Genomic DNA, 288,358 nt, shown 5'->3' with positions numbered 1-288,358 from the left:
TCCCAAGAAACAGACATGGCTATGTTTTCTAAACTCTGACGTTCTGGAGAGCCTGTATTTCCCATAGGGAATTCTTATTCTTTCCCTTTGTGTTTAACAAGCTTTTTTCTCTGTATATACTGTCTCAATGTCATGATTTCCTACCTTTAGTTTTAGTTTAGGTATCCTTCCTCAAAAAAAAAAAAAACCTGTCTTTGGAAATAGTTTTTTGTTCATATTCCTTCTATAACATTCTCTTAGGCAAAAAAAGCACGTTCCCTTCCCTGGGATTTTTATGTTGTCTTTAGTAGTTATGTAAAAACTTCTCCTGTGACAGATCTGGGGTGTTTTAGTTCTACTTTCGGCAGCCCCTCAAAGCAGCTCAGTACCAGCAGCGCTCTTACTACTCTTGATATCATTCTACTTGTCTTCCAGCAGAATTTCCCTATGGAGGAGAGGGGGCGGTGTAACTACAGCTTTAAACATAGTAGAGAAGGATAGAGGGTTAAAACAGGGAGACCAAGGCTGGAAGGCAGGGAGAGAGGAAATTAAGACAATATTAGAGAGCCTATTACTAGGAACTCCCTCTTTCAAAGAGTTCTGAATGGCTGGGGTTCCGATAGACAGTGGGGATGGGAAGGGAGACATGTAAGGGGTAGCACTGATCAAGATGCATTGTATTAATAAATTGGCATGCTAAACTGAAACCCCTTTGTACAAATACTTAAAGACAATTTTTAAAGGACAAAAATATTACAAAGGTTTTTTAAGAATAAGAGAATGCAAGACAGTAGAGGACATATTGTGAAATTTATAACTGAATCTTCTTTCAGTCTGATCAGATGAAGAGTAGTGAAGAGAAAGTGATTAAGAGACATCACCATTTTATTTTCTGTCTTCCTTAAACTCTTGTCTATTGCCTAGATTCAATACGAGCTCTAGTTCCTCTTTTAATTTTTCTCAGGTTTAAATTAAAGTGCTAAAGAGAATCTACAAGCAGCATACACAGCTGAGACTTTCCTTCATTTTGCCTAATTTCTCCCCCCCAAAGATCCACTCATTACAGAAGAATTCCCCTCCCCCCTCGCTCCTTTTTTAATAGCATACTGCTATTGGACTGAATCGCAGTGTCCTGCCCTTTCCAGAATCATAGATAGCAAATGAGCCAAGAATCTCCTCTCCTGGGGATCTGATGCTAGAAGAGAATGTTCTTGGAGGTAGAATACCTTTGAGTTTCTGACTGAGATACACAAAGATGGTAGAGTTCCATTCTTTCCTGTGACCTGGTCATCTTGCTTTCCCTTCATTTACTAAGAAGTAATTCCTTTCAAGTATCTTTGAATTTAACTACAGCCAATTTCTAATATTTTCCACTTAAAGCCTTGAGGTAGAACACAGGGCTGATGGTCACAAGGATGTACTGCAATTATTCTTGTGGATTCCTTTGTGTTCTAGCTCTCATTAAGAAATGTTTGGGGGGCTGGGGATATGGCCTAGTGGCAAGAGTGCCTGCCTCATATACATGAGGCCCTGGGTTCCATTCCCCAGCACCACATATACAGAAAATGGCCAGAAGTGGTGCTGTGGCTCAAGTGACAGAGTGCTAGCCTTGAGCAAAAAGAAGCCAGGGACAGTGCTCAGGCCCTGAGTCCAAGCCCCAGGACTGGCCAAAAAAAAAAAAGAAAGAAAGAAATGTTTGGCTCTAGTTAAAAGAATTGAGATAGCAAGGGAGAGGAAACAAAAGGGAAAATATGCTAAAGAAGTGTGAAAATGGAAACGGAACAAGAGAACAGTCTAGTAGAAATTCTTTCACTGATGTCTGTATTGCCAACTATTCCTTCCAACTAGACCCTGTTTTCTCTAGAGTCAGAAAGAGGTTGCTATGAGATGACTGGAATAATAGGTCTTGCTTTCCCTCTTTTACAGTGAGCATGCTAGAAAACCCCTTCCCCAAGCCAGTCCTATGTGACTCTCAAGGCTCTAGCAACCATGTGTCAATTGACTTATTCCAGCCCACTCCTGCTGGATTGTAGCATACAAATGAGGCTGCCACATGTTAGGTCCTCTCCCTGAGGGCTACATGCAGATGCCCCCACCTCATTAAGTCTCCACCCAGTTACCTGGGTAACCTGCAGACTTGGAGGCAGTTAACTCCCCTTTCCCTGAGGTCACATCCTAATCCACCTGGCCACACCCCTTGCCCCTGCCCTAGATATAAGGCAGGGCTGGGTGGGGGGCTCTCTCTCTCTCTCTCCCTTCTCTTCGGCCATGGATCACCTCTGCCACAGGCCAGCAGTTCGGTAATAAACTTTCTCTCCTGCCTGAATACCGCGTGGCGTTCTCCTTTACTGGCTACCTACTTTAAAAACCTAACACCACAGAGATTGGCTTAATGTTCTTCATAGAAAAAGTAAGGAGAGGGGAGGAGCCGAAATGATACATTGGCATCAGATCTGTGAAGTGACAGACATTTGGAAATAAATTAGACTTCATAGTGGATCTCATAGTTTGAGTTTTGAGGAACCTGTCTTTAAGCCATGATTAGCATCCAATAGCTTGCTCCACCCTTCAAAAAAGTAAGCATTTATAAGTCTGTTTGCTCAACTCTTTTTTTTTTTGCAAGTCCTGGGGCTTGAACTCAGGGCCTGAGCACTGTCCCTGGTTTCTTTATGCTCAATGCTAGCACTCTAGCTCTTGAGCCACAGTGCCACATCTGGCTTTTTTCTATATATGTGGTGCTGAGGAATTGAAACCAAGACTTCATGTATGTGAGGCAAGCACTCTGCTCCTAGGCCATATTCCCAGCCCTTGTTTGCTCAACTCTTTAATTGAGATTCATCTATAGGGGAAAAAAATTTAAGCATATACTGTTATATATATATATACATATATATAACATATATGTGTGTATGTATGCATTTATAAAATTATTATGCATATAAGACTTCATCCAGACAAGAGAATTAAAATTCTTTGCATAGCTACTTAAACATCTCTGAGAATCTAAAAAAAAAAGGCATCTATAGGCATAGTAATACCCCCAAACAGCACAGCTCAGAGGAACAGTGCTGCAGAGGCTCATCCCTTCTTCCATGGTTCTACCATTAACTTAAGTGACTTTGATATAAACTAAGGAGTTCAATGGATGAATGAGAAAAGACTTAAGATTTTTAAGATCATGCTAAAAAAAGTACAGCATAAGAAATAGGCTGTAACATTGTCTAGTCTGAATATGCTCACCTTCCTTTTTACCCCAGTAACCTCTACTGCTATCTAAGACATACTCCAGTGTCCTCTGTCCTTTGCTTTTGTCTATTTCTCTCATAATTCAATTGTAGTCTCTGATTTTGAAAGTTGACTATTTGAACAGCATTGCTTCATTTCCTCTTAAAATTTGTATCCTAATGTATTTTATTCTCCAAATTTTGCGATGTTAAAGGGAACAGTGGGACTCAGCAAAATGGTACATACTTGTAATCTTAGCACGTGAGAAGCTGAGGCAGGAGGGTTGAAAGCTTAAGCCAATTATGGGCAAGATCATGCATCATCCTGTCTCCAGAAAAAGAAAAACGAAAAGAAAATCAGTATTTTCCTTCCTGATATTCTTTCTTTACATTAGAAGTGAGTTGTATGAAGCAAGTGATAAAATCTGTAATGAGTGAATCACATTTTTGTAAAAATTACATGTATATTATGAAGTTTTTGTACCAGGGTATAGATCTAACTATTGATTGGCAAGATGCATAAAAGGATGAGGAAACAAAGTAAGTCATATGACACCACAAAAATATAGTTACAATAGTCAATAGGCATACATGAAAATGGAACCAGGTAAGATGAGGAGATGGGTGAAGTCAGGAGAGATGGGGGAGAATGATGGAAGGTATGATGCTAATCAAGATGCATTGTACTCACAAACGGACATTTTGAATTGAACCCCCCTTGTATAACTAAAGATTTAAAACAAACAAATTTATTTTTTAAAAAAGGAAGCACTGAGATAAACTTAGGAAGGGAAAAATTCTTCAGAAAACAGATTCTATTTCTTCAGCAATAAGCAACAGAAGGGGGGGGAGTAACAATTAAAGTATCAATCAACAAAAAATGCTTGTACTTACCTCATTTAGAAAAAAAGCCCGATATTATTAAAAGACATTTTCCATCATCAAGGAAATTATATCAGGAATCATTTTGACTTTATTAGGAATTAGTAGTGAGCTGGTGTTGTTATTTTTGTTTTACTTTTACTTTTTGTTCTTTTGGCTTTTTTTGTTTGTTTTGTCATGCTAGGGTTCCTATCCAATGTCTTGTGCACGCTAGCAAAATGCTGAGGCACAAGTATTTTCTGGTAAAATATTTATTATGTGGAATTTGATTTGAACTACTCTAAAGCCACTTTGGAAAAAAATGAATTGGGTTGACAATGGGCTAGAGTTGCCAAGACAAGCATCAATTATTGACATGTGTGATAGAAACATGGGATTCATCATTCTCTCTTAGCATTTACTAATATTTCAAAAATTACATATTTAGGGTGCTGAGTTTGTAGATTTCTTTCAGTATTTTCAAATGTATTATTAAGATGACTAAGTATCATTTGTGCAATAATAGAAGATTGAAATATTTAAAATGCATGTCTTATAGTTTAAAGGCATTCCAATATCTAAGAAGTCTATGCTCATCCATGTGCTACTGCCAGTTTTCGAAATTTTGAGACATAAATTTTGATCTTTTCAGGAAAGATGTAATTTTTTATCACATGACAGTTTTGACATTCAATTGAGGCCACATTTCAGAAAATACCATATAGTGATCAGAGGGTAATCTGAATGCACTCTCATTTGTTATTGACTTGCTTCTGGTACTTTTTTAAAAAAAAATTCTTTTACTCTTTTTTTAAAATCACTAGCCATCCATCCTATTAGCATATCTATACACATATTCATATTATTTGGCTTCAGAACTCATTTCTGTTTTACTTCTCTTCACTGTTTTTCTAGAGTAAAAGTAAAATCTCTTCTGAATAACATATACATGAAGAATAATTATCCTCAGACAACCTCTCCTATTTCTCTCAAGTTACATCTCCTAGACGTTCTCATTGTTCTGTTCTTAGGAGCAAATAATGAGACCTTCACAGGTAAATGTAAATACCTTGGCAAAGGAAAACTACTGATATAAGAACAATAATTTCTCCTGTAGCCTTTTCCTGCTCTCTCTGTGTCTCTGTCTCTCTATTTGTACTTACCATACATCTGTTAGTATTGCTCTGTCTTTGTTTGGCTCCAAGCATTAAGTCTCTTTATCAGTCTTTATTTCTTTTTTAAAAATAATTTCTTTATTATTATTCTTGTTTATGTGGTACTGAGGAATCACACTCAGGGCCTCATGCATGCTAGGCAAGCATTGTACCACTAAGCTACATGGAGCCCCTATCCTTATTTCTTTGATCATTTTCTTCTGATGATCTATGCTTTCCCCTTTTATTCTTTCCACTGGGAGATGTAGACAAAACTGCATTCCCCCAAATGAACTATCATTTGTTGCTCTCCTTTTTAATGTATATTGTTTTATTTCTTCTTAAACATGAAACACTTTTTCTTTATTTTTTTTTTGTTGTTGTTTTCCTAGGGGTGTATTGCAAAGGAGGGAGAAACAACTGATAGTTAAACATGTCCAGGCCTCCTAGTCCTTAAGCCTGCCAAATAATATGGCAGAAACAGCATTTTATTTTCACGTGAGCACCCTCAGCACCCTGCACAGTCCCTTCCATGTGCAGGTAGGAGCCTGAGGTATTCTGATATTGGGATCTCAATGGATTTCCCACTTTACATACCTTCTCATTCTACCCATCTTCCTCTGAAATACATTGTTCTACTCTTGAAGTAATGCACTGGCCACTACTGATGGACCCATTTAGATCAGGTTACCTTCATCTTACCAGGTACTGACCTCCAACAGCCTTTTATAGACTCAGAGTTAGGAAATTACAAATAAAAGGGTTAAAAAGGAGAGTAGATGGATGCTGGTAGCCATCCACAAGGCTGAGATCTGAGGATCACAGTTCAGTGCCAGCAAAAGGAGACAAATTCAAGACTCTTGCCTGCAACTAATCAGTAGAAAGCCAACAATGAAGGTATGGTTCAATAGGCTCTAGCCATGAGCAAAAAAGAGAGAGTGAGCCATTTGCTCATCTTTGCTCCCAATTAGAAGATAAATCCTCAACTTCCACCCATATACAGGTAGTTCATCAGGTATAATAATTTAAAAATTCCCAAAGAGCAGTATGAATTGAACTATGAGAACAGATCTATGGCACAGAAGGCACTTGCCAAGGCACCACACCAGTCCTCTCATGGGTTTTGTTCATCACTTCCTTTACTTGGGCCATGGGAGGTACCACAACTGTGGAGATGAATTCAAGCCATCATTTTATATACTGAATGTGGAGTCATTTCCTTTAGTTCCCATTTCAGTCTCACTTTATCTCCTTGGTCATTATCATGGCTTTAATCTTGTTTTATTTTTGACAGTTTTGCCACCATTATCCAAATGAAATATTGATTTTTCACTTAAGAGCCCTTAATCCTTTCCCAGTAGAACTGGCTGTTTATTTGTGTCAATAGCTAAACCAGTCGGGCTAAAAATGCCCTTACACAGGCACTAAAAAATTATTTACAAACACATACAAATTTAAGTTAAAGAAAATAAAAACCAAAATAGGATATCATTACCACAAGCTTTTTTTTCAAATGTGCTTAGCTCTTTTCTCCTTTTGATGTAAACTGAAAACACTTTTTCTTTTTTTAAAGAATGGTTACCGTGCAGGTGAGAAAACACAGTCAAATCATTGAATTACCTGGTAAACATAACTTCTAGTTTCCGACTCTTTACATATTCTTTTGTTATTACATCGGGACTCAGTGATGCTGTATTCAACTCCCAGATACAGAAGCCTTATGTCATTTTTCTGTTATTTATGATTTCTTGATTTAAATCTATCATTTGACAAAATTTCCATTTCCTCTTTATATATAACAATTAGTTGCCTAAAAATGCCATTTTTCAATGGACTTGGGGTCAGGAGAACCAGGTAATAATCATCAGAGAATTGACTTAGCAAAGAGAAGGTGTCTTAGCCATATTGAGGAAAGCCGTGGAGCTGCAGCATGGGAATAGTGGAGAAGCTGGATGGAAGAGAAAGACCTCATATAGCTTATCTTTATACTTGTAATAATCCTCTCCTTGCTTCTGCTTGGAACGCTCTATGTCATTTATTACAACTAGACTTATGGCTCCAATAGGGTTGTACCTAGAGTTGTACCTAGAGAACAAACAAATCACTAGATATAGCTGAAACCTTGGATATATGATACAATAGAGATTCACATGGATTGACTCAAATGTCTTCTCAGATTTTTCTTACTATCCATCTGTCTAGCTGGAGCTCTCTGAAGGTCATGAGAGGTCAATTCATTTTGGACATTTTTGAACTAAAGGATGACCTTGGCATTCAGTGTCGTTCAGGCATGTTTGTAAGCAAGAAGTCAGTCATACATTCTGTCCAATAATCACCCTGCAGGGGAGTCACCCAGCCATCATCACACAGTTCCCAACAGCACTTGCGCTCTGATCAATCACTGTTTCCCAAAGTATAACTCTACCCAACACTGATGGTCCACTGGATTACTCAGCCTTTTTAATGCCATTTTATTATTTCATTTTTAATTTTTCTCCTACCAGCTGGAAGATCTATATGTATGCAATACATCATTCCATCACCCGTATGTGCTACAGTCCATCATCAGGGCTGATCTTAGCTGTCTTTCCTCACACTTAACCTAAAATAAGTATTTTAGGTGTATGTACAGTTCAGATGATATATTTTTAAACCTGACAATTGCAAGAACCAAGGAACCAGGGCAAACTAGCAATGGTGGCACACACTCTAATCCCAGCTTCCCTAGAGGCAAAGATAGGATTGTGGTTCAAGACCAGCCAAGGCAAAAGTGTTAACCGTCATTATCTCAACAAACAAGCATGGTAGAGTGGCACAAACCAGTAATCCTAGCTACTTGGAAGGTAGAAGTATGAAGATCAAGGGCTGACGCTAATTTAGGCAAAAGCATACACATAATCTGTAAAACAAACTAAATGCAAACTGACTGAGGAGTGGCTCAACTGGCAGAGACTGCAAAGCATCCCCAAAATAAAAAGTAAAATAAATAAATAAATAAACACTAATGATGAATTTGTATGCTATCAGTGCAAGGCCTAAAAACCAGGTCTCTCTATGAGTAGATAAATGCATTTGAGGAATGACTTCATCAAATGGAAGGGTCCTGCCATCCTGCAAGGTTGGCAAGCAAGGGTTCAATACAAAAGTATTGAGGAAAGATGAGTAAGAAAAAACAAGAGTAGTGTTAAGTTTTTGAGTGTGCAGGTAACTGAGTGGCAGAGCACTGGCCTAGCATGTATAAAGCCAAATAGTTCATCTCCCACCACCATTGTAAAGAAGGAGGAAGAGGAGAAGGAGGAGATGGAAGAAGAGGAAGACGGAGATAGAAGGTAGGAAGAAGGAAGAAGAGAGGGAAGGAACTAGATGGAAAGGAGAGAAGATGAAAGAAAGAGAATGAAAGAAGGAAGAATGAAAGGAAGAAAACAAGGAATGAAGGAACAAAATAAGAAAAGGAAGGAGATAGAGAAAGAATGAAAGGGAACTAAGCTCTGTTACTGAGTCACTGAACCCATTATATGTGCCTAAAACCACACAACAAAGTACATTAGATCAGTACCAGCAGCAAAGAGGAAATCATCTTGAATCCGGAAACACGGGACTAGAAATAATTAAATCATTCTTGCAGATGACAAATATAGAGTACAATTTATTGGTTCTGGGTGAATTTCAGGTCTTCATTAACCAAGCTGGAACAAAAATGATTTCTTCCATTTAAAGTGCACAGTGAAGAACAGAAACTTCAAGTATAGCTGAAGATACCATTTCCTACTCTCTGTGTATGTGTGTGTGTGTGTGTGTGTGTGTGTGTGTGTGTGTGTGTGTGTGTGTGTGTGTGAAAGGAGGCGCAGAAACAAAAGCATCTAGGAGAAAAAGTCAACAGCAGCAGTGACTTTTAAAGAAAGGTGATGAAGTCAGATTTCAAACGAGAAATGTAACAAAAGAAAATGATAGAATTGTTTTTCTTTTTAACAAACACACAATATCATGAAGTCTATCAAGTGTCTGAAGAGTTCTTCATGTTAGAAAATAGCACTTTTATCGAGAATACCTTAATCTCAAAGTTCATGACATGTCTTCAGACAACAGCATGACAAATGTCAGGGATAAAGTCTTTTCCCCAAGGAGATAAGAACTTCCAGGGACTGCTCATGATTTCACTTATTTGAAGGCTACAAGTAGAAAGAAATGCCTTTATTTCTTATTTATATCACAGTGGAAAGCGAGACATTAATTTCTTTAGCAGTGGAACACAATGTATGGGTCTATAATGTTGTCAGCCCCAGATAGTGCCAGCTTTCAGCATTCTTCTGTGGTCATGTTTTCTCTCCTTTAGGAACGTTGTCCATATATATTTACCTAACAATTTCCTCCATCAGTACTATTGATTTTATATTTTATCTAGAGCCATTTTATTTGTCCGCTGTGACAAGTGTTGCTTCATATATAATGACTTCCTTTTATTGTTTTTAATGGAACAAGATGATACTCTCAAGTTTAAGTGTTTACTCCTGCCTGTATAGTCATAAAATTCCTTCTCGTCTTTATTTATCAAGTTGCAAGCTGTCCAAACTAATAATTGCCAGTCTCTGATTTCATCTACAGTACAATCTAAAGGCTGTCTTTGTTTGGAAAGAATATCCAGATTTGTCAGTATTTCTCTTCTATTGTCAGGTGACATTCTTCCCTTTAAGGCTGACTTTATCATACAGCAGGTTTCAGTTCAGTTTCCTGGAAATATGTTGTCGGTCCTTCAATGACATATGAAATAGAACTTAGTACTGCATTTGTCTTGACTAATTCATGTTAGTTACCTCACAATAATATTAAATATTTGATTTTTTCAGGCCGGGCCTATTGAAACACACTTGTAATCTCAGCACTTGGAAGGCAGAGGAAGGAAGATTGCTACTTCCAGTCCAGCCTGAACACAGAGAGATTCTATTTGAAAATAAATAAATAAAACTTGTTTACTTTTCCATTATATTCACATAAAGAATTAATACTATAAGTCACATGATCATGAAAAGTAAAGGTTTCATTAAAAGCCATTTTGGATAGTATTGGATCAATAAACTCAATTTTGTTTTATTATTTTCTTGTTTCCTGGGGAGATTTATAGTCTGATGCTCTATTAAGCATTTCTTTTCTTTTGTGTTTGGTGTATTTGGAATTGTTTTGGTGGGATAAGGTCACCTCATCCTGAAAGCTCATAGCCAGGAGTTTGTTTCCTGTGGGGCCCATAATAATGCAGTGTGTGATACAGTTTTCACTGGAGTTCTTTTTATATTTCTTCTAGATGACTCCACTTCTGACAGGTACCTTGTTCAAAGCCCATTGGTATGTCTAAAGGGAAAGGAAATGTGGTTAATAGTAAGGCTGCAAGGTCTGCTTAGCTTTTTGTTGTAGTCAACACCACAAAGGAAGTCAATAGAATTATCTGTTGAGGTTTAAGACATACAAGTTGAATAAAACTTTAATCTGTGATTACCACAAAAGAAAGACCACCTTAGGACAGTGAGACGCTTCTGGTATTTCCCTGGAGACTTTAACAGACAGCACAAAGTGGATATCATTATTGTCACCAAAGCATAAGATTGCTTAAAAAACTAGTCAGTTGATGGACATTTACTGCACCAGTCTTTATACATGAACATTAATTATGTGTACATCCAACATGAAAAGTACACAAGTACACATGCCTATAGTAATCACACATAATTGTTGCAGTTAATTAAAGACTATTTTAATTAGTTCATTTTTCTCATAGTGTAGGCTTAGAAAACAGAATAGCTCCCCCTACAGTACTGAACAAATTGTCTAGATACTGGAGAATTTAAAGCATCTTAAAAATTCTAAAGTAGCTCCTTGTTGCGAACTAGGAATAGAATCTTCGGACTGCTGTTTTAAGGGTCATGCGAGAAATGCAAAGATATGCAAGAAATCTTAATTGTTTATTAGTTTGAACTTTGATGTTTAAGTCCTGGAAAGGTAGTATTAAGTATATCCAAGAAGGGGTGGGACCAAGGGTAGATGGGTAGATGAAGCAGTGAAAGGCAGAGAATGCAGTCAAGAATTAATGAATTACAAAATTAAGAAAAGTAAGGAAAGGGGTGGGTTCGGGGTGAAAATGTTGAGGGTGGTGAATGATCAAAATGCATTGTATTCACAAACTGCTTTGTAATATCTCACTTCCTTTGTACAACCACTTGAAGATTTTTTTTTTTAAATAGAGGAGTATTATCAAAACATCACATTTTAAACTTCTAATATACCTTCTTGTCACCAACCAGGAAGTGACTCTTTGGTCTGCTTAATGATCATGGGAGAAACACAAATATATACTTAGAAAAGAAATCTGAATGTTTTATTAGTTTGGTGTTTTGATGGTTATATCCTAGAACATTAACAAGACAGTCCAAGACAGTGAACCCAATTAAAATTTTAACTAGGGAAAAGAGGAATACGAGAGAGTGAGAGTGATAGCATAAGGTTGATGGGCTACACTATATGCATGTATGAAAATACCACAGTAAAGACTGTCTTGTACAACCAACGTACTGTTAATGAAAAAAATCTTTCACAAATGAAATTTTATTAAGAGTGATTCAAGTATATGCCCCAAACACAAAAACTGAGTACTTTGATTAACTGAAATTTTTTCCCTATTTGTGAGCAATAACTTTTTATTACTTTTGCTAAAAGCAGACCAATATGGAAAGATTTGATGTTTTATTAAAAAGACAACTCATATACTAATATTGCTTTATTAGACATTCATTTTAAAAGTTTCACTAAAAGACTCCAAAGCCTTTTTTTTTTCATTTTATAGGCAAACTCAATAATATGAGGTTACCATGGAAAGACATTTTAAATAAAGTCCTTTCAGAAATTAGAGCTCAATCATCTTCAAGTGCAAAGTAGACACATTCCCAGACCTTATCCAGCAGAGTAGGACCAAGAAGGTACTGATGGGACAGCATTTGCTTAGCATATATGAGGCCCCCGGTTCTATTCCCAGTACAGAAAAAAAGTTACAATTAAAATTAAATATCTAGTTTTGGTGGAGGGGCGACTTTTCAACCTCTGCAACCTGTGAGAAATAAATTGTGTTGTTTAAAAACTATTGTGTATGGCATTTTGTTATACTAGTCTAATCAGATCAAGACTCTGTTAAACCATATCCTCAGCTCATCCCATTCATTCACTATTCCTATTGAACTTGACCTCTTTGCTATTTTTGCTGTGTAAATTCTCTCATTCTTCCCAATGTTCTATTCCTGGAATTGGAGTTGTTTGATCAACTCCTAATAACGTTTATCATGTGATCTTTGCCTGATTCAAAGCGTGGGGAGTAATTTTCTTTAAATCATCTTCCTCTCATCTCACAAGATGCATTTTTTTCCAATTAATTCCCAGTAAATTCTTTTCTTGGGGGGGTGGGGGCAGAAGAGAGAATTTTATTCAGCCTGATGCTAAATCCAAGGCCTGAGTGGCAGGCCCAACTAATTTTTTAAATGTAATTTTGTTGTCAAGGTAATGTAATAATCTATATTAATCACTCTATATTCACATACATAAGAGAGTGTGAACTCAGTGTCTGGGTCTTACCTTTGAGAAGATTTTGCTCAAGTTTAGGTTTCTACCACTTGAGGCAAATCTCCCTTTGTGCTATTTGGTAGCTGATTGAGATAGGGTCTTGCAGATTTTTCTACAGAGTTGACCTGACCTGTAATCTGAGATCTAAGGCTTACAGCTGCCTGAGAGAATAGAAATATTGTCCATGCTTGAGCAAAACTGACAAAGTTAAGCTAATATGTCCAACTTCTTCAACAAACAAATCTTTCATGAAAGCTGCTGACAAACCAGAGTATTAACTGAATCTAGTTTCATTGTGCCTTTCTTTCTTTGATCTTTATTATTCTTCAGGAAATAGACTTCTGGTGCTGATGAATGTGACAAAAACTAGAGGACCAGGGAGCCAAATAGTCTCTCACAGCTCATCTGGTGTTTGTGTGCATTAAGCTTCAACTAAGAAGTCCATAAAATGAGGCAGTCATCTCCATAAACTTATCTTCAAACTTAAGGCAAAAGCCATGCTCATCCAACAACATGCAATTATTGTAATATACAGGAAACTATACATAGTAAAATATAATATATATAAGTGGTATATGTTTGTCATAAGATAATAAGAATAAGCTGAGGTGTAGCACATGCTCCTAATGCAAATACTCAAAATTTGACACAGGAGGATGCAGAATTCAAGGGCAGCCATGCTATACAGCAACTTCCTGTCTCAAAAGGATATAAGAATATAGTTTCATGGCACAGATTGTCCTACCATTCCTAAGGCCTGGGATTCATTTCCCAGCATGCGTGTGTGTGTGTGCGCACACACACACACACACACACACACACACAAAGGAAAAATAAAATAAATAGTACAAAAATGTCTAGGAGAAAGTGAGAAAACATTAATACAGTAGTCCTATATCCCAAGATAGCTTCTGATGAAATTCAGTTATAAAAACATTAAAACATTTCCCCCTATAATTAAAATTATTTTTCACAAGGAAAAACATACTAGGTATGTTATTTTTAACAATCTGTCTCCTTTAAAATCTATTTACTTATTTATTCTATGCTATAAAATATTTTGTAGTATAACATAATTATAAGTCATATGACCATATGAATTTATCCATTCATTTAAGCACACAGTGCATTTTACCATATAGATATATAATATAATATTTACTCAGGCCTCTGAATGAGAATTTATATTGTTTGTAAATTTTCTACTACAAGCATTTTAAGTTCCAAGCACTGTATTTCAGACATTTAATCCCACCCATGAGAAAGTAAGGCAGGAGGATCTGGAATTCAAGACTAGCTTGGGCTATATACATTAAGAACCTATGTAGAAAGAAAAGGAAAGCAAGCGAGGTGGGGGGAAGAAGGAAGGAAAGAAGGAAGGAAGGAAGGAAGGAAAGAAGGAAGGAAGGAAGGAAGGAAGGAAGGAAGGAAGGAAGGAAGGAAGGAAGGAGAGAGAAAGAGAGAGGAAAGAAGGAAGGGAAGGAGGAAGAAGGAAAGAAGATAAGTGAGGGATAGGAAGGGAGGGAGGAAGGGAGGAACAGAGGGAAGGAGGGAAGGACATGGGAGAAAGGAAGGAGGAAGGAAAGAGAGGAAACAAAGTTTTTATGTCATCTATGATATATTTTTTCTACAAGGGAATATGTGTTAAAAATCAATTGCAGCAATAAGCTTTCCATGGTGGTTATCCACAAGGAGGCTCCAGATGTCAGCCAGTGGAAGACTAAAGAAAAGAGAATTTTATATTTTGTTTTTATTTTTGTTTAATTCTTCAATTTTCTTACCAGATACATTTTGTGTGTGTCTGTGTGATTCATAAGGTAAGTGAAGTAAGGAACCATTTCTCTACCTCTCAATTTATTCCTTTTGTGTCTAGATAAATAAAAATAAGTCTTACCTTTTTAAAATTGAATACTTCTAAATTCATTATTTTTCAGGAAAGCCCTCTGTTATTTTGCTATTTCTTTCTTTACCCCAGCATAGTTTTTGTTGTACAATCATTTTCTCAAGATAAATGTCTTGGGAGGTAGACATAGAAATTGGCAAACATGTTTTGGTTCAAATTTCATGTTGTGAACTAAATTGTGTAATGCCATTTCTTAGACCTTTCTCTGATCTATCAATTCACCAAGTAAAACAGCTGAAATCGCTTCCAAAACAAATCCTTTTGCAGTCAGCAAAATGAAGCAATTACATGAATAAGTTTTTCCACTTGGCCTATTTTTCTGCCTGTGGTTATTAATCAGTCTCACTGACTACATTTTCCATTTTACATCCATTTTCAGGCCCTACTCCAGGTGGCCAAACATTTCGCATTACATAAACTAACACAAAGCTTTTGTGCAATGGATATACTACTTCTCTCTCACTCACTGAAAATTACAATACAGTCTCTACAGAAGGGCATTCATCAACTTTGGTTAACTGGAATGATTTCAGGTAAAATTTTACTCCAGTAATCTTCACCACTGCCTGAACTAATTTAACACAAAGCCCTGTCACCTACAAGATCTTCCAGCCCCTTGGCTGATTGCTGTGTGCCTGGGCCTGTCCTCTTTTGAGTCCTAAATATGGAGATGTGCTTCTGAAACAACTGCTATACAAAATGGTTCTTTAGAATACTGGCTCTAACTTGGTTGAAGATCAGAACCGTATTTTTTTTAAAAGCAATTCTGACCATCATAAAGCTTAGATTCTGGTTTACATGCTACAGAATGGAACTCAAGATAGTTTTCAAGCTCCTTGGGTAAGACCAAAATGCCCTATATTTCCTGGCCCAACTAAACATTTCTCTTTTTTTCCTACCTCTGGCATACTTCTCTTAAATTTAGTCCAAGTCTTTACAACAGAAAGATTTCAATAGACTAACTTTCCCTGTGATCATGTGACTGTAACAAGCTAATCACAACAAAGATACATCTCCTGGGAATTCCAGTCCAGCATGTGAACTTGGGCATTGGAGTATTTGAAAACGTCTCAAGAGACAAGAATGTACAGGTTGAGAACCACTCTACTATCAGAGCCATGATACCTAAAATTGAAGTGCCATACCCAGCTTTCCCCAAGAAATTCTAGAGGATACCTAAGCACAGGGTATGGTGACAGGAAAGGGCATAAACCACAGCTATTCTATGTGCACATACTCTAGTTTTAAACTTTATTTTGGAAATATTCATTGTAGTGTTCATTTCTAAAATTCTGTCTCTAGAAAACATTTTTTTCACTCCTTGGTATGGGGCCAATCTAGCAAACATTTAGATTGGAAAGTGTTTTGCATGGCACCCTCTCAGCTTTTATTTCGAACTTCCTTTTTTTCTTCTTCTCAGTGTCTTCACTGCTATCCACTGCTATCCACAGGGAGCTGTGCTCTCAGAAAAGTAGTTAAAACACTTTCAAAAATTGCCAAATACTCTGTCAAAACACCAGAAAAACCAAGTCTCTGGACCAAAAATAGAAATTCAGTTACAATGCATATTTCTATAGGAATTTTGTACAATAATGGCATATACCTGATTTGGAGAGAAGAAAGGTAGTTGCTTGCTAAGAAATTGCTTTATCACTGAGCCAGACCTTCTGCTCTTTTTTGCCGTGGTTGTTTATTTATTTATTGTTAGTTAATTATTTCTGGTATGGAGGTTTAAACTCAGGGCCTCACATCTGCTCAGCTTGCTTACTCAGCTGGTACTCTGCTACTTGAGCCACTCTTCCAGCCTGGAATTTTGCTGATTATTTTAGGAATCTCATGGACTTTTCTTCATGAGCTGGCTTCAAACTTTAATCTCTAGATCTTCATTTTCTGAGTAAGTAGCTAAGATGACAGGTGTCAGTCATCAGCATTCAGTTTGCATTGGTTAATTTGCAGGGGTTTTGCTTTTTACTGGTCCTTCACTTCAGCCTGAACCAAGATCTACCCGCTTTACACTTCCTATCATAGATGGGATGACAAGTATGTGCAAACACACCTAGCTTCTTCCTTTGAGTTGTAATCTGGTGACCTTTCCCAGGCTGGCCTGGATCCTGCATGCTACCAATCCCATGGGGCTGGGGCGACAGGTACAAGAGACCACACACAGGTATCCATTGAGAAGTGTCGTGTGTGTGTGTGTGTGTGTGTGTGTGTGTGTGTAACCATGATTCTACCAATCTCAGCCTAACACTTTGCTAGGAGTACAGGTGGAGCCACCATCATCTGGTTCCATCCTAATTTTTAACAACAACAAAAATTCCCATCAAGAAAAATTCCTCTCCTGTGTCAACCTGCAGATGGGTCACCCAATTTCTATTTGTCACTTTCCCTTCAATGATAGGCTCAGAATTGTGTTGCACACAATTTCCCGCCCCCCCCCCCATTTCTTTTTCTTTCTTTTTTTTTTTTTTTCGGTTTCTGGAAATGGGAGTGTTTTTTGGAGAGCTGGAGTTTGCAGGTGAACTCCTGTCCCAAAGACCTGAAGCTGCTGGAATACACTCAACATTGTCAGAAAACTGAGCAGTGAGAGCAGGAAAGGAAAGAAAGAGCAGAAAAACAATCCCAACACACCAGGTCAGCTCCACTAGAGAGCTGAAATGGGACGCCATGGTGATGACGCGAGCTAGGAGACACCAGGCATGGTATCCCCTCCAATTACATTTTGATGCATTACTTTTTGCCTTCTTTTTTTTAATTGTTAAATTGATGTACAGAGAGGTTACAGTTTCATATGTTGGGCCTTGGGTACATTTCTTGTACTGTTTGTTACCTCCTCCCTTAAACCCCCCTCCCCTTTTCCCTCTCCCCCCATGAGTTGTTCAGTTGGTTTACACCAAATGGTCTTGCAAGTATTGCTTTTGGAGTCGTTTGTCTTTTTATCCTTTGTCTCCCGATTTTGATATTTCCTTTCATCTCCTTAGTTCTAATACCAGTATATACAGTATCCAGTGTATTCAGATGAGATACAGTGATAGTGCGAGCCTTCTTAACAGTTAAAAAGATTGCCTTCTTAATAACAAATATAAGCAATTTACAGAAAGCAGTAAAGAATTCAATGCACCCTTAACAGAAGTCATCACAAGTCAAAACTCTTTTATTTTTTTATACAGGGTCTCACTGTGCATTCCAGACTTCATTTGAACTTGTGATCCTCCTGTTTCAGCTACCCAGGTGCTGGGATTATAGTCACACACCACTACTCCCAGCCAAAAACATTTTTCTCTTTCAATCTTCTTCTGTTTCATCTCGACATCAGCTAATACAAAAACATCAAAAACTCTTTTCTGTAAAGGAGATATTCATCACCTCCAGGCAGGATCTGGCAGAGAGCTCAAGTGTGTCTACAAAGCTTCCCCTTTCCATACTTCATGCACATTAATTCTCTCCTATTAAGACATCATTTCTTCCTACAGAATAAATATGGCTACTGACATTTAAGCTTCCTCAGTAACATTGCAATCCAGTTATGTTTCCTTAAGTTCACAGCCTTGAAGGTAGATCTTACCTCTTACAATTTGCTCCTTCCTTTCAAAAAAGAAAAAAAAAGTGGAAGTACTGCCAATTGAGCCCAGGGCCTTATGAACACTAGTAAAGTGTTCTTCCATTGAGCTACTCCTCTGTTCTCACTTCTTTTAAACTTCAGTTCTTATAATTTGAGGACATATTTTTTGTCCCCTATTAAAATTTGTTCTCACACCTCTGTTTGTCTTGAGTACCAGTGAGAAGATGGAGGGTGAATGAGGGTGAATGTAGTCAAAGCACTTTATAGATACATATGCAAATAGAACAATGAAACATGTTGAAATTATTTTAAGAAAGGAGAGAGAGGATGAAGGAGTGCTATGAAGGAGGTGAGCTTGACTATAATATATTGTATGTATGCCAAGTCAAAATAAAACTCCCTTATACAACAAATATATCATAATAAAAATGTTTTAAAATTATCTCTTATTAAAGCTTGGGTATATTTTTGCATATTTTTGTATATTTGTATGCACTATGTAGTAATATAGTAAAGGGATTATAATGCACTTACTAATTAGCTTCTTTCTGTCTTGAGATACAATTAAATATTTAATGCACATAGGGAATATTTATGAAATATGCATAAGCTGATTAGTAATTGAATAATAATGTATATTTCTCCAAGTTTTAAAACTAGGACACTGAAGCATCTATCTTGACTAACATCAGTTTTTCCTTCTTGCTTCATTCATTTATTGTATCTCAATGAGTTTGCCTTCAGATTTCTTCCCAAGTACTCTCCCACTTCATTCTGTGTTTCAGGAAGACAGTCGGTTTCCTTTGCCTCCCAGGTTCCCAGTAAGTTGGCCAATGGGAAACTATGGGAGATGCCAGGATAGTAGCTTCTTCCCGTCCCTATGATATATCCTTATTCCACAGGGCCTACTTCTCCTCTGTGGGTCTAACTCCAGCCAGATGGCCCTTTCCTCCAGCAGCCCAGTTGCCATTAGGCAATGCTGCTCCTACCTCTGGGACCTGAGTAAGATCTGGCCTTTTAGCTCTGATCACTATAACTTCTCCGATTATGCTGGAATCCTCGGGAGAGCACTGGTTTCCTGCTTGGGAGTCGCTGACTCATCATACCCAGTTGGCCTTTGCATCATCAATGTGGTCAATCACCTGTATTAAATCATTTCTGCTTGAAAGACCGAGAATAGTTCCTGATTTATATGCCAACATTAAAGTTCATCTATCTCTAGCTTGCTGAGAAGATTTATCACGCTTAATTGTTAAATTTTATTGAATCCACATTCTGAATCTCTGGAGATGATTTGCTTTTTCTCCTTTAATTTGGTAATACGACGAATTACATTTATATATGTGCACATGTTCCTCTTGGTAAATATGTATTCATGGCTTAACCCAATTTTCATATTGTTATATATTTTTATAGACTGTGAAACTACATTCACTGACTTCCCATTTTATTTATTTACTTTTGACACCTACTAGGGATTGAACTCAAGACCTAACACCTGGTAGACAGAGGCTCTACTACTGGAGTCACTCTTACAGCACCTGTTGTATTGGTTATTTTTGAGGTAGGGTGTCAGGTTTTTTTTTAAGTTTTTATTATCAAACTGACGTACAGAGAGGTTACAGTTTCATACATTAGGCATTGGATACATTTCTTGTACTGTTTGTTACCTTGTCCCTCATACCCCCCTCCCCCTTCCCCCTTTCCCCCCCTGTGGTGTTCAGTTCACTTACACCAAAAAGTTTTGCAAGTATTGCTTTTGTTGTTGTTTCTCTTATTTTACCCTTTGTCTCTCAATTTTGGTATTCCCTTTGAATTTCCTAATTCTAATACCAGTACAACTGTTTCCCACACACTCAGATAAGATTACAGAGATAGTGTAGATACAATCACAAGAAGGTGATACACGAACATCATCAATAGTAGAAACTACAGATACACATGGGATGTTGAAAGTAGTTACAACTGTGATATAACAATCATTTCCATAAAATGGAGTTCATTTCACTTAGCATCATCTTATGTGATCATAAGGGTATAGCTATTGGGCTCTTGTGATCCTCTGCTGTGACTTGCCTAAACCTGTGCTAATTATTCCCAATAAGGGAGACCATAGAGTCCATGTTTCTTTGGGTCTGGCTCACTTCACTTAGTATAATTTTTACCCTAGTTGTGATGTTCCTATTTGTGTCCCCACCTGTCACTGGGGAAAATGAATGTGTACCACTGTGCCCAGTCACTGGATAGGATGGACTCTTTGGAATTTCTTTTTGTTTTGGCTGGTCTCAAATCACAATCCTCTCATCTCTGTCTCCCAAGTAGCTAGGATTACAGGGTTAAGCCCACCAATCTGACCTGCTTATTTGTCATTTAAACTCTTCATATACTTTGTTAGGTTTTCCCTTACTTTTTAATATGACAAAATCTATTTGAGCTGTGTATTAATTATGAGCAGTTGCTAATATATAATGTCTTTTTTGAATATTCTCTTTATAAATATAAATTTCATCAGTCTTCCTTGAAATAGCTCTATGAAATGTCCTTTTGTTTCAATAATTGCAGATATATTGCTTCTATTTCCCATCATTCCTGGTCTGTTGCTCTCTTTTTTCTTCCATATAATAAATAAAAAATTACTAGCAGACTCTAGGTTATATTCTTTCTTACTTCCAACTTCCCAGAACCATTTAAGCTTTCAAATTGACCTTTTCCCCCATTCTTTTTCTATTTCAGATTACCTGCATATCAATGCCTGAGAAATCTCATCAAAGGTTTATAAGTCTATACCCTTCTGACTCATGCTTTATTTCAATTTGATCTTCCTTATTCACATTCAACATGCTTTCCAGTAATATAACTTCTTCAAGCTTTCTTATTTTCTAATGCATTTTTCCAAACAGCAGCCATAGCCCTTATTTGCCATCATTCAGAAAAAAAAAACCAGATTCACTAGGCTTCTTGGAAGACAACTGTTATACTAACCTGAGAACAAGAAAATTGGTTTACAGATAAACGGAGACTCCAGCTCATGTTCCTTGTAAGCAGAGCACAATTAGAAATTCCTAGGACCCTGTTGGGTTTTATTCTCAAGAGGTCAAACCTATCACTTTTTATAAATTTGAGTTTTCAAGTTTTATAACAATTGTCCATGTCTCCACTCTCCTAAATTTTAATTTTCTAGAGCTTGTTCCTCAAAGCAAGATCCTTAGATGAATTTAATCGACTTCACTAGAGAACACTGTACACAAGCAGAATTTCCCCCCAACTAAAGCCTACTGGATCACTGATTTTTTTCCCTCTATTTCAGCATATTGTTTCTTTAAAAGCATTACACACTGTAGGCACTGGTAGCACATGCCTATAATCCTAGCTATTTAGGAAGCTTCTCAGCTTCCTAAGGAACTAAGCCAGTCTGGACAGAAAAAGTCCATGAGACCCCCTTTTCTCCCATTAACCAGCAAAAAGCTTGAAGTGGAGGTGTGGTTTAAGTGATAGAACACTAGCCTTGAGCAAAAAAGGCAAGTGAGAACACAAAATCCTGAGGTCAAGCCCACCCACACCCACAGAAGTCTTTGTATAGAGACAATTATCATTCACAAAACCAACACCTTCAACTTCTAATTCTTACATCCACACTTTCAAATACACACACATACCCACCATCACCTTACTATCATTTTATCTTACAAGGTTTATAGAGCGCTACTTACTGTTCCTTTTCTTGCTTCATTAAAATATAATTTGTAATATATACCCATTTCCCCATTCTTCTCAATCAGCAGCCCTTCTGGTCAACATATTTTTCCTGTTAACCTTACAAATGGGAATCTAGCCTTAAGTCCCTGGAAAAAATACATAGACTTTGTGATTCTGAATTCTATATTTTGAAGCTCAAGTGTCCTCTTGCATTACAAAATGTACTTAAGACAGCTTAGAGTATATTTAAATATTTTTGGATTAAATGAACTAGTCCTGGAAGCCAGATATATATATATATATATATATGTATATATATATATACGTATATATATATATGATAGCTTCCATATCAAATTTAATCAACAAAAAAGAGAACAGTTCTAATCAATGTTCTTATTTCAATATTGCACAAATTAGAGCATCCACATTCTACGTATTTACAAGTTTTAGGAACTTTCTTTTACTTAAAAATATAAAGATTTATTGTATTTATCCTGAAACATGCATTTCTATGTTTATAGTATTAAATAAAATATGTCAGTGATGAAATCCAAATGACTCAAATAAGTTGCTGAGGGCTTTAAAATGTATTCCACTTAAACTATTCAATATTAAATTTCAATGATAAATAAGCATAATACAGAGTGTATAACTGTTAGAATATATTAGACATTGCCAGAAACCATGTAGACATCCAGGTACAGAAGAACAAAGGAAAGGTTTATTGCCGGCAAAGGGACCAGGAAGACCCCTCACTGGGAGAAGGGAGAAGTGCAGTCTATTGTCTGGGGTGACATATATAACCTAGGAGGTTTTTGGAGGCAGGGACCTCAGGTATGAATTGCAAACCAAGGGCTTCACCATGTAGGGCTATGATTGATGGCTGCTCTCAAGGGGGGTGGGTCCTGCAGCTTCCATGACCCTGGCAATCACTTGTAAGGGGATCTTGTTGCCTTACATGGTCATAATTGCCCTAAAAGAGTGCCATCCCAAGGAAGAGGGGTGGGGGCTAATTATTTACTGCCCTTACTAGACGGGCCTAGAGTTGCCTAGGGAAGAAGCATGCTAAGCTATGGGAGAGTAAGCTATCAAGCTTACAATAACGAGTACTTTTTATTTATGACAAGGTCTCACTTTGTAGATCAGGTTAGCCTTGAACGCATGAACCTTCTGCCTCGGCCTCTATAGAAGTGGTATTAGAGGCATCTGACACCACACCTGGGCAAAATATGAATATACTATGAAGTTCTGTTCTCTGATTTAAATTAATGTCTATCAATTTAAAAAGAAAGCATTAGAGATTCACTCTTGTGAATACTTTTGCTTTATAAAAACTTTCTCTACTTTTCATTTCTTTAAAAATAGTTCTCTTGGAAAGATGGCGCCGAAAGAATAGGGAGGCACCCCGACTCGCACCAACTGAATAGCGAACTGGGAACTCCAACACCCAACACTCCACCAAGAACCCAGCAAAACCAGCATCCAGAAGCAGTGGAGAAGCGCAGGAAAACAAAAAGGAGCAAAAAAGAAGAACCGAAAACCTACACGGAGCCGGAGATTCATCGGGGCACCCTCCCCCCACCAGCCGACCCTGGCCCAAACAGGGTCAGGCTGGGAAAGGGAAACCCGGCGATCGGCAGACAGGTTGCCAGGAGCGCAGAATCCATATAGCGGGAGACCCCCCGGGACACAAGGCAGGGTGCGGACCAAGACACACCCGGCAGCGACGAGAAGTTCGGGTCCACACCGGATTCGGACAAGGGAACCCAGCGCGGCAGAAAGAGGGAACGGGGGAAGCCACCACAACACTTCGCCAACCCCTGAAGGGCAAACGGCGGCGTGGGACACACACACAAAGCAGCAAAAGTGAGTCCCCCATAATCCCTTCCCCCAACGGGAGACCCAAGCCCGACAAAGAAGCTATATCTCCCTCCCTCCCCCTCCCCACTCCCGTGGGAACAAAGAACCCCCAAATCAGGCGGGAAGCTCCCATCAGGCGCTGGGAAGCCAGTCTAGCAGGGGAAGGGCGGAACAGCCCCAAGCCCCCAAAGGTTCCTGAACTGGCAGAACCGGCCCTGTCCCCTTCCCAACAGGGGCCGGGGGACGGCCGGCAGGGCAAGCCCCACCCGAGGCGCCTAGACCTTGTGGACTCTTACAACTAAAATCACAGGCGCTGGTGGGCAATACCAGCCCAGCAGGGTCACCTGAGCCTGATCTCGTTCCCCCTCCTCGCAGCGGAGGTGAGGTCTGAGGGTGCCAAGCCACACCCGGACAGTCGATCCCACTGGGCCCCACACATACTGCCTCCCCCCCCAACGGACTCGCAGGAGGGCGCAAGCACAACCCAACAACCCAGGGCTCGCTCTGGGAGGCAGACCGCGCTAAAGTGCCTGTTGTAGGGGACTCACAGTGCACAGGAGGGCGGGGCCCCGGCGAAAGCGCCCGCTCTGGTAGGCGTGCCCTGCACTAGTGGGCGGGGCCACAGCGACAGCACCTGCTGCCGTAGACACGCCTACACAGAAGGGAGGGAAGATCTACACAGACCTCCAGATGCGCAAATCACAAAGAAACATAACTCAGTTCATCAAAGGACAAGCCAACTCGCCAGCTCCAAAAAGCAGCACGACTGAAGAGGAGATGGAGAACAAAAAAGCAAATGAGGCCATGTTAACAGGAATGATCGAAACCGTCAGAAATGAAATCAGAAAACAATTCCAGGAGTTTAGAGCAGAAATCTGGAAGGACACCCAGGAAGCCAAGAAAGAAATGGAAGCAAAACTGGATACAATGCAAGCCTTGTTTAAAGAAATGGAAGCAAAAATGGATACAATGCAAGCCACCTTTAAAGAAAATCTCCACACCCTGAGAATTGAAATGCATGAAAAAATAGATTTAAAATACAACTCTTTAAAGGAAGAAATTTCCACGATCAGAGCTGATATGACAACCATGAATAGCTCTCTGACATCCATAAACTCCGCAATTGAAACCATAACACAAAGAGTGGACCATATGGAATCCAGAATCTCTCACCTGGACGATGAAGCAGCTGACAACAACCAGAAAATGACCACACTCCAAGAAAAGGTGAAGCTTCAGGGAAGATTAATCCAGGAACTAATGGACAAAGACAAGAGATATAATCTGCGCATAATTGGAATAGAAGAAGGAGCCGAATATCAGAGCAGAGGGCTTAATCATGTTCTCAATAAAGTTATTGCAGAAAACTTCCCCAATCTCACAGGGGACCCCATCCAGGTAACCGAAGCCTATAGGACACCTGGCAGGCCAGACCCCAGGAAAACCACCCCAAGGCACATAATATTCAAGACTACAGACCTCAAGATTAAAGAGCAAATTCTGAATTCAGCCAAAGCGAAGAAGGAAACTTTTTTCAATGGGAAGAGGATTCGAATAACATCCGACTTATCCACACAAACTTACCAAGCTCGAAGTGAGTGGAAGAACACCATCCAAGTACTTCAGAATAACAATTTACAACCTCGGATCAAATATCCAGCGAAACTGGAGTTCACATTCGAAGGGAGAACCAGATCGTTCCACACCAAAGAGGAGCTAAAGGAGTATGTGAATAAAAAACCAGCCCTACAGCGAATATTAAGAGGGGAAGCCCACCCAACAGAGATCGTAAAAGACACACAGACAGAATCAGAAAGAAACTTCAATAGCCAAAGTCCAGCAGAAAGACCAGCTCACTAAAGACAAGAAGAAAAAAAAAAAAAAAAAGAGGAAAAAACAGCCCAACAAGAAAATGGAAGGAGAAAAAACACCCTTATCCTTGATCTCTTTAAATATAAATGGCTTAAACTCCCCGATCAAGAGGAGCAGACTGGCAGAATGGATCCGCAAACAAAAAGTTGACATCTGCTGTCTACAAGAGACCCACCTTACAGCAAGGGACAAAAACAGGCTTCGAATGAAAGGATGGAGCAAGATCTACCAAGCAAATGCACCCACCAAAACGGCAGGTGTAGCCATTCTGATCTCAGACAAGCTGGACTTCTCTTTAAAGTCCACTCAAAAAGACAAAGAAGGACACTACATATTAATACAAGGAAAAATCCAGAATCAAGACATCACGGTGATAAATGTATACTCACCGAACAAAAGAGGCCCGACATATGTCAAGCAAATTCTCACAGAATTACAGAGCAAGATAGATGCAAACACAATCATAGTGGGTGACTTTAATACTCCTCTCTCTCCAAGAGACAGATCCAACACCCAGAGGATTAGTAAGGGAGCTGAGGACCTAAATAACACCATTTCCCAAATGGATCTAACAGACCTATATAGAACCTTCCACCCTACAGAGACCCAATACACCTTCTTTTCAGCAGCCCATGGATCATATTCCAAAATAGACCACGTCATAGCCCACACAAAGAACCTCAGCAAATACAAAAGTATTGACATCATCCCATGTATTATATCTGATCACAGTGGATTAAAGGTAACCCTCAACAACAAAGGATACCACAGAGGCTATACACACTCTTGGAGGCTAAACCCCAAGCTGCTATCCAACACTTGGGCCACAGATCAAATTAAAGATGAAATCAACGAATTCATAAGCCACAATGACAAAGAAAACACATCACAAAGAAACCTATGGGACACAGCTAAGGCAGTACTGAGGGGCAAGATCATTGCACTCAGTACCCACATTAAAAGAATGGAAGCAGAGCAGGTGAATACCCTCACGATGAAACTAAAACAACTGGAGAAACAAGAAATGACAGAATCTAAAACGACTAGGAGGGGAGAGATTACAAAGATTAAAGAAGAGATAAATCTGATTGAAAATAGAAAGACCATTCAACAAATAAATAAGACTAAAAGCTGGTTCTTTGAGAAAATAAACAAAATTGACAGACCCCTTGCAAGACTCACAAAAAAAAGGAGAGAAGAGACTCATATTCGTAAAATCAGGGACTCCACAGGAAAAATTACAACAAGTACACACGATATTCAAACAATCATAAGGAGCTATTTCCAAAACCTCTACTCAGCAAAAAACAATAATTTTACAGAAATGGATCAATTCTTAGAGAAGTACAAACTGCCCAAACTGAACCAAGAAGAAATAAATCAACTAAATAAACCAATAACTTACGGTGAGATACAGGAGGTAATCAAGAACCTACCTACTAAGAAAAGCCCAGGCCCAGATGGATTCACCAACGAATTCTACAAAACCTTTAGTGAGGAGCTAATTCCAATACTCCTCAAACTCTTCTGTGAAATAGAAACGGAGGGAGAAATCCCAAACTCATTCTACAAAGCTAATATCATACTCATCCCCAAACCAGGCAAAGATCCAACAAAAAAAGAGAACTACAGACCAATATCACTAATGAACACAGATGCAAAGCTCCTCAATAAAATATTAGCTAACAGGATCCAGAAAGTGATCAAGAATATCATACATCATGACCAAGTAGGCTTCATCCCTCAGTCACAAGGATGGTTCAACATCCGTAAATCAATCAATGTAATTCACCACATAAACAGAACTAAAATCAAGAATCACATTGTTATCTCAGTCGATGCCCAAAAAGCCTTCGACAAAATACAACATCCATACCTATTAAAAGCTTTGGAGAGAACAGGAATAGATGGAACATTCCTCAAAACAATAAAAGCCATATACAACAGACCAACTGCTAATATCATATTAAATGGAGAGAAACTTAAATCATTCCCCCTAAACACAGGAACAAGACAAGGATGCCCACTCTCCCCACTTCTGTTCAACATAGTACTGGAATCCCTAGCCATAGCAATAAGGCAAGAGGAGGACATCAAAGGGATCCACATCGGCAAGGAAGAAATCAAGTTATCCCTATTCGCAGACGACATGATCTTATATCTCAAGGACCCAAAAAACTCAGTACCCAAACTCCTACATCTAATAAACCAATTTGGCAAAGTAGCAGGATACAAAATCAATCCACAAAAGTCAGCAGCTTTTCTGTACACCAGCAATAGACAAACAGAAAAGGAAATTATGGAAACAATTCCATTTACAGTAGCCAAAAAAAGAATAAAGTACCTAGGGATCAACTTAACCAAGGACGTGACGGACCTATTCAATGAAAACTACAAAAATCTAATAAGGGAAATCAAAGAAGACACAAGGAGATGGAAAGACCTCCCATGCTCATGGGTAGGCAGAATCAATATAGTGAAAATGGCCATATTGCCCAAATTGTTATACAAATTCAATGCAATACCTATCAAAATCCCAGCCACATTCTTCACTGAAATAGAGAAACCAATCCATAAATTCATATGGAACAGCAAAAAACCTAGAATAGCCAAAGCAATTCTAGGCAAAAAACATAGTGCAGGAGGTATCACCATACCAGACTTCAAGCTCTACTACAAGGCCATCATAACAAAAACAGCATGGTATTGGTATAAAAACAGATCGGAAGACCAGTGGATTAGAATTGAAGACCCAGAAATAAAACCGCACTCTTACAGCCAACTGATATTCGACAAAGGAGCTAAAGACATACAATGGAATAAACATAGCCTCTTCAACTACTGGTGCTGGGAGAACTGGGCAGCCATATGCAGAAAACTCAAAGTAGACCCAAGCCTATCACCATGCACCAAGATCAACTCAAAATGGATCAAGGACCTCAACATCAGACCTGAATCCTTGAAACTACTGAAGGACAGAGTAGGAAAGACACTAGAACTTATAGGCACAGGAAGGAACTTCCTGAATAGAGTCCCAGGGGCACAACAAATAGGGGAAAGACTCAACAAATGGGACTACTACAAATTAAAAAGTTTCTGCACAGCTAAGGTCATAGCCACCAAAATAGAAAGACAGCCAACGATATGGGAAAGGATATTTACCAGCACAGCAACAGACAAAGGCCTGATATCTGTCATCTACAGAGAACTCAAAAAACTAAGCCCCTCCAAGCCCAATAAACCTATTAGGAAATGGGCAAAAGAGCTAAAGAGAGACTTCACAAGAGAAGATATAAAAATGGCAAAGAAACACATGAGGAAATGCTCAACATCTCTGCTAGTAAAGGAAATGCAAATAAAAACAACCCTGAGATACCACCTCACCCCAGTTAGAATGGCCTATACTCTGAACTCAGGAAACAACAAATGCTCGAGGGGCTGTGGGGAAAGAGGAACCCTTCTCCATTGTTGGTGGGAGTACAAATTAGTACAACCACTTTGGAGAACAGTATGGAGGTTTCTCAAAAAGCTCAATATAGACCTACCCTATGACCCAGCCATACCACTACTAGGCATCTATCCTAAACAGCAAAACCCAAGATATCAAAAGGACATTTGTACTTCCATGTTTATCGCAGCACAATTCACAATAGCCAAAATTTGGAAACAACCCAGATGCCCCTCCACAGATGAATGGATCCAAAAAATATGGTACTTATACACAATGGAATACTACATAGCGATTAGGAATGGTGAAATATTGTTATTCGCAGGGAAATGGTCAGAACTCGAACAAATAATGTTGAGTGAGACAAGCCTAGAACACAGAAAACAAAGGGGCATGATCTCCCTGATATATGACTGTTAACAAAGGGAAATGGAGAGACAGTAGAGACCAAGTCTGTGAACACTGTATATGTGCTTGATACATTGTATATTGCATATGGGTCTACCTGACCTAGACAAGGGATGGAAAAACAGGTTGTAAGATATCACAAGAAATGTACACACTGCCCTACTATGTAACTGCACCCTCTTTGCACAACACCTTGTAAAAAAAATTTTATGTTCAATTAATAATAAAAATAAATAAATAAAGAAAGAAAGAAAGAAATAACAAATAGCCAGGAAAAAAAAAGAAAAAAAATAGTTCTCTTGATGAGTCAGATTTAATTCTACACAATCAAAATCATTTTATTTATCCAGGTGCTGGTGGTTTATGCCTATAATCCTCGTTCAGGAGGCTGAAACCTGAGAATTGCAGTTTGAAGCCAGCCTAGGCAGGAAAGTCTGTGAGACTCTTACCTCCAATTAAATAACGGGAAAAAAATCCAGAAGTAGCGCTGTGGTTCGAGTGGTACAATGCTATCCTCGAACAAAAGAAGCTCAGGGCCAGTGCCCAGGCCCAGACTCAAGAAAAAAAAAGTCATTTTCATTGCTTTTTCTGAATTGTGAGACTCCCCCAGCTTGCGTACCATGGCTATATATTTGATTTGACCTATGATTTCCAGGCTTGAGAGACTTTTTCTGGGTTTCCCCATTCTGATACATTGAGATTCTCGACTTTTTGAATGTTATTTTTTTATATTAAACACATGTGTTACACACATACATAGGTAGAATGGAGGGTAGAAAAATGCCAAGGAGCTTTTTGATTTTGTTATTTGCACCAAAAAAAGACATTAATAAAAGAAAAGAAAATTTAGGATGGGCACATGTATTCAGCAGCCTTCAGAGCAAATACACTGCTCATTCCAGAGTCTTCATTCATTAATTCATTCATTTTTTGGAAGATAATCCAGGACACTCTCATAATTTAAAACCCGACTAGGAAGTAATCATATCGATATGTTTTTAATCACATCCTCTAATATTCTACTGTTTACTCTACATGTAGCATTTGGGTTGTAGATGATTGCTGTTTTAAGGTCAGAGGTGAACAGTGGTGTTTTCACCATGACTTTTTAAGTTTTACCCAGGTACTCAATGCTCTGGCCCATGCACAATTCACAATTAGTCCTGACTACAATATTTAGGGACAACTAAGTACATATTGGTATATTAAAACACTCATTTATCTTCAGTCTGCTTAACTTTTAGAAAAGACACCAGTGATATTATTTCAGATTGTAGCATCAAAATCATTAGTCATCAAGGCAAAGGTAAAGAATAGAATGAGCCCTTTCTGGGCTCAGATGTTCATAAGGAAAATTGTGTTTTCTGAGGAACAAATAGAATCTCTTTCTGCTCATCCAACCACTATTTTGCTTTCTATGACAACAGATCTCTGTTATTGTTTAGGTTCTGGCCTCAGTGAATGAATCACAAAGGGGTTTAAGCCACCCCACAATAACATTTCTTTTTCGCATTTAAGTTAGCAGATCTATGATCTCTTTCTGACCTCTGAGATCTCAGAGAATGTAAATTGAGAGCCTCTGGGAAAGATTTTACTGCTTATAAGAACGAAGCAACACTGCATGAGAAGATTCTCTACCCATTCCACAACTTTCACATAACTAGAGGCTGTCTAGAGTAGCAACTATAACGTGATTCTCCTCATGATGAAACACAGTGCTGTCTGGTAGGCAGAGTAAAAGGAAGGAAACAAGCAAGCTAGGTTGTCAGGATACCACTGAACCAACGAAAGAGTCCTGAAATTAATTACCTTAAGATTACTTTTAAGCAAAATCAATCATCACAATACTAGTAAATTTTCTTCTTTATTAATTTTTATGGTATTGTGGGGGACTTAATGTAAAGCCTTCTGTAGGCTAGCCAGATGCCATTTACTTTTTTGTTTCATGTCATTGGGATAATATATAATGATTTATTATGTATAATATGTAAGGACTTGCCTCTGTTTCCCATAATTCAGTTTTGTTATATTAGCTTTGCCCTACTCTGAGTCATTTATTGTATTGCATTACATTGTGCATTACATTGATTTCTATTAAGACTTTTTTTTTTTTTTTTTTTTTTTTGGCCACTACTGGAATTTGGGCTCAGGACTTCAGGCTTGCTTGTCTTGCTTGCTCAGTGGATAGCCTAGCACTTGAGCTACACATGTAGTCCAGCTTTTAGCTGGTTCTTTGGGATGTGGAATGTCATGAACTTTTCTACATGAGCTCCAAACCTCAATCTCTGGATTTCAGTCTCCTCAGTAGCTAAAATTATGTGTGTGAGTCACTGGCACCCAGCTTATTATATATTTTAATGATATACCAACTTGTGAGTTAGTTCATGGTTGTATTTGCTTATACAACATAACCTTCTAACATAATATATTAGAAATACCAATAACATATATTCTTTTTTCTAATGATCTTGGAACTTCCTCCTTTGGAAAGTCAGGACACTCTCCAAAGTGAAGGACACTAATTGTGACATTTGATGCTTTTCAAGTCACTTTTGGAATTTTAGAGAATTAAAATGTTTCACTCAACCTATGTGTTTGCCTTATGATTTGTAATGATTCCACCTTTAGGTAAGACCAAGATCAAGAAAACAACCTCTGAATGGATTAACAGCTTTTGTTACTTGATTATTACTTCACAGGCTGCTATCAAGCCTCTGAAAAATCATTACCAAAATCATTACCATGGTTTTAAGATTTAGAACAAAATTTTTTTCAGTAAAAATAATTTTTTTTCTTCAAAGAAATAATTCTTTGTTTGATCTGAGTTAAGAAAATAACAAAACCTATCTATCAAATAAGTTCTATATCTATTGAACTTCCATACATTTCAGTGGATGGAAACAATATAACCCACCCCAATATCTGCCAGGGAAGTTTCCTTGCCCAGCTGTTGATGAATAAGAGAGCAAAAAAAATAAGCTTTAGTTACAGAACTAATTTTGCAATGCCTCCGCACCAGCCAAAAGTAGATTGCTTAGTCTTTATGGCCCACTTAAGTGCAATCATCAAGCTGTTTATTGGATTGTCCACTGTTCCTAGGAGAGAGGATATTGATTTATGTGTGGTGGTTAATAATTGGGCTAAATAATTACGAATTTGGATTGAATAATATGAGGATTTGTGACATACTTTGAAAAAGAAATATGTGGTAAGTAAATCACTGAGAATGAGCTAGGGTATAACAATATTTATGCTTAGTATGAATGTTAACTGAACTATTATCAAGAAATTCATCAGTCAGGTATGTAATCATGAAAGAATCTCCTTCACCTGGCACTATGATATTTGCACCAAAGTCTAAATTACAAAGCAACCTTGCTAGTTGCAGCAGAGACTGCATAGAATCAACATACAAGCAACAGAGAACAAGGCAGAGCAGCAAATGCACAGCCCGATGAATGATGAACCACCGTTTTGACAGATTCTTTGATTATACCAGAGCTTTTACTCACAGAATAAATAGGGATTTTTTTTTAACTATAAAAGACATTTATTCTTGGGTTGCATTTTCTTTGTCAGACACCATGCTTCTCTGATCATCTTTCTCAGGTATTGAATATTTCTTTTGCTATCAGGCAATATGATTGTATCTTGCTGTGTTCAAGCAGCCCCTTCTGTAAGAAAGGAATGAGTTAATCATTGAGCTCACCTACCTCATCATTTATTCTGTCACTCAAACATAATTTATTATTAAAAAGAGAGAAAACAGGATGTAAGGAAATAGAATGACGATCAGAATCTCCCTTCATTTGACTCTGAATTGGAAGAGTCAGGATAACAAAGGAGAGACTATATTCTGAAGAGAAAAAAGAGGGAGATAGAACTCTTAAAAACAGAGAAACAGGGCTGGGAATATGGCCTAGTGGCAAGAGTGCTTGCCTCATATACAGGAAGCCCTAGGTTCGATTCCTCGGTACCACATATATAGAAAATGGCCAGAACTGGCACTGTGGCTCAAGTGGCAGAGTGCTAGCCTTGAGCAAAAGGAAGCCAGGGACAGTGCTCAGGCCTTGAGTTCAAGGCCCAGGACTGCCCAAAAAACAGAGAAACAGGCAACCAAAAAAATGTAAAAATAAATAAATAAATAAATAAATAAATAAATAAATAAATAAAGCCCACACTTCTCACAGGCCTTAACTTCAAAACAGGAATTTGGCATAACAATGACTGCTTCTGTGTGTCAGGGAAGCATGGGAGAAGAAAGACATTTTATTATCTCCGATATCTCAGGGAGCTATAGAAAGGTTCCATCTGGAGAGGGGGTTTACTGATTGTGACTCAACTACTCTGGGAATTTGAAAATGAGAAGCAATTGCAGCTCAGGGAGTTTTGGTACACCCTGCCAGTGTCTGGTTAGGAGACAGCCACAAGGGTGCTTATAGAGGGAAGGAGGACTGAGGAGCACCTGTTGGGAAGTTCAAGCATTGTGAATTTGGGCAGTGAAGGGCCTGATGGCCAGTGGCACTGTCCTCCCTAGTGAAGATCAACTTTCTTAACTTCAGGATCATTTATGATAGTTTCAACAAAAAAGTAAAAGTAAATGCTTAGGGAGTATTCTTATCTCACAATGAAAATAATCAAACCTTGACAAAAGAAGTTATGAAGATACCAGAAGATGAAAAATCCCTCCACACTTATGGACAGGCAAAATTAATGACTTACTACTGAGGCAATCTACAGATTCAGTGCAATTCCTATTAAAAAAAATTGATGCCATTCTTTGCAGAAAGAGAAAAATCAGTCCTAAAATTCATTTAGAAACATTCAACAAAAAACTGAACAGCAGAAGTAACCCTGAGCAAAACAAAAGAAGAGCAACATGGGAGGTATAAGAATATCAAACTTTAAACTATATCATAAAATCACAGTAACAAAAGCAGCCTGGTATTATTACAAATACAGGTACAAAAACCAATGGAACAGAATAGGGAACCTGGAAATAAACTCACATACTTATGGCCATATGATATTCAATAAACAAGCAAAAGCAAAAATTGAAGAAAAAAAGACAGTATCTTCAACAAATAATGCTGAGAAAATTAGCTTCCCCTTTATAAATAACATTTTAATGTAGATCAAAGATGTTAATGTAAGATGTGAAATTTTGAAACTACTGTGGGAAAACACTGGAAGATGAGTATAAGTAATTATTTTCTGAATAGGACTCCAACTGCCCAGGAAATAAGAGCAAGAATTGACAAATGAAGTGTATCAAATTAAAAGCTAAAAGAAACAATTAAAAGAATCCACAATCCACAACGGACAATCCACAAAATTGGAGCAAAACTCTGCCAGCGAGGAAGTGGATAAAGGATTAATATTTAGAAAGTATGAAAACGAAAAAATTTACACCTCAAAAGAACACAGGAGCCCAATAGCTATACCCTTATGGACACATAAGATAATGCTAAGTGAAATGAACTCCATTTTATGGAAACAATTGTTACATCAGAGATCACAGTTATAACTACTTTCAACGTGCCATATGTAACTGTAGCCTCTATTATTGATGATCTTCCTGTATCACCTTCCTGTGGTTGTACCTACACTATCTCTTTATCTTATCTGAGTATATTAGAAACCGGGTATACTGGTATTAGAACTAGGAAATTGGAAGGGAATACCAAAATCGAGAGACACAGGGTAAAAAAAGACAAACAACTACAAAAGCAATACTTGCAAAACTGTTTGGTGTAAATGAACTGAACAACTGAACAACTCATGGGGGGGGGAAGGGAAAGGGGAGGGGGGAGGGGGGAGGGGGGAATGAGGGACGAGAAATGTATCCAATGCCTAATGTATGAAACTGTAACCTCTCTGTAATTCAGTTTGATAATAAAAAAAATTTAAAAAGAACAAATAATCCAATAAACACATTGTGAATGAATGGAGCAGATGGTTCTCAGAAGTACAGGAAGAAATGTTGCTCAATATCATTATCTATAGAGGAAATGCATATCAAAATGATACTGAGATTTTGTTTCAGTCCAGTCAGAATGGCAATCATCAAAGGAAAAAAAACCACCTAAAAGCAAAAGAGCAAATAATCCAGTAGTAAAAAGGTAAATGAATCGAATGACCAGTTCTCAGAAGAAATATAGATCCACAAGAAATATTTGAAGAAATATTCAATATCCATAACCATATAGGAAATGAAGATGAAAACTTTACTAAGGTTTTATTTCATACAAGCCAGAATGCAAATCATTAAGAAAACAAACAACAGATGATGGTAAGTATATGGAGGGAGAAGAGTAGGAAGTGAACATCCATACACGGTTAGTGGGAATATATCTCATACAACTACTGTGGAAGAAAGGATAAAATTTCATTTAAAAAAAACTAAAATGTACCTACTGTATGACCTGCCATGCCAGGCAAAGGGTGTTCATGAACAATACTTGCACAAGTATGTACTGCAGCACTATTCAGAACAGCCAAGCCATGAAATTATAGACACCATGCACTGATATTCAGTCATAAAGAAAAATGGAGTTATATCATTTGTTGGAAAATGCACAAAGCAGATTGAATAAAGGAATAAAATCTAAGATCCAGACAGAAGCCTATACAACTACAACTATCTGAGTTAAAGAAAAACAGCCTCACCAACACATGAAGTTGGAAAAAAGTGAATGTCCATACACAGAAAACTGAAACTTGACCTTTCTTTCTTACCCTATGCAATAAAAACAAAAGCAACAACAACAACAAAAAAGCAATCAAAGTGTACTGAGGTTTTCAATGTAAGGCCTAAGACTTTGAAGTCACTACAAAGAAAGAAAGAAGGAAAGAAAGAAAGAAAGAAAGAAAGAAGAAAGAAAGAAAGAAAGAAAGGAAGGAAGGAAGGAAGGAAGGAAGGAAGGAAGGAAGGAAGGAAGGAAGGAAGGAAGGGAGAGAGAGAGAAAGAGAGAAAGAGAAGAAAGAAAGAAAGAAAGAAAGAAAGAAAGAAAGAAAGAAAGAAAGAAAGAAAGAAAGAAAGAAAGAAAGAAAAGAAAGAAAGAAAGACAGGAAGGAAGGAAGGAAAGGAAAAAAGAAAGAGAGAGAGAGGGAGGGAGGGAGGAAGGAAGGAAGGAAGGAAGGATAAAAGGAAGGAAGGATACAAGGAAGGAAGAAGGACACTTGAAGGTATAAAGATAGGACTTCAATTGCTCAGGAAATAAAACCAAAAATTAAAAAATGAGATTCCATTATTAAAAAACCTATTGCATATCAAGAAAACACTTATCAGTTAACTTACAAATTGGAAGAAAATCTCTGCTGTTTATTGAACAAAGGATTAGTAACTGCATTTAGCATAAAGACACTTGCACATCCATGCTCACTGATGCTATATTCACAATAGTCAAGTTATGGAAACAGCCTAGTTGCTGTACAATAGATGAGTGGATTAAAAAATGTGCTATTATATACAATAGAATTTTACCCAGCCATTAGAAAGACTAATTTTATGTCATGTGCAGGAAAATGGATGGACCTAGAATAAATCATGTTAAGTGAGGTAAGCCAAGCTCAGAGAGACAAAGTATGCATGTTTTTGCTCATGTGTGGAAGCTAGATCTAAAATACACCAGAACATGATAAATTCTGCAGGCCTCTAGGCATTCATACACAGTGAGACCAAAGGAAGATACTCTTAGGGGAGGAACACAAAGGTACAATGCCTCTGTGTCTCTGATTATACAACATAATATTTACTAAAATGAACTCCAGGAAATGGAAAATAAACTGTACATAAAACCTCAAGATAGGCTGGGAATGTGGCTCAGTGGTAGAGTGCTTGCCTGGAACGCATGAAGCCCTGGGTTCGATTCCTCAGTACCACACAAACAGAAAAAGCCAGAAGTGGCCCTGTGACTTCAGTGGTAGAGTGCTAGCCATGAGCAAAAGAAGCTCAGGGACAGCACCCAGGCCTTGAGTTCAAGCCCTAGGACTGGCAAAAAAACAAAACAAACAAAAAAAAACTCTCAAGATAAACACCAAAAAAATCAATTAACTAATCGGTGAACTTATCAAAGTCAAAAGAAGTAGTACAAATGGCTAATTTGCTGAAAGAAACTAGTCACATATATATATACACACATATGTATGTATAAACATAATGCTATATGTAGTATATATACTATATATAAATTATGTATCACGTAAACGTATATATAGCCACATGCTATATATAACTATATACAGTATACATAATACTATATATAGTATTGGTTTACTATATATAGGTTATATATAGCTAAACACATGGATTTGAACTACAGGAGGTGTGAACTGTAATATAAACTAAATTGAGAGGTTGAAGGAAAGACAATTTGGGAACTTGCTATACTTTATACTCAATTTTTTGTTGGTACAAAACTGTATATTAATATTTCAGGCTAAATTAATTGATATTTACTACAGCAAGCTCACCAAAGAGATTGTTAAGCACTTTCTTTATCTGTAGTAAAGACTTGGTCATCTCTGGTTAGCAGAGGTATTAGCTACAGAGCCATGGTTATGCCAGCAATGACTTAGCAATCCATAGTAGAAGACATCTTCATTTTTTCTTCATCTTTTATATATTGGTGTAATTTATCATTTTCCCTTTTCATTTTCCTTTCTACTTTTCCTTTCTTTTTCCACATAAGGCATATCAGAAGTGATTAACTTAATATTTAAAAATGATGTATGTCAGAATATAAAATATTGTATTGGTAAAGCTATGAGAGATATGATAAACCTATATACTTCAGCCAGAATTCTTGAACTTGTAGTAGATGTCCAATCTTTGGAAATGGAGTCGCAATCTATTAAAAGGAAACTTATTTATTTTGTGTTCAATGTTAAAAGAAAATATCTGTATTGATATTGAACAGATAATTGGATGGATTGCTATTATTAAATTTTGGCTTTCAGAGCTAAAATGCCAAGTGCTTGCTTTCTGGGCTTCCTTTGCAGCTAAGATACAAACATATGATTTAGTTTCTGTCAATCTGTTTTGTGTAGGCTAAATTTTTAGTTCATAGAAATGAAACTTTCAGTTAGGCATTCTCTGTTTCTTGTGGAGGCAAGCTAGCAAGTGCTAAAGTGTCTCTGGTCTGGAGAGCAAGTGAGAGAGGTGAAGCGGGTTTACCAGTTGACCAAGGATTGCACAACTGCTTTAAAGGCTGCTTTCTTTTATTATTATTATTTTTTATTTATTGTCAAAGTGATGTACAGAGAAGTTACAGTTTCATATGTTAGGCCTTGGGTACATTTATTCAAAAAGGCTGCTTTCTGAAGAAGACATTATTAGTTCTTAGTAATGGAAGCAGTTGTTTCCTCACCAGACAGGTGTGCATGGTTTGGAGGGTTGTTTCCTAGCAGCTCAGTTTTGAGTCTGGTATTCTAGCGATTTCAATAGTACATAAATTCAAAAACATTTCTGATTTCTATGGTAAGCTTAGTTACTGATAGTCTTCTGTGTTTGTTTTAAATAATCCAACCCACAGGCGGGGAATATAGCCCAATAAGAGTATTTGCTTAGTATGTTCAAAGCCCTGAGTTTGATAACCAGCAGTGATAAAGCAAAAACATTAAAGAAAAACATGATCCCCAATGGGAAGACCAGCTCAGCAGACATTTGTCTGTTTTAAATTAAGATATAATCTTTATCACATCAGATTGAATAGGCAAAATTCAATGAGCAACTGAGTTGAAGACCAAATGCATTTCAAAGTGTGGCTGGTCTTACTGATATAACTGAACAGACTTCAGTTTTTTTGACTAATTAGAAAATTTGATTAGTTGAAGGGGTTAGTTGCTTCCTGCACCAGTTAATAGGAGACAAGCATGGATTCGATTCATCTCAACTGTGTGAGAACTTACAGCATGGTTATGAATATGTGTGAGTGAAAAACAATGTGGAACCATGGAGGCCACCACCATCACCATCTTCTCCACCACCATTATCACCACCTTCTCTACCACCACCATCACCACCTTCCCCACCACCACCATCACCACCTTCCCCATCACCACCATCATCACCTTCCCCCCCACCACCATCACCATTTTCCCCACCACCACCTTCCCTACCACCATCACCACCACTGTGTGTTTCCAAGTCAGGAGACTTTTCCATGAAGCTACTGCTGGAATAAAACCTGAGGGCTCCTCAACACCAATCCCCCTGACAAAATGAGGTGCTTCATCTAGACAGTTTAAAAATCATACATTTACTTATATATTCCAGTTCACATGTACTTTAAGCAGATTTTACCTCTTTGTATTTAGGGTATTCCAATTTTTGTGTTTTAAGGGTAGAATATTTATGAATAAAATATTTAGAAATATTTTTTTTTTTTTTTTTTTTTTTTTTTGCCAGTCCTGGGCCTTGGACTCAGGGCCTGAGCACTGTCCCTGGCTTCTTCCCGCTCAAGGCTAGCACTCCGCCACTTGAGCCACAGCGCCGCTTCTGGCCGTTTTCTGTATATGTGGTGCTGGGGAATCGAACCTAGGGCCTCGTGTATCCGAGGCAGGCACTCTTGCCACTAGGCTATATCCCCAGCCCCTAGAAATATTTTTAAACTGCACACAACTACATGCAGTTTCATGTGAAACTGTTTCCCTTAAGGAGTGAAATGGTGAGCTGAAAGAAGCACTCCATTTTACACTAATAGCATTTGCACCTAAATATTTGACATTACAAATATATTATGTTTTGATCATTTTATATGCCCCTTAGAAACAAGGTGACAACTTATATTAAACTTGATTCTCAACTGAAAGATACCAAAGCAGATTGTAAGTACAATTCATCTATCTGGTTCTTTCTCAGAAATTTAATAGTCCTCACCCTATCAGAATAAACTAACCATGCAATTGTAGTTATGCAGCATGGTTTCCAATTGCCAAGTGTGACAACAGCAACAGGATATTGCAGAGAGCTGGCAGCTCCTGTGCTGACATTAGCTTCTACTGACTTCCTCATTTTTCTCCATGTCTGACATGTTTCATGTTACTGTCTTCAAATGTTCCTTTAACTTCTCAGCTAATGTGCTTCTGTCTGTAAGGGGTCTATGTGAACCTGTAAATAATTAGACACATTAGCTCCCTGGAGGGCCACCATCATTCTCCAGAAAAGTCCATAATGTCTAGAGATATAATCATACAACTTTCCTGAGAAATTGCCTCATTCTGAGGTTGAAGTCACATCCCTCAGCAATGAGTATCATAATTACTCACAGCAGTTTGCCTAGTGCCGTATAACATCCAATTTACAGCATTAAAGGTAATGTGATTCAAAAGAAAAATAGCTGGTTTTAAGGAATGGATGGTTGCATCTAATATTGGAAGTGTCATCTATATTAGAATTTCACCATGTTTATATTTTTAATTAATATTTTATTCAGCTTGCTATAAATTCCATTGCTCTTTGATTATAAACCAAAAATCACCCATCGAAGAACTGAGACACATTTTGAAGAACAGACTAACCAGGACTATTCTGGTGAAAAAGCTAGCCATGAAGAACAAGATATAGCACCAGAACGCCATGAGATATACTAACAAAAATTTAGTGGAAAAATATTTTTAAAGAGGAGAAGTTTAAGAGCTTGGTGCCTGTGGCTTATGCCTACTCAGGAAGCTGAGATCTGAGGATCCTGCTCAGAAAGTTCATAAGACTCTTACTCCATTTAACCACTAGGAAACTGGAAGTGGAGCAGTGGCTCAAACTTGTAGAATGCTAGACTTGAGCAAAAAAGCTCAAAAACAATTCCCAGGCCCTGAGTTCAGTCACACACACACACACACACACACACACACACACACACACATACACACACACACACGAGGAAAGTTTTCACCTGCTAGGTAGAAGAGTTAAGGCTTTGGAGACGTACACTGCTAATATCTGAGCAAGAAAAGAACCAAGAGAATCACTTACGATAGAAGAAAGAAAATTTTTAATGTTCTTGCAAATAATTGAGATGCCAAAATACACAGCATTAGCATTGTATTATATTAATGTTTATTTTATTTCCTAAGCACTTGGAATTATGTTAAATTGATAATTCATTATTTATGTCATCAAATAATAAATGAAATTGAATCAATTTAAATAACTCACTGAAATTTAAATAAGAAATAAATGCCTCCATCTTTATTCTCAGTATTCTTACTACACAGAGGTGGCTGGTAATCATGTCTTATTCATACCTATATATGCTATATTATATTTCCATTTCTATAAATTTTGCTATCCTAGTATACATATGTACTTATAATGGTTGCATTCTATCATTTAATTCTATGTCAATCACTGTTTGATACTGCAAATAGTACTAAGTAGTAGTATTACCTACACAGTCTCTTGGTTATTAAATCTTTCCAACTTGTCCTTGTGAACAACACTGAAATTAACATCTTATGTTTCCACCATCACAAATATATCATGGTCAATTCTATTAGAGAACATACGTTGATTTTGAACTCTTCTATAATTTGTACGGCAAAAAATATTTCATTCATGTATAGTCTGCAAGAGTGAGGGAAACTGGCCTTTGTGCTCAGAAAAATGGTGTCTCCATGCTATTTTGATTTGAACTACTGATAGTGTTGAGCCTGCTTTATATATGCACTGGCAGTTTGCTGCTGTTTCTTTTCTTTTCTCTTTTTTCATAAGTGTAATAGTTCTCTATGCCGTCTATTCTTTGGAATATCAAGTTCTCTATTGTTTTATTATTAACATTGTGACATGCTAGATATTAAACTCAGAAATTTGTTCATACTAGGAAAGTACTCTACCCAACCACATTCAGAGCTTCCATAATAATTTTAAATTTAAAAGGGGCATTTTAATCTATTATGAATGATTCCAATGGTTTTCCTTCAATTTGTTTCTTTCTTAACAATGATTGTGAAATTGTTTAATCCTTATAAATAACTATTTTAATGTTTTATGTGCTTAGAACTCAGAAGGCAGGGGTAAGAAAATAGCAAGTTATATTTTTTTATTTTTTGTAGGAGATTCAAACTGATTTCTGTAGTAATTTTTTTTTTAATTTTTCCCTCTGTTGGAAATTGAGTTCAGGGACTTAGATTAATAAACAAGGTCTTTAACAAACCTGTTTCCCCAGGCTCTCTGCCACTTGCATTTCATTATTAACAAGATCGATGGAAATAAAATCCCACAAATTAATCAGTGCATACTTGTAATCCCAGCACTAAGAAACTAAGGCAGGAATATCTCAGTTTAAGGCTAGGCTGGCCAGGACCAGTAAGAGTCTGTGTCAAGAAATCAAAACTAGTTGGGTGTGGTAGCTCCTGCTTGTACTATATTTTGGAAATGGAGATTAGAAGGATGGATGTTTGAGGCCAACCTGGGCAAAAAGCTAGTTATCACCCTGGCAGTGTGGCCTGCATCTGTGATCCCAGCTGCATGAAATGACATGTGTAGGAATATCACAGTCCAGGTCTGGACTCTGGTCAAAGGTCTAGATTCTATCTGAAAAATAACCTGAAAGTGCAAAGGGCTAGATGTTTGGCTCACGCGGTAGAATGCTTACTTTGAATTCCAACTATAATATTTCCAAATAAATAAGAATAAGTAAGTAAATCTCACATATCCTCAATGTTTCAGAAAACCCTTGGTAAGCTAAAACTTGATTCTTTTTCCTCAAGTCTACCTGTCCTACCTTGTGTCAAGTAAAATGAAAACTGAGTACTGAAGAGAAATAATGGAAAGTTTGAGTTTCATGTTCCAGCTTTTTCCTATTAGGATGCACAATCTCTAAAACTGCTAAGGATCAAGAAAATTTGACTAAGCCTTTGATTTAGACAAGCTCTTCAAAATTAGGTGTAGTGGCACATGCCACTTGCAAAGTGGCACTTGTGAAGCAGAGGCAAGAGGACTGTGAGTTCAAGGTCAGCCTATGCTACATAAGACCTTTAATTAAAAACAACTATTCAGGGGCCGGGAATATGGCCCAGTGGCAAGAGTGCTTGCCTCCTATACATGAAGCCTTAGGTTCGATTCCTCAGCACCAAGTTGGCAGAGTGCTATCCTTGAGGAAAAAGAAGCCAGGGATAGTGCTCACACCCTGAGTTCAGCCCCAGAACTGGCAAAAACAAACAAACAAAACCAAAAAAACCCAAACCTCCCCAAACAACAACAACAACAAAGAAAAACAAACAACTATTCAAAGGATGGGACAAGCTCATCAACCTACTAAAACTTTTGATTTTGATGTTTAAACTGTCATTTAATTGACTATTCTATGACAACAATAATTTGTATCTTCAGAATATGTTCTTTAAAAACTGTGAGTGTAGCTCCATAGTTTTAAATCCACAATACTTAAAAAGATATTACACAGAAAGAAAGAAAGAAAGAAAGAAAGAAAGAAAGAAAGAAAGAAAGAAAGAAAGAAAGAAAGAAAGAAAGAAAGAAAGAAAGAAAGAAAGAAAGAAGAAGGAAAGAAAGAAGGGAGGGAGGGAAGAAAGAAAGAGCAAACAAAAGGAAAGGAAGACAGAAAGCAAGGAAGATAAAAAGGAGGAGGTGAGACAGAGAGGGGGAAGCAAGGGAAGAAAGAAAGGAAAACAGAAAGAAAGGAAAAAAGCAAGATAAAAAGGAGGAAGGGAGAGAGGGAGGGAAGGCAAGAAAGAAGAAGGAATGAAAGAAAGGAAGGAAGAAGGAAAGAAAAAAGTAAGGAAGGAAGAGGGAGGTATGATTTATTCCTTGATCTTTCCCTGGTACTGTGATATTCTGTGATATTCTATCTTTGCATTTTCTGTTGATTCTTCTCCTCTTAGCTCACCAAACCTTAGATATATCTCTCCCACGATCTCAGCCTTGGTTCTTTTTAAAATTTTATTGAGCATTATTTTATTCTGGGATATCACCAATTCTCTAAGCTCTAACTATAATTATAACTAAAAAAGCAAACAACAACAAAAATCCTATCCAAATAGGAGACCCATGGGTAATCTGTGCCCAGATACATAAGTGTCTCCCCTTATTACAGTTCATACTTAGCAGTTCCTTTCAACTCCATGACACTCCTCTTTCAGTTGACAGCTGTCTGAATGTTACTACCACTTGCCCCCCAGTCAAAAGTGGAATAATTTTTCTATCCCCTTATACTTTATTTTCACTTGTTTGAAAAGTTAATTCTTCATATCTAACTTTTCTCCTAGTTTTTATATGCAGTCTCAAGACTCTTACAATTCTATTTCCCAGCAAAAAACGACAGCTTCTTCTATAGTCTACCATAAATTAGCCTATTCTTGAGTCTTCACTGTGTGTCCTGAGGAAATTTTATTGCAGCAAACCTGGTTTTAACTCCAGTAACAATATTATGAGATAAATACTATTTGTTATCGCTTTCTTAAAGATGGGGTAACTGTGGTTTAAAGAACTGAAATAATTTGCTTAAATCATAAGGAAGTGATACTGTCAGAAAAAATTTTAGTGCTCAGCAACCTGAACTTGAATCTGAACTTGAATCAGTGCAATGTTGAGAGTGACATCTCAACATCTAAAACATAAAATATTTTTTTACATCTCTCTAAGAAATATGCTGTTAGGTACAGAATGTGTTGATGTGCACTCCAGTGCACCCCATAAGAACTACAAGGTAGAAAAAAAAAACCCTGCTTTTTTGGTAGTTGTTGTTTATAGCAATTCAAACAAATTATGAATGTCAACAATTGCTCTAAGAGAATGGAATGAGATGGAAATTACAGACATTTCCTCAGAGAATTTATAATTTACTTGGAAAGGTAAACTAAATGTCCTTGGGAAGGCTGAAGGATATTTACCAAAAAAGTATCTTCTTACTCCCCTTCCCCAAGAGACTATACTAAGAGTGAAGCAGGGCTGGGAATATAGCCTAGTGGCAAGAGTGCTTGCCTCCTATACATGAAGTCCTGGGTCGGGTTCCTCAGCACCACATATATAGAAAGCAGCCAGAAGTGGTGCTGTGACTCAAGTGGCAGAGTGCTAGCCTTGAGCAAAAAGAAGCCAGGGACAGTGCTCAGGCCCTGAGCCCAAGGCCCAGGACTGGCAAAAAAAAAAAAAAAAAAAGAGTAAAGCAAATTAAGTTTGTCTATGGGTGAATGAGTGAGAGAATGGTTTGCTTTGCTTTGTGAGTTAATTTTCTCCAAGTTTTTTTTTTTGTGTGTGTGTGTGGTTTTTTGTTTTTTTTTTGTTTTTTTTTTGCCAGTCCTGGGCCTTGGACTCAGGGCCTGAGCACTGTCTTTGGCTTCTTTTTTTTGCTCAAGGCTAGCACTCTACCACTTGAGCCACAGCGCCACTTCTGGCCGTTTTCTATATATGTGGTACTGGGGAATTGAACCTGGCTTCATGTATAGGAGGCAAGCATTCTTCGCACTAGGCCATATTCCCAGCCCTCTCCAAGATTTTGACTCACGTTTTCTGAGTTTTTTTTTTCAAAGATAGAAGATTGGATTTCTAACCAGAATGAGTTCAATGGATGCTTCAGATTTGGCAACACCATATTTCAGAAAGGATTAAGTTGTACACAATTTTGCTTGTATGGAAGAGGTAGATTTTTTTAGTCAATCTCCAACTGAATGTGAGTTAAACAGAGATGCTGTGAAAGATGAGCCAGTATAATTGGTTTTGAAATAAGTTTAGTATTTCATTTCCAAAGGAGCATGCCATGTATGACCTTTGGTTAGAAAACACTGATAAATGTCATACTGAAATCTTGACTCCGAAGAAAATATTCTCATGTTGTTCTCAGACTAAATTCCTTTTTACTTAATTCTACTGTCCAGGGCGGAAGGTTGGTTGCATTATGAAGTGAATTGTGCACACCCCCTGAAAAACTATGACATTGAAATTCTAACCTCCATTCAGAATGTGACAGTGTGTGGAGATACAGAATTTAAAGAGGTAAGGAAGTTTAAGTGAGGCTACAAGGATTGGATAGACCCTAATTCAATATGACTGAGGTCCTTCTTAGAAGATGCAATTTGAGCAGAGTGACATATTCTCACAGAGAAAAGACCAAGAGAAGACAACATGAAAATGAGCAATCGAAAAGCTGACAAGAGTTTTTGGGAGGAAATTGACTCTGTAGATGCCTAATCTCAAACTTCAAGCCTCTAAAACTATAGGAAATAAATAGTTGTTATTTATATCACCCAGTGGCACAGTTATGCTGTAGTAATAGTTATGACACTCCTAGCAAATTAATACAGGAAATATAAGGATGCATAGACATATCGATAGATTTAAAAATTCCTTGTTTGGCATGAGTAGAGAAAGAGGAAAGATGATCTCAACTCTCTTTCTTCCATCTTTTTTTTTGGATTGCAGACACTTCTCTCACAAACAGAAAGAAATAATAATGTAAAAAATAAACAGAATGGAAAAATTAATACTTTTTATATTTTTGTGGTGTTTTCTAAAGTAATTGATGTATAGCTCCTTTTCTCTTTATATTTTTTCCTCTACCTTCATTCCTTCTTTCCTTCCTTCCTTCCTTTCTTTTTTCAGTATGATGGATTGAACCCAGAGTTTTAGGCTTGCAAAGCAAGTGCCATACCACATGCGCCGGCTCCGTGCCTATGCAGTTCTTTCTTTACACCAAAACGTAGATGCTTGGAACTTGCAATAGTAAATAAGAATGCACTCATGTTTCATCCATAGAGAAACAGTGGGCAAAGTATGATATATAATGCTTTTAAAATATGTAAATATGTTAAAGTAAAATAATTCCCAGTTACACTATCCAAGTACAAACACTATCATGTCAAACAAATTTGTGTTTCTACAAGGTCTAAGTTTAAGGACCCTGAACATGGATATACATTAAAAGAGAGACATAGAGAATGTGTGCCTGTAATCCCAGCACTTGAGAGGCTGAGGTGAAGGAGCCTAAGTTAAGTTTGAGGCTGGTGCTACATAGTGAGACCCTGCTTAAAAAAATAACAGAGAGCATGTTTCAAAATTCAAATCTCAATCCCCAGTACAAAAGAGGAGAGAGAGAGAGAGGGAGAGAAAGAGAGAGAGAGAGGGGAATTATTTTAGTTCTTTTTGTTCTATACTCTGTTCCCTACTTATATATGTGCATATGCGTATATGCATAGCACAATGGTTCACTTTTAGTAATATAATGCCTAAGACCATGTCTTTTTCCCAACCATATAGTTATGCTAAATAAAGTTGCTTAGGTCCATTGACTACATGGTGTTTATTTACGAAATATTTTATACTTAAATGGAGAACTCTTTCTCTGTCTGTCTATCATCTATCTATGTATAATAGCATCTGATTATGAAGCCCAGGCTAATTTGAACCCATGTCTTCCTGCCTCATTCTCCCTAGTTCTGGGATAATAGGCTTACATCACTCTACCTGGCTGATGGTAGATAAATTCAGCTAGAAGAATATGTTACTTGTGGTAAAAATTGTTAACTCCTTCAGACAACAAGAAACAAGCCAAAGCATTGACAAATCTAACTGTGTTGACCATGCTGTCAGTTGCTGTGTGTGGTAGTCCACAGAAAATGAAGGAATTGCCAAAGGAAGAGATTGCTTTTTGAAATTTGATTCTTAGAAGGGGAAAGATGATGAATGTGAAGATTTGTGTGCAAAAAAGCTTCAGGATTTCTTTTGTACATCTTTTACTTCTGTTAAAATCTTTCTTTGTGGATATGGTAGACTCCATCAACAAGCCCAGAACTCAGGCGGGTGAGGCAGGCGGATCTCTAGTTTGAGGCCAGATTGGACTAAGTGGCAAGACACTGTCCATAAGGAAACACACAATGAACAAACAAATAAATAACACTGTTAAGAACTTGTGATTGGGCATTGGATAAAATATGGTAATATGGTGTTAGTGGATTTGATACCATAGCCATAAGTTATCCAAAGGTAGAAGTTACATTGAAAAAAGAGAAAATGATCCCAAGACAAGGCTATCTAAAAGTGAGTCCAATGATGTGAATTTCCTCCAGGAGAGGGAAAAGAAGAAATTTGGGCTTGGCCTGGAAAGAAGTTGTAAGTGCTACAGAAAAAAAAAAAAAAAAGGAATTTCTGGTAGAAGCGATAGCAGGATGTGCCGATCATTGGCAACCAGGGTGAAAGGCAAAGTGCAAAGCTCGAGGAACATTGCTTACTGCACATTTTCCAAACAGTGAATTCCTGCAATCCTTTGGGCTCTTCTGGATGAAAAGTGGCAGACCAGTGGACAGAAAGTTAAAACTTGTCTATAAGAGAAGCATTACATACTAATTTGTGGAAATGAGCACAGAACGATAATTAGCAGAAGATAGTAACCTGTTTATTGAGAAAACACATATCTCCATCTACTTTTCTATGCTGTTATTAGTTTATTTTACTTAAAAATGGTCTCCTTCCCATCCAACCCTTGCAAGTACTTTCAAATACCACTCTGATGGAGTCTCTGGGGAAGAGGATGCAAAGATAAAGCTGAGGAAAATGCCTTTGTGGCTTCATTTGCTCAAGTTCTAATCCCTGTAGGAAACAGAAAGGATTTTAGATCGCAGTTATTAAGGAGAACATGATTTCTCCCCAACTTTAGTATATCTTCCTGTCTATCTCTCTCCTTTCTCTGTTTCTTTCATCTTTTGTCTTTCTCCACCTTCCCTCCTTCCTCAGATTTCTACCCTCCTCCCCCACCACCACCATTTAAATGAGATCTTCCTGTTTATTCAAGTTTATCTTGAACTCCTGAACTCAAGGAATCCTCCTGCCTGGGCTAAGCCTTCTGAATGTTGGAACAAGAGGTGCCATGACAGCATCTCATGCCAGATGCTAGTGGTTCACACTTGTAATCCTAGCTAATGAGGGGACTGAGATCTTTTAGATGCCAACCTAGGCAGGAAAGTCCACTGGAGTCCATCTCCAAAATAATCAGCAAAAGAAAGGGCTGGAGGTATAGGACAAGTGATAGAGCACCATAAGATTAAGTACAAGCACAAGACCCTGAGCTTAAACCTCAGTATTGCCAACAACTAAACAAAACTTGTGGGGTGCTAGTGGCTCATACCTGTAATCCAAGCTACTCAAGAGGCTGAGATATGAGGATCACAGTTCAAAGCCTGCCTGGGCAGGAAATTCCATGAGACTTTTATCTCCAATTAGCCACCAGAACCCCTTGAGGCCAGTGGGAGAAGGGAGGACAAAAAAAAATATTTAGAGTTTTAAAGAAAAAGAGGGAGGGATACTTCTGGGAAGACGGCAGAAGAGCAGCAGAGCCCTAGCTGAGCTCCCTCTGACATCGCAGTCTTCTCACCCCATAGAAACTGTTACTCCTAGAAAGAGAGCCAGAGTAAGTTCTAACAGTACAGGGATTCTGGCCAGGAAGGAAAAATCGACTTTGCTCATCTGAAAACACAGATTTGAGCTCCGGGCAGCACAGCACCTGGCACAGCGACCCACACTCTGCTTGGCTAAAGCACATAGTGTAGACCAGGGAGAAATCCTCCAGACTGCGGCTGAGCATGGACAGGCTGAAATTGCAGAGAAAGCATGAGTACCCCACGAAAGATATTCTCAATTATGCCCACAAAGCAGCTTCTAGAAGGTAGCCCTTCCCCCACCGCCAGAGCAAAGCCACATCTTTGCCACTGGCATAGGATCAGACCAGACTGGAACTAAAGTGGGCCTGGGGAAAGCGAGGACAAAGGAGCCATCTTAGAAAAGGGCAAGAGGGACCAACAAGTGAGAGCCAGCTCCACCCAGGAGAACGCCCCCTGCCCAGGCGGGAGGCTTAGCCAGAAATGCCCCACCCTGCCCACCGAAATTTCTAAATTTAAAGCTAAAGCGGTGAGCAGCTACTGGCGGCACGGAAACACCAGACAGGGAACAAACAGCTCCTGAGACAGATAAACGGTACCATCACAGAGGAAGCCCAATTTGCAGCCTGAAGCAGAGCTGAATTCCATAGCCAGCTCCGCCAGGCGGCCGCCCCGTCCAGGAGGGAGGAACCTCCCCCAGGCAAGCAACTCTCAGCCAGGTAAACCAAGCCAGAGGCGCCCCACCCTGCTGAGTACACAGCCTATTCAAAGCCAGGTGTCAAAGGCCGCGGCCCCACAGCAGACGGAGGAGCCACGGTTCCCGAGACTGCTCACATCCCCATCTACAGAGGACGCCCAAGGCCTACCTGCAAGCTGTGTGAACCACAGAGACCCAGGATTGCACCAACAGGGGAGAAGGGTCAGAACAGATCCACCCCCTGCAAACTGAAAGCAAGTCAAATGAGCCAATCAGGAAAATAGACTGCAGACCATTGCAAGGAAACCAGAGACTGGGAAAAGACCACCCAAACAAGGAGGACTCCATTTACTCCATTTTTTTCTCTTTTCAAACATTTTTTAAACTTTATTTTTAATTTTTTCACTTCTGAAACATCATTGGTTTTTTGTTTTTTTTTTTGTTTTCCATTTTTACCTGTTTGTTTTATCAAGATTTTTTTTTTTTTGGTTGTTCGTTTTTCTGGTTTTTTTCCTTTTTCCTTTTTATTTTATTTTTTAAAATAGTTTTTCTCTGTTTTGTGCATCTGTCTTCCAGTATTTTGTCTTTATTTCTCTCTTTGTGTTCACTTTCTTTAAAACTTACTGTCCTATGAATAACACCTCCACTCTTTTCTGCTAACTCTCCATTGACTATCATTTTACCCTTGTTCTTTCTACTGATTCTACTCTTCCCTACATTTCCACGCCACTGAAACTAAACCAAAATCATCACCCCCCCAATACATTTTACTCTATTCTCTTTACTACCTCTAACTTTCCCTCCTGACTTACTGCCAGAACCTCCAGGTTCCATTGACTCCTGATTATTGGATAGAGGGTATCCCTGCTTAATCCTAGTGAATCAAAGGGGTTCATAGAGAAAGCCAGTCCTAAAAGAACTTAATATAAGAACAAGAATTGCTCATAGGGTTGTAACAGGAAATAAGTAACTACTGAATACAGGGCCCAGGATCGATTGTTATATTGAAATTGTATTCTTCAGGAACACCAAATCTAATTTTATAGACAGGTATACAAGGTATCTGTATATAATTGAGAACTTATAAGATTTACACAACAGTGCTTGTTAAGGGCTGCTTTGGGTCTTAAACGGTGCTCACAGGTGCTGGTAGACTGGCATTCCCAATCCAAATGGGCAGAAGAAACACAAGAAAGATGGCAAACAATGGAGTCTTTTCTCCCACTCAAAACAAGCAGGAGGACTCCAAGGCCTACCTGCAAGCTGTGCGAACCACAGAGACCCAGGATTGCACCAACAGGGGAGAAGGGTCAGAACAGACCCATCACTTGCAAACTGAAATCAAGTCAAACCAGCCAATCAGGAAAATAGACTGCAGACCATTGCAAGGAAATCAGAGACTGGGGAAAGACTACCCAAACAAGGAGGACTCCATTTTTTTTTTCTTTTCAAACATTTTTTAAACTTTAAAAAAAATTTTCTTTTTAATTTTTTCACTTCTGAAACGTCGTTGGTTTTTGTTTGTTTGTTTGTTTGTTTTCCGTTTTTACTGGTTTGTTTTATCAAGTTTTTGTTTGTTTGTTTGTTTGGGTTGTTCCTTTTCTGTTTTTCTTTCTTTTTAAAATAATTTTTCTCAGTTTTGTGCATCTGTCTTCCATATTTTTACTTTATTTCTCTCTTTGCGTCCTCTTTCTTTAAAAATTACTTTCCTATGAATAACACCTCCACTCTTTTTGCTAACTCTACATTGTCTATCATTTTAACCTTGTTCTTTCTACTGATTCTAATCATCTCCACATTTCCATGTCACTGAAACTAAACCAAAATCACCACCCCCCCCAATACATTTTACTCTGTTCTCTTTACTACCTCCAACTTACCCTCCTGACTGACTGCCTGGACCTCCAGGTTCCATTGACTCCTGGTTATTGGATAGAGGGTATCCCAGCTTAATCTGAGTGAATCAAAGGGGTTCATAGAAAAAGCCAGTCCTAAAAGAACTTAATATAAAAACAAGAATTGTGTATAGGGTTGTAACAGTAAATAAGTAACTACTGAATACAGGGCCCAGGATCGATTGTTATATTGAAATTGTATTCTTTACCAAATCTAATCTTTACCAAATCTAATTTTATAGACAGGTATATAAGGTATCTGTATATAATAGTGAACTTATAAGATTTACACAACAGTGCTTGTTAAGGGCTGCTTTGGGTCTTAAATGGTGCTCACAGGTGCTGGTAGGCTGGCATTCCCAATTCAAATGGGCAGAAGGAACACAAGAAAGATGGCAAACCATGAAGTCTTATCCCCCACTCAAAACAAGCAGGAAGCAGAGCAGTCAATCAAAGACATAGAAGAAAACCCCCAAAATGCTCTACAAAGTCTACTGAAAAAATTGATAAATGAAAAGTTTGAATCTCTTCAGTCAATAATTCTAGAGCGTGAGGAGCCAAAGCAAAAATTAATGGAGAATTTCATGGCATCCACAAATAGAAAGATAAATGAACTTCAAGAGTCAAATGAAAAGATAGCTAACCAGCTTAAAGATTTGAGAGACAACAATCAAAACGAAAGTAATGAAGTTAATGAAGTAAAGAAGTCCATACAACCTAAGAAATGACATGGAAATCATTAGGAAAGACAAGTCAGAAGGAAAAGAGATTCGAAATCAAGTAGCTAGCCTACAGTCCCGACTAACTGAAACAGAGGATCAAATCTCAGGAGCTGAAGATTCCTTAGATTCTATGGAGAAAGATCAAAAATCAATACAAATCCAGTCCAATCAACAAAACAGATCGCTACAGGAGATTCAAGACATGATCTGGAAGCGCAATTTAAGGATAATAGGTATTGAGGAAAACTTGGAGAAAGAGGTTAATGGGATAGGCAACCTATTTAACAGAATATTAGCTGAGAACATCCCAAATATCCAGAAGGATAGGCCTATACAGATACAAGAAGCATTTTGAACCCCAAATCGACCAGACCAGAATAGGACATCCCACTGACATAGTGTGATAAAAACAGGATCAGTAGAGTACAAGGAAAGAATCCTTAAAGCTGTTAGGGAGAAGAAAACAATCACATATAAAGGAAAAGCAATCAGAATTACCCCAGACTTCTCAGCAGAGACCATGAAAGCAAGGAGAGCCTGGAATGAAGTATACCAAACACTAAATAAAAATAACTACCAACCAAGAATTCTGTACCCAGCCAAACTCTCATTCATAGACGAAGGTCAAATAAAAGTCTTCCACAGTAAGGAAAAACTGAAACAATATATCTCCAAAAAAACAGCTTTACAGAAAATACTCAAAGATGTACTATACAGGGAAAATACTCATGATCCCAATACAGACAGAGAAATGAACCCTAAATAGTAAACATCAGATCAAGAAATGGGAAGACACAGCTTTAAACAAGACAGTGAAAATGAAAGGAACAAACGATCAACTCTCAATCCTAACCCTCAACGTTAATGGAATTAATTCTCCAATAAAACGACATAGGCTCATAAGTTGGATCAAAAATCAAGATCCATCTTTCTACTGCCTCCAAGAGACACATCTATCCAGCAAAAGTAAACATCTTCTAAAAGTGAAAGGCTGGAATCAAATCTATCAAACAAATGGCCCCCATAAGCAGGCTGGAGTTGCAATCCTAGTATCAGAAAAAATTGACTTCAAATTAAAAAAGGTAAGAAGAGACAAAGAAGGTTACTACATACTAGTAAAGGGATCTCTCCCACAGGAAGATATAACCATTCTAAATATTTACACACCAAATGCAGGAGCACCCAACTTCATCAAACAAACACTACTGACTCTAAAAACACTCATAGACCCAAACACATTGATAGTTGGGGACTTTAACACTCCACTATCACCTCTGGACAGATCAACACGCCAAAAACTGAACAAAGAAACCACAGTACTAAACAATTGCATAGACCAACTAGACTTAATCGACATCTACAGAATATTCCACCCAGCAAGGACAGAATACACCTTCTTTTCGGCAGCACATGGAACATTCTCCAAAATAGATCACATCTTAGGGCACAAAGAAAATCTGTACAAATTCAGAAGTATCAAAACCATTCCCTGCATTCTCTCAGACCACAATGGAATAAAATTAGAGCTCAACTCAAACAGCCACCACAGAAAATCCTACAATTCATGGAGACTAAACAACACACTGCTGAACCATCAGAGGGTCATTGAAGAAATTAAAACAGAAATTCAAATGTTTATGGAATTCAACCAAGTTGAGGACGCAAAGTACCAGCTCCTTTGGGACACAGCAAAGGCAGTACTCAGAGGAAAATTTATATCTCTGAGTGCATACATCAACAAACTGGAGAAAGAGCAACTCAATAATTTAAGGAAGCACCTTAATTTTCTTGAGAGAGAACAACAAGCCAAACCCCAAATCAATAGACGGAAGCAAATAATTAAAATCAAATCAGAATTAAATCAATTAGAGAAAAAAAAATCGAATCAACAAAACAAAGAGTTGGTTCTTTGAAAAAATCAACAAGATAGACAGACCCCTGGCAAAACTGACCAAAAAACAAAGGCAGCACCCTCAAATAAACAAGATAAATAGAGATAAAACAGGTAACATCACCACAGAAATAACCGAAATTCAGAAAATAATAAGGGACTATTTTGCAAACCTTTATGCCAACAAATTCGAGAACTTGGAAGAAATGGATGATTTCCTAGAAAAAATTCATATCCCCAAACTGAACCATGAAGATTTAAACCTCCTAAACAGACCCATATCCAGTATTGAAATAGAAACGGCAATAAATGATCTCCCATCCAAGAAAAGCCCAGGTGCAGACAGATTCACTGAAGAATTCTACAAGGCCTTCAAAACAGAACTCACACCAATATTTCTCAAACTCTTCAATGAAATTGAAAAAGAACGTTCACTTCCCGACTCATTCTATGAAGCCAGTATAACCCTTATCCCAAAACCAGGCAGGGACTCATCACGGAAAGCGGACTATAAACCGATCTCCCTGATGAACATAGATGCAAAAATTCTCAACAAAATTCTGGCCAATCGACTTCAACAGGTCATCAAAAAAAATTATACAGCACGATCAAACTAGATTCATCCCAGGGATGCAACGTTGGTTTAATATACACAAGTCAATTAATGTAATCCACCACATCAACCGGAGCAAGCTAAAGAATCACATGGTTTTATCTCTGGATGCAGAAAAAGTGTTTGATAAAATCCAGCACCCATTTATGCTAAAAGCCCTGGAAAAACTGGGATGCCAGGGAACATTCCTGAATATAATCAAGGCAGTTTATGACAAACCAACAGCAAGCATAACTCTAAATGGTGAAAAACTAAAGCCATTCCCTTTAAAATCAGGAACAAGGCAGGGATGCCCACTCTCTCCCCTGCTCTTCAACATAGTACTAGAATTCCTAGCCAGAGCAATCAGACAAGAAGAAAATATAAAGGGGATCCAAGTAGGAAAAGATGAAGTTAAACTCTCTCTCTTCACAGATGACATGACCCTATACCTAAAGAATCCCATAGAATCTACCCCCAAGGTACTAGAGCTGATCCAAAACTTTGGCAAAGTTTCAGGGTATAAAATAAACCTTCAAAAATCAACGGCCTTTCTCTATGCTAATGACCCAAAGACTGAGCCTGATATCAGGAAAGCAACGCCCTTTGCAATAGCCCCCCAAAACATAAAATACCTAGGAATAACCTTAACCAAAGAAGTGAAAGACCTCTTTGATGAGAACTTTAAAACCTTGAAAAACGAAATTAAGGCAGAACTAAGAAAATGGAAAAACCTCCCATGCTCCTGGATTGGGAGGATTAATATAATCAAAATGGCAATATTGCCAAAGGCTATCTACAAATTCAATGCAATACCCATTAATATCCCAACACCATTTTTTGATGAAATAGAGGAAGCAATCCAGAAATTCATATGGAATAATAAAAGACCTACAATAGCAAAAACAATCCTAAGCAGAAAGAACAGTGCTGGAGGAATTACAATACCCAACTTCAAGTTGTATTATAAAGCTACAGTAATAAAAACAGCTTAGTATTGGCACCGGAACAGGCCTGAAGACCAATGGAACAGAATTGAAGACCCGGGAATGAACCCACAGAACTATGCCTACTTAATATTTGATAAAGGGGCTAAAACAATAGTTTGGAAGAAAGATAGCCTCTTTAACAAGTGGTGCTGGCAAAACTGGCTCAACACATGCAACACACTAAAACTAGATCCTTATATATCACCCTGCACCAAAATCAATTCCAAATGGATTAAAGACCTTGAAATCAAAACAGATACCCTGAAAACACTAAAGGAAGGAGCAGGAGAAACACTTGGGCTCCTTGGCGCAGGACGGAACTTCCTTAACAAAGACCCAGAAAGGCTACAAATCAAAGAAAGGTTGGACAAATGAGACTGCATCAAACTGCAGAGCTTCTGCACGGCAAAATACATAGCTCGCAAGATAAACAGAAAGCCCACAGACTGGGAGAAGATCTTTACCGGCCATTCAACGGACAAAGGCCTCATCTCTAAAATATATGCAGAACTAAAACAATTACCTTCTTCCAAAACGAAACCACAAAGGACCAATAGCCCCCTCATCAAGTGGGCTAAAGACTTACAAAGAGACTTCTCTGATGAGGAAATGAGAATGGCCAAGAGACATATGAAAAAGTGCTCTACATCACTGGCCATAAAAGAAATGCAAATCAAAACAACATTGAGATTCCATCTCACCCCAGTAAGAATGTCACAAATCAAGAAAACTAACAATAACAATTGTTGGAGGGGATGTGGCCAAAAGGGAACCCTACTTCATTGTTGGTGGGAATGTAAACTGGTTCAGCCACTCTGGCAAGCAGTATGGAGATTCCTCAGAAGGCTAAATACAGAACTCCCCTATGACCCAGCAACCCCATTTTTGGGTATCTATCCAAAAGACCACAAACAAAATCACAGTAATGCCACCAGCACAACAATGTTCATCGCAGCACAATTTGTCATAGCTAGAATCTGGAACCAACCCAGATGCCCCTCCATAGACGAATGGATCAGGAAAATGTGGTACATATACACAATGGAATTTTATGCCTTTATCAGAAAGAATGACATTGCCCCATTTGTAAGGAAATGGAAGGACTTGGAAAAAATTATACTAAGTGAAGTAAGCCAGACGCAAAGCAACATGGACTCTATGGTCTCCCTTATTGAGAATAATTAGCACAGCTTTAGGCAAGTCACAGCAGAGGATCACAAGAGCCCAATAGCTATACCCTATGATCACATAAGATGGTGCTAAGTGAAATGAACTCCATGTTATGGAAACGATTGTTATATCACAGCTGTAACTACTTTCAACATCCCATGTGTATCTGTAGCTTCTACTATTGATGTTGTTCTTGTATCACCTTCCTGTGGTTGTATCTATGCTATCTCTTTAATCTTATCTGAGTATATTGGAAATCGTCTATACTGGTATTAGAACTAGGAAATTGAAAGGAATACCAAAATCAAGAGACACAGGGTAAATAAAGACAAACAACTACAAAAGCCATACTTGCAAAACCATTTGGTGTAAGTGAATTGAACACCTCATTGGGGGAAAGGGAAAGGGGGAGGCGAAAGGGGGGAATGAGGGACGAGGTAACAAACAGTACAAGAAATGTATCCAATGCCTAACGTATGAAACTGTAACCTCTCTGTACATCAGTTTGATAATAAAAATTTGAAAAAAAAAAAAGAAAAAAAAGTAAAAGAGGGAGGGAGGGGATAGGGGTATGTCCTAGTGGCAAGAGTGCTTGCCTCCTATACATGAAGCCCCGGGTTCAATTCCCCAGCACCACATATACAGAAAACGGCCAGAAGTGGCACTGTGGCTCAAGTGGCAGAGTCTTGAGCAAAAAAAATAGAAGCCAAGGAAAGTGCTCAGGCCCTGAGTCCAAGTCCCAGGACTGGACAAAAAAAGAGGTAGGGAGAGATAATGAACACAACAAAGGGAGAGTCAGAAAGTGGGAGCCATTCTTACAAAAAGCCTCTCTCATTTGTGGTACCTATGGAGCCAATACTCCAATAGCTGAAGCAGGAAGACTGTGAGTTTAAGACAAACACGGCTCTTTTCAAAAACCATTCTAATGAATGTTCCAGGAATGACCTGCAGCAAGAGATATTGTTGGGGGCCCAAGATACACGAACCCAAGCCAGCTTTTCTGGCCTTCCCTTGCATATGCAGGATGTGTTTCCTAACCCTTGGGTGATGTTGAACTTGCCCTCTGATACTTGTGCAGCGTCTTCCTTAGCAGAAGGTTTCATTGTGTTGGAAGATCACAAGTAACCCCAGTCTAAAGAGGTATAGGTAAACACCTAACCAACTCCACCCATCTCTGTGCCCACAGAGATAACACAGTAACACCCCTAAAATGATGGTTCAGGAAATAAAAAGGTGTGGAAAAAGTTTTATATAGAAGAAACATTCTATGCTCATAATAACTATAAACAGACTTCTGTGTATTACAACGCCTTACACGGGCATCAGCTTGACGGCTTCCAAATGGGCCGCTAGAAATAGGATTGGACTGGAGTTCATTTTTTAGGAATTGAAGACAATAGAGTAAGTAGAAAATAAATACAGTAGTTCTTGAAGTGTAGTCATGTTAATTTTTCACCTTCTATTATTAAAAAGAAGCTTCCCATAGCTTCTTCCTGAAGCCTTGTCTTTTTCCTGGTGGTAGCAAAGTGAAAGAGAGTTAAAGCCCAATCACATATGCACATTCTGAGCCTATATTTGTTTCATAGATGGGAACAAGTTGTTGGTCTACATAAGTCGTTGGGTCAGTTGAAAGTCAAGGACAGCACTGTGCAACCGGCATGAAGCCAAGAAGATTGCACACCCATTAAAAAAAAGCAGACTGGTCAGCCACCCAGTACTTGAGGAACAATATAGTCTATTGTATACAACTTTAGTACATGGATAAATAGTTTGCTTCTTAGATTCTTGAAGTTATTCTATATACTATTGAGTCATGTGATTATATTTTGAATGACAAAAATTTTTCCTATGGCAATCCAACCCCCCACCCCCCACAGTGACTCACAGAAGAAGCAAACAGTAAAGTAAGCTGTTAATAGGTTTATCTCTGCTAAGTATTTCTGTATTCTGTACCGGTTTGCCCATGCTAGTAAAAGTGGTGAAAATATTACTTTCTAATTCTTTCAGAAGTATAAGAAATTTAAATGGGTAGAACAATTATTTTAATCACAAACAAATTCCCTACATAGGCAATTGATAGGCTAAAGACAAGGAGGGGAAGGGTTAGGGTGACTCAATGTGTGGGCCACTGATAGAGGATCAGAAGCCCGAGAAAAGAGATGGTATTGTGGGCACTCCAATGCCCAGGAAGACATGCGCAAGAGCCTGTTCACTGAGGCCTGGTTCTTTCCTAATTGCAAAACCCTAAATGAAAACCAGCAAAGTGACTTTGAAAAGAGCACTCCCACATACTTCCTCAATTCATTCAACTGCTTGTCTTGCTGCTGCTTTTTTTTTATAACTGTTTTATGAGTTTTTTACCTCATAAAACAGTAAGCAAGGTTATTTATAAACAAGACAGTTCCTTCTCACAACCTTGGAATGGTCACTGCTTACTTTTCAAACAGGGGACACTTCAGGTCCAAAAGCATTTTAATCCTACTTGTTTATTTATTTATTTATTTAGGTTTGGCAGTGCTGGGGATTGAACCCAGGGCTCTACTACATATTCTAAGCAAATTTTCTACCAGTCAACACCTTCCTTCCTTTCTTGACTAAATTCATCTCTGTCTCTCTTTGTTTTCTCTCACAATAAAACCTTGTTAAGATCAGAGACTGTACTCTTTCAAAGTAAAAAATAAGACACAGAAAACAGACACCTAGAGTATATCTATACATGTATGTCATATATACACACATGTATGCACATACAAAAATAGACATAATTAGGGAAGCAACGTGAAAACTCATTAAGTTCATATCTCTGGTATTAGGCAGGACCACACCTAAAATAACCTAGACAGAAAAGAAGCAACAGGATTTTGTTGGAAGTTTGCTAATGCCAACATTTCAGAAGGCTGGTATGCCAACTGCATGAGGAAATAGACCTATAAAATATGGAGCTACTGGCACCGATTTAAAGTAGTACTGCTGTTGTAGCCACACCTGGTAATGTTGGAGTCAAGTTGAGATTGTGCCTGGCATCATGCCAGGCTAAGCTGTCAGCTAAGATTGATTTGTTGCATCAGGCAATGTCTTTCCTGGAACTGCAAACATTTTATAATGGGTGACTCTATAGGAGACTTCTGCCAATTTCACCATGCAAGACTATCGCTGAAGATGCTAGGCAGTAGAGACTTAGTAAGTCACAGTGGGTGTTTTCCTTTTCAGAATCTTTCCTTGGCTAAGAAATTCAGATGTCTGCCTGCACTTAACTTCAGTTCCTTCATGATTTTATCTCTGGTACTTTTAGTGCCTCAACTATTGAAATGTTCCTGTTCCCTTCATGCTTACATGCAATGGCATGAAAATGCTTAACAGTCAGCTCCCTGGTGGAAAAGAAGAAACCCTGTTTTATGGCGACTCCAATTCCTGTGATGAAACAGTTTGTAAGAAAAGCGTACAAGTGTTCCTGCAAGTTTAGTCAAGCCAGCTCCAGCTTCCAAACTTTCCCACTGCCTCGCATGTCCTTCATTTTCTTCACTCCTACTCTCCCTTCCACACTCAGTCTCCTCCATACCTCCAAACCTGGGCCCAGCAAGCCTATGTGTTTCTATTTTGTACCACAGAAGGGTATGATCTCTTTTCTTTTAACAAGTACTTATTGAGGGTTCTCTATTTTTCTTCCATTAGGTGACGCAGAGGAGAAACACTGTTGGACAAAGCAAATTACTTTTAAGAAAGGAAGACAACTGTAAGTACACCAAAGTGCCATTATTGTACAAGCACTGACAAGGAGCACACTCTGCCTCAATAATTATTACGCTATGAGAATCAAATCAGAAGAAATTCCAACCATGAAAAATAAAATCATCCTCCATTCTTGACATGACTCACTCACAGAAAATATGAATGATTGCACTAGGTGCAATTTAAGGAAAGGGAGTACATTAGTCTATTTTTTTTTTAAGATAGGATCTTGCTATGTATCCTAGACTAGCTTTGAACTCTAAACTCTCTTATGTCATCTTCCTCAGTGCCACCAAACCTAGCTGATAATGATTTTTTTTTAATTTTTTATTTATTGTCAAAGTGATGTACAGAGAGGTTACAGTTTCATACATTAGGCCTTGGGTACATTTCTTGTACTGTTTGTTACCTCTTCCCTCATTGTTCCCTCCCCCATCCCCTTTTCCCTCTCCCCCCATGAGTTGTTCAGTTGATTTACACCAAATGGTTTTGCAAGTATTGCTTTTGGAGTCGTTTGTCTTTTTATCCTTTGTCTCTCGATTTTTTTTTTTTTTTTTTGGCCAGTCCTGGGCCTTGGACTCAGGGCCTGAGCACTGTCCCTGGCTTCTTCCCGCTCAAGGCTAGCACTCTGCCACTTGAGCCACAGCGCCGCTTCTGGCCATTTTCTGTATATGTGGTGCTGGGGAATCGAACCTAGGGCCTCGTGTATCCGAGGCAGGCACTCTTGCCACTAGGCTATATCCCCAGCCCTGTCTCTCGATTTTGGTATTCCCTTTCAATTTCCTAGTTCTAATGCCAGTATATACAGTATCCAGTGTACTCAGATGAGATACAGTGATAGTGCGGATACAACCACAGGAAGGGGATACAAGAAGATCATCAACAATAGAAGCTACGGTTTCACATGGCATGTTGAAAGTAATTACAACAGTGATATAACAGTCATTTCCATAAAATGGAGCTCATTTCACTTAGCATCATCTTATGCCTTCATGGGCATAGCTATTAGGCTCTTGTGATCCTTTGCTGTGACTAGCCTAAACCTGTGCTAATTATTCTCTATGATGGAGACCATAGAGTCCATGTTTCTTTGGGTCTGGCTCACTTCACTTAGTATAATTTTTTTCCAAATCCTTCCATTTCCTTACGAATGGGGCAATGTCATTCTTTCTGATAGAGGCATAAAATTCCATTGTGTATATGTACCACATTTTCCTGATCCATTCGTCTACTGAGGGGCATGTGGGTTGGTGCCATGTTTTAGCAGTGACAAATTGTGCTGCAATGAACATTGTTGTGCTGGTGGCATTCGTGTGTTCTTGTTTGTGGACTTTTGGGTAGATGCCCAAAAGTGGGGCTGCTGGGTCATAGGGTAGCTCTATGTTTAGACTTCTGAGGAATCTCCCTACTGCTTTCCAGAGTGGCTGAACCAGTTTACATTCCCACCAACCATGAAGTAGCGTTCCCTTTTGGCCACATCCCATCCAACATTTATTATTGTCAGTTTTCTTCATAAAAGACATTCTTACTGGGGTGAGGTGGAATCTCAATGTTGTTTTGATTTGCATTTCTTTTATGACGAGTGATGTAGAACACTTTAGGAAGCAATCCAGAAATTCATATGGAACAATAAAAGACCTAGAATAGCAAAAACAATCCTAAGCAGAAAGAACAGTGCTGGAGGAATTACAATACCCAACTTCAAGCCGTATTATAAAGCTATAGTACTAAAAACAGCTTGGTATTGGCACTGGAACAGGCCTGAAGACCAATGGAACAGAACTGAAGACCCAGAAATGAACCCACAGAACTATGCCTACTTAATCTTTGATGAAGGAGCTAAAAAAAATAGGATGGAAGAAAGATAGCCTCTTTAACAAATGGTGCTGGCAAAACTGGTTGAACACCTGCAAAAAACGAAAACTAAATCCTTATATATCACCCTGCACCAAAATCAATTCCAAATGGATCAAAGACTTCGAAATAAAAACAGATACCCTGAAAACACTACAAGAAGGAGTAGGAGAAACACTTGGGCTCCTTGGCACAGGACAAAACTTCCCTAACAAAGACCTAGAAATGCTACAAATCAAGGAAAGGATGGACAAATGGGACTGCATCAAACTGCATAGCTTCTGCAGCTCAAAGTTCATAGCTTGCAAGATAAACAGAAAGCCCAAAGATTGGGAAAAGACCTTTACCGGCCATTCAACAGACAAAGGCCTCATATCTAAAATATAGGCAGAACTAAAGAAATGAAATTCTTCCAAAACAAAACCACAAAGAACCAACAGCCCCCTCAACAAGTGGGCTAAAGACTTAAAAAGAGACTTCTCTGATGAGGAAATGAGAATGGCCAAGAGATATATGAAAAAGTGCTGATAATGATTTTTTAAGTCACTAGCAAGACCCAGAAAGAGATATTGCATTCTCCCTTCTCCTGCACTGTCCCCAATCATCAGAGTGGGTACTGGACACTGGACGTAGGCATAACAGATATTAGTCCTTTATCCATTGGGCAATAGTATCTGCTTAAAGACAAATGGAAGTGAGCAACTCAGTATTCTGTGTGCATTGTGGGATTAGCATATATATCCTGGGAAAGAAGCTATTCTTTCCCCACTGGTTTTGCTGAAGCAGGATTGCATAGGTTTAGGATTCACCATTCTTTAGAAGAATACAATGCCAGGCAGAATGGAAATGGAAGAACACTGTGACTGAGTAGAGCTCCCAGTTCACTTCCCTGAGCCCCTGATTCCTCTAGCTCTTGATTTGATCTGCTTGGCTACCCAAGCATGCTTCTCAGTTATGTGAGCCAACAAATCGTATTTAGTCTACATTGGTTTCAGCTAAGGGTTCTGTCATGCAACCAAATGTTTCCTGACACGTATAGTGACCCTGGATGAGACCTCAGGACAGCAAGAGTGGATTGTGACTGTCCAGAAGGCAATGAAGCTCCAGGAAGCACTTGATTATGATTCCCTTCACTTCTTTCTCTGCCATAAATCTGTATGGATCCCAGACAGTGACACATCATGGGACTCACTGCTGTGAATAGGAGACCATCTCCATTCTAGCAATTACAACTTGTGAACTCATGTAAACAATATGATAGAAAACTACTAGATAAACAGGAAATAAAGGAGGATTTAATGAATTGATTATATAATTTCACGAAGAAACTTTGGGTATGTTTGTCTTATTTAATACTCTCTTACAATTAGGAAGAGACAAGGACCTCTGTTCTTCACATTTGTCAGATGAGAAACAGATTTGATGTAGTAGGAAACTGTGTGGGTTTGGGAACATAGCTCAGTGGTAGAGTGCTTGCATAGTATGCAAGGCCTTGTTAATCCTCAGTAACAGAAAAGCAAACAAAAGCTAACAAATACAAAAAGAATATGTATACCTTTCCCACATTCACCTATTTAGCATGTTGCAAAACAAAAGCTGAGAATGTTTTACTCCTTAAGATTTTTTTCCAGTCTTTTTTTCAATTTGTTTCCTTTCTCTTTCTTTTCTTTTTCTCTATCCTTTTGCCTTCTCTCTCTTCCTTCTTCCCTCCCTTCCTCCCTCCCTCCCTCTATCCCTCTCTCCCACAGGTTCATCCTAGAAGGAAGGCTGGCCTTCACGGTGATATATAGTACAAGCTGGCTGGCCTGGAACTTGTAACAGTCCCGCCTCACTCAGCCTCCCTAGTGCTGGGGTTATCAGCTTGTACTTATACAAGCCTTTCTTGAGGAGTGTTAAAAATATATTGCACTATGATACCACAGGAAAAAAACAATATATGGTAAAATATTAATCTGAATTTTATAAACACATCATTGAAACATTAACATAATTCCTACATGCTACCAAAGAACAAACAAATAAACCAAGATGTTCAATGATCTGAACCTTTGGAAGTGCCACATTAATCATATTACAGGCTCAAAAGCATTTGGAGGTAAATTTATTTAAATTTACTTAGTATACTTTTCCTCAAACTCACTTGAACCTGGAATCATCTTGGAAGGACACTTCATTATGTAGTCAAAACAGTATCCCATAAAGCACTCTGGGGAAAATACTTCTGCTCTGTAAAGAAGATTACAATGCTGAATGTCAGGACAAAATAAAATTCATCAATTAATCCTTGAGTACTCTGCTAAGTAGCTCCTGAAATGCACTTATTATTATTCCAAGGGCTATTTAGGGTCAGAGGAAACAAGAAAGAAGTAACAATTAGAATCAAGTCTCTTGGAATTTAAACAAAATAATAAAAGATAACAATTAAAGTAGTCTTTACCTTAAGGTATTTGATGATTACTAAGGTAAACAAAACTCACTTCATAAAGAAGAAACTCAGTTCTGGAAATAGCACTGTCAGGGAAGAGGAAAAAGCACTGAGTTGGAGACATTAGGAATGATTTTTTTTTTTTAAGAAGATAGTGTGAGTTTGGAGTTGGGGGCTTAATTTTCAACTTTTTAAAATAAAAATGTGTAGCTTCTACATGACTAAAGAGTATATTCAGAATGTAGGAAGACCTTTTGTAAATAAATATAGTGACACAAAGCCAGACAACGCAATTGGAAAATAAAGAAAGGTTATGATAAGCAATCACACAGAGACTATACAGATTGCCAATTAATGCTTGAAAAATGCCCAACCTTCCCAATAATTGGTGAAATAGAAATAAAAGCACCCTTAAAACATTAAAGATGGATACTATCTACTGCTAAGAATCGGCAGAGAATTGGGCATTCTCAAAAACAGCTGATGGGGTATAAATTGATAAAGCAATTTTTTAGAACAATTTGCTTGTACCTATTAAAATATTTAAATTGCTATTTTCTGTGACCCAGCCAATCTACTTCTAACCATCTATCCCAAAGAAACTGCTGAAACTCTGCACAGAGAAGTGCATTTATTACAATCTGCTTTAATCATAAAACACTTTGAAAAAGCTCTTCTGACTGCAGAAGCCATGGTTAAAATATATTGTGGCACATTCATTCCATAGAATTCTCTGCAATGTCAAAAAGGAATGAGCTAGATTTTTTGTATTGATGTAGATGTTTCTCTGAAACAAGAAGGGAATAGTATTATATTGTTGCATTTACACTAAAAGGTACATGTAGATTTGCTAGGGGATGATTCTGTGACCGAGTGTATGTATAGCATGCATGAGGCCACTGGCTTTAAGACCCAGCACTGCAAAATGAAAAAGTTGTATGTATAAACCTATTAATGTATGTACAGTACTGTACATACATGTGAAATAATAAAATAATTCCAAGAAATGTACTCACTACCTTACATAAGTAACTGCAACACCTCTGTACATCACTTTGACAATAAAATTAAATTTAACAAAATAAAATAATTCCAAATAACCAATACTAGAAGCAGTCACCATTGGGATATAATTAGGGGTTAAGAAGGGTGAGAATAGTTACATTTTGTTCTGTGTAAAATACATGCCTCAAATAATCATACTGAGAATATTCTATGCTGTATTTATGTAGTTTTAAAAATAAAGAAAAGGAGAAGTCTCTTTCCAAATCAAAGAACTAATATAAATGAGCCTAAGCTAAAAATGAGTTGGTGTGGTAGCTAAGGTTGTGTATACTTATAAGGTAGAAACTACAATTCAAGTTTAAGGAGAGAAAAATGGAACTGAAGTAAAGCAAAACTTAAAATAACAGAGAAGTTCAGGTTTTACTCCATAGCATTGGCATTCGTTCATAAAAGTGCCAGAAAAATCCATAATCCCCACCCTTTCCTTTCCCCTTCCTCCACCTACTCCCACTCTCACCCTCAACCCCTCCCCCCTGTGCTGCCCCATTTGATCTTAGCTTAGGGAGTATGGTCTGAATCAAACTGGGACAAATTTCGCACCAAACTACCAAAAATTCTTCTCCATGTGTCAAGTTTATCCAAAGCTGACATTGGTTTGTTCAACTTTTGATTGCTAGATCTATTAGATAAAGTTAAAAAAAAAGAATGGTTTTATGGAGAATTACATAAAGTTTAAAGAAGAATGGTTTTTATAGAGAATTGTACAAGCCCGCTCGATTTAGAAGTAGACAACTGTACCTAGCACTTATTCTGAATTTCATTCATTTCTAGCACAAAACCATGCCAAAGAGAAGTTAAACACATCTAGTCACTGAACATAACTTGAAAGCAAAATCTTCCTTCCAGTGGCTTCCCATTTCTCACAGGTAAAGCCCGCCTCCTTGCTTGAATCTGAAGGCCTTTTGTTAGGAATGGAGAGGCATGCCTAGAATCCCAGTACACCAGAGGGTGGAGGCAAGAGGACCAGAAGTTTCTAGGCTATCTTGGTTACGTAGTGAGATTACCATTAAGCAAAAATAAACAACAACAAAGAAAAATGATCTCTGACCTTGAGCTACCTTTTCTCCCTAAATGAAAGTATCACAGAGGCAAGCTCACAGGGCAGTTTCCTGGGTACATCACAGTTACTGAGTGTTCCTGTTGTGGCTACTTGGATTCCCCCCTCCTCCCTCCTCACACACACACACACACACACTTATCCTCCTGTGGAAATGCGAAACCAAGAGCAAGATAAAACACCAACTGAGGAGTGAAAGACTTGTACTCTGGGCCAATAAGAATAGAAGACATGGGAGAAAGACTTACAAAATCAATTGCTTGACCTGCTGCAGCAACCTGAATGAAGGTTATAGCTATAAAGCATAAGAAATGACCCAGGCTCAGGGGGATAGGCCAGAAAGTGGAGGAACATTTATGTATCTTCTGTGACTAGGTTGTGATTTTCTGGGAATTCAGGTGTCTTTCTTTGTACTTGGGATATGGTAAACTCTGAGGGCAATGGGAGTCTGTGTCATATAGCATGCAGATGGGAATCTAAAAGAGCTGGTGGTCATTCTGGCTGCAGCCTTAGACCCAATCAGTTTTCTCAAACTCATCAGAAAAGGGGTCTCTGCTCTACAGGAATCTGACCTCAGAGATACCCAAGTGAGGGGTGAAGGGAAAAACCAGTCACCTAGACTGTAGAGATTATGGGACATAACATTATGGGCATTTGCTGCCGTATCTGACAAAGCAGTTCTCTTTGCTAATCCTGCTTCTCTTCCTTTCATGCATTCCTAAGGAATAGCAGAAGCCAGGTTCTTACTTTTCTTAAGACTTCCCTGAATGCTGGATCGTTTGAGAAAGGAAGTTAAATACAGAAAAGGAAACTCCAAGTGCCACCAGTACAGACTATTCTGAGAGACCTCAGGCCCCAGGTCTCCCTCAGATGCCATTATGTCGTCTTATTGGTTTCACTTTTGGCCTGAAGCCATGGAGGGCTGGTTTGTTTCTTAGTGAGATCTCTGAATATCTATCTTCCTTCAAGTCCAGTTCAACTCTAATGAGCTTCGAGAGAGGAAAAAGTTCATTGTAGGCCATGTGCCATTTCAGAGGTGTTACTTAGCCCCGCTGTACCTGTTTCTGCTTTTGTATGATGTAAATAATAACAGCAATTTAATATAGTTATTATAGATACTGATAGAATTTATACATGTAACTTTTGCATTTTTTTATCTTTTCTTAGTTCATTTTTGGGGCTGGTACTGGGGCTTGAATTTCAGTCCTCAAAGTTCAGCTTTTTTTTTTTTTTCAAATTTTTATTATCAAACTGATGTACAGAGAGGTTACAGTTTCATAGCTTTTTTTTTTTTTTTAAGACTGGTGTTCACTCACTTGAGCCACACCTCCACCCAGATTTTTGCAGGTCAACTGGACATGAACATGTCGTGGGACTTTTCTGCCTGGCCTAACTTCAAACTCAGATCTTCACTCCTCAGATCTCAGCCTCCTGCTTAGCTAGGACTACAGGTGAAAAGCCAATGGTATTGGGATTTGCGATCACTTTTCTAAACTAGCGTGACTCTTGATTAGGTGCTATTTATCCAATATGTAGATTATCATCATTAGTTGGTTAAGGAAGTGTTCCTTCACTGTGTTAATTTTTTATTTAATAAACCAAGAAGGGCCTCTCTCTATATCAGTGTTCCAAAGGCATGTGCATGTGTGTTCCTGTGTATTTGAGTGCTCAGAACAGAAACAGAGCCTGTTTACCTCCAAAGCAGTTTTAATTTTCAGTCAAGGAACTTTTAGAACACAAATAATCTAATCATTTACGTAGGAGTCTGAGAAAGGGCAGACTCACAGGGAACTCTGGCTGTAGGCAGAGTTTGAATCATTGCAGAAGGATGTAGCCCACAACACTGATGTCTTGGAAGAGAACTGATCTTGCAGAAATATATAATAGAAAGATGGTTTATCATTAAAAAACCTTACTCAAGATTTTAAAACACTTAAATATATCATACCTCAGGGGCATGAACAGTGTGAAGTTAGCTTTGTTTAAAAACAGGGCAGCCTTTTGAAGGTTGTAAAAAATTCAGGTACTGTATTGGACTTCTCACAGTAAGGTCTGTTTTCAAGGGTTAGTGGTGAGCTAAAATGATCCAGAGAACAAACATCTGGGACTGTTAAAGCTATTTCAAATTTACATAGAGTAAATGTCTATTCTGAGGACTCAAGTCATGTATGTGGCTAGACAGCTATAAGAACAATTCTTGATGGTTAAGAGATTTTAAGTTTCATAAAAGAGAGCACATGAAAAGAAGGATGTACTTATGACACTCAGGAGTGATGGAGAAAATGGTTTTGGTAGCTGTGTGGTGCACCCAAAGTACCTGACCCTATTTAGGAAGCACCCAAGAGAGGGCTGAGTCAACTGATGATGGTGATGAGCATGGCTCCATCCCATCCCTGGTTTCACTGGACCTAACTAATACAGAGAGATGTGCTCCTTTGTTAATTCCAGTGGGCACAGCAGCACAACGCCATTTCATAATGTTTCACTGGTGCAAGATCAGAGTGAAAACTGTGATCTCCCTTGCTTTATTTACTTTTTTGAAATCTCTATCTACAGAGCAATAGAATGATGGGCCTCCACCATCATGCCCAGCGTCACACTTGCTTTTGATTGACTAGCCTCCTAAGCATCCATCAAGGTTGACAACCCTTCTTTCTCTCAGAAAAAAAAAAAAATCATGTTGTTGTTACTGTCAGAATGAGAAGTGGATCTAGTGGGGATCTGAGCCATCTCTACAACTCTTGGGAACTTCTGCTGATGAAGAAGCTGATTGACACACCCGGGTATGTATAAAGAACACAGGCTGACCATTCATGTGTATGTACTGCAGGTGTTGAGGCCTCCTTCCTGTATTCCAGGTTCTGTACAAGGCTCTTGGCATCTGAAACAAAAATTAGCGCAGGCCTGCCAAGAGGAGTCTCAGCAAAGCCCCACAAGGAAAGTGTCCCTTTGGAGCCCACCCATATTTCACTGCATGGGGCAGGAGAGGTGGCCAGCTACAGCCTGGCACAGGGAGCAAGGAACTCAGCACTATCACCCTTCTAAATGAGACTATGGATTGCAGGAGCTTTCCCTGGACTAACCATGCGAAGGAGTGAAACCAAACAGACAACAGATAAAAACCGTTCTTTCAGGGAGATCCTGTCTGTCACATTCCAGTTGCTTTGGCCATTTTTTTTTTTTGTGTTTCTGCCCAAACAAACATCCAGTTGCCTCTGCCAATATTTTCCCCTCTCAAACAGACACACATGGGAGGGAGACACTGGTAAATCTCAGAAGGGGCTGTGTTGATAAAGAGCTCCCAGGACTTCCACCTGGGGGGGGGGGTATTAAAAAATAAAAGCAAAATAATCAAAGAGCCCCAATACCGGACATCATAAGGGGATGGGCGTAATTTCAATACCCCCCCCCCATCTTGCCTGATGAGACAGCAAGGAAAGATTTGTGGCCGTTATTTCTTTATTTTTTAAAGAAAAATTTTCTGTCTTTGCTCCTCCCTCCTCCCACCCCTCTCTCCCTCTCTCTCTCCCAGCCACTCCGGTTTGGGTTTTCCATATGACTCATAATAATTCCTTTTTGAAAGTGGAGTGGAATTCATAAAAGTGGTGGGGAGGGAGGGGGCCTGAGGGAGGGCATAGAGCCCCGGGGAGACTTCAGTACCTCCGTGGTCGGCTGGGCTTCGGCACCAGTGGAGGTCGGGGGTGGGGAGAGCAGACGGTGCTGGCCGGCCAGCCGGGGGGAGGGGGGGCGGGGGGGGATGGCCGCTACTATGGGAGCTCCAGCGTGGCGCGGCCGGGCCGGGTGACCGGCGGGCGATAGAGTGCGGGAGGGTCTGCGGCGCTGCAGCAGCGGTGGCACGGCCGCCGCCCTCCCGCGAGTGTGCGTGTGTGCACTGTGTGTGTGTATGTGCAAGGCAGGGGCGGCGTGCGAGCCGGCAGGGGCGGCGTGCGAGCCGCCTGGGGTGTGCGCGCCAGAGTCGAAGCGGGGGGCTCCCTGCCGCGCCCCCCCCTCCCCGGACCCTCCTCCCCCGCGCGCCGGAGAGGGGAGGAGGGAGAAAGTGCGCCTCAGTGTCATCACCAGCCATTGTCAGCAGCGGAGGAAACGGGGATCCAGCGGCTGCGGCGAGCAGCAGCTGGGCGGCCACATCTGGGAATGCAAAGCCGGCCGCCCCCCCCTCCACCGCCGCCGCCGCCCTCGCCCGGGATCACTTCCCACCCCACTTCGCCTTCGGCCCTCGCCGCGGCCAGAGGTCTCTCTCTCTCTCTCTCTGTCTGTCTGTCTCTCTCTCTCTCTTCCTCTCTCTCCCTCTCCCTCTTCTGATTTCTCTCCCTTTCTCTCTTAAAAAAAAAAACAAAAAACTGAATCTCCCCGGAGGGCTGGACGCGTGCGCGGGGGGTGGGGTGGGGTGGGAACGGCGGCGGCTTCTTCTCTTCCAGGGATCTATTGCATGGGGATGTGTTCACGGCAAGAGCGAATTCAGAAGGATATCGACGTCGTGATCCAGAAGTCCAAAGCCGAGAAGGACTGCCTGTTTGCAGGTGAGTGGAGCCCGGACCCCCACCCCCCACCCCCCCGGACCGAGACGTGTGTGGCTGGCCGGGGTGAGATGGGGGGGGGGGGGGTTGCCCGTCCCGACTTCGGGGTTTATTTGGCAACAGCTGCTGCAACCAGAGCTGGAGCCAAAAGGGGGAGGGGGCGCCCGCCTGTCGTGCCCCCCCCGCACCCCATCTTCCTTCCCAAGTGTGGGGGTGCAGCCAGCTTTGGGGGGACAGAGCCCGAGTGGCCTGAACAGGGGTGTGAGGACCGGGGCCGTGCGCGGCACCGCGCTGTAGCCCCCGCGCACTGCACGAGCGTCCGAACCCGGCGGGGCCGCGGACGCGGCCGCCGCCAAGCGGGGCGGGCTGGAGTCTCCGGCTTTGCGCCATGGTTGAGCGGCGGTGGCCCGAATGGAGCCCGCGACGCTGCGCAGCGCTCGCTCGGGCGCAGCGCGGGGCGCCGAGGCCCCCGCTGGGGGGAAGGCGGGGTGCAATGCTACCCCGATCTCCCGCCCCCTCGGCTGGTTCTCTTCCCTGATTCCCTTCCTGACTGGTACGGTATCGCCCCAGAAAGTGAGCAAGACTCTCGGGGTTCCCGAGCTAGCCCGCCCCCGCCCCCACATCGCATTCTAGTGTGGGAATGAGGGTCGCCCGGCGTCTTCCCTCTTCCACCCCTGATGGAGATCTGATTTTTATTTATTTTTATTTATTTTGTGTTTGCAGTGAAGCCCGGCGAATGCCACTTCCGGCCACTCGGCTGGGGAAATTCCCGCCGTTGCCATAGCACCCGGCACTTGTTGCGGGGGGGGGGGTGGCCTCCAGCTGCACCCCGCAGGGGGTGCGCGGCGTCGGCACCCCCCTTCCCCCCCCACCCCGCCTCCCGCCCGACGGGGCGCGCGCGGGGACCCAGCCGTGCTCCGACCCTCGGGGCTCCCGCTCGCCCAGGCCTCCCCGAGCTGGGTTAAAGAGGAGGTTCCAGTCAGGATTGGGGTTCAAGATGATTCCCAACCCCTCCCGCCCCAGGGGTAGCTCCTAACAAGACTTTCCGTTTCAGATTTCAGATACTCAGACTCCACGTTTACTTTTACCTACGTCGGCGGACCCAAAAGGTATTTATGTGTCTAGAGCGGCTTCATTTCCTGTTCACACGCCGGTGTTTCCTTTGTTCTTCGCGGGTTGCGTGTTGGGGTGTCCTATTTGCTTTAATTTCGGAGGGGGGTGCGTTGTTGGGACGCATCCCCAAGCCTGATGCCCGCCTTCTCCCCTCCCCCGCCCTCTTCCCACTTTTTTTCAGTAACAGAAGGGAAAATAAATACAAGTGTTTCTAAACCAAGCCAAGGGCACCGAGAGCAGAGAACTCTTGCTGTTGGTTTTTATTTTATTTTTTTCTGCTCCAGAAGTTGATTGGTCTCTGGGTTTGGGGACCTGCAGACAAGGCTGGCATAGTGGGCATGAAGCGAAATATGTAAAAGACAGTGTCACAAAATTGATCACAAGTGGTGATTTGCCTGGCCAGGGGTGGTGTGTGTGTGTATGTTTTCATGTTTTGTGCAAGTTGACATAAACATGCAGTCATGCCAGTTCACTACAGGGTTTTTTGTTGTTGTTGTCCTTGTTCACATTTAGTAGGAGGAATGAATTTGGAGAGTTATAGGTTGCTGGAGTGGCTGACATTCTTCCTTTTAAGGGAGGAGGAATGACAGATGCACATTTTAATAAATTGGTCAACAATTGGAAGTAAGCCTAAACCAATTTTGTCTTGAGAAAGTGGTGTTAAAATGAGAGCTAAGCTATTCAAAAAGACCTTGCTGTTTTTCTCTATAATGTCAAGAGTTTTCTCTTAGGCTTTTAAGGCCAACCATGGCTGAACTATCTGGGGCTTACCATAGGGCGATTCCTCTGCTCATCTCTGCATTTGAGGCTTGACATTATCATTTGACTGCATTCCAAAAATATATCTTAGCTAATGTAAGCATTGATGAACACATAAACTGCAAAAAAAAAAAAAAAAAAAAAACCTCTCTGCAAATGCCTTTTAAAAGCTTGGTATTGTGTACTTTCAAATCCCTGAGGAGCTGGTTTGCATTCTACCTCTTAGAGAAGCTTTAATTAAATGGTCATAAAATTCCTATAGACCCAGTATATTTAAGCCCCAGGACTGATAAAACACTGATTGAATATTGTGGACAGTATAACAATGAATCACCAAACTTCAGTGTACTCTTTGGGAGGGAATCAAATTGCATTATTGCTAATTTATCAGAGTACCGTCATCTGTAATTGTGGATAAAATGAAAATGGAGGATATTTGATTAAATTAACACACTTAATAGCCAAAGGACATTTGTGTGTGACTAATATCCTTATGGATTATTTTAACAGCTAAAATATGCTCCTGTGGCCCATTGAGAATATTCCCACACACTCAGATGGACAGAGGGAGGGTTGTTACTGTTCTTCTAGTGGAATGTATAGATCAGAGAGTCTGGCCTTTTCAGCTAATCAGTTTTCTGAAAGACACTTCAGTTTTTTTGGTCTCAGTTTATTTTTCTGTGCAATGAAGAGTGCACTAGGACTTAGTCTCTAATATTGGTTATATGTCACAGTTCGGATTCTTTATCAGCAATTATTGAGCTAGTGTTCATGTAGCTTGAGCTGGAGATGATGTGACTGCATTCAGGTACAAGGATAAGGTGTTGGAGTGAATAATTAACAAATCTAGATAACATCAGATTTCACTGGAAGAATAGGTACCATGGTTGCTCCTCCTGTAAGAAATACTTCCTTTTCCATGTAATTGGAATAAGGGGTAGTGTTTTTCTTTTGTATCTGATTGATTTGAGTATCTAGGACTTGTATAGCTAATGTGGAACAGCTGAAAATTATCAGAAGCTAGTTTATGACCCAGTGATTACTGTGCTTTCTCCAAAGCTTGTTCTTAAGTATAGCTTATTAAAAATCATTAAAGATGTTAAAAATCAGTACAGTAGATAATCCTTTATTTGTTGTTTGTTCTTGAGGGCAGATGACATTTAGTATTTCCCTTCCTGAAAATAAAAACATGTTATCCTCATTATCTACATTAGAAACCTATATTTATTAATCTTTTCCCATCTTGACATTTCAGTCAGGCATTTAAAATTAAAATAATTCTCTATCTTGATTGAGTGTGCTTCCTCATTTACAATATTTGATTAATAATGTTGTCTCACGTGAATAAGATTTACTTTGCCAATGAAGGAAGCAGCAGTCTTACAGAGACTGTACACAATTATATTGGATTGTATTTAACTACCATTTCAACTAAATGATCGAGAGCATACTTCAAAAGCAGTTCTTAATTCAAGTGGCAGATAAAAGCTAATATACTATTTCCTCTGTGTCACTTTCTAAGATTGACCTTCCATGTCACTATTTAAAATAGAAAAAATCATGTTGAACTAAAACAAACAAAAAAAAGCTCTCTTAAAAAACAATTCTCTGAATGAGAAGGAATGTTGAAGGGGAGATGGAGCCTGGGCCACCCAGCGTCTGGTAAATCAGCCTTTTTATAGTTGTCTCTGTAAAGTGCCTGTAATTTGAGTATTCTGCCTTGGTGGGCAGGTGAAGAATGAGAGGAGGAAATGGTCAGCTCAGAAGGTGAGTTAACCTAATTTTCCCTGAAGGGAAGGTTCAAGGAATCACTGTCTTCACTTTCGATGTACAGGCTGATGCTTGGAGAGTTTAGCATGCCTGGTCAGATTCACTCAGTTAAATGATGGAGCTGCAGTGAGCCCTGTTCGGTCAAACCACTGAGACCTGGGTTTCTTTCAGTACACTGTGGTTCTCCACCATTTTGTGCATGCAGACAGTTCTGCGCCAATAAAAGAAAAAAAGTTTCAGTATTTAATATTTGTTGATTGAGAAGGACTGAAAAAAAGGTATTCAATATTATTAATAGCATTGATCTATGCTTGGAAATTCGTGATATGTGTGTACATGTATATTAACCATATATATGATAATCATATATGTACATATATATTTATGACTGATTCATTCTAGCAGTTGATCTTATAAAAACCCTCAATTTCCAGACTACTTGGAGGAATAACTATATACTAGGTAGTGGCTCAGGGCCTACCATAAGTTTTTACTCAGTCTTCTAATTTTAGATGTGTGCCATGAATAGGCCTTAACTGTACATGATTTGGAGTTTGTGCACAAGTTATTTATCCTTATACTTTGTCATGTTTGTGATCTTTTGCATTTTTTGTGTTGATTAGGAGAAAACTCATTAACATTCCAAAATATTTTGGCCTGTGTTGATTGACTACAAGTGAGATGAAGAAACACAGGCCAAAATCTTTGCCTGGCTGAGTCTCCAGGCCAGTGATTACCAAAGTCAAGGGAAAAGTAAGGGTGAGCCCAGTGGCCCTACCACGACTGGTTCTTGGGGTCCTCCAAGGGTGAGCATTCAGCCAGGCAAAGATTGGCAAGATAGAAATCTGTAGTTTTAAAAATACATGAATCAGAGTTGTTGGAAGAAAATTTGGGAAAGATTTGACAAAAAAGAAGAAAAACTTCAAAAAAATTAAAAAGCCATATGATTTCTTTCTTTTAGAATTCTGTGAGTCTGTATGCATACGAAATACATGCATTCTAAGTTGATACTATATGCTTCCAAGACATTGCTTTTCCATTCAGAAATATACTACTAGTACTGTCTTTCCTTTACAAATAGTATGAGAATAAAGACATTTGTATTAAATCGAGTGCTTTCTAATCAGAGTGTGATTACATTATAATTGTTACATTTAAGCTGAGCATGGCTCATTCCTGCAATTACAGAATTTAGCAGGAGTATCAAGAGTTTAGGGACATCCTGGGCTATATGGTGAAATATTACCTGAAAAAAAAGAATTCTAATATTAGAAGTTACAAAACTTGAAATGTAATATTTGGTTGAATGTATAAAATTACCTGCCCGTGTATTCCCTCTGTTGTATGAGAAAATCCTTCCATGTGATCATCTTTTGAAGTGAATTCTGTCCAGGTAAATGTTTTTAAACATTAGGTGTGACACTAGTAATGGTAATTCCAGGAGTAGAGATGTGGCTCAAGTGGTATAGTACAGTACCAGCCTGAAGCAGAAAGTCAAACAAGAACAAAGGTCCGGAGTTCAAGCTCTAGAATCTATTTGCCTCCAAAATAGAAGACAGCTGACAGACAAACAAAACAACAAAAAACCATGTAACTTTGGGAAAGTCAAACCAGAGCACAAGATCCCGAGTTTAAGCCCTAGTCACACTCCCTCCTTCCCCCACAAACAAATGAAAAACCCACTTCCTTTGGAGTGGAGGTATGACTCAAATGGTAGAATACGTCTGCCTTAAGCCAAAAAAGCAAGGAATAGCCCCAGGCTCTGAGGTTCAAGACCCAGTACTGGCACAAAAATAAATAGGGGGGGAAGAGAGAGAGAAAGAAAGAGGGAGGGAGGGGGAGAGAGAGAGAGGGAGAGAGAGAGGGAGGCCTAAACCATGCATTACCTTTTCCCCTCTCTAGGCCTTCCCTTCATACATTCCACCTGGACTCTTCTATCTGTATTCTACCCTGAGTTATCTCCCTGGATCATCCCTAGTTTTTTGTTACTCGAATTTTTGCTAAGCCAATTTTTAAGAAATCTATCCTGGCATCCTTTGTTCTTTGATTTGCTAGGTGTTTCTAAAACTTTGCCTCATTATGTGGATGCTTCTTCATTGGAAGGAACTAAGGTTCTGATATGCTTACACTAAGTTGAAAATGCAATAGGCTGAACGGAAATGCACTGAACAAGCCTGCCTACATTGCAGCAAGACTGTACACTGGCAGGAGTGGGGAAACCTCCAGCCTGCAGGATGTATAAGACCCTCTATATCATTTGATCCACAGCACACATACTTTCCTTACATGCTTCTCATCAGCTGTCATGGCCGTCTTCCTTGTATTTATAATTTTGTATGGCTCACAAATGCTAAGAATATCCAAATGGGCCTTTGCAAACAAAGGCCCCTGCTAAAAATTGATTGTTTCCCCCTGTAGAGATTGTGATGATTGGGCCTATCCAGTATTGAAAGATCATCAGAGTATCCATAGGCCAGGAAAAGATCAAAATGCAGAAATTAACACACGATTTCTATTGAACACATCATGCTTTTGCATCATAGTAGCATGCTATGAAGTGGAGATTTCGTATGTTACTGTAATGAATTATCTGTGTATGTCCAGTTATTTCACTTCCCTGGCCTTACTTTGTTGGATCCTCCTGTTTGAACTTTCTGAGATTGCTAGGATTCCATGTGTCCTACTATGTTCTTCTCATCTACTTCTGAAATGTAATTTAGGACTTCATCCTATATATTGTGGTTTCCCTAGTCTAGTGTGTGTAGTATAATATTTTCTCAGAAACTAAATGCTGAGTGAAATGAAATTATGAAATAAGTGAAAACTCTGGCAGATGAGAAAGGATTTCCTAACCTAAATGACCCAAGTTTGGAGATACTTGAACACCAGAGAATCCTTAGTCTGGTGATGTCACTTGCAGTGGAATTTCATAGGAATTCAGAGTTGCCTAGTTAAGTAAGCTATGAGTCCTGTTCTGTCTCATGTGCCTCTTTGGGGTGTGTTATGAGAATGCAGTGAGAAGACAGAGAATATAGTTGTTTATGATATCAAGAGAATTATAAGGACTTGGGCCTACTGGAGGACTTGAATCCTAAATATAATTCAGTCAAAAGTTTAAAACTACTCTGATGCTCAAGCAAATTTTCATCATTTCAAGCAAATCCATCTGGGCCTCAGTGCATGAGGTACTTTCTTATAAGAGGGAGGCAATCTTGTGGCTAAAGGCAGTTTGTTTTCTTTGGACTTCTTTAGAAAAAGACAAATTGTGTGTGTGTGTGTGTGTGTGCCATCATTTTAGAAAGATTCAAGTTGTGTTACAAAAAATGCAAAAGTGCTTATTGTAAATAATTTGGAATGTATACTTATTTTGAAATCCAATGCCTCTCAAGGTGTCAGAAGGAAAAGAGGGATAATTTTAAAAGATAATTTTATTGTTGATAGTAAAGTGTTGCACTTCATAAGTCAGTTAACCAGTACATTTCTTTTTTGACCATGTCACTAATTCCTTCACTTTGCTCCTTCTGTTCCTGTCCACAAGTTGCTTAGTTCATTTTCTACATACTGAATACCCTGATTGCATTTGTTAACCCTTCCTCCCTTACTGTGCCCCTTCTTTATGTCCCCCAAACAAAGCAAAATGAACATTACCACCACCAGTGCCATCACCACTACTACCAAAAACCAAAGAAAAAAAAAAAACCCACAAGAGGGATCATTTCTTTAAAGACAAAGTTTACATATTTCTCTTGACAATGTAGACTTTATTATCATAAATCTATGTTATACAAATTGTTTCCCAAAATACTGTGTTTTTGAAAGTATCCGTGTGTGCGCATACACGTGTGTGTGTGTGTGTGTGTGTGTGTGTGTGTGTGTGTCTATACTGGGGCTTGAACTCAGAGCATAGGTGCTGTCCCTTAGGGTTTTTTTGTTGTTGTTTTTGTTTTATTCTCAAAGTGATGTTACAGTTTCATATGTAAGGCTGTGAGTCCATTTCTTATTCAACTTGTTATCTCCTCCCTCATTTTTCACCCTCCTTCCCCCTAGCCAGTCCCCTCCCACCCATGAGTTGTACAGTTGGATTACAGCATATAGTTTTACAAGTGTTGCTGTCCCTTAGGCTTTTTGCTAGTGCTCTATTTTTCCCCCTTCCTGAACAGTTGGTGCTAAGGGTCTCATGTACACTTTCCTGTCCAGGTTGGTTTTGAACCTCGGTCCTCAGATGTCAGCCTTGTGAGCAGCTAGGATTACAGGCAAGAGCAATCCCCCCTAAAGTGTCCTCCTTGGAGTACTGGAAAACTACCTGTCAGGAGTTGGGGTGACTGGGTGAAGGGAGATGAGAGAAGCTGAGTTAGTGAGTGAGGAGGTAGAGGTTGTTTTATATCCCTTTCTAAATTACAGCTCCTCTTCTCTGTACTCTATGTTTTTGTTTTTTGAGTGTTATGTGTGTGTGTAGAGTTTCATGACTAAATGAGTTTTTAAACCACTGACCTAAAGTAACTACCAATTTAATACAAGTGTTACTTGCTTCAAGCTTATATATTAGAAAAAATTCATCTCTTTCATGGATGGAAGGTACTGGTGCGGATGATGTTCACTGAGGGCAGTCTGCTGTGTTCCTTGCCTGAGCTCTCTGTGCTCCTTTGTGGCTTCACCTCAATGCCTGTGTGACCTGAGACAAGTAGGCATGTGGTCTTCTAATTTACTGAGACTGGTATAACCTGAATAGCTTCAGAGTTAGCAAAAGACAGAGCAGGACTGTCATTCAGTACAAGTCAATGTTTATGGAAGACTGAGGGGTATTGGTTGTGCTAGCAAGACTAGAATAATTGGGAATGTTTGGGGTTAGGGAGGAGATTACGAATGCATGTCTGCCTGGGGCACTACTGCAAATCTGCAAGGGAAGTACAGAGCCTAGAGCTAAGTAAAATAGTTGGAAAGCTATGTCCCTTGGCTGCAGAATCCTTATGCAAATATTTGGCTAATCCATCTAAATTCTTCATCATTAGTCTGCAGTATTAAGAAAAAAACACATCTAAATGAAATTTTATCAATCTTGAAAATATTGTGGAATTCTCCACCCAGATTTGTTTTTGTGTAGACGGTTTTAAGGTAGCTGCCACTGATTTAGTTATTTTAGTCAGGTCAGTCGACTAAAATACCTATTTCTTTGTGAAAGAGTATTTTTATTAATGTATATTAGTTGTACAACAGGGTTTCCTTGTGACAGTTCCACTCATTCATAGAAGATATCCTGCTCAAATGAACCCCCTATATAATTCTCCCTTGCTCTCTTGCCCTCTCTAGAACAATTTCAATAGCTTTCATTGTTTTATTCTCATATATGCAGATAATTAGCTAAGTTATTGAAACATGATCTTCATCTTTTCATTACATTTCTGAAATTCACCTTCTTTTACCTCAGGAAGATGAGTAGGAAATGCATTTTTATTAATATGATTAATATAATTATTTATTTGTTTATGAAGTACTGGAGTTTGAACTCATGGTCTGTTTCTAGCTCAATGGTAAATTTCAGTAGAATGATTTATTGAAGCCAGAGGGCAGTCAGGGCAGTTTCCTGTATGGAAATTGTCAAGGACTTAGCTTGCTAGTTGACTTCATTCAAGATTTGTTTCTGAGTATTTTAGGACAACCAGCTTAAGTGCAGTAGTTAATTTTTTAATCTGTCATTTTAGCCAGGTGTAGTGATACAGGCATGTAATCCTTTGCTAAGGCGGGAGGATTTTGAATGTGAGGCAAGCTTGTAAGAACCTGTCTCAAGGAAACAAACACAAGACAACAAAACAAAAACTGCAAACATATTTACTTATTATTTTGTTGTTTTCTTTAAAAAAACACAAGTACAGATTCTTTTTTACAAAAAGAAACAAGTACAGGTTATGATAATCCAAGAATCACTTATAAAATATTTACTGTACTTGAAATGTAGAGCTGAGGCACAGAACAGAATGATTGTATCTATTGGACTTTCATATTTACAGAGGATAAAAGTACAGGCAAAAAGGAAAAACAGCAGGTGAAGGTGGCTCACACTCATAATCCTGGCTACTCTAGAGGCTAAGATCTGAGGGTCTTGATTGGAAGTTGGCTCACACTGACGAATCTCAGAGACTTGTCTAATCTGAAAAAAAGCAACAACAAAAAACTGGTGCTAAAGGTGTGGTTCAAATAGTAGAGTGCCCTCAATTAGCAAAAATGCCAAGCCAGAGTTACAAGGCCCAGAGTTTAAGCCTCAGCATTGACACAGAAATTTTTTAGAAAATAGGTATGCTTAAGAATCTGAACCAGGGTGTCACTGTGTTGCTCAGGCTGATGTCCAACTTGTTCTGGAGCCCATGTTGGCCTCAGACTTTCACGTCCTCCTGCTTCAGTCTCCTAAAGTCTAGTATTTCTGGAGAGCACCACTATATCTTGCTTCTAATATTTCTTCAATGCCAGAGTAATATTAATTTCATACCATATGTGAAAATACTTCCCAGAGTTTTTAATTAGATATTAATGTTGTACCAAATATGTCCAGAAATGAATATTTTAATGACTCAGTTTTAATGACTAAATAGTTTTAATGACCCATTTATGTAACAGTGTATTAGACATATCCAGGAGGTAAAGGAAGTAAGTTCAGGGTTATTTAGATTTATTTGATTACAGATTTCCAATATCTCAAGAGAGTTGTTTTGTAGTAAACACTTTGGCAAGTTCAGTGATGTCCATTAAAAAATAGTTTTGAGGTAAACAATAATGTAACAGAAATGTAAATTGCTGATTTTTTTATTGAGCCCTAAAGAATTGATTTTCAGCTATATTTATAGAAGATGCTTTATGACCAGGCAGGCCTAGGTTAAAAACCAGTTAGCATTTCATATTGCTAACTTTTCTACAGGAGGGTTTATTTCTCTGTTTCTCTCTGTGTGTCCTGAGTTATGCAGAGTCCATGTAGAATAAGGGCTCTCAAGTATTCTTACTCATCAAGGCCCTGAAGTTAACAGAGGCCTTTCTGCTGTGTAATTAATTAGAAGTCAGACTCCTAATGAAGTATTAGAGATAGATACTGGAGCAGAGCACTCATTCTACCCTCTTTAGATCTGTCACTTGGACTTGAGGCCAGCTCCCTAGGGAGTAGACTGATGGAGTAGGCTTTGGAGAAGTTCATGGGGAGAGAAATCTGGAATTTGTCTAAATATTTCATTTCTTTGATAAATGACATTGAAAAAAATCAATGAGAGTGTCTACTTGGTAACCCAGTGAAGAATTTTAAAACATTATGCAGACTTTTACAACATTAGTCCCGAAGTAAATTCAGTGGAAGATGAGGATAGTTTTTTGAGACAAGGTCTCCCTTTGTAAAAGCTCTCACATTGGCCTGTAACTCCAGTCATAGCCTCAGCCTCCAGTGCTAGGGTTCTTGGTGCAAATACTTTTAAGACAGTTATAGTCACTGATTTTTAGGAAGCTGCATGACACTTGCTGACATTGGAGAGTGAAGGCTGTTCTGCATTTAGTCCCTGGAGACAGACAAGGCAGCTATTTTGAATGTATTGTATAAGGGTGGCTGCATCCTATATGAATACTTTCTACATAGCTTTTGGGATTCTGGGAAACCAGAGGTCCTCACAGAGCCACAAAGGAATTCTAGGGCTTCTTAATTTGAGAGGCAGTAAGCCAAAGCCTCACTGAAGGAATTCTTTATGTGATCATACATTGGTCAGACTGTATGAATTCATGCCATTGATCTTAAGAATTGAGTCCTGTATGTTGATTGGGGACCTAAGGTGAATGTTAACATCTCTGATGGACAAAAGCAGATACAGCCTTTATTTCTTGGGAAAATGCGTCACAGCTAGATATGCAGAAAAAAAAATCCTTCAGCAGAAAAGCCACTATTACTCGATTACGGCAACCGAAATTTAAATGATTTCTATAGTAAATGGTTAGGTTTCTTTTTAGTCAACTTAGAAAAAAGTTTGAATAATTCACTGTGAGCCAGTTTTTTTTCTTTTAACAGCTTATTTTTATGAGAAAACCAGTCTAGGATGGTGATTTCAGTGTGTATTAATTAGGTGATTTCAGTGAGATTACTATTCTTGGTTGAATGTGGCTCCAAATGGATGAAACTTGGGCCAATAAAAAAATTTACTTTTTTGGGCTGGGGATATAGCCTAGTGGCAAGAGTGCCTGCCTCGGATACACGAGGCCCTAGGTTCGATTCCCCAGCACCACATATACAGAAAACGGCCAGAAGCGGCGCTGTGGCTCAAGTGGCAGAGTGCTAGCCTTGAGCGGGAAGAAGCCAGGGACAGTGCTCAGGCCCTGAGTCCAAGGCCCACGACTGGCCAAAAAAAAAAAAAAATTTACTTTTTGGAAATCGTGGTAGTTTAATTTAAAATGAGCCTCTTATGTTGACTTTCTGTGCCATTCATCTAAAATTTCCAGTACTGTCAATTCCGTCTCTTTCACCCTTTCCTTCTCCCTCTCCCTCCTGTTACTTTTCTCCTTTCCTTTCTTCGTTCTCTTTTTCCATTAGCTGGGATCACACCCCAGTGTTCTTCACTGCTAGGCAAGCAGTCTGTCACTGAGTTATATCCTATACACTGGAGCTACTAACATTCTGGTCACTATAGAACTTTAGTACTTGTGCCATTATTCATATTGAATGAATTAAGAGGTGCTGTTCTAACAATATTTCTGCTATTGAACATTGAGCTAAAACATGAAATGTGCAGGAAATATGTGTTTCCTCCCTACCTACATGTACCTTGTTTCAGTGTTCTTTACATTCTCCCTTCTAGTCATGCAAGGACAATGCTCTGTACTGCATTTCACACTTAGATCTCTATACACGATCTGTGTCACATCAGAGGAAATAGGTAGGTCATTATTAATGGATAGATTCAAAATATGAAAGATCAGAGAGGATTAGAGACATACATCAAATAATGAATATAAATTAGAGAGCACTTACTCATTAGTCAAAACATTTTCAGGGCATATGATATGGCATTGTAGGCTTTGCAAAAGGAGGTGACAATTGGTAGTTAGTTTTAAGATTTATTTTGAAAACTATGTATAACATACTATTACAGCATGGCATAGTAGACTGAACCCCCAGATTTGGATTTGGAGCCTGTCTGTCTAACTCTGTAGCCTCTCTGAGTCCTGATTTTGTTGTTGTTTGTGACTTACAGGGCTTTCATATTTTATAGTATAGATAGTATAGTGTGCAAGGGGACTGTGGGATGACTCTTAGACTTGATAGCTCAGTAGATGGATCCACAGGACTCAGAGCTTCTATTCTCACAACTGTGGTTTCTTGTTTCCAAAGATAGATGAAAACCGTCTAAGAAACAAAGGCTCATGTGGAAAAATGTAGAAGAAACAAAGCGCAAACTTTGAGGTATCTTTTCAGTGGAGACCCATCTAGGTACTGAATTCTTTGAGCAACAAACCTTGAACACCTGTGCATAATGTCATAACCATGGAAGCCTACCTGAGTCTTGAACTCAGGGCCTGAGTGCTGCCCCTGAGCCTCTTTGTGCTCAAGGATAGCCTCTACCGCTTATACCACAACCCTTCCAGCTTTTTTGAGTAGTTTATTGAGACTCATTGGGAACTTTTGTGCCCACGCTAGACTTTGAACCAGAATCTTCAAATCTCTGCCTCCTGAGTAGCTAGAATTACAGGCATGAGGCACTGTCACCTGGCTGAGATATTGTTGTTTTCATTAATGGGGTCAGTAAGTAGTGTAGCAGCTTTGTGAGTGACCTCAGCTAGTCACGCTCTACCTTGCCAGAGTAAAAGTTGAGTGTTTACCATAAAACTCAACTTGTTTGCTTTAACTAATCTGCATGGCATTCGGAGACCCAAGACCTGAGACCTACAAAATCTACAAGCTAGAATATTTGACGAGCTGATGCACAGCTCACTACAGGCTGGGAGAAGCCAGTCCTTTTTTGGGACTGCTCAGAGTTGAGGCAGCCAGGTCTGCGGAGTTGAACCCTTTCCTACACTATGCTGAGGGCGTCAGCATAGCCAGACCAAGAAGGCAGCACTTGTCACCATTATGCAGAGCACTAGTCCTCTTCCAGTTCCTGGGGACCCGACCATATGAATAAGAATAGGAAAATCAAAATTGTCCTTTCAAGGAGTAAAACTCTGATTTGGGAATAGAAAATTTCTCAATTTAAAATAGTATTTGCTGGGCTGGGAATATGGCCTAGTGGCAAGAGTGCTTGCCTCGTATACATGAGGCCCTGGCTTCGATTCCCCAGCACCACATTTAGAGAAAACAGCCAGAAGTGGCGCCATGGCTCAAGTGGCAGAGTGCTAGCCTTGAGCAAAAAGAAGCCAGGGACAATGCTCAGGCCCTGAATCTTAAGCTCCAGGACTGGCCAAAAAAAAAAAAACAAAACTATTTGCTGATCGTTATGGTGTATACCTATATTACTAGCTACTTATTAGGATCATAAGTTCAAAGGCAGCCTGGGTTTTGAACTTGCAAAGTGAAGGAGATGGTTGGAGACATAGGTAGAAAGATTGCCTCCTGGGCTACTAAATAGCAAGACTCTCAGTAAAAACCCAGGACCCCCTTTTCTTTTCTTTTAGTGCCAGTACCAGGAACTCTGGGTCTTGAGTTCACTGAACTTTCTTGCTCACAGTTGACACTCTACCACTTGAACCATGATCCAGTTCAGCATTTTGCTAGTGAATTGGAGTTTAAAATAGCTGCTATAGCTGATTTTGAATTGCAGTCTTCCAGGTCTTAGCCTTTGGAATAGGTAGGGTTACAGATCGGAGTAAGCCACCAGAGACTGGCTCCCTAAATTATTCTTTAAACAAAATAAATTTGAGCATTTGAGATGTGTTTCTCTCAGCCCTTCTTCCCCCTCCACCCCCATATCTGAATGTATTTTGGGTAGTGGCTGTTTGGTTTTTGGCTTAAAACTTGGTGAATTTGGCTTTGGGTCTGTTTTATTTCCTTTTGATGGTTGGTTGTGTTCTGGACTGTGAGGCAAAGCTATCCTTTAATTGTCGGTGATGTGGCTAGTTAAATGACAACATTTGTACTGTGAGGGGATTGTGCTCAGGCAGGCAGCTGACTAGGAAAGATGGGTGGCAAACAGTCCTTTTTCTTATCTCCAGTCTCCTGTGACTTCGTCATCTACTTTCAAGCTGTGAATTATTAGATCCAAACTAAAAGTCCTCTTGGAAGTTGTAAAGGAAAATCAAGATTCATAACAGGATTTCTTGCAAACTTAAGCTCTCTAAACTTACGCAGTATGAAAGATGGAACACTCCCCCCACTTACGTGATATGAAAGATGGAACACTCCCCCCTCCAAAAAAAAAAAAAAAAAGAACCCTTTTCTCCTTTCTGCCTTTCGCTCTAGACTTGTTCTTCTCCCCACACTCCATCCTGTCTTTCCAATTGTTGCTTGCAGTGTGATGGGAACAGATACTAAATGGCCAGGCTTGTTAAAACTTTGCCCTAAATGGTAGACTTCCTTAAAGAACTTGAGGAAGCATAAAGATGAGACCTTTGTGATATATTTTGATAACTTCAAACCTTTTGTGTTTGGTCTCTTTTCTTGGGTGCTTAATTTATAGTTCTTTCTTGTCATCTGACTTAGAAGTTGGGTTATAAAAACACTATACATGATTTCATTTGTCATATTGGCAGGCGGCAATGCTTAGAATTTTGCTCTTTGATCAAGGCTATGTACCAGAAGCTTGTTTTCCTAAGTGTGGGCACATTCTCCATTGCTCTGGTGGAGAAACCAGGGTCTGAGCAGAGTATATATGTGAACACACCTGGAGGATGACCCTGATGCCACTTCCTTTGTTTGTAAATAGATCATTTCATTTAACTATGTATGAGAAGATCTTCTGCCAAGACCAAACTAAATTTTAATGAATTCATTTGGATTTCTTTTTGTATAGTCACTTTCCATACTATTTTACTTTCTGGAGAGAGAAAGGATATTCAGAATGATAACCACTTTATTATTGAAGAAATGTAGAGGTTTGGCATTTCAAACATCAGATGTCTTAAGTTAAAAAGAAAATCTTATTTCCCACAGCACAGACAGACTAAGTGCTTGCCTGTGTCCCTTTAGTTTTTCCCTTATAAAATTAAGCCTAGAGGCCTATTTAAAATGCTCAAACTAGGTTCTGTAAATGTTGTGTTGGACTTGTGGTTAGTTCATAAGTAGCATGCCCAGGAAGTGTGAGAATAAGATACATTTATATCATACTCATTGTTTGGCTGTAGACAGAGGTGAACATGATATTGATATTTCCATACATTAATAAGCTCATTTTCTGTGCTGTTTTACACACAAAAGTGATCATCTTCCCCCTCCCTCTTTCCTGAACATATGGTCTGATAAGTGTGTGTCCTTGTGGGGAGGGCTGAAGGGAAGGTCTTGAATCAGGAGTGACCTGGAAAAGCCTAGTTCCCAGTATTGGAGGATCAGGCCAGGGAAGAGCTGAAAGGGAACTTGCAGAGCTCTAGAGTGGGGATCCCTATGGAGTGGTATATAGTAATTGTTCAGTTGGGCTTTCCTGTGGTTAGGTAGCAGGGGCTCACATAGCAGCCATCCACCTAGGAAAAGACTCAAATAGCTTGATCCTCCCTGAAGCTGGAAACAGAGCCTTTTGTTTACTTTGAGAAGGAGGTTTAACGCTAAGCAGAGATTCCACCCTGAATCAGTCACATAAATATGTTTCCTCTTTGGCCATTTTACAAGGGCTTGAGGATTAATTAAATGTTAAAGAAAGTAAAGCCTCAAACTCCCCAGGGGTGGAGGTGAGAGCTCTTTATCATCTTCTTCTTCTTCTTCTTCTTCTTCTTCTTCATTTTGTTTTCAAATATTTAGGGACTAGTATTGATAAAGACCTTATACTATGTGCCCTAACTGTGACCCAGAGGGACAATGGGCAGGTGTGACTTCAGCCCTCAGGATAAGCTCAGATTTGGTTTTTAAAAATTCCCTTAATAATAGAAACTGTGGTTTGGGGATGTGCAATGGCTTATGTCAGCAAGAGTTATTTTCCCCTCCCCATCTCTGTAAGGTGTTAGATACACTCTACTCACTTTTTCTTTCCTAAATTTAGAATTACTCTGTCTTCCCCAGTTAGGTCTGCTTAGCATAGTAGCTTCTCTTTTTTATTTTTTTGTATTGTGAACGTTTTTTTCCCCATATCCAAAACCAAATATATCCAGTCTTATTTCACATGTCATATTCAGAAGATTTAAAACCTTATACCATGTTATTTTAGAAACTATCACTAGGTTGAAATTTCATAAATATTGAAGAATCATACAACATTTAATCCACAGCATGAATTAACACATATTCTTCAAGAACATATGTTTTGTAGACAATACATGTTCCCAGGGAGGTAAGGAGGCGTGGCTCTTAGCTTAGATAATGTTTTAGGAGGTTCTTGGAGGTTACTAGAAAACAAATTTGTTTATGTTTTGTTAATGCAATAATTTCATTTATTTGCTGGCTAGTTTGAGACCAAGTCTTGCTTTGTAGCTGGTCTTGAACTCTTGGGCTCAAGTGATCTTCCTGCCTTGTCTCTAGAACAAACAGAACTAGAGATATTCACCACTATACTCACTGGAGATTTACGGAATAATGAATATTTGAAGGACCACTGTTGACTACCAACTGGAAAATGTTAATCTTACTAATTTTATTAATTTTATTTTATTTAATTTTATCTCTAGCTGAGAAAACTAAAGTAGCTAAGTTTATAGTGTGTGAATTTCTTCTCTGGTTTTGAAAAGACATGAAGAATCTACTCTGAAACTATTATAGGAAGAAGGGGGATAGTTTGTGTTTATACCTCATTATTACTACATTTTTAGGGTTTTTGGAGACAGGGTGTCACTACATTGGCTGGTCTTCTACTAGCCATTCTTTGGCCTTACCCCTCAGTCTTCTCCATGCTGGGTTTACAGCCATGTACCACAGAGTCTGTTCTGGATTTGTGCTTTTGCAAAGAAAAATAATGGTTCTGGAATTAGTGGTTTTATTTTTACTTTTTGGTGGAGGGTAGGATGCAGAGAACCATAGTTAGCATATAATCCTAGACAAAAATCTATAAAACTGTAAAAATGCTGAACCAACGTGAAAAATGTGCTGAATTTAATTGTAAAAGACAAGGATATATATATATATATATATTCTTTATTTTTTTTCAAATTTTTATTATCAAACTGATGTACAGAGAGGTTAGAGTTTCATACGCTAGGCATTGGATACATTTCTTGTACTGTTTGTTACCTTGTCCCTCATACCCCCCTCCCTCCTCCCACTTTCCCTTTCCCCCCCTGAGGTGTTCAGTTCACTTACACCAAACAGTTTTGCAAGTATTACTTTTGTAGCTGTTTGGCTTTTTTTACCCTGTGTCTCTCAATTTTGATATTCCCTTTCAATTTCCTACTTCTAATACCAGTATACACGGTTTCCAATATCCTCAGATAAGATTACAGAGATAGTGTAGGTACAAACACAGGAAGGTGATACAAGAATATCATCAATAATAGAAGCTACAGATACAGATGGGACGTTGAAAGTAGTTACAACTGTGATATAACCAACGTTTTCATAACATGGAGTTCATTTCACTTAGCACCATCTTATGTGATCATGCTCTGCTATGACTTACCTAAACCTGTACTAATTATTCCCAATAAGGGAGACCATAGAACCATGTTTCTTTGGGTCTGGCTCACTTCACTTAGTATAATTTTTTCCAAGTCCTTCCATTTCCTTACAAATGGGGCAATGTCATTCTTTTTGATAGAGGCATAAAATTCCATTGTGTATATGTACCACATTTTCCTGATCCATTCGTCTATGGAGGGGCATCTGGGTTGGTTCCAGATTCTAGCTATGACAAATTGTGCTGCGATGAACATTGTTGTGCTGGTGGCATTACTGTGATTTTGTTTGTGGTCTTTTGGATAGATACCCAAAAATGGGGCTGCTGGGTCATAGGGGAGTTCTATATTTAGCCTTCTGAGGAATCTCCATACTGCTTGCCAGAGTGGGTGAACCAGTTTACATTCCCACCAACAATGAAGTAGGGTTCCCTTTTGGCCACATCCCCTCCAACAATTGTTATTGTTATTGTTAGTTTTCTTGACATTCTTACTGGGGTGAGGTGGAATCTCAATGTTGTTTTTATTTGCATTTCTTTTATGGCCAGTGATGTAGAGCACTTTTTCATATGTCTCTTGGCCATTCTCATTTCCTCATCAGAGAAGTCTCTTTGTAAGTCTTTAGCCCACTTGATGAGGGGGCTGTTGGTTCTTTGCAGTTTTGTTTTGGAAGAAGGTAATTTTTTTAGTTCTGCATATATTTTAGAGATGAGGCCTTTGTCCGTTGAATGGCCGGTAAAGATCTTCTCCCAATCTGTGGGCTTTCTGTTTATCTTGCGAGCTAGGTCCTTTGCCGTGCAGAAGCTCTGCAGTTTGATGAGGTCCCATTTGTCCAACCTTTCTTTGATTTGTAGCCTACGCCTACTTAATCTTTGATAAAGGAGCTAAAACAATAGTTTGGAAGAAAGATAGCCTCTTTAACAAATGGCGCTGGCAAAACTGGCTCAACACATGCAACAAACTAAAACTAGATCCTTATATATCACCCTGCACCAAAATCAATTCCAAATGGATTAAAGACCTCAAAATCAAAACAGACACCCTGAAAACACTAAAGGAAGGAGTAGGAGAAATACTTGGGCTCCTTGGCACAGGATGGAACTTCCTATATTTATATATTCTATTCCTCTTTAACTTATATGTATGCACATTTCTATTTCTCCTCAACTGAAGTCATGCCATAAAAATGATAAGGAGCCCTCGTCTGATCTTGACCACATCAACATCCAGCTTGTGTTTAAATCACCTGAGTCTATCTGGGGACATCAGGCAGTATTTTAGAGGTAAGCAAATATTTTTAGGGAGACAGAATCTAAGGTGGCATCCGGGACTAACTTTACTTGAATACTTACAGTATGGACTTTTAAAAATGATTATCAAGAGGCCTGTTTGAGATACAGGATCTTAGGTAGGATCCCAGAGGGCCTGTGTTATTTTCTTATCTCCATCTCTGTTCCCTGAAGTAGCGTGTGGGCATAGCTGATGGCCCTGTCTCTGGGTCAGCATGAGCTCTTTGTGGTCAGCTATTCTGTCTCAGGTAGGCCAAGACATTGGCTGTGTTTCTTCAGCAGTTCCTACCACTTATAAAACTTTGATGTAGGCTCCTTAGCAATAATATGGACATTTCTCAGAAGCGTCCTTGTTATAAACTTCCTAGCCATTCTCTGCGTTTTGTTTGAGTAGTAAATGGGGTAAGTAAGCTAGCATTGCTGGAAGAGTGGGCCACTGTCTCTGTGAGGAGAGGAAGCAGCTGCAGAGCATGGGTCCTCACTGTTGTACTAGACAGAGTGTCTTCTTTTGCTAATGAGTATCCATCTCCCAGGGGCTCAAATAAAAGGATTTTCTTGTTTATCTTACACTAGATTCAGTAGTAAATTGGCTGTTTCAGGGCTTAAGGACTTTGGGGATTTGGTGTCCTTTCAGAAGTCATCCTTTGCCTTCCTAGTCAGCTGTGGTCCCTTGGGATGGAAGGACAGCTGCATGCCATTCCCATAGCTCTTCCTTTCCCATGTCTAGAGAGGGGATGTGCTTTCAGAAAGCAGTCATTTTAGCCAAAAATTACATGTCCTACTCTTAGAGTCAGGGGTGAAACGAGCTAGTCCCAAATTAACTTTCTTTTTTGTTGTTCTTTTTGTGACAGAGCCTCACTTTGTAACTCAGCCTGGCCTCAAACTTTCAATCCTCTTACCTCAGTATGCGAAATACTGGGACTACAGGCATGTTCCACCATGCCTTACTTCTAGATTTGAGTAAGACAGGATAATGAATACAAGGACCTTTTTCTTTTTCTTTTTTTTTAGTATTGGGAATTGAATTGCAGACCTCTTTGTATGTTAAACAAGTGCTCTGCCACTGAATTACATCTCCAGCCTTTAGGTGATTATATTTTAAAATTTGAAATAGAATATTTCTAAAAGGTCCAGGCTGGCTTTGCAGTTTTGGTTCTCTCCTGCCTCAACCTACTAAGAAGCTGGCATTCTAAACCAGCGTGCCTGGTTGAGCAGGAAATTTCTTTCTCATTCCTTTCCCTCCTCTTCTTCCCCCTCTCTGCTCCCTTAGCTCTTCCTTACCATGAGTAGATTTGTTATCAAACTTTTTACATCTTCCTTTGTTTTTCTTGATGTAACTTCTTTTGAGAAGTCTTCACCAAGACTTTCCAAATTAGATGAACCATTTCTCCTGATGCTACAATAACACCATAATAGTCACCTGGGAGTCATGATCCTCTAACTAAAATTCTTCATTTATGAGTGTCTTTTATACTCTGGCTATGATTTATACATCCCCCGCCCTCCCCACCCCAGTTCCTGTATTGGAAATTTAAAGTCCTTGTGTAGTGTTGGGAGGTGGCGCCAAATAAGAGGCAATTAGGAATGGACTAATGCAGTTTGTGGGTGCCTGTTATTTATGAAGAGAAAGCTAGTTAAGGTGCAAATGGTTGCTTGACACACTCTTACCTTTCTGCCTTCTGCCATGGGATATGCAGCTTGCACACCCTTGCTAGGGTGACTTGAGTGATTCATTGCACACGTTCTGTTACAGCCACACAAAGCAGACTAAGCTGCTCCTCAGAACAGAGTGAGCTTCCTTTTAAGGAGTACAGTGCCTGACTAGGAGGAAGTGTGTAATCAAGACATTTGAATGCCAAGGGAATACTCTTCAGACTTTATTAGACAAGCCAACCTCTGAAACTCTATCCTCAGGAATGTTTTTCTTTTTCTTTTTCTTTTTTTTTTTTTTTTTGCCAGTCCTGGGGACTGAACTCCAAGACATTTTTGCTCAAGACTAGCACTCTATCACTTGAGCCACAGCACCACATCCGGCTTTTCCCATATATGTGGTGCTGAGGAATTGAACCCAGGGCTTCATGTATATGAGGCAAGCACTCTATCACTAGGCCATATTCCCAGCTCCATGTTTTTCTTTTCTCTTTTGCCAGTACTGGGTCTCTGTCGCAGAGCCTCTCTGTGCTCTGTGCCACTTGAGCCACAGCCCCACTTCTGGCCTTTTCTGTTTATTTGGTACTGAAGAATGGACTCCAGGGCTTCATGCGTGGTAGGTAAGCTCTCTACCACTAAGCCACATTTCCAGACCCAGGATTGTTTTTCTTAACTTCATAGATTGACATAATTAAAATCTTTTCTCTCTCTTATTGATTGGACCAAAGCTTAACTATCTTTTTAAAAAAATCAACTTATGGAGCTCTACCTGGTAGTAACTCTGCAAGTCCTTGGGTCATAGCGTTTAAAATAATTATTTATTATCACTGATTTTCATTGGCATTGTTCTTATCTGTGTTTTTTGAAAGACTAACCAAGAAAGTAGAAGAGCTCTCAGAACCTTTATTGGCAAGTCATTGGGAACCTCCCTTTGGGAATTTTTAGTGTACAAACTGTCAGAGTGATAGATAAAACTGAAATGCTATGGTGAGTTTTAAGCTAAGGCAACAGTTAATAATAAGTAAAAGGAGTATTTATGGGTTTTACAAAAAAATGTTTACCTCAAGTAATGGTGGGTTGTCCTATTTATTTTGAAAAGACCTGTCTCAAGTAGAAGCCGAATAGGCCCAGAAAGGCTGCCATGGCCTAGCACCTTTGCTCACCCTCTGTTTTATTTCATTGTAGCACTACAGTTACAAGTATTCCCATACATAGGATGAATTACACTTTGCTGGTGTTTTGAATCAAAGCCTTGTTCTAAAGCCATCAGGAAATTTAATCAGTCCAGGTGTTGCTGATTATGCTGCCAACTGACTTAGAAGGTCAGGCCCTATCTCACAAGAACATACTGCAATTATAGACTACTGTATTCAGAGTGTAGTGTGATATCAAAGAATAAGCCTTTTTGGTTCTTTGATAGCATGACTACATTGCTTTTGATTTTAGGGTTATGTATACTTGTTCTAAAGTGTCTTGACAATGCAGGACGATACGAAGAAGAGAGTGAAATTGCCTGTAATTTCAGCACCTGGAGATAATGTTTTGAACAATTTGATCTACGTCCATTCAACATTTCTGTATCACCCATGAAAACACCTTTTTCTCTCTCATACTCATACTGTTATTTGTTCTGTATAAAGAATTATCCTAGGTTCTTAAATTGTGTTTTGCACATTGCCATTTCATGGATCCAAGCCAGTGCATAACTGTAAGGATTGGGGGTGTAGCTCTGTGGTAGAGTACTTGGATAACACAAGAAAGGGTTTGGTTTGATCCTGTTTACTTAAAGGAAATGAAAACTCAAAAATTCTCTACAGCTTCTTCATAGTTCCTTCTATTTGGGAACATGGTTGTTGCTTTTACAACCTTGTAGAGGGACAAGGCTATTTGTACTTAATGGTGTTTTCCTAGACATGAAAGAAAGCTCAGAATCTTGTGACACATTGCAGACTTGTTCTTATGAAAGCTATGTCCTTTTCCCAACAACAGTCATGATTTAGCTCATACAGGAAATTACAGGTCTTAGAATTTAATTTTTTGCCAAGTCCATGTAGGAAAAGTTGAGCTATATCATAGTTGCAATTTTTGCATGCACTGAATCTATAGTGAATTTGAATGTTTTCATGTTTACTTTGTTCTAGTTTTTTTTTGTTAGTGTTTCTTCTTCCAAGACTGCAACTCATGACCTCTTGCTCCTGTTTGGCTTTCTGGATCATCCCTAAGTAGTGTTCAACCATTTGAGCCATATCCTAGTTTGGCATTTAGCTGGTTAATTAGAGAGAGAATCCTGCAGACTTTTCTTTCCAGACTGGCTTAGATTGAATCCTAGCGTAGGTAGTTAGAATTACTGAATTGCAGATACGTTTGACTGGTCCCTGGCTTCTCCTTGGTTTGGTCAAACTCAGTTTTAGAGATCTCCAACTAACCATATTTCTTCAGGATGAGGTTGTGCCATCATCATATAATATATAATTCATATCTTGAGACTGACTTTTTTTTTAAAGTGCAGCTTCAGGAACCTCAGTTTTCACTGTTGACTGGACAATACAGGTTGAGATAGTCTATCAACTGGACAATACAGGTTGAGCTAGTCTATCAACTGGAACCACATTTACTAGGCTATCCAGTGTATGAAATAACCAGCTTCTGAGTATAAAAATGGAGTGAGAATGTTATCTTGTGACAGCTACCATGATAATAATACCGAATTGGCACTTCTCAGGTATATGAAACTGGAGGTGAATATAACTGAATGCAACATCTCCATTGCTTAGAAAATAACAAAACTAATGACCTAATTCAGATGTCTGCTTAATCATTCAGGTCTCCTAACAGTGTCTTCTACACTTTAATGACTGTTGGAGTCTGACCAGTTCAGCTAATTGAATATTTATTAGCTACACTTCATAAAAGCAAATGGCTAGGTAATAATGTGCTCTAATTAATTAATGATTATTATTTTCAATAAAAATCCAAACATTTATGTAAGTGGACCTTTGATGACTCTTGAAAAATTAAATGCAGTCATTTACTTGCCTTGCTTTTTTCTTCATTGTATACTTCAGCAACCTTTTTTTCCCCTGATACCAAATAATTTTGGTATAAAATAACTTAGTAGATATGGGATTTTATTCTCTGAGCACCGCAATTTATTTTTGAGCATGCAAAATTCCTTAGCATTCTTAAAGCTTTTGTGATATGAACTTGCTTTGGGAATTATAAACTGCATAATTTTTCACAAGGATGAAATAAAAATCATTCGTACCACAGCATTATCATGGTGTCGTTTAGCTGAATTGCTTTTTAAAAAAAAAATGATTTAGATGAAGGTAATAAACGTTCTTTATTGCTAGAAATTACGTAAATCTTACAAATTAAACTTGTACACCAGTACTTGGAGGCCTACTTCCATGCTCACCAAGGCAAGTGTGTGTGTGTGTGTGTGTGTGTGTGTGTGTGTGTGTGTGTATTTTAATCTTAGGAGAAGAGAAAGTGATTTATAATTCATTTCGGATATATAATGCAGCAAAGGGCTAGGAAGAAACTGACTCTAGCTTGTTTTGTGCTAATCAGTTATCTATGATCACCTTTTAGGTTGTGTTGGTTTTCTTTTTTTTTTTTTTTGGCCAGTCCTGGGGACTGGACTCTGGGCCTGAGCACTGTCCCTGGCTTCTTTTTGCTCAAGGCTAGCACTCTGCCACTTTAGCCCCCGTGCCACTTCTGGCCATTTTCTGCATATGTAGTGCTGGGGAATTGAACCCAGGGCCTCTAGTATATGAGGCAAGCACTCTTGCCACTAGGCCATATCCCACTGTGTTGGTTTTCTTAACCAAACAGTTAAAAGAAAATAGAATTCATTTTACACAGGCCAAAGTTTGAAGTTTCATTCTAAGACTAAATTTGTATAACTCAGAAATGGTCCTACATTTTAAATTAAATTTGTGTAGATTTCCCATTGTGCAGAATTTGAAAAGGCGAAAACTTTATTTTGTGAAAAGTTCTATGTACTGAAAATAGTTTTCTAAAAATGTAGAGTGCAGTTCCCCACCGCCAACTTTCCTTCCTCTTTCTGTGACAATGTAATATGCTCTTTATTTCCACCCCCACTGTCTGCCCTCTGTCTCCCTGACATTCTGTTTTGTTGTTTCCTCTTGACTACTATCACCATCTCCTAGCTGCGCTGTGTTTCTCTAACCATCTTCCATTCTCCATTGAGGGGCACACCTGGAAGTCAACTACCTGGCCTCACCCGTTTCTCAGTCTTGGGGCCACGTGTAGCTAAGATGGCCACGCCTAACAACAACGCGCAGCTGCTACAAGTGTCTTTGGTTATAACCCAGAGGCGGTTCTGTGGGCGGCGACACCCAGCTCTTCCGCCCTTGATGGACAGCTCATGCCTCCCCTTCCGGCTGATCTTAGACCTGATTGGCTCTTGTGCCTTATGTTAGTGGCACATACTTCCCCAATAAAGGAGATCTTGGGCTGACTTGACTCCCAGGCCCTCTGATTGTCCTCCGGTGAGGGAGGGCTGAGTGTGGGCGGTCTGGGGACCCTTTCCTTGCTTGGATCATCTAGTCAGGGCATGCCTCTCCCGTGGTTCGAGGGGGGGGGGGGGGGCAGGCTAAAAACCCCCGGCACTCCAGCTTTACCTGTTTGCTCTTTATACAATCTGCTACCTCTTTCTTAGTAGACCATAGGTAGATGTTGGGATTTCTTACTCTTCTGTAAACTCAACTGGTTCTCAGTTCCTGATGACCTCTGTATCTTGAACCTTCTGCTTTATGTGAGTGGGACCCAGCTGTGCCATTCCAGTTGTCACTTAGGAGAGCATTAAGAACTATGAGTCTGGTTAAAATTAGAAAGAAAGTTCCAAAATAAAAAAGGATAAATCTGGATTGGGAATATAGCGTAGCCTTGCATGCATAAAGCCCTGGGTTTGATTCCCCTGCACCACATAACCACAAAAAGCCAGAAGTGGTGCTGCAGCTCAAGAGCCAGGGTGCTAGCTTTGAGCAAAATGGAGCACAGGGACAGTGCTAAGGCCCTGGGTTCAAGCCCCAAACTGGCAAAAAAAAAAAAAAAAAAAAAAGGATAAATCTGGAAACACGTTCGTATCGTCCTGAGAAAAAGTTTTTGCACAGCAGCCATGGTGGTGCATACTTATGATAAAACATTGGAGAAGCTATGGCAGGAAGATGGTGATGTTTGTGGCCAAACGTGATGGTGATGTTGAGAGATCCTGGCCTCAAATGAGAAAAATCAGAAGACAAAACAATGGAAAATGATTGAAATCTTTTTTTTTCTAGAAATTCTCTTTATATTTCAAATTTTGACTAGTATTTGAAAGAAGAAAATCATTACTTAAACTAGATACTATTTAAATTGAAATAGCTTATTAATTTCAGAATAAACCAAAAAATCATTATTTTTATTCCTTTTTTCTCTTCTTTTTGAGACAGTAACTCCCTATGTTACCTAGGCCGTTTTGAACTTGAGATCCTCCTGTCTCAGCTTCCTGAGTTTTGAGATTATAAGCATGAGGTACTATGCTTGATCTTTCATTTGTTCTGATAACTATTGGTGCCATATAGACAGAATAATTCAGTACTTGTATAAATGTATGTATATATACATATATGCAGCACTATATATTTTAACTAAGCAATCATATATTTTACTATGTGGTTTATTCACCAAGGTTTATTATTTACTCTGTCATTTCTAACAATGAAAATAGCTACTGTGGCATAATCTGCTTCATCTCCTTTTTGCTCTTCTGTTCACTGCTTAAGGGTCAGGCAGGAAAGACTTCCTTCTCTCTTCATTAAGCTAAATCCTCTCTTGTTGAGTTTTTTCATGTCACTGTAATGACATGCTTAATTGTAATTGTTGGATGAAAGTTTCATTTATTTCCTTCTCTGTGAATTGTGTGTGGACTTTGGGCATTATTCATGTAACTTGCAGTGCATTGCATGACAGATGCTCAAGGAATATTTTCAACTGTTAAATGGAAGTAAATGAGTTGGTGTTTCATTATTAAATTGGAAGTTTAGGTCGGAAAGCCTCAGAGGACAGAATGAGTCAAACATTTCCTTTTAACATGAACTTAGCCTATTTTTCCTTTTTTTTTTTTTTTTTTTTGGTATTACTTGGTTTTGAATTCAGGGGCACACATATACTAGGCTCTACCACTGATCTCCAGATTTTTATTTTCTTGAGATAGAATTGCACTTCCAGCCAAAGCACATGCTTGGTCTGTGTTTCATTTATTTTAGGCTTCTAGTAGTGGCTGAAATGACAGGCCTATGTCACCAGCCCTAGCTTCTTTCTGTGGAGATGAAAACTTTCCTGTGTAAGGCCCAGAATTGATTGACCCAGTCAGTCTCCCATGCAGGTAGATTGATAGGTTTGTACCACCACACTTAGTTGTTGAGAGGGGATCTTGTATGTATGCCTGGGCTGCACTTGAATTTCAATTTTCACATTCTCAGTAGATAAGATCACAAGTGTGAGTTACAAAAACCTGGCACAACCTTTTTTTTTTTTTTTTTAAAGGAAGAGTTATTTACTTATTTAGTGCTGTTACTTGGGCTTTAAGTCCGGGCCTGGCGCTGTCCCTTAGCTTCATCACTCAAGGTTAGTGTTCTGCTTGAGCCACAGTGCCACTTCCGGCTTTTTCTGTTTATGTGGTACTGAAGAATCGAACCCAGGGCTTCATGCATGCTAGTAAAGCACTCTACCACTAAGCCACATTCCCGGCCCTTTTTTTTTTTTTTTAACTTATTGTAAAGGTGATGTACAAAGGGATTACAGTTAATAAGTGATGTATCAAGTACATTTCCTTTTGAATAGTGTCACCCTTCCTCATTTTCTCCCAGTTTCTTTTCCCTCCTGATCCTTCTCTCCCAGAGTTGTACAGTTCATTTCCAACAAAGTGTCTGCTAAGTATCATTACTGAATTAGTTCACTCGGTGTCCCACTGTTTCTGTGGCACAGTCTTTGCATTTGAAGTGTCTAGGTTAGTTTGAATCTTCAATTAGTACTTTTAGGACTTTCTGAGAATCTCAGGACATTATGAATATTTATAGTAAAATATCTTTGAATGGATTCATTCCAGAAGTTTTTTCATATCCTATTTCTAATCTTGAATATCTTAGTACCTCTTATTATTGTGATAAATGACACTTTTTCCTGCATAAAAGGCCAGTGGCACATTGTCAATGAATAATCATCATTTCTTCTGATGAGATAATCACTTTTGTTCTCCTCTGCACGAAAGGAAGACAAATTGGAAGAATTGAAAGGGAAACAAAAATATCTCAAAAGGAAGCTGTTAAAGGGTCAGAGGCTTCCTGAAAGCCCAGGGAAAGAAAAGGAATAGAAGATTAAAGATGTTGTGATATTCCAGCTGAGATGAGCTTTAGCTTCTGATTAGTAAGTTGAAACGAACTAAGTAAGTGTACTCAAAGCATCTCCCCCTTGCCCAGGGTAAGAGAGCAGTTCTACTGAGTTTCATGGCAAGGGTGGAGGGCATATTTTCCTCATAAAAAGTGCCAACCCTGCTTCCTAGAACTATACTGCAAAAGATATTTCCCCCCATATCTCTTGTTCAGGAAATAACACTGATGTTATTGAATGTCCTGTAGGAAGACGGTTGTAGCTGTCTGGGAGCATGGTGATGGTAGATTTACTCCAACGAGTTCTATTTTATTCTGCACTCAGTACTCACCACAAGAATGGTGCGGGGACGGGTTGGGGGGAGGGTTGGGTTGAATGTATGTGTTAAGTGGTTGGCCATATAAATGAAAGACCAGGAAGCACTTTGGATCCTTTTCTCAATCTATTATATAATGGATCTTAGCCAAATTAAAATCTTCAGAAGTATTCCAGTACCAGTGGCTAGTTAAGACGACCATTTTCAGAGTTTTTCTATGTAAAATTTCCATGTAATTTTATTTCCATGGCTACCTCAGTTTCCAGTTAGACTGAGCAGATTAAACAGATTGAACAGGGTAAAGGTAGTAGATTGGAGAATACTTGTGTTTACTGAGCCATCTTTGTTAGGATCCTATGACATGGCAGGCTTGGCAGGCCTTACCTACTCTACCAAGCTATGAAAAAGTCATCTTTATGATTAGTGAGATGGAAAAGGTTGCGCTGTGTGTGAAATATTAGACATGCATGTCACATGAACCACTGGCTATGTATTGTAGATTCAGATTCAATGTCTAGATGGGCTTGTTTTCTGATGAGTTCCTAGATGGGTTGTAGATCGTATTTTTGGTATCAAGTTGCTAGCACATAAGTAGAGTTGAGTCTTTAGCCAGCCAAGTCTTCTTGCTGATCTTTTGCTGACTGATACTTGATAAGATAACATCATCATGAAGTGGTTTCATTAACTAACTGCATCATGACCCATGAAATGAGTCTTCACTGAAAATGAATGAAATAAGCAAGTATAATGATGCACACTTTTAGTCCTAGTGCTTTAGACACTAATAAGGCTGAGGATCCTAAGTTTGAGGCTGGCTTAGGTGTACAACCAATTTTAAAAGCCTATCTATAGGCATTGTAGAAAAAATAATAAGCTTTTCAGACCTATTCACTGGATCTAGTTCAAGAAAATAGTGGGTCTGAGTCAAACCATTTTGCCCTTTGTGAACTGTTGTGAGGACCAGAGTCAACAGAATGAGCTTGTGAAAAAAGGTATTGTATTGGCTTAGGTAAAAAGCAGTGTGTGTGTGTGTGTGTGTAGTCTATTGCCACAGTGTTCAATAGAGAGCTTTTCGTTGTACTTTTTCTTCAAAAATTTTCTTGAGTGACACTACAGTGCTCCTCTGTACAGAAGAAAATCCAAATTCCATCTACTTGATCAGTTCTATGGATAAAACTTCATTCGCAGTTGGAAGACTCAAGAAAATAAGTTTGCACAGGAAAACTTCTTTTGAGTAGCCTGTGGTTTTCAAATGGAAATTTTTGTTTGGATTTTTTTTTTTTGGTAGTGTATTGATACTGGAGACTCAGTTTGATATGTTACACAGGAAGTATGTCTACTTCCTTGTAGAAAACACACTGTGCTCTAAATTTACCACATAAAGCTTTAAGGAGAGTATTGATATAAGTAAAAATTGGAACATTCTTTCAGTTTTCTCAATTTTAATCATTTGCAGCCTCTTGGGTAATGATTATGGTTGATAACTGAATATTTGCCTCGGGAAATCATTTCTCCAAATTACATCCTTTCCAGATATTTTACATTAATGTTGAAATGCTAACTTGGCTACTGTTTCATAACTTTTCAAGTCTTCTTTTATTTGGTAAAAGCCTTATCTCAGGATAATCTTTGCACTCAAAAATCCTCCCCTCCTACTAAGGTAGTTATTAGATAATTACACAAGCAGCACTCCACATTATTTGAGCATTCTTACAACACTTCTTCTTGCTATTGGCGTTTGTGGAGTTTGTTATCTGTGAGACAGTGGAAACTCCCCAGGTATTGCCAAAGAAGAGTTCTTGCCTTCGAATTTGTATTCAAGCCTTAAAGCTGCTTGAATAGTCTTTTCTAATTTTGATACAACTTCCACCATTTATTTTCAGTGCCTGTTGTGAATTTACATTACTGATGTTTAATTTTGGGAGCTCACTTACATTGAAGATTTGATAGCTCCTGCCACCTCCCCTCCATTATTTTTCTTAGAACAATAATAGGGTGGAAAGTGTCTTACACTTTCCATCTTAATTGTTATCTTTAGTACTAGAAGGCTATTATAATGAGTCAAAGAAATGTAGCTTGATTCAAAGGACTTCAGAATTAGTATTCCTAACCCCAGATTGTGGGTTGAGGCTTTCGGTTCTTCAAACAAAATAAATATGCCTTTCAGACAGCTGAATCTACCTTAATAAGTATTACTTGGCTGCAGTTGGCATAGTTTTCATAAGTGTCTTGCATCCTGTATGACATTGTAATTGTGCAATTGTATTCATAGGTTGAAATAGTCACCTCAGAACTGATTTTTTGGTTAAAAAACAAAACAAAACAGATACTGGTGGCTTATATCTACACTCCTAGCTACACAGGAGGCTAAGACTTGGATCTTGATTTGCACACAACTCAAGCAAAGGAGCCTAAAGACTCCATCTCCAAGAACTGGCGGGAGGTGTGACTCAAGTTGTGTGAGCACCATCCAGTTGATTGTGTTGCCCTGAGTTCCAGCCCTAGTATTGCCAAAATATAAAAACAAAAACCAAAACAGACTAATTCTCTTAAAATTTGGAAAATGAGGAGGTTGTAACAGAGATAAAGTTACCTTCAAAAGAATATGTGAGAATCCACTTGATTGTTGATGAAATATACAGCCTATTCATTTGTTTTCTTCAGGCACTTAAGATATGGTAGGTGTTAAGGGTTAGTATGGTCCCATACAAGCATTCAGAATCTCTTCTCTCCTTATGTGGAAGTTAGGAGCTATTATTTAAAAATCATTGATGTTGTTCTGGCAGGAACTCTTCCATTTGAGCCTCCATGTCCATTGACCCTGTTTTTAAAACTCTGACTCATGGAAACGCTGGATATTACCAACTTGTGGTTGTTTTACCTTGGAAGTAAAAATGAAGACATTTTTCTTGTTTTAACAACTGACCTTTTTAATGAAATGGGATGCAGTTTTTCAACATTTGGTTCCAATTAGCAGAATATATGCTTTGGAACATGATGAAAATACAACTTATGTAAATGTCCTAAAGTTTGGTCCTTTTAGAAATAAAAGTTACACCATCCCCTAATTTTAAAAAGATGACATTAATCAAGAGACACAGGGTAAAAAAAGACAAACAACTGCAAAAGCAATACTTACAAACTGTTTGGTGAAAATGAACTGAACAACTGAACAACTCATGGGGGCAGGGGGAAGGGAATGGGGGAGGGGGGAGGGGGGAATGAGGGACGAGGTAACGAACAGTACAAGAAATGTATCCAGTGCCTAATGTATGAAACTGTAACCTCTCTGTAATTCAGTTTGATAATAAAAATATATATATATTAAAAAAAGATGACATTTAACATTAATTGGATCTCAGTTTTCTTTTTCTTATGAAAGGAAAGTAAATGCAGTTTGTCCAAGTTAGGTCACCACACATGATTACATACTTAAAATAATGATACCTACTTATATAACAATAAATGGTTTGATCTGTGATCACTAATGAAACACCAAAACAAAATAGTAATTTGATGAATGACTTCTTGGGTCTAGCAGGTTCACTTTATTGTTTGTTTTGAGATGGATTCTGTGTAGCCTAGGCTTGTCTGAATCTCATGATCCTCTTGCCTCAGCCTCCTGAGATATGGGATTATAGGCCTGCATCACCATGCCCATTTTAAAACAATCATATGATTACATAAGTCTGTTTTAATTACAGTCTCTAAGACAATGCCATCTTTAAGCTTACACCTACCTGGACAGGTGAAAAGATATGAAAGAGACCATTTTCAATTGTTGTCATTTACTGGCATGCTTTTCTTCCTTATTTTGTACCTCCATTTTTGGAGGTACTACGGTGTAATGTTAGGAACTCAAGCTGGATAGGCAGGTGCTCTGCTGCTTGTGCATTCTTTTCTTTTCTTTTTTTTTTTTTTGCCACTCCTGGGACTTGGACTCAGGGCTTGAGCACTGTTCCTGGCTTCTTTTTGCTCAAGGCTAGCACACTACCTCTTGAGACACAGCGCCACTTCCAGCCTTTTCTGTTTATATGGTGCTGAGGAATCGAACCCAGGGCTTCATGCATGCTAGGCAAGCACTCTACCACTGAGCCACATTTCCACCCCATAGTGAATTCTTATTTACAGCCCATAGTGCATTCTTATTTAGGTTAATTTTAAGTCAAATCTCCTGATTTATTCAAAGCTCTGATTGATTCAAAGCCAAGTGGTGGAAGGTGAGGCCCTTGCTCTTGATACTTCCTCTCTGTGAAGAAGTGTCAGATCTAAAATTGCCATGTTACACTGGTGCTGTTCCCTTGTGCTCAGCTACTTTCTTTAATAAAATTAGTAGGAATACACACACACACACATACACACACACACACACTTACATATAAACATGTATATATAGTTCCAGCCTTTTCTGAGTAGTTTCTTGGAGATAAGCGTCTCCCGGACTTTTGTGCTGGGGCTGGCTTCCAACCCTGATCCTCAGATCTCAGCTTGCTGAGTAGCTAGGATTACAGGGGTGATTACCAGTGCCAGGCGATATTTTTTAAAAATTAATGCAGAATCAGAGTTCTGCAATCCAGTTGAGATTCCAAATAATTCTTTGTACAAAAACACTGAGGAGGTGAGCATGTCAATCACACAGGAGAGGAAACGCCTGCCTTTCCCTCCTGCTTGTGTCAGGGCTGTTGTCTTTGTGGATCTTATCACTGAAGTGTAACTGGCAGGTAGGTTTACTTCATATCAATAAACTAGATCCTTGCAGATAGTAGTGGTCTACAGCAGATTGTGGAGATATGGTCTCCCTTGGGAATTGCTGCTCTGATAACGGTGGTGATTACTTTGTCTTCTCTATATTCATGGTGGAGTTGAGATAGGATACTTTAGTCTTGGAGGTGCACTTGGAGTTTGACTGGCTCCTTCCCTGCACACATCAACACTCACTCCATAACATCCATGGATCACCTGCTGTATCTCTCTTCACTATGAGACCAAATCTCAAATCTTCTGATCTCAATGAATTTGCCATTTGTTTTGAACTCCTGTGATGAAAACCCGCCGTGGGGAACACTGGCCCCTAATTTCCTCTCTGAGATAAAAAGCCTTCAGCAGATTTCCGAGGTGGATGCCAAGAGCTACTCACCATGTGAAATTGATTTTATATTTATGTAACATATTAGGTATTGCAAAATAAAGATATTATCAGAGAGTAAGATTTTGGAATTACTAATACCTGGTGCTTTAGTCAATTTTTTGTTGTTACTGTAACAAAATGCCAAAGACAAGGTTAACCAGTTTGGAAGTCTGGACTGGATGTGGTGATACAGTCTTATATTGAAATCCTAGCACTTAGCTGGGCATCAGTGTCTTATGCCTGTAATCCTGGCTACTCAGGAGGCTGAGATCTGAGGATTGTGGTTCAAAGGCAGAATGGGCAAGAAAGTCCATGAGATGGCACTGTGGCTCACATGATAGAGTGCTACTCTTGAGTGAAAAAAGCTCAGGCACAGGGTCCACACCCTAAATTCAAGCCCCACAACCACCACCACCACCATGAACAAAAACAACAAAAAGAAATCCTAGTACTTGGGAGGCTAGGGTAGGTTGAAAGTGAGTATGAGGCAATCAGCAGAAGAAATTTATTTAGCTCATGGTTGGTAAGGCTGGGAGGTCTGAGATCAAGGCCCGTCCCAGTCCCATCTGTACAGCTTGTGGTTGGCCTCCATGCTACACATTATGGTAGAAAGTATGACATAGAAGACAGACAATAAGGACACTGTGGAGACACTCCCACGACCTCATTGAATCCATCAATTGTTTGCCAGGTATCTAACCTTTAAGTACCATTGCCCTATGAATTTTTAGGAGGATACCTGTATACTGTAGCATTAGGATTAAAAATGTTGTTCTTTTCCCCACTCAGCTTTCACTGCTTTAGTCTTTCACTGCATTTAGCATCCTGTCTACACTACAGATAGGTGCCTTATCATAATGAGGACAAATAATGAGCCATTGGTGCATTGATGGTAGGAAATGTTGTTAATAGGCTGATATAAGCAGGATGAAGAGGAAAGAGTAGGGGGTTATAAACTCTGACAAGTGTTATGGTAACATTGAAGACAATTTTCAATAATGGTTGGTAGCTTGTAATCTCAGCACTTGGAGGCAGGAAGTTCCATGCTAACCTGGGCTACTTCTTGAGACCTTGTCTAAAAACATCCCTAAAATTAAGAATTGAGGTTTGTTTTGATTTAGGATATACTGTGAGCATGCATCTAGGTGACACTTGGCAGAGTTTTCTAGAAAAGAATACTGAGCTGATTTATTGATACTCTTTTTTTTTTATTTGTTTGCTGTATCAACTACGGGGTAGGCTTTTTGCTAGGTACTGGGGAATGAATATTCTTCTTGTTTTGTGGTCCACCAAGTAGCTACTCAGTGAGCTGTTTACAGTACTGTTGTTGTACTATTGTAGCCATGATCGTCAGCCTGACCCTTGCTTTTAAGAAAACTGTATAGGCAGAATCCACAAGACTATGTTTAGTGGAGAAATTTAATTACTGTAACCCAAGTGTTGTACAGTATTGGCTCGATACATTTAAATGGTTCACAGGAAGGAGGAAGCATGAGACACTGATGCTGAACTGGGATTTTAAAGATGAATATTAGGAAACATTAAAGAAGACATCAAGATAAGTAACACACATTCCAGCAGGCAGGCAGTTGGGTAGACAGACATACAATTTATGCAAACAGTTTCAGATTCTGATTTTTAACTTATTGAACAAAAATTCCATTGCTGCTTAACTACCAGGATTATGTAGGAGATATTTTTTCTTCCTTTCTCAGTAATGTTAGGAATATAATTAAAATGAGATAATATGACAAACATGAACAGTACAGGATGTAGGCACATCTTATGTAATTATTGTATCAAGGAAATTAAAACTATAACAGTAGTGAGGAAATTATTAGTAGTAATTATTGTTATAATGACTGTTTTGTTGTTACTTGAGTTTAAATTTAGAGTCTGGGGCTTTCTAGTAGATTGTTGTTCTACCATTGGAGCCAAGACACCAATCTAAGAGAAAATGATTTTAAAAGACTAAGCTACTGGAGGCAAATTTTTTTTTTTATTATGAATGGCTTTTCATGTTAGATGATCTTAACTTGTCAGTTCTTCTAGGTGCTGCTTCAACTTTTCCTTAATTGCTGAAAGTTTGGACTGCAGTGGAAAGAAAGCCTTATTTTGCCCTTTCTATTCAAGTTTTTATTCTCAGGAACAAGGCAGAGTCCTGGGTTCAGCATTTGGGCTAGAGCAGTCTCCAGTGTTAGACTCTATCTCTCTCTCTCTTTTTCCTTTTTTTCTTTTTTCTTTTGATTTTGCCAGTCTTGGGGCTTGAACTCAGGGCCAGAGCACTGTCCTTGGCTTATTTTTGCTCAGAGCTAGCACTCTGCCACTTGAGCTACAGCACCACTTCTGGCCTTCTATATATGTGGTGCTGAGGAATCGAACCCAGGGCTTCATGTATAATGAGGCAAGCACTCTTGCCACTAGGCCATATTCCTAGCCCCCAAAACTTCTCTTACAGCCTCCTCTGTGGTGGGATTCAATGTGAAGTGCTGAAGTAAAAACGCCATATGCATCTAGGATGTTCTTATTCACATAAGTTGCTTATTCCATCACACGTAGTATTTTCTTGGGGGAAGATCAAACCCTTCTCGTCCTACTTTCAAATGAAGGATTCACATACTGTAAAAAAAAAAAACTTTGAATAAAAGGAGTTCTTACTCTTAATAAAAAGAGTAAAATTTGAGAGCACATGAAGGTTGTAGTTTATGTTCTCATGTTGGAGTACACACTGGAAGAGGGTACAGTTCTAGCAGGATTATAATATAGAGGGCTTTGCTTCATGGGCAGGGGCAGAAGACTGGAGATGAATAAAAAAACCTTTTATTTCAGTACAGAAAATTTCTTCCCAGTTATTATTGTGCATCTTTTCAGTTTTTAAAGTTCAAACTCTGTTCACTGCCCCAGGCTTATTTATAGCCTATCTCCCATAGTCATGTGTAGGGCCAGACATTGTAGGTCATGGCAGATACTTGTAGAACAAAAGTCAAGATAGCAAGAGAAGAGCCAAGATTCATTTAGACAGTTTTACATGATACCATGATATAAGAGCCTTTAGAAAGGAACACTCAAACCAGGATGGCCTGTCCAGATTCAGTTTTGACTGTGTGATAATTCCTTAACACTTGGATATGAAGCAAAACTTCTCTGGAGCTAGAGACTTGTGACTTCCTCTTAGACTAGATAATCTACTTCATAGGCTAGTACTTATGAAAGAAAGGCAGAGGGAAGAGTAGTAAGGCTACTTTTTATAACCAGTCTTGGGGAAGAGAATTCTTAGGGAGAATGCTTAGGGAGGCAGAACAGGGGCAGAAAACAGGAAGGCAGTAGAAGGTCAGAGAGAAACTACTTCTAAGACTTTCTAACTTCTTAGTTCAAGGTATTTGGCATGCCAAAGTACCACATTTCTTTGTGATGTCATAATTTTTCTGTGTCTGTCTGTCTGTCTGTCTCTCCTTCCTCTACACCTTTCTCTTTCTGTCTGCCTCTGTCTCTGTCTGAGCTCCCAGAATGGTGATATTTCAAGTATAAGGGGTATTTTTTTTTTTGCCAGTCCTGGGCCTTGAAATCAGGGCCTGAGCACTGTCCCTGGCTTCTTTTTGCTCAAGCTGGCACTCTGCCACTTGAGCCACAGTGCCACTTCTGGACATTTTTCTATGTGTGTGATGCTGAGGAATCGAACCCAGGGCTTCATGTATATGAAGCAAGCACTCTTGCCTCTAGGCCATATTCACAGACCATGGGTATTGTTTTTTGAGTACAACCACTTCTTGTGCAGAAATAGGTATGTAAGTTGTCTTATAAGCCATCTAACCTGTTTCTTAGATCAATTCAGTAAAACAGTTAGTAATTGTGTCTCATTTCAAGAGATGATATTGTAGGTGAGCTCCTACCAACGTTAGGTTTCTATGGTAAAACAATTATATATTTAAGAGGTATATTCTGTAGAAGCAAAGAAAATTCAGATACTCTGGATTCTCACGGCCTCCACAAGACTTCTGAAATTGGGCTAGGAAAGATTTTTCTTCCTTAACATTATATATGTCAGGAATTTTGTCATAGCAACACAAAGTCTAACGAGTGCAGTGTTTCCAAATATTTTCTTTTCTGTCTTTGGAATGTCAGTCTTCAAATTACCTAAACCATTTCCCTAAGCCGTTGTTAACTAGGCAGCTCTAAGTTTTTATTTCTTTTAGGTAGAACACTGTAACAAATTTACATCCCAAAGGCATAGAAAAAGACTATGCTGAGAAGTCAGTGTGAGGAAAGCTGTGGATGGGATGTTAAATCTGAAAGTCCTTGAGGCTCATTTAGGTGGGCAAGATATCCTTTTCTGCTGAGACTGGATATGTTATATTTCCCTCTAATTTTCTCTCACAGTTTCTCTATGGAGAGTGGCTCCCTTGACAGGCTTATCAATATAGCCATTCTATACGAGAACTTTCACCAGTTTTAGTGGGGGCAGTCAGGTGAGATACAGCCTAGGAGAAAATTCAGAAGCTTGTTCAAAGTAACTGGTTGAATTCCAGAAAAGGTGTTTTTGGGAGACCAATTTAGTTAGCCAGGTGGCTTTTCCTTCTAGATTCTGCTTCTGGATTATCAACCCCTGTCCATTTAAGGAGTCTGGTCTTTTTTTTTTTTTTTTTCTTTTTTTTTGTAGAGTGTGTGTGTGTGTGTGTGTGTGTGTGTGTGTGTGTGTGTGTGTGTGTGTGTGTGTGGTGGGGGGGTCATTGTTTTGATTAAGGCCATACATACACAGCCCAGCTTTGAAAGGAATTATTTGAAAAGTTATTTCATTACAAGTTTTACTTGTGTTCATGTTATTTGGGCCTATTCAGAAATACAGAACTCATTTGAAATTAGTTCAGACTTTCAATAAATGAGATTCCGAAAAGAGCAGGAGGAAGGGATAAGGAGGGTCAACTTTGCAAGCATGCCCTCTAGCAGCATGTCGATTAGCTTCCAGGTCATTAGCCTTTTGGTGGGCTAGATGGCCCCAGGTGCATGATGAGGCTGACTGATATTTATAACTCGTCAAGTGGGAAACCCTCTAGCCCTTTTTGAATACTACAGTATTCACAGTACTACAGCTGTTCCCAGCAAGAACTAAGGAACTGTGTGGAGATGCTGGATGACCACAATAAATTTGTTGATATCCATGGATTGGTATCTCACCACTTCTACTCTTATCTGATACACAGCACAGCAGTCACTGTTATGGTGAATTTACAGAAAACTTTATTCAAAAAATATATATAATGTAATTCTATACTTCCATCAGAATGAATGACATTTCCCCATTTGTAAGGAAATAGAAAGATTTGGAAAAAATCATATTATGTGAAGTGAGCCCCAGACCTAAAGAAACATAGATTCCATGGTTTCCCTCATTGGTAATGATTCATATATGTCTAAAATAGTCCTAGAAGAGGATAACAATAGTTCAATAGTTCTGTACATACGATCATATAAGACGATGCTAAGAGAAAAGAACTCCAAGATATGGAAACAAGTTATATTTTTAATTGGTGGAGTTATTTCTAATGTACTATGTGAAATTATTTCTTTTTCTTTCCTATGTTTTATCCCGTTGTCACTGTGTTTGATTCTGGTACCCTGTATCCTGTATATAGGTTTATCTGAATTATGTAAGGGAAGGGGAACATCAAAATGGTGAAACAAAGGATAAAAGGCAAACCAGTGCCACAGTGATACAAGACAATATGTTGGAAATGAACTGTACAACTTGGGGCTGGGTGGAGGTATTGGAGGGAAAGAGGGTGGGAGGTAAGTGAGGGAGTGGGTAACAAGTATGACAAGAAATGTACTCACTGCCTTACATATGTAACTATAACCCCTCTGTACATCTAAATTAAATAAATAAAATTAAATTAAAAATAAACAAAAGAGCAGACCAAAATGTGTGAGAAGACTTCACATCTTTCTCTTCAGGGACAGAATTTGGAGATATTCTTGAGATGATTTAAGGTGTGGGGAAAAGTAATGGTAGGTAAAGTAATGGAACAATGGTCTTGTGCAAAGAAAGCTTCATGGCTATTCATAGATATTCCTCTTTGAATGTAGTTTTCCATATTTCTACACGAATCAGGAGAAGGTACCCATCATATATAAAGCAAGACCAAAAAGCTATTTTAGAGGGGCTGGGAATACGGCCTAGTGGCAAGAGTGCTTGCCTCATATACTAGAGGCCCTGGGTTTGATTCCTCAGCACCACATACACAGAAAATGGCCAGAAGTGGCGCTGTGGCTCAAGTAGCAGAGTGCTAGCCTTGAGCAAAAGAGAAGCCAGGTAGAGTGCTCAGGCCCTGAGTTCAAGGCCCAGGACTGGCAAAAATAAATAAATAAATAAAAATAAAAAGCGATTTTACAGTCAAACTTAGAAAGGGGCGGTAGTGTTCTAAAACATGAGAGAGGCTTTTTTTTTTTTTTGAGTCAGTATCTGTAAACTAGAATTCAAAGTTTAATTATGTGTTGGAATGATTGAATTTGTGATTTTTGAGCAGTAGCAAAAATTTGTCAATTTTGTTTACCTAAATCATATTGTGTTCTTGTGTAGGATAAGCACTCTGAAGAGAGGTTGCCAAATCTGTCTTAGGGTGGGGAGTCCAGTCTTGTTTATTCAGTCTCTGACACTTGAGGCATCTCGAGGTCCTGCTTCTTGTATTTGTAGGTAAAATCATTTGGCTTCTTAGAACTGGCTCTTGTGTGTAAATATTTTAGTAATTTTCCTTGTTTTATGTGGAATATGACCATCAACTTGATGGTTAGACCATTTATAGAAAATGTTGCTTATGTTTCTACTATCTGAGAAAAACTACTATGAGGAGGAATTAATAACCTTGGAGATTCCATGGTTATTCATTTTATTTCAATCATATCTCCTAGGTACACAAAGCTGAATACTTGGAAGTAGTAATTGCAATATTCCACCTGAGGAAATACTTCCTAAACTGTGTGGCCCCAATCCCTGTAATCTCTACCACAGCCCAGCAAGGCTATTGAGCATATGAAATGTGGTTGGATTGAGATGCACTTAAAGTGAAACATGCCCACCAGAATTCATTATTAGTGTAACACAAGTGGTACAGCATAGGCTCATGCCTGTAATCCTAGCTACCCAGGAGGCTACTATCTGAGGATTGCAGTTTAAAGCCAGCCTGGGCAGGAAAGTCCAGGAGACTCATCTCCAATAAGCTACTCAGACAAAGCTGGAAGTGGAGCTGTAGTTCAAGTGGTAGAGTGCTAGCCTTGAGCAAAAGAAGCTAAGGGACAACCTGAGCTCAAGTCCCAGGATTGACCAAAAAAACCACAACAACTACAAAAAACACACATATCAATTTTATATTGATCATATATCAGAATAATATTTAGAATGTATTGGGATAAATAACATGCACTATTAAAATGTATAATTTATCTTTATTTTGTGGGGTTGTGAGAGTCTGGTACTGATGCTGGAACTCAGGGCCTGTGCTCTGTCCCTAAGCTTTTTCACTCAAGACTAGTGCTCTACACTCCAGCCACAGCTTCACTTCCTGTTTTTTCTTTTTTGGTGGTTAATTAGAGATAAGATTGTCATGGACTTTCCTCCTTGGGCTGGCTTTGAACCCCTATCTTCAGATCTCATCTCAGCCTCCTGAATAGCTAGGAATATAGGCATGAATCACTAGTACTTGGCTCATTTTCCCTTTTTAATATGACAGTTTCAACTTTAAAATATAGCTTGCTGTATTTCTATTTATATTTGTCATCCCTCTTAGTGTATATCTTTGGTTAGTATTCCTCTAAAATAGTATTTTGTACAGAACATTCAAAATGATTTTAGATATTTGGATTCATTGATCTATTTGTGGAATTGCAAGATTACTTCTGAGCAGTATACTGGAAATCTGGAACTACTTCTTGATCAATAATGTGCTTCTTGGTAAAGCTAATGAAAGTTTTAAGTATTACTTGTAGAAAGGATGTAACATTTAGGGATGCACAGACTTCAAAAGCAAAAACAGCCGTTTTATTGCCATCCCAGTGATATATTGGCCAGTATAGATGAGATTAATGTAGATTTTGGACAGTGCTTTGGTGGAAATTCATTTTAACTTTCAAGAGAAAACATTACTTTAAAAGTTTGGTTATTGACCAAAATAGCCCCATAATAGGTTTTTGCTAAGCAAACATGCTATTCCACTGATGAACCTTCTTAAGACACCAGAGCAAATGGATAGAATTTTGGTTTGTGAGTTTTATTTGCTTCCCTTGATTAAAAATGTCTCACCACAGTATCTAATTAGTTTGATTCCTTTAAAATTACCATTTCCTTATGTGTCACAAGTGAGAAAAGAAAAATACTAATTTGATAAAGATGTCTGACAAATTAGCAATACAATTTTGGAGAGAAATCCCTGAAAATGAGGTTTTTAAAAGCAAGTACTTTTATTAAAAAAGAAAAGAAAGCTTTTTGAGCACAGTGCTTGTGGCTCATGCCTATAATCTTAGTTATTTAGAAGCCTGAGATCTGGGTATTACAGTTTGATGCCAGCCCAGGTAAACCAGTCTGAAAAACCCTTGTCTCCAAATAACTACCCAAAGCCAATAGAGCTGTGGCTCAGTTGCTAGACTGCTACGTGAAAAAGCTAAGGGACTGTGTCCAGGCGTATTTTAAGCCCAGTGCCAGCACAATGCTGATGAAGACTGTTGATCTATCTCAAGCAGAATGGCTCAGAGGAATTTGGGTTTATTTACAAAAGACTAAAAGGAACATAGTTATGTCTTTCGGTCAGATGTGTAGGATTCATATCTGCGAAATCTAGCTCAACTGTTAAGGTAAAAATAACTGATGAAATTTAAAATGAAAGTTTATGTTTATTATTTCAAGGTAATAAGCAAACCAGCTGAAAAGCCAAACTCATAGCATAAAGTGCAAGTACCATTTGATTTGCTGCCCTTTGTCTTTTTATGGCCTTTCATTTACTTTATATGCTTTTAATTTTGGCCTAGGACAATAGTTTATAACGTGTGGTTCAGGGTTGAGCTGCATCAGAATGATATCACATACCAATTCCTAAGTCCCATCCTAGAACAACTGCAAACCATCTTCTGGAAATCTATATTTTTATTTGCTTCTTGGTAGAATCTTGAGAACATTGCTTTGTGAGAGCTTCGTGTCAAGTACCTTGGGTTCACTTTTGCCGTGTTTTTGTTATTTGAGTCAGAATCTTGCTATGTAGCCAGGAGACATATTCTCAGTCCTACTGTCTCAACCTCCCACGTAGCTTAGTTCCAGGCCTCCCATGTTTGATTGAAAAATACCTCAGCAGCCAGTGAATTGAATGTACAGTAAATATCGTTGGGGTTGGTAGGATATATAAATTTAGCTAGCCCTGCACAGAGTAATACAGAGTAGTACTGCACAGTACTACTGGGATAGTGCTCATTGGAAATCAACTTTTTCTGTGTCAGTATTAAGATGGTAATGATCTGTTTCCCAACTCTAGAAGCTAAGCAAGTCTTGTGATGTTTGTAATGTCAGTTCTGTGGGAAAACAGGTATCTCTCTACAGAGAGTACTTTTTTTTCTAGTGTGGTAGTTTCTGCCATGACCACATCCTTGTCTCTGTGAGCTTGTCTATGTAAAAAAGAAAGACCATATTAATAACTTAACAGGAAAAAACCTGAAAATCTAGATGCAAAGTGGTTTTAGTATGAAGGACATTTATTATCTCAGATGATCAGAAGACAAAGCGATAACTAAGCTGCCATCAAGAGGTGTTGTCAAAAGGAGCCTGTTTGTGTAGAATTTGTCCTTGGGCTTCCTCCTCTTTTCTGGATTACTGCCTTTTAGACTTGGTACTTGCTGTATAGCATTGAAGGAACTTATATTCTGAAACCATGGTATATAACTGCTTTACAAAAATGAAAAAACAGAAAAACAGATACACTGGTTTAAATTCAGAGGCTCAACTTGCTTGGCTTTTTTGCTTAGCTGGTGTTCTACCAATTGACCTATGCCTCCAGCCTAGCTTTTTGCTGGATATTTTGGAGATGTAGTCTCCTGGACTTTCACATCCAGATGGCCTCAAACTTTGATCTTCTAGATCTTAGCCTCCTGAGTGGCTAGGATTGCAGACATGAGCCATTGGCACTTGGGTTTATGTATGCTTTTAAACCATTGGATAAATTTATGTCAGTTTTGTCATAGAGTATTTATATTCTGCTTTTGCATGGTTGCTTGAAATTAGGATTACCACTTCATTGTTTTATTGCTAAATCTTTTATCTAGTTTATTTTGTCTTATTAACTGTTAATAAAAATTTCTAAATATACAAAAATTATTTCTACTCTGAAGAATAGGTATTAAATTTGTTTTAGATCTTTGGTGTGTGTGTGTATGTTTATGTGTATGTGTGTGTGCACGCACGCATGTGTGTGCTAGCTCTCAAGCTTGATCTAGGGCCTGAACAGTGTCTTTAGGCTGGTTTGCTTAAGGCTAGTGCTCTGCCACTTGAGCCATAGCTTTACTTCTGACATTTTGATGCTTCATCAGAGATATGAGTCTCATGATCTTTCCTGCTCAGGTTGGCTTTGAAATGTGATCCTCAAATCTGTTTCCTGAGCAGCTAGCATTATAGGCAAGAGCCACTTGTGCATGGCTGATTTTTGTTGTTTTGTTTTTAACACAATTCTGGTAGTTGAATTTAGGACCTCACATTTCCTAGGAAAGTACGCTACTACTATAGTCACTGCTTTTCCCAGCCAGTCCATCTTTTTCCCCCTTTTTTTTTTCAAGGAAATAAAATATTACAGCTATAGTTCACCTTGCCCTTCTGTGTCTATTATTATTATTATTATTTTGGCCAGTCCTGGGGCTTGGACTCAGGGTCTGAGCACTGTCCCTGGCTTCTTTTTGCTCAAGGCTAGCACTCTGCCACTTGAGCCACAGTGCCACTTCTGGTCGTTTTCTATATATGTGGTGCTAGGAATCAAACCCAGGGCTTCATGTATATGAGGCAAGCACTCTTGCCACTAGGCCCCCCCCCCCCCTTCTGTATCTTTAGCTTCCTTTCTAAGTCAGAACTTTGTGCTTGGTAAGCAGATGTTCTTTTCAAACCAAAGCTGTAGCCCTTTTGCTTTAGTAATTTTAGGAATAAGATCTCACATTTTTGCCTGGAGCAGCCTATGCTGTGATCTTCCTATTCATGCTTCCTACATGATAGAGGCTACATTTGCGTAGCTACTTTTTTATTGGGTAGGCTTGTCTAAGTGTTAGACTTGCATATATTTATGTAGTTCACTAAATCAATGTGTTTTTTCTAAACTGATGGAAAATCTTTTTTATACACATTTACAACATTTGTTGATTTAATAAATCAGGCACTTGTCAGACATGCATCAGTTTAAATTGTTGTTTGTGCATAATGTTAATGTAGTCCTTTAGACAGAACATAATTCATCTTTCAATTAACATAAATATGTAATCAATCAGTAATTTATCTTTTAAGGCTCAAATCCTGAAAAAAAAAAAAGGAACTTTCTTTGGTTCATAGGAATTTTAGTGGTTATTCACTTGCTGATTCTTCTGGAGTGAGTTCGCCTTTTGTAGATGCCTTAAATTTACTTTCTGTGCTTATTTCACAGAAAATTAAATAGCCTTGACAGCTACTTAGAACACAAATTTTTTCAGACACAGGATGGTCAATTGTGAAGGCTTGGTTTAAATTCTTAAATTGTAAGAACTTGCTTTTCAAAGTCTGAATATAGTTATTTGAATGACTTGAAGGTTTGCTTTTCAGAAGATACTTCAGAGAGCTGGGGAGGGGGAGGAAAAAGATAATCTGTCATAGGGTACTTTTCCGTGACAAATAGCTCTTCTCTTACGATAGTTATTAATTATGATAGTTAATCATTCAAGTAGCACATATGTAGTTACAAACCAAACATAGTACTAACAGGGTTATATTAACAAAATTTACTGTATTTTAAAATGATATGCTTTTTTTCTGTATTGATATCAGTTTTGGATGATTTTATTTGGTGATTTTTATATTGATGAGTATTCATCTCCCATCTCTTTGTAATCTTTCAATAGCCATAGGTTTTGTTTTTTTGTTATTGTTTTTAGTGCAGGTGCTGAAACTTGAACTACTGCCTCTGCTTTTTTGTTTCTGCTGGTGCTCTATTACTTTGAGCTATGCCTTCAGTTCCTCATTTTTGCTGGCTAATTGGAGATAAGAGTTTCAGGATTTGTGCCTGGGGTTGACTTCATACCATGATCTGAGAATCTCAACCTCCTGAGTAGCTTACAGGTGTAAGCCTCCAGCCCCTGACTGTTAACAGTTCTTGCTGCCTATTATAATTATCCTTGTGAATGTCTGTACTATTATAATGTAACAGTATTTTTTCCCTTCTACATGTATTTATTTTTCTTTGAGCTAGAAATAGCTATTGACATTTTCTATTTTAATATTATTTATTTATCCTAATAATTTTAAAACATTTATCATAACTCTCACCTGTCTTCCCTAATGGTCAAGAATATTCATCAATTTTTAAAAATCATATTTATCATTGAGGCTTTTTTCATCCTCTTCCTACAAAATTTCCCTATGTTCTCCTTTTGTCTATCTGAACTGTACTCTCTGTGGGTTGTAGCTTCTTGTTTTCTGGAGGCCTTATTCTTTGTTCAAACACTAGATAAGAAACGTGTGTGTGTGTGTGTGTGTGTGTGTAGGAATGTCTGAATATCTTCACTTGATCTTCATTTTAATTGAGAGACTACCAGATTCTATATTAGAAAATATTGTCATCCATAATTTTGAAGACATTCCTCAATAGTAATGTGCTATCTAGAAATGTGGGGCAATGCAATTTCAAGTTTTCATTTCTTTACATGTAACTTGTCTTTATCTTAGAAGTATTTCAGATCTTCTCTTTATCTACTGAATTCTGAGATTCCATAATGTGGTTTGGTTTAGATTTTTAAAAAATGTATTTGAATTTTTATTATCAAACTGATGCACAGAGAGGTTACAGTTTCATACGTTAGGCATTGGATACATTTCTTGTACTGTTTGTTACCTCGTTCCTCATTCCCTGTACATCAGTTTGATAATAAAAATTTGAAAAAAATGTATTTGAAGCTGGGACTACTGCTCTCCTAGGGAGACTGTTTGCTTGCATGGTTCATTGTGAAGTATAACTTTTTGTACTTTCATGGATCATTCCTTAGATTCCACATCTTGCTGTTACTTATCTATATTTTGAGGTAGGCTTGTTTTACTCACCATAGAAATTTAGAAGTTTTTTTTTTTTTTACTGGTTGTGGGGCTTGAACTCAGGGCCTGGGCACTGACCCTGGGACTCTTCTTGCTCAGAGCTAGTGCTCTACTACTTGAGCCACAGCGCCACTTCCTGGTTTTTAGTAGTTAATTGGAGATGAGAGTCTCATGGGGACTTTTCTGCCCAGGATGACTTTGAACCTCTGTCCTCAGATCTTAGTCTCCTGAGTAGCTAGAATTACAGGTGTGAGCCACTAGCACCCAGCTTCATGCTACCTTTTTGAAGTGTCAATATTTAAGTATAACAGAATTAGCAAAGTAATTATGGTATTGATTTTTGAAAAGGAACATGATTTTGTTTCTGTATCTGCAGCATATACACACATATTTAACTCATATGCTCATAATAAAACTTAGTTTTAATTTCTTTTTGAAGTGTTAGTTGTTAAATTCATTGCCTATGCTAATAGTACTGGCAATCCTAGGCCTCATATTGAATATGAAATGATTTTATCAAATAGCTTCTGGTTTGGCTTTCTACCTAGACTCAGTTTATAAAGTGTCTCTGTTTTTACATCTGTCTATCCATCATTTAATCATCTATCTCTTATTTATATGTACATACTTATGTGTTTATACACTCAAATATATATGTATATATATATGTGTATACACATGTACATATATTTTTATAAATACTTTCCTAGCTCAGTATGCTTTCCTAGCCTCAGAATGTACTTGTGTGCTTAAATACTCTTTTGAATGTGAATTATAACTGCCCATCTGTTAAGTAATATCTTGATTCTTCCTCTGGTAAACACAGCTACATTGTTATGAACATTTCTGTCCTCTTCCTCTGTGCTCTAATGTTTATGCTTTGGCAGGCTGTAGAAGTAATTCTTCTGGCACTCTCCCTGCTTCACACATTATTTTCTATTACTCTAATTCTTGCCTTGTTTCATGCAAAGAGAATTCCAATTTTGTTCAAGAAACCATTGAGAGTGGGTGACCCACTGTAGCTCATCGATAGTAGTTACAGTAGTTCATTTAAGCCAATCCTTTGATTTGCTTCCCTCTTCCTTCCCTTACCTAATTAACTTATAGCTCTTGGTGAGAAAAATCTGATGTGATGTGAGGATTTGGCTGTGGGTTCCCAACTGACTTTCTTGCTCAAGAATAAAGACACAGGAAGTCTCTTCTGCTTTCGACCTTTCATGCCTGGAATTGATGCTAGCCCTGCAGCCATCTGAACCTGCAGTCATCATGGTGGAATTGAATGCAAAGGTGACACAGTGAAACTATAAACTACACATGGAGTACCCTGCCTCCAAGGGTCAGTGAATTTGTCTAAATAAAATACATGTCTATGTATTTAAAGTCAATTCAATTTGGATTTTTCTTTTTCTGAGACAGGGTCTCATCATACAGTATGGCCTGAAATTCGCTTTGTAGCCCATATGGGCTGCAAATGTACAGTTCTGCTCAGCTTCTCCAGTGCTGGGACAGATGTAAGGTGCCCCTATGGTCACTGTTTAATTATTTATTTTGAAATAAAGTTTCACATTGTAGTTTTGGCTGGTTTTGAAATCACAGTGTCACCTAGGCTGGCCTACACGATCTTCCTACCTCAGCCTTCTGAGTGCAGAGAGCCATAACCAGCCTTCATTTGGGTTTTTGACAGTTATAGCCCAAAGCATCATTGCTGAAATGTATCACTGATTTATCTTTTATTTCCATTTTTCAAAATGATTGTTAAAATGTCTCTTAACTCTTGCTGTTTTCTTTTAAACCAGTGTCACTGGCCCAATTTCTGTGTAGCCTTAGTGTAGTAGTAATTAAGTGAAACACAAGTGTGAAGGAGTTTTCTATCAAATCAGTTAATATCCTGGACAACCTCATCAGCTCTTCTACCTCTGACAAGTATTTAGGGTAAATTGTGATTCTCTTTCTTTCTTTGCTTCTTTTATCTTCTCTTTCCTTTCCTTTTTTCTTTTTTTGGTCAGTTGTGGGGCTTGAACTCTAGGATTTTTTTCACTCAAGGCTAGCACTCTACCACTTTGTGCCACAGTGCCACTTCTGGTTTTCTAGTGGTTAATTGGAGTCTCCCAGGATTTCTTGAATGGATTGGCTTCGAACTGTGTTTCTCAGAGCTCAGCCTCCAAAATAGCTAGGATTACAAGGTATGAGCCACTGGTGCCCAGCTGTGATTTTCTTCTTTATCAAGTTAAATAGGAGCATATGTGAATATTCATTTTATAACATGCTTTGACTAGGAATGGCAGAAACTAAGTTTTGTTCAACACATAAAAGTTTATATTGACCTTTGGCTATTAATTACCATTTTGTAGATGTGTGTGTGTGTGTACCATTTTAATTTTTTATTTTTATTTATTTATTTATTTATTTATTTATTTGGCCAGTTCTAGGCCGTGAACTCAGGGCCTAAGCACTGTCTCTGGCTTCTTTTTTGCTCAAGGTTAGCACTCTGCCACTTGAGCCACAGCGCCACTTCTGGCCATTTTCTGTATATGTGGTGCTGAGGAATCAAACCCAGGGCCTCATGTATACGAGGCAAGCACTCTTGCCACTATGCCATATTCCCAGCCCCCCATTTTATTTTTTAAAAAAGACAATTTGGGAAGTTATCTTTACTCTTTCCACAGTGAGTATATACTGTCTTTGAAGCACCTGTGAGATGGCACAATAATCTGTTTTTAGTTTTCCTGCTTTAATTTTTTCACTGTGGATTGCACACATACACACATAAACAAATGAGAATATTTTAGAATCTACTCAACCTCATCTTGACTTTATATATTAATATCAGGCAATATGTTATTTGCACATTTCATTGTAAGAAATATACAAAATAGTTACAGTTGTAAAGATTTGTGGGCAAAACAATAGCAGGATTTTCAGTTGTTGTAGTTCATTATTTCTTCATTCAGTTATTGACTTAAGTACTGAGGGCCCTTCTCAGTGGGCATTGGCACACAGGAAGGTCTCTGTCACAGACCAAGAGTAAGGTCAGTAGGCAATAATGTCACAACTGATTCTGGTTTGATGGAAGGAGTACTTAAGAAATAAAAGTTGAGAAACAAGGTGTTTTGTTTTTTTTTAACTTTGAAACACTATCATGTTTAGATTTGTATTGCTTACATTAAAGCATGAGATTATTGTGCTAAACTCAACACAGAGACACAAGTGAACAACTAAAATTTCTCCTGTTTTGACCACGTTGCTTCTGAGAGTGAGGATGGGGCCAGGGTGCTTCCATCTTGTGTTTGCTGTGTGATTTGACTTGTGTGTAACAAGCGATGCATTTTGCTCATCTGTAGAAAGGCAGTTGTAACTGTCTGTGGGCCTAAGGTCTGTTGTGAGGTTTCAGTGAGTTAATTCGTTAAAGGATTTACAAAAGTACTTACACATATTGAGTGCTCAAAACCTACAATCCACTGTTAGAATTTGGATACTACTTAACTACAGTTATATTTAACTTCTCAGAAATTCATGAGGTAGTGTGGTAGATAGAACAGTGGCCACCAGATGCCCATATCTGAACTCATGAATCTATTTCTTTACCTGGTTGAAAGGAATCTGCTATGAGATTATCTTGCAGTCCCTGGTGACCCAGAGTGGTCACAGGCATCTCTGTGCGATGCAGGGAGTCACAGAAGGAGATGCAAGGAGGAAGGAGATGCATGAACTCAGATCCCAGGCCACTACGTAGAGCCTTTGGAGAGGAGATTGGGTGCTCTCTAGTATCTAGAAAACACAGACTTCCCCTAGAGCCTCTGACTTTTTGATTTTATGTTAGACTCATTTTGGAATTGTGACTTAGAGAATTGTTAAAAAAAATACATCTGGGTTATTTTTAGGCACAGGGTTGGTAGTAATTTCTCACTGCAACAAAAGGAAACAAGTACAGATAGCCATTCTTCCATCTATCCAAGGAGGAATTGGGCTCTGGGAGGGCCATTTCCTGGAGAGTTTTGGGAAACTCAAGCTGCAGGCAGTTTGTGGACTGATGGGCCTTAAAATGGAAATAGTCACCAAGGAGCCAGCCAACTTGGTCCTTCCAGTTCTGTGTGTTATCTCCCATCTCCCATCCCAGGCCCTCCAGTGGTGTTAGCCTCCCTCCTGTTGGCTCACCCTATGAAGAGCTGAGCTGTCAGGCCTTCAAAGAAACAGTTGTCTTTTCTTGAAATTGCATTTAGCAGGTGGTCCACTGCTAGTGTTTCCACTCCATTAAGGAACTCCTTACCCTACTACCTCCTTTTCTGTCGAAGTGTCAGAAATCCTTCTAATGATCACACTTCATGCCTTGCCTTTGTGAATTTGTGATTTTGTGTTTCCATTTATGGTGATGCTTGGGAAGATTCATCAGGAAACAGTAATCAGTACTCAGTCAGACACACTCTATCCAAGCATTGTACTAATTTGAATGTGTCAACATTCCTTCTCTGATGTCAGTATTCCCAGAAGACTGAAAGCAGTAAAAGAAATTCAATCAAGGTTAGCCCAGTGATGAAAACACCTGTTACAGGGTCTTTATTAAGGACCTCAAGGTCATAACCACTCCCGAAGGCCCTCCCAGTACAGCAGGAGGCAGAAGACAAAAGCTCTTACATGCTTGCTGAAATAGACATGGTGAGTGAGACCCACATTTTAGATAAAGTCCTATGAATTCATGTGTCCTGATACAGTTTCTAGGAATTTATTCAAACCTTCATGAATTCCCCTCCCCCCCCCCATATTTGAGGAAAGAAAGGAAATTGCAGGTCCATACTTCCGAGAATGGGAGTGCGGCCAGAGTATTTTACTGTTCATTACAATGTTCTATAAAACTATCGAAGCTGAGAAAAAAGAAGATTACCAGAATGGACTTATTTGATAGGGAATAGACTGTATCTGATCATCAGGATTTTGAGGCTTTTTTTTGTGGGATGCTGAGGTGCTAGGGCCTGAGACCTAAAGTCATGGCTCATGCCTGAAGTGCATGGTGACACTGAACTGTACATCCCCAGATGAAACCTGGGCTTTTGGAAGACCATATCATAGGCAACAGTGACAGAAGAGAAATTAAGTATGAAGAGGATATTTTGAAAAACCCTCTAGTATTCAAACCAATGCCTAATGATTTTTTAGTAGTATTGGGGTTTGAATTTGGGGCTCTTGCTTGTTTTAGGCAAGAATTCTACCACTTATATCACATTATTATTTTTTTTCTTTTTGGCCAGTCCTGGGGCTTGAACTCAGTGCCTGAACACAGTTCCTGGCTTCTTTTTGCTCAAGGCTAGCACTTTACCACTTGAGCCACAGCACACTTCCGGTCTTTTCTGTATATGTGGTCTGAGGAATGGAACTCAGGGCTTCATGTATGCTAAGAAAGCACTTTACCACCAGGCCACATTCCCAACCCCACAATATTTTTGAGATAAGGTCTCATGTTTTTACTTGGGTTGGCCTAAACTAAGATCCTCCTACTTAGATCCAACTCCTGTATAGCCAGGGTGACAACCATATGCCACCACACTCAGCACTTTTTGTTGAGATGGAGTCTCAGTAACTTTTTGCCTTGCATATAATTGTGATACTTCTGGTCTTAGTCCCCTTAGTAGCTGGAATTAGTTGTGAGCCTCTGAAGCTGACTTATATCTTTACTTTTTCAGTTATTTTTAACAAATTTCCATTTCACACTAATTGGAAATTAGAACTGTTATGGGTTTGGAGAGGGATATGTTAAGAACTTCTTTCTCCTTCTTCTTTATTGTACAACAACGAAGGGCAAGTATAGTGGTGAATATATGTAAAAAGCCAGACTTTTGGAGGTTTAGATAAGAGATATTTGAGACCAGCTTGGACCACATATTGAACACTTGTCTCAAAAATATCCCAAATAAACAAGAATATTGAAGAATCTGTTAAAAAAATATCTAGTCTTGTATTCTACCCCGTATTGGATCCTTGCTTCAAGTGTAGTTATCAACTTGCCAACGGTAATGTCTCTAACTCATTTTCAAAACGTATACATACCCTAGTGAATGAAATTATGTTGGTATGAGAATCCTGTATTTCAAGTGCATAGTTCACATGGGGATTTTCTTTTCTTTCCCCTCTAAAATGTGCTGCGTTTCAGAATGATAAGCCCACATTGGGGCAGATAATTGTTAACCTGGATCTTTTTGTGGAGAAAGCATCAGGATGTTTTTTCCTTCTCTTGCTCTTCAAAGGAGGTTAATTAAACTCAGTGGGAGATGGCTTGGGGGTGCTGCAGAGAGCTTTACAAGAGACAATGATGCTATGATATACAGAGCATTTCTCATTGTCATGGGATTTCAACAAATTGCATTTAATAATCTAATTGGCTTTTATTAGTTATTCATGATTTGTTTTTCTTTCTGGCCATGAAACAGAAAAGGACTCCACTGAGTGGAGCAGTGAGGGTGACTGTGTGGTCAGAAAAGGGCTGAATAGAATGTAATGGCTCTTCTTGAGGTGACTTTCCTTTTAGTTATAGTTTTAAAACTGAGTGCATAGTCTTGCTGTGTAGCTGAGACTAACTTGGAACTCACACTGCTCATTGTTGAGATTACAGGACTGCACCACCACACTTACCTTCTTGTTTTCTTCTTGGTGTTCACGTTATTAATGCCATGTTTGCTGGACACATAGCTTGTTACAGTTAGGTTAATTACATGATATCTAGCATGAACGACTCCATTCTGCTTTGGTCTGGTTTGCTGGTTCTATTACAGAAACTAAGTCTAAAACAACAGCAGCCTACTGTGAATTTTATTTAAAACAACTGGCTGTGTATTTTGATATAATGAATATAAATTTTTCATCTAATCACTAGAGGGTTTGATGAGTACATGAGCTAGTGCCTATATAAGACAAAGATTTTCAGATTATGGAAGTTTGGTTATTTATTTACTTGTTTTGCCTCTGCTGAGGGTGTTAATCTTATCAGCAATCCTTACTTGTACAAAGGAATTTTTCTACTGGGACATTTCCATTCATGCACACACTGTGTTCTGGGTCTCACAGTTGGTTATTTTGGAGGAAGAGAATTGGAAATGTGAGGTGAGAAATTGGGGACCTTGGTTTTTGTCCTTCCCCTACCTGTTTTTTCTTCAGTAATCTTTCTCACGTGACACTCTGTAACATCTTTTCTCCTCATGGTGATATGAATTGATTGATCTACAGAAAAAAATATACTGGGTCCAGATGCTGATCGAGGATATAGCTGGAGTTTGGAGAAGAAGAAAAGGATTTGACCACTGAAGAGGACGATCCTTTTCAGGCTGGAAATTTTGTGCTCATTGTCATACTGTATCCCTTTTCCATTTCAAAGAAGACCTTTGCAGGCCCTGTACCGTTGAACGTGGAGATTTGGGAGAAAGGAGTGTTCTCCATCTTTGTTCCTCCAGGACTGCCTTCAATAAATATTGTATCTTCCACCAAAACATAAAATGAAATTAGAGATAAAATTCCAATGGTTACAGCAGACTCGGAAGTTGTTTTTCCTCCAGAGGCAGAATTAGCATTTATATCACACCTGTACCTCGTACATGGTGCTTGAAACATTTACGTTAGCCTTGTATTCTAGAAGACTTCAGCTAATTGTAGGTTTTGCGGTTTTCCATAGAGTTTGCAATCTATTGTCTCACAGAGAACATAGTTCAGAGAGACTGTTCAATTCAAATCAGCGAACCTTCTCTTCACATTTTTTTTTTTTTTTGCTGTTTTGAATTCTAAAAGCCAAGTGTCTGTGACTTGTTAATTAAAAGACTGTTTTTGTGTTGTGTCTCCCCCAACCTATGGCAGATTACTTTAGATGGGTAGAGAATTAGCTGTAAAGACATGCACTGTTATGGGAACGAGAGGATATTTTGTGGTTGGCTGTCTTCCTCTTCTGCAACTCTTAGCTGATTGCCAAACATAGTGCCATCTTTCTTTGCAAGAAAGGGAGCTTGAATTCATTAAAGTTTTATTACTGGCGAAGACAGTAGTACTTATTGGTTGGTAAGAAATTGTGCTTTTGTATTGACTTCAAAAGGGTTAAAGCTATATTCTGTTTTCTCCTTTGCCTTTGAGGTCATTCTTGTAAGATACTCAGTTCTCCTTCACATATTTTTTTGTTTCCTACAGATTTATGTCATATTCTAAAATGGTTGCTTCATGGTAGTATTACGAAAAATGTGAGTAAGTAGACATATCAAATTTTACTTATCATGTCCAAGCTGTTTTCCTTTTTTCTTTGTGTCCAATTAAAATATCTGACATTTGTCTTAGTGAATGTTTCACTGTAGTATTTGAAGGATGAGGGACAGCTGGTCTGAACAGTTGTTTTTGAGGAAGTTCTTTTCTTGAGTGCTGAAATCTGCCTCTAAATTACCTAGACTTGTTTTTTTTCCTGCCAGTTCTAATTAATTAGAAATTAATGGCACTGCCATTAGAAATTGAATTTCTATGGTTTAGGAAATAGTTTCCAAAGTAATAAAACTTTACAAGAAGCCAACTTATAACTAGTGTTAAATGACATGATGCAAATGAATTGTAGTCACCAAGTCTCTTTCTTTTGGACATACAAATAGACTGGATTGCCCAGCTTTTCTGGCAGGTCTGATCATGCACCTGAGGTCCAGGAAGTAGAATGAGGATGGAAATGGCGCATATTGTTTTGGCATGGCCCATGAAACCCTTCTTTGTCAGCTCGTTGCACAAGTGACTGTATAACAGAAGAGAAGAAAGCTTGAGAAGATGGTTGGACAAAATAGCTAGGTTCTCTCAGACTGGGGGAGCAGAATGAACCTCAATTTTCTCTATTCTGTGATGTGAGCCTGAGGACTCAATCTCTGTTATGTCAATCTCTTGGTATTCAGATTGTTACAATATTTACCAACCTTCATGTAAGAATTGATTTTTCTTTTCAGGCTTTTGGGGACAGTGGGATTCAAGTATGTGCTCTGTAGGAAGTAGGGATGAGTCTTGGCGAATGTGAAGTGTTGCCTTTATCAGATATATATTTCTTAAGAGCTCAAATAATTTCTTTGGGTGATAATAGGATTTGAATTCAGAGCTTCATGCTTGCTAGTTGAATGGTTCACCACTGAGCCATGCCTGGATGTGGATCATTTCTTTTTTCTTTTTTTAATGTACTTTGAAGGTTTGGAGAACATTCAGATAGCTTTTAGAGGTGCTCAGGGATTCTATTCTGAGTAATCACCAGATCTCCAGCCCTGGGTTGCTTCAGAACTGAGATGGGAGACAAGACAGAATCTACAGCAAGTCATCTTCTCTCATTACCAAGAACCATACTTTTATCATAGATGAAAAAGACTTTTGGCTCCTTGGACAGTTTGACATTTGACATTGCAAGCCCAGATGGTACTTTCGTTTTCAAAAAGTTAAGCCAAATCTTAATAACTAAAGATCATCTCCACCTGCCTTATCTGCCTTTTAAAAATAATAGGAGAGTAATGTTTTCTGTGTATACAAAATTTATAGATGGATTAACACTTAGAAACAATGATTGTTTATGAGATCTTTGCTTGAACTCTGAAATTTGATGAAAGAGAAGCTTCTGATACTAATTCTATTAATTATAAATGACAAATCTTTTTTATTTTTTAAAAATTTGTCAAGTTTTCAGGCCTTCAGTGGAAGGTTTTGTGTACAGACCCAGTGTATCTGATGCTAGCCCAGCACTTCTTCAACCCTGACATGGTGAGTTATATATTCACAAGGAGTGTCTGGGTGGGGTAGCCAATCCTCAAGAAGGCCTTTCAGTTCACTCTGAAGTCATGACTATTTCTATAGCAGACAATTAGCTTCAATTATTGTATTGTTTTTATCGTTAGCCATCAGCTTACTGGAATGATGTGTAATGGGACAGCAGCAGCGAAAAGTTATCAATGTCATTTGGAATAATTTACTGATTAAAGATAGGAGTTAGGGGCTGGGGATATGGCCTAGTGGCAAGAGTGCCTGCTTCATATACATGAAGCCCTGGGTTCGATTCCCCAGCATCACATATACAGAAAATGGCCAGAAGTGGCACTGTGACTGAAGTGGCAGAATGCTAGCCTTGAGCAAAAAGAAGCCAGGGACAGTGCTCAGGCCCTGAGTCCAAGCCCCAGGACTGGCCAAAAAAAAAAAAAAAGATAGGAGTTACTGATTCAAACAAATACAGCTCAGTGATATTTATCACTTGATGGATGTTAAAGTGTTATTATTGCCTCTGAAATGAGGTAAGAGCTTTTCCTTTGCAAGCAAGTGGTAGTAATAAGCAAAAAAAAAAATCTTTTCCTTGGAGAATTAACTCATGTTTTCAATGACTGATGAATTAAGAAGATAGTTCTTTGAAAACCTAAGAAAAATTGTCACAGTTACTCTGTTTATGGACTTGAAAATCTGTGACAGAAAGAAAATATGATGCTTTAAAATTTGTACTTTCTACCAAGTATGGTGGTGTATACCTGTAATTCCATTTATCAGGAGGTAGCGATAGGAAGATCTTAAATTCAGGATCAGCCTGGGCTATAGCCAGACTCTGTCTTACCCATCTTCTTCCAAGAAAACCAGACCAAACTAAAATAAGAGACTTCCTCTCTTCCAAATCCTGAGTGACATCTGATCTTTCTTTGTTAGAAAGTAGTGGATGCGTCTCTATTTTTCCCATGTTCAATGTATTCTGTACTACTAATAAAGCATTATTATTATTATTATGATCAAATAGTTGCCTTCACAACTTTGGCAGTGATGATAATTACAATGCTAATGCAGTTGGATATCAGTGTTCAGAGAGGCATGCTTATTTTTGAGATAGTGTCTTGCTGGATAGCCCAAACTGGATGAAAAGGGGTTTCTTTTCCTAAAAGTGATTATTTTTCCTTGGACCGTTCATATCTAATTTATGTAGTTTTGGCTGTGGAGCTACTAGATTCTTGGCTGGTTTTCTCATCCCTTTCTTGCTGTATGACATTGGACGACCCTTGGCCTCTCTGTACTTTTGTTCATTCATATCTATAAGATGAAAAGGTAGGAAACACTTCTTTTCGGAGGGGCAGGGGGAGTACTTGTACTTACTAGGCAGGTGCTTGCCCTTTGAGTCACACTTCTAGTAATTTTTGAAATAAGCTCTTGCATTTTGTGTAGACTCACACCTGGACCATGATCTGCTTATTTTTGGCTTCCATTGTAGCTGGAATGACAGGGACACACCACCACATCCAGCTTCTTCCTGTTGAGATGAGGTTTCATAAACTTTTGTACCCAGTCCTGGAACTGTGGTCTTCCCAATCTGAGCCTTTCATGAAGCTGAACGTAATGGCCATATGCTACTACTGCACCTAAAAATACCTAGGGAAATGAATATATGTCCTTGAATCGAGATCCTCTCCTTCTCAGCCTCCCAAATAGTAAGCTTACAGATGTGAGCAGCCAGTGCCTAGCTTATGAAACACTTTTCAGTTCTGACAGTGAACTGGGCACTGGTGGTTCATACCTGTAATCCTGGCTACCCAGGAGGCTAAGATCTAAGGATCATGGTTAGAAGTCAGCCTGGGGAGGCAAATCTGTGAGCCTCTGATCTCCAATTAAACACCAAAAAGCTCCAGAAGTAGAGCTGCATCTTAAGTGATAGAATGCTAGCCTTGAACACAGAAGCTCAGGGAGTGTGCCTAGGCCCTGAGTTCAAGCCCCAGGCTAACACAAAAAGCAAAATAAAACCTCTGTGTGATTTATTAAGTAGATGAATTTCTCTTTGTGGGCAGTACCTTCAACCACTTGTGATGTTAATCCCATAGTTAGAGGAAAGGAAATTATAAAGAGAGAGAGAAGGAAGGGGGAGGGGAGAGAAAGAGAGAGAAATGAGAAAAAAAACTAAGTAAAAAAAATAAAGGAAAACTAAGGAAAAATGATTTATCAGTGGGGCTGTTTTTCCGGATATTTTTCCACTTCTTATTAATAAAAGAAGCTCATAAGAGGAAGAGAAGGGGATGTTTTTTCAAAAGTATCTACTTAGTATTTTAGGTCCTTGAGACATTGAAATATTTTCTATAATTTACTTAAAGGAAATTTTGTATCTATTTTAACTTTTAAGTAGAGAATTTGGAATCATCTTGAGGAAATTATTCCTTTCGGGCCAACATCCATCTGTGTGATGACATACCTATAAATATTCTCCAACACCAACTGTAGAAATTCTTGAAAATATAATTGTTCACATTACTCGCCTTTCCTTTCTGGTTTTTGGAGTGAACAAATAGAGCTTAGTGAAATTACATTGTGTGTGAAAATTGATTCTTTACTTCACTCTCTCATTAAGTATGTAAATTGCTAACTTTTTAGCAATGCTTTTTAAAATAAATTACAGCTAATTAAAAATGTTGCATCATTTCTTTCTAAATGACAGTGTACATATATACTAGAACAAAAAGAGAAGAAAATCAGTTTGATTCCTCTTTCCTAAAAATAAAAGCTGATTGGTTCAGAAAAGAGCTTGTGGTTATTGGGGTTGGATGTGTAACTGATGATTAGAAACTGTACTTTTTGTATTGAGAATTCCCTTCATGTCCATTGGTGAGGTGAAGAATAATTCTTTCCTGTTTTGCCCAACTGTGTATACTTCATTTTTTATTAATGGAAAATATTGCACCTATTTTATTTGTCTACAGTTTTAAACAATGTGTATTGGAACCTTGACCGTGATTTCTTACTCTTTTAACATTATTTTATTTAATGTTTTATTGATATAATTGTATTTAAAGTATTTGAGCTGTTCTGATGTAGTAGTTCATTACCTATGAAATGAATTTATTTTTCTGATACAATGTTTGCGTGATGTATTAGCTAGAATTGGATACTGAGCCATTACTGGGTCACAGTGATCAAAAACACATTTTATGCATGTATGGCAATACTGCAGTGAGGCCCCTTTGTACAATTAGTGTGTGCTGAAAAATTGCTGATACTCACAATTTATACATTTAACAAGATATGTGCATATATAAGTTCAAATAAAAATCTTTTGTGGGGGGTGGTGGTTAGGCTGGGGACTCAACTCAAATCTTTTCACTACACCAGCCCTCTACTGCTTGAGCCATACCCCTGACTCAGACTTTGATCTTCCCTACTTATGCCTTCCAAGCCCAGCTTGCCTTTTGAGATAGATCCTCAGCTTTTTGTCTGAGCTGGTCTTGAACTCACAATCCTTTTTCTTTTTATATTCTAATGATCTGGGATCACAGACATACACTACTACTCCAGCCTTCTTATGAAAAATCATACGTTTGACTCCTTACTGTTAGTCTGAGTAAGCAGTGGCTGAACATTGCTTCCTCATATGAGTGTATGTTTAATTTGGGCATATTTATGAAATTCAAGCATGATTTCACATGTTCCCTGCTAATATGGCTGTCAATTAAACAAATTTAGTGGGCTAAATAATGTGAGCTAAAAGGTAATTTGTTAATTTACTAATTGCTTTTCCTAGGGCAGGCATCCCCTATTGTTTACACCATACCACACCATATTAAGACAAATGTCTTTAGCTTAGCATAATTGCAGTAGCCGATCAGCTGGATCTGAAGCCAGTCTTTCTAAAATGTAATCCATGTGCTCTGCTCTGTTAGCTTTTGTGTTTCAAAACAACTAATGTTTGGTATTATCAGTTTGTAGGCAGTTGCTCAGATAGTCTACAAAGCTAGTTTTTCTAAGTGTGTGTGTGTGTGTGTGTGTGTGTGTGTGTGTGTGTGTGTGTGTAGGACATCCTTCCATTGAGATCTGGAGAATCGAAGCATTGCTTAGAGTCCAGCTGTTTGTAGTTGTGCTCCTGCTCCTCAGATACTTATTTCCACACCTCAGGTGTGGGAGCTGGTCTGATTGTTGACGTGTGTGATTTCCACCACCATGCCTGGTTGCTACAAGTTGTCTTCTGTCCAGCTTTTCTGCGTGTTAGACAGGCTGGGTTTCAAGCTTCTCTTTAGTTCTCATAGGAGCTAAGTTACTTTGGAGAGTTCTTTTAAGCATGAGGAATGATCTGTCTTCCTGATAATAGTGAGTTTATGGCTTGTTATTAAATGCTATAGTTAAGTGCCTGGTGCATTAAGAAAAAATGTCCAGTCTAAATTTATGGCATGAGAGGTGTAATCTGTCTCACTGACTTCCTTTCCAGCCTTTTGAGTTATTTTCCAGTTACATAAGTATGTTTATATCAATAGTAGAAAATGAGATTTGATCAGACTGAGAGGAAGCTACTTGTTCTTGTTTAAGGAAATTGATTAGCATCGCCAATTGTTATAGTGTGTGTTATAGATTGGCAATGGTGTTTCAGTTTTTTTAAAACAATCCTTTGGGAACAAAGCTTCGTTTCATAAAGTTGGCTGGGAGACAGCAGTGATTGAGAAAGTGCCCTCACCACAGGGCAGGAAAACCCCACAAGTGAGCTGTTTTCATGTTGGCCTCATGTAGACTTCTCAGCTCTAGAGTATTCTCTGTGAAGGCAGAGATGCCAGGAACTACACAGCTCTTCATGGGCAAGTGCCAAGGTGGCTTATGTCTGTGGTCATGTCGTTCTCCTACAGTCCATTCCAAAAGGACAAGAAGCTATGTCCCCAGCTGGCTGAAAGCTAGCATTTTGTTTATTTGTAGGGGAGGGTGGAAATACTGTGGAAAGAAGTTGTACCTCAAAACAACCTCTCTTGCCTCCTATTGTATTTCATTTGTGTCAAACTAACCTAAGTATGTCAGTAGGAAATACTTGCTCATTTGAGATCAAGGTAATTCCACACTGTATAATAAGGATGGCACTTATACTCAGCAGTCAAAACCAGCTGAGACTTCTCAGGGCCTTTGAAGAATCTGAGGGGGGAAAAAACGGCAATTTCCTTTGTATTGGTGTTTATCTGAGAGACAGCATAGAACTGTGATGATCGTTTTTTTAGTAATCACTTTACTCTTACATTCTACCTACCAGGAGAGCTGTTGTGTGTTTGTGATTCTTCCCACTCCTTTCCAACTAAACACTTGAGACACTTCCGTGTTCAAAGAGCTGTAGGCACATTTAGACGTGTTGTGAGTCAGATCTGGCTCTAAACCGTGCCAGGGTGCCTGCTTTGTGTTCCTGGGAGGGTGCCAGGCCCCAGACACAGAATCGTGCTTCCCATCAGGCTTCAGCAGCCTTTAGAAAAGATGGGCTCAGATCTGTAAGACTCAGACTCTCTTCTCGTATGATTCCTTATTTAGGTACTGGGTCAAGTGCTTTGATCTCACTTTTGGCCAGGGTAATTGGAGACTGTTTTTGCAAAGCAAAGCAGTTCAAGTAATCTACATTCCTTTAGTTCATTTCAACAAAATAGGTGAAGGTCAACTGTAGTCTGTTCCATGGCCTCCAGGGACATAAGGGAGTAAAATATAATCTGCCCACAGTCAGGTTGGGATTTTACCTTTTTGTCTGGAATTTAGGGTAATGAATACACATTTTGAGCAATGAGGTTGGCCATAAACTTAAACTCTCAATTCTTTTCTGTCTTTTTATAATCTCTGAATCCTTTTTTCTTACCTACAAAAAGTTTACAATTGCCTTTTCCAGGAGACTTGCTCTGTTCCTGTGGCAAATTGTATGCGCGTGCTCTATGCTCTGATTTGCAGTGTAGTGTGCCTTTGGAACATTTATCCACACTTAGAACCTTTACATTTGTTCTAGGTACTTTAATTGTATTTTATCTCCTGGATTAGAAGCTCCCTGAGTCCCAAGGCTGGTCTGTTTTTATTTATCAGCTATGGTGATTAATTATTATATGGATTAATGTGTGAGTTCCAACCACTAATGGTTGGAAAATGAATTATTAAGTTTCTTCCTGCTCCTTGTAGTTTGACTGTGAATTCTAAATGTAATTTTTCCTCAAGGGCATATTTGTCCTGTTTGTAAGTCCTCTAGCAGATCACTTTCCTCCTGTAGTATTTTCACTTACATGGGGATCACTGTGAAGCAGTGTTTGTTGCTGTTGGAAAGCTTTGGGTGGAACATATTTGAGGAAGAAGGTCGTAGGGCCTGGAACCCAGTAGATGTAACTGAGAATGGCATTGATCAGTTCTGTGTTGAGTGTTCTGGGTCCTAACATTTTCTTTTCAATTCTACGAGGCAAGAAAGAACTCTTGCCACTAGGCCATATTCCCAGCCCCTCTTTCCAATTCTAATGAATATGTTTAAGCCATTCTCCTGCTTCCTGTCTTATGTGATGCTGTTCTGTGAAGAAGGTTCATCGACAGTTGAAATTTTAGGTATCACAGTAGATCCAGGTGATGAATCTGTACTACTAAAACTAGACTCACTTAAAAGAATGATTAGAATTTTTTTTTTTTTTTTGCCAGTCCTGGGGCTTTAAACTCAGGGCCTGACACTGTCCCTGGCTTCTGTTTGCTCAAGGCTAGCACTCTACCACTTGAGCCACCCACTTCCAGCTTTTTCTGTTTATGTGGTGCTGAGGAATCGAACCCATGGCTTCATGCATGCTAGGCAAGGACTCTACCACTAAGCCATATTCCCAGCCCCTGATTAGAATTTTATACATACTGCATTCATAAAAATAATCTCTTGATACAAACAGTAAGGAATTAATTTATATTTACCTGAGTCCATTCAGGTAAGTGTGAATGATCTTTTGATCTGAGCTTTGACAATTTTAAGAAAATTAGTCAGTTAATCAGTTATTTATTTTGAGACAAGGTCTCAGACTGTTAATTTGGCATTCTCAATTCCCCAATCTCTTCAGTGATGAGAGGCATGTGTCACCAGGCTGGGTTTATGATGTTGACATAAAAAGTCAACATGAAGTATCCAAGTGATAATAAAATGTTCTTTATAACTTCTGTATTTCCAACATTGTGAAGCTGAGGCAAGAGGACCACTTCAGTCACATTGAATGACATTCTGTCCAAAAACAGACCAAAGAAAATGCACATCATTCTCATAGTTTTTTTTAACCTCTATTATAATAATCTGAGTGCAGTTTAATTGATAGTATGTTATGATAGTATGTTAGTTTCACCCTTGAAATTAATCTACATTATGTTGGGCCCTTGTTTTCATAAGAATCACATTTTCAAAATTAACATTCTATAGTTTCTCACTGCCAGAGAATCATAGAAGAACTTTTGGGGATGGGGCACCCCAGGTAGAAAGAATTTCAGTTATGCCCTTCCAGGAACTAGCTACCTTTCCTTTCCTCAGGACGCCTGATACAGAAGCAAAGCTAATATTAGCACCTTTCAAGCATCTTAATATCAAGAATTATTTTTAAATGGATAGCTTCTGCAAATCTTGAAATTGTACATAGTAAACTGATTTGGAATTTTTTTCTTTATTTTTTGGGGGTGGGGGGGGCTCTACTGGAGATGAATTCCACTTGAACCATGTCTCCAACTGACATCAGTTTTATAATGAATTTGATCTCACCTACTTTAGAGTTTTTCCACTTCATCTTTATTTTGGAGTCATACATATAGTTCTTTTGAAAAAGTAATACTTGTTGCATGTGTTGAGCCAGTTTTGCCAGCACCATTTGTTAAAGAGGCTATATTTCTTCTTGTTTTAGCTCCTTTATCAAAGATTAAGTAGGCGTAGTTCTGAGGGGTCATTTCTGGGTCTTCAATTCTGTTCCATTGGTCTTCAGGCCTGTTCCGGTGCCAATACCAAGCTGTTTTTATTACTATAGCTTTATAATACAGCTTGAAGTTGGGTATTGTAATTCCTCCAACACTGTTCTTCCTGCTTAGGATTGTTTTTGCTATTTTAGGTCTTTTATTTTTCCATATGAATTTCTGGATTGCTTCCTCTATTTCATTAAAAAATGGTGTTGGGATATTAATGGGTATTGCATTGAATTTATAGATAGCCTTTGGCAATATTGCCATTTTGATTATATTAATCCTCCCAATCCAGGAGCATGGGAGGTTTTTCCATTTCCTTAATTCTGACTTAATTTGGTTTTTCAAGCTTTTAAAGTTCTCATCAAAGAGGTCTTTCACTTCTTTGGTTAAGGTTATTCCTAGGTATTTTATGTTTTGGGGGGCTATTGCAAAAGGAGTTGCTTTCCTGATTTCGGCCTCGGTCTTCGGGTCGTTAGCATAGAGAAAGGCTGTTGATTTTTGAAGGTTTATTTTATATCCTGCAACTTTGCCAAAGTTTTGGATCAGCTCTAGTAGCTTGGGGGTAGAGTCTATGGGATTCTTTAGGTATAGGATCATGTCATCTGCGAAGATTTATATATCACCCTGCACCAAAATCAATTCCAAATTGATTAAAGACCTCAAAATCAAAACAGACACCCTGAAAACACTAAAGGAAGGAGTAGGAGAAACACTTGGGCTCCTTGGCACAGGATGGAACTTCCTTAACAAAGACCCAGAAAGGGTACAAATCAAAGAAAGGTTGGACAAATGGGACTGCATCAAACTGCAGAGCTTCTGCATGGCAAAGGACATAGCTCGCAAGATAAACAGAAAGCCCACAGACTGGGAGAAGATCTTTACCGGCCATTCAACGGACAAAGGCCTCATCTCTAAAATATATGCAGAACTAAAAAAGTTACCCTCTTCCAAAACAAAACCGCAAAGAACCAATAGCCCCCTCATCAAGTGGGCTAAAGACTTACAAAGAGACTTCTCTGATGAGGAAATGAGAATGGCCATATGAAAAAATGCTCTACATCACTGGCCATAAAAGAAACGCAAATCAAAACAACATTGAGATTCCATCTCACCCCAGTAAGAATGTCATATATCAAGAAAACTAACAATAACAATTGTTGGAGGGGATGTGGCCAAAAGGGAGCCCTACTTCATTGTTGGTGGGAATGTAAACTGGTTCACCCACTCTGCAAGCAGTATGGAGATTCCTCAGAAGGCTAAATATAGAACTCCCCTATGACCCAGCAGCCCCATTTTTGGGTATCTATCCAAAAGACCACAAACAAAATCACAGTAATGCCACCAGCACAACAATGTTCATCGCAGCACAATTTGTCATAGCTAGAATCTGGAACCAACCCAGATGCCCCTCAGTAGACGAATGGATCAGGAAAATGTGGTACATATACACAATGGAATTTTATGCCTCTATCAGAAAGAATGACATTGTCCCATTTGTAAGGAAATGGAAGGACTTAGAAAAAATTATACTAAGTGAAGTGAGCCAGACCCAAAGAAACATGGACTCTATGGTCTCCCTTATTGGGAATAATTAGTACAGGTTTAGGCAAATCATAGCAGAGCATCACAAGGCCCAATAGCTAGCTATACCCTTATGAACACATAAGATGATGCTAAGTGAAATGAACTCCATGTTATGGAGACAATTGTTGTATCACAGTTGTAATTACTTTCAATGTCCCATGTGTATCTGTAGCTTCTATTATTGATGATGTTCTTGTATCACCTTCCTGTGGTTGTTCCTACACTATCTCTGTAATCTTATCTGAGTATATTGGAAACCGTGTATACTGGTATTGGAACTAGGAAATTGAAAGGGAATGCCAAAATTGAGAGACACAGGGTAAAAAAAAAGACAAACAACTACAAAAGAAATACTTGCAAAACTGTTTGGTGTAAGTGAACTGAACACCTCAGGGGGGGAAAGGGTAAGGGGGAGGGGGAGGGGGGTATGAGGGACAAGGTAACAAACAGTACAAGAAATGTATCCAATGCCTAACGTATGCAACTGTAACCTCTCTGTACATCAGTTTGATAATAAAAATTTGAAAAAAATGAAAAAGTAATACTAAGATGAGACAAATCCAAGATCTTCATTGATGTAAAAAAGGGCAATTTAGTAGTTCATCTTTCTTTGAACTAAACTGGAATGAATCATTTTTTTGTGAATTTACTTAAATATGGATGATTTTGTTGTTGTTTTATGTCACACATACTAATGAACAGTTGTTGAAACAGCTCTTCTTCTAAAGTAAAGTTTTGTTCAACTAAAAAAACAATTTGACAGACTTTCATAATTCTTTGGCAACTATGGACTGAAGGAAAATAGCTTTCAGTGAGGTCCTGCCATCTCATTGTCATAGGAAGTCTGCTTTAATAAATAATTGCTCTGCAGAATTAATGCCAATTAAAGTTAGAGATATTTCCTTTTCCAAAAGTTGCCTTGCTAACAAGCAGTCTATAAGGGGATAACATTTTCTTCATATTTGTCACGATTGGTTTAAATTTATATATCAATATAACTCTTATGTATATGCACACATAATATACATATGTTTGTATACATGTACATACATACATGTATATAGATACATGTGTATATATACATCTACATCCACATATGTGCATATGTATATATACATCTCTCTTTATACATATACATCTATCTGTCTAAATACGCTGTAAAATTTAATTAATCGGTTGTGGGAATGACAAAATGAAATGTAGGCATTGAAAGCAAAGAGGCATCAGTTCTGGAACATGTACTGTTTAACTTCAGAGCAAGGTAGGCTTCTCTGAGCTCTTCCTGCAAAGTGAGAGGAATAGATTAAAGGTCCATTTTTTGACTATAATTCTCTGACTATTATAGGAGTGTATTATCTTTCTTCTTGCAGTGCAGAAACTTACTCGTTTCAGTTATATACGAATATCTTCTGCTAGCATCTGCCATCCATCTCTTCCAAACTAGCTGTCTCAAATGTTTTTCCTTCACTTTCTTACTGATAAATTTGGATGCCTGCTTGACATTGATGGCAACATTAGTATCCTTCTTGCCACATTGTGGACTTTACACATAAAAATACTCTATGGCTCTTAAAGGAAAGAGATGCTCTTTAGAAGAGTAGCCATTTTTTGTTCTTGTGAATAACATATGAAGGTGAAATCTTAACATATGAAGCAATTACTGCATAATAGCTTAGGCATATTAATTAGAAGAATCTGCATGGAAGAAACTCGAGGGAAGATTGCCCAGTTGGGGTTTAATTCATCGGGGACACTGACTTTACTCTGTAAACTTCATGTTCAGAAATACTTTGGGAGGAAAGTCATGTTTTGAGTAAGAAATATTAAATCCTGTCACAATATAATGAGAAGTGTCTTGCTATAGTGAAATTCAGTGTATAAAATCACAAGTGGCTAAGTGGTTCAGGAAAACATCAGGAAAACTGGCTCTGCTGTTGGCTTCACATGGAACTGGATGAGTGGCCTTGAATTTCTGTTTCACTCTGAGCTGGTGTTCCATGCCTGTGTTCTGGAGATAGGAGCCAGAAAGAATTTGAAGACAACCTAAGCCACACAGGAAGACTACTTCAAAAAAAAGAAAAAGGGAAAAATGTCTGCATCTGTAAAATAAGAAGGTGTAAACACTGCAGAGTCAACATCACTGTAAATGCCTTTTTCCCAGTTCTAAAATCTTTTCATTCTTTTTGGCTGACTTTGTTAAGAGAGTGACTTCAAAACGGAAATCACTCCATTTTCAACTGCTTTTGTTCATTTGGTTTCAATTTTGCTCTGTTATCCAAAGAAATGTTGATCTGTTGCCCTCAAATGGAGAAGTCATAGTAGTATCTTTAGCTTGTGCAGGTCTAGATCATGTACAGCCTGGTAAAATTCTTAATTTACTCATATACTAGAGAAAGATGTGGTTTGTTGTGCCCTGAATGAAAGAATCAGGAAACAGCTTTTAAGTTCTATCATAATGGTACACATCTTTATCTGAGTCTGATGAGAGATGTTTTCATCTCCTTAGATATTATTATTCACTTTTGTGGATATAGACATTGGGAAAACATAAAGTATAGGATTCAACACTTAAGTATATAGCAGTGGATTTCTTATTACTAGAGCCAGCTACACATGAGCCATAGAAGCTGGCTGGCCCCCGAGTTGTTTAGATATTAAAACTTGGAATACAGATTGGATGCAATTTGTTATCTAGAATTTCTGTATCTACAAAATCTTTGAAAATGAAAGAAAACTAAGAAATTTGACTCAAATATATCCAGTGACAAATTAATCTCAATGGACAAGACTCTTTATGATTTGCTTTAAGCCATGTGCTGGGAATAGTGTTATATCTCTGTAGATAAAACACTGTTCTTAATGTTAACTTTTTTTCTTTTTTAAACTGGGGATTTTATGAAATAGGTCCTTCATAACATTCCTAAAAGAGGAACAATTTTGAATTCTGAAACAGATCTGGCAGGGTTTTAGATTAGAGATTTTGATGATAGTCACATACTTGATGATTTCACATATTGCTAATCTCCCTCATTAATTTTTTCAAAGAAGAATGTTGCTTACTTTTTATTTTTGGCAGCAGAAGCATAACATTTTATAATAAATAATGTGTTAGCAATTGCTCCTAAGGAAGGGTGAAATGAAAATGTGGAAAAACAAACTTCAGACTATCTGAGAAAAAGCCTTACAACTTGGTGTTTTGTGTTATTTAGGGAAATGATGGCTAGCAGGATGCTTATCCAGAGAAATTGGGGCAGAGTTTTATAATTTTAAAATCAATTTTCTGTTGAAGTTATATATGCAAACATTGCTTTGTACATATTAACTGAAAAATTATTAAAAGAAATTCTAAATAGAAATAGTAGGTATCTAGACTGATACTTGCATAAAAATCCAATTAGAGAACTGTTTTGGAAACATTCAGGATTCTGATTATTTGGAAGTGAAAACAAAGTAGTAAAAGTTGTTATTTTCATGACAAATGCAAATCACAGTGCAGTATCTTTGACTCAGCAGATCGTATCTTTTCTTAACTATAGGAAATGAAGCTGAGTAGTTTTAACAGAAGAATGCCTTTTCATTTTGGGTTTATGGTCATACATGACTGATCCAAACTTGCTCCTGACATTACTTATGCTATCTGTCTGACTGGTGGGAGAAATGACTTGTTTTGAGTTTTTTTAAATTACAATTTTTTTTTACTCAGGTTTTGGGTTTAATGCATATGACATTTTTCATACTTGCATATAATTACTTGGATCATTTTCACCCTCTTGTTTACCTCTCCTTTTTCCGCCCCACCATGCTAGCCTCCTTCCTCTTACTAGTTAGTTCATCTTATATTTTCATGGTTTATTTTCTTCAATCTGGACTCCATCTATAAGATAATACGATATTTCTTTTTGAGCCTCACCTATTGTTTATTCATGTGATCTTTGGCTCCATTCATTTTTCTGCAAGCTACATAATTTTGTTCTTCTTTTTAAGACTGAATTTTAAGAAAAAGAACTGAAGACCCAAATTGTAAATGCCAGTTCTTTGCTTGTTGTTTTTTATGGGAGGTGGGGTCTTGCTCCAAAGTCCAAGGATATTCTTGGACTCCATCTACAAGCATTGGCCAGCACAGCTGGCAAAATACCCAGTACGTTTTGAAAAATGCTTTTGCTTAAAAAAACTGTTCACATTTTAAAATTTGGGATGAAGCAATTTTTGTTTGTTCAAAGGTCTTAAATAATTTTTGGATTGACTTTAATTTAGCAATTTTATAACAAGTCAGTTTTTGAAAGATGATCGGACTGTAGAGAGGACTATTTATGTCTAGAATTCTAAACTACATTAGGGAACAGAAATTATTGTGACTGAATAATTTAGAAAATGGTTCATCAATTTTTGGCTCATGACCTCACAATCTGTTGTAATTTGAAAGAGCAATGTAATTGGTTTTGTTTTGTTTTATTTTGAGATAAGGTTTCTCTGTGTAGCCCAGGATGGCCTTTAACTCATGGTCTTCTTGCCTCAGCACTCCTAGGATTACCTGGGTGTTCGGCCTTTCCTCCCCCAGGTTAATATCTGTAACAGGATCCAATTTGTTAATGTCTATGATAGGGGCCTACTGGCTTTAATCATACTTCTAGTATGGAGCTTCATTTGACTGTGTGGTCTGGCTGCTTATTTCCTTACTAAGGGACAAATTCCTAAGTTTCCTCCACGAGTTGGACTCAATCCCCTGAGCTCTGTGCACTTGCAGTTTATGAAATTTTTGTGATATACTTATCCTATGACTTAACACTATTTCATATAAACCCAGTAAAAGAGAGTAACAAAAGGCTTTAACAAATTAAGTGTAATTACAAAGGAATTGCCATTGAACAAAGCAGTTTATGAATACAATATATCGTTATCTTGCTCAGTGTCATCCCTTTCAACATCTTCAATCATCCCTTCCCTACTTACTCTTCAAAAATTTGTAAGATATACATTAGATTCTTGACAAAAGGCTTTTGTGATTGAACTTCCACCTACCGTTTTTTATCTACCATTTTGGTTTGACTATAGGTGTCATTTGAGTTCTTCTTGTAAGTTGGTACACATAAAATGGAAAATATTTCCTCAAGAAATTTTAATAAAGATGGGTGCTAGGAAGTTTCAGAAAAGGAATCAACCCTTTTTCCTTCATTATGTGATAGGCTAACCCTCTTAAGGAAAGGAAAGGGGAAAAGTAGACCGAAGATATGTGTAATGGTGTAGATGCAGTGTGATCATTCTGGACTAACACAAGAGGATTAAATGGAGACAATTTTACATAACCCTTCTTGACCACAGCCAGGGTGTAGGGAAATGCTATGATGAAAAGTACTTGACAATTTAAAACAAATCAAATTGTCAGCTTATCTATTGTCATGTAAAATTGAGGATCTGTTCCTATTTTATGGCCTTAGAACTGTCAAATTAGGGTGGCTAATGTGTATTTTCAATCTCAGATTGACTGAACAATTATTAGCTATCCAGGAAGGAATGGAGTATGCTCTCTCTCTCTCTTTCTCTCTCTTTCTCTTTCTCTCTCTCTCTTCCTCTCTCTCTCTCTCTCTTCCCTTGTTCTTCCCTCTTCTTCACTGTCCATTTTTTTTTCTATTTTGTGCCCTGAGAAATTTCTTCATTGAATTATCTGGGGCTGGAGGTTCATTTGTTAGAAACAGAGAATCACTCCCTATGGGTGTTGGAGCTTTTCCATTTTCCTCAGTGATTTTGTATTGCCAGAGTCAAGGACCAACTTTCTCAATTTTTAAAAAAACTCTCATGACTGGTGCTCTACCTTTTGAGCCAAGTCTTCAGTTGAGCTTTTATTTTTATTGCTTAGTTGGAATCTCTTGGCGTTTTCTTCCCTGGCTGGCTTTAAATTGCAATTCTCAAATCTCAGCCTTCTGAATTGCTAGGATTACAGGTTTGCGCACTAGGCCCATGGCTTGGATTGATGTTTTAATCGCGCATTCCCTAGAAGAGAAGGTGAGACATGATATATATGTTAACTCTCCTTAAAATTCAAACCACAACAAAACATGATTAAAATATACATAGTAAGTACTAGTAAAATCTATAACCTAGAGGCTCCATATTATTACTGTCATTATGATATACTGTTGTAATAGAAATTCTGCTTGGACGTAAGGGTATGTGGTAACTGGAAGAACCTTTTTTTCTTTTTAAATACAGTCATATAGCTTTAGTGGGTAGCCCAGGATAGCCCTGAACTCATGATCCTTCTGCCTTAGCTTTGAAATTACTAGGATTTATAGACATGTGCCACCACACCCAGCTGGAAGAATCTTTTTATAAGGTAGAAGGACAGATTTGTCTCTGGTGTGGTAGCACTGTAGGATGTGAGCATGTATTTTCTCTTCTAGGGGGTTGGTTCTCAAAACAGAATACATTCTGTAAGTTATTTTAACATATATCATGGCCTACACATATTGACCTTCTGAGACTTTGAATTATCCTTTGTTGTTTGTTGATTTTACAGATCACCTTGCAAATACCAGGCATAACATTGTTATGAGTTGGGGAAATGTTGAATGGTATAACCAGCAGATATCATGACTCCTTTGTTTTAATTTCACATTATGCAGTATAGTAAAACTCCATTACAATGATATATTTCTTGCATACTCATAGTAAGCAAAATCCTATCTCTTAATATATTATCTTAAAAATTCCATGTTATTAAAAGACACAATAAAGCAGAATAAACAAACATAAAATTGAATTTAGTTTGTTTATCTTTGGTAAGAAACAAAATGCTTTATTCTACCATAGTTTGAGAGTCATTTAGTATAGATGACAAAGAGGTATACACTGAAGTATTGACCCCCACCCTACTTCCCTAGGTGCATACAGATGTCAGGCAAAACCCCAGGTATGCTTGGACATGCTAGACTTGCAGGCAGGACAATCCACTAAGCCTGGCCATCAACATTCCATTGTATGCCTACCTTCCCCAGCCCTGATAGCCTTTCTAATAACCTGTATCCTTGCTCAGACCCCATAATAGCCCAACTTCAATCCTACCTCTTTGCACAACCTCCTATCCCATGGGAATGCTGGTGCTCCATACGGTTTCTTGAATAAACAGTCCTAGCCTGTTGAGAGTCAAGACTGGACTATTCCTCTTCCTTTTCCTTTCTCCTCCATTTTCCTAACAGACATATGTTTCAGAGTATTGTTCAAGATACAGCAGGTAAATTTTGAGCATTTGGGATATAAGTGAATAAGTGAATAAACCATAGAGAGAACTAGAGAACTTAGATCCAGTGTGACAAGAAGTACTAACTGGACGTGCAAGTTGGAGGTGTGGCAGTTTCATAGAAGATTTGGGGTAGGTCCTTTACCAGTGCTTGCTAAAAATACTTCCTGTGGTCCAGATCCAGTTGGACAGTGGGAGAGGAAGGTCCAGGGAGGCCTTCAGAGAGCGACAAAGTATGGGAATACCTGAAGGATCAAGGCAGGAGATGCAGGAACTTGTCCACAATTTATTAGTGCACACTCTCACTTGAAACATGCAATGTAGTTTTTTTTAAATAAATCGAATGGTTTTCCTTTATAAGTATACTTGATTACTATTGATAAAGCTTATGCTAGAAAAACAGAAAAGAAAGCAAGCACCATCATATATTACTACAGTTTATCAAGAAACTTCCCCCACCCCCAAAACTCTCCCCTTCTTCAAGAAAACCAAGTGTGTGTCCCTAGGGAGAGTGGCTTACATATTGCAAGTGGCCTTGCAATAACTGCTTGTGAATGTATGCATTTGTGTGTCTATGTATATATAATATATACATATGATATATGTGTATAACATGTAGATACAATATATAATGTATTATATAAACACATGTAAATGTATATACTTTATATTATATAACACATACATATATAATATGTATATATAATATACACACAATATATGTATACACATATTTATTATATATGTATATGACATATATGTATATAATATATGTATATATAAACAGAAATGGAATTGTAACCTCATTTAAATTACTTTCACATTCTCTTTATTGATTTCAACATCTTTATCTATTATTTAAGAAAACTATATTTCTAACTTTACAAAATGCAGAAGGCTTTTAAGCAAATCCTACTGGTTTATGTGTTTGATTTAATCAGTCAGTACCTAAATTAATCACAAATAAGATGACATTCACTTATGAATTTCAGACCTTCTTTGCTTGTATTTGCATACTAACAGTAGCTCAAATGAGACCTGGTACAAAGACATTTGATTACTGAAATACATATTCTTTTACAGACAGATTCATTTACAATGCTATGAAGAGTGATTTGCATGATTAAGTTCTACAAATTACGTCCACCATTCCAATGGAAAAATACCAAGATCTTGTTTGCACGTTTCTAAGCTTTTCCACCTTTTCTTTAGATTCCCTCTGTTGGGATCATAATAATTTTCAGGCTTGGTGGTAGTGGTGCACATTTGTAATTTCAACAGTCTGGAGGTAGAGGCAAACCAATTTCCTTGTTTTTCTTCAGGTTTTTTTAATTATTATTTTACATTAGTTGCATAAGAGGGAGTTTCATTATGACATTTCATTCTGCATATAACATAATTCAATCCAACATGCACCCAATTTAGTCTTCTGTACCTCCTTTCTCCTTCCAACTTTACCCATCTTCATTCACTTTCTCCCTCTCCTTTTGGAAGTGCAAATTAATCTAGTTTTTCTTGACTTCATATATCTACAGCCAGGAACTGTGGAGCCAAGAAAAGAACTCATCGTCCAATTTTTTTAAAGGAAATCTTAGATTGGATATTTATTTACTTAGAAATTTGAGTTCTTTCATTTTTCCTACTCCTCCTAGTCTTCCTTCTTCTTTTTCTCCTCCTTGTATACTTCCTCCTGTTTCTTCTTTTAGAGAAATCTTCCCTATATATTTTAGACTGGCATCATGACATCTAATGGCTTGCTCTATTTAAAGCCTCTATTATGTACTTCCGTGAGGCTAGACAAACACACCTCTACTGCATTTTACCTTTATAAAAAATTGAGTAAATTTCATGTGGTTGAAGATCCCCAAACTTGTTGTTCCCTGCTTCTGAAAGCTTGTTGGCCAGTTTTGTTTTAAACAATCTGTAGACATTAAATCTATAGATAAAGTCACTCTTACTTAGCAATTTCCTGTCTTTCTTGATTAAATGAAAACAATTTAACCAGTAATATTTTTGGAAAAAATCTTATTAAATCTGTGAAAATAGCTATATTGCCATGAAAACTAAAGACACTTATTAGTAATTTCTGAATTCTAGAGTCATCGGGGAGAATCAGATGCAGTTTCTGAATACTTCCTTTTTGTTATTAAGAGTTGTATCCACAACATTTATAACTATAGCTTAAAAAGGATTTAAAGGGCTTTTCTACACATTCATTAAAAATCAGAATATGAAAATAATAATATTTACCAGGAGTGGGGAACTTCCGTCTCTGCCAGTGTCCATTTGAATACTTACAATGTCATTACAGACCATACAGAATTATTAATACAGGAAGACCAGTCACCCGCAGCAAAGGAGAAGCATAGGTGTGTGTGGGACCCAATGAGGGACTCACCCCTGAGGCATAATTGATGTGCAATAATGGCTACTTCTATTCCAAGTAATGTTTATTCTGTGGGATCTTTAGATAATTTACTTTCTGCTTCTGCATAAAAATCTGCATATTAGTGTCCAGCTAAGGCATATTTTTTCGAGTCTTGCAACTGTATGTAACTGGTTACTACCTTTCCTTTAGTACAAACCAACCCAAGGATAGCTTCCCTGTTTATGTCCTGTGCTTTTAGTTACATCTTCACTGGATTAAGAAGGAATTGTGTGTGTTAATTAAATGCCAATCACTTAACCTTGTGGCCAAAATATGTCAGATTTAAGCATATTATCCTGGTGTTCAAATAATTGTATTTTCCACATTAATCTCACAATAGCAAGACATTTTTTGAAAGCTTTATGAATAGTGACAGATTGATTTTTGTAAGCTCTGAGTAATAGTGTTTTGGAGTTTCTCTTCTACCAGCTGCAGTCCAGAAAGAGGCAAACAAAAAATCAAAGGATAGATGGATAGGTGTATAATCATCATATGTGGTCGGGGTCTTTGGCCCCCAGAGCTCTCCTGACCTGCGGGAGAGATGGGGAAGCATGCCCCAACTGGGTGTGCCAAGAAAGGAGAAGGGTCAACGGACAGCCTGCACCCAGCCCCCCCCCCCTCACCGGAGGACAGTCAGACAGAGTCTGGGAGAATGTCTGTGCATGTCTCGCTTTATTGAGGTAGATCCTTCTATTAAATAAGGCACAGGAGCCAATCAGGTCAAAGATCGGCAGAAAGGGGAGGGGGCGTATGTGCATCTATCTAGGGACTGTGAAGGAAGGCCTGAGCTGTCCGTCAAGGGTGGAAGGCGAGGGACCAATAATAAAAGGCTGCCTAATTCTATGTCACAGCCCACAGGACCGCCTCCAGGTTTACCACCAGGCGCCATCTTAGCCACATGTGGTCCCAAGGCTGGGAGGCGGGGCCGGCTAGAACCGCATTTCCGGGTTCCTTGTAATAGCCACACGTGACCCCGGGGCTGGAATACAGGTGGGGCCAACTAGGACCACCTTTCCAGGTTGCAGCATAACAGCCACACATGATCTGAGGACTGGGAAACAGGCCGGGCTGGCTAGGACCTCCTCTTCTGACACAAGGCATCCAGGCATGCCCCACAATTGTCTTAAACAAAATAATGCAAATCATGCCTGCTGGGACAATGAAACATGATGTAACTTTATTTTTCTTCCTGTGAAACATATGCTTTGCATTTTTCACAATTATTTTCAGGTAGTACATTCTATAAAATTTTGAAATATTACTTAGGTATTTTTGTTTTATTTCTTATTTTTTATTGATTAAAATTTTTTTTGACATGGTGTTATGCAAAAGGAGTACAGTTACATAATAGGGCAGTGTGTACATTTTTTGTGATATCTTATACCCTGTTTTTCTTTCCCTTCCCTAGATCAGGTAGACATATATACAATACATAGTGTACCAAAAATATATACAGTAGCCACGTGGCCTATGCCAAGGGAAATTCACCTAGGACTTTAAATGTAACGTCAAAACAGAGTTTGCTTATCCTTGTCCTATAAGAATATACATACATAGTTTTTGAGCTATTGTGATCCACAGAGAGGTTTATATTTGACCTTTATATATTGAGTAGTTGTTTGGTTTTGGTTACATAATGTAGGGTCGCTGACCCAGAACTGTGGGAAATACCTTTTGACACGAAGTTTTTGGTTTCGCAGACCTGGTCTCTACTGTCTCCCCCTCCCACCACCTTAACAGTCATATATCAAGGAAATCATGCCCCTTTGTTTTCTGTGTTCTAGTCTTGTCTCACTCAACATTATTTGTTCAAGATCTGACCATTTCCCTGCAAATAACAATATTTCACCAGTTCTAATCGCTATGTAGTATTCCATTGTGTATAGGTACCATATTTTTTGGATCTATTCATCTGTGGAGGGGCATCTGGGTTGTTTCCATATTTTAGCTATTGTGAATTGTGCAGCAATAAACATGGAAGTGGAGATGTCGTTTTGATATCTTGGGACCTGTTGTTCAGGATAGATGTCTAGAAGTGGTATGGCTGGGTCATAGGGTATGTGTATGTTGAGGAACCTCCATACTGTTCTCCAAAGTGGTTGTACTAATTTGCACTCCCACCAACAATGGAGAAGGGTTCCTCTTTCCCCGCCCACCCACCTAGCATTTGTTGTTGCCTGAGTTCAGAGTATAGGCCATTATAACTGGAGTGAGGTGGTATCTCAGGGTTGTTTTTATTTGCATTTCCTTTACTGCTAGGGATGTTGAACATTTCCTCATATGTTTCTTTGCCATTTTTATCTCTTCTCTTGTGAAGTCTGTCTTTAGCTCCTTCGCCTATTTCCTAATTGGTTTATTGTTCTTGGAGGGGCTTAGTTTTTTGAGTTCTCTAGATGATGGATATTAGGCCTTTGTTGCTATGCTGGTAAAGATCCTTTCCCATATGGTTGGCTGTCTTTCTAGCTTTGTGGCTATGTCTTTAGCTGTGCAGAAACATTTTATTTTGTAGTAGGCCCATTTGTCCAGTCTCTCCCCTATCTGTTGTGCCCCTGGGACTCTATTCAGGAAGTTCCTTCCTGTGCCTATATGTTCTAGCGTCTTTCCTACTCTGTCCTTCAGTAGTTTCAAGGATTCAGGTCTGATGTTGAGGTCCTTGATCCATTTTGAGTTGATCTTGGTACATGGTGATAGGGTAGGGTCCACTTTGAGTTTTCTGCATCTGGCTGCCCAGTTTTCCCAGCACCAGTAGTTGAAGAGGCTATGTTTTTTCCATTGTATGTCTTTAGCTCCTTTGTCGAATATCAGCTGACTGTAAGAGTGTGGTTTTATTTCTGGATCTTCAATTCTATTCCATTGATCTTCAGGTCTGTTTTTATACCAATACCAGGCTATTTTTGTTATGATGGCTCTATAATAGAGCTTGAAGTCTGGTATTGTGATACCTCCTGCACTGCTTTTTTGAATAAACAGTCCTAGCCTTGGCTCTTCTAGGTCTTTTGCTGTTCCATATGAATTTATGGGTTGCTTTCTCTATTTCAGTGAAGAATGTAGCTGGGATCTTGATGGGGATTGCATTAAATTTGTATAACAATTTGGGCAATATGGCCATTTTCACTATATTGATTCTACCTACCCATGAGCATGGGAGGTCTTTCCATCTCCTTGTATCATCTTTGATTTCCCTTTTCAGATTTTTATAGTTCTCATTAAATAGGTCCTTCACGTCTTTAATTAGGTTGATCCCTAGGTAATTTATTCTTTTTTTAGCTATTGTAAATAGTATTATTTCCATAATTTCCTTTTCTGCTTGTACATTGCTGGTGTACAGAAAAGCTGCTGACTTTTGTGGATTGATTTTGTATCCTGCTACTTTCCCAAAATGGTTTATTAGGTGTAGGAGTTTGGGGACTGAGTTTTTTGGGTCCTTCAGATATAAGATCATGTCATCTGCGACTAGGGATAGTTTGATTTCTTCTTTGCCGACGTGGATCCCTTTGATTTCCTCCTCCTGCCTTATTGCTATGGCTAGGGATTCCAGCACTATGTTGAAAAGAAGTCATGAGAGTGGGTATCCTTGTCTTTTTCCTGAGTTTAGGGGGAATCATTTTAGTTTCTCTCAATTTAATACTATATTAGCAGTTGGTCTGTTGTATATGGCTTTTATTGTTTTAAGGAATGTTCTATCTATTCCTGTTCTCTCCAGAGCTTTTATTAAGTATGGATGTTGTATTTTGTCAAAGGCTTTTTGAGCATCGACTGAGATAATGTGATTCTTGATTTTAGTTCTGTTTATGTGGTGAATTACATGAATAGATTTACGGATGTTGAACCATCCTTGTGTCTGTGGGATGAAGCCTACTTGGTCATGATGTATAATTTTCTCGATCAGTTTCTGGATCCTGTTAGCTAATATTTTATTGAGGAGCTTTGCGTCTGTGTTCATTAGTGATATTGGTCTGTAGTTCTCTTTGTTGGGTCTTTGCCTTGTTTGGGGATGAGTATAATATTCGCTTCATAGAATGAGTTTGGGATTTCTCCCTCTGTTTCTATTTCGCAGAAGAGTTTGAGGAGTATTGGTATTAGCTCCTCACTAAAGGTTTTAGAGAATTCATTGTTGAATTCATCTGGGCCTGGGCTTTTCTTTGTTGGGAGGCTCTTGATTGCCCTCTGTATCTCGCTGTAAGTTATTGGTTTATTTAGTTGATTTATTTCTTCTTGATGCAGTTTGGGCAGTTCATACTTCTCTAAGAATTGATCCATTTCTGTAAAATTATTGTTTTTTTAGTGAGTAGAGGTTCTGGAAATAGTTCTTTATGTTTGTTTGAGTATTGTGTGTATTTGTTGTAATTTTTCCGTTGTAGTCCCTGATTTTACCGATATGAGTCTCTTCTCTTCGTTTTTTTGTAAGTCTTGCGAGGGGTCTGTCAATTTTATTTATTTTCTCAAAGAACCAGCTTTTAGTTTTATTTATTTGTTGAATGGTCTTTCTATTTTCAATCAGATTTATCTCTTCTTTAATCTTTGTGATCTCTCTCCTCCTAGTCATTCTTTTTTTCTTGTTTTTCCAGATGTTTCAGTTTCATCGTGAGGTTATTCACCTGCTCTGCTTCCATTCTTTTAATGTGAGTGCTCAGGGCAATGATCTTGCCCCTCAGCACTGCCTTAGCTGTATCCCTTAGGTTTCTTTGTGATGTATTTTTATTGTCGTTGTGGCTTATGAATGCATTAATTTCATCCTTAATTTGGTCTGTGACCCAAGTGATAGATAACAGTGAGGGATTTAGTCTCCAAGTATTTGTATAGCCTCTGTGGTATCCTTCGTTATTGAGGGTTACCTTGATTCCACTGTAGTCAGATATAATACATTGGATGACATCAATACTTTTGTATTTGCTGAGGTTCTTTGTGTGGGCTATGACATGATCTATTTTGGAGTATGTTCCACGGGCTGCTGAGAAGAATGTGTATTGGGTCTCTGTAGGGTGAAAGACTTTATACAGATCTATCAGATCCATTTGGGATATGGTGTTACTTAGGTCTTGGGCTCCCTTGCTAATCCTCTGGGTGTTGGATCTTTCTCTTGGAGAGAGCGGAGTATTAAAGTCTCCCACTATGATTGTGTTTGGGTCTATCTTGTTCTGTAGTTCTGTGAGAATTTGATTGACATATGTAGGGCCTCTTTTGTTCGGTGAGTATAAATTTATCACCATGATGTCTTGATTCTGTATTTTTCCTTGTATTAAAATTTAGTGTCCTTCTTTGTCTTTTTGAGTTGATTTTAATGAGAAGTCCAGTTTGTCTGAAATCAGGATGGCTACTCCTGCCATTTTGGTAGGTGTGTTTGCTTGGAAGATCTTGCTCCATCCTTTCATTCGGAGCCTGTTTTTGTCCCTTGCTGTAAGATTTGTCTCTTGAAGACCACCTGCGTGCAGCCTAGCATGCTCTGGAAGTGCTGTATCCTCATTGGCCACTGCGTGTGGCAAGTTTGACTGTGATGTTTGCCTTATAACCAGGCTGGAAGGCCCCACATGCGCATGGTTCCAGCTCCCGAGTTTGGGCTGCACATGTGCGGGTGGTTCCAGCTCCCAAGTCTGGGCCCTGATCCTGCAAACGTGCTTGGCAGTTTTGGCTCCCGAGTCTGGGCTGCGACCAAGGCCGGTTGGTTCACTTTTTGTTCACTTTTTACTTCCCCAATAAATCCGTCTTTTTGTCATCTTGTAGCTGGAGACTGTGTGGTGGACTTTTGGGGGAACCAGGAATCCCCTCCCTTGGCGGGGACCCCGTTTCATTGTAGCGAAACCCCACTCTACTTCAGTTCAAAAAGTCCGTGAGGACCAGGGCACCTCAGGTGGTGTTCCAAGGCCTACCAGTCCCTGGGCCCCTGCTGGGGGGGGTGGGCAGGGCTGGTGCAGACAGGTTCAGGCTCCCCAGCTGGGTCTTTGGGGGAAGCCTGTCTAAGGTGTTTCCAGGTCACTTTGTTGGGCACTGCTCCACCTCTACTAGCTCCCATGTCCTCCCAGAGGCTGTAGGGTCCTAGAGCCACCAGATAAGGGGCTCCTTTGTTCCCTTGGGGTAGAGAGGGGGAGGGAGGGAGCTCTAGCTTCTTTGTAGGGTTTGGGTCTCTGCTAGAACTGGTCTCCCATTGGGGGCGGGGGCAATGGGAAACTTACTGGTCCTGGATTGTGTGTGGGTCCCATGCTGCTGTGGGCTTTTTGGGGCTGGGGTGCTGGGGTGTGGCGATCAGTCGTTTGGTGGTGGTGGTCCCCGTGCTCCCTGTCCAGCTCTCCTGCCTGCGCCTCCTGGTTCCCCTGCTGTTGTTGTCTGTTCCTGGACGTTTGGTCCCATGCCTCCAGTCCTGTGCCTCAGTCTGTCTTGGTCGGTCTGTGCTCCATCTGGGGCCCGTGGAGCTCCTGCTGTCTGGACTTTGCACTCCTGGTGTGACTTTTTGCTGTTGCTTCTCTGGTCGCTGATGGTCTGCGGTCCAGTTTACCTGTGCCGGGTCCCCTTTCCCAGCCTGGCCCTGTTTGGGCCAGGGTCGGCAGCAGGGGTGGGGGTGGGGTGGTGGGTACCCTGGAGATTTTTCAGCTCTGTGCAGGTTATAGGCTCTTCTTTTTTTGTTCTTTTTCGTTTCTTGTGTTTCTCTGTTGCTTCTGGTTGTTGGGTTTGCTGGACTCTTGATGGGGTGTTATGTGTTGGAGTTCCCAGCTCACTATTCGATTGGATCAAGTTGGGGTGCCTACACCCCAGATGATGGTGCCATCTTTCTTGTTTTATTTCTTATATTAGTGTTTGAATTCAGTGTATTGTACTTGCTAGGCCAGATGTTCAAAAACATTTGAGCCCCTTTTTGGTTTTTAATGATCTAATATGGCATTGTGTTTGTGCTTGGCCAAGACCATTATTTTTTATTGTCAAGGTGACATACAGAGGAATTACAGTTACATACGTTAGGTAATGAGTACATTTCTTGCCAAACTTGGTACCCCCTCCCTCATTTTTCTCCTGCCTTCCCTCCTCCCTATTTTCCTCCTCCCTGAGTTATACAGTTACTTTACAACATATTGTAAGGATTATAGGCATGAACAACTGGTGCCTGGCTCTACCACAGTGCATTTGGATGTGCTTGTCTTAATTAAAAAGAAAAAGATGTCCAAAAATATCCTTAGTCTTGGGTAAGTGACATAAAGACAGTAGCTAGTAGTGGTGAAAGCTGAGCAGGCTGGCTGAGCAGGATAATTAGAAGATGTTTTTGGAAAATGAATGTGATGATGAATGTGAATATTGCTGTCATGGAATGGCATTAAAATAGCAAATTGAGCTTCTAGGAGTCCTCAAATCACCTAGTACCTTAAGATTTAGATTTTGAATTTCAGGGCTGAGGTAGGGCTGCCATTCAGGGCTGCCATTCCTCTTTCTCCCCACAACACAGGGAACACAGAAGTCCTAAGTCCTAGGGTGAGTTTGTTTTTGGTAAACTCTAGGGTGGGTGGTGAAGTGTTGGGTTCATTGCTCCTCAAGCATCTGGGGCTTACCTAAAATCAACAGCGCTAAAACCTGTGCACACAGGCATCTTGGCTGGAGCACAGTTGCTCCTCGTTCGCTGCAGTGCCTTTGCTTTTTATATGATTTTTATTGTACAAAATAATAATTTTCATTTTTTCATGCCTGTATATAATTTACTTTGATCCTGTTGTTATCTATATATCTATCATCTGCCAATCATCTATCATCTGTCTGTCATCTGCCTGTGTGTTTGCAAAGCAAGATGTCCAATCCAGACCTTCTGCCTTTGTGTAGTGATGCAAGCTCTCTAACATTGGGCTCCATGCTTGACCCTTTGGGATTTTTTGAGACAGGGTCTTGCTGTGTATCTCAAACAGGTCTCAAAATTTCAGCTCAGCCTAGCTCCAGTCTAGGGAGCCTCCTGCCTCAACCTCCCAAGAACTGTAATTATAGGTATGTACCACAAGGAGCAGTTAATAGGTATCATTTTAGTTTCTGCTTTTTACTTTTTCTCATGTAAAATCTAAAAGTGTGGTTTACCTGGGGGAGTTGAGAGATGTGAGGATGTCCTTCATTGGAGGAATTCTTTTATATTTTAGGGGATGAGGAAAAGAGGCAAGGTACCTGTAATCCTGGATGCTCAGGTGTTTGAGATCCAAGGATTGTAGTTTGAAACCAACCCAGGCATAAAAGTTCATGAGACTCTTATCTCCAATTAAGCACCAAAATAGCCGGAAGTGAAATTGTGGCTCTCAAGTGATAGAGTGCTAACCTTCAGCAAAGGAGCTCGAGTGCAGTGGCCAAGACTTGAGTCAAACCCCAGCACCAGTAGACACACACACACACACCCCAGCACCAGTAGACAGACAGACACACACACACACACACACACACACACACACACACACACACGACGTTATACAATAAAATACTGGGCTTTGCTTTTCTATTAATGCCTTTGGGTATATTTGAAAAGCAGAGAGGCTTCGGAGCAACAAGCTGTATGTTGCATATGGGGTTAAAAAAATATCCTAAAGTATGGGGTTAAAAAAATATCCTCAAGGGCTGGGGATATAGCCTAGTGGCAAGAGTGCCTGCCTCGGATACACGAGGCCCTAGGTTCGATTCCCCAGCACCACATATACAGAAAACGGCCAGAAGCGGCGCTGTGGCTCAAGTGGCAGAGTGCTAGCCTTGAGCGGGAAGAAGCCAGGGACGGTGCTCCGGCCCTGAGTCCAAGGCCCAGGACTGGCCAAAAAAAAAAAAAATATCCTCAAGTACTGCATTCAATACTCCTGAAGTGTCTTCGTATGAAACTTCTCATCTCTACCTTCTTCCATCTTAAAGACTTTCTTAGATCTAAGAACGTAGGGTTAAGGACTCAACTCTGCTTTCAGCTTTCAGTAGACATTGAGAAGGCAGTGGGTGGTAAAGGAGGCCATGTCAATGATCTTCGAGTGGTTTCCGTTATAAGAGTAAGCAAATACTACTTAAGCAAAAATGTAAAACAGACAAACCATTGCATACCTGATGGCTGCACCAGGAACTGTCTGGATCTGGTAGCTATGAAGAGAGGGATACCTTTGCCTGAATCAGTTGGTATCCAAGGAATCAGACATGAAAGGAGCTATTTCCTTAGAAAATTGCAGAGGTAATGGTAATAGTATCTGCACAATGCTAAGCATAATGCCTACCAAACCCATGGCTGACTTTCTCTGATGAAAAAAAAACACCAAAAGAAATGAAAACACCTTTCTGTAATCCAAATGTAGCATAGCTCATAATTCTAAAGGCTTCCCACCTCCACACATACCCCACTGGAATTCAGAGATTGCTTTGGGTTTTTCTTTCTTCTCTTGCATTCTCTTTCATTTTGGCTTCTCCGAAAATGTTTTGTTGTTGTTTGTTGGCTGTTTGGGGGTTTTTTTGCCTGTATTTATTATGTAGAGCACAGTCTAATCATGCTCTCAAAACTCTGTAAGCTTTGCTCTCTGTCTTTTTTTGTGTGCGTGTGTGTGAGGGGAGGTTGGTTCCTACTTAACACATTTTCAAGCTTAATCATCCATGTGTTCTTGTACTAGATTGTTTCCCTTAGAACTCTGTAAGCCACCAAGTGAAACTGATTAGGATTTTACAGTCCTGGTGATTTTCCTTCTGGTATTCTACCAAGAAAATATTGTGGTGTGAAGAGCTAATGAATCATTTCACTGGGCTTTTGGTTTCTGTTTTGTGTTTGAAAAATTAGGTATAGTCTTGAACATGACTCCTAAAGTCATAAGCACATTACAACCATTAAATAAAATTGTCAGTGTTAACTTTGGTCTTTGATAAATGTAATATACTGTTTTTTTAAGTGAATGCTTTCCCAGAGACCATTCATTCACGTTAAATTTTACTTCTGTAAATTTTAATTGCTTGCACTGGGGCTGACTAAAATTACTAAGCACCTGCTACTTTGTCTGGGGGACCTTCCACCTGTTAAACCATTAAACCACCCCAGCAAGCTCTTGTAGCAAGGTGTAGGTGTGGATTTTTCCAGCTTTACTGAAAAGAGATGAAAGCTGACCTGTTGGAATCACTTTTCCCATGACACCAAGTTAGAATATGACTCCTGTTAGTCTGACTCAAACTACAGCAGGCTCCCTAACTAGAGGTAGACAAAGAAATAAATTAAGGCTTTCTTTTGTATGTAGGCACTGCCTTGAAGAAAAGAAAAGAGAGAAACCAACTGCTGTTGAAGGAAGTGGTAGGTGTTGGAGGAAGTGGTAGGCTGTTGGATAATTCAGTTTAGAACTGAGTCTAATGCAATGTCTGGCAAGGTGCCTGGCTTCTGCCAAATAGTAGTGCCAGCTTAGAAGGGTGCCCTGGCCATCAATAATGTTATTGCTTCCTAGCATGGTCTCATGGATAAGCTGGTTAGCCATGGGAAGATAAGTCCACACTTGTTACAGTTTGCACTACCCTGGTTTTTTGGAACTACCCCTGGCATGGATAGTTTATCTTTTCATTGTTGATATTTCACTCAGGGTTGTGATTCCCAAAGCTTGGATCTTGACTTGAGTCCAACTCCTGCCATTTGATGTTGGCTTTTTAATTTCCATTACCTACTTCCCCATGGATTCTTGTTCATATTCTCTTCTATGGGAAATTCTTAATCTGATCTCACTTTTTTTCATCTTCCTCTAATACTGCTTCTAGGGCAATATTTTTCAAAGTACAATTTTTCTACTATAATGGTTTCAGTTACACAGAATTCTTGTGAGTGTATATGTGTGCTAGTACTGGGTCTAGCTCAGGGCCTTGCATTCTTTCTTGGCTTTCTGGGTCACTGCTGGCACTCTGCTACTTGAGCCATGTTGCCCACTTTGACATTTTGCTTGTTAACTGGAGAGGATGTCTTGCAGATTTTTCTGCCATAGTGGGCTATGAACTATGGTCCTTTGCCTCCTCAGCCTCCTGAGTACCTATGGTTATGGGCGTGAACACTGGCATCTGGCTTACACTGGTTATTTTTAAGATTAGGATCTTGTTTTATTCCTGGGCTTGCACCTGGTCCTGAGCAAGATGTGTTTTACTCTTCCCAACATAGCTGAATTGACAGGATAACAACACCACATACAGCTGTCAGTTGAAGGGGTATCATGTATGCATCAGGGCTGTCCTCCAACCATGATTCTCCCAATCTTAGCCTCTCAAGTAGTTAGAATCACAGGTTTGAGCTACCAGCATCCATTTCATGTATCCCTCTCCATCCCAGTTTCTAACAACAACAGTTGTCACCCAATTTTTAAGAAATAATTTTTATTATAGAGGTGATGCATAGAAAGATTTCAATTACATGAATCAGGTAATGAGTACATTTTCTTTCGTACAATGTCTTCTGTTCTTTAATTCTCTCCCAGTCCTTCGCTTCCATCTCCACCCACTAGTTATATAATTTACTTTCATCAGTTTCATTCATCAGTTTCAGTCTGTCATTTTTCCCTTTCACCATAGTCTCAAAACGTGATATGGGGTTCACAGTTTCTCTCTCTGGTCTTATTCTGGCATGTTATTTATTGCTGCATTTTAAAAAATCAGTTTTAAAGTACTATACAGTTATTAGGAAATAGTGACAGAGCTATCCACAACTAAAATCTGTAATTTTTCCTTTTGAGACAAGATCTTGCCTGGGTAGCCAGGATCTATGCAATGCATGTGTGACAGTGTGATGCTAGTGTGACACTAATTTACACTGGTGTCTTTTTTAGTTCTCTAGCTAGCTATAATACATATAAGCAATGGGGAAATTGGATCAAGATACCTTCTTGTACATATATTATGTACACGTAAAATTAAAAGAAAAATACAATGGAGCTTTAAAATGCTTAACTTCCTTTGTGGACATATTCTTTATGTTCTGTATTTTCTGTTTCCTTCTGAATTTTAATCACCCAAAGTTACCTGATATGATTGTTCTTCTAGTTAGATATTATTTCAAATTAATGTATTTGGTTTACTGGTTACCCCAACTTTTGTCTACCTTCCCGTCTCTCTTCTCCTTTTTCCCTTCTACTTCCTCCCTTGCCCCTTGTTGCTTGTCTCTTTTCCCTTTTCTATTCCTCTTCCCCTTTCTCCTTTACTCCTTTCCCTTTCTTCTCTTCCTGTTCGCCTCTTCTCCTCCTCCCTCTTTTCTCTTTTTCTCCTTTTTTTTCTTCCCCCCCTTTTCTCCATTCTTTCTCTACCCTCCTCCTTTTCTCCCTCCTTCTCTATTTCTCTCCCTGCTTCTCTCCTCCCTCCCTTCCTCTCTTCCTCTATTCTATTCTTCTCTATTTCTCTCCCTCCTGTCATGGAACAAAACCATGTGGACCAAACCCAAGGTCTTTGTCAAGCTTGGAGAGCACTCTACCACTTGAGCTATGCTCTTTCCCCATCCCTCAAAAGTTAATTATTTCTTAACATAAATTGAAAAAGGATATATTAAGAATTTGAATAGTAATTGGCCTTATTTTCACTTACTTATCTGGTAACTTTCATCTCCACCTAAACTCGTTCCATGTAGTAAGCAGCAAGCCTGGGATCTGAATAATGGAATTTGGGAGAGTTGATCTGTCCTGAGAGAATTTCACTGCCTTGCAGCTCTTCTTGGGACACCTTAAGTTCAGGAACAAGTCCTAAAAGGCAGTCATTTTTCAAGAACTTAATGCTCAGTGTCATAGAATCTAGATGGAGTCAGGAAACCCAATGTGTATACTACGTTGAACCTATCTATCTCTTCACCCACATCAATTTAATGAGACAAATTTAATGAGACAAGCCCAGCTTCTGATGCATTCCAGCATTCTTGTTGCAGTGCTCTAGGAAAATCAGTGTGAGCGCTTTCTGTCTTTAATGCATGGTATTTGTTTGTTTTTAATATGCTATGTCTGTTTCCCGAACAGTGATTGTGGAGTTATTCTTGCCTGTCACGTTTTGATTCATATATTTACAACTCTATTATAAGCTACATTACATGCTCATGATTTCTGGAACTTTTTTTTTTCCTGGAGGTTTTGTCATTCTGGGAATATGGCCTACTTGGCAAGAGTGCTTGTCTTGGTTTTGTCACTCTGAATGGTACTTTTCTCTTTTTTGTTCAGTCTTTTGCTTAGTAACTACATGGTATGTCTTTTTCATCCCTTCTTTTTGCCAGTCCTGGGCCTTGAACTCAGGGTCTGAGCACTGTCCCTGGCTTCCTTTTTACTCAAGGCCAGCACTCTGCCACTTGAGCCACAGCGCCATTTCTGGCCATTTTCTATATAAGTGGTGCTGAGGAATTGAACCTTAGGGCTTCATGTATACAAGGCAAGCACTCTTGCCACTAGGCCATATTCCCAGCCCCTGTCTTTTTCATCCTTTACTGTGTCTGTCTTTCATGAGGATCTCTAAAAGATAGCATGGAATTGGATTTTTCTTTTTATATATACCAGCTGTCTTTCCCTTTAGCTTTTATTCACTATGTCTGGTTAATTAATATTAAGTACCTATCATGGCATGGATAAGTTCAAAATTCACTTACTATTTGTCTTTGGTCTCTTCTTTTCCTTTTTGTTGTTGTTGTTCCTTCTGTTCTGTTTTCTTTAGGGATAGATAGTATGCACATTATTATTTTTTAAATCCACTGTATTGGCTATTAAACATGGAGGCATCTGAATATAATCCTAGCATTGGGAAGGCCCAGGAAGGAGAGTTTGAGAAAAAAAAGTAAAAAGTAAAAAGGTGAATCATGGTCTGCTGTGTAGTCCAGGTTGACTTCAAACTTGTGATCCTTCTGCCTCAATTGCTCACGTGCTGAGATCACAGACATGTACCGGCATCCTACCTGGTTCTGTTAACTTTCTTTAGCCATTGGTTTGTAGGAAAGTGAGTGCTCGTGCATGCTTCAGTGAGTGCATTACACATCTTTAACAACTGTGATTGCAGCTTAGCATGAATGTGATATAAATTCACATCACTTGGAAGTTTAGAACCTTGAACAATTTATGGCCATCCCATTCTTCTCTGTCAATTGTGTCTGTATATCTGTGTATGTTCCAAGTCACTCAGTGAAGTAGAATTTTTTGTTATGTTTGTTTTAGACAGTCAGATATATTTTAAAGTGTTAATAGAAAAATAGTATTTAAACAAGGGAAGAGGTGACACTGTTCAAAAAGAAATGTACCATAATTTTTAAAAGAGAAAAAAATAGTGATTTATCATTCTTTATAATTCTCGTATTCTTTATTGCTTATGGATATCAGATTTTCCATCTGAAACTCAGCCAGGATTTGTTTAGGATACAGTAGGTTCTGCTGTGAGCAAATATTCATACTTTTCTCTGTTGTGCAGATTTCCTTGCTTTCATTTCTGGTGGATATTTGGGCTGAATGTAGCATTCTGGGTTTATACTTGTCCTATTCTCTGACATCAGCATTGGCTCTTGCCATGACTTCTTAGTGTAGTTTTGTTATTTTCCCTGTGACCTCATTTATATTTTTTGTTATATTTGATTTTCAGCAGTTGACTATGTATGCCTGTGTGTATTCCTCTTTATGTTTTATCTGTTTTTGGTTTGCTGATCTTTCAATTTGGATGCCTGTTGTATTTCACTTAAATTGAGGAAATTTGTAATTCTATTTCCTTCTTATTTTATCCTCTTTAAGTCTCACCTTGATCTCCTAAAGGTGTACAGATGTTTCTTTTGGGCTAGTGCCCCAGGAGTGCTTGATGATCTGTCTTTGTTTTTGTTGTTGTTCTTTTCTGTTCTTTAGGTTGCATTTTCCTTTACATCCTTAAACATGCTTACAGAAACAGTATCACCTTCATTGTGGGCTAATTCTAGCACTTGGATTATTGATTTCTTTGGACATATATGACTTTTATGAAGTGATTTTTGGATTGCACTGGATTCAATCTGTGGATGATATTTTTGGTGGTCTTGTCTCTTCACAGAGGACTGATGTTTCATTTTTAACAGGCAGATAATTTGCTGAACTCTGTGCACTACTCCAAGCAAATGTGTAAATTTTGGTGGCTAGTTGTTTTATTAGCCAACTATATAGCCTGTGTGCTGTGTCATGAACTAACATAGACTCTGCTGCAAACCTAAATAGACATAGACCCCTAACCTCTAGATGTGTGTACTCCAGTTGTAGACAGAAAGAAGAGAGTCATTCTTCTACATCATGTATGCCATTAGAGGTCAGTTCTTGAAAGCAGTGAGGCTACTGAAGAAAAAGTTGTGAAATTGTTAAAATACCATTTGATTTTTTTGTAACAATTCTTCTCATAATGACAGATTAGCTTATGAAGAATGACAATCAGTTGTACTTTCATCAGATTTTGTTAATTTGTTTTTCAAGTAATTTTTTTCAGGAACATATTGTATTGTGAGAAAGCAATATTAAAATAAGTGTTGAGGGAAGGGGTGACCCGGTCGAAGGGGGGTGAAATTGTTGAAGGACGATGCAGATCAAGATGTATTGATACATAAACTACTTTGTTAAATGGCAAAATAATTCAATACGTAACCTAAACATGGAAAAAAATGAAGTAAGGAGAGGGAGGAAAAAGGGTGGGTGAGAATGTTGAAAGGTGACATTGATCAAGATTCACTGTATTCATAAACTGCTTTGGTGAATGGCAACTACTTTGTACAATTTTTTTTTTTTTTGCCAGTCCTGGGGCTTGAACTCAGGGCCTGAGTACTGTCCTTGGTTTTTTTTTTGCTCAAGGTTAGCACTCTCCCACTTGAGCCACAGTGCCACTTCTGGCTTTTCCTATATATGTGGTACTGAGGAATCAAACCCAGGGCTTCATGTATATGAGGCAAACACTCTAGCAGTGGGCCATATTCCCAGCCTGCACAACAATTTAAGGATAATAAAAATATGTTTTAAAAAGTGTTGGTTTGGTGTGCTGCTCAGGGTGGAGTGATTGTAGCATGTGTGAGGACATGAGTTTCATTGCCATTGCCACACACAATGCACATTTAAATTCTTGAGTGCTGTTCTAAATAGTAATGATTTATGATACAAAAAGAGGAGAGGATTTGAGAAAAGTATAAGCATATGAGACCAAATGTTCAGGTATTGTGAGATTGTAGACATTACTAAAATAAAGTTTTAAGAAATATCACTTAGTTAGGTACTGGTGGCTCATGCCTGTGATCCTGTCTATCTACTCAGGAAGCTGAGAGCTGAGGACTGTGGTTCAAAACCAGCCTAGGCAAGAAAGTCCATATGACTCTTCCCTCCGATTAACCATCAAAAAAGCTGGAAGTGGAGCTGTGGCTCAAGTGGTGTAGTGACAGCCTTGAGTGAAAAGACTCACCCTGAGTTCAAGCCCTAGTATCAGCATCAAACAAACAACAACCACAGAAAAAGTGTTCCGTGGGAGGAATATATAGATAGACTCATTCAAGGTGTTAATAAAAGCCCTGCAAGTTTCCTCTGTTAAGATAAAAACGAAGCTTTCTGATCTGCTTTGGATGTGATCTGTCTGTATTTATATTTGTGTGACAGGGTAACATGAGGTTGGGTTTTGTTTTGTAAAACGATGTCTACTTTCACAGTAATTGCAACCTTTTCTCTTTTTCCTCTTTTAACAGCATATCCTACTCAGTGCATGTATCTGAAGATTACCCAGGTATGATTTTCTTCCTTTCCATTTTTATTATAAATATTCATTTGTGGCCCTGAATATGCTTTTTGTTTGTAGATACAAAATATAAATACATGGAGTCATGAAGTACTGGCAGAGGGAGTGTTAAAAGTATAGAATCACTGTGTTAATGTTGTGAGACACATCTCTTAATCTAACACATAGCTCAGGATCCAAGTAATATCCTGATGAGGAACTCACAGGATAGCTGCTGTCCAGCTGCAGCTACCATATGAATTCATATGAAAGAGGAAAAAGACAATGTTTTAAAATGTGCCATTTAAGCTTGGCATAGTGGTATATACCCAGCACTCAGGAGGCTGTTAGGAGAATCAAGGCCACTATAAAAAAGAAAACTGTAAAAAAGAAAAGTAGCAATTAAACTTGTACCAAATTTAATGAAAACTACCACAAAAATAGTACCACAAAGGTAGGTAGGTACCTGTGGTTCCTAGATAGTCAGGAAGCTGAGGACTAAGTATCTCAATTCAATGCCAGCTCAGAAAGAGAAGTCTGCAAGGCTCCATTCCCAAAGTGCCAGCAAAAGCCAGAATGAAGGGTGGCTCAAATGGTGTGACACTAGCTGTGAGCTAAAGAAATAAAATTTAAATAATATTCTAATATCAAACTATGAGCTATTTTCTTTCCCACCTTTTATTAGCATCAGTTTGTTGTCCCAAGGAGCTCCATTCTGGGACATGTGCACAATGTACCTTGATCAGACTCACTGCTCTCTGCTATGAACTATTTTTCATATAAACTCGAGTATAAATATTTACAAACATGCATATACATGTACACATACATACCTACACAAAAAATTACATACAGCCACATGTAGGGCAAATGACCATTAGCTGTATTTTTATATTATGAAAAGTAAAATAATGTTCCCAAACTAACAATTAGACGAGTTCAGAGTATAGTCTTTTCCTTACTCATTGGGACTTGAACTCACATCCCAGTCTACCATTTGAACCATGCTTTTCAGTTTGGTTTTCAGATGGTCTCCTACTTTAATTAGCCAGAGACAGCCTCACCTGTGATTCTCCCACATGTAAAAACAATTTCCAAAACCATAAATGTTAAAATTATTTTGTATGCTCACCATTTTTAGCATAATATTCCATAAAACAGTTGGACAAAGAGTTTTTCTGTTAGTATGTGCTCTTTTAAAATAGAAAATTGTTCTAACTAAGCTGTACTGAAAGATTCAAGTCAAGAAATATTCATGAGGAAAAATATCCTTCCCTGATAGTTATGCAGTCACCTTTTGGCTGTCGAATGTTTCTGGATTGTGTTTATGAAATGAAAGCTACCCTTTTATACCCTACTTATATTGAAAATGCTGACCGTGGAGCTTCTTGCCATTTTGTAGATGTATATCACAGAGATAAAGTAATGAAACAAATCAAAGCCGGACCTAAAGAGGCTAAGAGAATATTAGTAGCCCTGTATTAGGGTAGAAGGTGCCTTTAGCAAAGTAAATGGACCAAATGTTGAGCTCCCTCTTGTGGCCAAGGGGTATTATTTGGGCTTGTCCCAACTTGATGGGAACTTCACTTAGAAATCCATGTGATTCTCTGTAAAACTTTTATTTACTCATTCATTTTTGTATTGTTTGCAGTGAGCCTGGCACTGTGCTCATGCTGGGCCAAGTTCGCTACTACTGGGTCCTAGCCCCAGCCCCTTAAATAACTAAAGCTTCAAAATAAACCATCTGTAACCATTTATTTATTTATTTTTACTGGATTTGCCTTCTGGGGGGAAAGTTTATAGTAACTTCCAAATATAGAAATATATTTCATTGACCCAAAGAAAAGGAAGGTAAAATTAAGACTATGATTTAAAATGCTGGGGCAGAATTCAGAATTGACTGGTGTATCAGGTGTGTAGTACCATTGTATCTAGTGTGGAGTGTTAGGTCCAGAGTCCTTCAGGGTGCTTCAAATCAACCAGGCACTTCCACATGCATAAGTGATGGTGTTCATTCCTGAAATGTGTCACACGAGATCAAAGGCTATTTCCCAATGACACGTGGTTTAGTCATTAAAAAAAAAGTCTATAATTTAGTTTTGACTGTATTGCTACTGGGGAGGAGGAACTGGTATTTCTATGGTGCTTTCTTCAAAATGGGGTATTACTGTGATAATTTCCCCCTTGATTAAATTTTAATCCACATGTGTTTGTCCAAGGAGTTGTTAGTTCATGTGGTTTGAGTTTTCAGATAGATGGTGTTATTGAAAATTCTGTTTCTGCTATTGATACCTGTGTTTCCCCCTCCCCAGCATCCGCTTGGAATTCCTGGAGTAATATTTAATAGCTGTCAAAGTTGGCAGCGTTTGTTGTCTTTCTTTTCAAAATTAGCCTGCTTTTAGGGGGAAAAAAGCATTACTCATTTTCACATTCATCACTTTTGAAAAAAAGTAATGAACAATAAATCTTCATAAAATTCATACTTAGCATTTGTTGAGGTATCATGTCCATTTTCTTCTTTAAGCACTGATAGGAGAGGTTACAATTACAGGCATTTTAATGTTGACATCCTGGAGTTATGTCTACTTTTTGTCACTTACTTTGGTATAAGGGAACTAAATGGATCACTGAGCATTTGAGAGAAATAGCAAACCAATCTATCTGCGCCTGTGATCTTTTTTTTTTTTTTTTTGCCAGTCTCGGGGCTTGAACTCAGGGCCTCAGCACTATCCCTGGCTTCCTTTTGCTCAAGGCTAGCACTCTACCACTTGAGCCACAGTGCCACTTCTAGCTTTTTCTATATATGTGCTGCTGAGGAATTGAACCTTGGGCTTCATGTATGTGAGGCAAAAACTCTACCACTAGGCCATATTCCCAGCCCAGCGTGTGATCTTTTTAGGGATGATTCTGGTACAATTCTTACATCTTTCTGACACAATTATTGATGTTAGCTCTTTGTATTTCTTAGGGTTTTTTTTGTTCTTTTTTTCCCTTTATTGTCAAAGTGAAGAACACAGGGGTTACAGTTTCATATGTAAGGCAGAGCGTACACTTCTTGTTCAACTGGCCTAGTGATAACGTGCTCGCCTTGTATACATGAAGTCCTGGGTTCGATTCCTCAGCACCACATATATAGAAAAAGCCAGAAGTGGTGCTGTGGCTCCAGTGGTAGAGTGCTAACCTTGCCAAAAGAAGCCAGGGACAGTGCTCAGGCCCTGAGTTCAAGCCCCAGGACTGGCAAAAATCCACAACAAAAAATTCTTAGTTATTTTTTAATGTGTTCTTCAAAGACACTGTACTGCTGAGATGTCCAAAGTATTTAGCAAAAACTTGAGTAGTTCTATCCATAACTAGAAACAATAACAAAAACCCCACAACAACAACAAAAACCCCACAACAACAACAAAAACCCCACAACCCCCCCCCCTCCCCGCCCAAACACCTGGACAGGCTCTGTGTTTATTTTTCTCCTTACTTATTTCTACAGTTAAATTTGTTCTTGTTTCTGCCGAGACAGCCGGCAGTGAAAAGGAAATTCTGAATGAGGGGCTGAGGATTAAAGAAAAGGAAAAATACAAGACAAGAGGCAAAGATGGGGCATGGGAGGTCTGCATCTTGAGATTGTAACTCAAGACTGCAGCCCAGTTTATTCTTAACTTCCAGCTTATATGCAGTTTTGGAACCAGGGAATAGGGTTGCTAAAATTCAAGAACACAAAGAGGCTTTGAAGTTTGCAACATTTGATTACAGTAAACACAGGATGAAGTTGATTAACATAGGAATGTACTCCAGCGGACATAGCAAGGCGCGGACATAGCAAAGGACATAGCAAAGCAATTCCGGATAGTGGCTGTGAAGAAATGTCCTTGCATCTAGCATATCCTGGTGATAACAGCACAGCCAGAGGTCAGAATGAATTTTAGGTGCAAGTTTGGCTCCCGACATTTCCCCCGTCTTTGTTTAAAGAAGCGAACCCGCCTGTCTTAGGTGGGGTGGGTCACCTAGCCTGCCTTACCTGTCCTGGGGACTGTCTTCAGAGCAATGCTGAAGGCCCTTGTCTTAGTTCGGTCAAGCTGGCCCCGCCCTCAAACCCGTCTCTTTCTGCAGTTCCTCTCCGGGGAAAACTCATTCACTTGGAGCTTGATCTTATGCAGCTGACTGACTAAACTCATGAAAGAGTTTTGCAATATGCTTACAATGCAAGGAAGGCATAGGAAAGCCATCAGCAAAAGTATCCCTGGGCTGAGCAATGTCATTAGCAGCCCCTTAACATTAGTCAAGGAAGGGATATACTGTTGAAGTTGTTCAAACAGTTCTTTTGCTGTTTCTGCCACTTTAGAGTCCAGAGGCGGAGCTTGCTCTAGTCCAGCTATTTGCCTGTGGAGTTGAAAGAGATCAAAGGACAAATTATTATGGTGCCAAATACCATTTAGATGTGCTACAACTTGTTCCCAAGGATAGCTCAACCCATTATGTTTATGGAGGGTCACACAAATAAAGTCAAACCCAGCATGACAGTGCACCCATTGCAAAGTTTGTAAAGCATGGATTTGTTCTCCCAGAGACAACACAGATTCATACAATGCTTCTAATTTTTGTTCTACCTTATCATCAATCCTGCCTTGAAAGTGCAGGGCTTGCGTAGTATTATGAGCAAGCTGATTAACATGGTGAGCTGTCTGCACACTTTGTGTTAAAGCCACAGTAGCCGCTGCAGCAGAGGCAGCTAAGGAAATAAAGGCTACAATGCCTGCTATTAATAGCCCTACAAATCGTCTAGGGCGCATGAGTTCTTTTAAATGTTTTAACACTTGAATACCTGTTTCTTAATACTGAGCTTCAGATATGTTCAAAGGAAGCATGACAAATGGAGGCTGCTTAATAACAATTACAGAATCAGTAAGACCACTATACAAACAATTTGTAAAAGAACAGTTAGTACAAGTAACACTGAAATACATGGCTCCTATAGAAATATTAAAAGGTCCATACATAAGGGCATAAGGAGGTGTTACACAACTCATAATATTTTTTAAAGAAGAAGAAGTGGGCCAGGAGATATTGTTTAGGGCAGCCACTAACATCCTGACATGACGTTGAGGGTGTCCATTCATCCACCACAGATCTGGGTTGTACTTATTGGTGAGATTGGCTCCAGACCAGTCCATCAGCTGAGAATTAGTTCCTGAAATATTGGTTATAAAAGGATTTGGTAAGATTTGCAAAAAGTTGAAAAGCTCGTCCAACATATCCTGGGCCATTATCAGTTTTAATATGTTTAGGAAGTCCCATAGTAGCAAAGCAGCATAAGGCATGGGAGATACAATGTTTGCTAGCTTCCCCAATAAGAGGAGTAGCCATAATAAAATTAGAGTAAGTGTCTATGGTAACATGGACAAAGCGGAGCCGTCCAAAAGAGGGAATGTGGGTAAGATCCATTTGCCAAGCATGGTTGGCCACTAAGCCTCGAGGGTTAATGCCATTGGAGGGCACAGGTAGGAAGGTAGCACAGTTGGGACAAGGTTTTACAATTTGATGAGCCGCCTCACGTGTGATATGAAAATGCTGATGTAAGGCATGACTGTTTTGATGGTGGGCAGCATGTGATTGCTTTGCTAAGTCAATTTGAGTGAGAAAAATTTGAGTAGCCTCATCCATAATAGCATTGCCCTCACTTAATGGTAAGAAGAGGCAAAGTGAAGTAATTTGTTGGAGGGACAGTGATGTGAAATTATGTCCATAAAATTGGCCCAAGCAATGGCCCAGGAATCACAATGAATATAAAGCCATTCTTGCTGTTGTAAAGTATAGGGTATGTAAATAACCTGTGGATCTCATCCAAGATACTTACAAGATTCCACACAGCACATATGAACTAAGGTGGCCACCAATTTATAACAGGGAGTTAACACTTTTGAAGGAGTAGTAGGCAAGGAAAAACATAAAAGAGGTCCCTTCTGCCAGAGGACCGCTGTTGGAGAATGAGGTGTAGTTAAAATATATGCTTCCCAAGGGGCTGAGTAATCAATATAATTTACATGTTGGGTAGAAATGGCAGAATTTACTATGCTTAAGGCTTTAGCTGCTTCAGTTGTCATTTCTCTGGGAGAGGTAGGGTCAGGGTCCCCCTTAATAGATCAAATAAGGGTTTTTATTCAGCTGTGGATAACTTAAGATAAGGGCAAAGCCAATTAATATCTCCCAGAAATTTTTTTTTTAAAAATCATGCAAAGTACGCAAAAGAGAAGTTTAAATTTGTAATTTTTGACTAGCAAAATAATAAGGACCTCAAATATGACCAAGAGGTATTTTTATTTTTCTCTGCCTGGGCTGGCTTTGAACTGTCCAAGGAGTCTTAGCCATAAAATCCCTTTTTATTTCCAAATAAAGCTACAGGAGAACAAAAGGAGTAGAGTTCACCTGTAAGTTGTTAAGAATTGACCAACAAATAGTTGCCAGAGTTTTGCTGTAACACTTAAGGAACAGCAGACTGAATGGGATCCATGTGCCATTAAATCAAATCATATTATTTAACCTTAACTTACTGGCACATGAAAGAGAAAACAAATGAATAACAATAAAAGTCTCAGCTTCAGTGGATCTGAAGTGGCTGTGTCGTCCATCCCAAATTAGCAGGCCAGCAGGAGAGCTGGCTTGCATCTGGATAAGGCTGTAGTAGCATCTCAGAGTTCCCTGGATAGGCTGTCACACCTCCTGCTTGTTGCCTGTAAATTTCTACACAGACTGGTTAAGGGCATTTTTAAACATATTTTAGAAGGCTTGAGCCTTTAACCATCTTTCTAGTTACAAAATCCACACAGATTGAAGGCCAACCAAGTCTGCTCTCTGTAGCAGCCAGGACTGTTTCTGAGTCATGGAGGGAGAAGACACCAATGCTACCCCAGTGCAACCCTGTGGTCGCCAAACACAACTCTGATGCTTTTAACCTTGGAATAAGTCTCGGTTGCAACTTTGTCAAGATAGGCCTGCTATAAACCCAACTCTAATCTAGGGGCAGGCAGAGCCAGGGTAGTAGCCTTTGACAGCCTAGGCCTGTCAAAATCCTCACAGGACTCCTAGATTGCCTGAGTAAACCAGGCAGTTTGGGAGCCAACCTTGGAGGCAGCTTCCTGTGGCCACAGACTGCTACGGTCCACTCAGCTAGCACGCATGTCAACCTGCATCCTATAAAGCAAAATGTTAATTTTGGGTCAGGAAAATTTAGGTTAATAGTCACATTTGTGCAGTTGTTCCACCATGACTCTGGTCCCTTGATCTTAAAGAGTTTATGAGAGCACAGCAAAAAAAGCAGAAAAAAAAACGGAGAAGCAAAATCTTAGTCTATACCAAAGAATTGTCAGGATTAGATGTACACTTGACTCTTAGCATAGATAGACATAAAGAATAACACACTGGTTTTACATCATTGTACTTATATAACGTGCTGTATATTAGAACCTTTTGTAGTTTTTCTTAGACACATTTGCTTGCACCCAAACATATCAGTTTGGGTTTAAAACCTGTTTTTTTGTTTTGTTTTTAAGTTTTATCAAAACATAGACATAGACATACATACATACACATACAGACAATGTGCACACGTTTTGGGGCGGGCTTAGAATTGTTCGTTAATTGGCCATGTAAGTTTTTCTGGAATTCCAGTGGCAAATGATATTATTTTGCCTATATTCTAGAACCACGTGGTTAGATAGTAAACAAAAAAAAATTTTTTTCCAGCAGACCAAAATTTTCACAGATTATCTGAGAAGCCACATTTTGAGAAACCAGCTTAGCTCCCATGGGGAGCTTATGGGAGACAGGACATGAACACAGACAGCAAGCTCACAGTAAGACACCTTCATCTTCCAGCATTTGAATTGCAAGGCACCTTTGAAATGCAAGGCCATAGTTACAGAGTTCAGAGTGGGGGGCAGTGTTACCGGGAGCTGGAGACTCCAAGTCCCTGCCCAGCCTCCAGAATTTGGCATGCCTGTCACCTGGGGGATGGGCAGGCTTCCACTCCAACCAATCCTATTGTCGGCCACGTGCTCAATGCTAGAGAAAACTTATGATTTAGCCAAACAAGCAGAATTTAACTGAGTCTCCAAACTTAACATCAATAACAAGAATAGAAAACCTTTCTTTGAGTCTTTCAAAGCAGATGTTAAACAAATATCGATACCCATCCTATGTCACAGGCAGGCAGGCAGAGTTTAGAGGGAGGCAGAAAAAGAGACAGAGAACTTCATCTGCCTGAGCGCTCATAGAAGTTAGGTAAGTCCTACAAAATATTCCAAATATGTAAGATTGGGCTCAAGCTTGAGCAGCTTTCCTGAAGCATTTTAGACTGTCCCCCACTTGATGAGTGACCAGCGGAGCTGAACTAGAGATCAGTTGACTCCAAACACCCACAGTTGCTGATCTCCTTGACCTAGCCCAGTGGTTTTATGGAAAATCCAAGCTCCAGGCTAATGGTCACTCACCCTGATTGGGGTTTCAAATCTGTTGTTGTTGTGGTGGATGGAAGTAAAGCGCTAGGTCAGAAGAAGTTACCTCGGTGGTGTTAGCATTTCCCTAGCCTCAGGTTCCTCCCCTCTGCGAGCAGCCTGCATCTAGGAGAGCTGTAAGTCTGCAAGGACTCTCAGTGGGGGCTCACCAGTATCTACCTTTAAAGGAGTTTGTTGTTCTGGATGAAGCTGTGACAATAGAGCTATAACTGATTTCAACATATTCTCAACATGGGTCAATCTATCTTTAGTAGGCTCATTGCATAATTTCTCCTTGGTGTCTGAGCCATCTGAGTCTTCCTTAATATCTAGCTCATTGGGTTCAGATCTTATTAATTTTTTCAGCTCTTCCCAGGCAGCAGCATATGCTCCCAGGGCTGGGCAACACTCATCAGGTCCCTGTTCAGTTTCTCCAATCGACTGATCGAATTTAATCTGTTCATGTCTAGGATCTAAGCAATCTCGGACCAGATACCAAAGAATAATAGCATCCACTGGGGTTTTCTCAGGGCCATTTGCATCATAATGTTCCTGAATCTTTTTTTTTTTTTTTTTTCAATTTTCTGCCACGTTTCCAAGTTATTGGTTCCTTCCTCCAGGAACTGGGGGCATGCTTCCTCAATAAAGTAAAAGAAATGTTCTAAGTGACTTTGGCCAACTTTCACTGCCTGGGCATTAAGCATGCCTTTGGGGGCCTGCACGTATAGCATGCAGCCTATACTTTATCCCATAATTTCTTACTTCCGACAATACTCTCTCTCTCCTGCTCTCCTTCCCAAGTGATCGGATGTCCTTACCTGAGCGGGGGTCCTCTGCCGTTGTCCCAGGTGTTCAGGTCCCTGTTCGGGTGCCACATCTGCCGAGCCAGCCGGCAGTGAAAAGGAAATCCTGAATGAGGGGGCCGAGGATTAAAGAAAAGGAAAAATACAAGACAAGAGAAAAAAGACAAGAGGCAAAGATGGGGCACGGGAGGTCTACATCTTGAGATTGTAACTCAAGACTGCAGCCCAGTTTATTCTTAACTTCTAGCTTATATGCAGTTTTGGAATCAGGGAATAGCATAGGGTTGCTAAAAACAAAGAGACTTTGAAGTTTGCAACATTTGATTACAGAAAACACAGGATGAAATTGATTAACATAGGAATGTACTCCAGCGGACATAGCAAGGCACGGACATAGCAAAGGACATAGCAAAGCAATTCCGGATAGTGGCTGTGAAGAAATGTCCTTGCATCTAGCATATCCTGGTGATAACAGCACAGCCAGAGGTCAGAATGAATTTTAGCTGCAAGTTTGGCTCCCTACACTTGTTGCTTTCCCTTTTCTCTGCCTTTTGTTTGTCTTCCTAAGTTGGCCTGTGGTAAAAATTCTATCTCATATAGGGCTTTCTTTACTGTTGTTCTTAATTACCTTTATTAATTCTTCTTGGCATTGTTCCTCTAGCTTATTTTTTCCTGCCTGCTTTGGATTGTTGGCTTCAGTGATGAACTCATCATCTTGGCTGGAAGTTCAGGATTATCTTTGCCCTTTGGGATTGTGTCAGCTTTATCTCTCCCGCCCAGTCATGATGCTGCTGCCCTCCTGGGACTAGATATGTCATTTTATAATTTTCATTTTACTTATTAACCAGTGAGATCTACTGATATCCACTCCATAGTTTGTTTTTATGGAAATGAAGTCTTTATACAGTCATGATTCTACAGAACAATAATATAAATGAAATGTTGACTCTTATAAAACATGGAAGGAAAGGGAACAGCTTTCTGACTTCACTCAGCTGTGGATTGTTTTAGTGAGGAGTGTTTGTAATGGATTTGCGAATGTTGAATTTATTATGGCCACAAGTTGGCTCTGCTATAACAGCCCAGTTGAAGTCTTCAATTCTCACCTGTTCTGTTCTCACATTTAATGAGGAGGCTTACCTCCTGTTGGGAATGAAATCGCTCTTCAGTGTTTCTTGCTGAAATCTAGAGCAGCAAGGTTTCTGGATGTATATGAGGACTTTGTGAACAAACTACTTAAATGAGAATTAGATTCCCACCCAGATTCTATCAAATAAATACCTTTTAAATGTAGTTGTTGAGTTTTATAGCAGTTGTGCAGTGATAATTTTCTGTGTTTGGAACAAATAAATAGTATAGTGACAAGCACTGGTTTTGATTCAGAAAGATTCAAGCTTTACCATTTATTATTTATGCTATTAGTTACTTTAGCAATATGATGGAATTATTTAATTTCTCTGAGCCTTGGTTTCTTCATCTTTGAAAGTTGCTGATAATGGGTTGGTTTGGAAAATGCCATGGAATTCTAGAGAAAATTTATTGACCAGTATAAAGTTGATGCAATTATTGCTTACACTTATAGTTAGCGTTTCTCTTATATTACATTGTAATGTAAAATGGAATGACTTGACTTAAATAATCCTACTTTTCAATCTAAGTAGAGTCAGAGTCAGTAGTTTTCCTAGTTGTTTTTTGGTAGCTCTCTATGTTATTTTTTTTTAATGCTTCTTTTTTCAATGTTACACAGAATGGGGAAGCCTAGAGAAAATACTGATGTTGGTAATAGCTTTAGCAAAGATTCACAGGAATTTGACTGTTTCTACACTGACTGCTCCCAGTAAATATGCTCCTGAACCCTATTTATGTTCTATTTTCCATCTCTAAACAACCCTATTTATGTTCTATTTTCCATCTCTAAACAATGATGATGGCATCACTACAGATGCCAACACAGTTTGAAGAAGATTTAGAAGTAATTTTTAGGCAATAACAACAGCAACAACAACAAAAAACCCAAAGAGAATTCATGCAGATGGCATGATCTCAAAGATCAGTAGTGGAAACCAATTATGTAGCTCCATTATATAGCTAACACTGTGGCTTAAGTTAAAAAGGATCCAGGACTAGTTGATATTGATGTTGAGATTTTTAAATTTTAAGTATTTTATTGCCAAATAAAGATTGAATATTTAACACATACAGTGAAACTACTTAACACATCTATCCATCATCACCCATGCCTGTCTGTTAGATGCGTAGAGACTTTTCATCTTATAACCAAACGTGAAGTCTGAATGACAGCTCTATTTTCCTCAAATCCCACTCCTGGCAATACATGTGTTTTACTCTGTTTGTTTTGCTTTCATTTTTTTATTTTTGATATTGTGTGTGTGTGTGTGTGTGTGTGTGTGTGTGTGTGAGAGAGAGAGAGAGAGAGAGAGAGAGAGAGAGGAGATGTTAAGCCTGAAACAAAAATTAAAACCATGCAAATACCTAATTACTGATCAAAATACAAACAAAACTTCCTAAATGTTTGAAGTCGTATTTCTGTTCCTCAACACTAGACAATACATATTCACCAAAATATATTCTTCGGAATCAAATTTTGCCGCTTTCTTGTTCTTTTACTACTTGGTAAACTTTATAGTGGAGATGAGGGTGTTTTTTGTTGTTGTTGTTGTTGTTGTTTTTGGTTTTAACTGTTTTGTAAGGAATGGGAAACATTTTGATAGGAGATTTTTGGTAGGGAAATTCTGTAAGTTGATTTATTCTCTGTACTATTCCTTGTTTTCCTAAGTATAACACCACAAGTTTTTCAAATTATCTTTAAGTTGTTGTAAAAAGGAGTGTCTGTTCAACATATCTGTTTATGATTATAATGCATCTTGATCAGTGTTACCTCCTCATGTCTTGCATGATGCCGTGGTGAATTCTCCCTTGCTTCACAGTACTGGGAGTCTCATGATGCTGTAACAAGTTCATGGGCTAGCTTTCGCAGCAGTTGGTGGGCACCTTTTACTGGTGTTGCTCTAAGGCTGTCTTTCATCACTCCTTTCTCCTTTTTTTTGTTGTTTGTTTGTTGATGCTGGGGATGTCCAAGACCTTGTGTATGTTAAATAGATACTCTACCCACATCTCAAGCCTCTCCTGCCTCTGTTGTAGTTTACAGCAAAGAGTCCATTGTGCACAGGGATCACAGAATTAGTTGGTAAAGCAGCAAATAACTACAAATCAGTAAGATAGTGAGTGAAAGAAAAACAACCTGGTTCTAAAAGTAGGTTTCAAAACTTAATGTCAAAGTATGAGGATACTGACAGATGAGACTCCATCAACATTTCACTTGATGTCAAAAGAATAATTAAAGTAAATTCATATGAAATCTTTCTAATTTGTGAAGCTGCTTGAAAAATACGAGAATTTTATGTCCACTTTAATGGCACTAGAAATCTAAATGAAGCTATATTTCTGATTAACACAAACCAGAGGCAGGTGAAGCTTTGTTTCACATCTAGTCTTTATCACCTTTAAATCTAATCTTCTTGCCTTCCAGAGAACTTGTAAACTTTCTGTTTAATGAAAACTTTTTTTGCTAATTGGTAACTATGTATTGCTTACCTTTTACTTTTTCTTCAGGTCGAAATATATATACATACATACATATATATATATATCTTTTTAGGAAATATAATGACTTGATTTCCCAATTGAAAATAATGTTCTAGTTGTATTGACACAATATTACTAAATTGTCTGAAAAAAGTCTTCTTTTAATATGCATTCCTTCATTTATCTGAAAACTAATTACCCTTACTAGGAATTAACTCATGATGATACTTTATACCATTAATAGGTAGGGCATTTGCAGTATAGGATCACTGTTAGTGAATTGGTGAAGTTGGTTAAGTGGCCATCTTATAGATGCCCTGCAGTAATCAATAAGAAAATTAGGAAAAACATGAGAATCATATGATAGGAACATGTACCTGAAGCTCTGTATTTATTGGGGAACACAGTAAACTTACAGTAATTTTTTTCCAGAGAAATACATGGGAAGTTTTAGAGTAATTTATCATTCTGTGCACTCAGGTTCTGGGGTGAACATAGATAACATTAATTCATGAAAGATTATTTGTAAGACTTTGTTTCAGCTTAAAAATATACACTAGAATTACATGAAAGGTATGATCTCAACAAAAGCTTCACCCTGAATTCCTGAATAATTTGATCTGGACTCTTTGATTGAGTGAGCATCTTTCTATGCAGCCTAGACTGATCTCAAATTCCCTATCCTGCTACTCAGCCTGCCAAGTGCTGGGGCTACTGAAGTGTGTCACTATGCTGGCTTTGAGTCTTTATTGCACCAGAGTACTCTTTGTTAAGTTTACTCCTTCCATTCATTACCTCTGCTTTCAGTGGTAGATATTGAGCAGGATCCTGTTGAGGGAACTGAGGCAAAAAGTTACATTCAAATTATTTATTGTCACGTGACATATTAGAAAATGGAAGGATGACCTAGGCCTGCAATCCAAGCACTCAAGAGGCTGAGGCAGGAGGATGATGAGTGTAGGCTAGCCAAGACTACACAGTGAAATCTTGTCTCGACAACCTCCGCCATCCATCCTCAAAAGACAGAAGTGTATTAGGAGAGTTTATATCCAGATCTGTTATTTTGAAAGGAGACATAAATATCTTTGAAGAACCCACACATTTATATACTTAATTCACACACAAATCTGGATTTTCTTTCCTTTTGAATTTAACCAGAATAGCAGCATGTTGCTTATGACACAAGTTATGAGGACATAGCTGTTGCTTTTATAAATAATATATATTTGTGTGCTAAGTAAATTTAGTTCTTAGTAAAACTGTTACCATTGTAAATAAAACATAAAACATATAGGGCATATATACGGTTTTATAAATAATATATTAAAACATAGTAACGTTTCAAATTATCCATATTTTTCAGACAATACATATGTGTCAAGTTCAGAAAATGATGAAGATGTACTCATTACTACAGAGCCAATTCCTGTAATTTTTCATAAAATAGCCACAGGTAAACAGTAATGCAGTGTTTTTCTTATCCTGAATTACTTTTTCTTAATTGTATGTAGTTTTGTTGTTGTTTGGTTCTTTATAGCTAGTATAAGTGTCTATCCTCTATATGTCTGATTCTGCATATAAATTTTATTTCTAAATTACACTAGTTTAACCGGGTGCCAATGGCTCACGCCTGTAATCCTAGCTACCCAGGAAGCTGAGATTTGAGGATTGTGGTTCAGTTAACCTGACCAGTAAAATGCTTGAGACACCTCTCCAGTTAATCACCAAAAAGCCAGAAGTGGAGCTGTGGTAGAATGGTGGTAGAATGTTAGCTTTGAGCCCAAAAGCTCAGGGACAGTGCCTATGCCCTGAGTTCAAGCCTGAGAACCAGCCCACACCTGTGTTGACACTGCTCTTGTGAAAGCATTTCTTTTATAGCTGTCCTGCTGAGTATCAAGTACAAAAATCACACATCAATAAGACTTGGGTATCTAACTGCCCAATATTATACAATTCCAAAGTACTCCTTAATATTTTTGCAAAAGATCAAGAATAACCCAATGAGAAATTTTAAACACTTAAGAATGTTTGGGTGCACTTCTTTTTTTTTTTATTTATTTTTTATTTTTTTATTTTTTGCTCCTCCTAGGGCTTGAACTCAGGGCCGGGTCTTAGGTGCTGTTCCTGAACTTTTTATTTTATTTTATTTTTTTGCCAGTCCTAGGCCTCGGACTCAGGGCTTGAGCACTGTCCCTGGCTTCTCTTAGCTCAAGGCTAGCACTCTGCCACTTGAGCCACAGCGCCACCTCTGGCCGTTTTCTATATATGTGGTGCTGGGGAATTGAACCCAGGGCTTCATGTATACGAGGCAAGCACTCTTGCCACTAGGCCATATTCCCAGCCCCTTGGGTGCACTTCTTATCCAACTTCTTACCTCCTCCCTTTGCCTTGCATATGAAATTGTAACCCCTCTGTACATCACTTTAACAAGAAAAAAATGAAAAAAAAAAGAATGTTTGGTGAAAACCATTCTAAAAACTAAAATAATTTTTAAATGGTAACTCTTTCTCTTTCAGAATTAAGAAAAACAAATGATACTAACTGTTGCTTATCCATAAAGGCCAAATTACAAAAGGAAAATGGGGAGGTATGTAAGTTTTGTTTCTTATTTTCTAAGAAAACAATATAGATGTATTTAAAATGTACGGGGTATTTGAAGTTAATATTTCATTGAGATTAAAGTTGCATTATGGTCAATAAAACTCTGAATTTGGATATATTTTAATATGTTAAGAGTGATCTAAAATTAAGTCTTAGAAGGCAAGAGAAGAGAAAGAAACAACAGAAAAAACAAAGAAAATTTAGTCCTAAGTAAACATATGATTTGCTTTATGTTCTTATCTGAAGTACTGTAGTGAATCAGCGCAGTTTTATGACTTTTCAAAACAAGTTGAGTATATATAATTTTGATGGGACACTTAAAGTTTTGTTTTTAAAAGATGATCTTTTCACGTGGGGTGTTGGTGGCTCACGCCTGTGATCCTAACTACTCAGGAAGCTGACATCTCAGAATCAAGGTTCAAAGCCAGCCTAGGCAGGGAAGTCCTTGAGACTCTTACCTCCAATTAACCACCAGAAAACTGCAAGTGGAGATGTGGCTTAAAGTGCTAGTGCAGTAGACTTGAGCAAAATTATTCAGGGACAGATGATGTTTGTCGACAAAGTCACAGAAACTAGAATAAACTTGCTATCAAGTGTTTTTAAAAACATAAAATCATCATGCTTAGAAATTCTACATACCTAGGATAGTGAGGGTAGGGAGGCCTACCTTCCCCTATTGATTTTCACCCCTGTTTTGATATCCACATGTGAGAACATATGTCTGAACCAAAACCCTTACTGATTAAAATTGTATTCACATTTTATGAAACCCAGTCTCTTTTCTAAGATGTTTAGTGTCCTTGTACACTTAAAATTTAGCAATGGTCATGATACAACGAATGAATGGATTTCTGCATCTAAAGAATTGCCCCTTCACTCCCCATTTTATTATTTTGTTACTGTGGACAAATTTTCTTTGATATGCATAACAAATGCAGTTCAGTGAATTAAAAACGCAGACTTCAAGTCAAAGCATAATAAGTTAAATATTCTTTTGAAGCCTGAATTCTAAACCAGGTAACTTCTGTATACTAAAAGTTGTCTTCTTAATGTGACTCATATTTATTTTTTTATTTTTATATTTCATTCAAAGCTTTTTCTTTCATTTTATTTCCGTTTTTCTTTTTGCCAGTCCTGGAGCTTGAACTTAGTACCTGGGCACTGAACCTGAGCTTTTGTGCTCAAGGCTAGTCTTCTACCACTTTGAGCCACAGCTCCAGTTCCAGCTTTTTGGTAATTAATTGTAGAAAAGAGTCTCATGAATTTTCCTGCCTAGGCTGGCTTTGAACTGTGGTCCTAAGATCTCAGCTTCCTGAGTAGCTAGGATTATAGGCATGAGCCACCAGGGCCTGGTCATTCAAAGTTTAGTCTGTTTCATGTTGTTGTTTTGAGTTGGCATTGAAAGTGAGAACACTCTTGGAAATATAATACAGATGAAAAATTTAAAAAAAAATTGAATTAGAGCTTGCCAAAGGTTGTAGCCAAGCAAAGATGAAAGTATAGTTGATAGTATAGAAGCTTTTGGTACCCATCAAATGTTAAACTGCGGATATTATCAGTGAAAGAAACTTTAAAAGATTTACTTGATAAAAGGGTTACATGCTTGCAAGGTTGTTACTTATTGTTATTTGTTTAATTTGGTTATATTACACCTAGAATGTTTCATATGTAAAATTCATGTAATATGCACAGAACTCATTATTGTCACTTGCTACCACATATTCAAAAGAAAGCAAACTAATGTGACCATGAAAATTGTCTTCTTACTTTATTATTGTAAGGAGTCAAGACAGAATAGTACAGTAGAGGAAGATTCGGAAGGTGACAATGATTCTGAAGAATTTTATTATGGAGGACAGGTAAGAAAATTTGTCTTTGAAATATTCAATACCCAGGTGCTACTTGCCATGTTTTCTCTAGTTCAAGTCTAGGACTGATAGTTAAGTAGAATTTCGTAAGTCTCTTATTGTGCCTGAATAATTTATCTGTTTCTTCCTTGCTACATATTTTCAGAAATTAAGTTTACCTTTGCAAATCACATCTAATTATTTATTTACACTGAAGTTATGGAGCCTTTTCCAGATAATATTTAGTAGCTTGTAGACAGCCTTTTAAGCATATTGCTTAACTATTTTGAAATGATGACAATATTTTGAAACAGGTGAGCACTTCTTTAAAAGAGCATAGACTGCTAGTTTTACAAAATTTGATGGGCCCTAATTATTGAATATTCTCATTTTTGTATGTTTCCTGTATTGATATATTGTTATGAAAGATGCCATAACTGAAGCTGTATATATGAAACAACTTATTAGGTGTTTTTTTTCTCCAAGATGAATAATAAAAATGAGTGTTTGATGTTAGGCTGTATATTCTGGTGTGCGTGTGTGTATGTGTGTGTGTGTGTGTGTGTTGATACTGTAGCTCCTTGGACAAATGTGAACTATAAGTTGGGTAGTGTAGCAGGAGGGTAACATGATAAGAAGGGTCATTATAGTGACATTTATTTCACAAAAGAGTGCAAGTAACTTTATACGTTCAGAATAAAAAGTCACTAATTTCTAAATCAAGCCTAGGCCTGATGCAGTAGAGGTTTCTTCTCTCCATGTAATAAAATGTTAGCAATGGAATGCTTTTCCTAATGAAATGGGATTTAACTAACAAAACACTTTAGAAAGCAGAATGATTCCTTCAAGTTTGGTTTTTGTTTACAGAGCTAATTATTATGAAGGGCATTTAGTCTAGATGTATATTCTAGATGTTTTTCAGAAAATTTGCCAGGCCCTTACTTCATTTGCATTTGCATTTTTATTGTGTCAAAACAGTCTTCATTTTAACTTTCGTATATAATGATGATAGTAGCCCTATGTAAATATAAGAAGATCGGTGAATAGTCTTAGGGTTTTCTGGTGAAGCTGTAAAGTCTATGCAAGATGCACAGGGTAATGGGTCCACAGGATGGCTTATGTTCTTGTTCTTTTGATTCTTTTCACCCCGAGTCACCTCCTCAATCTCCCTGTCATCAGGTGAACTATGACGGGGAACTGCATAAGCACCCACAACTAGAAGCTGATCTGTCGGCAGTGAGAGAGATTTATGGGCCGCATGCAGTTTCTCTCAGGTAAATAAATGCCTTTGGTAAATAAATATTAAAGTCATTGGATAAGCCATTGAGTGGCATTTTTTTTTTTGCTGAGAGTTACTTAAACATTTAGGGCAATTGTGTTTGAAGATGTTTAAGAGATTCTGCTGTGTTTCTACTTTAATAACATGACATGGCTACTTATCTGTATGCATGTTTGGTTTTTTTTTGTTTTTTGATTTTTTGGCCAGTCCTGGGGCTTGGTCTCAGGGTCTGAGCACTGTCCCTGGCTTTTTTTTTTTTTTTTTTTTACTTTTCACATTAAACTTCATAAATGCTTCAGTAAAATCATAGAAATTGTACATGTTTATAGGAAATATATATACACACACATATATAGTGCTGTAGTGATGCTTCTATATCTATATATCTTCTATCATCTGTCACCTATATACAAAACATATGATGATTATACATAACATATGATGATCAGGTCCGGACAGTTTGTAGAGCCATTACCTCAAACACTTATAATTTCTACTTTTTTCTTTTACTTTAAAAGTTTATTTAATTTTTATTTATTTATTTATTGTCAAAGTAATGTACAGAGGGGTACAGTTTCATACATAAGGTAGTGAGTACATTAATTTTTTTTTCAAATTTTTATTATCAAACTGATGTACAGAGAGGTTACAGTTTCATACGTTAGGCATTGGATACATTTCTTGTAGTGTTTGTTACCTTGTCCCTCATACCCCCCCTCTCTCCTCCCCCTTTCCATTTCCCCCCCTGAGGTGTTCAGTTCATTTTCACCAAACAGTTTTGCAAGTATTGCTTTTGTAGTTGTTTGTCTTTTTTTACCGTGTCTCTCAATTTTGGTATTCCCTTTCAATTTCCTACTTCTAATACCAGTATACGTGGTTTCCAATATACTCAGATAAGATTACAGAGATAGTGTAGGTACAACCACAGGAAGGTGATACAAGAACATCATCAATAATAGAAGCTACAGATACACATGGGACGTTGAAAGTAGTTACAACTGTGCTATAACAATTCTTTCCATAACATGGAGTTCATTTCACTTAGCATCATCTTATGTGTTCATAAGGGTATAGCTATTGGGCCTTGTGATGCTCTGCTATGACTTGACTAAACCTGTACTAATTATTCCCAATAAGGGAGACCATAGAGTCCATGTTTCTTTGGGTCTGGCTCACTTCACTTAGTATAATTTTTTCCAAGTCCTTCCATTTCCTTACAAATGGGACAATGTCATTCTTTCTGATAGAGGCATAAAATTCCATTGTGTATATGTACCACATTTTCCTGATCCATTCGTCTATGGAGGGGCATCTGGGTTGGTTCCAGATTCTAGCTATGACAAATTGTGCTGCGATGAACACTGTTGTGCTGGTGGCATTACTGTGATTTTGTTTGTGGTCTTTTGGATAGATACCCAAAAGTGGGGCTGCTGGGTCATAGGGGAATTCTATATTTAGCCTTCTGAGGATCTCCATACTGCTTGCCAGAGTGGCTGAACCAGTTTACATTCCCACCAACAATGAAGAAGGGTTCCATTTTGGCCACATCCCCTCCAACAATTGTTATTGTTAGTTTTCTTGATATATGACATTCTTAAGAGACTTCTCTGATGAGGAAATGAGAATGGCCAGAGACATATGAAACAGTGCTCTACATCACTGGCCATAAAAGAAATGCAAATCATGTCCCTGGCTTCTTTTTGCTCAAGGCTAGCATTCTGCCACTTGAGCCACAGCGCCACTTCTGGCCATTTTCTGTATATGTGGTGATGGGGAATCGAACCCAGGGCTTCATGTATACGAGGTGAGCACTCTTGCCACTAGGCCATATCACCAGCCCTGTATGCATGTTTTGAGATGTTGATTGTATTACTAATTCATTAGTAGTTGATTAACTTGGCAGTATTAGGTTTTGAACTCAAAGCCTCATGCTTGATAGACAGATGCTGTATTACTGAGCGATACCTCTAGCCCCTTTGCCCTAGTTGTTTTGAGATAGGATCTCACTTCTTCCCCAGGTATGTACCTGCATTGCAATCTGCCTATTCTAGGTTTTCTATCATAACTGCCTAGCTTTTCCATTTGAAATGGAATTCTCACATCCTTCCCCTCTCTGCCTCCCACCCAGCTGGGATGACAGGCATGCATCACCATACCATACTCCCTTGTTGATTCAGAAGGGGCCTCACTTGTATGTTTGAACTGGCCTCAAGTCTTCCAGTCTCAGCCCCACAAGTAGCTAGGACTATAGTTTTGAGTTATCAGTTCCCAGCAGGAAATTAGTTATTATGAACTGTTAGTTTGAAGAAATATTAATTTTAAGATGTGTCATAATTAAGTACTATGATAGTTTTGGCCATCTCATAAATCTAGGCCATATCCCTGTTAACAATGAAAGTAAGTAATCCAAGATTACAAGTATCCAAGATGGTGTGATGAAAGACAATGACCTAAATTTGTTGTATGTTAATGTATTTTATTCTACAGTTATATCTGGTGATTTTTTTGTTTGTTTGTTTTGGCCAGTTCTGGGGCTTGGACTCAGGGCCTGAGCACTGTCCCTGGCTTCTTTTAGCTCAAGGCTAGCACTCTGGCACTTGAGCCACAGCGCCCCTTCTGGCCATTTTCTGTATATGTGGTGCTGGGGAATTGAACCCAGGGCCTCATGTATACGAGGCAAGCACTCTTGCCACTAGGCCATATTCCCAGCCCCTCTGGTGATGTTTTTTTTTTTAACCATTTAAGATTATATTTAGTAATTCAGAGAACATACCATCCTTTTTGCTTTTTTTTTCTTTCCTTTCCTTTTATTTTCTCTTGGGAAAGCCTTTTCTGCCATATCTTCCATGATTGAGATCTGGCTATTTCAGCTTTCTAGGCTTTACCTGTAGTGTAGCGTTAAAGTGTGTGTGAAATTTTAAACTCTTCTTACAAGCTCAGTTCACGTCCAGCTTCTATTCATCCAAACTACCCTGGTGGTCCAGCGTTTCTTCCTAACTCTGAGCATTGCACAAGCAGTTCTCTGGTCAAAGCTCGTGTTGCCTTTCTCTAAATTCCTTTGCTATTTCTGGCCAAGCCCCAGTCTGAAGGCCGCTTTTCTCAAAGCCTTTCTTCACTCTCTACTGCAGATGAGTTATTCTGCTTTCTGGGCTCCTATCCCACTTTGCTTTTGCCTTGCTTATTATACTTTTTATGACTTTTTATTTCTTTCTCCCTCCAACTGTGAATTCTCTGACTGCTGATGCTTTTTTTTTTTTAGTCTTAGTTACATTTTGCTTTTTTTTTTTTTTAATAATTCTTCCATTCTGGTACTTAGCATAGCATATGACATTACTGTATTGTGTGTGTGTGTGCGCGCGCGCACGCATGTACATGCTGATCCTAGGGCTTGAACTTGGGGCTTGGATACTGTCCCAGAGCTTTTGTGCTTGAAGCAAGCACTCTACCACTTGATTTTGTAACAGTCCAAGGGGTTTGAACAAAGGGCCTGGGTTCCTGACCCTAAGCTTTTTTCTCAAGGCTGGTATTCTACCACTTGAAGCACAGCTCCACTTCTGGCTTTTTAGTAGTTGATGGGACATGAAAGTCTCATGGACTTTCCTGCCCAGGGTTAGTTCTGAACAATGATCCTCATATCTCAGCCTCCCGAGTACCTAGGATTATGTGAGGCACCAGCAGTGGCTCAAAACTATTTTGAGAGAGTGAATGTATATTTTTAATTGAGAAGGTAAACATAGTTGTAATTTGTATTAAAAAGTTTCATTTAAATTTCAGAAACTACCCCCTGCAGCCTTCATAGCTGGGTTACAGTCCCATACCTCTGCCCTGCTCTTACTTATGTGGCAGGCTCTAAGTAAGTGACAGTGACCAGATCATGTTTTGGAAAGCAATTTTTGTTTTTACAAATCTCAATGTTTTTGCACATTCGCTGTGAATATTTCCTAGCTGATTCCTATTTTAACTCCATATTGGAGGCTGTGTATAGTCAAGAAGTTCTATGTATAAATGTGTGAAGGAAATAATAGAGTTTTTGGTTAATTTAACATAAGTCATTTCTGTAGTAATTAAAGGCTTAAATCTGTACAGTTAAATGCAATCATTGAGCCTCTGCACTGATAAAAGACTTTGGAATATGGTTAGTAATCATAATACTACATAGAATTTGAATTCATTCAAAATGATATAATTTTAAAGAGGATAATCATAGTACAGAGTGAATACCTTTACCATTAAAGATTGTATATGTGTTTATCTGAAATAGGGAAGAGAAGGGGAACATCAAAATGATGAGATAAAGGAAGGGTAAAAGGTAAACCATTACAACAGCAATACTTACAAGAAATTATGTTATAAACAAACTGTACAACTCGGGGAGAAGGGATTGGTGAGGAGGGAAGGTGGAAGAAAAATGAGAGAGGAGGTAAAAAGTTTGACAAGAAATATACCCATTATCTAACCTATGTAACTGTAAACCCTCTGTACATCACCTTGACAATAAAAACTAAAAAAAAATTAAACATGATTTTTAAAAATGTAGTTTCTGTATTTGCTAGATCCAGTAATAGCATCATGAAATGAAGTGCCTCTTAAGGCATTTATTATGCACCAGTGATAGTGCCGTACCTATAAGGGCCCATGTTCTCAATGCTTGAATATCAGGAGGCTAGTTTGGGCTATAGAGATGCTCCCTCAAACAAAACAAAACTTCATGAGTCTTTGATGATCTATATTATTTTTTACTGTTAATGAAATCATCAAAAATTATTGACTGTTGAAAGTAGATAAGTGTTTGCAACTTCAGCCACATGAAGCAACTAAAAAACAGTTTAAAATTTCCTTCTTGCCTTTTTCATTTACAACAGTTTTTAATTCAATTTAAACCTTAAGGAATCTAAGCCAGTTTCTTGCCTGTTCAAGACTTTTGCTAGCTATAGGGGATCATTTCAGAATAAATAGTTTCAGGGTATGAACATGAACCACATGCAAACTGATTTGATTTCCTTTGAGTGAATAAAAAAAATCACCTGTCTCCTCTCCATTCTGAGACTTAGACATATGGGAAAATGAGTAGTTATGAATAAGGTGCTGGAATCATCTTCCTTGCAAAATACCATGTCTGTTGAAAACAGACTGTTCTAATTAGCTGTTCTTTTACTTAATTGAGGCTTATAAGAACTTAATGGAGTTTGAAGAGTGAAAGTACTTCAATAGGCACAATAGGCTATTTGGTGTGAATTTTTTTATATGCCATCTAATGAGAAAGGCAGTTAACCACATCTAAGTTCTTTGTACGAGGTGAAAATAATGGATTGCATAGATTGAGACAAAATTCCTTGGAAAGGGGGCTAAAAGAAGATGTAGAGAAATTAGTTAATCCTAAATTGATCACTTAAATACACCATGCCAGTTCCAACTGATCGTAGGACCCCAAAACAAACAAGTGACTTGCAATCATCACACATGCCAACATGACAGTTCCTTATTCAGATTCTCTTCAGAAAGAAGTGAATTCTTTCCTCTAGAACAGAAATCCTGTGATCATTCTGAATGAACTTGATCTTGAATCATGTAACACTATGCTTTGGTGCATGCCTTTTTGCTGTAGATGTGCTCTTATAGCCATGTTTATATAATACTGGTCAATGTCATTTGAAGATAATTTCACATCAATATTTATAGAAAAGTGAAAATTCTCATTTGGAAAAGTCATTAGGAAAAAATGATTCTGAAAATTGAAAATTTTAATCAGGCCTCTGTAAGTTGATGACTGGAGAACAAGATCATCTCAAGGCTTTTTGATAGTTGGAGGAGCAACCATATACCACGTGACTCATGATTACCAAATCTGTATCTCCAGGAAGGAAGGACAGAGGGAAGAAGCAGGGAAAGATTGAGAGTGTAGGGAGATAAGAAGGTCAAAAGAACAAAGAAAAAGACAAGGAACAAAGATCTACACAAATTGAGATGGGTCACTTTTATTTTGCTGAATTTCTAAATTTCCATTTCCATCCAGAAGAAACTGCTGACAAATCTGTTTTGCACGTTCTGGTCAGCAGACAGGCTTTATTTTCCAGCCACCTCTAATGCTTAGCATGGGTGTATGGGCTAGTTTTGTTCAGGGATGTGTGCACATAGTGCAAGAAATCACTAAGTTCCATTGTCTTCTAGATTCTCTGTCATTCTGGGCCCTTTGATGATGACCATGGCCTGCCTCATTCCCAAACTGTGTAATTAAAAATCTTTTTAGTGTGTAATAAGCCACTGAAATATTGAGGATTTTGTTTTTTGAAACAGCATAACTTAGACCACATTGAAACATGTCATGAATCAAAAGGAGATCTTTAGTTAGATGTTTGTGATTTCCTTTCTAGCATATTGATCTGTCAACTCTGCCTCTGAGCTGAAGAAAACAAGAATCTGTCACTCAAAATTAGGAAAGCAATTGTAGGGATGAGAGGAAGGAAAGGAACCAATAGGAAAGGATTTGCAAAGACAAGGGAGCATAATGTGAGATATGTGTGTGTTTCAGAGCTAAATCCCGTACCCGAGATCACTGCTCCCGAAGCCTGGGGTGTCTTTAAATGAAACCCAGGATATTTAAGCTGACAGCAAAGTTGTAGCAATTGTTGGTTCAGTTCTTCTTATGATAATTTTATCTTATTCTTGTTTTAAAATTACAAGTATTTTTTTGTCTTGTAAAAATATTTTCTTACTTTATAAAAAGCCAGATGCCTCTCTTTTCTAACTTAGTTTTTAAGTTCTCCTCAGCCACTATGTCTTCTAGAGAAATTTATAGCCACCTTGGATACAGTCTTGCAAAAGCTTCAGTCTTGCCAAGATTTCTTCCTGACTACTGAGTTTGCATATTTCTTGGCTCATTCACAAACATCTCCCTCACACTGGGCAAAAGCACACACAGAATGAGCATGCAGAGTTAGACAGGATAGCTGTTGAGTTTCAGATGTCACAGAAAGGTGTATGTTTCTTCACAAAATAATCTCAAAATGGGGGCTGGGGATATAGCCTAGTGGCAAGAGTGCCTGCCTCGGATACACGAGGCCCTAGGTTCGATTCCCCAGCACCACATATACAGAAAACGGCCAGAAGCGGCGCTGTGGCTCAAGTGGCAGAGTGCTAGCCTTGAGCGGGAAGAAGCCAGGGACAGTGCTCAGGCCCTGAGTCCAAGGCCCAGGACTGGCCAAAAAAAAAAAAAAAATCTCAAAATGGAACTGCCCAGTGGCTGAAAGCAAAAATAATTAAATAGAAATAGGGACAAGAAACAATAAAAAGCCCTTGGACAAGAAACAATAAAAACAATATCAACAAAAACAACAACACACACACACACACACACACATACACACACACACGGAAAATACATCATCAAGAACACTGTCCTAAAATGTATGCTGTTTTTGATAGAAACACTTCATGTACTTGTTCTTCAATAAGCCACATACAAAAAGTTTTTTTTAATTACCTAATTTCAACAAATACACTCTTCAAAGACTCGGGAATTCACCTGGGATTGAAAAGTCTCATTAGGTGTCAGGAAGAGATATTTATAAGCAATTATTTCTAGACCCTCCATTTTTGGAGGGATAATTGTTCATTTCTATGTCATTCTATGTCTTAAAAAATTTTTCAAGTTAAATTTGATGTGATCCTTTTGCAGTGAATAAACAAATGCAGTACATTAAATTATTTTTGAGTTATTATGAACCCAGTACTATATTCAGGACAGAGCCACAATTGAAGTTGCATTCACGCATCACACATTTGACTTGATTGTGCATTTACTATTAATGAGATCTTGGGCTACTGAAAGTTATTCAGATATAGAAGCATTTCCCAGGACTGGGCCGCTGCATCTGGACAAACTGTAATCACGCTTTGTACTCTCGCAGTGGAGAGCATGAAATTACTGGCATTATATAAAAAGGGCATCACAACGGAAATGGGTTTGCATATACGAAGTGTCATTTGTCAATTCTCTCAAGTGTGGCATAAAAACAGCCCAAAATGCAACTATTTCCAGAAATTGCACCTGCAGAATCCAGTTAATTGCAAACCTTTGGGGCCTTTGCCTCCTTTTAGTTCTGTATTAATGCTCTACCACAATGAAGAAGAATCACTTGTAACCTTTACCCCATGCTTTGAAAAATAGAAAATAATAGTGTTAGAAGTTGGAAAGAAACTAACTTTGAATCACAAGAAAAAAATGTTTAAAAAAAATCACAGAGGATTACTTTAAAATTTAACAGTCTTAATCAGGTTAGTCACATTCTTTTCATAGCTCTACTATACGATACAGAGGTATGATCACAGCTTGATATTACCTTGAAAGCTAGTTAGAGGGAAAATGGTGGATAAAGTTGTACTGGTATATTTGTTTATCTCTAATTCTTCTCTGCATCTTAACATAACCAGAGCCTTGCCAATTTAAGTAAATTTAAATAAAAATTCATCTTCCAGATGAAATTAGTGAAGATAAGAGAAGCAAAATGACTGGAACATGAATAATGGTCACTGTGATAACCTGGCAGTTGTAATTACCAATTGTTATAACCATTTGAAATAACAAGTGAGGGAGAAGTATGCACTAAAAACCCCAAATAAGTCAGGCTATTTATTTAACCCAGTATTTCTAGAAACTACAGGTGTACATAGATAGTTTTTAAATGTGAAGATCTGATTATTTTCCAGTTTTGTATCAAAAATGAAAAGCAAACAAATACTTATTTTTTAATTTTTATTGTTATTGTACAAAGAGGTTTCAAGTCAACATGTCAGTTTTTAAGTATAGTACATCTTGATCAATGTTACCCTTACCCCTTTCATTATTTGCCTCCATCTCTCCTATCCCCTATTTTATTCCATAGTTGTATTTATGTAAGTACAATCATTTGTATTCATGGTTTTGAAAACCATTCCACAGTAGAGACAACATTGACTATAGAAGAGAGGCACCATATGTGAAAGACATTTGAATGAAATCTAAGCAAAAAGAAGGACCTCTTATAGGACATGATAGTGTATGCCTATAGTTCCAGAACTTTGGAGTCAGATGCAGGAGGATATCAAGTTTAAGGTCAGCGTGGGCATGAGATCTTGTCTCAAAAAATGCTGTTAAAAGTTATGCTTGGGGTATTTTTTTGTCAGTTGTGGAGCTTTAACTCAGGGCCTGAGAGCTGTCCCTGAGCCTCTTTATGCTCAAGGCTAGTGCTGTATCAGTTGAGCCACAATACCACTTCCTGTTTTGAGTGGTTAATTGGAGATTAAAAGCTCATGGGAACTTTTCTGCCCGGGCTAGCTTTGAACCCCAGTCCTCAGATCTCAGCCTTCTGAGTAGTTAGGATTACAGGTATGAGCCACTGGTGCCTGGCTGAGGCATTTTTCTGTTGCTCATGTATTATATTACCTTTATATTACTATATTACTTTATTATATTATAATATATAATATTATTACCTTTCTAGTTATGTTAGGTACATGTTTCTGGAAATAAATTTTAATTACATCATACATATAATATTTTTAATTTTAAATATTTAATATGGATGTACTCCTCTACTGTTTTTTTAACTGTACTTCTATTTTCCTCCATCTTTTCACATCCTATGATTGTTTTGGTAACTGTTCAGTGAAGTGAGTATTTGAGACATTTTTTTCCCAGGGAATTATATTTTTGCATCAACATAATTAGCATTGAGCAATTTTTATTTGTCATACTGACATGCTGTGTTTTAGTTAAACTACTTTATTAATCGATGTTTAGTTGACTTGTTTCCAGTGTCTGCTTTATATGTAGTGATCCAGGTAAAAGTTTGCATGCACTTCATACATTCATTATTATCTTCTTAGGATTAACTCCTGTAATGGTTCTTGTCAATAATTCTTCACCACCAAGAAGCTTCTCTCAAATACTCTTTGTCAATTGTGCTCATTGATATAATCCATACCAAATGATGGACATTTGATCTATTGCAATTTTTAATCATTTCAATCATTGTTTAGGGTCATTAAGTTGCAACCACTGAGTAGGAAGGCCTGTTTCAAATTGCCCATGAGCTACAAATGGATTTTGCTTTTTAAAAGAGTGGAAAAAAAGCAAGTAAAAATAAAACAAAGCAAAGAAGAGTCTGTGGCAGAGGATGTAGGTAGCTTGAAAATCAGAAAGAACTTAGTTTCTAGAAGAAGTTGCATTTTCAGTTAGAAACATAGAAGTGGCTCATTTGTGTGGTCCCTATTCTTATACTTTCTGCATGGATTCATATTGAATTTACAATGATTTTTGCAGTTGTTTGAAGAATACAGATGTTACAATAATGTGGTTTTAAAAAGTCAATTTCTTTTAAATCATTGTAATCTTTTCTTTTGGTAACCTTTCAAATATTAATATGAAAAACTTGAAAATAAAATTTCATTAAAATGTACTCAGTGTTTTAACATTTGTGAACAGAAAAAGAAATTAAGAATCTAAACTATTAACTTGTGTTATATTCTATTATGTTCTATTATACGGCCCCTTATTTGGTCACAGATACCAAAAAAGAAAATGAACTGCTAGACTTTTTTATTCATTGAGTTATATAATTAACATTTAAATTCTATTATATAACCATTCAGCCATTAAAGTTTTCCACTTAGACCAGTGCAAACAGGTCAGAATTATGTGTTTTATCTGTATTATGTACATATCTAATGCACATAAATTTGCATTGTGTATTTCTCAATGTGAAGGTGCTACTCATAGTTCTGAACTTGGATATGGCTGGAATCCAACATCTGTCTTCCCCACTGATTTCTTCCATTTGGAAACATCTTTCACTTCCACGTTCCCAACTTTCTCATCTGCAAAATGACACAATAATATTTTCTACTTCACAAGGCCATGATGAAGATCTGATAAGATTATCTATGAATATTTAGCCTGGTTTCCAATAAAAATGGAAGTGTCTTGATTATTGCACCAATTTAATCATTATATAAATAACTAAACCACTTGTATGCATAGCCAAAAGCTTTCACAGAGCAAAAACCAGTAAGTTATTTTATTACTCTTGGCCTCAGTGTATATTTATGTGTGTGTATACAGCTCTCTTTCTTCCTCTCTCTCATTCTGTCTCTCTCTCTACACACACACACACACACACACACTCACGTTCCCTTCTTCCCCCAAATTCTGCATATTACATAATCACATATATGTAAACCTTTATAATATTGACCATTGTTAAAGTTTATTTTAGTCATTTCTGTAGTTTCCCCTTAGCATATATATTATTTATAACTTTAGAATTTTAGAGAAATAAACAGAAGACACATATATGTAAAGAGTATTCCAACTATTGTCGAAATTATAAAATACGTTGGTTCTTGGCACAATGAGAATTGCCCTAAAGTTGGGCTTTATAATGCCTTTCATGAGGAACACAACATGATTCTTCATTTTCAGTATATGTCAGACTTTTAGAACAACCTAGCTGGATAGCGCAGTGTTATTTAATTTTTTGAGTACCTGGATCAATTCCTAAACCTCCAACATGGAAAAAGGTTCCTAAACACTTCATTGTGTCTGCACTACTTCCTCCTCAGGTCAGCAACACCTTTCTTGGCCCTAGAAGTATCTGAGAGGAGCAGTCACATTGGGACTCTGACTCATTGCCCTGGGCGACTGGGAACATTAGAAGCTTTGAACCAAGCAACTCTTGAATTTATGTATGCAGATGCATATCTATAAAGACAGAAAATGTCCTTGTGGTATAATAGGTCACAGAAAATAACAGTTAAATTAGATTTAGTTAGTTCATGTCCATCCACTATTCTAAGCCATTCCAGTAAGTCAGGGATCAATCAGAATGTGAATGGAATTTTAATTGAAATAAACTACCATATTCTGTCTCTTAAGAAAAATGAAAACAACAACAACAATGCCCATCTCTATTTTCAGGGAATATGGAGCCATTGATGATGTAGACATTGATCTGCATATTGATGTCAGCTTTCTCGATGTAAGTACTAGTTTCTATAATATACTGACATATTTGAGTGCATTTTTATTCGAGGAAGAAACTTATTTTTTTTTATATTCTTATGATCCTGTCCATTACTTACTGACAAAGTGATATATGAAGACTGCTCAATGATGCTGAGGTGATCGTTTTTTTCTTTTGCATTTGATTCTTTTAATATATTCTGAAGTTTATGGACTCAACACATTTTATTGTGTTTCAATTTTGTAAGTTTAATTGTTATTTTTCACCTGTAGAAGCAGAAATTGAAAAGTACTTTAGCAGTGAGTTTTGAGGAAATTTCTAGCCCTCATAACTCATGCACTCCTTAGCCTAAGTTTCAGTTTTTTGTTATTGTGGTTGTTGTTGGTGGTCTTCTATTTTGTGTTCTGAAATGAGGCTAACTCCCCTTTTATATGTATATGTGCAGGAGGAGATTGCTGTGGCTTGGGAAGTGATTCGAACAGAACCTATAATTGTTCGACTGCACTGTTCGCTTACACAGTACTTAAATGGCCCAGGTTAGTTTTATTTCTCTGTTTTTTGACTGTTAATTATCTGTATACTGTAAGTAAAATGAGTGTCTATTTTATAATTCTGAATGTGAAGTCTTGTTATCTTGATACCTACTCTAACTAATACTGTCTTGGTCTTACTGTCTTACTTTCTCCTAAGAAAGACAGTTTAACTTTCTTAGTTTAACTTAAGGGACCAGAAACATGTAAGGTTTTATTGACATGTTTCTGTAAAAAAAAAAAATCACACAGTGAAAGCTAAAGGAGTATTTGAATAGAGTAGAAGTTTAGTAAATATATGTGTTGTCCTTACAGGCAATGCTTTTTTTGTGTGATCCCACCTGTGCTTACTAGTAAATCCAGCCTACCTTCAGAACCTTACTTGCTGTTGTGGGCCTCAGTGGAGCAACTCTTCCATTGAGTCTCCGATGGCTTTCCCTCTTCAGTGACATAGTGAGAGAGGATGGTGGTGTTTAAATGCCTCTCTAGGCTGGAGGCTTGATGTGATAAGAAGAATGACTAGGCTTTATTCATTAGATTGACTCCTTCACACATGAATTCTTTATGCCCTTTGAGCTTCCTATATGAAGATCCAAAAGCAACTGTTTCAAGAGACAAGAACAGGCAACTCCGGAGAAAAGGCATATTGGATTTCTCATTGTATTTATCTATCAAAGCAGTTCTCTCAGAATCAAGGTACAGGGCCATAGATAACCCTTCTCAAACTGTGGCTGTCTTTAGTCAGTTACTCACATGCTACTCTGGTATCTGCACATTGGTTCTTGGGGAATACCAAGGAATATAAATATCTACTCAGCTTTTCTATAAGAAAAGTATCCATCTTTATTAAGATAGTTTCTAATTAGTTACTGGTCTTCCATTTTGGGGTGATATGTTCTATATCAATTAAATAATTAATTATTGGTACAAATAATGTGTTCTAAACTGATGTATTTTCATGATAAATGTTTAAATATTTTTGTTATGGTTTTTTCAAATATGTAGAAATAAAGTGACCAAAAGAGATGACTCATATAATCTCTCCCTATTGAGAAAACTGTAAATACTTTGGTATTTTATTTACCCATGTATCCCTTACTCTCTGAAGTAAATATGCATCTTATTGTTGTCTCATGAGTGTCCTCAATTTATTAAAAAATCAACAAAGCAATGAGTGGTACCTGCCCAGTATCCAGATCTTTAGGCATATGGGTTTTGCTTTTTCTCTATATATTTTGGCTACATGCCTAACCTATTTAGTGAATTGAGATGTCCCATCTTGCTTTATTCTGGTGTTGGTTAGAAGTGGAAGATACTGTCAGGCCTGAACTTTGGTTTAGTATTTAGAAGAATGAGTAAAATTGCATCTATGCTCACCTAGATTCTATTTAGTGAGACAAAAATATGTAGTATTACCACCTTTGCATAATTTGACATAATTTTGAATTTTAGATAGATTTTTCTTCATAATACAGTTACAATTTTTTTGTGTTCACATGGTTTTATAAATGTTAACAATCATTCTACTTTACATTTAGATAGATATTCTGTTTTTTAATATTTTCTCTTTGATACTGAAACCCATCCATTCTTTTTAAATCCATTGGGCAAATTACATATTTATCATTATAAACTACGACAACTGGACAATAATGTTTTTCTACATATGAAGATGACTTTATTTCGTGAATGAGACTAACTTGATCACATAAAATTTGTGAAAGAAGGCAAAAATGTTAGAGCATATTCTGCTGACTTGGGTATGAAGTCATTTCTAAGTCTGCTCATTTGTAAGAAATTTGTTTTGCTTTTGTGGGTATTTATGTTTTAGTGTGTCCTGAGACTATTTTATTTTCCCTGATATAATTTTTTATATGTTTATTTCTTGTGTTATGTACAGGTCTTAATTTTTCTAAAGAAAGCTTTATGATAATTAGTTTCTATACCACTTTTACTTTGTAGTCCTAGTATATATGGATTGGATCTTTTGTCTTCTATATTATTCATCATTTGTTTTATTTTTTCTTCATATCAAATACTTCATCAGACTTTCTAATCTAGATTTTTACTTCTCCAAAGGGAGTTTTTCCATAATTTGGCCTTGAATTTAATACCTTGTTTGTATAACTAATTAGTCTACACTCTTCTGATCACACAGTGACTTCTGCATCATGTATTCAGTATCATTTGCAATCATTTTTGTAACCATCAATCAGCAGCTGTCCAAGAGTTATCATTTAACAGATGGTGTTTTGCTTTCAATTCAAGCAGAATTGGCATGTACTGCTTTCAGAAATAAAGGTGTTACTGTATATATGTGTTTTCCAATTAAGAAGAGGGAAGGAAATTTCCCTACCTTAGAGAATGTGAATCTGAGAACTGTTCAGTGCCACATCCAGACCCCCTGAGCCCTTTCTACTGTGCTCCTGTCACTCAGCCCTACATACCTTGTAGCTGTATCTCACACACCTTCAGTACACTCTCCTCAGACACAGAGGCTTGTCTGTCCTGTGACAAGCAGATCAGTATTTGGAGCTTCTTCAGTGTGACTGTGCATAGAGTACAGTGACCTCCCTACATTGCCTCAAGGCTAGACAAACTTGTCAACGTGTAATTTATGCTTCCTTCACCATGGGATAGCACTGAAGCTGGGAGTTTACCTGAAGTTGTCTTCTTTCTGGGCCCTTCATCTTTTTCTCTCTGTATATTCCCACATGTCTTTATTGATTTCTCTTTTGAGCAATTCTTTAGTAAGTGACTGGATGCTATATCTTCATTTAAAGCCTGCCTCCAGTTGAACAGGACCTTAGTCAGGGCTCAAGAAATATAGGCTCTGCCAGCCCCTGACCCCCTTTGCTCTCTGCACAGCCAATCCCCAATGACATGGCTCTCTTCTTTTATAGAGTAGGGCATTTCAATTAATTATGTCTAGGATAGTCCTAGCAGAGAACCAGCCATTTGAAGTTCCCTGGATGCTGATTCTGTCTACTCCACTTGTAGTAAATGCTATAAGTTTCTTCCATGGAATGGCATTTTCCCTCATTTCAAGTGCTTTTGCTGGTTTCTTCATATTCCCATATTACACTGATTTACTTGGGGGTCATTCCACACTATTTTCTCATATTGTTATCTTACTAGTGAATTCCTTCAAATATTATTATTTTTTCTTGTTGAAATTTGAGGAAAAATATTATTTAAATTGGGAAATGATGTATAACATAGGAGGAAGACTATGAAGGAACATACAGCATATCCTTCCCAAAGAGTAATTAGATTTTATCTTAGTTCAAAATTCTGATTATTGTAAACAAGTGAAGAGGCGAGAAAATACTTCTTTCAGGGTATTTTAAATCTTTGAAAATGTTAGCATTTATAGTAAAAAGAACTTGCAAAAAATGTGTGAATAATCCATGATTTAGGCTGACCTACTTAACAGTTCCTTTTGCAAGCATTTATTATTCCTGTGTTTCAGAAGTGTGTGAATTACACTGCTTTGAACTACAATATTTGGCCAGGGCTGACTTGATTATAACCTGTCCATGAACAGAAAGGCTAAGAATTTGCTGAAGTGCTTGCTGCTGGCTCACATCAGTAATCCTACCAACTTGGAGCCTGAGACCTGAGGATCGAGGCTCAAAGCCCATGAGGAAAGCCCATGAGACTCTTATCTCCAATTACCTACTAAAAAAGCCAGAAGTGGAGCTGTGGTTTAACTGTTAGGGTGCTATTCTTGAGTACAAAATTTCAAGGACACTGCTCAAGCCCAAAGTTCAAGCCTTTGAGCCAGCACAAAAACAGCACTAGCAAGCAAGCAAACAACAACCCTGAAGGAATGCTTGCCCTAGTCCACTTTCAAATTAAAGTTAAGGTTTAATTTTTGGGGGCTAGTAGAAATAGACTTTAAACAAAGACATTATTTGTTATGACTTTTGTGTATATCCCAGAATTTTTGCTGTCTGAGTCCAATTTCTGATTCAAAAGATAGCTTGTTTTCAATTGGAAAATATTATTAATTAACATTCGAACTCTATTTGTTCAGACCATCTTATTATTGGAATCTCTACATTTATTCTTAGGCGACCAGGGTGTTCAAATAATTTCCACATATCTTGGCAGCCCTTCCTTCCCAATCAAAATTACATGAGGAAGAAGAAAAATGTATTCACTTACCTTTGTTTTTTAATCATGAAAAAATATTTGTAGTACAACCCGTCAAGTTCCTGTTCACTTTCTTGCTATACAAAATAAACCCTGTGGGGGAATGTGTTTTCATTTGGTGTAAATTTTGAAATAAGTTTAGGAAGAACATGCATTTCTAAAGAAATAATACTTAATTTTTTTATAAGAAGCACTTGTTTTATATATCATTCACAGTTCTGTATTTTTTTCCTCCTTTATTGGTGAAGGTAATTAGTTTTAGGTAAATTTATTCCTGGGTATTTGTATGCTTCATCAGACTTTTATTAGCCACATTATTGTACAACTTACTATTTCTGGTTTTTGACAGGTTATTAATTTTTAAAAAATTAATTTGAAATGTTTTTAGAGTTTAAGAAAAATTACTTATAAGTGACCTTATTTATACATTGCACATATTTCCCCGGCTATTACTACATTATATTAATAAATTGAATACAACCGTTGTAATTAAATACATTAATTTTAACAGTAATATGGATCTTATCACTGAGCTTTTTGTGAGTTTTTTGGTGTATTTTAAGGATTTTTTTGGGTCACTTAGCACATATCTTTTGCTATTTGACTTAGTCAATTTGTATTTTCCTAAACAATTTATTATTTTGATAAAATACTGACACTTATTTTCTAGTTATACAAGCCATGGTGAAGTTTTGAGCTCTGTGTTATTAATTTATAACGATTATGTTCTCTATAATTGTTTGTGTCTCTTGTCTCTTTTTCCTTCTCTATGCATCTCACGGTTCCCTTTTTTAGTGAAAGTTTTTAGTTCCTCTAGGGTACTTTGGATTTTTCTACCTTGCCTCAAAAGTAAGTCAAATTCCTTTAATTTCCTCTGCCTTTTCTTAGTCACTTCTGCCTACAAAAAGATCATATCTTCTATAATTCTAGAGCACAGTATGCTCTTCTGTTGTTATCTTTTAAAAAAGAAAAATAGTTCCACTGAACTTCCAAGTTGTTGGAATGTTTTATTCACTTTAAAATTTCAGTAAACCTGGGTTTGGGACAGGTAGGATTAAACAATTCTAAGGAAAGAAATTGAATATTTGATGATACCCATGCCACATGGCCAACACAGGCAATTTGGAGATTGCACTTTGGTCCATAACATGGATCGTGTGTCACATGGGAATGGCATGTTTATCTAGACAGTGTTGCTGGTTATCTGTTGTCCCAGCCTTCACTGTGATTGACAGTCTGAGTTTCTACAAGGCCATTTGTTTGTTTTCTTGCTTCTTTCTTTTGTATGTCAGTTTTCCTTCTCTCACCTATTTAAGGTATACTATTCCAGAAATTTTGCCTTCCCTTTCAGTACTGATCATAAAATATTTATCCAGTTAAGTAGTTTCTTTAGCTCTCCAAATCTGTTTCACTTATAGTCTTTCTCATACCAGGAATTGGTAAATGTCATCTCTCCTGGGTGCTCAGAGTCTCTTGATTTGCCCTTGACTGTTCTTTCTTGCAACTGAAATCCAGTCACAGTCACTAGCTCCCTGAGAACATAGTCAAAATGTTCATCCACTGATCCAAATCACTAACTACATCTCTTGTCTCAATAAATAATTCTTTCAGTGATTTAAGAATTTGACTCTTTGCCCTTTGCCCAAGAGAACCTACACAGCCTCAGCCATGGTCCTTCTCTGTTCTGGTCTTCTAATGTGGTACAAGGTTCTCCCTTCTCCCTGTACTTGTCTATGGAGATTTCAGCTCTCTTACTTGCTTGTGGTCTGTCTCTTCCCTCTGCACTGCAGGCTTTATTGGGGCAAGGATCTCTTTCTCTCTCTCTCTCTCTCTCTCTCTCTCTTTCTCTCTCTCTCTCTCTCTCTCTCTCTCTCTCTCTCTCCCCCCCACCCCCATTTATTTTTGGCAACTCTAGGTACTGGCAAGTGAATGTCAATGAGCAACTTGAATAATGAATGATTTTAAGAAGCATTAGTGATTTAAGGAAATATATACACACATATATATATGTACATGTATATGTATATATGCATATGCGCATGCACACACACAGTAGAAATATGACCATGTGAGAAGGGTATACAGTAGAAGGTGAATCTCCTACTTTTTATCCTCAACATCTCCTGTGTTTTGTTTTAACAATACTATGTATGTACAAGTATGCCTCTATCCACTTTAAAAAAATCATTCACTAACTACTCTCAATATGTGTTTGCCTATTGCTTATTTTGAGGGTTCGTATTTATCATTTTACATGTTGTGCCTATACAGATATTTATAATTAATGTGTAGTAACCAGTGGTGATATATTGAACATACATACATATATGTAGCAGTGTATGGAATTGTATGCACCATATTTTAAGTTTGAAGAGACAGATACACACTCCTACCTCAGTCTTATTCCTGGCTGTGGATTGATTTTCAAGACAATGCTTATCAATGGTTTTGTTTCCTTTCCAGTGCCCACTGTTGATGTCTTTCAGATTTCCACAAAAGAGCGATTTGGATTGGGACATCAGCTGAAAAAGTAAGTTTGCTGAAGAATAACTGAAGATAACTGAATTCTTAGTCTGCTCATTTTGTGTATGTATGTATGTTGGTATGTAGGTATGTATGTAGGTATGTATTGTGTATGTACCGAGACTTGAACTCTGGTCCCTGAGCTTTTTTATCCAAGGTAGTGCTCTACCACTTGGCACAGCTATACCTTCAGCTTTTTGTGTGTGGTTAATTGGAGACATGAGATTCACAGACTTCCCTGCATTGCTGACTTTGAGCTGTTATCCTCATATCACAGCCTCTTGAGTAGTTAGGACTACAAGCATGACCACAGGCACGTGGCTTTGGCTTTCCTTCATTTTTATTCAATAAGAACTTTTAGAAATGAACATGTCAGTACAGAAAATCACTCTAATGCTGAGAGCTGCAGCCATTAGTTAAATTATAGAGCTCCATTAGGCTCCATCACCACATTCTAGTTATCTCTACTGCTGCTTGCTTGCAGCCTGAAGGTTGCTAGCCACTCGGCCTGGGCTATAGCATCATTCCTGTTTCTCCTACTTACATGTTTAAAACATGTAGCATGTACGTTCAAATTTTTCCTATTTACACCTTGGCTAACACAGTGACTCAATTGATCATTTATAGATGGGCTTGGTTCTTCAAAAAATGTAGTATGTATAGAATTATTTGAATAAGCAGATACATTTTTTCTGGAGCTTGGACTCAGGGCCTGAGCACTGTTCCTCCCTTCTTTTTTTGCTCAAGGCTAGCACTCTACCTCTTGAGCCATAGCACCACTTCTGCCTTTTTCTGTTTATGTAGTACTGAGGAATTGAACCCAGGGCTTCATGCATGTAAGGCAAGCACTCTACCACTAAGCCACATTCCAGGCTCAGAAGATACATTTTTAACATGTTTCTAGTACCTATGCTTTTTTCATCGATACAATCATGAGTATTCTGACATTATTTGTGGATGTTAATTGGAAAATAGAATATATTTTAAGTATCAGGAAAACATGAATGAAGCCTTGTGTATCGCATTATAAAATCTCATTGGACCATTTTAGTATTTTTTTTCACTGTTGAACTATAAAATTTCCTTCCTGATTTTTAAGTCTATTTTACATAAAAGCATATATTTGAAAAATTTAAAAAGGGGGAAAAATACTGAGAGAACCAAATATAAAAGCAAAGAGAAGTTGTGTCTGGACAGAAAAAGACTTTGGCAAATTCCATACATAAGAACTGATTTTCACCTTTTCCAATAAGTAAATAAACACTGGGGTAAGTGAAGACCCAGAGTGTTGTTTCCTGCTGGCTCAGATTTTAATGTGAATCCCAATGGAGCACTTGTTCCATTTTCCTAAAGCAACCTGTGGTGATTTGTGCGTGGTCCCCTTTGGTGATTGCCTTCCACGCAAAGGGACTGCCGCTCTCCCTGAGGAGTCTAAAGGAACTGCAGTCTTTGTTGCATAGGGCATGGGATTACCCCAGTTGAACTGAGGGAAGTTTTGTTGTACTTACTTGTGCATTCGTTTATTGATTTTTTTACTACTGGGGAATGAACACAGGGCCTCATGCTCAGGTGCTCTACCACCTGAACCACCCCTCCAGTACTTCAGCTTTTGGGGTGTTTTTGGCCACTGCCTGGATTCTTACTCTGATTCTTTCCCTATGACCTTGGTATAGGTGGGATCACAAATGTCTTAATAATTCAGGTACAGACTATCCTCCTCAGACTGTAATCCTCCCATTGTCCTCTTCCTGAGTAGCTGTGATTGCAAATATGTCAGGTTCCTATTTTTAAGAAGTTAACAGATAATGTTATATGTATTAATACTGTACAAGATTATATTTATTATATATGATGCATGTTTATATGTATGCATATTTGTGTGTGCTTGTGTATGTTCTGTGGATTGATTAAAATGGCGAAATAGTTAGTCTGGTACTTACCCATCAGTCTAGCCTAACATCAGTCTAGGCTATCTGCCTCAGCCCCATGCTGCCCCCAGCCCTGAGTGACTAATATTCTGCTCTCACCTTCAGTGAGGTCAGCTCTTACAGGTTCTGTGTCTGAGTGAAGTCCTGTAGTACTTGTCCTTGTATGCCTGTGAGATTTCACTCTGGATTCCTAGTTGTTTTAGTGCTGTAGAGAATGAGAGGATTTCACACTTTCTATGACTGAGTCATTTCTTGCTTGTGTAAAGGTGTTGCTGTGAACATGGAAGGCAGAGGTCTCTTCTGTGGATTGATTTATACTGTTTGGAGCGATATCTAGTCCTAGGATTGCTGAATTATAAGATCATTATGTTTTTAATTTTGTGAGGGACTTCTACACTGTTTTCCATAGTGGATGCATTAATACACATTTTCCTCAACAGTGTGAGGATTCCCTTTTCTCTCTGCATCATCAGTAGCACTTGTAATCATAAGAAACTTATATCTGGTGAATTTATTTCCCCAGAGACATACAGGAAGAAGGCCCATTTAGAATTAGAAGATACAAATGTTTACTTTATTGCACATTTAATACTCCATCTTAAAATTTCATGCCCTACTTAAATAACAGCTTTAAGGGATAGATTCTAGACTAACAAAAGGAAGATTTGATCTTCTAGTAAGCAGACACTGTAGTTTTTTCAGAAAATATGCTGTCACAACCCAAAGCTCATTCTACAGCTCTTTCCCAGGATAATCCCTGAAGCAATATCATAGGCATAAACCAAATTCCTGCTTTGTGAGGATAACTAAAATAATTTAAGATTACCCTAATTTAAAAAAAAATAGCTTGGGCTGGGGATATGGCCTAGTGGTAAGAGTGCTTAACTCATACACATGAAGCCCTGGGTTCAATTCCCCAGCACTACATATACAGAAAATGGCCCGAAGTGGTGCTGTGGCTCAAGTGGCAGAGTGCTAGCCTTGAGCAAAAAGAAGGCAGGGACAGTGCTCAGGCCCTGAGTCCAAGGCCCAGGACTAGCCAAAAAAAAAAAAAAAAATAGCACACTTCTGCTGAATGGGCTGTGCTCGAGATACAATTTGGTGGCTATATATTTTTACATGTACTACAGTTTTATCTTGCTATTTCATGAAGAAAAATACAGAAGTGAAACATCAAGTGGAAGGAAATTTTCTTTACTTAAAACAATTCATAATATTTTTGTCACGTAAGCAAAAATTACTAATCCTGAAGTTTCCTTGAGAAATCCGTTTGTTTCTTATTCACCTATACCCTTTTCTGTCATTTGAATAATTAAATTGCAGCAATACAAATTAATTTTAGTAACTAGTCATTTTAACACTATGAGAGTCACAATAAAGTCCTGGTAATTTGCTCTATGATATCTTGTTACATATTTTAAAACTCTTGTACATTTCTAAAATAGCAGTCCTGATTCTCCTACATGTATTCCCAACCTAATCAACATTGAAATATTCATTTAAATGACCTTGGGACTGTGATAACAGAACTGCGTTTGGATTGACAGAATCATGCAGACATTTGTTACGCAGCAGTGGAAACAGAGCAAGGAAAAGTCCAGCTGCCTGCACAATAAGAAGCTGTCAGAGAAGAAAGTGAAGTCTCCCCTGCATTTATTTTCCACCTTGCGCAGGTTGGTAACAGGCAACCTCATCACTATCTTACTGAATGCTAATCACATGGCTATTCAGGTTAAAGCATTCTGTAGTCCTGCATGTTTCTCTTAAAACTTCAGTGGAAACACTAAGCACCGTGTAACCTAGTAAAAAATATTCCTGCTCACTTCCAGTGGTTTCATCTGCTTAATATTGGCTAATTGACTAACATTGCATGCTTGTTATTTTCATGTTCCTTATCATAAGTTGAGTATAGGGTTCTGTGTTAGAAAGGAGAAAAGGATTTTGGACTCCCTTGCTTTTCAAGATTTCATTCCTCTTATCCTTTGTACCTGTTTGGTTCTAGGCTCTACTAGAAGGCACTATTTTATGAAGTAGGAAGTTGAACACAGCACAGCTGGTTGGAGCATGGCCTGTGTACTCCAATCTCTTCATCTCATGCTTTTGCCTTGTGTGAATATTCTTGTTCTCTTTCCAAGGTCTCCAAGTTATCCTCCCCCAGGCTGTGGCAAAAGCAAGTCCAAACTGAAATCCGAGCAAGATGGAATCTCCAAAACACATAAGCTGCTTCGGAGGACTTGCTCCAGCACTGTCAAGGCCGAGGACATGTGCCCTGGAAAGTCACACAGGACTTTCGGTCGCTCCCTTTCCAGCGACCCAAGGGCAGAGCAGGCCATGACAACTATTAAATCGCACAAACTCTTGAACCGTTCTTGCCCTGCAGCTATTAAGCAAGAGGACTGCTTGACCCTGAAGCCGCATAAATTACTGACTCGCCCTTCTTCTGGAGACCCTCGATGTGAGCACAGTTCCAACTTGAAGCCCCACAAACTGTTAAGCAGGTCTTACTCTAGTAATCTCAGAATGGAAGAGCTGTATGGGCTGAAGAACCACAAGCTGCTGAGCAAGTCTTATTCGAGTGCTCCCAAGTCATCCAAAACTGAGCTCTTCAAGGAACCTAATGCAGAGGGCCGGAGGCTCTCTCTTACCTCAGGGCTAATTGGTATCTTAACACCATCTTCATCTTCCCAGCTTGCTGTGCGTAAATATTTCCATCCTGAGTTCTTAACAGTTAGCTGAGAGGCAGTGTATTATTATTATTTTTTCGTTTTCTAGATGATGGAGAAAAGCAACTAAGACTGGTGTGTCTGTTTGTAAATTTGCAAGTTTTCTTTCCTTCTTTCACATACTAGACATCAGTAAATGGCACTGATGTGTTAGTTTTGATTCACACAAAAAATTAATGTAATTAATTATTGATTTGAGGTCTAGTCCAAATTGCTCATATAGTAGTGAATGAGTCTAAAAGTGGAAGGAAGCCAGATGTATTCACAAAGACATTTTTTTAATGGAAGCGGAAGGTTTCATGTTTTGTAACTGCAGGTGAAGGATGTGTGGCTTATGCGTACATTAAGAATGACCTCCTTCCATGTATGTGTAAGAACTTTATCCATGAATGTTGCCACTGGTGGATACATGCTACGTTTCCGGTTGTGTCTCAGAACCTTAAGCTGTTCTTAGTGTCTAATTTATGCTGAAGCTGTTTTCTGTGGACTTGGAGTCAGGTGATCACTGTAGTGACAGGTTCTTTGCATGGCATTTATTCAGAAATGAACAGTTCTACGTAAAATTCACTTTCATTGTGATTGGCATGATAGCTAAGAAAGCAGAAAATGATAGATAAAGAAAAATATACCTAACCTCATATATATATATTGCTTATAGATTTAAAATAGTTGATAAATTGTTGTTGTTTTTAAGTATGTATGCATATAGTTTGGGGGAGTCTCTTTAGCTCTTTTAGCATGGAAACACCCAGCCATAGATTAAGTTACTAAAATTAAGATAACTGCTTTCAGAATGATATCTTCAGATAGAGGATTTAAATTATATTGTAAATTATGTTATAAAATTATACTTGTTTCATGGCTATTTGAATATTTGGATAATTTTGTGTGAGCATCCTAAAATCCTATTTCAATTGAATGATAAGCTTTAAGGATGTGGAGAAATTAAGGTCCAACAATTTGAAGCGTTCCAGGATGGTATCACTTAGAAAGGTCATGCCAGGTATTCTGAGAAAAAGGAAGGTGTAATTGTCCTTCTCAAGGTTAAACTCAGCATACAGCTATTTGCTGTGCCCTTTTCATTAGTTGCCTAATATTTCCTCAAACCAAAAACTACATTTGAGGGTAAAGATTTAGATTCTCTGAGAAAGAAGTAGGACCATTTTTTCATGAATGCTGGAGAAAACAAATTTTGTGATCACATAAAAATGCCAGTTGATGCTATTGACTAGAAGATTTGAAATGAAGAATACTCATTTAGTTTTGGCAAAGATTTATAACAGTAATGGGGAGAGAGTATTAATAGAGTTAGCAAAGGAATTCTGAAACTGTGGTGTCATGAATGAGAATTTCTTGTGATCTTAGAGAGATCAAGTTGTATGTGCTCTTGAAAAATCTAAAGGTTTTATTTTCCACATTTTCCCAAATAAAAAAATTACTTTGTCTTTTCACTTTGCTTTTTTTTTTTTATAGCCAAATGGTGCAAAATGCATTCCAATACGAGACCGCGGCTTCCTGGTGCAGGTATGGGCCACCCCTACACCATTCACTGTGTAAATATTCAGTCCTTACTGGGATTTCAAGTCACTTATGAACTTGGATGAATTACTTCTTTGTGTTGTTTTGTTCAGACGATAGAGTTTGCTGAACACCGGATCCCTGTATTGAATGAATACTGTGTGGTTTGTGATGAGCCACATGTGTTTCAGAATGGCCCCATGCTTAGGGTAAGTTCTTTTTGGTAGAATCAAATATAAATGAAAAGCAATAAAATGTAAGCAAGTAAGTAAATGTAATTAGCAGTAAATACTTCACTAGGACAATTATTTAGCATACTAAGTAGTTTATTTTGGAGAAAAATGAACTGTTTACTTCTGAAGGAGTCTGTGAAAGAGAAGTAATTTGGTGTTAAAGATATTTCTTAATGTCTTTCTTGTGTATATTATCTATCATCTTTATGTCCATTTATGTCTAGGTCTATGTATACACTAAACATCACAGATTATGGAGTTTTAAGCAATACCACTTAGAATAGCATTTAGAAGGTTAAATATCAAGAATGTTTTTACTGTGCTTGTTCAACTAAAATCTAAGACACTTAATATAAGCAAGGGCATATAGGCCCCTTATCCTTCCTTCGTCCCCTATCAATTACTAATATGTTCTCTTTTGACATTTGAGATGAATAGAATCATATACTTACGATAAAATACTTACCATGTAGCCTTATGTTGTCTTCTTTCATTCAGTTTAATGTCTTGTTTCATCCTAGCATGTGTTTCTGTCTTCTCTCATTCAGTGTAATGTCTTGTTTCATTCTAGCTCATGTCAATACTCCATTCCTTTTTGTGGCAGAGTTTTCCAGTTTGTAGATATGCTACTTTGATTATCCATCACCAGTAGATGATTTTGCTGTTACACATACACATATCTGAGGAACAGCCATTCTGCTTTGGATAATGTCCCTTCCATTTTACATCCCACCAGTCATATATGACATCTACTTTCTCCATATCTTCACTACTTGTTATTCTCTCTTTTATCATAGCCTGGATTTCTGAGGCAGTATTTCATTGTGATTTTTTTTTCTTTCCCTTTTCTTTCTTCCTTTGCTTTTATTTTTGTGCCAATCCTAGGCCTTGAACTAAGGGTTTGTGCATTGTCCCTGAGCTTTTTTGCTCAAGGGTAGTACTCTACCACTTGAGCCACAACTCCACTTCTGGCTTTTTGGTGGTTATTTGAAAATATGAGGCTCACAGACATTCCTGCATGGGCTGGTTTCAAACCACAATCCTCAGATCTCAACTTCCAGAATAGCTATGATTACAGATGTGCACCATGGTGCCAGACCTCTAATCCCTCTTGAGATAATTTTTATATGAGTTATGAGGTTCCATATCCTAAGTTTTGCTTTCCTATATAGTTAACTGAGTTTTCCCACTGCTACTTGTTACAAAGACTGTTCTTACTTTATTGAATGACCAGAACAGTCTTGCTGAAAATCATTTTACTGTAAATATATTATTTTACTTCTCAGTTGTCACTTCTGCTTCTGCTGATCTGTAGCTCTGTTTTCATGTCAGGACTACACTGAGTTCCTGTAGCTTGTAGACAGATAGAAATCAGGAAGCTTGTATCTCCTTTCCTGACTTCACAAGGTTGTATTAACTGTAGCTATTTGTGGTACCTTACATTTCTTGACAAAATCTGTGTCATTGTGCCAGTTTTTGCAAATATACATAGTTGGAATTAGTATAGGGTTGCATGGGATCTGTAGGTCAGTTTAAGGAGAGTTATCAACTACAGAATGAACATTTGTGCTCCTCTCCATTTGTATATTGCAATTTTGAGATAACTGTGTGGCGAATGGGCTGGGTGCTTTTTGTAGAAGTGATCTCAGAGAGCTCTCCCCTCCCTCTCCTGCCACATGAGGCCACAGCAGGACCACATATGGGCTAAACTGTCAGACTCTTCCATAGAGGAGGAGAGAGGCCCTCACTAGAGCTCCAGTCTATTCATACTCAATTTTGAACTTCTCCACTTCTAAGTTAAGAAAAATGAAGGCTAAATTTTTCAAAACCACCCAGCCAATGCTTTCTCTAAGACCTTCTCAGCTAATTGTCTTTTTCCTATGTATGGGTCACATTTACTTATTTCTTTGCATACTTCATAACTTTTTATTTAAAACGGGTAATTTCTAGTATTATATTACAGTAACTTAGGACTCAGATTTCTGTTTTCTTTGGGACTTACTTCCTTGAATGTTGTAGTTTGTTGGGTGAAATTTTCTTATCACCTTTGCATAATCTTTACTCATTATCCTCACTGACCCATTTAAGTGTTGTTCACTTAGTGGCCAGCTAGTATTTATAGCACAAATATCATCACACTTACTGCCAAGGGTATATGTGAGATGAGATATGCCTTTAATTCTCAGCCAGGAAGCATTTGCATCCCTACTTTGGCTTTTACTTGCAGCTTATACAGAAACTCGGAGGTGAGATTTAAAGTCATCCTGTTTGTTGCTTGTTTCTTTTTCCTTCCTTATCTTTCCCTCTCTCTTTTCCTCACTCCCTTTTTTCCTGACAGGGTTTCACTCTTCTGCCTCAGCCTCCTAAGAGCTGGGATTGTCAGTGCATACCACCCACACAGCTGGTTCAAATTGTTCTTGAACATGTACAGAGTCACAAACAAGCACTCAGTTTTCTACAGTCACAAAAATAAGTGTTAGATTTTCATAGTTCTCATTTTTACCATTTCCTTCCAAAGTTTTTAGTCAGCCTCATATGTATCTCATTATCACCTATTACAGTAGACAGCAGTGACTAAAACATTGGCTTTGATGTTTTCGACCCCACCCTGGGTTTATAGATTTAATACTGGGTGAATTTCAAGTTAGTCAGAAATAAAGACTATTGTCTTGACCTTGACTCTGAGAGTGGTAAGTCAGATGAAGAAATAACAGTTCTTTAAGAATGAGCAAAGTTATGCTTCCTCCCATATCAGGAACATGGGCTATTTTTGTTTTTTCAAGACTACCGCTACTGTGGGGGATGAGCAGGGGTCAGGGGGGCCTAATATAAATTTAAGCATCAGAAATTTTGCATCTTTTACCAGAATGTAGCCATTTGTCTTGATGCACTTCTTGGGTTACTTTTAGGTAATTTCTAGAATGTTGTAAAGAGTTCAATCAGTCCTGTTTGACCAGTAGAATTAAGGTCTTAGACAGTAGAAGCTTGCATTCCTTAATCAGGCATTTTTCACTGACATCTGTAGTTGTTTCAGAGTTTATACAAAATCATTATACTAACACATGTGCATCATAAAGTCTAGCTCATAAATTTGAAAAATAATGAAGTGGGAATAAATATGAGCTTAATTACTGAGCTAATATGCATGGTTAAAGAGGAAAAGAAATTATTGAGGTATTATGTACAGATATTCTGCATATTTCTTTTTTCTTTGATTTTTCACAAAACTCTTTCAAAACTGGAGAAGAGGAAGAAGGAGAATCAACAAAGGTTTAGGAATTTTCTCACACCACCCTGAGTGTAGGGAACCAGACTTTGATCCTATTCTCTCTGACTTCTAAATTCATCATTAAAAACTTGATGAAATCATATAAGTAGAAAGTACATGCTAGGTTTTGTTAAAATTTTTAAGGAAAAATGTTCTTGCTCTTGAGAATAAATAATTGAGAAGATAAGTCACAAAGTCTGGAAATTTTTTTTCAACAAAACGTTTATATATTAAGGTTCCATTAAAATATGTATAATAACCACTTTAATATCTTCTGATAAATCATGTTAGTTTTTCTGACTTGTTTGATTAAAATGAAACTTCTAGAAACAAATGCGTTCTTGCCGTCTACCTGCTAGTGTTTTCTAATCAACTTTTCCCTTAGAAATACAACATGATTTCAAAACCAGCTGAATCAGCATGGATTAATGAAGTAATTGTGTCATTGAAGGTGGAGCTATACTGAAAATGGAGGGATTTTTCGGGTACTTCAACTGACCTACTTAAGAGTACAGTTTTCCTTTTGCCAAGTGCTCATCTGTTTTTGGTTATGAGCTTTACCTATGCCCAAGTCATTTCCATGGCAGAAAATACAGTGATGTTATAAATAGCAAGCTTTCTTATGTGATTGTGTGTTTTGATCATATATCACATATTAGCTCTGTGGGATAAGTTTTATGGTCACCCTCAGTTTGCAGATGAGAGAATAATTTATTCACAGTTACTCTACCATGATTATAGTTATGTCCTGAAAATACACTGCATACCTTCACTCTTAGTGGTTTAATTTTGCTGGCAATTTATTTCTCTAATAACTTGTAGAAATATCCTATTTGCTAGTAATATTCTTTGGGCCTTCCTCGAAGTTTTGTTTAGCATTATTTCTATATTGGTGGAAATCTCTCCTTTCATAGAAGATGTGCTTTTGTGGGCAAGAAAAAAGACATTTTCTAGGTAACTATGTTGTAGCTAGTTATCAGATGGTTCAGTGTTGGTATGAAGCGGATTGATAATTGAGGAAAATCAGGAAATTGCTTTGGGTATTTAAGTAGTAGGGTAAGTGACATGAAGTCATATCAGAAAATAAAAATGTTCAAAGGCAGAGGGTAAAAAGAAATAAATGTCAATTAATTCTGTTAAATAGATGTTTGACAGAAGTTCAGCTTGCTCATTTCGTTTATGCTTCTCATATATTTAATTGCATTATATTTTGCTTTAGACTTAAAAGATTAACAGATAATTTTAGGAGATATTAATCAGTTTTCTCTTTCACTATTTCTTCTGCCTGTGACATATTACAAAATGAGATGGACCCCAAATATAAGCCAGGTGATGACTGAATAAGTTAAACCTAGGTTTCTATAGAATTCTAAGATTTTTCTATTTCCAAGTTCTGATTCTTTCTCATATTTTTACCCTCTTTTCCAAAATAGCACCCGTACTTTTTTTGGCTCACATTCCCTCACATCCTAAAATGTTAGTCCTGCTTTGTGCTGTCCTCTCACCCGGATGGCACCCTTTGTGCAACAGGGGCAAGTAAAGTACTTTCTTATAAGTACACAAGTATTTCCAGTTTGTTTTGTTTACAAAGCTTTATCTGTCACTCCCAAGTGAGTCCCAATAAAATTTGAATCCTCATAATACATCACCATCAGAAGTGTTCAGTGTCTTGAGGATTTTCAGTTTGGCACTGAAGTTGGGTTGTTCACAGAAAACCTAATAAAAACCTGATGTGTTTTGGTTTCAACTTTTGGAATCAACTCATGTACTGATTTAGCAAACTATTCTACAGAAGATTTTCAGATGTTGACTATGTTCATCAAGTGTTTTGAAAAAGCAAGAAATCAAGTATAAAGGCAAACCTGGGTTTTCCTATTTTACTCTAAGAATAAAACAAGCAAATGTTGAGTTTAGGTTCAGATTATATATTCTTAAATACAAAGTAAAGTATTAATGACAAAAAAAACCTTTTAGTGCAAAAGCAGGATTCATTCTTTGTACTCTGCAGAGCAGAAGTTGATTTTAATGCTAGAACAATTTCACAATGCAGTACAAATAGGCACCACTGTGTTGAGACCTAATTAAGACTTGTCCCAACTTAACTATGGCTCTGTCTATCCCTGTGGCATTTCTCCCTCTTAGTGGACAATAAACCTTTCTTGCCCTGAATGTGTCTCAACTATGAAATAATGAAAAACATTGATTATAAAACTGGAAATAGAAACTGGATGCTGGTGGCTCAGTTGTGCAATCATAGCTATTTAGAAGGCTGAGAACTGAGGATCACAGTTCAAAGCTAGATCAGGCAAGAAAGTCCCTAAGACTCTTGTCTCCAATTAACCACAGAAAACCAGAAGTAGTGCTGTGATTCAAGGTGGTAGAGCTCTTGCCTTGAGCAGAAGAGCTTAGGGACAGTGACCAGGCCCAGATTTCAAGCCCTGTGACTGACCAACGAAAAACTGGAAATACAGATAACTCAGACTGTTTGTAGATTTTTGGGTTTCTGCAGATAATAATGTAATAACGTAATTGTTTTCATATTTTAAATCAAGATTTTTGTGTATATTTTAATAAGGTTGTAGAAACAAAAAGTTGATAATATGGTGGTAAAAATAATATACTACATAACATAATTGAACCATTTTATTAAATCCTTTAGTATTTTTGTTAAATATTTAATCTCAGTGGATGCATGGGAGGTAAAGCTACTACAGACATTTGTCTAGGTTTCCTCACAGTGTTAGTATCTAAGCAGTTTCCATATCTTAAGGGAATGTTTATAAGCTTTACTTCACTGATCTTTGTGTCAACCTGGGTACCTACCTTTTTCCTTTTCAGATTTCCTTTTCAGATTCCTACCTTTTCAGATTTGAAAATAATTGCGTGACTGTTCCAACTAGAAAAAGTTTCTACTTTAATGTTTTCTGTGTTGGGCATACATGAAATATTATATCTAAATGAAAAGATCATAGTGAAATAGTTTGAAAACCGTCCTTGACACCACACTTATCTCTCTACATAAATGCATTGCTAAATTCTGTAGAGTTAATGCATTTCTATTTCCAGTCAGGGATAATTTAAATTCGATGAAAACACAAATTTTCTAAAATAAAGTTAAGTTCTATAATATTCTTTGAAGCTTAGAATATTTTTGAAATTTTTTATTGCTCACATTCAAGTTGCTTTCATTCAAATCAAGTTAAAAGTCATTCATTTTAGCTGAAAGCTCATAATCCTTGCTTTAGAGATGTATACAGACCTTCCCATGCTTTCAAGTGATGCATTTGTGAATATTGTATAAAAATAAATTAGTGTTTGTTTGTAATAGAAGGATTTGTCCTGGTTTTCGAATCTAAATTATATGGATTAATTGCTTCAAGGCAATGATATTGAGTATGAATAGTTCACAAATTGAATCTCCTAGATTTATTATAGACTCAAAAATGAGTCACAGATCAGTTGTCTGTGCAAGGTCTGGGTGGTCCCTGGGACCATAACAATAAATGATACCAAGTTGGTTATAATTATGTATAAATATTTTATTATCCAGTAAGTAATAGCTGTTGAGTGAATGTGTACTTTGATGAGTTGATGATTGTGATTTCTGTGTAAATAGTGTCCTAAGAGATTTTATCAAGGTTGGATATGCAGTTGGATGAGAATCCTTTCAACTGAGAGAAGGCTGTTCACACTATAAGTACTTGAGCTTCACTAAAGGAAAAATAATTCAGACTCTCTCTTGAGTAGGATGCCCTTTACATGAGCAGAGATATAATCTAAATCGCCTCATATATATATATATAAAATTTGAGAATTTTCTTTCCATGTACCAGCTTGTATCGACATTTTGAAATCTGGACTAAAATTTGTAAGCAAGGAGGAGAGAGGATTGCCACTGTACAATAAGAAATATACATATAATTGTCTTAAAATTTTGCTGACTTACAAGAATGAGCAAAATACATCAAATTTTTATTTAAAGACTTCTACAGCATTTACTTAGCAGAGTATTAGTGTACTATATATGTGTATATATTGCTATGCTAAAAAAGATAAAATATTGTTTTATAGGAATGTAAGGCATACTTTTACTTCTAATTTTTAAGGATGATAGATAAATATTTTGGTTCTTATTTACAGAAAACAGGTTACTTGAAACAGCATGTGTGATTATCTTCTATCTGTTTTGGTAACAACATATTTCTAGAAATAAACTTCATATATTTGAGTATGGAAAGAAGGTCACTTTCAACTAAAACATGCAAAAAATGTATTCATAAAGTAAACTCATCATAGTTTCATCATGAGAATTCAGGTCTATTATTAAAATGACGTATCGCTAGACAAGTTTGATTTCTAGGTTTGGAAATCTGAGAGGCAATACACTCAGTGCAAAAAACCTTATAGAAAACATTGGCCAACAGACAGTGGGGAGGGGGGAGGGGCTGAGGAACATGCTAAACACCATGTGGAGTGTAGATCTGACAAACATACCATACCATGAGCATAAAATGGGGACAAGCAGTGGGAGAGAGGAGAGAGAAAGGAAAGGAGAGGGTGATGAAGGTAAATATGATCAAAATACTTTCCAAAAGTGGTATGGAGATTCCTCAGAAGGCTAAAAGTCATAGAGCTTCCTTACAACCCAGCAGCCCCACTCTTGGGCATCTACCCAAAAGATTACAAACAAGAACACACTAAAGCCACCAGCACAACAATGTTCATCACAGCAAAATTTGTCATTGCCAAAATATGGAATCAACCCAGATGCCCCTCAGTAGACGAATGGATCAGGAAAATGTGGTACATATACACAATGGAATTTTATGCCTCTATCAGAAAGAATGATATTGCCCCATTCATAAGGAAATGGAAGGACTTGGAAAAAATTATACTAAGTGAAGTGAGCCAGACCCAAAGAAACATGAACTCTGTGGTTTCCATCATAGGGAATAATTAGCACAGGTTTAGGCTAGTCACAACAGAAGGGCACAAGAGCCCAATAGCTATGCCCTTATGAACACATAAGATGATGCTAAGTGAAGTGAACTCCATGTTATGGAAACGAGTGTTATATCACTGTTGTAATTACTTTCAACATGACATGTGAAACGGTAGCTTTTTGTTGTTGGTGGTGATCCTCTTGTATCCCCTTTCTGTGGTTGTCCCCGCGCTATCACTATCTCATCTGAGTGCCCTGGATACTGTATATACTGGTATTGGAACTAGGGAATTGAAAGAGAATATCAAAATCTATAGATAAAGGATAAAAAGACCAATGACTCCAAAAGCATTGCCTACAAAACCATTTTTTTAAATCAACTGAACAACTCATGGGGGAGAGGGTTAGGGGGAGGGGGAGGGCAGGAAATGAGGGAAGAGGTAACAAATTATACAAGCAATGTACCCACTGCCTTACATATGAAACTGTAATCCCTCCGTTCATCACTTTGACAATAAATAATTATAAAAAAACATTTAAAAATACTTTCCAAGTAAGCATGTATGAAGGTAGAATAATGAAATCTGTTAAAACTTATTTGAAAAGCAGATGGATACGAAAGTATAAAGGGGTAAATTTTAGTGAAGTACATTATATGACTATATTAAAAAGATCATAATACCCTTTTTATATATAATATTCTTGGGTGGTAGTCATGAATAAGTGGTAGGCTATTTTACAAAACAAAATGCCTTCACTAGTACTGTCTACACCTCATCAGTGACCTGATACCTATACATAAGTAAGTTCCTAAATTCCTTTCTGGTTTCCAAGGCTTTTCGCTCTCTGCATTCTTGTTTGTATGGCTTCATTATCTTCAGACATCAACACAGCCCCTGACACTGCAGAAGGTATGCACGAATGGTCATTGCTGTAAGACCACATTACATGTGGTGTGCCTAAGAACTGAACAAGGCAAGCCACTTAATGATCATTAGTGAAACTGAGATTCTAATCCACACCATCAGATGGACACACCAAAAAATAGAAGATTGAAGACTAAATTTGCCATTTGAGTAAAAATGGAAAGTGGTGGAAACAGAACCATCTGCTTTGTTCCAATCTAAATACACGCCATGGTGCATATAGCTTGTGTTTGGATGGAGAAGTTTCTCGGATCCATTTCTTCCCACACCTCTGGCACTTTGGAAATGATATCAGACTTCACTTTTAGAGCTAATGAAGGAAACATGTCAGTTCCTTTTCTTCTTCCTATGTTCTCTCGAGGCAAGAGTCAGCCAGAAGTTTTTGTGATTGGTCAGGCCTTTTGTTTGTAAAGCCACATATATAGACCTGTTTTGAGCATAAAGGACGTTTAGCAAAGGCCCATAATTCCTCTCTGGCCAAGTAGTGGACCCAGGCGTTCTCTGGAGGTAGCCAGCATGGGAGCGGTGGCATTAACAAATGCCTTTAGTCCGTGGTGCAGAGGTACTGTGGATTGCATCGTGTTAGGCTTCATCAGCTACCTAATGCAATGTAACTGGGGAGATAAGATAAATCAAAGGGATGACACTATATTAGACTTGAAAGATGAGAGCTCTTCCAAAGTAATTGCACAGTGGATCTTTCAGTGCCATTGACTTAGGGAGGTTATGGAAGTCAAAAGTCTTTGCAACAAATCCCAGTCTTTCAAAAGCTAGGTAACGGGCAAGCAGAGTCATGGTTATTTCTTCCCAATTTCCTAGGAAGTAGAATTCTCCGTTGTCTTTTTTTTTTAATTCATAAAATTTCTTTGTATAACCTCATTAGGCATTTACTGTAAATAAAACAGGAAAACAAAAACCACTTAAGGGTTGGTTGGGTATGTGTAGCTTGGTGGTAGAAAACTACTGGCATAGTGTGTACAAGGATCTGAGTTTAGTCCCAGGCACTGGGAGAAAAAAAAAAACATGTTTAGTGTGCAAATGTATATTAAACAAATAAAATAGAATTTTCTGTTTAATGTTATTTTTGTCTGTTGCTACATTGTTCAGAAAGAAAATACATAAAGCGAATTGAAGTGAGTCATTTCTTATCAAATTTGTGAATGTATTTAAGAAAATGAGTCATTAGTAAACTGTTACCTGAATTTAAGAATTTACATTTATTTTTAACATTTGAAAACTTGATATAACTTGTTCATTGTGTATAAAGGCATCAATTTAATTTAGGAATTCAGAGGTGGAGAAACGTTCTTATTGATTTCTACTGTTTTGTAGCCTACGGTGTGTGAAAGAGAGCTGTGTGTATTTGCTTTTCAAACCCTGGGAGTAATGAACGAGGCTGCTGATGAAATAGCAACTGGAGCTCAGGTACTGGTACCAGTTATTTCCTTTGAAAGATTTGTTCTGGTCTACTAGTGATTTTTGCTTTGCTGTTCTTTGGAGATATTTTTTATGGCTTCTTCTTAAAGATAAACTGGCATTTGGAATTTTTAAAAATAGTTTTTCTCTCTATTTAATGTGTTTTCTCATTTCACAGCTTCCTAAGGGAGAAATTAAATAGACTTTCTTTTATTTAAAAACATAATTGTAATTGTTTCTTACCTGGTGAAGTTGAGCTACCAGAAACCTTGTACATGCTTTATGTGAAATTTATTTGTAAAATTATACTGCCATGAAGTGGAAGTTTTCGAAGTCCTTTTAGAACAGAAGAAAATGGAATGGGAAAAGCATACAATCAAAAGAGAGCATTTAGGTTATATAACAGCACTGTTTATGAAATAGTAAAGAAAATTGTGTATCCTAATCTCCCATGATAAAGTTATTTAGTAAGTATGAAGGGAACAAAGGGCTTGTAACTTTTGTTTTACACACTGTATACAAAAAGTAACCCCAGTTAGCTTAAGGTATTTAAAAAAAAATAGGTACACACTGGAACAAATTAAAACTAGCATGCCTCACCTCAGCAGTACATCAGGTTTCTACCGTTAGGCAGTTTTGGAAATCACAAAAGCACATGGCCTATTTTACATGTTTCCTATTTTTCAGTTGAAAAGTCAATAGTAAATATTACAAAAGAAGTATGAAAAGATTATGTTTACGACAAACAAATTTATATAAGAACTCAAAAACACTGAAAAAGAACATCATGAGGGCCATGTCAGAATAACAGAGAAAAATGAATATAAGTTCACAAAGAATAAGAGGTAGCAAAGGAACATCAGAAAATATTCAGTATTACCATGAGTCAAGGGAAAGTGAAATGTGAAAGGAATTACCAATCTACCACTTATAAACTTCACAAAGACAGAGGAGGAAATACTTTTATTTTTATTTCCACAAGCACTGATGTTTACCACCAGGCCTGTTGGTGGATGATGGTACAATCACTAATTAATGTAGACAGCTTTCTGAAGTAAGCATTAACCTAGTCATTTCACTCATCTACAATGTAGACATCAGTTTGATATTATGAATTATGAATGAAGACATACTGTCATTGTAGAAATTGGACTTAAGGACATGAAAGAAATGATCTCAAAATAATTTTAATAACAATAAAAATGACTTAATAATTTACATAAATAGGTTGAATTGATACCCCTTTATGCAAGGAATTAAAAATAATAAACCTTAAAAGTTCAGTTTTGTATTGCCCCTACATGTAATATTTACAAATTTGTGTATTAAGACCTCTGAGAATCCAGAAAACTAATAACTGCTCTGTATTTAGAACATTTTAAAATATCTTTAACCATGCAGAACATTTTTACTTTAATGTTAAAGCTTCTAGTACTGCTTTTAGGTAATTTTGATAAAAAGTAAAGGACAGAGTATCATCAAAAAAGGAACATTTTCATATGTTATGGTATTTATAGATATGTAAAAATAATGCGCCCTTAAAATTTGTGACTTCTGTTGGATATAAATTTTCCATCAGGCATAGCAATTAAAGCCTAGAAATAGTAAATTATTTATGACAGGGAAAATTAAACCACCCTAATATTAGGACTGTTAAATAGAATAATGAGTGGTGTTTTCTCTGAACAAATTGTTAAATTCTTGAAAATGATTTTTAAATAGAAATTCATTTTCACTGCCTAATGGCTATTATATAGTCCAAGTGCTTAATCTGACTCATTTAGTGATTTAACTCTAAATATCAATATATTAAGATCAGAAAATTCAGGTTATTCGCTCCAAGATAATTTTCTTTCTCTCTTTTTTTTTCCTGCTTCAGTTTGAGAAATTGAAACCCAAATACTGGTAGTATTTCATAAGGGAACCACTTTCTCTAAACAGACAGAAACTGCCCATAGTCTCAGTGTGTCAGTTGGCCATAGCAACTACCAGTGCTCTGAAGAGCTTTGGGATTCAAGACCGCTTTAAGAGATGAGGCCATTCTCTAAAATATATGCAGAACTAAAAAAATTACCTTCTTCCAAAACAAAGCCACAAAGAACCAATAGCCCCCTCATCAAGTGGGCTAAAGACTTACAAAGAGACTTCTCTGATGAGGAAATGAGAATGGGCAAGAGACATATGAAAAAGTGCTCTACGTCACTGGCCATAGAAGAAATGCAAATCAAAACAACATTGAGATTCCATCTCACCCCAGTAGGAATGTCATATATCAAGAAAACTAGGGCTGGGGATATAGCCTAGTGGCAAGAGTGCCTGCCTCGGATACACGAGGCCCTAGGTTCAATTCCCCAGCACCACATATACAGAAAACGGCCAGAAGCGGCGCTGTGGCTCAAGTGGCAGAGTGCTAGCCTTGAGCGGGAAGAAGCCAGGGACAGTGCTCAGGCCCTGAGTCCAAGGCCCAGGACTGGCCAAAAAAAAAAAAAAAAAGAAAAAGAAAACTAACAATAATAGTTGTTGGAGGGGATGTGGCCAAAAGGGAACCCTACTTCATTGTTGGTGGGAATGTAAACTGGTTCAGCCACTCTGGCAAGCAGTATGGAGATTCCTCAGAAGGCTAAATATAGAACTCCCCTATGACCCAGCAGCCCCACTTTTGGGTATCTATCCAAAAGACCACAAACAAAATCACAGTAATGCCACCAGCACAACAATGTTCATCGCAGCACAACAATGTTCATCGCAGCACAATTTGTCATAGCTAGAATCTGGAACCAACCCAGATGCCCCTCCGTAGACGAATTGATCAGGAAAATGTGGTACATATACACAAGGGAATTTTATGCCTCTATCAGAAAGAATGACATTGCCCCATTTGTAAGGAAATGGAAGGACTTGGTAAAAATGATACTAAGTGAAGTGAGCCAGACCCAAAGAAACGTGGACTCTATGGTCTCCCTTATTGGGAATAATTAGTACAGGTTTAGGCAAGTCATAGAAGTACATCACAAGAGCCCAATAGCTATACCCTTATGAACACATAAGATGATGCTAAGTGAAATGAACTCCATGTTATGGAAACAATTATTATATCACAGTTGTAACTACTTTCAACGTCCCATGTGTATCTGTAGCTTCTGTTATTGATGATGTTCTTTTATCACCTTCCTGTGTTTGTACCTACAGTATATCTGTAATCTTATCTGAGTATATTGGAAACCACGTATACTGGTATTAGAAGTAGGAATTTGAAAGGGAATACCAAAATTGAGAGACACGGTTAAAAAAAAAAAAGACAAACAACTACAAAAGCAATACTTGCAAAACTGTTTGGTATAAGTGAACTGAACACCTCAGGGGGCAGGGGAAGGGAAAGGGGGAGGAGAGAGGGGGGTATGAGGGACAAGCTAACAAACATTACAAGAAATGTATCCAATGCCTAATGCATGAAACTGTAACCTCTCTGTACATCAGTTTGATAATAAAAATTTGAAAAAAAAAAAAAGAGATGAGACCATACAGCACAATGTTTGAGATCTAAGCAGCTAGCATTCCAGACCCCTAAATACCCATTCAACCAAAATAGCACCATCTCTCTCCTTATATATTGGGACTTTATTTTAAACAACAACAATAAAGAATCAGTATTACAATGTTTGACCACTCTTGCTCTAAAGTTATAAACCAACCTCTTTATTCAGGTAACAATGCGTTATCTATAGGCTGTTTTTAGAGTTGTTGCCTTTGTCACATGGCTGGACTTTTAATCAGCTGAAAACTGAATTCTTTTTTCCATCTGAAGGACGGAAGATGTTTCACTATCCATGCTACCTGAATACAGATCTAATTCCTTGTAGCACCATACAGGTCCAGAGAAACTGTTAGTTCACAATAGTGCTCAACGACTAAGGCAGAATTAATTTTGGCTAGAGGTAGCATGTATTTGTAAAATTAACAATTAATGATAGCCAAATTTGGTGTAAAGGCGTGAACTCTAGATCTGAGACCTTGCGGGCGCTTCCTGATGCACCTAGGTTAGCACAAGAGGGATGGCTGGTGGGGAACCACTTGGTTATAACTGTCTTCTGTGTGTTTTTCAAGGTGGTAGATCTCCTAGTATCTATGTGTAGGTCTGCATTGGAATCTCCTAGAAAAGTGGTCATTTTTGAGCCATATCCTTCTGTGGTAGACCCCAATGACCCCCAGATGTTGGCCTTCAACCCCAGGGTGAGTAGTAATCCTGGAAAAACTCCACATAGAGTTTCCAATTACAGGATTTGAGATTTTAGTCTCACTGAAAGTCTAGCTCACCAAAGCACATTCCTGATTATTTTAAATTTATTTTATAATTTTTGATATTCTGACTCCTACAGCTCCATTTGAATTGTAAGGGTCACAAGGAGGGGGTGTGCTTTTCATTTCCTTTTTGTTATTTTTCATTTCAACCTCCCTCCTCTTTCTCTTTCCACAACTACCTAAAAGTTAGTGAATGCTGAATTTGTGTTCTTAATAGACTGGCATTTCTTATATAACCATTTTGTTTCTATAACCATTTTATAAACACTTGTGAGGATTAGTCATAATCTTTTTGAAGTAACAATAATTTCAAACTGCATGTGAGCTAAAATTGCCTTAGCCTGTTATTATTTCATTTGTCTTGAATCAGTTTGTAGAAATGTCTCTATACTGTGTCCTTGGAAGCCCTTCACTTTCATTTATTCATGGTGGGGACAGAGCTCATGTTTGCATTATGTAAGAAATAAAGTGTGTATGCTATGTGTATGCTCTTACACACTGTCATCATCACTTGGTAACAATATTCAAATCAAAACTAAATATATAAAAGCAATAGAGAGATTGAAATGGACTATTGTCCAGAAGGATTCTCTATTGACTTCATTGCTTATTGTTTTAGTGGTGAATGCCTGAAACAAAAGCCCCAAATCTTATTTGCATTTCTAGACTTCTCCCCTACCAGTTGAGCACGTTTGTGTCCTTAGATAGGGAATAACACTGTTTACATTGTCCTCCTGGACTGGGTTATAAATCCTGTGTCCTTGAGCCATTTTATTGGAGTCTTTTATGTACATAAAGCAGTTACTGCGTTCACACTGACTGATGGAAAATTCATAATCAGAAATAATATATTTCTCAAGTGCTAGGTAACTTGCAGAGGCTTGTAAGTGAATACCGTTATTTTTTCTCATTATGCAGAAAAAGAACTACGATCGCGTAATGAAAGCACTAGATAGCATAACTTCCATCAGAGAAATGACACAAGTAAGTATGCCGCACACATCAGTTTGCTTGAGTAAAATAGTGTTTTAAGAACAAGAGTGGCCATGTAGTGAAATGTAGAGGTGTTTTTTTTTAATTACTCTGTGGTATGTAATTAGAATCATAAAAATGTGCTGTACTAGGATTTTTAATTAAATTATGCCAGTGTATTAACATGAACACATTGTGATTTTTGGAGTTCAAGTGCATAATTATTGCCTTGCTTTTCTACTCTGTAGATCAGGCAAGAAACTTGAGTACATGGATGTTACAATATTTTAAAGCAAGGCTTTTTATTTGATGGTAAAAATTTCAAATATCATTTTAAGGTTAAAATAAACATACATTCTTTTAGGTATAGATTTTTTTTTTTTTTTTTTTTTTTTTGGCCAGTCCTGGGCCTTGGACTCAGGGCCTGAGCACTGTCCCTGGCTTCTTCCCGCTCAAGGCTAGCACTCTGCCACTTGAGCCACAGCGCCGCTTCTGGCCGTTTTCTGTATATGTGGTGCTGGGGAATCGAACCTAGGGCCTCGTGTATCCGAGGCAGGCACTCTTGCCACTAGGCTATATCCCCAGCCCCTAGGTATAGATTTTGCAAAAAATATTTGGTTATATATAACAGAGAATTTCAAATCATCTTGGAAGATGTATGCTTTGTACTTCTAATCTTTTAGGAGGCTCTTTAATGAATAAGAATCAGGGTTGTTTGTGAAGATCAAATACATCCTTGAGCTGTGAACCAGGACTTGGACAGGCACATAGTACTGACTTTATCAAGACCTTTCCACTACTAAACAATTGAAGAGAGTTTTAAAACCCTCATTGTAAAATGAAAGTAATAATCGAAAGTTGACCTCGTGGATTATGATTATAGCTTGCCTAGGCTGTACTGGGCTTGCATTGCTCTGGGAGCCTGTGAGCATAGACAGACAGTACCTAGCTTATTTCCTTCTCTGGGAGAGGGTAGGAGGGTTCTCCCATCCACACATTCACTTAACTAAAACACTACTGTCTCTCTCCATTGTCATCTATATCTCTAATTGAATGCTCAAAAGAACATGTGTACACTTTTTACTTTGTTTCTTTTATTCATTATTCATATTCTAAGATCATCACTTAACAGACAGTAAATGTTAGACAATGATACATGAGAAGCCTTATATGCCATGATCCCTTCTGATTATTATGTTCATACTTCTATGTACTCAGAAGTCTTTTTCAAACTAGCACTTATTATTTGCTTGAAGAAACTACATGGTTAAGGATATTTTCATTAGGAAAAGTATTGCAGTGTCTTTTTTCACAAAGTTTTGGTCATGCCAAAGACTTTGGTATAGGGTATTTCTATTATACCCTAGACCCAGATCATTCTTGGATTTAAAAATAGCTACCAATTCCGACTCTAGAATCAGCTCTCTTCCAAAAATTGCTTGCTTCCTTTATTCTGGGTCATGTGTAAGCTATTTTAATAGTAGGCAATGCAGATGAAAGAGCATCAGCCTAGGAAGTTAGAGGCCAGAGTTGTCTAACTGACTTAACAGTGATGTGTCCTGTGACCTTGGCAAGTTGCTTGGTTGTTTGGTTTCTGAGTAGCTTCCCTGTCAAGGTAGAAGAGAAATGCTGCAACCTCTTTCAGAGCATGATGTGTCCTGTGACCTTGGCAAGTTGCTTGGTTGTTTGGTTTCTGAGTAGCTTCCCTGTCAAGGTAGAAGAGAAATGCTGCAGCTTCTTTCAGAGCATGCTTCATAGACATCCTGTCAGGTTTTATTGTATCAAATCCTTTCCAATGTATAAACGTAACAGCATACTCATCTGTTTTCTGTAATATTCTACAGATAATTTTAAATTATCATAGAGAAGTTACCTTGTGTTCTGTAAAATGGATAGTTCTTTGAGTAAAGTCCATTGTTTGTTATTGTAGAGAAGAGTTCTTAGGTACATTTTCATCCTGTTTTCTTTTGAGAAGGTCATCAGTTTTCACCAAATATGATCATGGGTAGTAGCTATCCCAGCTTCTGATGCTAGCATTAGAAGTGATCGCTGTCAAAGAGGACATGATAGGATGGATCCTTTTCAAAGTTGACAAGATCACTTTTCAGACTACTGCAGTACTGAGAAAGATGATGCAGCGGAGATGAGGGTGCCAAAGTAAGTAGAGGGAGAAGACAGGAAGCAAAGGGGACTAGAGGGAGTGAAAAAAAATGGAACAAGAAGAAGGGACTGGGGAGAAGGAAATTTACGAGGTTAGGTAAATTGGGTAGATTGTAGGCCTTGTGGCTTGACAGCATTATGTTTTCTTGAGCAATAATAATGAGGCTACGTGTGTGTGTGTGTGTGTGAGAGAGAGAGAGAGAGAGAGACAGAGACAGAGACAGAGATAGAGAGAGACCTTTAGACCTTCAGACCTTTAGGGAAATAGCCTAGCACAGGTAGAAGCCAGGTTAAAATTTGGTCAGGTCAGCAGGCAAGTCCTTTGTAATCAAATGGAAATTCAAAACTAACTCCTGTCTTCTTGGGGTCTATGACTCAGGGTAATTGCTGCTATTCCATGTCAAGGCCACAGATTTTCAATGTTAATTAGATGAATATCATTCAGTCTGATTTTCCTTTTGTAAAAAAGGAAAAAACAATTTTGAAAAAAAATCAAGGACCATAATGCCCTTTTACTTTCAGGCACCATATCTGGAAATCAAGAAGCAGATGGATAAACAGGACCCCCTCGCTCATCCCTTACTGCAATGGTATACATTTTTTTTTAGTTTTTCTCTTAATGCAAACGACATCTTTTTCTACTGTTTCCTTTGGGGGGGAAACAGATCTTTTTTTTTTTTTAATAAACCCTGCAATGCTGCTGTTGTATAAGCCTATAAGACCTAGTGATTAAACAGTTCAGGAGTCCATAATGACTCGCACTTTAATTAAAACTTCTACGTCATGAAGGGAACAAGACACTATCACTTATAATACCAAGGGTATCCAGTGCCATCCACAGCAGTTTGCCTGCAGTCATAAACGATGTGATAAACTAGATTGCTTGTGGAAGGCATTTTGGTTCATTTAATTTCCTAGTTCAGTGAGGACTAAGTGATAAAACTCTTTGAGTCCTCCTTCTTATGGAAAATCTTCTGGAAATATGTTTTGTACATTTTGCTTGCTTCACAAGGACACTGCACATTTGATTCACTCTGCCTAAGTGTTGGAGAAGAGGTACTGGTTCAGAATAAGCGTGGGGCCAGCCACAGCAGGAGTCCAGCCTGGATATAGTGAGCGGGGCTGCCAGAAGGACAGGTGTCTCCAGAACTCCCCTTGCTGTGCTGCCAGGTTCAGATCATTTGTCCTCCCTCCTTCAGAAAGGCTGCTTTGTGTTTCCTACTTGTGAAAAGAGATTACTTTGAAAACTCAAAGAACTGGAATTTATCACTAATTATTACGAAGTTTTAAAGAAAATGTAAGGATTATTAAAGACTGGCCTAGACAAACATTTCTTCCAACAGACATCTCTGAGGTGTTAAGAAACAAATGTGGACAAAGGAGAAAGAATCCAGACTTTTCAAGATTCTTCTCACTGCTCATTTAGTTGAAATTCTGGACTACACATTTAGTTTATTCTTGACACCAGGACAACATTGAGAGCTAGAATCCTGCCTTCTTCATTTTTGTTACAATCTGTTATCACACTTCTATCAGATTAAGAAATACAGCACTACTATTTTCATAACTTTTGAAATTTTCTCATTATCATATTCAAAACTTAAACCAAAACTGAAGTATCTAATAAATTCTTTTTCTTCTGATGTTGGCCTACTTGTTAATTTTCACTTACTTACCATCATTCCTTACAGCTTGCTAGTCAGCTCCAAAGACAGTTGACTGCATTATTCTGAAACTTCCCATAGTTACTTTGGTTTACATACTAGAAAACATGAAAAAGTTGATTGTTTCAGATTCCTGATTTCATTTTAAAAACTCAGTGTCTTAGAAAAAAACCAAAAACCCTCCATGTCTTAAGTATCTTGGCTTGTAAACATAAACCACTTTATACATCTGCTCAAAGAGATCCTCAAATATGTATATTTAAATGACATGCATAAGAACTCATTCTCAACATAAGCAGTCAGCTTCTTATGCTTTATCATTATCTTAAAGTACCAAGTATGTAGAAGTGTTCCTTTTACTGATATGTGAAGGAAGGCTTGTGCATTAAATTAAGGAATCCTTTCCCCATGTGACTTCTCAGATTACAGCATCTTCCTTGTTACATAAGCATTTTAAATTATTTGAGGAAGCAAACAAAATCTATGCCCTTAGATGAGACTGCTACCGAATTTCATTCATGGCACACTCAAAATACATTTCAATCCCTTGTTCACCAAGAAGAAAAATAATTTCAATATTTATTTAATATATTAAATCATATTTTTGTGACTGATTGATCTGTTCAATTCTAGGGTTATTTCAAGTAATAGGTCACATATTGTGAAACTGCCAGTTAACAGGGTAAGTTGTTTGCTCACACTCTGGTTGGGTTGGGGAGGCTGGGGAGGAGGTGGGAAACTGACCTTGACCTTCAGGGTAAAGCAGACCTAGATGAAGGCTAATTCTTCCGTAGGAAGTTGCCCTTTGTGCACCAGCTCCAAATCTTTCTAAGGTAGCAAATTCAAACCCAGGCTGCAACCTTGGTCTTTTAAATAAATAAAAAATATAAAAGTGAGGTAATTTAGTCATTCCACAAGTGACAGCAAAGTATTATCTAGGGACAGATCAGAATTTTGTCACTTGTGCACCTTTCCACATCAGAAAACATTGTTTCCAAATACTTTGTCAGCCTAATATGTTTAAAAATATTGATTACAAAAAAATAATGGGCTGTGATTTCAGTTATCTTCTGCCCCTCTAAGTAAAATCTAAAACTTTTAGAGACTATAAATCTCAAGTGTGAGATTTCTATGATTATATTTTTGTGTAAGTTATTCTGGAGAAACAATTAGGAAAATTTGTCAAACAATTAATTTAAAAGGTTCTGCTTTATTTCCATGAACAAAGGGGAAAGTTATGTTCCAAAGTAGATAATTCATAATTTTATGAACACATGCAAATAAAGCATAATTAATTTTTTCATCTTGAAATAATATTTCTGTGTAGCAAATGCCAGAATATTTCCTTCAACAGCTAGTGTACACCAAGGAAATTCTAACATCTTAAAAAAAGGTAACTGAGAAAACAGACCAGTCTGAATGTGATTTGTCTTTCTGTTGTTTCTCTTTAGCCTGCAGAATTATCCTTCATTTCAGAAACTCATGAAGTAATTCATCATTTATGCAGGGTTTTTAAAATAGAGCTTATAAGTAAGCCTTAACATGTCATTAACTCTTAAGTTAACATTATACCATTCTTAAATCAGTAAAATTCACCCTCCTGTTTAAGTTAAACATTGATGTTGTCGTCTGTCATTGTTTTAACTGACAGCAATTGAAGTTTATGCATACTCCGCATCAGTTCCTCCTTCTTAGCAGTCCACCAGCCAAAGAATCGAACTTCAGAGCTGCTAAAAAACTCTTTGGGAGCACTTTTGCATTTCAGTGAGTATGACTTGATGTTGATGGGCTAGGTTTCTCCAGATCTTCCAGAAATGCACTAGGAAAGAAACTTGCTTATTTTCAGTAATTGGAGCGTTTCCTTTGAATAGTCCCTTTGCATAATGCTTGAATTGGAAACTCAGAACTCTCAACAGCATCATGACCTACTGTACTGTGACCAGTTTGAAAGATGAATGACTTTTCAAGGTTGCCTTTCTTTCTCTCCTTTTTTCACTTTTCTTATAGTGGCTCACACATCGAAAACTGGCACTCCATCTTGAGGAATGGCTTGGTTGTTGCCTCTAATACACGTCTTCAGGTAAAGTTTTCGAATGCTTCAGCAACACCTCATTAGTTTTCAGTACTGAGCAACCTTGCTAACATGTTTTTACTTGCATAAGGAGAAACAAATGAGCTTTAAAACATTTAATGTCATCTCTAATAGGAACTGTGCATTGTCACAAAATACTTGAAGATATATTAATCTATACATAATAAAAGAAAAAGAAAGGCAATTCCCTTGAGAGAACAGAGTTCCACTTTGAACACAAAATAAAACCCTATGTACATTGTATCCTTGATTCCAGAATTCAGCCTTTGAGTACTTGTCTGAGTGTGAATCTTTTTAGAGGAGAAATTTGATTAAGAAGCAAAGAGGAGATGGGATACCAACGAACCCCCGACACTAGCTTCTTAGCCTTCTGGCTAGTACGCAGCATTCACTGCTATTTCGACTATAGCCCTCATCTGTATTCATGACCTTCCTTTCACACATCCCATTTCGCTCTCATACAGCTGATTTTTTCATCTGACAACGTAAGGACATCTGGAAATGAGAAGCTCAACACATTCACCTGAGCTAGATGTCACAGTACAAGGAAAAGATGCAATTAAATGTAAATGCTCAGAAATACATATTGACTTGATATTCAAAAGGACACAGAGATGATAAGAATTGTTATTGTTTTAAGTACTTTTCTTAGGCCTGCTGAAGGTTTTTCAAAAACAAAACTCCATATAAGTAGAAAGCTTTAGAAGAGTAATCCAGAAGCCAGAGAAGGTTATATAGTAAATGTCTGACTAGATGCTTGTATATATTAGCATGTGAATCTTAGTCAAAATTCACCTCCCATGTATTTTACCCATTTTAATGTTTTTCTTGTTTAATTCTTTTAAAAAATATTATCTTTTAGTTGTACAAATTGCCATCCAACAAAACAGTTTATTATGAATACAGTGCATTGTATTGATCAATGTCATCCTTTCAACATTCTCTCCCACCCCTTTTAACCCACCTTTTCCTTTTCTTAATTATTAAGATATCTTTGATTTTTTTCTTGCCATTTAACAAAGCAGTTTATGTATATAATGCATTCTGCTCTGTCATCTCTTCAACGTTTTCACTCCCTTTGATCTACAATCAATTCTTAACTGCAATCTCCTCCTTCCCCCTCCTTCATTTGTCTATCCAACTCCCCTTGGCCCCACATCTCCTCTTGCATGTTCTCATTTCCTGTTACTTATTTTGTTAGGCCTTGACATAGTTTTTCTAAAGAATCATACTATTTAAGCCCTTCATAGAGTCTGTTATACTATAGTTAATTAATTTGTAACTGTTTTCATGTACCACCCAGTGTATTTAACCAGGTTTGTTTTGAGAATTTTTAAAGGGATTCAAATAAAAACTAGCTAGCTTACCTTATAGTAAGTGATTCTTTTTAAAAAATTATTATTTATTTATTGTCAAAGTGATGTACATGGGGTTACAGTTTCATACGTAAGGCAGCGGGTACATTTCTTGTACAATTTGTTACGTCCTCCCTCATTTCTGCCCTTTCCCCTCCTCCTTTCCCTCTCCTCCCATGAGTTGTTCAGTTGGTTTGCACCAAATGGTTTTTTAAGTATTGCTTTTGGAGTCGTTTGTCTTTTTATCCTTTGTCTCTTGATTTTGACATTCCCTTTCCCTTCCCTAGTTCTAATACCAGTATATACATTAGGTACTCAGATGAGATACAGTGATAGCACGGGGCAGTGATTCTTTATCACTGATGGGGGATGGGATAGAAAACATTTCAAGATTCTTTTCCCTCTGGCTATCATTGTTCATGCAACAACTTCCTCTGCATTTTCACCACAAGGCTATTAGTAGTATTTTCAAATTAGATGTTGACATAAGAGAGCTATCATTTTTTTAAAGACTTCGTGTTTCAACATAAAACTACCTACTTTCTGTAAGTATTGAGATTTACCCAATTGACTCACTTCCTTCTTTCTCACATCTTCCTGTTTAGCTCCATGGTGCCATGTATGGAAGTGGAATCTATCTTAGTCCAATGTCAAGCATATCATTTGGTTACTCAGGTAATCTTGTCATTTCATTTCTAATTTCAGTTTTATTAGATTCTTATTCTTTTACAGTTATATACTCTGGACAACATTTTCTATCAATGATAATAGTTAACATTAGTACTACTAATAATTGATAAGTCTGAAGCCTTATAAGGTCTATTTTTATCAAATTTGTTCAATATAAGAAGTATAAACAAAGCTCATTTGAAAAACATCTTGCTAATATATGATTGTAGGAAAAATGCTTTGGAATAAATTACAACATGTACTAAGAGGTAAATTGAACCTGTTGACTCCAAGGTGTAAGAAGAATGATCACTAAATTATTAGCATTGATGATTCTTTAGTACTACCAGAGAGAGAAAAGAAAGGACACAAATTACAATTATAAACATAGCAAATAAACACATCCCTCCTTTCCTACATAGTAAATAAACACTTCCTTTCCTACAACCATCATATTTGGTATTTTTTTACTTCATGCTTTCAGATGTTTTCATATTCCTGTCTCAGCATATGTAGTTGATATTGCCTTGTGCTATGTGTGTATGTATGTGCACATGTGTATGTACACATAAAGCATTAGTAAAAGAGTGGCAAGTCGCATTGGTGCAAAACATGAAGATTTAAAAATACTGTTACAGTGGTTCTTTGAAATACAGAATACTAAACAAATGCAAAGAAAATAAATGCCAATAAGTATAAGATAGACAATGGAATAACACTATTTAAAGAAAAATAGTTCAGATTCTACCCACAAAAAAAGCAGTACAAATAAAAATACACAGATAGTAAAAACTCAACATGTCATTAAATTCTGTAATTTTTCTCTTTCTTAATCTCCTCTCCAAACTGCTTTGGCTCACAGAAAGGATAGAGAATTGTATAAAACTTTTGTCTCTGTGTGTACATTTGTCTGGGGAGGCTTTTGTCAAAATCTCTAAGGCCTCTTGATTTGGAAAATTTTGAGACTCTGGGCAAGGGGTGGAACTTGGCAGCAAAACACTTGTCTGCCTTATATGAGGCCCTGGGTTCTAGCCCAGAACTGGGGCTGTGAGTCAGATTCTCGACAGAAAGATGAAATAGCTTCTGTACTTTGTTTTGAGGACAGAGAATGCAGAGCTTATGGGGTTGGATGGTGCCTGCATTGAGTGCCTTTTGTATTTCTCTCAGACCTACATGTCTAACATGCTGGGCCTGTTCCCACCCATTTGTGGCACCTTTTGGGAAATGCCCAACTTGGAGAGAGCTAGATAAACACATCTTGTAAGTTAGCAAATAGACTTTTCAGTAAGCCATTTAGTCAAAAGTATCTCAACTTCTGATTTGTTAGTAAGGGAACACTTTCTAGCATGGATTCAAGTCCATTCTAAGACAAATTTAAACTGTTTACTTTTCTAAAATCTTTTATTTTAAGACATGATGGCATTAAGAATAAGCTTAGACTTCCAACTATTATAGACAAAAGAACATGTATAATTTTCCTGGTTAGAAGAAATTGTGAATTCTACATAGGTGTGTGTGTGTGTGTGTGTGTGTGTGTGTGTGTGTGTGACTATATGTATGATTTTCAAGGTTGCAGTGTGGTATATTTTTCTATCATTGTTTGTATTTCTCACTCCTTATCACACCTCTTTAAAAGTTGGATATAAAGAGGAGAGAAATCTTTTGAAGACAAAATTCTAAGGATTTTCTAATGAGTTTGGTTCAGAACAGTGTTCTGTCAGTGCAAAGAAAAGACAAACAGGTTGCTAGCTCCCACCACTTTCTGGACCTCCCCAACTCCCTGACCATTCACAGCAGTTCCTGGGATGCAGCGTTGGTTCCTTCAGAGCCCCTTGTGAGCCTCTGACCTGAGAGGAGGGGACCACTCCACACACAAAAATTTATCAGATAGATTGTACTTCCAGTTGTACCAATCAGCTTTGTCCCTAAATTATTCTTTTGCTGATGTTTCCAGGGATGAACAAGAAGCAGAAGATGTCAGCCAAGGACGAGCCAGCTTCGAGCAGTAAAAGCAGCACTGCATCCCAGGTGTTATAGCCACTCAAGTGACTGCATATGATTAGGGAACCATGGCCTCATTAGCCGACAGGACTTCAATAAATATCCAGGCTTATTAAGTCTGCAGAGCGGTTTTCAGTGGTCATTACTCATAAAGGAATAGAACTTACCCCAAAATGCAATAACTTTATTCTCTCTATGCAATAATTATGTAAGACATTTACTCATCTCATACTGTAATAGCAGAGTCTCTCCTGAACATTAGAGGACTTTGGGGACTGAAAAATAGATAAATATACCCAATCTCTATGATACCACATTCTACATAGAAATTTCAAACAAATTCAAAGCACACTGAGATGGAAGGCTAGATCATGAAGAAAAGCATGCCAAGGGATAGGGTTGCCCTAAGCTCACAGGTGTAAGGCAGAGCTGGAGGGAATGTTGAATGGGTTGACATTTGAGTAAAGCCCTGTGGATAGTGTGCACATAAGCCTTGTGGTCCCTAGGAGAAAGAAACATTCTGGGCAGTTATGAGTGAGTACAGGTTCCATGCTCTTTCAGAGAAAGCTAGGATATGCCGGGCAAATAAAACCATCTGATGAATAATGTAAGCCATGGCTTTGCTTTGTAAGAGATGATTTTAAGCAGTTGGGTGATCTGGAAGGATTGATTTTAATGTTTTTAAAAGATCATACAAATCCAGTTTTGTTTACCTTGAAATAACTAGACTTTGATTACAAATAAGTTTGAGCTCTGGTTTTGTGTTGTGAGACTACTGAACCCTAATTCAGCATTCCTTTAGCTCACTCGTCTTGAAAAGAATTTTAAAATGGTTGTAATAATTTATATAGAAATTAAGTGGTACAACAAAATAGCTAGAAATTAAGTACAAGGATATTAATGTTAGCCTACATAGACAAGCTTTTTTCTCCTGAAGCTATCTAAGTGATTATTCTTTTTTAATGATGAAAAATCTTTCCCTTAGGCCACTCTCTCAGTTTTTACTTGTAATCTTTCAATTGTTTGTGATTTAGTCACAGAGAAAAGGACAACAATCCCAATTCCTACAAAGTCGTAACTTGAAATGCATCGCCTTATGTGAAGGTAAGTTCATGGTATTAGTTCTATCTTATCTGCACTTAAGAATTCAATTATGTTTGCAGAGTTGTCATTATGGAATAGTGAAAGCATTATTCCTTAAGACCATCTCAAAGGGGGCACAAATGGAAAATGAGTACAATTGAGGTCATGAAGGTTAAAACCAAATTGCACAATTGGCAAGAATTCAGACAGTGCTGTATTTTATTGCTGGCAGATATTTCAGAATGGTCATGCTTATAGTTCCTCTTTAAGTTAGGATTTGAATATATTATATAATGAAAATCTTTTTAAAAATGGACTGAGCACTGAGAAGATAACTCAGTATGTCTTTCTGTTCCTATGCTGAAATTATTATTTCATTCTGAACTTAGGACAGAAAAATTGATAGGTGATTTGCCAGGCCATAATACTTTTCTTTGTTCTTGTTTTAAAATTTCACTGGCCAAAAATTCACTTTATTTTTCTTGTGGTAGATGTTTTCCCTAGCTACCATCAACTATCTTGATATAACTACCAACATTTTGTAGTTACGTAGGGAGCTAGGTTTCTATGTATATAGTTCTAAAGTCAAGACCCATTTTATAATATTGAAATGAGTCTTCACTGTTACTATACCAATTAGTATTCCCAACATAAAGGTGAATGGTTTTTCCTTTTATTTTGTGTACCTGATAAGGTTAAACATTGTTGGCATATTCATCTACATATATACTTTTGCTTTTGGAATAGAGGAATATGGAGTTATTTGAACTCCTTTAGAATAAGTTAGTCCTTTGACATTTATCTTCTACTCACAGTGATCACCTCGCCTGACCTGCACAAACATGGAGAGATATGGGTTGTCCCAAACACAGACCATGTCTGCACACGATTCTTTTTTGTGTAAGTGTAAATGCTGAAATTTGCATGTTCCTGTCTTCTTCACAAATTGCAGCTATAATTATGTGTTATTATTTGGTCACTTTAGCTTCCAAATTATTTTAAAAACAGTACCTATGTTTATTGTCAAAATAATGACTTTATTTCCATAAGCTCAGTGAGAAGAGAATGATGGTTAAATGCTATTGACTTAGAATCAAAACACCTCTAACTCTTTTTACCATCTATATAGACTTTAATAATAAATAAAAATATTTTGGAACTGAAAATGAACATAATTAATCAACAGGATTGCCTACAAAAGATGGATCTAGATTGCATGCAATATATGTTGAGGTATGCAGTTTATGCTATGTTATTTCTTGTTAGAAAAGCTGTATGAAAATATAATATTCCTGAATAAAGTATGCAATAGGTAAGTCTGATTTTTACAACACTCTTGACTCTCAGCCCTTTTCCTCTAGCTGTTCCCACCTTATCCATGCCCTTGGTACAGAAAGCACTTCAGGGAGGAGTGGAGTGAAAAGATGATATGGTTTGTTTTTATAAACCATGTCAACTGACAGCATGAAAATTGCTACACTCTACCAGATGTGTTCAGTAGCCTGTGTGCTCAGAATTTGATTCACTGGGTTGTTGACAGGTTGTTCACAATGAAACTTTGATAAACTCCTTGAAACCAAGGAGCTTTAATCTTTTTTTTTTTTTTTTTTTTTTTTTTTTTTGGCCAGTCCTGGGCCTTGGACTCAGGGCCTGAGCACCATCCCTGGCTTCTTCCCACTCAAGGCTAGCACTCTGCCACCTGAGCCACAGCGCCCCTTCTGGCCGTTTTCCATATATGTGGTGCTGGGGATTCGAACTGAGAGCTTCATGTGTAGGAGGCAAGCACTCTTGCCACTAGGCCATATTCCCAGCCCCCCCAAGGAGCTTTAGCTGCTATGCAGTCTGTGACTTTATAATATTTATTGGATGTAGACTTCTTTCCTAATGGTGATATAGTAGTTAATGTGCTAGAAAGAATTTTGGTTTGGACCGATTTGAGTCTCAGCTTGATTGAAACTGATAAAGTAAAAAAAAAAAAAGTTAACCTAAAACTTCAATGGTAAAATGAAAATAATATGCCTACTTGTATTCGTCAGAATCCCAGTAGCAAACAGGAGAAAACACAGAAATGGGCTTTTATCATTTATGATTAAATTATTTCCAGAGTCAACCACAGGTCTAGTACAATAACCTGAATCTAGTAGCACATGAGACTATATTACATCTTCAAGTCCAAAGGACTGAAATAAAAGGAATCTTGCTGAAGTCTTTTCTGGCCAAACACTACCAGGGTAGGAGGGAATGCAACAAGTTCTGTTATAAGCAAAGATGGAATCTGTGAAGATCAGAATGACCATGTGTGGAAGAATGAAGGCAGAGAAGAGCTCTACAATCAGTCCTTATATACTACCTCTTAAAATATTTATGAAGATTAATTTAGCATGATGCAGGTCTTACCAAAGAGCTCATAAACTATTTTTTAAATCTCTTCTGTCTTGGCTATCTTGATTTTCACCTACCGTTAGCTGGGCTCATGCCTGTAAGGCTGAGATTTGAGGATCATAATTCAAAGCCAGCCCAGGAAGGAAAGTCTGTGAGACTCTTTATCTCCAATTAACCACCAGAAACCTGGAGGTGGTGCTGTGGCTCAAAGTGGTAGAGCACTAGCCTTGAGCAAAAGAGCTCAGGGACACACCCAGGCCCTCAAGGTCCAGCCCCACAACTAAGACAAAAAAAAAAAAAAAGCATGGCCTTTTACAAAGAAATACTCCATCACAAAATTGATTGAGCGAATAACCATGGGATTATGTCTAAATAATAATCCCAGGGTCCTTTCATCTAATTCTTTTGTTTCCTGAAAAAATTCAAATTTATTTACCAAAATAAGTAACTTTACACATTTAAGTAGATAGTACATTTTAATATTATTTCTTGTGAAATTTGATATTAATTATATGGAACATATCTGTTATAGCATATATGTGTAGGATTGTGCTTATTACAGAAGATTTCTGTTTTGGTCAGGGCTAAAATGTGAAAACAGCGTGAGGAACATAAAAAACATTTTTTGTACACTCAGCTTCTTTCAAAATAATACAAAGGAGAAAAGAATATGATAATTTTCATTATTATATAAACACAAATGAGATTTCATTCTTTTTGTCAGTTCCCTCAGGAAAGAAGACATTCATTAAGGAAAACCGATAAAAATCCAAAACACATCAAAGGGAGAATCCATTCACCAATTAATGTACATTCTAATTACAGCTATCAATTTATTGTGTTATAAAAGATATTATCACAGATTTTTGGTTGTGTGCCTCCTTGTGAATGTAGCATCTAGAAAGATAATTAACTGATGAGAATGAAGTGCATTATTAGGCAGAAACTCAACTTTTTTCTTTTTTTACATTACATTATCTTTGCTGTTAGAAGCTTTGCCTGATGACTAAGACAGGAATTAATGTGTTTTTCTTTTTCATCTGTTATGGGTGAAAATACTGAAAATTAACTTCCATGCCTGTTGGATTTCTCAGAACTAAAGAGAGAATAAGATAGTCATTACATTCTTTAAAACAGCTGAATAACACCAAATAACAGAAAAATTAAGAGAAGAATTTCAGGGAGCAGACTAGTATATCAGAATATATTCAAAATAAAGTTTATAGGAAGATACACAAGGAAAAAGTAAGGAGAAGTTTGAATGAAATCATATTGTGGAATTCCAGAATGAATAAACTATAAATGCCCTGGCAAAATGTTCAGATGTTATTAACAGATTTCAGCCAGCATCTAGTATCTAGGAAATGTTAGTAAAGTTTATTGCATTACTAATCTTGAGACACATGAGTGCAAGGACATTGAGACCCATGTGTAGAAATAAGAAAGCTATTTTCAAAGCCAGGGTCTCGTGGTTCATGCCTGCAATCCTAGCTAATCAAAAGGCTGAGATCTGAGGATCAAGGTTTGAAGCCAGACCTGGCAGAAAAATACATGAGACTCTTATCTCCAGTAAACTACTGAGAAAAGGCTGGATGTAGTACTGTGGCTCAAGTGGTAGAGAGCTGCCCTTGAGTAAAAGAAGCTTAAGACAGCACTCAGGCCCCGAGTTCAAGCCCCAGAACAGGCAAAACAACGACAACAAAGGGATGTGCACAACAGTATAGTTATTGCATTCTTGTCACACAGAAAGAAAATGTTGGGGCTGGGAATATGGCATAGTGGTAAAGCGCTTGCCTCAGGAAACCCTGGGTTCGATTCCTCAGTACCACGTATATAGAAAAATCCGGAAGTGGCGCTGTAGTTCAAGTGGTAGAGTGCTAGCCTTGAGCAAAAAGAAGCTAGGGACAGTACTCAGGCCCTAAGTCCAAGCCCCAGGACTGGCAAAAAAAAAAAAAAGAAGAAGAAAATGTCATTTTATAGCAGTGAAGTGGTGGAGAATGTCTTAGGAACTAGAAATGAAAACTGTTATCAATATTTGTCATAATTTGTTTAAAATAATAAAATTCAAGATTGATGACTTGGCCAGATGATAAAATTTGTTTAACTAGGTACCTGGGCTTGTCAGTGCTTCAATCACACCCCAGTGAATGAGACAGCTCTTAGGATGTGGAGAAGCCTATCATGCTGCTGCCTGGAAACCAAAGCAAGGCTCAGAACCACTAAGTTTGAGTATCCAGCCTACTTGACGGGACAGCATACAAGTTGAGGGCTTTCATGTTTGCTTCCTTGATTTAGAGACCATGAATTGTTCACATATATTGGTCATTAAATAAATATAAATATCCTATATTTACCTTTGTCAATTTTTTTTGAAAACTCACAAATTTAAGAACCCAAGACATTCCATCTGCAGAAAATAGGACTAAGCATTTTTAGGTCCTTGAGTCAAAAGGTCACAGTGTTAAATACATTTTAGGCATCCCTATCCAAAAATTCATTTTTTAAGGTATAGTTCAAACACCACCTTTTCTACAAAACTGTGAAAAAGTTACTTCTTGCTGTTTACTAGTGGCTTGTGCCTATAGTCCTGCTTACCCAGTAGGCTGAGATCTGAGAATCACAATTCAAAGCCAGTCCAGGCAGACAAATCCAAGACTCTTACCTCCAGTTTACCATACTAAAGCCAAAGATGGAGGTGTGGCTATAGTGGTAAGAATACCAGCCTTGAGTGGAAAAGAAAGAAGCAAGAGTGTGAGGACTTGAGTTCAATTAATGGTATGTGCGCACACATACACACAGAATAAGCTGTTTTATGTAGGAATGTTTGGTCTGTAAGTGCATGGCAAAACTTTCACTTAAAATTTAGTTGAGTTACCTTTCACAAGACTAATTCTCTGTATCATTCTTTCTGATGGATGAGTAGAATTCTATTGTGTGTACATATATATACATATATGTATATATATATATATATATCACATTTTCTTGAGTCATTCATCCATTAAGGGGCATCTGGGCTGATTCCATATCTTGGTTATGGTAAATAATACTCTAATGAACATGGTTGTGCTGGCAGCTTTAGTGTGGCCTGTTTGTGCTCTATAGGATAAATGCCCAGGAGTGGATTTACTAGGTCATAGGGTAGCTCTATGTTTAGCTCTTCATACTCCTTCCCACAGTGGTTGAATAAGCTTATATTTCAGCATAATAGATTTCTGTTTTGGTCGTATGTACACCGGCATTTGTTATTGTTTGTTTTATTGATAATGGCCATTCTAACTGAGGTGAGATGGAATCACAGTGTTGTTTTGATTTATGTTTCCATTATAACCAGAGATGTTAAGTATTTCTTCATGTGTCTCTTAGGCCATTATTACTTCTTCTTGGAAAAATTATGTTACGTGAAGTAAGCCAGACTCAGAGAAAAACATAAGTTTCTCTCATTTGTAGTAGCTAGAATGTGTTTATAAACCTAAAGTAAACACTGGTTGGTAAGAAAAGGGTTGCAAATGAATTAATTGAAATGTAATATACTCTATGGAGAGCTCACATAGTATCATTCTTTAAAAAGACTAAGTCAAAGACTTGCATAAGGGAAGGTTGTGGCTGAGGAGAGAGGGGTAGAACAATGGGGGGGGAAGTGGAGAGAATATTGGGAAGAATTCATTGTATACACTACAGAATTGAGAAGAAAGGGAAGAGGTGTGTCACAGGGGGTGAAAATGTTGAAGTGATGACACAGATCAAGATGTACTATAACTATATAAACTGCTTTTTGTTGAATGGCAAAAATTCAATACATAAAATTATGAAAAAGTGAGAGAAGGGGTGGGTTGGACAGAATGGATGAGAATGTTGGTTAAACAGGGCCACATTGATCAAGATACACTGTATTTATAAACTGCTTTTATTGAATAGTAACTCCTTTGTACAGCTACTTAAAGATAATAAAAATACTCAGAAAAAAAGAAAAGACTAATTCTCAAAGGGAAGACTCCTGCTTGTTTCTCTACCCTGTTCCTGCAGCACTTTTCTCTGTACCCCCTGGCTATCTGCATGTTGGAAAACCCTTCGTTAATGAGGAAAACCAAGACAAAAAGAGAAAAATAGTTAAGATTTATACTTAGCTTTTACTGAGGTCCAAACAAAGTCTTAAGTGTATCTGACATATCAGATAAAAGAAAAAAAAATAAAGAAAGATATTATGACCAATAAATGAAGTAAGAACATTTGAATTGAGCATTTGCAAAAGTAAATAACATTGTGTTGCAAACATCAGAGGCAACTTATTTACAAAATGAAGCAATCATGCTGTTTATACCACATTATACGTTTCCTAATCAGACTCTTCTGTTAGTAAGTAAAAACATAATGTTTTACAATTTACTAAAAACCCACCTGAACAGATTTAAAAGCAGCTAAAGTTTTTGCCCAAGTTGTTTCTTAAAAACAACTGTTTTTCCTACTGTGATGCAATCTAAGTTGTCCAAATTCTGTCCATCTCACAATTCAGGTTTTACCTATTTTCTCTTTTTTATTTTTCCCTTTGCAGTCCCAGTACATGCACATGGTTAGGCAAGCTTTCTGTCACTAAGCTGTGTATCACACACAATCTTTTTCTTGATGGCTTTCCTGCCTTTGCAATCAGAAATCTCATCAGTCTTCCTGAGTTTTACTCAGATTTTGTACTTTCCCAGGTAGCTTTGCTCCTGTCATTACTTTATTACTCTTTCTCTCCTGGTGAAAAAAATGTAAAATTTGTCTAAGCATGAGGACCCTGCTTGGTGATGTGTGCAGAAGTACTTAGATGACAACAGTAACAAAAGACTGAATGACCTCATTTAATGGAAGATAATATCCATAGATTTGGAAATAGATAATAATATGCTTATTATGTCAGGTTTATTATCAACTTTGGACCAGAGACTCTGTATATAGAATATAGTGAATTTCTAGGTTCCTTATTTAGGGAGACAAACAAATTTATGTGTGCCTATCTCATAACTCCCAAAGATGTGTTTTCAGTCTGAGAATAAATATGTTGACATCTTCAAAACTTTCTATCTATGAAATTTCCTAATGGCCCTGAGATTTCTAAATGGCTAAATCACTTCTGTCATTTTTGTTTCCTCTCTAATATTTTTGAACAAATTTTCTTCTTTTTTTTTAAATTAAAATGCTAGTGTCTTTTTGTATAGTACTCCTTTTGTACACTCCTAGGTATAAGGTTTTCTTCAGACATTTTAGTTCTCCTACAAACAACTCAGTTAAGTTCATCCTTTCTCTATATAACACTTGTTCAATTTTTTAAAAAATTTTTTGCTTTCTGAACAAATGGTCTGTCATATTAACAGTTGTGCATAAGTTGTGAAGTATTCTGTGTATAGTATGATTTTTAAAAACTGTGCAAATAGTAGCTCATAATTCTAAGAATTCTGAGTTGACAAAATCAATCAATAGGGTTTTTAAATTATCATATATGCTGTGTGGTTAAAAGATGTCTTTGGTCGTGTGTGTGTGTATGTGTGTGTGTGTGTGTGTGTGTGTGTGTGTGTGTGTGTGACTGGAAGTTGAACTCAGGACTCTACCAAACTGATCCTTTGGTAAAATTTTCCTTCAAGTCACAAGGTTGTACGTTTGGGTGTGTATGTCACTGCCATTAGGAAAATATGTATTTTCTTCAGTAATTTTCAAACTCTAGTCTCTATTTCTACCTGTCTTTCTTGTTCTTATGGCTTGGTTTTGTGCTATTCTTTAAAGTATGATAGTAAGACTCATCTCTTCTCCATTGATTTCTAATGCTGTTGAATGTAAGTAAACATGATTTGGGGAGAATAGACTTTTTCATCCAATTGTCAATGAAAGGAAAATTGAAGCTTACTGAGCCTGAGTTGTGAAGGAGAGGAGGAGGAAGAATGATAGAGGGGGACTATGATCAAGATGCATCATATGTAAATGTGTTAAAAACAAAGCTTGTTAGTAAAAATAAATTAAAAGCTAAAGTACATATACCATAAAAAGTAAATAATGAGAGGAAGTGACAGAACATGATTGGAGAGGAAAGTTGGATTTGCATTACGTAGGACCCAAAATTGACAGTGATGTTGGATTTGGGGTGTAGAGGTTTATACCACTTTAGCCAGGTATATATAGTAGGTCTTTTAGGAGGCATGGTAAGTGTAATCATTGTGATAGAGATCCGGTATATGGTATTGTGGTAATCTATATTAGTTTCTCTTACCACAAAGTGGGGGGAAAGTATGGCTTTTTTATTTTTTAACAGTACTAGGACTTGGGCACTATACCTAAGCTTTTTTGCTCAGTGCTAGTACTCTACCACTTGAGTCACAGCTCTACTACCGGGTTTTGAGGGAAGAGGAGGGGTTAATTGGAGATAAGAATCTCATGGAATTTCCTGCCCTGATTTAGCTGTGATCTTCAGATCTCAGCCTCCTGGTAACTAGGATTACAGGCAAGAGCCACCAGACCAGTGCCTAGCTAAAAGATTTTCTATTTCTAGTTAAGCCAACTTTCTCTTCTTCTATGCTAACAATGTGTAAACATTCTACTTTGGGCAACTTCATTTCATTAACTTAATTTCAGGGCTGGGAATATGGCCTAGTGGCAAAAGTGCTTGCCTCGTATACATGAAGCCCTGGGTTCGATTCCACAGCACCACATATATAGAAAACAGCCAAAAGTGTCGCTATGGCTCAAGTGGCAGAGTACTAGCCTTGAGCAAAAAGAAGCCAGGAACTATGCTCAGGCCCTGAGTCCAAGCCCCAGGACTGTCCAAAACAAAAAAAAAAACCCAAAAACTTAATTTCAAAGCCTAGAATAAGTTACACATAACTTGAAAAACACTCATATATGCTAATGATGTCAAAAACAGCGGTCATGGATTGTGGTGGAGAAAAGATGTAAATGAAAACAATTAAGAAAGTACAACTTGATGATAATTGACATGAAGATAACTAGAAGGCCAAGAAAAAACGAGGGCTTTGTTACACCGAGATGTGGATAGAATGAACAGGAGCAATCTTAGGGTCAAAAACAAAGTTGAGTTTTGAATAATGTACTACATTTTAATGTCTGTGGGCAAGTTACATTAGGGTTGGAGGTAACATTTTAGGTATCAGCTACTTAAAACTTGAAAAATTTGAAGAATGGAGAGTTTTGGCATATGCAATTGTGTACAAAACTATCATTGAAATAGGAGACTAGGAAGAGGATACTATTAAATAGATTAAGAACTAACAGTCAGGATGGGTGCCAGTGGCTCACTCCTGAAATCCTAGCTCCTCACAAGTTTGAGGATCGTGGTTAAAAACCAGCCCAGAGAGGAAAATCTGTGAGACTCGTGTCTCCAAATAACCCAGAAAAGTGATCATGGTTTACAAGCAGATCTTATTTTCAGGCTGACTATAAATTGTAGAGAAAAGCCATGGCAGTGTGTAGACTGGGTGTTAAGCAAGCTGAGGATGACTTACTACTCAACACAGTGCTGAAACAACATAGGTCTCACTAGGGGTGCTGAATGGACCAAAGTTCAGTAGAAATAGAGCACATCTAAACTGCAGAGCTTAGAATACAGTTATATGTTGACTCATCCGAAATTGGAAAGTTATAAAGAATCCACATAATCCTAAAATGTACTTCTCTACCTCCGTTCCATGCTCTTTTTGTCAATTTCTTTGTTGAGTGCTGGTCTTATTTCTTCCCCTCCTCTCTCTCTGCTCAGAAATAGACACCGCTTAGCTCTTCCCCTGTTTCTAGTGGTTGGCAGGACTTCCATAAAAACTAGGCTAGCATGTTTTAATAAATGCCGAATAAATAACTTCTTACACAGATTGCCACAACCTCCTGGTTCTTCAACTTGAAATTGTTTTATTTAAGATTTTCTAGCTCTTAACAGAATTTGTTATTCTTTTAAGAAAATGTTAATAACTGGCTTGTGTACTTACAGGCACACAAATGTAATGAATATATCTTAAATAGAAACTGCATGGTAAGAAGTTAGCAGACATACCACTTGGATCAACTTGAGTTGGTAAAAATGGAATTACCACTTGGGGTTTAAGCTTTGGGTGATGTAAGGAGCTAAGTTCTTGATGCTGAGTATCTTTTGTGTCACTTGCCTATATTGTGCTATCTTGCATATAGGGAAGCAGACAGTGGCATGCATTAATCTTATGCCGCTTGTTCTCTATTTTGAAGTAATTACCACTTCTCTAAAGCTTCTGTATGGAAGCCATTTTTATGCAGTGAAATTAATTCATCACTTAGTTCACTCAAATATTATCATAACAATTTGAAAATTCATTATTTGGAAACTCTTATTGCTAAGTAAGTTCATTTGAGGGAATGAATTATCTAAAATGTAATTTTTTCTTTCTAAAGAATTTAGCAATTGCCAGCATATTAATATCATGCCTTCACTTTCACTGCCAAGTTTAGTGTGCCTTCTTACATGAAGGACCACTAAGTAGACTATGTTACACACTTAAAAGTACAAGCAGTCAATAATAAGGACAAAACGCAAGACAGATTGGAGCTGAATAATAATTAGAAGGCAGGTTTGACAAAGAAAGGGTGGCAGAAAGTGAAGAGACTGCCACCAATCAAAGAAGAATTAAGCAAACCATTAAGCTGTATTTGGGCTATTCTTTTGCTCTTAGCTTCACAATTGCTGTGCACAGTGCTTGCAATGGAAATAGGGTTCCTTCTTGCAACTCAGCGCTATATGTGGGAATGACCAAATAAAATGAATGTACAGTTGACCCACTGGGTCATGCCTGTAATCCTGGCTAGTTGGGAGACAGTGAGAGAAGGAACATAGTTCAAAGCTAAGCTCAGTGAAAAGTTAATGGGGCTCTACTGAAAAGAACAAGCCTGCCGTCATGGCTTGTCTCAGTCAACCCATTTCCATGGACGCAGTAGTAGGATCACACTACAAGATTGTAATGAAAGCCTGCAAGAACTTAGGTGAAAACAAAACAAAACTGTGACAAAAAGAGGTTGAGGATATGTCTCTAATGTGCTTACCTAACAAAGGAGAAACCTTGAGTTCAAAGACCATCATACCCCACTTCCCCAAAATAATAAAATGAAAGGACATGAGCAAATGAAGGCCTGGCATATAATAATAGACTGCATTGTGCATTGTCACAAGAACACACTGTTAAACACAACTGGAAAATAACTGCTCTAACTCTTCACTTTTGATTTCAGGTATCAAATGGCATTTAGAAGCCATTTTCAATGCTGTGTCATCTTTCTAAATGGTTCCTATGTCTGCGCTTTCTGTTTTAGCTATGAAGATGGCCAAGTGGGAGATGCAAATATTAACACACAAGAAGGGGGCATTCAGAGAGAGATCCTCCGTGTAATTGGTAATCAGACCGCAACTGGCTAAAGGACCACCGTGAAGTAACAGGATCGAAAGCCTTCCTCAGGTTCAAAGCTGGATTTTGAACTGAAGATGACAAGATAACTTATTACAAACAAAACTTACCCTTTGAATACTGATTTTTTTCCTTAGTATTTCTAAGTATCTCATTAAATAACTAAAAAAAGGTATACAATTTCTTGACTGTAGGGTTATGGAATCTAGTAATAAAATTAATACAGCACTTAAATTGAAGTTTCGGTTGCATACACAAATAAACAGATTGAAAAAACAGTATTGTGCTGATATTTTTATATTAAATTCTAGAATTTTGGATATTTGGTATTCTATTCTGCCATTCTAAGCTAATGAAATTGAATTGAGAATATTTTATAATGGCTTCTAAATCTATCATATTTTACAGTAAGTGTGATATCTACATATCCAGTAGTGTGAACATCCATATGTTTGAGGAAGAATATTTTATATTCTCCTGTTTTCCATATTAAAATTATCAATGGGGGTCCTAGAAGCAGTCTTTGCCAAAAAATAATATCCATTTGTATGGATCTATGCATGATAGCATAAGGATGTGTTTGCACACATGTGTGTATAGTTGCAGATCTCTGCCATTCTAACACTCAAGGAAAAGAAGATAATACTCAATAAATAGTGAGTCTGGACATAAGCCAAGATATGAGCCAAATTTATCATAATTCAATCACTAACAATATTTGCAGACAAGTTTTCAATTGGTTGGTTCAAATTGTTGGTTCAAATTGAACTCATTTCAAATCTAATCTCTGAGTCTTAATGTGGGAATGTTGATGCCTTTAGTGGGCTGGTTCTGTAGTTAGATGACTATATATTTTAAAGAAAGGTCTCAGAATTGAAAGACACAATGTGTAATTTTCATTTCCTACAATGGAACATTTAAAATTTTATTTGTACCACACGAGCATTTTTATATTATTTTCATCTAATATCTCTGCTTATTTTTTTCATATTGAGAAAGAAGAGAAATCTTGGAACTTCTTTTATATTAAAAGAACACAAATAAGTTGATAGAGAACAATAACACCAGCTCTCAGCCTTTTCCTTTGATGGAAATCCTTTCTATTTCTTTGAGTCCTAGTGTTCGTTTTCATCTCGTTTTAACTGACTTTATTTCCTGTGTGATGAATGTCTCTAGAATCAGGCAGTTCATGAAAGTAGTTTAATTAGTGAGTCTGCCACTATTCAAACCTTGAATCAAGGCTCATATCTGATTTTAATTTATGTAGAAAGAAAAAATATAAATGTGTAGTCATTTGCAAGTATAATGTGATAACTCCTGTGTTTATTTCTTTTGTCTGGCATAAAAGGTGAGAGAAAGGTCATACAGAATGTGAAGGATTATGGTTTAGGAAGTTTTTGCTAAACATTTGTTTTCCTTACAATGTAAATAATTCATATGCCACTTATTTCTGCAAGAAAAATAAAGTGGAAGAAATTAAAATACAGATCACTTCAAAATCTACTTAAAATATTGGTCTGTTTTGACTTAGTGCCTCTGAATTCAGGGCCAGATTGAAGAATTGCATTTGTATGGTAAGGCTTTCTGCCAATATTTCATAGCAGTCTGCGTTTTAGAAAACATTTAGACATGACTACTTTTTCCCCAAAATTCTATACATGTATACATGCCCTAAAAATGAAGATAAAATACCAGGATTTGAGAAAGAAGGATGACTAGCACACCATTGGTAACTAGGACCAATGAGGTACTTCAGAAATCCTGTGGGTCACCTCCCATTCTGCCTCCCACTAACTTAATCCACAATAGCTTTACTTGACAGTTCAGTAATCTATAACTAATGACTAGTGTGAATTGGAAGGTAATTTGGAGAATACAGAAGGGAAAGTATTTGAGGATGGACAAGCTGGCATAATAAAAACTTCTGCCAATTAGAGGGTAAGAGTAGATTCACATGCTTGAGGCAAGAAAGTAGCTGTTAGTTTAGGTCTTATTAAATATGTCAAAGCAATAGATATACTTTGTTGCATTTAAATAAAATCTCTTGAAAGGATCCATTTGGTTGTTTTACAATACAAAATGACAAAATTTGTTTACAAAAACTGACAAGAACTTTTGTAAGCAAGTATTCAAAAGAAGAACCAACCTTTTAATTGAATTTTTGAAATTGGAAATACTGTGATATACTCATGTAGGTGTTTACTTCTAAAGAGTTTTCTGTTGATAGTATTAGTAAATTAATTGATGTAGGTTCTTAAAGTTTCAAAATTACATTATTATGCCTTGATTCAGGCAGTCCATTAAGATGTTTACTCTTAACTTATTTGATAATTCCAAACATTTGTTATTGTATTTTAATAAGCATTGGAAATCTTTTCATTGATGTTTTGTAACAGTTACTAATCCTGTCACCATCAATATTAACATATTAACTCACTGAGCAAAGGCAATCATTTTCATCCATGAGAGAGGAAGAATTTAAATTGATCAGTTCTTATTTTTCATGAATTACTGATTTTGTAAGTATTCTCTGAAAAGTAACATCCCCTTTTACTGATAAAAAGGGTATAAAATAATGTAATGAGAAGAGAAAAAATAATAGTATACAAATAATCCATTGTTATATGATGGTGATAAGGTGCCTTGTGCCTTAGAGTGAATTTTGTTGGAATGAGTCATAATTTTCTTGCTCAATCACAATCAAATGTTTGATTTGAAGGTGGGTTGTGGGGTTTTTTGGAGTTTCTTTATTGCTTTTGTTTCTGTCCTATATTAACTGTGTAGTGTAAAAAATGGACCCAAAGTGCTATTGATGTTTCTCATGAAAAATTTTAAGAACTTAAAAAAGGAATTCTTCAACGTTTTTCTCCTTTGCCTAAAGAAAACCTTTCATATTCAGGTCTATGAATATTTAGTACCACTAAAATGATTTACATAATAATACTTCAATAAACATAATTTAGAACATGGAGGTTCTGAGAGTCTTTAGGAAATACTTGTGTTCTTTGTGAAAGAGTGTGAATAAGTTTTAGCACATAGTGACTTAATTTGCCATGAAGGGTCACTGAACCTTGCTCCATTTATCATCTAAATAAAAGTAGATTTTGGGTGTGGTATCTGAAGCACATTTCCAAACCTTATGATGTTCTGTTGTCCTGTTAACCTCTTCATTATGACACTACCTCAAGACCACTGATAGACTGGTTATCAAGGTAAATTGTGTTTCTAGTGTACAGAAGAAATGTTTTATAAGTAGAAATCGTCAAATAATTCTGCTTTTAGAACCATGCTGGAGATCTATATTTGGCTACTTCTTAACTCTGCAGCAACATGGGTATTTTAGTCACTAGTAATTAATGGTGCAGTAAGCACCCAATGAGTTAAAATTTGAGTCTTTCTCAATTGGCTTGCTTGAAATGCATTGGTTCCTTTTAATGTTGGCTTTCCTCATGGGCCAATTTTATGTCCATTCTCCTAAAGCCACAAACAATTGCCCACTCTGGAGAGGTGAAGAGTTGAAAAGCAACTTAGTTGTTAGGCCCAAATGGCAGACTGAATATTCAAGTATTTGGATATTAAACACCTACTAAATTTTTGTCAAATGATATATGGGTTTGATGTATATTATTATCTAGTAAAACTTTCCTTGGAGATTTTGCACACATTATGAAATAATAGGATAAGTTTTTGTAGGTCAAAAAAATTTCAAGTAGTTTTTAGACAAAACATTTACATGAGTGTGAAAAGCTGTGTTGAAGAGTAGATTATACATTTTTTCAGCAAGTAATAACTATTGCTTATTTACATAGTCAAAATAATTTAATGTTCTAAAAGTAATTTCTACAGTCTGCCAAATATTTAATGTATCATTTGAGATTCTAAACACAGCCACTCCTTTATGTCAACATTAACATACAGTGTTTCCTCAACTACAGACCTTTACAATAAATTTATTGACTTTTGTGCACAAAATAGTATTGCAACCTGCTATTTAGCCTTTGGTGCCTTAGAGTTACTATAAATATTTAACTATGTATATAATGTATATACTGCCAAGATCACTAAGGCCAAATATTTTCTCTATTCACTTTTTATTGCACCTGCTTTCTATTGCTATTTAAGCCTCTTTTATCCAGCTTTGTAATAGTTCTAACATTGTAGCCAATGTAAATGTTTACTTTCAATAAATCTGAATTTGTTCAAAAATGGTATATGTGGGCACTATTTTGAAGATTTGGGTAGGCCTTAGCTGGTCCTGTTAATGAATCCTGCTTCAGGGGACTACAGCATTTTGGAAGGACTGAAAAAAACTCAATCTCCTTTTTCATTTATAAAATACCTTTAAAATGAAGAGAAAAAAATGAGAAGCTCTTACCACTATTCCCCATATACTTGCAATAGGCTGAGTTGTTCATGTGAGTGCTGTTTTAATTTCAGATCCTGCCAAGAAATATGTAGGATTGTAGCAAAAGAATTTTGAACATTTTTAAATGTTTATGTTTTAATGTCAGCATAATTTCAAAATGAGCATTTCAAGTGAATTGTACTGAATTTTCTACACATTTCTGATCTGATTATTGATTGGGAAGTGACTTTTAAAGCACTATTGTTTATTTTTCAAAATACAGCTCTTGAAATGAGTAAGGCATTACTCCATAAACAGTCCTCTAAAATGCTAATAATAAATCTTTATGAGGAGCTAAATTTATATTCTTAATTTTTTCTTTTCTCAAAATACATGATAGAAAGCTTCTGTTGAGTAGTGCTCATGTCAGTGACCCTAGATATATGGCATAGTCAAAGTTAGGAACAGGCAGTGTTAGATTTTGTGCTGCCCTTAGGGGCCTTCAATTTATTTTTGAAAATAAGTTTTGAACTGATTTAAGAATAGCACAAATGCACAAGGACACATGCAAGCAACCTGACTCATCCAGATCAGTGGGCAAAATACACTGGAATACCCATGATTCATTAATGACTCTCTATGTGCAATATTCTTTCCCTAACAGCAGTGAAAGAAAAATTGGCAGAAGAAATATAGTCCTAAAAATATGAAGATCTTCAGTGAGCCTAAGAAAACTTACACTTTTTGTATTCGTGGAAATGTCAGCTAGACTTCCAATGATAACTTGAATTTTTGCATTTGTACTAACTTGTTAAATAGGTAGTAATACTTAATTTCCAAAATCAAACACTTCAAAATTCTAATGTTCACTCTATAGATTTTATACTGATTGTCAAAAATGCATATTAGACTTGTAACAAGTGTTTCTATAATAATTGAAACAAGATACCATTTGATTTTTTCGCTAATGCAAATAAGAAAATGCTTAAATCTTTTTATTGGTTCTTCAAAATTTTGATGATATATTATTTTATGGCTCAGTCTAAATGATTCCTGGAGCCGTCATTCTCTTGGGTACTTACCTACCTTAGACCTCATAGAATCTACCAGAGTATAGTTCCAAATTAGATTAATTTAATTTGTGTGTCTCGTTTCTTCATTGTCTTTACCTTTTAAGGACCCTGAGTGTTTTCGTTTGCTTCTTTTGTTTTGTGCTGGTCCTGTGGCTTTAACTAAAAAACTGGACACTATCCCTGAGCTTTTTTGCTCAAAGCCAGTGCTCTAATACTTGAGCCACAGCTCCACTTCTGGCTTCTTTGGTAATTAATTGGAAATAGGAGTCTCAGAGATTTTTCTGCCTGGGACTAGCTTCAAACTGAGATCTTTAGATCTCAGTCTCCCGAGCAGCCAGAATTACAGGTATGAGAAGTGGTGCCTGGCAAAAGCACCTATGTTAATAAAAACACCACCACCAACAACAACACATCCTCTATCTGAAGGTCATGATTTGAAATGATGAACACTTGGTGGACTATTTAGCCTTTGTTACTGTTTTCAAGTGCTGTGCCCCACTAATTTCAAGCAGCAATGATTTACAGCTTTTTTTGTCCGACAAGAGTAACATTTTAGAAGATACACATAGTTTTAAATTCATGTATTTAGAATTTCATATGAGCAAGTTTTTATTACACAGGATTTATGCAGCAGTTTATAATTTAGAAAGCATGTTGTCTAATTTTCCCTTTAAAATAACTATGAAATATGTTAATAGGAATCCTTACCAAAGAGATCCTTATGCTCTGACATAGCATCGGGATTTTTCAGTCTCCATTTCTAAGCTCTTTGTATTTAACTAGGTTTATTATTGCCAATGTCCCAGTTTGGCTAAGTATATAGTAAAGGTAAGAATTTTGGCCAACTGGTGGGAAGAATCAATGAAGAGAGAGCTCTGATTGCCTTGAGAGCTCCATCATGGGAATGTGAAAAACCGTTATGTACTTTGGATGTGATTTTATTCTAGAGAGCTTGATTTTTTAAAAGGGCAATCTGTAAATCTTGCTAAATACTGAGGTCTTTAAGAGACAATGGCGATCCATTGGTAAATATCGTGCTGTTAACATGATGTATAATTTCCAAGACCTATGGTGGAGGAAATGCTTTACCATCGGCTCGTGACAGTATGGTCCTACTTTTGTTCTCCACGCAGAAGATGCAATCCACTGTGAATGACTCCAATTTCTTCCTGTAGTCCAGTGATTCACTAATACATGCTCGTTTCTTATCACTCCTATTAGTTGTAAAATAGCAATTGAATAGCACCATGCAAATATATTTTTGTATCATATGAGGACACCTCAAATTCTGACCAAAGACCACAATCTCCCACCACTCTGGTCCTCTTCTTTTATGCCCATCAAAGAACAGAGTTACTAGGTCATCTACCTGTATATTTAATTCTGGAAGAAGTTACACTCTATCCTCACTTTTATTCAGTTTTACCATCCAATCAGCAACCTAGCCCTTATTGCTTTCTTTTGTTGAGACTCTTGAGTGAATTCCATGATCTTGATCTCTTTGGTAACTTCCTACAGGTTTTATATGGGCTCTGCTAACCTCCTCTGGCTCCTCTTGTAAGTCTAGAGCCCTTTCCCAAAGTCATGTGACCCACAGGTACAGTCTTTAGACATAAAATACAGAATGCCTTTCTATATACTATCCTCCCTACTCATGCAGCAACTAAATGGTGAGTTTAGCTTGTATTAGATTTTCCTCCTGGACCAAGGTATGAGCTAAATAGGAAACTAGGATATTTTTAATGTAAAAGATGTCTCTACAAACTTTCAATTCCTCCCACTTTTCTTTCATAAGGACCAAGCTAAAATAATCTAAAAGGTAAGGCTGCTTAAAAATTTAATTCTTGATTAACATGGATGTACAGATGTCTTTTTGATATCCTGAGACCTGTTGTTCAGGATAGATGCCTGGGTCATAGGGTAGGTCTATGTTGAGCTTTATGAGGAACCTCCGTACTGTTCTACAAAGTGGTTGTACTAATTTGCACTCCCACCAACAGTGGAGAAGGGTTCCTCTTACCCCGCATCCCCTCCAGCATTTGTTGTTGCCTGAGTTTAGAGTATAGGCCATTCTAACTGGAGTGAGGTGGTATCTCAGGGTTGTTTTTATTTGCATTTCCTTTACTGCCAGGGATGTTGAACATTTCCTCATATGTTTCTTTGCCATTTTTATCTCATCTCTTGTGAAGTCTCTCTTTAGCTCCTTTGCCCATTTGATAATTGCTTTACTGGACTTGGAGGGGTTAGTTTATTGAGTTCTCTGTAGATGATGGATATTAGGCCTTTGTTGCTGTGCTGGTAAAGATACTTTCCCATATGTTTGGCTGTCTTTCTAGTTTGGTGGCTATGTCTTTAGCTGTGCAGAAACTTTTTATTTTGTAGTAGTTCCATTTGTTAAGACTCCCCTATCTGTTGTGCCCCTGGGACTCTATTCAGGAAGTTCCTTCCTGTGCCTATAAGTTCTAGCGTCTTTCCTACTCTGTCCTTCAGTAGTTTCAAGGATTCAGGTCTGATGTTGAGGTCCTTGATCCATTTTGAGTTGATCTTGGTACATGGTGATAGGCTAGGGTCTACTTTAAGTTTTCTACATATGGCTGTCCAGTTTTCCCAGCACCAGTAGTTGAAGAGGCTATGTTTTTTCCATTGTATGTCTTTAGCTCCTTTGTCAAATATCAGCTGACTGTAAGAACGTGGCTTTATTTCTGGGTCTTCAATTCTATTCCATTGGTCTTCAGGTCTGTTTTTAAACTAATACCAGGCTGTTTTTGTTATGATGGCTTTATAATAGAGCTTGAAGTCTGGTATTGTGATACCTCCTGTACAGTTTTTTTTTTTTTTTTTTTTTTGCCTAGAATTGCTTTGGCTATTCTAGGTCTATTGCTGTTTCATATGAATTTATGGGTTGCTTTCTCTATTTCAGTGAAGAATATAGCTGGTATTTTGATGGGATCTTGCATTCAATTTGTATAACAATTTGGGCAATGTGGCCATTTTCACTATATTGATTCTGCCTACCCATGAGCATGGGAGGTCTTTCCATCTCCTGTGTCTTCTTTGATTTCCCTTTTTAGCTTTTTATAGTTCTCATTAAATAGGTCCTTCACGTCTTTAGTTAGGTTGATCCCTAGGTAATTTATTCTTTTTTTTAGCTATTGTAAATGGTATTATTTCCATAATTTCCTTTTCTGCTTGTACAGAAAAGGTGTACAGAAAAGCTGCTGACTTTTGTGGGTTGATTTTGTATCCTGCTACTTTGCCAAAATGGTTTATTAGGTGTAGGAGTTTGGGGACTGAGTTTTTTGGGACCTTCAGATATAAGATCATGTCATCTGTGAATAGGGATAGTTTGATTTCTTCTTTGCCAATGTGGATCCCTTTGATGCCCTCCTCTTGCCTTATTGCTGTGGCTAGGGATTCCAGCACTATGTTGAAAAGAAGTCATGAGAGTGGGCATCCTTGTCTTGTTCCTCAATTTAGGGGGAATGATTTTAGTTTCTCCCCGTTTAATATGATATTCGCATTTGGTCTGTTGTATATGGATTTTATTGTTTTAAAGAATGTTCCATCTATTCCTGTTCTCTCCAGGGCTTTTAACATGTATGGATGTTTTATTTTGTCAAAGGCTTTTGGGGCATTGACTGAGATGACGATGTGATTATTGGTCTTAGGTCTGTTGTTTCTGTGATGTATTACACTTATTGATTTACTGATGTTGAACCATCCTTGTGTCTGTGGGATGAAGCCTACTTGATCATGATGTATAATTTTCTTGATCAGTTTCTGGATCCTGTTACCTAATATTTTGTTGAGGAACTTTATGTCTGTGTTCATTAGTGATATTGGTCTGTAGTTCTCTTTTTTTGTTGGGTCTTTGCCTCTTCATAGAATGAGTTTGGGATTTCTCCCTCTGTTTCTATTTCGCAGAAGAATTTGAGGAGTATTGGTATTAGCTGCACAATTCACAATAGCCAAAATATGGAAACAACCCAGATGCCCCCCTACAGATTAATGGATCCTAAAAATTGTGGTACCTATACACAATGGAATACCATAGCGATTAGAAATGATAAAATATTGCTATTCACAGGAAAATGGTCAGAACTTGAACAAATAATGTTGAGCAAGAGAAGCATAGAACACAGAAAACAAAGGGGCAAGATCTCCTTGATATATGACTGTTAAGATGGGGAGGAGGGGACAGTAGAGACCAGGTCTGCGAAACAAAAAACTTCTTGTCAAATGGTATTTCCCACAGGTTTGGGTCAGCGACCTTACATTATGTAACTAAAACCAAACAACTACTAAACATAAGAAAGTCTAAAATAGACCTCTCAGTGGATCACAATAGCTCAAAAGCTATATATGTATGATCATATAAGACAAGGATAAGCAAACTCTATTGTTGATGTTATATTTAAAGTTCTAGCTGAATTTCCTTTTGGCTACTTTATATGTTTTTGGTACAATGAGTATTGTATATATGCCTACCTGATCTAGGGAAGGGAAAAAAAAACACGAGAGTGTAAGATATCACAAGAAATGCACACACTACCCTATTATGTAACTGTACCTCTTTTTCACAACACCTTGTCAACAAAATTTAATTAATAAATGAAAAAAATTCCTTCTCCCAATTTCCCACCTTCTCACACATGACTATTGACAACCTGACCCCTGCTTTCTTCCTAGTCTCATTTTCCAAAGCCTTGTACTCAGCATTATTGGCAATCTCAATAATAGCTCTTTTATCATGTTCTCTAAAACTCCTCTTTGTCCTCCATCCCCACTCCCCGTTTATCCCATTTCCAACTTCTCTTTCTCCTGACTTTCAATGTATTTTCACTTCTAGAACCTTTCTTGGAGCTGTACATGATGGAATTTCAGTACTTAGGAGCTTGAGATGGGGGGATCTCCAGTTCAAGAGCAGCCTAGGCTACACAGCTTGTTTTTGTCTCAAGCAAAGAAAAGCAAATGAATATTTTCCTTCAGATACCCAAGCTAGACCGTGTAAGTCTCATAGTATCATCCCAACATACAGTGTTGAAAAATCACAGCATTTCACTTCTTTTCCCCAATCCATCCTTTTTTGTTCAAGCTTCCAAGCACAGATTAATTTATAGCAACTTTTAAGTGTTTGACACTTGGCAAATTATAAATATTCATCTGATAAAAATGGTTGCCAAAATAAGATTTGGAAATGACTTATCCAAGCACTGAGCTCATGCCTACAGTCCTAGCTAGTCCAGAGGCTGAGATCCAAGGATCGAAGTTCAAAGCCAGCCTAGTGAGACTCTTATCTGCAACTAATCAGAGAAAAAGTTGTAAGTGTTGCTGTGGCTCAAGTGGTAGAACACTAGCCATGAGCAAAAGAAGCTCAGGGACAGTGCGCAGACCCAGAGTTCAAGATCCAGACCAGACCTGTCACCCCACCCCCTACGAAGAAACAAAGATTTGGAAATATTTAGAATATAACTTCTAATTAGCACTCACTTTATTCATATATCAAAACAAATAACCATTGGAAGAAAAGATAGCAAGCCCAAACTGCTATCCTCTTCCTCCTCATGCTGAGCTCTGACTCTTACTTAGCACTTGCAAGTAAAAATACAAGAATTTCTAGATGTTAGAAACTACTATGTCACCCTTGAAGTACAAACTTTCTTCTTAGATTCAGATCAAACACTAAGTTAAATGGAAAGGTTATTTTTGAGGGCCCAACAAAGAACATAAAACTAGATACACACAGATTTATAATTGAATGTCAGTAGCTTGCATTAACTGAAGGATCATTATTTTTCTAAATAATTACTTTAACTAATGAGCTTCACTGGCATATCTAAGGTTTCATTTACAAGTCATTAATTACCTGACATATAAGAAAGTGAGATACTTTATGCTATACTACCGATATTGTTAATAAAAGAATAAGTCATTAATGGAATTAAGTATGTCTATAATTTTATGTCAATGTGAAAATAAAGGTCCTTTTGAAGAAATTGCATTCTATCATGGTATAAATTGTAATGAAACTGAGTTTTATTACACATACTATTTTGTGACATGTAACTTAATTTTTACAGCTATGTAATTGGTAACATTTTTGTTCTTTATGTGTTTCCTGGTTGGCTTCTAGGATACATATTTCTTAATAGCAGCAAGTTTATGGCAAAGTCAATTTTCTAGTTCTATTATATAGCATCCCTGGAGTAGTTTAACTTTCTACAGTTCATTATTTGTAATCTTTTTCCTTGAAGTACTGCCTGTTGCAGAACAACCCCATAATTCAGAGTCAAGCTCATTTCCCTTCAAGTACATGAATACCTCCTCCATCATCCATCCATAAAAGATCTCACCTTGCTCCAAATTTCTGCCATACTTTGTAGTTCCCTTGAAGTTCTGACTTAAAATAAATAAAAATCTTAAACACTACCATCTACCACCAGTAATAATCTCTTGTACTTAATGTCAACTTAATCTATTCAACATTCAGTCTTTTTTAAAAAACATTCTTGTAATAGTATTTTATCATTATATTCATATTATAGAAAAGGGTGAAAAAAGTGAATCCAGCTTCACTGGACTGAAGGTGGTCACAATTTCTACCCATGTCTTTAATACTTTCTCCAATTCTGTCCTATTGGGATACTCAGCGGAAATACATTGGGGTTGCCACTGAACTCTGTACTGTAACAATTTAATGAATAGCACTTGTACTGACCTTATGATTTCAAGGGAGTTTCCTTCATTTGTTGAGAGTGAATAATACCGTACATATCAAATGTGAGGCAAGACACTAAGTTGTGCATTGGGATTCAGAAAGTATCTGACACCTGCACACAACCTTTTACATAGAGTGAAAAGTATGTATGAGCAAAGCTTAAAATTCATAAGCATACTGATTATTTGTATAAACTTTCTAGTGTCTGTTTACAGGGTCAAGTTTCCATGGTTCTGCAAATAAGGGATTCGAAGAGTGTCAATATATTTTGCCATCAAAGCATCATGATGATCTGTTATAACCTTATCTCCATTCATGATATCTACATTCTAAGTTTTGCCAGGTTGAAAACCATCTCTCTCACCTACCATGTCCACTTAGTTCTTAACAACTGTCAAATCTCCATGTAGACTCTTCTCTGGATGTTACATTTGTAAGCTCTAGTATTTTATCTCTTCAACAACTCTCCCTCATCTTTTTAAATCTATGACATGTACAGATTTCAAAAAGGCACTCTGTATAAACTCATCTTTCATCTTTTCCTTTTCTGGACATGTTCATAGTGTTAAAAGAATTCACAGTATATGGAGGGGGAATGGCGTAAGAGGCCATTAAAATCCAGCATGATGTCTAGTATATAATTTAGGCATGCGGGAGGAAATTTTTCATCAAAATACTATCCTGTTCAAAAGAGGCTGTGACTTTTTTTTTGGCCAAATGGACCACACCCTTAGCATAGCATCTAAGAAAGTTAACAATTCTCCATCTTCATTTACATATGAGAAAATGACTTAGTTACCTTTTTACTTTCAGCCAAGCCAGGATTCCCATTGATTCCTAACTCCAGCAAACCCTAGAATCTATTCCATACCTTTCCTCTCCTATCCTGCTTTGAGCCTAATTTTACCCATTCGCTCTGCTCGATCAGTTGGTTTTAACTTTCTTTCATCTCAAAGGAAATCTGATTTTTCTCTGGTGCCTCTCTCTCTCTCTCTCTCTCTCTCTCTCTATTTTTTTTTCTCTGATGACTATTTCCAAATGACTATTTCCCACCCCTGCCCCACCCCACCTCTTGGGATTTGAACCCAGGGCCTGGGTGCTATGCCTGAGTTCTCTTGCCCAAGGCTAATGCTCTACCACCTTGAGCCACAGATCCACTTCTGGGTTTCTGCTGCTTAACTGGAGATAAGAGTCTCACAGACTTTGCTGCCCAGGCTGACTTTGAACTGCAATCCTCAGATCAGCCTATTGAGTAGCTAGGATTACAGGCATGAGCCACCAATGCTGGGCAAAACCTCTCTTCTACACAAGCTCCCAGATATTAATGGGAGCATTTCTTAGGAATTCTATCACATTCTTCTCTAGTCTAGCACCAGGCTCATCTCATTTCTTCCTTTAGACTAGAAACTCCTCTGGGTAAGAAATTGTGTGCCTCTTTATTTCTTGGTATCTTCTACCAGGGCAAATAAGTTAGTAGCAATTTTTTTTTTAAGAAAGTATGAATGTGGGGCTGGGAATATGGCCTAGTGGCAAGAGTGCTTGCCTTGTATACATGAAGCCCTGGGTTTGATTCTCCAGCACCACGTATATAGAAAATGGCCAGAAGTGGCGCTGTGGCTCAAGTTAGCAGAGTTCTAGCCTTGAGCAAAAAAGAAGCCAGGGACAGTGCTCAGACCCTGAGTTCAAGCCCCAGGACTGGGAAAGAAAGAAAGAAAGAAAGAAGGAAAGAAAGAAAGAAAGAAAAAGAAAGAAAGAAAGAAAGAAAGAAAGAAAGAAAGAAAGAAAGAAAGAAAGAAAGAAGAAAGAAAGAAAGAAAGAAAGGAAGGAAAAGGAAGGAAGGAAGGAAGGAAGGAAGGAAGGAAGGAAGGAAGGAAGGAAATTTGAAAACCCATCTGAACAGCTCAGCATTATTAAATACTACAGTCACTTTCTATACAATTGCTGCCCTTCCACTCCAACAGAACCAAATTATAACATAAGGGTAAGTAATATATTTATATTCTGCTGTGCAGATTCATTATTGCAAATGGCTGCCTTTCTGTAGACAACTACTGGAGATATCTGCCACCATCATCCTCAAGTTGAACAAAACCTGATCCTGGTTGATATCTCTTATTTTACCTTCAAGTATAGCCATCTGATGCCTTCTTTAGAACTTGTCTCTTACATGAAAGTCTGGCCAGTGCTGAGCAGAGTTAGCTTGTTTGTTCCTATAGAGTGAAAAGAGGGTAAAACAGTAAGAATCTGTTTTTTCTCTAGAACACTGTGGTCTCCAGCCTCCACTGGTTTCTCTCTCCATCTTCATGAAGCACAATATTCTGTTCTGTCTCTGTCAGGAAATTCTCAAAATAGTCCCAAAGACAAAAATTCATGTTATTATGGAATGAAGCTACCTCTTTCCTTGTGGGTGAACATGGGGTCCCTGATATATGCAAGTCTTAAGCAATTGGAGAAGTCCTCAGAAAACCAAGAGTTAGCATGATTTCCCTTCGGTGGTAGGAGGTGAGGTAATGGGCACCAGGAAAGAGGCAAAGAGGCTGTATTTCTTCATTTCTTTCTGCACACAGACAACAAAGGAAAGGAGCTCAAATCAGAGCAACAATGATACAGGAAGAAGAAAGTGACCTCTCAGATAATCTGGGTGCCCTCTGAAATCAGAAGTATCAAGAGAAAATTGTTTCTGAGCTTGCCATGTAGAAGCGCCATATCTACCCCAACTCTTTCCCCAATATGTATTTCTCATGCTACTTTATTTTTGTTTTTGAAACAGACTGTCCATACGCAGCCCAGCCTGGAGTCAAATTCAGGATCTTTCTACTTATACTTCATGAGTGCTAAGATTATAGGAATGAGCCACACTACAAAGTCACATTGAGATTTTGTCTGCATGGTCAGTAACTTATCTTTAAAAAAAAAATTCTGCTGCTATTTCTTTCAAATCATTTAGTTATTCAAGGCAAAAAAAATATGTTTGGTTATCAGTTTTATTTTATTTATAATATGTATAAATGAGTATTTTTCTCAACATGATTATAACTAAATTTTTTTCCACATCCCCACCTCCAAAACCACACTTCAAGCATACTGTCAACATACTGTCAAAAGCATCAGTCTGGAAGGTGACAAGATGAAAGCTTGGGCCTGTGACACTGTTGACAAGATGCCATCGTCTGAAGAGTTTCAGAAACAGGGTAAGGGAGGTGAGCACAACACAGAGAGCCAGACAACCAGCACACAGTTCCATGTTGCCACAGCTCTTACCCAGAAGCAAAGAGATCACACTGAAATGTTTACAGATTGTGACAGCCACTGACATTTAATAATGGTATCTGAGACAGGAAATGAAATATTAAGTCCAGGATACAAGATACGGATTTCTCACAACAAAATGATCTAATGTGTTCTGTTAGTCAACGATCACCTGTAACTTATTTAGGAAGCATTTGTTTTCTCAAAAAATTCAGGCTGGAGAACTGGGTACAGAGGTATTACTAGATACTCTAATTAGGATGGTTTTTCTTCTTCTGGGATTTCTAGGCTCTACATAAGTTGAACTTTGCCATCAGTCCAAGCTTAGAGCCTGTTATCTTTTCCTTTCTTTACGCATTCAATTATATATACTTTTTTCTTTTGTCCCATCAATACTAAAACCCTTTTAGCTAACATGGCAGTTTCCAGTTTATTCTTGCTTTGGTCCTCTTCTCCCTTTATTCATCCTGTGTGAGTCTTCAATCCTGTCTTCAGAGGGAATACTCTAAGTTCCATCAGCTCCCTCAACTCTTTCCAGATTGTCATCTGGAATGAAGATTATTTTTGAGCTTCTTTATGAGTTTTTCTGTCTCTAATACTATGTAAAATCTTATGTATAAAGAAGCAGCCTTTCTTCTTCAGATTTCTGCAGAGTTCACCATATAATAAGGATTCAGTAAATAATCGTGGGATGAGCAAACTGAATTGGCTTGTTCATTGAGAGCTAAGAGAAAGAGGACGATAAGGTTTGTGGCAGATTCAATATGCAGTTTTGTAAAAAGAAAAACAATAATCACTTTTTCTATGTCTTTGCTCAAAGAGCACCATGAAAACATGAATATACCTCTGCATAAAGGTATCCATCCCACTGCATTCAGCTATTTCCTTACACTGATGCCTTGTGTCCTGTGAACAAATGAGCAGAACCTGTGAACCTCATACACCAGCGTGTAACCTTGTCATGCACTATACAGACAAATTAGTCAGTGCAAAACAAAAAGATCACATCTATACATCTCTAAGCAGTCAACTCAAGACTTTTTAGAAAATGCAGATTTAGGATGAAAGCAATCCCCAATAGAAACTTCACAAGGATGTTAGGATTCGGGTTCCTGGATGAAGGAGAAGCAGGCATGCTGAGCAGCAGAAACTACCTGAGTACTCTCAGGAAAGCCAAAGGTTTATTGCTAACCCTATTCTCCTAAGTGTGTCGGGATTTATATTTCACTTTGGCCTACTCTCTCCTTCCTTCATATTTGCCTTTCTCACTCATGGATGACTTTCTGTATCTTCTCTATTCTATTAAATTCTGATTACACAAAACTTCAAACTGAAGTGTGCAAAGATGGAGAGCCAGGAGACAATGTAGAGACTGAGAGTCTGCTTTAGTACCCTGATTAAAATCAGGACATTTTCTAGTTGAACATAGTCAAGAACTGTAGACATTGTATCTGAGTATAATTTCTTAAAATAGTGAGTAGCTACTGTGGCCCAGATCATTTGCTTGGCACTGAATGGACACACATTTGAGGGTGTCTGAGCCTCTTGAACTTTAGCATTATGACATCACTGTAGGACTTATTGATAAGACTGATGATGAGGACAATGATGATTACTAACATGATGTAAAAAGAATTGCTTATATATCTGACTTTGTTTTGTAACTAAAATAGTGCTGCTTCCACATGTCCTGGTTGAATTCAGGTCTCACCTATCGCCTATACTGGATATTAAATGCTGCCATTTTCATTTTTTTAATTTTGGAGATTGAGGAGTATAAATGCCCTATTTCTTGTATCTAGAATAGAACCTTAGCATGCATTTATTTGTAAGTCCATCACATTTAAATGAACAAATGAATAAATCATAGGAGTGTATTGCTTATGGTAATATCTACCTTATGGGTGATGAAATGTATATACATCACCAGAACATAAAAGAAAGAAGTTATTGATGTTTGTTGAGAGCTGAGTGACACTTGGGCTTCCAAGGAGAAAGTGCCAGCTGAAGGCAGGTAATGAACTTCCTAAACACAGAAACAGCGGAACTACAGACAAGAAAACAAGCAAGGGAAGTACGCATGTTCTCAAGAACTATTGAGTTTGTCCTCATGGGTATTGGTTTGAAATAACTGCCTTGGGACTGTGGAAATTAAATTAAAAGATGATAAACTCTAGACAATATTAGAACTCAAGGTCATGTTAAGGAGTCAGAGTTTTCCTCCAGAATCACTTAACAGCTATAAGCAAAGAAATTTGTAAGTTCATGCACACATGAGGAAAGGTATACCCATTCCAAAGCAAAGCAATTATTTTTTTTGGTTTTTTTATTTAAAAAAATTATTATCAAACTGATGTACAGAGAGGTTACAGTTTTATACGTTAGGCATTGGATACATTTCTTGTACTGTTTGTTACCTCATCCCTCATTCCCCCCTCCGCCCTCCCCCTTTTCCTTCCCCCCCCCATGAATTTTTCAGTTCATTTACACCAAACAGTTTTGCAAGTATTGCTTTTGTAGTTGTTTGTCTTTTTTTTACCCTGTGTCTCTCGATTTTGGTATTCCCTTTCAATTTCCAAGTTCTAATACCAGTATACAAGGTTTCCAATATACTCAGATAAGATACAGAGATAGTGTAGGTACAACCACAGGAAGCAGATACAAGAAGATCATCAATAATAGAAGCTACAGTTACACAGAGCACGTTGAAAGTAGTTACAACAGTGATATAACAACCGTTACCATAACATGGACTTCATTTCACTTAGCATCATCTTATGTGTTCATAAGGGTATTGCTATTGGGCTCTTGTGATCCTATGCCGTGGCTTGCCTAAACCTGTGCTAATTATTCCCTGTAAGTGAGACCATAGAGTCCATATTTCTTTGGGTCTGGCTCACTTCACTTAGTATAATTTTTTCCAAGTCCTTCCATTTCCTTACAAATGGGGCAATGTCATTCTTTCTGATAGAGGCATAAAATTCCATTGTGTATATGTACCACATTTTCCTGATCCATTTGTCTATTGAGGGACATCTGGGTTGGTTTCAGATTCTAGCTATGACAAATTGTGCTGTGATAAATATTGTTGTGCTGGTGGCATTACTGTGATTTTGTTTGTGGTCTTTTGGATAGATACCCAAAAGTGGGGCTGCTGGGTCATAGGGGAGCTCTATGTTTAGCCTTCTGAGGAATCTCCATACCGCTTGCCAGAGTGACTGAACCAGTTTACATTCCCACCAACAATGAAGTAGGGTTCCCTTTTGGCCACAATCCCTTCAACAACTATTATTGTTAGTTTTCTTGATATAGGACATTCTTACTGGGGTGAGGTGGAATCTCAATGTTGTTTTGATTTGGATTTCTTTTATGGCCAGTGATGTAGAGCACTTTTTCATATGTCTCTTGGCCATTCTCATTTCCTCATCAGAGAAGTCTCTTTGTAAGTCTTTAGCCCACTTGATGAGGGGGCTATAGGTTCTTTGCAGTTTTGTTTTGGAGGAATGTAATTTTTTTAGTTCTGCATATATTTTAGATATAATGCCTTTGTCCGTTGTATGGCCGGTAAAGATCTTCTTCCAATCTGTGGGCTTTCTGTTTATCTTGTGAGCTATATCCTTTGCCCTGCAGAAGCTCTGCAGTTCAAAGCAATTAATTTTATAATCACTTATTATGTACTTAAAAAATCTGTGTGTTTTTGTTGCCAGAAATATCTCATTATAATATATCACCTAGTTGAAAAAAATGATTTTCAGTGGCAACAGCTGTTTTCATTTGAACATGCTTATGTGTATACTAATTTGCCAATACCAGCATGTTTTATGAGGTTCCATTTCAGTCAGCAGTATCCCCTTGTGCTTTTGTTTTATCCACTGATGCATAGTCTCACAGGCTGCCAGATCTCATAGTGTGACAGCCCTCCTCTCCCCAACTCTATAGGTCTGTCATCTACAGACTAGAAAAAGGTAGAAGTTCAAAAAAGGAGACTGCAGGAAGCCGTGCCTTTTGTAATCCTGTTGATCTAGAGCCTTTCCTATGTATATATTATAGCCCCTAATAGCCAGAATGTGAGCCATTGCCTGTTCTTATGGAACAGTGAAAGAAATCATGATGACATGGATCTTTGAAGCACAGAGATTTTGTTGAAGCACCTGCTGAGCGAGGATTTTTAAACTATTCCATTGCCTCTTTACTGCCGAGAGCATTAGATATAATTGGCTTTATGAATATCCAAGGCCTGACTGAAGGTTTCTGTAGATGGCCCTTGTAAAGAGATGACCTCCGCCTCACAATTATTAAATTTGTGGTTTTCCTGTCCTGTATGGTTAAAAGCAAACACAAAACTCAGTCACTCATCACACGATGAGACAAGTAGAGCACTGCAGGACACAAGACTTGTTTCCCCCTATGAGAATTTGTTTGGAAACTCCTCTGGAGTTTGCTTAGAAGTTAAGTATCTACTTCTTTGCTAAATGATTAAGACTTTGTTTTAATTCATCCTTTTTTTTTTAACCTAAGGCCTCTTGCATGTTTCAGTTGTACCATTCTCCCAACCCTATTGGTTATAATTTGTTTATGAGGTAGGGTAAAGAGTCTCACTAACTTTGCTTGGGCTGGCCTTAAACTTGCAACTCACCACCCTCCACCTTTGGAGTAGTGTGACTATGCCTTGTTCTTATTTTATATCTTTAAATGGCTATCATTTTCTTTTATGTTTAACTCTTTCATCCATTTAAAATTAATTTTGGTCTAACCTGTTAGGTGAGAATGTTTAGGCTTTGATTTGGCAAAAGAATTCTTGACTTTATTAAAACTAGAGGGGAGAGGGGCAGGTGAGTGGAGAGAGGAATGGTAGGTGAATGTAGCCATAATATTCAATGTAGATGTGTGAAAACAGAGCCAGGTAAATTGAGATGATAGGTAGAGTTAGAGAGATAAGAAAATAATAAAAGGAGTGACATTGATCAAGATGCACTGAATTCATAAAATAACATGTTGCATCGAAACCTCTTTGTAAAACTATCTAAAGATAATTTAAACAATAAAAAAAGAATAAGAATCTTGAAGAAGTCTACATGCATCCTCAACATATTTCAAAACATTGATACAATCACTGGAGACTGTATTGTCTATTTACCACATGCATCAGAGCACCACTCCTTTCTTCAATGTGTTCACATTCATCTCAGTTGATGAGGAAGGTGGGTGGTACAATCAAACATGAGCTGTGATTCAACACCCCAGGAAAATGGCAGGCCAAACACCTATGTGAATGATAGATGTCTTAACCTAGGCTATCACAAAGCATGTTGGTAGAAGCACTTGCCAAGTATCCTATCATTTAACACTCAATCCAAGATCAGGAATAGAAATTAGCTCTATCGAGGTATTAATGAAGTGATTTACTTCGAGCATCTTGATTCAAATTTAGGCAGCTTTTCTAAGAAACAAGAGTGCCTTATGATTCCTTTTCTCTGTCTTTTTTTTTTTTTTTTTTTTTGGCCAGTCCTGGGGCTTGGACTCAGGGCCTGAGCACTGTCTCTGGCTTCTTTTTTGCTCAAGGCTAGCACTCTGCCACTTGAGCCACAGCACCACTTCTGGCCATTTTCTGTATATGTGGTGCTGGGGAATCGAACCCAGGGCCTCATGTATATGAGGCAGGCACTCTTGCCACTAGGCCATATCCCCAGCCCCCTTTTCTCTGTCTTTTCTAAGTGCTTTAGGCCTTGGCCAATGCCATTTTTGTACTCTATAACCTTCTCCAAGATTCAAATGGGCCAACATGGTGCTACCATCTTGAAATTTCTTGGTAGCACACACTCTATTTAAAAAGTCAGTCTTCCAGTATTTCTTATTTGGTCCACTGTGCTTCTATATCTACATTGGGTTGTACAATGAACAAAATAGTATTTGTTCTCTGTTTAATTTATAAGCTAAATAAATGGGAACTAGTAATTTTTTATCAACTACAGAAACTCAGAAATAAACTCATGAAAGGGAATCTTATTGTTTGGGTGGAAGAGTAGTAAAGACCTCATGGAATCTTGGGAGATATTTGCAATGTACACTAAAATCAAGATGTAAAATCATATGCTTGTCACAGTAGAAATAGGCGTGAATTATATTAGTAGATTTCAAGTGCTCTTTATAAACTTCATGTAATATAAATGTACAAAATATCTGAGAAGCACATTTTATAGTGTTAGAAAAATAGAAGATGAAAACACCCTGATGTCCTTTGTTATTTTTCTGCAGTTAGACACCTACTGATTAAACAGTTGGGCTCATATAGGCAAAGGCTAGAGCAATAAAATATTGTTTTATTGAAACTTACCTCATCATGGCCTGCATTTTTATTACTGTACAACCCAACAGTGACTTAAATGTAAGTCAGATGTTTTAGTGCTTTATAAATTTCAGGGCTGTTCTGTAAGCAGTACCCACAGAGAGGACAGCACAAGATGAAAGAGATTCTGCTACTTCCCAGAGCCTCAAGTTGCTGCTTTCTTTGAGCCTGAAGGGGGATGTCTAAAACTTAGGAAGCCAGAAAGCCAATGGAGGGGGCTCCATTTCCTTGGGGTGTGCTTTTCATAGAAGCACCTTGCTAAGAAACACAGGGGGCAAAATGTGTGTAAGGCTAGTGCTTTCAGGCATACCCCAAATCCTAGTATTGAGGCAGACAGAAGCCTCATCTATGGCCATGTGTGGAATTTGAAGGGAAAAGGGTTTCATGTTCTACAAACAGTAGAGTCCTAGTATTATTCACAAGCCAGTATATAGAGTTGATACACAAAAGGGAAAAATGACATGAAAAAGAAAGAAGAACACAGGTGGTAGTGCAAACACACACACACACACACACACACACACACACACACTCCTCAAGGTCAAGGTCATGGTGGCTGGAGATAAGGAAGGTTATTTGACAAACAGAAATGAATAATGTCTAGACCTAGAGTAGAGTTAAATAATATAAAAAAGAGAACAGAAATGGGAAACTAAAAAAAAAATTCAATAACTGTTCCCAGCCATGCACTTATGTCTCTGAGTAGAAAACATCAATCAGTTCTACCTGAAACACTATTCAACTCAGACATTTCTAGTAGCCCATGAAATATCCTTGTGAATATGGTGGGAGAATCTTAAACATGAGGGCTCTGTACTTCATCCCCATCAAGAGAATGCTGTATGTGTTCAAAGTCTTCCTTAAGTATTCCCATAAAGTATTGTAAAAATTTATCATTATTGGCATGCAGACTCTCACTGAATAGATGAGTCACAGAGAGTATTGGACTGACCCTTCTACAAGCAAGGAGAGTCAGAAGGAAGGCAATCATCCTATCATCCTTTCCTATGGGTCCTCACAGTGTCCCAGGTATGTTTTAATTGCCATTGTAAATTGCAAGAAACAAGGCTCATAGACTAGTCTATGGCCAACTAAGCTTGGAATTAGAGCATGTGTTTTCAGCTTTCCTGGTCTCGAGTCAGGCTTCTTGTATTTATATTCACTTTTTTCTCAGTTGTATAAATACCTCTTAGAAAGCCCACTCTGTTACCCTTGCTCCAGTCACTACCCCAGTGGGGAACAGACTTTTGGTACTGATCAGTGGGTGCTGATAGCAGAGCTCAGCACAGTCATCTCTGTATTGTGTCAACTTCCACTGAAGTCATTTTAAGTCTGTAACTGGTCTTTTCTCATGTTCCCCAATGAGGAATTCATGTGCAAACCAGTTCTTTTTTAAAATATAAGCACACAGACTTTGCAGTAAAATTACACAATGTATTTTCAGTTTCAAAAAAAATGAAAAGATTAAGGTAAAATTTCCAGGCCATTATTTCACTAGAAAACATTCCCCTGCCATTCTTTCCTACTTGCCTCACTGTTTTTCCATATTGTGATAATCCCTAAATGCCAGCAGGATTCTGGTATGTGTCATTTTCACCTGACACTTTCTTCTTGTTGAGACATTCTGTTTGTACAGAATTGTATTATTCTTCTGGTGGTGTCTCTATCAAATACCTCTAATGTTAATTTTGTATGTGTCACAGGAACATCAAAATAAAAAGTAGAGGTTTCAAGCTTCAACAGCAATCAAAGAGATGCTTCTTTTCTAATCTGCCTTCAAGTTCAGAAGTATTCAGTTTTCATTGGCTTCAAGTATGTTTTCTACAAAGAAAGAAGCAAGAGAAAATTGCACTTGAAGTTTGTGGATTTTGTCTGTACAGCTTCTCCTACTTTTGATTTTCTTCCTTTCTTTTTATTTATGCTAGCAATTTCCCATCAACAACATATTTTATAGTATTTTTAAATGTATTATTTGTTGTATACTAAAATGACAATATTATATGATGGATTTTTTCTTACCTATAGTTATATAGTCAAATTTCTAGTACTGTGTCATTTTTCAAAACTCAGGTTCTTAGCCATTTGCTTAAGAAAAATAAAAGGCTATTCTTTAGGTTTTGAAATATATGGTATGTGTTCTCCAACTTCAAGCAGGGTTTTGGAAAGCATCTTTTCCATAAGACAGGAAAATGTTTGAGGCCAAATCTTGCATGATTAAAGATGGATGGGTCCTGTGCAGTCATACTCTGGCCCTACCTAGCCTTCTTTGGCTGGGCAGGGCTCTCCTCTTCTTGTCTTGTGGGTGGGTGGCTTTGTATAGCTTTGAATATTTTGATGTGGGTAACACACAAAAGACAAAGTAAAAGAATGATGACAAGTAGATCTGCTCAGCATGCATCCCATTTTTGAAAGGAAAAGGAATAGAAGTAGAAGGCAATCAGTTTACAATGGTCCTGCCAAAATACTTGTAAGTTACTCTAAAGATGATCCTTTAGTTCTGTCTACCTTTCAAGGAGCGCACAAGAGCCACTGCACATCATAAGAAATTAAAGAAGCCTTTGAGGAGTTTAGATACCCCATAAATAATAGAAGCTTTTTAAAATATTGGGTGGGGGATATTGGGAGAAAAATAAGGGAGGGGTTAAGAATGTTGGACAAGAAATGTACTCACAACTTTACATATGTAACTGTAACCCCTCTGTACATCACATTGACAATAAAATTAAATTAAAAACAAAAGAATGTACTGAGCAGCACCTGTCTCTCAGTGTGTTCTTTGTCTACATGATAACCTTCTCTTGGATATTGCAAGTGAAGGGTAGCAATAAACTTTTACCTGGTTTGTATTTCTTTTTTTTTCTATTTCTGAGGCACATTCACTCATCTCTTACCTGGTTTGTATTTCTTTGATCAAAATGATGTTTATATTTGCTTCTCACTCCTTACCTAGTCTAAAAGTAAATGAGTGAAATACATAATGTTCCTTTCCTTGTGCCAAGGCACTGCAAGGCACTGTTGTTGTTGGCTTTTGCTCATATTCTTGTTGGTTTCTCAGCTTGTAAAAGATGGATGCAAAAAATGACATCGTGGGCTAGGAATATGGCCTAGTAGTAGAGTACTTGCCTAGCATGTATGAAGCCCTGGGTTCGATTCCTCAGCACCACATGAACAGAAAAAACTAGAAGTAGTAGAGTGCTAGCCTTGAGCAAAAGGAAGCCAGGGACAGTGCTCATGTCCTGAGTCTAAGCCCCAGGACTGACAAAAAGAAAAAAAATGACATAGTGGCCAGCCTTCTTACAAGGTTTTATTTGCTTTGATCCCCACAATGTCTTCTCTGTTCTTTCTAATCAACTATACTCAAAGTGGGATCTGAAGACCATTCTAGGTTTCAGAGACTTCATCAGGGTATTATTTACATAGTGGTACTAAGATGTTATTTGCACTCATGTTCTAGAAGGTCTGTGGTACAATTTCCCAAAGGCTGTGTGTATGATGGTACAAGAGTTCAAATGCTGAAAGCACAGATCTACCTATCATGTCATCATCCAGCCATGAAAGAAGGTTCCAGGGTGTAGCTCAGTGGCAGAATATTGGCCTTCCATGTGTGAAGTCTTGGCTTTCATCCTCAGCACCAAAATATAAACAAAAAATGATAAAAAAAATAGATATTTCAAATAAAACCATACTACTTTTTTATTTCTTAGTCTAAAAATACTGTAAACTTTTCTTTAAAATATGTCATGTAGGTTAATGAACATGATAAAATGGTTTATTGACAAAAATTTTATAGTGAATTGATGAATACTACTTTAAAATGTTCCATTTTTATTTATTATTAAGGTGACTATCCAGAGATAAAATTCACATGAGCTAAAACCTTAAGAAATCTGCATCAATTTTGACTGTGTTAAAGTAAAGCCAGATGTTTCAGAGTTACTTCTCCAAACTTCAATGAGTCCTGTTTAATCTCTGCTTGCTACATTGTGCTTTCCCTGAATCTCTTTGGCATTCCATTCATCTTTTCTATTCTTATCAATACACTTCACCTCTTCCTCTGTTCTCAGGCTTCTTCGTGGAGCATGGCCATACACAGAGGTTTGTCTGATTTAGTTGTGGTCAGAGGCAATAATGAAAATGAGGGAAAAGGAATGGTATTATAGACAGAATACTAGATGGAGTCCATAGATATGTGCTCTGATTCTTCCAAGTGATATAAGGTCCTATGCTGGGAAAATGAGAGAGTAGATGAACTACGTTCACCTTTCATTCTGCAGAACTTCACAGTGCTGAAGATGTGCTGACAATCCCAAGGGAAAAGTGAGGCATCTGAGTGGGCAGACTTCCTTCTCCTCTGTGTCAATCAAGTAGAACTATCTCCAGATCAGTGTACAGAACAGCGGTCAGGACAGGATGCATCAAAAATGTTTGGAAATCACAGGGCTATGTGATTTCTGAGGGTCCTTCCAGAAGTAACTTAACAGAAAAAAAAATGACTCCATAATACAATGCAATTTTGTTTATTGTTCTATAATTTGTGAGTTGGAGAAGGATTTGAAATGAATTTGAGATGAAAGCCAGTCACAGATTCTCAATGTGGAGGGAGGATGTTGAGAGAATTTTCCTTTTTCTATTTATACATCTTCAGCATTAACACAACCCTGTGACCTAGAGGAATCTCACTCCAACATGTGGCTACTCTCTCTTTAAGGGGCTATGAACTTCTGGGAAGCAATTTTATCTTGATTTCATGGAATATGACTGAGTAGCAAATTTGGGAGCCTTTTAGAAGAGGTTTCTTTTTCTCTAGTGGAATGTATGGAATATCTGCTTTGGTCTTGAGATGGCAAAAAAGAAAATGATTAGCAATGAATGTCTAAAAACCTATTGAAGAACATTTTTATGGATGAATAAAAGTAATAAAGCATTGCAATGAAGTAGCACATTCTTCTACTTTAAGGAGTCATTATTATATAATATTTCAGTTTTCTTTCCCTCAATTCAATAAAAACTATTTAGATAAAATACTGTTTCTATTTTATAATATAAAATTGAAGCATAGTGAACAACTTGATGAATTCACATATCTATAAAGAATTAGAATTAGAATGCAAGGATTTTTGACTCATCTTTCTTTGTTTTACAATCAAAAGATTGAGATTTTCCATATGAGCAAGAGAAGGCCTGAACAATGTATTTGCTAACTTACTGTTTTAATAATACCTTAAAAGGTTCTAGCATTACCAAAAAAACTTGTAATTTTAAAACATAACAAAAATATGGTGTTGTGTTGTGGATTTCCCACAGAAGAAACAAAACATGGACATGATACACAGATTTCAATTCCAGATAAAGCAAGGTTTTAATTTGGGTTCTCTACAATTTTGGATAGTTGTTTAAACTCCTGTTCTCTGAGATCCTGTTTTTTGTTTTTTTGTTTTTAAAGAACAGTAGCAGTTTTGTTGGAAAACATCAGAAGCTTTAAAATCATGAATAAAAATTGTTTACATGATTTTAAGACTTTTTGTCATCAATTGCTGCTGTGTCACTTTCAAGAGATGCTTTCCATTTCAGCCCTTCGTAAAATTTATGAAACACTCTATCATTTGATTTCCCTCTTCTGGAATCAGTGCTCCAGTTTTCACTTGGATCATGCAGAAACTTGAAAGATAAACTGCATTATGCAATTCAGATTCCATACCACTTAGTATCACATGGAAAGTATAAATGGGTTAGTCATTTCCTGCAATTATTAATGGCCTTAATGTGATCAATCACTTGAGAAAAGTCATACTGTCCCAGTCAGTTAAATTTTTTTTTGGAGGGGGAAAGTGTCTTCTGGGATTTCTTTGAGTTTTGGCTTCTCTGTATCTTTTCTGTCTTGAACTAAATTAGCTAATTTACGTCTGCTATTTCAGCTCTAAGTTATATATAACCTATTTTTGTATGCTTATCTGGGAACAATCCATTATTGACGTAGTCTGGAGTAGACACAATGTACTAATCTTAGTCATCAGAAATATGCCCTACTTAGAGAAAATTTCCATTTACTTTATTTCTCAAATGCACAAACCACTTTGAAAAGTCCTTATCTACAAACAACAGAGGGTAGTTTCATCCTGTAAGAATTCATCATGAGCCACTTGAGAATTTGTCATATCCTTATACATCTAACTTATCTGCTTGAAGTCAATTTCAGCATAAACTCTTAAATGATTACCTAAAATCCACCCATAGGTTTACTTTCATGGCTTGGAGATTTACAACAAAAACTGACGGCTGTATTTTGTGAGAAAAAGAATTATGATCTCAAGTGCTGATCTGGCACAAAAGAAAACAAAGCCACTCCTAGATTTTCAAATGTTACAGACATTTAGATTTGGAATGCAAGTGAATGACCACATCCTTGTACCAACTTTTTCTTATGGTTTGTTTTCATTTTTATTTTGTCTTTTTTCCCCTCCTTCCTTTTCTATAATCCCCATGTTCCTTTGGACAGTCTACTACAGGTCATGAATATTTCTTAGAGTAACCACAAAACTTTTTGGAACAGGGTATTACTCCCTTTCTATCCACGTGGCTCTTTTTCTTCCTAAGGGGGTGTAACTCAGACATGAAAAGTCAAAATGCTTCTGCTTGAATTTTCAATCATCTGAAAAGACTTTCTGAACATCCAAAGGTAATCTTAATTCTGTGGCTGGAGGATCAGTGGAGGGCTGAGGGAAGCAGCAAGGAATATTTCTTGTTCTAGAGAAGTGGCATTTGCAATAGGACTTTTACTCCCTTTGGGTTTGGATAGAACCTTATCAGGTGGTTGCAATTGGAATGTTCTAGCACAGTCTTGTTCTCTTGGAGACATACTGTCGCATGGAATTGGAAGAACATTTTTCTTTGACTTAGGATGAATTATTACATAATGCATCCTACAGGGCATCATAAATTCCACCATAGTGTTTTGATTTGTTTTAAATATTAATAATCCTTAATTCACATTATACTATTTTGGCACTCAATCAATCTAAATGGTATGATTATTACAGGTTGAATCTTGAAGACTTGTGTTTTGAGCAATTTACCACATACGAGTTTATACAGTTCATATGCATCTTGTAGTTCAAGAGGATGAGCCACAGGGCTGGGGATATGCCCTAGTGGCAAGAGCGCTTGCCTTGTATACTTGAAGCCCTGGGTTCGATTCCCCAGCACCACATATACAGAAAATGGCCAGAAGTGGCGCTGTGACTCAAGTGGCAGAGTGCTAGCCTTGAGCAAAAAGAAGCCAGGGACAGTGCTCAGGCCCTGAGTCCAAGGCCCAGGACTGGCAAAAAAAAAAAAAAAAAAAAAAAAAAAAAAGAGGATGAGCCACATTCAGCAAAGTTTGGTAGTATAATAATCAATGTTGTCCAGAAAGACATAGAATCAGTAAGACATGTGAGGAGAGGGGAATGTGTGTGGAGAAAGAATGAGAGAGCAAGCACATGTGTGTGTGAGAGAGAGAAGGAGAGAGAGTGTGTGTGAATGAGAGAGAAAGAAATTTAAAATTTCATGAAATTGTCTCATATCATTGTAGAGTTGGCCAAGTCCCAAATCTTCAGGGTAGGATGGTAGGCTGGAGACACATAGGAGAAACAATACTGCAATCTTGAGTCCAAAGCTGGTCTGAGGTAGAATTCTTCCCTTCTTCAAACGACAATAAAAGAATCTCAGTCTTTTTTTCTCTAAGATCTTCGACAAATTGGTGGGTAATTCATTTTAATCAGTGTCTATAATTTAAATGTTTATGACATCTAAAAGACTGAAATCTTCTCAGAAACATCAAGACAGGTATTTGGCCCAATAACCAGAAGCCATAGCCTAGACAAGTTGGTACATAAATTAACATTATAGTAGATCATATAAAATAGTCCTTGCAACTCACTGTGGCACCTTTTCAAGGGCAAAGCTCATGCTTGTGGTATAAGTAAGGTAACTACTAATAGATATCTAATGAAGTTGTCAGCATATCATATAGCCATATTAATATGGAAATTAGTCCCATAGTAAACTCCTTTACATACAACAGCTGCTCAATCTATGCAAGAAAGCCACACACAAAAGAAATGGGTATACAACACATGCAATGGATACACACTGAATGCATAGTCACCTTCTAGGCAACAGGGCCTCATGTTTTCATTTGACATTTTGAATCCACAAGCAATCATTGAAAATGTGGTTTCTATCCAAGTTTTTTTTTTATCGTTGTTGTTTTTGTTGTTGCCAGGCCAAGGGCTTGAACTCAGGGCCCAGATGCTGTCTCTGAGCTTTTTACTTCAAGGCTAGTGTGCTATCACTTGAGCCAGAGCTCCACTTCCAGCCTTTTTGGTAGTTAATTAGAAAGAAGAGTCTCACAGACTTCCCTATTCTGGATAACTGGTTTTGAATTGTGGTCCTTAGGTCTCAGCCTTCTGTGTAGCTAGGATTACAGATGTGAGCCACCAGTGTCTGGCTCTACCTGACAGTTTTAATGCACGAGATTGACATTTCGAATGTGATGGCCTTTGACCCTGTTCTTCAAGTGCAATGTTTGGAAGTATAATAACACAGCAACAACAGTGTCCTCAACAGTGGATTCTTTACTTCTTCCTCTCACCCTCATCCCACCATTTAAAACATTCTACTGTGAAAACAAAGTACGGCTTTGCTTTTCTACTGCTCTCATATAAGGAATATCATATCTTCAGAAATCATGAAAAGGGAAATTTTTTCAGGTAGTCTTAAATAGTTACTGCCAAACTATTGTTTTTATGGACCATATTTCATTGTTTCAGCTACTATACATGGCCTTTTTGGTCCTAATTTATGACTGCATGCTTCACCAAGCCCAATCCTTTGCCTTTTCAGGCCTAACATATTGTGGAGGTGAATAAGCCTCTAACTTGAAAAGTGAGGCTGTTCTTAGGTCTCCTTCCTGTCACTTATGGAAGGTGTAGTTCCAAGGAAACGAGAGGAGAAATAGTAGACAGGACATAAGTTAGGGAATCATAACAGGGAATGACTGCATGATAATGAATGTTTGTGCTGATAATAATAAATCAAAACTCATTTTATGCATTTTAGAAGGTTTCTTTTTTTTTTTTTTTTGCCAGTCCTGGGGCTTGGACTCAGGGCCTGAGCACTGTTCCTGGCTTCTTCTTGCTCAAGGCTAGCACTCTGCCACTTGAGCCACAGCACCTCTTCTGGCCATTTTCTGTATATGTGGTGCTGGGGAATCGAACCCAGGGCCTCATGTATATGAGGCAAGCACTCTTGCCACTAGGCCATATCCCCAGCCCATTTTAGAAGGTTTCTAAGTATGTTTGTTAACAATTTTTAAAAGAGATTTTTTTAGCAAAACTAGGGCTAAAAGTTGTTATGAAAAAATGTCATTTACATAAAACTGAGAATGCTAATTAAATGATGCATTTATTTACATTATTATAATAATCTATGAAAGCAGTTTCTTTTCTAGTCAAGCTTAATGTCAGAATTTCAAACATGGTGATGCTTTCTTTTTAGGAGTAACTACACATAATTACAGAAAAAGGATCTTATATAGGAGGGACATCTGTAATTAAGAAAAAACAACTGCTTCATATGATGTTGATCTGAGCATCTTTCAGTAACAAACCTTTTAATTCTCCCCCATAATTATCTGTAACAGGTAGTATTTTCCATTTGTAACTACAGAAATAGAGGCATAAAAAAATTGATAACAAGATTGGAAATCTAAAATGTAGAGGAAAGATTATCATCATAGGCAGATAAGCTCCATCATATTCAGATAATCAAGAGATATGAAAGAGGCTGGGGATATGGCCTAGTGGCAAGAGTGCTTGCCTTGAATACATGAAACCCTGGGTTCAATTCCCCAGCACCGCGTATACAGAAAATGGCCAGAAGTGGTGCTGTGGCTCAAGTGGCAGAGTGCTAGCCTTGAGCAAAAAGAAGCCAGGGGCAATGCTCAGGCCCTGAGTCCAAGGCCCAGGACTGGCAAAAAAAAAAAGAGAGAGAGAGAGAGAGAGAGAGAGAGAGATGAAAGAAATTGTCTCAGTTTACTTGGAAAAGCCTGGTGGAAAAATCCCTGGAGAGGTAGTAAGAAGAGAAATAACAATGAGAAACAACACAAGTCTTAAGGAGAAGAATGCAACAAGTGCTAGGGAAAGCCTTCCTGTCTGAATGAGGGGTTTATAGGAAAATGGAGCAAGGAGCTAATAAATCTAGAAGAAATGATTGGTAGAAGAGATCAAAGTACAAGTTTGACATTTACAAACTAATGTAGCCCACTGGGTTCATGAATGTGAGAATTCCATCATAAAAATGACTTTGCAAGAGAAGTGCCTTGGTTAACTTGGTGCCAGGCAGTAAGAAAACTCATATTTGATGAAATAAATGGACTGTGCCAATGCCTGCCCTGAATCCTCTTTGCTCTGAGAATATCTGTTAAGGTTGTTACTAAATTTCTTGCAACCACTAAGGCAGCATTTCCCACACGAGGTGCCAAGAAGCCCCTGGGACACGACAGGAAATCTCAGGGTATGGATAGATATTTCAAATTTTGTAGGAAAACAAAGTGAAACTTCATATCTGACACAGAGAAATTATTAAAGACCTTGACAGTTTCAGCATTAGATAGTGCTACATTCCTCTATAAACCTCATATCTCTCAGAAGCTGAGTTCTCTGAGGTTGTTATAACAAAAGCAAGTAGCTTGCAGAATTGTATATAAAAGTAAATAAGGAACAAACAGTACAAGAAATGAATTCAATGCCTAATGTATGAAACTGTAACCTCTCTGTAGTTCAGTTTGATAATATATTTAAAAAAAGTAAATTAGGTAACAGTTCAAATTTGATTGCCTGGTTTGAGAAGCTACATAGCCCCGAAGGGCATATCACCAAACCATTATTAAATAATGACAGTTGCATCAAGACAAAGTAAAATAATTTTCCACAGGGTTTGTGTGTCTCTGTATGTGTGTGTGCATGTGTGAAAAAATGTTACTGAGACTAAAGATATTGTGTTAGTCTGGCTGGGATGCTATAACAAAATACCATAATATGTGTGGTTAGTAAATAATAGAAAATTCTCTTAGCACTGATATCTGGGAGCGCCAGATCAAAGGGTCTGCAAATTCAGTAACTGGCGCCCTACTTTCTGGCCTTTCTTTTCTTTTTTTTTTTTTTTTTTCAGGAAGTACTTACTTTATTAAGCTACTGCTTTTCTTTTTTTTTTTTTTTCTGCTCCGTGAAAGATTTTTTTTTTTTGGATACATTTCTTGTACTGTTTGTTACCTTGTCCCTCATGCCCCCCTCCCTCCCCCCCTTTCCCTTCCCCCCCAGGTGTTCAGTTCACTTAAACCAAACAGTTTTGCAAGTATTGCTTTTGTAGTTATTTCTCTTTTTTTACCCTGTGTCTCTCAAATTTGGTATTCCCTTTGAATTTCCTATTTCCAATACCAATAAACACGGTTTCCAATATACTCAGATAAGATTATAGAGATAGTGTAGGTACAACCATAGGAAGGTGATACAAGAACATCATCAATAATAGAAACTACACATACACATAGGACGTTGAAAGTAGTTACAACTGTGATATATCAATTGTTTCCATAACATGGAGTTCATTTCACTTAGCATCATCTTATGTGTTCATAAGGGTATAGCTATTGGGCCTTGTGATGCTCTGCTATGGCTTGCCTAAGCCTGTACTAATTATTCCCAATAAGGGAGGCCATAGAACAGTGCTGGAGGAATTACAATACCCAACTTCAAGCTGTATTATAAAGCTATAGTAATAAAAACAGCTTGGTATTGGCACCGGAACAGGCCTGAAGACCAATGGAACAGAATTGAAGACCCAGAATTGAACCCACAGAACTATGCCTACTTAATCTTTGATAAAGGAGCTAAAACAATAGTATGGAAGAAAGATAGCCTCTTTAACAAGTGGTGCTGGCAAAACTGGCTCAACACATGCAACAAACTAAAACTAGATCCTTATATATCACCCTGCACCAAAATCAATTCCAAATGGATTAAAGACCTTGAAATCAAAACAGGCACCCTGAAAACACTAAAGGAAGGAGTAGGAGAAACACTTGGGCTCCTTGGCACAGGACAGAACTTCCTTAACAAAGACCCTGAAAGGCTACAAATCAAAGAAAGGTTGGACAAATGGGACTGCATCAAACTGCAGAGCATCTGCACGGCAAAGGACATAGCTCGCAAGATAAACAGAAAGCCCACAGACTGGGAGAAGATCTTTACCGGACATTCAACAGACAAAGGCCTCATCTCTAAAATATATGCAGAACTAAAAAAATTACCTTCTTCCAAAACAAATCCGCAAAGAACCAATAGCCCCCTCATCAAGTGGGCTAAAGACCTACAAAGAAACTTCTCTGATGAGGAAATGAGAATGGCCAACAGACATATGAAAAAAATGCTCTACATCACTGGCCATAAAGGAAATGCAAATCAAAACAACATTGAGATTCCATCTCACCCCAGCAAGAATGTCATATATCAAGAAAACTAATAATAACAATTGTTGGAGGGGATGTGGCCAAAAGGGAACCCTACTTCATTGTTGGTGGGAATGTAAACTGGTTCAGCCACTCTGGCAAGCAGTATGGAGATTCCTCAGAAGGCTCAATATAGAACTCCCCTATGACCCAGCAGCCCCACTGTTGGGTATCTATCCAAAAGCCCACAAACAAAATCACAGTAATGCCACCAGCACAACAATGTTCATCGCAGCACAATTTGTCATAGCGAGAATCTGGAACCAACCCAGATGCCCCTCCATAGATGAATGGATCAGGAAAATGTGGTACATATACACAATGGAATTTTATACCTCTATCAGAAAGAATGACATTGTTCCATTTGTACAGAAATGGAAGGACTTGGAAAAAGTTATACTAAGTGAAGTGAGTCAGACCCAAAGAAACATGGACTTTCTGGCCTTTCAATGTGTCCTCATGCGATGAATGATGGAACAAGTGAGCTCTCTTAGCTTATTTTGTTGTGGCACTAACATTCTTGACTGCTTTGCCCTTGGGCCTCAAACATCTCCCACTTTGTAAAGCCATTGCTTTGGGGATGTTATTTGTAAAATGTCATTAGTGTCCAAAATCTTGGAAGAAATAAAGTTTTTTTAAAGCTTTCTTTGGTAACTGAAAATGTTGAGAAATTGGTACAAACATGAGGGCTGAGAACAAAGGAGTAGAGAGAAGAAAAATTTTAAAGATTAGTTCAATTATTCCTTTGCCATTTGATAAAATTGTTGAAGCTGCTATTTGCATATTAAAATGGTTTTCGAGACAATCTTTTCTAATTAAGTTAGTCTAGAAAGGTAGAAGCTATTTTGTGACTAACTGGTAATTTATTGAATGATGGATTAAGATGAATAGTTGGAAAATATCCAAATATGTTGAGAGCTAAATTTAATTTGTAGATTATGGTTAATAAATTGAACTGTCTGGCTAAAGCATAAAATGATGACATACATTGCTATTATTTTCAGGTAAATAGGCATAGTAATTAAAGAGATATTTATGAGAATATTATTGTCTCAGATTAAGAAATTGACAAATACACTACCTAATACCAGGTACTTAACAGAGTTGATTAATAAAGATTACTTTCATTGTAATTAGTTAAGGATAAAAATTGTAATTTTCTTAGTAATTCAAAGAAAATACTTCATGTATTATAAATAATAAAAAGTGAAGTGATAGTATATATGTTTTGTGGCTCAGGTGATGTTTGTAATATGTTTGTGATTTCAATATATTAAAATCCCTATATGAATACTAGACCTGAAAATGGTAACAGATATAGTAGCAAATGTATGGCTTTGGCTAAGCCTCACAGTTTTGAATATCTTGCTTATCATGAAGATAATGAATAATAGGTCCTGAGCATATGAGTCATATACTTTAAAGAATGCATGTGTACAGAATGTAAGAAAGATAGCTATATTTGATTGACACCCAGGATAACAATCGTGAGTCTTAGTTGACTTAAGTGGAGAGAAGATAACAAATACTATAAAATATGTTTTGGGTGCAGACAGACAAATAGTGTCATAAGGAATCCTAGACATAGTATACTAGTTTGTGCTGAGGAACTTGGACTACCACAGCTATAGTGATAATGAAGAAGGTCTGATGCTGGTATAGTAACAGGTGGAGGTCAAATTGGGACAACTTACATATTGCCCCTATTAGAAGAATAATTTGGGGGAAATCTTAATTTAATGTAAATATTTGTTGACTTTCTCATGAGTTAGCATAAATAAGAAATCACACAATGGATAAGATAAACTCATGATCAGTGATTCAGTTACTTAAGGTTGCCTGAAGAACCGTTTCTTCTTGTCTATTCACCTGTATTTTCACCCAGTTGGGGGAAATGATATAATTCTGAGCCCTCATACAATACAGAGGTAGAATAAGTTTTTAGCAGTTACTAAAATTATTATTTTTTATTATCTTTAAGTAGTTGTATAAAGGAGTTGCCATTTAACAAAGCAGTTCATGCATATAATGCATCTTGATCAATGTCACCCCTTTCAATATTCTCACCCATCCTGTCCCTACCCATTCCTTTTGTAGGACATATATTGGATTCTTGACAGCATTCTCCCCTTCTTCTCCTCTTCATTCATCTACTCCTTTCCCCTTGACCTCCTACCTCTTTGAAGCACTCCTGAGCATTTATCCAAACAAACTATGATATACTAAAGCCACCAGCACAGCCATGTTCATCACAGCATTGTTCACCACAGCCAAGGTATGGAATCAGCCCCGATGCCAGCAATGGATGAATGGATCAAGAAGACATGGTATATGTACACAATGGAATTTCACTCATCCATTAGAAAGAAATGACATTAAGTGAAGTACAGGCCAGTAGAGAGACAAAAGATGCATGTTTTCCATTATATGTGGAAACTAGATTTAGCTTATAAATTTGTAAGTAATTACATTGAGTTGTATGCAAGTGCATATAAAGGTACTAGCTGAAATATGGTAGGTTCAAGGGAGAACTCAAGTAGTGTAATTCCTTAGAAAGGCAGTCAAAGTTCAACAAAAAGGAATTTATTTTAGCTTAAAGTTTGAATCTGAGTGTGTCAATCATAGAGAGAATGTTATGACTGATCATATGACATGTAGTCTACTAAAATGAATATTACAGAGAAAAATCTGCTTTGAAGCTGTGAGTTCATTTTATAGTTTGAATAGTAATTCAATGTCAAATGGAGATAATTTTTTCATTTCCTGAGTAGATAAATATAAATATAGGAATAAGCCTCATGGTAAATGCCTCTTTAATCAAGATTTTTACTTTTTGAGAGTATTTGGTGTTTTTGTAGATATTGGTGATATGGCTTATAACTAAAAAAAGTAGTAAATTTGATCATTACACATGAGGCTATTAAATTTATTATTTTTATTTAACAATTAGGGATTTATAGGAGGGTATTTTTGGTTCTTTGAATTTTAGAAAGGGATCTTAAACAATCATTCAGTTGCATTGTATGGTTACATGGTGCTTTATTTTTTAAATTTTCTTCATCTCTGTGAGATAAGTATATATAATATACTTAACATCTAGTAAGTGCACAAAATACCAAGAATCAAGCTGCATGGTGATCACCAAAGAGGGAAAAACAAAACAATACACACACACAATAAACACCTGAAGTCTAGCTCCCTCCCACTGGGAAACAGCATGGTAGGTGGGAAGTTTAGACCTGTGCATGGATGGCAGAGTACTGTGTTACTGTTTGGATCACAGGGCTCATAGGGAGTGCTATTGAAGTGCAATGCAGGGAAATGAGGGCTTCCTTTTCATTCTTTAAACTAAGGGAAATGCCATGAAAATTAGGGGATCCTCTTGGTCTTTGAATAGCAGATTCGTTAGTATTTTTTTTCCCTTTTGTTTGTGGAGCTTGAACTCAGGACTTGGGCGGCATCCCTGAGCATTTTTTGCTCAAGGCTAGCACTCTCCCTCCCCCTCCCCCTGCCCCAACTTTGAGCCACAAGTCCACTTCCAGTTTTCTACTGGTTAGTTGGACATGAATGGACTTTTTTGCTCAGGCTTAGATCTTTAGATCTTAGATCTCAGCCTCCTGAGTAGCTAGGAATACAAATCTGAGCCACCAGCACCCAGCATAAGTAAAAAAATTTAACGTATATTATACTGTAGGGAAAAGACCAAGAAAGGTAATTATCTTGGCCAAGTATTACCGATGCACAAAAAGAGGCAGCAAATTTTAGGAGTATTTGTTGGTGGTCTAAGCCTAAAAAGTGTCCCAATAATTAATAAATAATCTGCAACTAACATCCTTGCTAAGCATCAAAATGTTTGTGTATCAATTATACCCTGTTTGTATCAGTGGCACCCTGTTAGACCCTTTAATCTTTTCCACTCCTGCTGAGCACAGACAGTAGAGTCCTTCCATTGACTTCTTTATTCCCCTCAAAAGAAATGAGCAAATCATATACACTCAAAATAAACATAGGCACATAGAAGTATCTTTAACAACTTCTTCAACTTCAATAGGGAGATACTGCCTGATCCAGGGTTGCTTTGTAGTGACTTAAACTCCAAGAAGAGAATGTCTTCAAGCATATCACTAGAGTTTCAGCAACAGTTTCTACAAAGTGTTTATCTTCACAACATTTAAACAAAAGAATCCTGGACGGGTTATTACTCAATGGAAAGTTTCACTTATTCTCTTAGAAGATTGTTTTGATTAGGGAAAATTGGTTCCAAGGAAGGGATAAATTCAGGTGAAGTTGGTTACAATATCTAAGACTGCTGACTGCAACTTTTACTTTAGTGGTGACATAATTTTGTTTTCCATTTTGTTTCAAATACCTTTGATTGAATAGAAAGCTGGAGGTTTAATATTTTACAATGATCATTCAACATTCAAATTACTCTCTACAACATAAAAATGGTAAATAGCTTTGTGTTTATGCCTTCAGTATTCTGCTGGAGAATTCTATTTAATCTAAAAAATGCAATTAAAATGTAAGTGCTTTGTGCCCAGTTTAATTCAATAGGTAATACATGTTACAATGCATAAGTTACCATCAAAATAGCTGTGGAGGATTTGAAAAGTTTAATGTATGGTTGTTGCCATCATTGAGAAGAGGAGAATATAATCAGAAGAAACACAAAATAGATAAAAGGCAATATGTTAAAGAAATTTAAAGATCTACCTAAAGCCTCATTTTAATTGCAAATTACATAATTGCATCTCCATGTTTAACAATAAATGAGATGAGTTTTCTTCCAAATTGTTCCATCTTGGAATAGCTACTTGGCCTGAGAGAGGCTCTACAGAAAGTCAGAGCTCAGCACCTCTGGCAATGAGCATTGTTGATTTGGACTTAAACAGCCCCATCTGTACTTGCTTTGGGCCAACTGCAAAAGGTCTCAAATTTAAAAACAGACTACAGATGATTAAATTTGGGGATGAAGGAAAGATATCCTTATTTTTGCAGGTATTATGGAAACAAGCTATTATGTCTTCCCAGTGAACAAATAAGAGGAATTAATTTTTAGATAATCATATACATTTTAAAACTAGATTTGAGTGATTTAAGTACTTGGGGAAGGAACAATGGCTCAAATGCATGGCTCAAAGACAGGAATGGGGGGATATATGTTGCTATTGTATTACCTAATATATGATCAGTGTATTAAAAAAATAATCCATGCAAGAAAGCCTAGCCTTCAATTTCTTTCAATGATTAGGATTTCCTGGGTTAATGGCATAATTTAATATTTTAAATATTATAGGGCCAAGGTTTATACAGTGAACTATAGACTTAGCCCTCAAATCAGCTCATTGATGGGACTGATGCTCAGGAATGTCTGACAGGTCAGTACAATAGATAACATCTGTTAATTTTCCCTTATTCAATTAATAGGGCAGAATGCTTGTGTAGAAAAGGAATAATGGAGGGGGTCTCAGGTGGATTATCCTTCTGATTTTGATTTGGGACATATAGTGCTCCCACTTGAAGCTCAGCTCAGCTCAGCTCACAGTCTATGCCTCCTTAGAAATTGACTTCCATTCACTAAAGACTGATGTCTTGTTGATATTGTGGAAATCCACTTAGACCTGAAGTGGAAATTCTACTCAAACATATCAATCTGAGAATATGGAAGTGAAGAAATTCTAGGGCACTCAGGAGGCCTCCTGTGGGAGTGAATCCCATAAACTCTAGAGCAGTAGTCACAGCAGGACTGTCTGT

At 37.8% G+C, this 288,358-nt stretch overlaps 1 protein-coding gene across 1 annotated transcript; it reads left to right on the top strand.

The window, feature by feature from the left end:
• Positions 1-72,020: 72,020 nt before the first annotated feature.
• Parp8 (poly(ADP-ribose) polymerase family member 8) lies at positions 72,021-248,604 on the top strand. Its single transcript, XM_048368065.1, has 27 exons — positions 72,021-72,223; positions 72,411-72,512; positions 73,564-73,618; positions 165,431-165,468; positions 179,718-179,807; positions 180,871-180,941; positions 182,737-182,814; positions 183,982-184,076; positions 196,035-196,095; positions 196,526-196,616; positions 203,232-203,298; positions 206,767-206,892; positions 207,355-207,913; positions 209,416-209,466; positions 209,574-209,669; positions 220,162-220,254; positions 224,350-224,475; positions 225,463-225,528; positions 228,199-228,266; positions 229,974-230,022; positions 230,992-231,104; positions 231,348-231,420; positions 233,393-233,462; positions 235,411-235,484; positions 236,492-236,561; positions 237,356-237,440; positions 248,235-248,604. The coding sequence occupies exons 1-27, from the start codon at positions 72,127-72,129 to the stop codon at positions 248,335-248,337; spliced, it is 2,667 nt and encodes an 888-aa protein (XP_048224022.1). The 5' UTR covers positions 72,021-72,126; the 3' UTR covers positions 248,338-248,604.
• The last annotated feature ends 39,754 nt before the right edge of the window (positions 248,605-288,358 follow it).

This window comes from Perognathus longimembris, chromosome 19 (assembly GCF_023159225.1).
Source record: "Perognathus longimembris pacificus isolate PPM17 chromosome 19, ASM2315922v1, whole genome shotgun sequence".
In the NCBI taxonomy this organism is placed as follows: domain Eukaryota; kingdom Metazoa; phylum Chordata; class Mammalia; order Rodentia; family Heteromyidae; genus Perognathus; species Perognathus longimembris.
This window is presented reverse-complemented; position numbering and strand designations above follow the sequence as displayed.

Bases quoted from the DNA above. Each gene is read 5' to 3' on its own strand.
- Parp8 (XM_048368065.1), top strand. From the start codon at position 72,127: ATGCAAAGCCGGCCGCCCCCCCCTCCACCGCCGCCGCCGCCCTCGCCC. The intron at 165,469-179,717 runs GTATGATTTTCT...CATATTTTTCAG, and splicing joins TGTATCTGAAGATTACCCAG to ACAATACATATGTGTCAAGT. The intron at 209,467-209,573 runs GTATGGGCCACC...TGTTTTGTTCAG, and splicing joins ACCGCGGCTTCCTGGTGCAG to ACGATAGAGTTTGCTGAACA.